Source organism: Topomyia yanbarensis, chromosome 1, assembly GCF_030247195.1.
Source record: "Topomyia yanbarensis strain Yona2022 chromosome 1, ASM3024719v1, whole genome shotgun sequence".
NCBI classification, from domain to species: Eukaryota; Metazoa; Arthropoda; class Insecta; order Diptera; family Culicidae; genus Topomyia; species Topomyia yanbarensis.
The window spans coordinates 145587693-145804407 of NC_080670.1; the positions used below are offsets into that span (position 1 = coordinate 145587693).

At 39.5% G+C, this 216715-nt stretch overlaps 8 protein-coding genes and 1 long non-coding RNA gene across 17 annotated transcripts; 4 read left to right on the plus strand and 5 right to left on the minus strand.

Annotated features, from left to right (window-relative positions):
• Positions 1 to 1615: 1615 nt before the first annotated feature.
• LOC131676506 (serine/threonine-protein kinase Smg1) lies at positions 1616 to 78138 on the plus strand. 3 transcript variants are annotated; one of them, XM_058955592.1, is made up of 10 exons: positions 1616 to 1765; positions 1845 to 2729; positions 2987 to 4423; positions 4484 to 5551; positions 12714 to 15409; positions 15689 to 16091; positions 72070 to 72978; positions 73031 to 73966; positions 74081 to 75623; positions 76530 to 78138. In XM_058955592.1, exons 2-10 carry the CDS (start codon positions 1887 to 1889, stop codon positions 76727 to 76729), a joined length of 10035 nt encoding a protein of 3344 aa, XP_058811575.1. In that variant the 5' UTR covers positions 1616 to 1765; positions 1845 to 1886; the 3' UTR covers positions 76730 to 78138. The 3 variants fall into 3 exon arrangements, with proteins under 3 accessions (XP_058811575.1, XP_058811567.1, XP_058811557.1); XM_058955584.1 differs by having other exon boundaries at positions 1616 to 1760; positions 1817 to 2729; XM_058955574.1 differs by having other exon boundaries at positions 1616 to 1760.
• LOC131676522 (histamine H2 receptor) lies at positions 17670 to 36678 on the minus strand. 6 transcript variants are annotated; one of them, XM_058955620.1, is made up of 4 exons: positions 36363 to 36678; positions 34708 to 35301; positions 18906 to 19197; positions 17670 to 18833 (listed from the first exon to the last, which is right to left on the minus strand). In XM_058955620.1, exons 2-4 carry the CDS (start codon positions 35136 to 35138, stop codon positions 18090 to 18092), a joined length of 1467 nt encoding a protein of 488 aa, XP_058811603.1. In that variant the 5' UTR covers positions 35139 to 35301; positions 36363 to 36678; the 3' UTR covers positions 17670 to 18089. The 6 variants fall into 6 exon arrangements, with proteins under 6 accessions (XP_058811603.1, XP_058811587.1, XP_058811626.1 ...); XM_058955604.1 differs by having other exon boundaries at positions 36290 to 36678; XM_058955643.1 differs by lacking the exon at positions 36363 to 36678 and adding an exon at positions 36283 to 36353.
• Positions 78139 to 79277: 1139 nt separating the features above from the next.
• Positions 79278 to 153514, minus strand: LOC131676571 (glutathione hydrolase 1 proenzyme-like). Its single transcript, XM_058955700.1, has 6 exons — positions 153378 to 153514; positions 88537 to 89331; positions 88028 to 88453; positions 80450 to 81226; positions 79967 to 80392; positions 79278 to 79903 (listed from the first exon to the last, which is right to left on the minus strand). Exons 1-6 carry the CDS (start codon positions 153458 to 153460, stop codon positions 79390 to 79392), a joined length of 3021 nt encoding a protein of 1006 aa, XP_058811683.1. The 5' UTR covers positions 153461 to 153514; the 3' UTR covers positions 79278 to 79389.
• LOC131676558 (probable isoaspartyl peptidase/L-asparaginase GA20639) lies at positions 139793 to 141149 on the plus strand. The gene is made up of 3 exons (XM_058955674.1): positions 139793 to 139993; positions 140066 to 140464; positions 140524 to 141149. Exons 1-3 carry the CDS (start codon positions 139946 to 139948, stop codon positions 141097 to 141099), a joined length of 1023 nt encoding a protein of 340 aa, XP_058811657.1. The 5' UTR covers positions 139793 to 139945; the 3' UTR covers positions 141100 to 141149.
• On the plus strand, positions 151933 to 153490 carry LOC131676554 (probable isoaspartyl peptidase/L-asparaginase GA20639). Its single transcript, XM_058955658.1, has 2 exons — positions 151933 to 152550; positions 152604 to 153490. The coding sequence occupies exons 1-2, from the start codon at positions 152164 to 152166 to the stop codon at positions 153348 to 153350; spliced, it is 1134 nt and encodes a 377-aa protein (XP_058811641.1). The 5' UTR covers positions 151933 to 152163; the 3' UTR covers positions 153351 to 153490.
• LOC131676565 (SREBP regulating gene protein) lies at positions 153378 to 154965 on the minus strand. Its single transcript, XM_058955686.1, has 3 exons — positions 154826 to 154965; positions 153886 to 154203; positions 153378 to 153829 (listed from the first exon to the last, which is right to left on the minus strand). The coding sequence occupies exons 1-3, from the start codon at positions 154925 to 154927 to the stop codon at positions 153563 to 153565; spliced, it is 687 nt and encodes a 228-aa protein (XP_058811669.1). The 5' UTR covers positions 154928 to 154965; the 3' UTR covers positions 153378 to 153562.
• On the plus strand, positions 154455 to 156471 carry LOC131676577 (uncharacterized). Of its 2 annotated transcripts, none has more exons than XR_009303206.1 (3): positions 154455 to 154641; positions 154783 to 155024; positions 156310 to 156471. It is a non-coding gene; the product is annotated as an uncharacterized LOC131676577 (long non-coding RNA). The 2 variants fall into 2 exon arrangements; XR_009303207.1 differs by lacking the exon at positions 154455 to 154641 and adding an exon at positions 154660 to 154725.
• A 1336-nt stretch (positions 156472 to 157807) lies between these two features.
• LOC131675997 (uncharacterized) lies at positions 157808 to 159957 on the minus strand. The gene is made up of 2 exons (XM_058955121.1): positions 159135 to 159957; positions 157808 to 158898 (listed from the first exon to the last, which is right to left on the minus strand). The coding sequence occupies exons 1-2, from the start codon at positions 159955 to 159957 to the stop codon at positions 157808 to 157810; spliced, it is 1914 nt and encodes a 637-aa protein (XP_058811104.1).
• A 49063-nt stretch (positions 159958 to 209020) lies between these two features.
• Positions 209021 to 211002, minus strand: LOC131675998 (transducin beta-like protein 2). The gene is made up of 4 exons (XM_058955122.1): positions 210919 to 211002; positions 209542 to 210190; positions 209299 to 209484; positions 209021 to 209235 (listed from the first exon to the last, which is right to left on the minus strand). The coding sequence occupies exons 1-4, from the start codon at positions 211000 to 211002 to the stop codon at positions 209021 to 209023; spliced, it is 1134 nt and encodes a 377-aa protein (XP_058811105.1).
• Between the last annotated feature and the right edge of the window lie 5713 nt (positions 211003 to 216715).

The following is a 216715-nucleotide window of genomic DNA, read 5'->3' on the forward strand; positions in this document are numbered from 1 at the left end:
TATGTCAAATAAAAATAACCCTGTGGAAAAACCGAGAAAACATGCCTTATTTTTTTCTGACAGGGCATCATTTGTCGTGAAATTCGATATGTCAAACCCTTCCTATAGTGTCAAATCCAGACTGTCAACATATTTCTTTATTTTAAATTTTAATATTATTTTCACGTTTCCTGAGTTGGAAAAAAATATTGTTGCAATCACGAAAATCAGCTTTATCGATGTAAGTAATAAAAAATGACTTTTTTTTCTCATTTAATGACCCAATTGACATTTCGACGAGTTTTGATTCGAGCCAATAATATGGGCCCCAATATTGAACCAGCTTCTGATTGGTTGTTTTGCCAGTCAACAGCGTTCATAATATTTTCAAACGGGATGAAAAACAGTGCTGCTGAATTTATTTTGGCTATTTTTCATACACATGAGCATTTCATGCAAATTGAATAAATACCCTGAATGACGATATAACTACGTGTATGGTTAAGAGAGACACGAATAAACATAAAATTCAATTTTTAAATGCAGCTAGTATTGTAAATTCTTGACAGAGGATCGATATTTGAGGTACAATTATTTTCAGCAATTGTGAAAAACATGCAAATGGAATCTGGCAACGATGGATGCTTGTTATCTTTGGAATTACGACAGGGCCTGGTAGATAAAATTAAGAAGAGCAAGAAGCCTGTTCTCGTCTCTTCTCTTAGATTCGAGCCAACAACATCCAGCCGGTAACTCCTCACACCAACGAGAATCGCATTTGGTTTGCGCCATACGCGCGCACGTTAGTCGGAATGAGAAAGGTTACGTGTATATGGATGTCTCGAGCGAGAGAAGAGCGTGGAGGTTAAAATATCTCAGAAAAAATTACTAAAATCTTCATAATTTGCATTTTTTCCGTGGACCTACCACATTTTAACCATAAAAAACCGATAATTAGGCAATCCATGAGACGTTTCTGATCAGCTGATTATTTCTTGTTTACTTATTCTGACGTTACTCCGAGGGGTGCGACGTCCGATCATTTCGTTGATTCGATCCAACATCAAACGAATCGGACTAACAAAGTTGTTTGTCGGACGAGTTTTTCTGTTCGCAGGAGTAGACTTGTTGACAGAACCCACTGCTGAATTGTCAAACAAACGTCTAATGGATTGCCTAATAGTCGAAAATGTTTCTCAGTCTAAATTACCACCGTTTTCAGTCGGTTACCATTCATAAATACTCAATTGAAAAACGTAAATATTAAGCGACTCTAGTGAATGTGATGACAAGTTTTCGTTATTGTGCGCCGTTTCATGTTGAACTGACAAATAAATTGCAAAATATGATTCGAGACCAATTCATTGGCGACATTATTAAGAAAATACTAAGCTTTTCATAAAGTAAATGCTTTAAATCCCGTGCTGAAAAATGTGTATAAAATGCACGATGTTTGTTTACATATTTCTGATTTTTCTCTAAACTTTTGTAGAGGGCAACTCAGTACACTTGAATGTCCCCTATGGGGCCCAGGCGAGTAGAAAAAACATCAAATTCGCCTGACAATGTTCGTCCGCCTTTTTTTTTACTGGGATCGAACCTCTTTTTGTATTTCACAACATAAGCTTGTCATTTTTGCATTCAATTATATCTGTCACTACAAAGTTACAAAGTGCGTGGTAATTTCAAACTTCTTTGAACAATATTAACATTGTTACGAAAATTTATTGCTAGTTGAGTATTTGGGCTGGATTCAGCGAATTGTTTCGGTTACATTAAAGGTAAAGTGCGTATAATATTAAATCGTTTTCCCTTCGCAAAATAAAGTCCTAGTCAGTCAGTGTTTTTTTTCCTTCGCGTTTCAGGAAATGTTGGTAGATTAAAGCATTAATCTTGCTTAATCAGCAATGGACAATGCGGCATTGTTCGACCACAAAGCGGAAGATCGTAGGGATCAAAGTGGAACAGCAGACAGAAGGTTGAAAAATGAGACTAGTGAAAAGGTAGAGAACGCGGGTGCAAGCAGCGTCGGAGGAGGAAACAATCGGAACGGGAAGAGATATCAACATTCTCGTACCATATCTAAAAGAAAAGATAATAACCAAAAGCAGTACAACGATGCTCTAAACATGGGACTAAATTCACAAGAGTTGAACAAACAACTGCAGGCCAACCTGCCGGAGGACATGAGGATATCAAAACTATTGCGAAGATTATGTCAGGAGAATGATCCCAAGGCGTGTCTCGATCTCTGCAACAAGCTTGGAGTGGTTGTCCTAGAACCATGTAACGCTTCTTATATTCGTAAATCGTTCGATATATTGGCGGATTGGATTGTGTCTGTTTTGGAGAATGGTCCAAGAGATTGCCTGGATGCTGCCGCAGAGGTATTTGGAATGATGGGGTACGTTGCTCGGAATGATTTTTCTTCGTATCGTGCATGGATAGTGAAGTACTACAAGTATTCGCGAAAGATGAAACGTGCAATGATGAAGGCTCTTAAGAAAACCGTTATGTTGGATGTAAATGGGGATCTCAAAGACTCAGCGAGCCGACTGATTGACTTGCTGAAAGACTATTTGGAAGCGGCAGATGCGGACTCTTTCATAACTATAACTGAGGTCATCGTTGAAGTATGCACAAAGTATCCAAAATATTTTAAGGCACACTTTACCGATATTGTGGACATTGTGGTTGGCTGGCATCTAGAGACGGACCAAGTTTCTGAAGTGAAAAACCATTGCTCCAAGGTAATTAGCTATCGGATTTCTTGTCTGTATTGTATCCGACAGGATTAATATGCGTTCGTTAAATATTTGTTTGAAATTCAATTGCCCAATAGATGTTAAAGATATGTTTCTGTATGAAATTAATATTACCACCTTTGTACGACGTTTAATGTTTCTAGTTGGAGATTATAACAGTATGCCTTAAAAGTTATTTCGGACGCGATAGTTGAGATCAAATTTGAAATTAAACAGAAATAAGTTTTATTTCATTTCTACAGGTTCTACAGTCATTCAAAGTGTTCTGGAATGAAGATTTGGAATTTACGCTGAATTTGCTGGGGCAATTTGTCGAAGACATTGGAGTTTGCTGTGAGGATTTAGAAAGTCCAGAAGGTGCAAGCGTTGACCACTTTTCATCTTCCGCTATCTCGTTCAGCTCTCTTCTGGATGCTTTCAATACAGTTATCAAATGTTTGCTGCTTACACCAGAAGTTTTATTGCAGTCAGTTGGAAAAGAAATGGTGGATAATAGCTTTCAACTGATCGTCAAGGTCAGCTCGATCATAACCAAACAGCACTGCTTGGAGGAAGTATTACTGCCAATCAATGAATGTATGATCATATTGCTCATGTTGGAACCCTGTGATGTCTCGGTTGATAACAAAAGCATACTTATTGTGATTCAGGCTGAAATAGAGATTGTGAAATCATTGAACCAAAATCAAATATGCAGCCTCCTTTTACTGTTACTTAGATATACGGAATTTAAAGCAGGCAGTATAAGCACTGAGTTTCTTCATCTTGTTTGGAATTCAAACTCTCCGCTCATGAATCTTCGATACAATCGCTCTCGTGAAATTCAGGAAGGTTTACTAAAGCTGTATCACCGCATCCTGGCTATAAAAAATGTCAACACATTGCAAAAGGCTTATACATTTATCTTGGATGATCTGACCAGTGCCATAGATTTGATTCGGGATAACGAGACCGCCACAGAATCAGTTCTCGTGAAGGCACAGTATGCAATTAATTTTAATTTATTGACGCTGTCCACGCTTGCTATAGCTAACAATTCAATTCTGGTAATGTGGACTCTACAACCGAGTATCCTGATAGTTTTGTTGGAAAAATTACATCTACTTGATGCTGGTTTGTGGATAAAATTCCAAAGCTTGCACTTTGCCATCCTTCGAGTTGCCTATCAACATAGCATTAAAAACAGCAACTTCATATCGTCAAGTGCTCTACTGCGATCTAAAAATTATGCTGTTGTTGATTCTTTTCATCGTCTTAGTTTGGAATCAACTGCAACCTCGACGGCAAGTCCTACTGCGGAACACTTCCGATTGATAATCGAATTTTTAGAGCAGATTTTACCGAGCGAATATACATTAGATCACAAAGAACTGCTTCTGGACTGGTGTCAGGCGGTAATAAGTCAAGTCGCCCAGTACTATGATGTGCTCTTGGATAATGGTAGCTTTAATGCTATTCTTATAAACATTTGTGACATTAGTATGGGATTCACTGAAAAACTCACGCTCAAATGTGCTGATTGTCTGGAGTTGGCAAGTTCCTACAAAGTTTTGGCTGCAGCAGTTTATCAAAGTATTGCTGAAGCATGTTGTGTGCACATGTGTTCAACGAGTGTCAAGATACGGGAAACGTTCTCATTCATCCTTGCCAAATTGCCTCTGCGTTACACTCTGAAACAGGTTTGATGTCAATGGTTTCTGTATCCCGGTGTAATCTTTTAATCTTTCATCTGATTGTAGGTTAGCCAATTCAGCGGAAATAATGAGCAAAGAAATCAGCGAATCTACGAACTGCAAAGCTGGTATGTTGCAACGGAAAAAACCGGGGACTTAAGGTCGCAATACTTCCTTCCATTCATCGAACGAATCAGTTTTCAACGGGATGCGGAAGCTATCGATGATTTTCTTAAAGAAGTGTTTCTAAAATCGTGGTTCGTTGATAGAGGAAAAAATCGAAAGTATGCCGAAATGGCATTGACAGACTTACGCTGCTTGATTCCGTGGGTTCAGTGGGAAGCTGCTCACTTTTGTGTAAATAACAAACTTCGAACGCCTATCGGAAAACCTCAAGAAACATTTCTAAAAATTGAATCCATAATCAAAGAAGATGCTCGGGTGTTGGCGCTTAAGGAACGATCTACCGTGAAGGATCTTTGCGCTTCTATGGCCAATCAACGGCACGCTCGAATCCTGCTGGGATTCTTAGAAGCTCTGGAGAAAGCAATATACAATGCTGCAGAAGGCACCGCGTTTGCTTTGCCAAACCCAGAAAAACCAGCACGAACATTTTTTCGTGTTAATTCTTCTACTTGCGCCGAATGGTTCAACCGTATTCGAACCGCTGTCGATTTGGTCGCGTTGCATTGTATGGAACCGGAAATGGTTATCCGCTATTCGGAGGCAGTACTACGAGAACTTGTTCTGGTTAACAAGCTAAGCGATCCCATATTCGAACATACACTAATGTCGTTGGTGTGGGCATTGCTACGAAACTGGGAAAGTGATGCATTGTACGGTGTTTACGTATGGGCAAAGAAAATTACCGGCAAAAAGTACATATGGATTAAAATGGCAGCAGAGGAAGCGGCAGGTCATCGTGAAACGGCAGTCGAAGGCTTCCTAAGCATATTGTCTGATCCAGAATCTGTTAACTTGGATCGGCACATTCGTGATTTCATAATTGATCAGATTACGTTATCATTGATATTCACTTCAAGTCTTCCTGAGTTGTACGATTTTCTTATATCGGAAGAAACCAACGGAATTCAGAGAGCAACTGTACCATTGATAACGATCACATCAAAACAGGTAAGTTTATTGCTACGATAGAATATCGTTGAATTCTTATGTTGTGTTGCACGTACTTATTCAACTATACAGTTATTTTCAATTTGCAATGAGGTAAAGTTTTTGCTGATGCTAGCATTATAGCCGCACTTAGTATTGATTTAGTTAGAACATTCCAAAATAAATGCAATACTGTGGAATGTTGTTTCCTATGGTCAGACAACATCAACCATGATATCGCAAAAGCGCAATAGTGTTTATTTCGGGGGTCTGGGTCAATTGGCATTAGGTCATTTGGCATAAGGTCATTAGGCATAACGGACATTTGGCATAACGGTCATTTGGCATAATGGTCATTTGACATAATTTCGAGAATTGATTACACTGAAGGCAATTTGGCATAACGGTCATTTGGCATAACGGTCATTTGGCATAACGGACTTTTGGCATAACGAACGTTTCGCATAATTTTGAGAATTGATCACACTGAAGGTCATTTGGCTTAGCGGTCATTTGTCATAAAGAACATTTGGCATAATTTTGAGAAGCGGTCATTTGCCATTTTTTCAACTACAGGGAAACACATTATTTAAGACTGTGCGAGAAGTCAGGTATTTCGGCATAATTTTGAGCCGTGCCACTGCTGAAGATCTTTCCGTACAAATATTTTTATGTAAATGTAACACTCGTTTGGTTTAGGTATATGTAGTGATAAAATTATTGATTACCAGGATGCTTTTTGAGTTGTTTTGTTTATGTTATGTATTTTGATTGTATGTTGACAGTAACGTTCATCGTTCGACGGCATGTTAGTTATGCAGTTTTAAGCAGCTGGCATGCAGCTCAAATGTTTGCTCATAACGGCAACAACCTAAATATATAAATGACTTTAAATGAGTTTGTTTACCAATAGTACTAAAATTGAACTTTAACCAAAATTAATTAGATTATTCTTCTTTACCAATTAATAAAAAACATTTACGACTAATATGGCTACGCCACATCGCTTCAAGTTGCGTGCTATCCGGCATTGATGTCGCTCCGTCGGACTTTAACTAATTTATAGCCCCTATGTTCGGGTAAACCGAGCAAACGAGTGGATCACAGGTTTGCTTGCGAGGGGCCGCCGCTTCCGACGTCGGGTGGATCGCAGTTCTACTCTATACTATACTAAAACTTATGTCATAGGAAAGAATTCATCATTGCAAGAATGAACAAGCACACAAATATCACAAATGACACTCAAAAGAACTGCTTATATTTAAATGAAGGCAAAATCAGTTATAAAATGTTAAAAATTCACTCGAAATTTAATCAATATTAGGTAATGGATAAGAACACATTATTATTGCTTAGTGCAGTTTTAACCTTATGGGTCATTCCTCTGATAAACTGTACATTGGTATGCTATGCCAAATGACTTTCAGTAAGATCACTTAGTAAAATTATGTCAAATGTCCATTAAGCCAAATGTCCGTTATGCCAAATGTATGTTATGCCAAATGACCTTCAGTGTGATCAATTCTCAAAATTATTCTAATACATTTTGGAAGATTAAAGAAATATCTTTGATTTTGAACTGGAGTAGATATTTTGATTCCACATATACAAATAAGTGTGCGTGTATTCCTTGCGCTTATTTATTTTATGTAATTCATGTCCACAGCCAACTCACTCCATTTGCTAGTATCTTTTTAGGATTATTGTGCTGCATTAGTTCGGTGTAGCACATTCATTCAGTTTTTTTCTGTTCAAATTTAATTTCAGTTTCAAAAGTAAATTTTCTGTGCTACCTCTGAGTGGGATTATCGAGCAAAAATGCATTAGACAAGACGTGGTTCACTTACGCTCAAAAATTTAATTCTGCACTCGCATAAAAACAACTAAAAGATTTAGTTTGTGAATTAATTTATATTTCCTCTGGAGTCAAGCCATTCGATTCTGTGTGAAGCTTCAGTAAGCTTGGTGGAAGTGAATGAATGAAGCAGGCGTTGAAACTGAATGCTGGCTTCGTAAATGCAAGCAGGAATATAAAACTTTTACCAAAATTATTCCGTTCTAAATGTTCCCCCACATTCCCCTAAGTCGCTCAACAGCAGATTTTTTTAAAGCATCGCAACTTTTTAAAAAAGAATCGTGGCTCAGTCGATTCTTTTGATTGATTATCGATTCATGCGCCTATTTCTAATTTCTACTAGATGCTACGAACTAATTGCATTATCTTAACTGGGACTTGGTTGGATGATCAAATATACATAGTTCGTAAATCGATTCGATCGAACTCCAGCAAAAAGTTTCAGAAGTACCGGTGGTGGCGTTCTTATTGCAGTAAGTACCGACTGCATTAAAAATACATAGCAAAATGCATCGAAAAATTCAATCCTGTCATTCCCGGACATGCTCAGCACGGCGATGACAAAATCGCTGGAAGAATGCCACTTCCCAAACCGGTGGCAGCACCAGAAATTGGTGCTGCTACCTAAACCAAGGAAACCGCCAGGAGCATATTCCAAGTCCATATGTCTGCAGCATACTATCGGGAAGCTTTTGGAAAGGGTTATTCTCAATAGACTGAAGAAATGCACAGAGCATAAAAGGGGTCTGTCAAATAGGAGATTTAAATTCTGGCAAGAAAGATCGACGGTGGAAGTAATTCGTATAATTCTAGATGGAGTAGAGAAGGTGTCCAAAAAGAAGAGGAGGAGGAACCGGTACTGCGTTGATAGATATTAAGAACGCGTTAAACAGCGCCAGCTAGGAAGCTGTAGCAGCATCGTTGCACAAAATGCAGGATGAGTGGAGTCAGGTTACATCTTTCCTACAGAGATAGTGTACAAAGTGTTACTGCGGTTCAAATAACATCGAAACGCCAGTGAGAAGAAGGCGAATGAAACCAACGCGGTGGTTCGAGCAGTGGATGAGGGTGACGAAAGCTGATTTAATGTTAAGTGGCAAAAAGAGTTAGGATAACGCAGAGAATGGAAGCTCGATGTACCGTCTTATCCCGATTATATCTCTGTGAGCGTACACGAAGCGATAGACTCTGATCTAATGAAGTTTCCATCAGACCATAGCTGCTTCAGGAAGAATTTCAATCAATGTGGTTACGCACTTTTACCCTACTGTCCTGAGTTTAAGTGTGTAGAGGGAACACTGGGGTACGTGGTCCTCGACTGCTGAATGTTCAAGAATGTAGAGTAGTCTGCAGATATTTGTGGAGCTGTTGAAAAAAATGAAGAAGAGGGAACAAACCATTTGATAGAAGTGGCTAACGAGCGCCTTTTAGAGCTCGATTAGAAATACTAAAACATAACAGCGGGGTAGGAAGACATTGTGGTCAGCTACAAATGTAATTTACTAAAAGAGAAAATATGTGATATTATTGTTCAAAGTAATCGGTCCGAGAATGCCTCTGAAGCCACAGCTCAAAAGTCAGACAGGTAACAAAATCGCAACACGATCCCAGGCAGGCAGAGATAGGGAGAAAAAAGCACAATAGAAGAAAAAATAATCAGAGTTTCAGTAAAACCAAACCCGATCGAAATCGCGACAGTTAACGAAGTAGAACATGACAAACATAACTCACAAGCAGTGAGACATTCGGAGATGTTAACAAGTTCCGGCAGAACATACCCGACAATGACAAACCAAAATCCCAAATGTGCAAAGGAAAAAGACATGGAAGAAAATTCAGCTCAAGCGCTACAGGAACCGGTGCCGGTGTACCTGGAACCTATCGACATCGAAAAAAATTCCCAGTCACCCAATGGCACTAGTAAAAATGCTGGTCTCGAAGACATTCGGGGGCACAAATCCCCGACTATGTACGTGGAACGTGCCATTTGAGCCAATATATACTGATTCTGATTCCCTGGCCCCCGCTGTCGTCCAGGAAAAATAGTTTTGAAACCCTGCATACACCAGGAAAAAGTTGGGCATGAAAGGGTTAAGTTCTCTCCTACAAAAGACATGAAAACATGGGGAATGAAGCCTGGATATACGAAAGAAACGCATTACGTGTAGGTGTCATTATATTTAATTTGAAGCTTGGTGAATATCGGCATTGCATTTCGCTTCTGTATTTGTATTTGTCCTCGTATTGCATATTCTTTTATTAAAGAAATCTTCCTGAGAACTGAGCATACGACTACGAAGCGAATGAATAAACAAGTAGAAACTAATACGTGCAAGGTTTCAACAGTTTCTCTAAACGTCCAATATATCGCCGCTTGCTTTCATACCAGCGAGTATGTGTATGCTTATAATAATCACATTAAGCAAACGGGTACGAAAATGACTTCTATACACATATATATATATATATATATATATATATATATATATATATATATATATATATATATATATATATATATATATATATATATATATATATATATATATATATATATATATATATATATATATATATATATATATATATATATATATATATATATATATATATATATATATATATATATATATATATATATATATATATATATATATATATATATATATATATATATATATATATATATATATATATATATATATATATATATATATATATATATATATATATATATATATATATATATATATATATATATATATATATATATATATATATATATATATATATATATATATATATATATATATATATATATATATATATATATATATATATATATTTATATATAGATTACGGGGTCATAAATTGTCCCTAATTGCAAGTCAGTTTCATGTTCTATGGGATTCCCTATCTTCATGGGACTGACTTGCGATTATTGGCGGTAAAGGACAGGCTGAATGAGATCACAGAAGTCAAAAATTTCTTGCATAGACTCACGTCCGGATTCCGCGCAAGAACTGCTCAGCACCAACCTGCATAAGCTACTTGATTAACAAAATACAAGAAGCGAAACTAGAGAAAAAACAAGTCGTATGCATTTTTCTTATCGAGAGCATTCGACAGCGTAGCACTCATTTTGCGTCTACACACACTTCTGAGCAAATGGAAAATGATACGTCTCAACGGAGATAAGCGAAGAACTTCCGCAAGGTTTCTGCAGCTCGCCCACACTTTTTAATCTCTATACAATCGCTCTGCACGAAATAGAGGAGAAATGATGTGAGCTGGTGCAATTTGCTGATGAGTTTGTAGTACTGGAGGAAACTGCAAGGAAAATCCTCAAGTTCCTGGAGAAACTAATGGTTGTATTAAAAAGAATGAAACTAGAGCTCAACGTCAGCAAATGTACAACGGTCGTTTTTTTTTCTAATAAATGGTAAACAACACCCATGAGTACCTTGGCTTCACACTTGACCGATCCCTCGCATGAAGAAACCACCATTGAGGAGGTTTAAAGAAAAGGAATTACAAAGATAACTCCATAAAACTTTACGGCAGAAAGAACAGCAACGCAAGTCCTGACACCCAGGTTGATGTTGGTAACACATTAATCAGACGTAAAACCGAATATATGGCCCAAGTATTCAAGACTGCAGGTACAAGCAATTTATAGAAGATACAAACACTCCACAACGCCTACCTCCGATGCGCAATGCGGTATCTGAAAACGACACCAGTACATATTTCCCTGGCAGAAATAGGTCAGCTGCCAATCAAAAACAGGATTAAACTACTCTCACTCAGGGAAATTCTTAAGCTCAGGTTCCATCGGGATCAGCTTCAAACTTTCATCGAGAAAGCGATCAACACTGGAATGGGCAACGGTTCATTTCTGACCCGAACCGCTGTTAAGCACAATGATGTCGTCTGCCAATTACAGCCCAAAGATTACCACCTGAAAAAAGAATTCGGCGTCGCAAATGTGAAGCTAAAAAAACAAAATCAATATTAAACTTTTCGAAGATCAAAAGTGCAAAGCAGATTACGATCGGCATTTCAGGAAAAAAGTTTTTCGAAGTAAGGAAGGAAACACACATCTACACCGACAAATCGAAGTCAGTCACAAAAATCAGCAACAAGTTATGATGTAATGTAGAGAAGGTACGAAAACGCGCTGATAAATGGCTGACTCTGCGGGGCGAGCCAAACGATACTCAACAATGCATTGCTGAAGGTGATCTATCTGGCCTAGGCCACGTGGAAAACCTTGAAGTGGTTGTTACGCGGCATTAGTGGAAATGAACGTTCAATTCACTTACCCTTGGAGACGCGATAAAACAAGCGGAAAAGGAAGTATGGAGTGCCGGGATCACGGAATAGCAAAACATCTCAGGATAAAACAATGCATGAACGGGCCTGAAAAATTGGGTTGGTTCCCTAATCTCGATCGGAACACAGACGAAAAAAGCATGCTGAATAAGATTCGTTTAAGACATACATTCATCAAGGAACGGATATATCAACGGACAACCTTTGCGAAATATGTGAAGTCGAAGAGTCTGGGTTCAATCCCAGCCGAGGTCGTTGAGATTCTGTTGTGAAATAAATCGGTGGTCAAGCTTTCCTTCTGAAGGGAAGTAAGGGCGTTGGTCCCCAGTCCATGAGTTGGTGGGTTGATGTCTAGTCCAGATAATGGGAGTCACCTCTCTGGCGTCGGTGTTTGGTATCGTAGTGGAAATAGGCCGGCGGAAAATAACTAGACAAGAAGAAGAAAGTTTCTAGTTTTATAAAACGCCAATGCAATAATATGTTCTTCCAAGGAGGCCATTGCCCAGAGTTAGCATAGGACATTGGGTCTCGATTCCTACCTCTTAGGCAACTTTTTCACATCAGCTCCCATTTAATTTATTAATATTTCGATGTTTTCCGTTGGACTTACAAACAAAAAATAACATTTTTATTAATGGTCAATTGATCCACTTTAGACCTACAAGCGGATTCAGTTCTAATATCTTTCAGTACAGTCAAATATGACTTAAATGTGTTAGCAGGAGAATGTTTCACAAAGTTTGGCACACTAGCGGTCACGACATCACACTCTTTAAGACAAACATGCGAAAAATTTTGTCCTCCTCCCGAAGACAACTGTCTAACAGGCAGACTGTTGCCGCCTAGTCAGATTAGACAAAAAATTGTCTTTCGGGGGTTCGAAAAGCCCATTACAAATCAAAAAAATGAAGCCTACTATATTATAACACGTTTATTGTAAAAGTTAACATAAGAGAGGCGAGAAAAATTAATTTTACTAATTTCTCTTTGCAGGTTTTATCGTGGATGGAGTACGAAAAAACCAAAGACAAGAACGCAATCGACATGTCTGATTGGGAGTCCGCCGATTTTGGAACAGACATACCGAACAACTTTTCCTGCCACAAAATCCTCTGCGATACAGAGAACAGCATTGCATCTATTTTCCTGGAACGGTACTCGCCCGAAAAGGAAAAAAAATTACGTGCATGCAACGAGGTCATCCACAGCGCATTGCAGGAATGCCTGTTGACCAGATCGAAGGAATATCTATTTCAGCTGACAATCGCAAACCACATTGCATATATCGCCAAAATGAACGAATTGACGCCGGAAAATTTAAAATCTATTCGAGTGGAGAAAAGATACGGATCGCTCACGATGATGAGGGTTCTGGCATGGTCGGAGTTTTTCGACGAAAGCAGGAACTGCGAGCAACATAATATGGAAATGCGACTTGATTTAGTTTCCGTCGCGAGGAAAGAAAATAACTACAGATTGTGTCAGCGAGAACTGGAGGCCTTTTTCAGAAGTTCTAGCTTTTCTAAAGTGTTTAATGCGGAGATTACTGTGGATAAGGTGCAGAAACGATTAATGGATGTCACGCCAGACACACAATTTTGGGAGGAGCGTTTATCCCGTGCCGTCTATGAGCAGTGTAAATGGCTCTACTGTCAACCAAATAGAAGATTAGATGCCATTCAATTCGCGTCCGTTGCTGCAATCGGCATTGATGACAAGTTGACTGAATTAGATCCAGGTGCTTCACATAGTTTACGCGATAGAGAAGCTCGATTTCTACTTACCATTGCTGATTGGGTACAAAATGAAGACATCAAAATTTTGCAAACAGATCCCAATTCACCATTGGTAAGGTTAGTAAACCTACTTCCTGATATCAAACCAACGCCAGATCCGCGGATGATGTCTATTTTTAATGCCATGGATATTGTTGTGGGTAAACTGCTTCAGACAAGTGTGCAACGCTGTCCGGAACTGGCTAAAGCCTGGTATCAGCTGGGGTCTTGGTGTTACCGGTGGGGAAAGAAAATGGTCGAATTTAATACCGACGGCAATACGGTGCATCGAATCAATTTGGAAGAGATTCGTAAAATTTTACCTACTACTTCAGCGGACGAGCTTCAGAAAATTGCAATTATTCTCAACCAACATGAGGTTGGTGCTGAGGAAGAGGAAATCGGTCTAAATGAAACAAGTTCGACTGACCTGCTTGAATCATTGCAAACAACGGTTCCAGATTTATGCCACTGTCCACCAGAAAAACTTCAATCCATAGTGGAAATCTGGCGACGGACACACCGTACAATTTATGGATATTATGAGGCAGCAGCGGCTGCATATTTCCGCTACCTTCAACTGTCCTCATCGATCGAGATGGAAAGTGATAATGGCAATTCTTCTACTGTGACAGCAACGCTCCGGCTTCTACGATTGATAGTGAAGCATGCTCTCGGTTTAAAAGAAGTCTTAGAGGAAGGACTTGCGGCCACTCCTACTAATCCCTGGCGCGTAATCACGCCACAGCTTTTTTCGCGTTTGAACCATCACGAACCGTACGTACGAAAGCGCGTTTCAGAGTTACTCTGTAGAGTGGCTAAGGATGCTCCGCATCTAATTATCTTTCCCGCTGTAGTAGGCTCCGTGCAAGAGAAGAAGATGGACCTTGCCGATGTGTCCATAGATGAAATAGAAAATGATGCTCAGTTTGACCTGCCCCATGATAGCTCTGGCTTAGCTATATGTTTCAATGCACTGTTGGATATTCTTTCGAAGGATGCTCCGGATACTGTGAAGCAAGTGCAGGTTCTTGTTCACGAGCTAAGGAGAATTTCGTTATTGTGGGATGAGCTCTGGGTTATTTCACTACAGCAAATCTATTCCGAGTACACCAAACGCTTTACCAGTTTCGAAAACGAATTGCAGAAAGTTTCAGAAAATGGTCATCTCGAAAACAAAAAGAGTCTTTTCATCGAGAAGCATAAACTTTTGTTGAGACCTCTCGTATTCGTTTTGGAACAATTGTACGAAATGACCTCAAGACCTTCGCAAACTGCTCATGAAAAGCACTTCCAAGATCGCTATTTAAAATACATAAACGCTATGATTGAGAAACTAAAAGAGCCACTGGACTTCAAAAAACCAACCGAAGGTTGGATACGATTCAAAGCTCTGTTCGCACAGATGCAGCAACGCAGCCAAAAACGAATTGCATTTTCCCTGCGACTTTCGGAAATAAGCCCTGTACTTTCAAAGTTATCGAACACTGCAATATCCATGCCGGGAATTGACAGCACCCAAAAGCAAATTTTTATCCGTTCGGTAGACAACTTGGTACAGATATTGCCGACCAAAACGAAACCTAAAAAACTGATGTTTTACGGCAGCAACGGTCGTCGGTACAGCTATCTGTTCAAAGGATTGGAAGATCTTCATCTGGACGAACGGATCATGCAATTTTTGTCGATCGCCAACTTGATGATGACCAAATCGATCGACTGCAACGGTAATATTACCTATTATCGCGCGGAACACTATTCCGTCATTCCACTTGGGCCACGATCCGGTCTAATTAATTGGGTGGACAACACGGTCCCTATATTTTCACTTTACAAAAAATGGCAGCAACGTGAAGCGCTGCAGAAAAAGGACAAACCCGGCGTAACTAGCCGGCCGTCAGAGCTTTACTATCAGTAAGTATTGTCACTTTGGTGGATTTATTTTCATGTTTATTTTCAATGAGTTAGATGTGAATGCAATCTTACTAATGATATCAATATGGTGCTTCATATCGATTATGATGTAGAGCCTCATGCTTTTTTTTCTCGCGCAGTTTATCAACTTGTTTCTATAGTATATCACTATTTACTTTAGTTACATGTGATTTTATAGGCGCTCGGGTTTAATTTCAGATCATGTAGAAATTGATTGATTGTCGTCTGACTTCATTCACATGTTTCTACTTATTCTAGGAAATTGACCCCACTACTCCAGAAACATGGCCTCAAAACGTCAGACAACCGGAAGGATTGGCCGGTGCAGGCTCTGAAGCAAGTGGTGAAAGAATTGCAGAGTGAAACACCCCGTGATTTGTTAGCCAAAGAACTCTGGTGCCACAGCACAACTGCTGCTGCCTGGCGGCAGGTAGTGCGTAACTATTCACTTTCGGTAGCTGTCATGAGTGTCATCGGTTATATAATCGGGCTTGGCGACCGCCACTTGGATAATGTGCTAGTAAAGTTGGCGTCTGGTGAAATTGTGCATATCGATTACAATGTGTGCTTTGAGAAGGGCAAAACATTGCGTGTACCGGAAAGAGTACCATTCCGAATGACGCCTAACCTGGAGGAAGCTCTAGGCATAACAGGAATCGAGGTGAGTAAAACATGTCTTTTATCTCTGTTTGTGTGGGTCTTTTGGATCGAATTTTTTTTCTGATGCAGTGGTGTACTTATACTATACTGTGCACTAAACGGTAACTTTTTCCGGACTTATTACAAGTCTTTTCTGAAATACACATCTTGACTTTTACGTCATGTGCCATCAGGCTGTGCGCCGATTTATGCGTTCATTCGATTTTCCGATTTGTTTTGATGTTTATTTTTTTTTTTTTTTCATTTGTACTCGGGAGTTTACTATAGAACTCGGCGAAATGCTAATTTTTTTCGGGTTTGTCAATATTCAATCTCCCGTTATTTTAATATTTGTCGTCTTTAGTGAAGTTTTAATTGTATTTTGCATCAATTGGCTAGAAATTTTATTTTTTCCGTTGATATAACAAGCAAAGGACGCAATTGATCGAAATTCGCTCAGTTAACTACCAGCTTTTCCCCCGACACCATTGATATCTGATTGTCGACATTCTTAGATCTGTGTGCTCTATGGCAAATGCATGCGATCACTGCCAAGACTGCTAAATTAGACGAAGACTTTATCTAATGTGCGGGCTTTTGTGTGAAAATGTGGTGCTTGTGTGGTGCGGGCAACAATTTAACAAGCCGTTCTTGATCATTTTTGCGGAAAACCATATTTATGAATGGTAACACGGCAAGGTAAGGTTCTCCAAACCGTCCTTATCGGCAAGTATTATTTCAATTGCAACCATGGAATTTCTAAATCTTTTCACGCTCATCACTCTACATCTCGTCGCAAACCACTATCGTTCCGTTCCTGCTCTCCGCTTCGTACCATTGCGGCTCAACGCATAATGACACGCATTGTAGTTGGGATTACGGAAGCTCTCTATCCTCCGCTACAGTCGAGCTATTGCAGCCTGCGATTATCAGGCACCCCAGTCCTGTGTGAGAGATAGGAAAAAGGGTCTTCCAACACGCTAGCCAAGTATACATAAAAGCTCGAGTGATCAACGATGACCAGTAGGCGAGCTCCAAGTAATTGTGGCTATCCGTGAAGCTTGCCGATTGCAATCTGTTCCTGTGCGTCGTGTATTTCCCATCTGATAGAATTTATGATTTCAGTCTGATTGATGTACATCTTTCCTCTATTTCTTTCATGACCTCGATCGAGGCGGTGATTTATGATATTGTTATTCCGAGTAATATCGACTTTCTTGGGTTGCCGACGCTCGGAATTACGCTTCCTATTGTTTCATTGCTTTGTGTACTTTAGCCAAGTATAAGCACTATCATCCTTCGAGAGCTGAGAAATGTGAAGGCAGAGATTGCAGCCCTGCAGGAAGTTCAGTAGTGCTACAGAGGCGAACGATGATTCCGCCCAGATATCTGGTTTAATCACCACTTCTAGTACAGTGGTGGTGGGAAAACAGAGCATCGAGTGTGTTTTTTATTGGGTGATTGCTGCGGTTGTGTGTGATCTCGGTTTAGAAGCAGGGCGTGATCACTGTCCCCAATGCGATAATCATGTGTTCTTTCTGGGACGTCATTGTAACCCAAGGATAGCATAAGTATGTGTGCATTGATCCAGAGTCCCAAGGGTTGCAGGTTTGAATCCGGCATCTGGGGAGATATTTTTTTGCATAATTGCTTTCGCTTAACTCACCATTTCGATTCTGTTAACACACCTGGATTCGGTTTTGCAATGCCAAATACTACCACAAAAATTGGATCTTCCATCGAAATTGCGATACCACCTAATTTGAGAAGTTTTGACTAACCTAATTGGGAAACAAGTAAAGGTAGATTTTTGTAGTGCAACCACGAAAATTTATCTAAGCTTGAAAAATTGTAATAATTGTTAATCATTCCTTTGTATCTCCAATAACCCATTCCGGCATGTAAGAATTTCTTTATAAAACAATAGCTTTATTATGTCCTTTCTCGTATCTAGTAACTTATTTTGTTATCCTTTACAGAGAAATTTGTACATATTCCTGAACCCCTCTTACTTATTTACCTATAATTTTGTAACATCCTCTTGAAAACTAGGGTTATTAATACCTAAGCCTGCTTCACAATTATTTGTTCGATACTTCCCATTTATCTCATCAGTCTGTTTCTTCTGTGATGTCGTATCTCTAAAAGAACTGTTATTCGAAACTGAACAATTAGTTCGATTCTCATTTCTAACATCTAAAAAACTTTCATACAAATTATAATTATTGATTATCACATTTCCTTTTATTATATGCGTCGTGATGCTGGTTGGTCCTACAGCCGAGGAACAATTGGTATCATTCGTCCCTCCGAGCGACAACTGAACAGTGTGGCTTTGATTAGATTCATCGTGAATTGTTGAGATGTACGTTATATCGTGTTCGTTTCCATGCGTAACCGTTTCCGTACTTGCTTGACTTATTCGGGAGGTAGATGTGTTGGTACCACGACATCGAAGGTCTTCCGTGTTGATTCGTGAGTTGCCCATTTTGGATGATTTTCCTCTTGGGCTGTCGCCGGTCTGCGGACCGTCGAATTGATCTGGTTTTCGACACGTTAGAAGTTTTGAAAATGCATGACGAAAACTTGTGTTTTTCCATGCGTAAATAATGGGATTCATCATTGAATTAGCCATTGCCAGAGAGAACACCGCTTTGTACAATATCGGCGAATTGTAATCAAAAAAGTTAAATATCTGAGTTAGTATTACGATAAAGTATGGCAACCAACATAAGGTGAAGCAGCCTATTATGAGTAGAACGACCTGTAATGAAATTTGAGTGTTATTTCATTCATCTGAAGTGTGCACTAGCGTATGGGCATAATATTTATTTACCTGTACAGACTTCCAATCCGAGAACGATTCTTGAGAATTGTGTGCTCGAAGCTGCTTGGCGTGTTTGGCTGCTTCGCGCCATATTCGCCAGTAAACGATAAGCAAACAAACCCACACGAGTGTGAAGAGTGGCGTTATTACACCTGCTACGTACCACGGATACAGAAGCTCATCGAACTCGCACTCCATGGCGGTTTCCCACTTGTTCCAGATCAGTGGAAGGCTACCCACAAAAAACGCCAGGATCCAGCCGAACGCTAGTATTGCTAAGGCCACCTTTTTCGTCATTACACTGGAAGATTGAAAGACAATCGAGATAATATATGTGAGTAAATAAGTGAATGTTATAGACAATAGATAATAGAATAGATGGTTCAATTTTTGACTTTTAGCTCCACCAGCCTCTACTGATTCCTTTTATGGCTCTTAGTAATTGTGCAAATTTTGGTACCGATCGGTTGTGTCTACGGACCCTCCAAAAATTTCAAAGTTTATATGGAAGTTTGTATGGAAAATCGGTTAACATTGAAAATAAATTCTCAAAAAATCACCTTATCAATCAATTAATCAGAACACTATATATTTCTAAAGGTAATTTTCTACTGAACACATTCGGTGAACATTGCAAGTTTATGAAAATTGAACAAATAAGCGATTATGGGCAAGTAGAAGATCCAAAACTAAAGTAACAAGAGTAAAGGATGCATTAATGAAGAGATCTAACCTCGTCTGAAAATATTTTTTTTCTTAGCCTCCAACGCGATCTGATATTTTGATACAACATTGTATCGTTCCCATAATATAAAACCTGGTTTAATCCACCTAGTGGTGCGATTGTGCCTTTCTCATTTATCCAAAAAGTATAATATTTAAGGGGTTACACCACTGCCCGATCATATATATCAAAATAAGATATTATGTCATGGATATATATATATATATATATATATATATATATATATATATATATATATATATATATATATATATATATATATATATATATATATATATATATATATATATATATATCTGTTTGCTATAAAATATAGCTGGATAGTTGTTAAAATATCAAGTTTTTATACCAAGAAAATGCATCGGTTATATCTTATTATATCTCAGTCTATTTTGATATAGTCTTTCTGTTGAGTCTTGGTTTGATATAATAATTATATCACACAGACGGATATTTAAAATAGTTTATATCTAATTGAGGACAGTAAATATATCTGAAAATATCAGAATTGTATCACATAAATGCAAATATTTTTTTTCTGTTTTTAATTAATAAATCAAATACTTTCTTGTTAAAGATAATTCTCATAAGTACAATTTGCATTTAATTTCGCTGTGTTACTAATTTGATTATTATTATTACCGTCGCAGCTACTTGTTAGAAGTTGTTCTAACTTAGAACTCGCAGTTAGCTCAGCGTACTTTTATAATTTGTTAATTTTTTTCTGGGGCGTTCCTGTTTTGCGCTTTACATCCTTAGTATATTCAAAATGCTTATTCCTATTCTATCGCATGTTCCAGTTTTTTTACTCTTCTTTAATAGCTTGCCTACAATTTATATACATTTAGCTTCCATTCCTCTTCAGGGTTTACAGAGTGCTGCTCTTTTGGCTTGTCCTATGCCGAAACCGGTCTAATCAAATCTCTAAAGCTACTTGCTGCTTCGTGGGCCTACAGCGGAACATTTTCTCTGTTGTGTTCTGTAATCAGCGAGTAACTTTACAAATGTACATTCTCTTATGTATTTACATTCCAACCTATGACAAGACAAGACTACCAGTAATGCGATTTGGAGCCAGTACTTGGGAGGATTCATCTCTAATGGCATCATTATAGCTTCGTAAAACTGTCTTGGAAAGATATTATTTTGTTGTTCTTACTATGTTGAAGAGACAATATGGTTGATATAAATATGATATATTATATGATATCATTATTGACAAATGGAAACATGATATAATTTAATTTTTTTTTATAATTTGTTCCAAGCGACATATATCAAAATTATATGATCATATGATATAAATATCAAATCGAGCAATAATTTTGATATATTTTTGATATGGTTTTCTGATCGGGTGTAGTACACGAAAAAATAGGCATATTTCGAGAATTTTTCTTGGCGTGATAACCAGGTGAATCGAGATCTTGTTAAATGGGATTTATAACATAAGTATTGAATCACACAGAATACCTTTTTCGAGCAATTTCATCACAAGATGGCATCTGTGCAGCACTTTCCCCCATGCAAGTTTTTTTTTTGGATGGGGACCACGGCCGGAAATCTATCTCCCGTAATTTTTAAGCCAAATACTACAGTTTTTCTGATTCTTTATATCAATTGCAAGCGACGTACGTTGATTCGATATTTTGATTGTATGCGAAATGTGAAAACGCCGAAAATACCATCGAAATCGACACAAAATTGTTAATTAAAAAATGTTAAGCAATAAAAAATAAAATACTACACGCAGAAAAAAGTAGTAAAAATAAGCACATTTTGGCTTTAAATAACAATTTTCCCATTTGATATAGTGATAAACAAGATTAAGGTTTGATTCAATCAATGCTGTTGCTTGAAATTACGAACAAATTCATTTGTTGGCTTTTCAATATTTTCAACAAATATTTCGTTTGAAACAACAAATTCGTGCTAAGTTTAACCGAACAAACAAGTTCGAAGAAACAAAAAACAAATCTTTTGTATTCACCACATTTAGTTGAAATTAAGCAAAGATTCTGTTGGTTTTTAACAAAGAGATCAGTTAGATCTATCAAATTTTATTTGATTCAACAATGTTTCTAATTGCTTATTAACATTACTTCACTTTCTGAATTATCGATAGTAGACAATACATTCAAATAATTTTTGTTTCGCCATCAGTGATCTAGGCCTGTGAATCGAAGTAATTTGATGTTCATTTCAATAGATTTTAAACCTACGATTGTACCGGTTTATATGAGAAATTCTTATGTGACCTCCATAACCAACCTGTAACTCCGGAACCAAAAGTCAGAACTGAATGAAATTCAATAGCAAACAATGGGAGTATTATATCATTCATTTGAAATGAAGTTTGTAAACATCAGTTAAGAGTTTACTGGAAAATAGGTGTGATATTAGCTCGGGAACTTGGCAAGTTCCCAGGGGGCAGCAAGATCCGTCATAGGTGACCAATGTGATCAAAACTATTTTAATTGGTCATTAGTGATCTAGACCCGCAAATCCAAGTAATGTTGAATGTATTTGAATATGTATTACATCATTCGGACATCATATGGTTACCAGTTTGTATGGGAATTTGCTGGCTGATCACACTCTTCAACACGTAACTCCGGAACCGGAAGTCCGATCAACTAAAAATTCAATAGCCTCTTATGGGAGCGTTATACCGTTCATTTGAAACTGAGTTTGTGCAAATCGGTTCAGCCATCTCTGAGAAAATTGAGTAACATTATTTGACATACACATACATACGCACACAGATATTTTGCGATCTCGACGGACTGAATCGAATTGGATATGACCCTTGGTCCACCGGGCTCTGTTGAAAAATCGATTTTTGGAGTGATTGCAAAACCTTTCTTTATATGAGAAAGGCAAAAACATGTTGACTTTGCGCGTTAATATATCTGCATAGAACGAATATATTTTAACGAAAAAAAAGTTAACATATTTATAATAAAGTTTTCGAAATAAAAAAAGGTTTATGTATTTGACACAAAAACTTTTTTCAAATACGTGCAAAAATTCAGTATAATTTTGATCGATTACATGATATAATAATTCCTTAAAAATTAAGAGCCTCACAACTCCGCCGGACTGAAATCGTGTATAACTACACAAAACTATTTAGAAGTAAAATTGATCGAAAATATTCGGTTTTGCATTCACTCACTAGTAAAACAGGCGAAAAAGGAGTTTAAATTTCACCAAGTCTCGTAAACTCAGGGTAGCAATTTTACATTACCTTCGCAAACGTTAAGAATCAATGGAAACTGAATTACAAATGTACATATAAATAAAAAAAACTGCAAAATTCCCAAGTGGGAAAATTTTGGACAAGACCAATTTCTTTGTGCATGAGGGCACATGCCTTACCAACAATTGCGTTCAATTTCAAAAGAAAAGGGATGAATCTGCGAAGCAATTGATAGGGCAGTTGGAAGGTTTAATATCGAAACCACCTTATTGTCGTCACTGTAGTCTCTTCATGCTGTAGTGGAGGGATTCCATGAGAAAGTGGTCGACCATTGCCGAATGAATCTTCATGTTTTTCCACTAGCAATTAAAATTTTTTGAAGTAAGGGCAATTTTTGCATGCATTACATTCAGAAAAATATTGTTCGATAACCGTGCTTTGTGCAGAAGTGCTTTATCCGAGAATGAGTTTAAGGAGAATAAATAATTCTGTGCAAAAAGGAAATCTGAGAAAAAGTTGTTAGATTTTTTACAAAAGCAAATATTTTTGTTAAAGAAATTTAATTACAAAATAACTATTTTGATTTTTTTGTTTTTTTTTTGTCAACAAAAGCCTGAAAAGTAAGGAAACATTTTAAATGTAATTGTATCATGGAGCAACTTTCAATATTTTTTTTCTTAAAATAACTTATTAAAATGAAAATTACTTTATTATAGAATATGATTCTAAATGCCATTTCAAATCAAAGTGCTTCTAACCATAATCATTTCAAAATGTGATAGTTTTCAAGATGCTCTGAACTTTGTTTCAATAAAAACAATCAATTTGTAAAATTACGTCCTTTTTGTAGTTTTTCTCGTGTCTCCATCAACAACCAAATAAAAACATGAAAAAGTGTTCTTTCAAAACAAATCGATATCAAAACATTTCAAATCCGATCACTAGTAGCTCTGTCAAAGAACAATTTACCAGGTTTTATTCCTTCTTATCTGACATTACAATTCACTTACCAAGGATAGATTCCTACGTGCCAATTTTATTATCAGACGGCACACTATGGAAAACCATATACAAAAACCGCTAAGGAAATTTCATGTCTTCAGATTACACTTCAGTAACATCATGTGAATCATAAAAACGACATGGACATTAGACTGGCCAGGGAAAAAACGAATTTTTGAAAACTCAATCGAACCACTTGTGAGTCGAATCCAAATTCCACCTTGTGTGTCTGCTCCAAATTTGAACCAAAACGTGCAAGTCTATTTTTATCGTTGGGTGTCACTGTATGCATTAATTTATCACTGCAAGTAAAAAAAAAAGAAAGACAATTTAATTGTCCACGACTTTGTTGAAGACTGCAAATGGATTCAACTTCCTTAGAATAAGTTATTAAACTCCTTTTTAAGATAGAATATAAACATTTTTGCAAGAAATACTGAAAAAGACTTGTTCTACAACTTCGTAGACGAAATCACTAGCAGCTGGACATAACTATACGATATGTCGTTGAAAAGTGCATGGAACACACGTAATTCTACGGATAAAATTGTGTAAAAAAATTCATGGCCATGTGCATAGTGGCATAAAATTGAAATTGATTATGGATATCTTATATCACAAGCACACAAGATAGATTGTGAATCATGTACTAGGAATCATGAACCAGATCAGTTTTATGAAATAGTTCACGAGAAAATATCCAGACTATTTTGATTTTGTGAACTCATTAATTAGTTCACGTCGTATAGTCGGAGTCAACTTTTAGTTTTATGAATGATGTTTATTGAGTTATGCATAATGTTAATAAAACTAGACATAAAGTAGCTCAAGTACAGAAAATCGATTTGACATGGCGGGAATCGTGCTTGAAGTTCACAAAACACAGATCTCCATTAATAAAAGCGTTATGCAGGCGTTACTTAGGGAAAATTGAACAGAATTATAATACACATGATTTTTGTTTTAGTTACGTAAAAACTTTATTGGTCCAGAATTCATGGTACTTTTGTCGCGATTTTGGGAACAATTTTCTTTCCGTGTAGTTTATTCTGTTTAACACTCGGAATACCAAGGGGGTAAAAAGTTACGCGGACTACCAAGGGGGTCTAAAAAAATGGGAACGCTTATTTTGACCGATCATATCTCAGCCGTTACATAATCGATTTTAAATCTGTCTTCACCAATAGAAAGATATGTCTTTTGTGAATACGTCATTTTAAAAAATGGAAGAATAGAGTTGTCTACCGTAAGTTACCGTAAAAAGAGTATAACAAAGTCAGTGAGAAAAAAAATGGGAACGCTTCTTTGACTTGCCATATCTTAGCTGTTTGCTCACCAATTTTAATTCTTTCTTCACCATTGGATAGGTAAATCTTTTGTAAAACAGTGAACAAAGAATGATGGAAATCAAATTTGTATATCTGAAGTAATTGTAAAAACAGTAATTGAGAGTCAGTACAGACGAAATGACTTTTTCTGTTCAAACAATCGTATCACGACCGTTTGTCAACCAATTTCAATTTTCCTTACACCAATGCAATCCTTAGAGCTTCTAGACTTGTAATATATGCAATAAATAGTAGATTTTCAAAAATTACTATACTTTTTCGAGTTTTTAGGAGATAGGATTTTTACAATGTACGTAGCATACGGTTGATTGAAATTCTTTGCGACTTGTTAGATTTACGGTTTGAAAATTACCTGTTTACTCAATAGTTCTACATATTATACATGGATATTATTATATCAAAATGATTGCACGAACGTGGAGAAACACATTATTGTATGTAAGTTACTAAATAATAGAGTGTGTTAGGACGATTCAGTAAATACGAAGAAGTTCAGAATTTTAAAATATTCGTCATATAACTTTAAATTTGAAGCGATGACCTATACATTTTAATACATCAGTCGATTGTAATTGATAGCGGCTACAATTTCTGAAAAAATATATTTTCTCAAAAAAATAGCCAAAAGTACGTAGAAGTACAGAAATTCCATTTAGTTGGCAAATAACGTCGAGTTCAAAGTGATGGCCTATACCTTTTTATATACCAATCGATTATAATTGATTTTGGTTACAATTTCTGGAAGAACGATTTTTATATTTTCTCAAAAATAGACAAAAGTACGTAGAACTACAGTAATTTCATTTAGTTGACAAATAACTTCAAGTATTCAAAGCTATTACCTATGCAATTTATACACCAATCGATTGTAATTGATTTTGGCTACAATTTCGGAAAAAACATATTTTTATATTTTCTAAAAAAATAGCCAAAACTACGTATAAGCACAGAAATTTCATTTAGTGGGTAAATAACGTCGAATTTTAAGGGATGATTTATACTTTTTTATTCACCAATCGATTGTAATTAATGGTGGCTACAATTTCTGAAAGAACACATTTTTATATTTTCTCAAAAAATAGACAAAATACGTAGAAGCACGGAAATTTGATTTAGTTGGCAAGTAAGGTCAAATTCAAAGTGATGACTACACTTTTATATATACCAATCGATTGTAATTGATTTCGGCTACAATTGTTACAAGATAAACTTTTTATATTTTCTTAAAAAAAACGACAAAAATACGTAGAAGTACAGAAATTTCGTTTGATTGACAAATAACTGCAAATTAAAAGGGATGACCTACACTATTTATACACCAATCTATTGTAATTGATGGCGGCTACAATTTCTGATAGAACAATTGTTTATATTTTCTCAAAAAATAGCCAAAAATACGTAGAAGTACGGAAATTTGTAGTTATGTGCCAATCAGACGAAATTTCTGTACTTCTACGTATTTTTGTCGTTTTTTTGGGAAAATATGAAAAGTTTCTCTTGCAGCAATTGTAGCCGAAAGCAATTACAATCGATTGGTATATACATAAAAGTGTAGGCCATCACTTTGAATTTGACCTTATTTGCCAACTACATCAAATTTCCGTACTTCTACGGATTTTGTCTATTTTTTGAGAAAATATAAAAATGTGTTCTTTCAAAAATTGTAGCCGCCATCAATTACAATCGATTGGTGTATAAAAAAGTATAAATCATCCCTTAGAATTCGTCGTTATTTGCCCACTAAATGAAATTTCTGTACTTGTACGTATTTTTGGCTATTTTTTGAGATAATATAAAAATTTGTTCTTTAAGAAATTGTAGCCAAAATCAATTACAATCGATTGGTGTATAAATGGAATAGGTGATAGCTTTGAATACTTGAAGCTATTTGTCAACTAAATGAAATTACTGTAGTTCTACGTACTTTTGTCTATTTTTTGAGAAAATATAAAAATTGTTCTTCCAGAAATTGTAACCAAAATCAATTATAATCGATTGGTATATAAAAAGGTATAGGCCATCGCTTTGAATTCAACATTTTTTACCAACTAAATGAAATTTCTGTACTTCTACGTACTTTTGGCTATTTTTTGAGAAAATATAAAAATGTGTTTTTTCAGAAATTGTAGCCGCCATCAATTACAATCGACTGGTGTATTAAAATGTATAGGTCATCGCTTCAAATTTAAAGTTATATGACGAATATTTTAAAATTCTTAACTTCTTCGTATTTACTGAATCGTCCTAACACACTCTATTATTTAGTAACTTACATACAATAATGTGTTTCTCCACGTCCGTGCAAACATTTTAATATAATAATATCCATGTATAATATGTAGAACTATTGAGTAAACAGGTAATTTTCAAACCGTAAAACTAACAAGTCGCAAAGAATTTCAATCAACCGTATGCTACGTACATTGTAAAAATCCTATCTCCTAAAAACTCGAAAAAGTATAGTAATTTTTGAAAATCTACTATTTATTGCATATATTACAAGTCTAGAAGCTCTAAGGATTGCATTGGTGTAAGGAAAATTGAAATTGGTTGACAAACGGTCGTGATACGATTGTTTGAACAGAAAAAGTCATTTCGTCTGTACTGACTCTCAATTACTGTTTTTACAATTACTTCAGATATACAAATTTGATTTCCATCATTCTTTGTTCACTGTTTTATAAAAGATTTACCTATCCAATGGTGAAGAAAGAATTAAAATTGGTGAGCAAACAGCTAAGATATGGCAAGTCAAAGAAGCGTTCCCATTTTTTTCTCACTGACTTTGTTATACTCTTTTTACGGTAACTTACGGTAGACAACTCTATTCTTCTATTTTTTTAATTCGACGTGTTCACAAAAGACATACCTTTATAGTGGTGAAGACAGATTTAAAATCGATTATGTAACAGCTGAGATATGACCGGTCAAAGTAAGCGTTCCCATTTTTTTTACCCCCTTGGTATTCCGAGTGTTAATGAACACCTTTGTTGTGTCCATACTTTTTGACAGGACATTACCTGGAGATTTCACAAATCAAAAGTAGTAGAAATAATGTTTTTATCAAACCTTTGATTGTGCGGCGAACGTGTAGGCTAAAATATTCTTTCATGTCTCGAGGCTGCATAAATGCTTCTGTGTAGCGTTTCCTTATTCTACTAGTTACTTATATATTTCAAATACCGACTATTTCGTTTGTGTTAATAGTGATAATGTCGATTTGAAACTGTGATTCATCACAGAATCGATAGATATTTCAAAGTTTTTAAGCCTATATAGGAAAAAAAAGCTCTGCTTTATTTCATTGGTCGTTGCAAACTAAGATAGTCTTTCAAGTTGTAAATGGCTTAATTGCAATCAAAGATGGAATACCGTCATCAGTATGGATGGTGACTCATCAGATTCGTTCGACTCCACGAGTACGATTGTCTACAACAGAGAATTATCCAACAAACAGCTATAATTCAGCGGTGTCGAACAACCATTAGTGAAGATAGAATGAGTAACATAGCTATATACTCTGATCCGACGCTTTTGGGAGAATCAAAGTTCGTATAGGGTATGCTTGTCTTTATTAGACATTAAATCACGTCATGACTGGAACATAATAAGCAAAATTTTGGTACATACCATATTCTGCGATTTTTTTTCCGATTCGGCAGATCTGGCAGCTAGTTCTAAGTGTACAATCCTACCTAGATTTTTTTCCTAGTTGAGAATTATATGCAAAATTATTTGAATTGTACAGTCTTCTAAAAACACATTTCGATCGACGCTCCATAGCGGATTCCGGAGGTGATTACTGTATTTTTCTTATCTTTTTAATCGAATATTTCCCGTTATGTCCAACAAACGGGTACGCGGGTTCCGGAAAATTGAAAAGTTTTACTATGGCATTTTAACCGATTTGTACAGTTTTGGATGGGAGAATTCAGGTACTCACCTAGTCTTTTGTCATTGACTGCTGCTGAATTTCATTCAGTCCTGACTTTTGGTTCCGGAGTTACAGGTTGGTTAGTAAGGTTACACTGTAATTTTCCATATAAATCGGTACAATCGTAATACCGCAGAGGCTAAAAACTATTACAATAGTCACCAAATTACTTCGATTCGCACGTCTAGATTACTGATTGCCAATCAAATATTCTTTGAATATATTGTCCACTATCGACGATTCCGGAAGTCCCGGATTCCGGGCATATTCAAAAATTTAGATCACATCCCTCCTTCATCACTCCTCTTCCTTTGGACCCCCCTCACATCCGCATTTCCTTTATCCACCCCGTATACCGAAATATGAAGTATTTCTGATGCATCCTCCACTCTCACTCTACTAAACCCCCACCCCCTCCACTTCCAAACACATTCCACCAACATTTCAAAATATAATCACATGAAGATAACATTGAACTCATGTTGGTTAAGTTAATTAAATATTAGGGGAGCCCGGGGCTAGTGGGCGGTTGGGGTAAGCTAGCGGAATCCCTTTGTCTTCGTTTCTATTAGACATATAGCGCTGCCTCTAATGGTGCACCTCAAGTTATGGGAAACCCATTATCCAATGTGTTTTTGTTAAAATATATTTTGTTTTGTAGAATTTGTAAGCGATATTGTGTTTTCGAGCATACCAAGTAAATTTTTTAAATTTTAAACATTTTGCGTTATTTAGGGTGATTCCAAATCTATTATCCAATTTTTTATTTCTTTCGACAGTGCGTGAGAAGAGCTTTTAGTATCCGTATAGATATTAAATCTATCTATGAACTAAAGTTTTTTAACTAGTTTTTTGTAAAATATGCGGTTGGGATAAGTTGGCGATAACGCACGCGGGACAAGTTGGCGCTACTATTTACCGTTCATATATAGTCATCTAATATTTTTATTTTTGGAATTCACTCCAAAGTAAAACTTTGTGTATCTCGTCAATGCAGGGGATATTTACTTCGGCCAATCGCCTGAAGAAATTCGAAAATATGCTTTTGAATATGGAATACGCGTCAAACTAAAATGCTGGGGTATTGAGACTGAAAGTTATTGGCAATTGTCGTTTAATATACAATTTTATTGAAAAGACATTCAGCACGAACCCTTGATGAAGTTGAATCTCCATTTTCTGGCGTATTCATACATACTGCCAACTTACACCGGAGTCGGGGTAAATTGGCGGGTTTTCCGCGTCACACATTTTTGTCTATGAAAAGAAAAGACGATGCAACAAATACTTTGATAAAATTCAGGGGTGTTGGAAATAGCCACATGTTCTATTTTGTAAGATCTATCTACATCAAAGCGGTAAAAAATAAAAACTGAAAACACAGCAAACTAGGCCTGGTCTCCTCTATACTTTTTTGTTTAAAGTGAGTCAGCGTCTACTTTCGTGGTACTCGTGGGATACGTGCTAAGTGAAATAAGAATGTAATAGGCACTTCCACAATTCTATTTAACAATACTAGCTAATGAATCATTGTTTGGATAAATGAGAAAGGCGCAATTGTACCACTAGCAATTTCAATTCGATTTCTTATCGTTGCAGTACTTTAACGATTTTTTTTTCATGATATATTTCTATTTCGCAGATAAGAATTTTTTAATACAATTTTTGGAGTTCAAAACATTGGTTTATGGGAAACACGTCCTCGTATGTAGAAAGAAAACAAAACATTTAATTAATCGTTAAAGTATTATGCGTGTCCCTCTACGCAGGACGGAAATGATCATAACTTCGCCAATTTTCGTATCTTGCTTTAAAATTCACGCAGTTTATCTGTCACATAAAACTCTAAGAGATATTGTTTCTAAATTATTTTAAATTGTTTTAATTTCATTACCAAATCGATCACGTGAACTAGTTCATATGTTTATGAACATTATTCACAAACCATGGATACGTGAACTGCTTCATGATTCCTATCGTATTAGTCACGGCTCCCATTCGTGCACGTGAATTTGTCTACAAAATTATAACTTATTCATGAATACGTGAACTGATTCATGATTCCTAGTATACTACCCAGATAATGAACAAGCATTAGTGTTTGCAGTAAAATAACATATAATTTGCATTCCAGATGCTTTTAGCAGTATATTAGCATTCTTTATGCATAACTGTTGTTAATCGGCATTAAAAAAAACTATTTAAAAACATCCTGCCACACTGAAACGAAGACCATGGTAAAAACTACTATATTAGGGGGTTAAATTAAAAGGACTGTACTAGTGAATTTTGGTAGACAATATATCATGCTTGACTTGAGTATATTTCCTGTCATTTGTACCATTCCATTCCGACATAGATATACGGTATTTTTTTACCATTTCATGGTAACACAATAGTAATTTTTACAATGTGTCCATTTTCATCCAATGTTCAGAATTACCATAAACATGGGGCTTTTGAAAATTGGTAGATGGTTAACATTACTATTGGTGTTTACCACGTTATAGTAATGCTATAGTATATGCGGTATGTGACCAGTATTTTGTAATTAAATTTAGAACGTATTTTGTCGTTGGTATTATTTCTATTATTTTTTATAAATTCACACATTAAAAATTTGCATGGAAAATCGTAGTTTTATTAACGGTAGCACTCGTTGATAGAATGCAGCGCGTCACGATTTGCCTAGAGAAATATTTGGGCCACCAATAACATATCGCTGAGCGTCTTTTCAGTAGCATTTCAGGTCCGGACTGTAACATTGTAACCTAAAAATAAAATTCGTAAGACCTATACGCAGTTCATTATATATAAATAATAAAGACTTACCGATACGAATAGCGTATGTCGATTGTTCCATGGACTCTGCAGGGTCGAGGCCTCAACAGGGCTTTATGATGCTTCGAAATCAATGAAAAATGAAATAATTTAAGAACTTGTAATTCATTTCTCTTATTCTTATACTTACCGATGATAAATTGCAGATCAGAAACGTGGTCATTTACTTCATCCGCTTTCGTTACTAACAACGCAATTTGTGAAACAAACTAATTTATTCAAAAATATGGCGGACAGTCTGGACAGTACTGGATAAATGACCATGTTCATAGTAATTTTAAAAATAAGTTCTGTTCAGTTAAAAACACTGGTAAATCCTTTCATTATTACCATACTCGTGGTAAAAATGGTACAAGACAGCAGAGCTATAGCAAGTCGAAACCAGAAGCACAGTCAAATTCAAAATTTTAGTAGTTATTTCAACCATGGAATAAAGATTAAGTCAAATATACAAAATAGTGAAAGCCACCATGAGTGTTTCTTCGACCCACATGGTAGTTTCAAGCACTTTCTGGTAGTTTCAAAATTATTCATGGTAAATTTAACTTTTTACTGAAAATGGTTCTTTCTACCATGACTAAGTAGTTAGAAATACCACGTCGTTCTTTTCAGTGCAGTAAGCAGTAAAAACACTTTTCATGGCACAGTAGTAATGTAGCCGTATACATTGCCAAAAGCGACTTTTAAAAAGCATTTAAAACGACATAAATGCATACTTTGGTACTAATTACGTTTCGTGCTCGTGAATCGTCTATCATTTTCTATGTTTAGCGCATGCTGAAAAATACTATAGTTGTATCCACCTGCTGGGGACCAGTAGTAATATGTTAAATTCCACAGTAAACTCTGGAATAACCTATTAAGATAACGCGAAAATAAATTACGAAAATCGTGACTAAGATCCTGAAATCATGAACGTAAATCACGCTACTCTGTCAGAAAAATCGCGACAGAGGTCCTGAAATCATGAATATCGTTTAACTGTCGGCTCTTTTGGTTGATATAATTTATACTAACCAGTGTATTCCCAAATTACGAATAAGAATCATAACAAAAACTAAACATGTCCAGGGAACAACCACAGTAACCCACCAAACATTCCAAAGTAAAGCCATGTATATTTTTGGTGTGAATTATTTATTTGGAAACAAAAATAGTTTCATTAATGCAAGGTTAATTATTCATTAATTGATTAATCGTCCAGTTTACGAAATCGTGATTTTTTTCTGTTTATCATAGAGCAGGAATCATTTCGAAGAATTATGATTATCATATAAGGTTTCTTTATTTCAAAAACGAAAAAATAGTTTAAATACGATTCAAAAGTTGGAACAGAAAATCGAGCAGCGTCACGGTGTCTCTGGTATAAAATACGAAAAAATCAGTATCGATGAAATGCTCACTAATAGAATGCTTTGATGCTTGTTTTTCATCTGAGACTTAATTTGAAATTTTCTAGCGGGGATCTAGAAGTTTGTTTGCTTTTTGCCTTTCTCATATAGAAAGGTTATGCAATCACTCTAAAAATCGTTAACCTAAGGGACCATTCATAAATTACGTAACGCATTTGGGGGGGAGGGGGTACGACAAATTGTGACATGTTGTGACATATGGGGGAGGGGGAGTTAGCTAGATCGTTACGTAACCTGTTTTTACTGAAGAATAAAAATGTTTTCCCGGAATTTGTTACGTAATAAGAGAGGGGGTTTAGAGAAATTTGTAACATTTGTGAGTTAATTTTGAGCAATTTTTGCTTTACGTAATTGTTGAATGGTCCCTAATCCTGGCCCGCAGGGCCGAGTGTTATATGCCATTCGCCACAGTTCGTCGAGATCGGAAAATGTCTGTGTGTGTATGTATGTGTGTATGTGCAAAAAATGTCACTTTTGTTTCTCAGAGATGGTTGGACCGATTTGCACAAACTTAAATGTGTTAAAATGAAAGGTACTACCTTCCCATCGGCTGCCATTGAATTTTTTACTGATTGGACTTCCGGTTCCGGAGTTACGGGTTGAAGAGTGCGACCACACAGCAAATTCCCATATATACCGAAATGAAAAATTTTCAAAGGGGAGAGTAAGGGAAAATTTCAATATCAAATTTGTATTTTTGAAAGGTTATGCAATCACTCTAAAAATCGTCAACCTAATCCCCTAATTTTTTTTGACTTATATAGGCTTAGGTAAGAGTATGCAGTGAGGGGTTGCTACTTTAAAATTAAAACTAGTTTAAAATTTCGTAACAAGTTGAAAATTTTTGTCAGCGTTCGGACCCCCCGGATCTTCCACCTTGATCCACTGCTGGTTTCAAATGATGTTTCAGTGTCGACACATAGTATCTCAAGATCTTGGCTGTCGATCCATTGTATGTATGTGCACATCGTACTGATTATTTATAATACATTTCCACCATTGTATTAAACATAACCAGCCATGGAATCGTAGTTTGGACAAATGAGAAAGGCACAATTGCACCACTAGGTGGATTAAAACAGATTTTTTTTCCTAAATTTTTATGATCCTTTAGGAATTTTTCAAGGAATGTTTCTAAAAAGATAGCTCATTTTTATGGAGATGAATTAGCGAACACATGGTATCAGAAAAAGGGTAAACATTTGTTCAGACGGAACTTTTTTTTTAGTGTCCTGGTGGCTGGATACCCAGAGACTTCAGTTAACAGAATGGCAACAGACATGATCCCACAAGTTCAAGCTCAGGATTTAGTAACCTATTACTTACCGAGCATAGTGCAGTGGATAGCAAATAGCAATGTATCTGTCGACGGCAATTGCAATCAGATTCCAAATGGACACGCCACATGCGATAATCAGGACGAAGAACCGAAGTAGACAGAAGTGCTTATGGTGACCCAATTCGTTGCCCATGTAGAAAGCCAGATGATATGGCAGTGTGAGTCCCACGAATATGTCCGACAAGGCCAACGATAGTACAAACAGATTCGAGAGCAGCTGCCGCAACCGACGGTGATAGCGAACGGCTAAGATCGTTAGGATGTTGCCGCTCAGGATGCAAATCATAAGCACTCCATCGATGATGGCCCATATGAAGAGATCGCCGTTGATAACAGTAACGCGATCAGCGAACACCCGCACCGTTGTGGTCTCGATTAATTCTTCTAATTCCATTGCTCTGCCTTCACTGTCCAACATATTTGAAGTGTTTTTCTTTGTCGGCTTCTGTTTTTTTCTGTTTGAAGTGCACTGGCATTCTTGCACAAGGTGTTTTTTTAAATTTAGCGAGTGACTTTCTAAAACACTTTGAACCACACTAGTCACATTTAAATCGATATATACCCTCTAGATTCCTAGAACACTATTAAACACAATTAAATTAATTTCATTAGAACATTGTTGTTTCGTATCGTGTCTCGTTACAAGTAAAACTAACTCATTTTATTTCTGGCGGAAAACGCAAATAACTGGGGGTCGTCATTGTGGGGTGCACTATGATGGAGGCGAATGGTTATCTATAAACATAGACGGGAAATGCCAAATTTCAACAAAACTCTCTTCGTGGTCACGTTTGTCTAGCACCGGTCAATGATAATTTGATCCGCAAGTGACTGAATAATTGAAAATACTTTTGGAATGTTTAGAAACTGAACAGTAGTTGTTATTGGATTTTCGCTTCGTACGTGCAATGTGAAGATTTTTTGAAGATTGATCTGGTTATTATTTGTTTTTTATTTAGGTATAAATTTACTTCGAAACAAGACTATTCAGTCTTCTGCTAAAGTAGATTTGCTCTCGCTAAATCCGGCAACTGTTAGGCTTAGATTCTAGTGGACTGTTTGGTCAACAATAAACTTTTGGAATTCATTTTGAATCGCGTAGATAAACGTTCGGAATTCATTGTAATTTTCAACACAAAACAAAATTATTCATCATCAAGCACTTTTCGTTCTTGAATCTTTGGCACCCTGCCGCTTGAATTTATCATCTTCATGTTCTTCTGTTTGCTCATCAGCCACGCAACTCATTACTCGAAGCATCATCAGCAGACAGAGACCGGTGAAGCGTATCAATGAGACAATCGCGGTTTGTTTGAACTTGATTTGTTGGCACTTGATCTAACACAACTTCTTATCATCATTATTCGCCGGATTTGTACAATTCTACACAGTAATCTGTACGCACGTCCAACCACGCTCTCTCATCCACCCGCACCTCGTAAATTAGTCAAAGCAGAAGAGTGACGTGTAGTTCATGTCCATAAAACTGCCGATAGTTTATTATATTGTGTTTGCAAAATGCTGCTTTGGTCCCTGTAGTAGTAAACACTAGTATAAGGTACACTGTACAATGCGCGTTATTTTCGAGGACACCAACGCAGTAAAACGCATTCACGCAGTCTGAAGGTTGAATAGTGACTACCGAATACGCCGCCGCTGGTGAGCGAAGTTCGGCTGTGGACCGTGTGTGGTTGTACCACAGGTGGTAACCAAACTGCTCTTCTCTAAGTACATACATCGTTTTGTCTATCATAAATCGTATGTTAGCGGACTGGGGACGAGTTTTCGGGGGTTTTGGAATCGCGCACTACGATAAATTGTGTGCGAAATATCAGTCTCTTTTGGAGTGTTTTCCGTTCGAGTAGTAAACGAGGAATACATGAAGCATAATTTGCTGGCGATTGTAGTTATTGGTTTGAATGATATAATTCTTCAGGTGCTGAGTTTGACCCAATGACGTTGATATCAATCAATGTCATCACATTGGACATGGTCAGCAGTGCAAACTAGTTAATTGTGGATACGTTTTTTGCAACATCTGTTTTGTCATCCTATAAAAATGTTTCCAATATCGTTAGCTCATTGCCCAGTTACTAGTTCACCCAAAGTTTATTTGGTAGTCCAATTATTCACTTTATCATGCATCCATTAATATTTCGCCTAACTCGTTTTAGTGCATATTTGGAATCCTAGTACTTGAACGACGATTATTTAAATAAATAAATTTTTGTTCCTAGTGATTGAACGATTTATTTTTGAAATTAATTAAATATTGTTTTTTTCTGTTTTAGCTCTCAAAATTTTATTAAAACGTCCTTATATTCAAAATAAAAACTTATTCTTCAGGATTGCTTCAAGCACCTGACAACATTAAGAACACAGTGCTACAGTAATTGTTGTAGATATCATCAAATGCAACACAAAACAATGGTTGAAAATTGTTGTATATCCTCCAAATCTTGATTTATAACAAAAAAAAACCTGCTTTAATCCACCTAGTGGTGCAATTGCGCCTTTCTCATTTGTCCAAACTACGATTCCATGCCTGGTTGTGTTTAATATAATGGCGGAAATGTATATTACATATTCAGTACGATTTGCACATACATACAATGGATCGACAACCACGAACTTGAGATACTATGTGTCGATGCTGAAACACTTGAAACCAGTGGCGTATCCAGAAGGAGAGTTCGAGGGGTCCGGACCCCACCAAAAATATTCATCTTGTTAAGAAATTTTAAATTAGTTTCAATTTTGAAATAGTTTCAAACTCAAAATCATTTCAAACTAAATTTTTCACTGGTTTTTATTAAATGCGGTTATTGCCTATTACGTAATGTGTTCATTTCAAAATTCAATTTTATTCTAGAGGCAATAGAAAATATTAAAGGCGTCTTGATGAGAGGGGCCTTGATGGGGGACGAGGGGTTTAGGGAAGGGTGGTATGCGATGTGTGAGTTGGTTCTAACCCCTCACCGCATACCCCTAGCTACGCCCCTGTCAAAATACAGAAAACCTATATTATTAAAAAAATAAACCGGGATTAAGTTGACCATGTTCAGAGTGATTGCATAACCTTTCTATAGGAGAAAGGCAAAAATGTTAATTTGCTGTGTGGCTACACTCTTCAACCCAACTCCAGAACCAGAAGTCTGAATTAAATGAAATTCAATAGCAGCCTATGGGAGTGTTGTATCTTTCATTTAAGACTAAGTTTGAGAAAATCTCGGCTATCTCCGAGTAACCGATGTGCATTTTTTTGGTCACATACATAAGTACATACACACAGACATACGTACACACACAGACATTTGCCGAATTCGACGAACTGAGTCGAATGGTATATGACACACGGCCCTCTGAGCCCGGATTAAGTTGACGATGTTCAGAGTGATAGCATAACCTTTCTATAGGAGAAAGGCAAAATATGAATTTGCTGTGTGGATACACTCTTCAACCCATAACTCCAGAACCGCAAACCGGAATTAAATGAAATTCAATAGCAGCCTATCGGTGCATTGTCATCTCCGTGTAACCGATGTGCATTTTTTGGTCACATACATGCACACATACACACACAGACATTTGCCGAATTCTATGAACTGAGTCCAATGGTACACTGCTGGCCAATAAAATAGGTGTGTGAAAGATTATTTAGTTTTTCTCTCAATTACGCATACCAAGTTGCAGCAGTCTCAATCACACCTACCGCACACAGAAGCCTTGGGATCTGTCAAGTTACTAGTGGGTTGTTGGCGCAGATTATATTTGCAATCTTTGCCAAGATGCAAAACAAGACTACCGCAGGCTTTTTCATGTGGTCAATATAATAGGTGTGTGAAATATATTAACGTGTTATTATTTTACATGATTCCATTATACGTTTTATTTGGTGAAGTTTGAATTCTGCGTGTTAATAAATGTATTCAAATGTTGAATAAGTCAAAGATTTGTTATAGAATGGGTCGAGCATCTCACTGTACTCAAGTGGAACGAAGTACAGTGCTAAGAAATTTTGTTCAAGAAGATAAGACGTATAAATAAATCGCGAATACACTGCGGCGTTCCGAAAACTTCGTTACAAATGCCTTAAAACCTTTGAAAAAAGGAAACACGCAAAAAACCCAAGAAAACATCTACAGCAGCTGACCATCGTATTGCAATTTTAGCGAAATCTGATCCATTCGCGTCATCCAAAACCAATTCAGCACAAATTGGAAAAGTGGCAGGTCCGAGAACAGTTCGCTGTAGGCCGTAAAATTCCAATCTTCCAGAAAGAATTGCTAAGAAGGTTCCACTATTTCGAAGCCAAAGCCTTTGAAGAAAAATGCAATTTGCTTTTCAACAGCGTTAATAGTCCTGGTTCAAAAGGAATCAAAAAATGGCGACATATCCTTCGGAGGGACGAATCAAAGGTAAACCTGTTTTCCTCCGATGCACAACGAAACGTTAAACGTCCAAAGTGCAAACAGTTTGATCTGCGACACACGCAAAATATGGTAAAGCACGGAGGCGAGAACAATGAGGTTTGCAGCTTGCTTCTCGTGGAATTGCGCAGGTCCTATTCTTCGCAACGCCACTATAATGGCAAGATTCGAATGCAAGGCTAAAGGATGGACATCCTAAAGGATGTCATGCAGTCCTATGCCAAAGATAACGTGCCTTTACATGACAGTTTCTGCAAGATATTGACCAAAAACACACACCGAAGTATGTAAAGGAATGATTTCGGGATAGTAAAGTGACTATAATTTCGGACCATGCCAATCTCCTGTCATCAATCCCGTAGAAAATTTACGGAATGTACTTAAAAAGAAGTTATTCGATCGAATTTTCACAAATAAGGATCGTTTGTGGGAAGCAGCTTAAAAGGAATGCTACCCTATACCAACGGAAACTTATCAGCGTTTGAATGACTCAATGTCAAGACAAATGGATAAAATTTGGTTGAATAAGGGAGCTTACACAGGTTACTAGTTGTTAAAAATGTTGAAGTCTTAAAATCATTGGATTTGAAAATTTTTAATGCAATGGATTACAATACACCTATTTCATTGACCAGGTACTTTTTTGGATTTCATAGAGAAGAAAGAGTTACGATAAAGCATAACATTTAATTTACAAATAAAAGTGTTCTTTTTCATATTTACGACTGTGCCTAACTATAAAATATTTAAATATAGAAATATTTTTAGAGAAAACTCAAAATTTCATTTATTTTTATCTCACACCTATTTTATTGACCAGCAGTGTATATGACACGGCCCTCCGGGTCGGGATTAAGTTGGCGATGTTCAGAGTGATTGCATAACTTTTCTATATAAGAAAGGCATAAAATTTTTTATGGGTTTCTCGGCGCTAAAAATTAGCTACGCTGTCATTTCCAGACCGATTTTTAGTTTTAGGGTAAGGTGGGGCAAATCCGACCGTTGGGTAAACCCGACCCCCTCTGTTATCGCGATTCGGAAGCACTACGCGAACTAATATCAATATTGTCGTGTAGAGCATCGAAAATAATCATAATGGTGGTATGACAGCATTTTATTAGTCTACATTGAGATGCTCAAACGACAATAAGTTTGTTTTTACAATTTTTGATTTGATTTTTGTGCATCATTGACTACAGGATATTTCTGATTGTTGAAGTGATTGCATCAAATATGTAAGTTATTTAAATTCTTTGATTAAAGTCCTACAAAGTGCATAGATGAATTTTGTCCAATAATATTAATATATCTGTAATATCTGTACTAAATCAACCGAAAACATAGGCGGTTGGGTTTACTCCACCATTTTTGAAAACAGCAAAAATGAATGTTTTCGTAAAACGCTTGTATCTCAAAATTTTCCCAAGATTTGACTGAAATACTATATATAGAAAGTTGCCCAGAAGTGTAACCTTTAATTTGGTATACAATTTGATCCGATGTAAAATGAGCATTTTACAGCCAAAACCATTTGATAAGTCGGATTTGCCCCATCTTACCCTACAATTGTTTCAGAAACAAGAAGAAATGACCTTTTCCACGGTATGCTATGTTATGTTTTGTCTTTCTCATATAAAGAAAGTCTATGCAATCACTGTAAAATCGACTTTTCAACAGAGGCCCGGATGGCCGAGTATCATATACCATTCGATTTAGTTCGTCGAGATCGGAAAATGTCTGTGTGTATGTATATATGTGTGTGCGTCATTCAAACTCACACCATTTTTCCAGAGATGGCTGAACCGATTCTCACCTGAAAGGTATAACGCTCCCATAAGCTGCTATTGAATTTTAAGTTGATCCGACTTCCGGTTCCGGAGTTACAGGTTAAAGAGGGCGGTCACACAGCAAATTCTCATATAAGCTGGTGCCACCATGATGTCCAAATAATGTAATGCATATTAAACTTACTTTAATTTACAGGTCTAGATCACTAATGATCATTCAAAGTAGCTTTGACCACATTGGCCACCTATGCCGGTTCAAGTTCCAACGCTAATGTCACACCTATTTCCCAGCAAATTCTGGACCGATTTTTACAAACTTGATTTCAAATGAAAGATACAATAACCCCTTTGACTGCTAATAAATTTCATTCTGTTCTGGGTTCTTGTTCCGGAGTTACAGGTTGGTTAGTAAGGTCATACTGTATTTTTTCATATAAACCGTTACAATCCCAATACTTCAGAGGTTAAAAACTATTGAAATGGTCACCAAATTACTTCGATTCGCAGATCTAGATCACTGAATGAAACATTCTTTGACTCTATTGTCCACTATCGACGATTCCGGAAGTCCCGGATTCCGGGTATAGCCCACAGTTAAAGTCACTTTGGTTCTTCGGTGATGACTAAACCGATTTTCACAAATCAAGTTTCAAATGGAGGGCATAGTATGCAGTTGAATATTGCATCACCTTCCTTCTCTTACCCTTACACCTCCCTACTTCATCACCTCCCCCCGGCCTTGGACCTCCCTCACACTTGCATTTTCTTTATCCATATCGCATACCGAAATAAAATGAAGTATTTTTGACGCATCCTCCACTCTCATTCTGCTAATTTTCTCAAAATTTCATTGCAAAATACTGAAAATTGATCGAGTGACAGTGAATCTCCGGAGGTGTCTGTTCGAAAATCATAGCTCAAAATCTACTAGGGCAACCGTTTTGAAATTTTTCAGTTCTTCTTTACAATAATGACGGGTTATTGCTTTTTATTTTTTCGTAATTTTAAAATTTTTTGTGGCACTTCGAAGCCAAAAATCCGATTCATAATGCTGATGTTCAATTCTGTTTTCACTTTTTCACTTGAAGATTAAAATTTCATTTCCATTGCATTGTTAGCTGGTTGACTGCTGAATGTAAGTTGGTGCTGCGCCAATATTTATCTACTTGTTTGCTACCAATTTTTCGGTAATTGATGGGATTCCATCGGCAGCGAGCGAAATGATCGCTATTGGCACGCCATCAACTTCCACACAGTAGCAAAATAGCTACCAATGCACGGACATTGGTAATAGCCTAATAAATATCTATATTCCGGCATTCGACAAAGCAGAACAGAGATGGACACATGCACTATGCATCATTCATGGTTTTACAACAATCGATAGGTTTCTAGTGATGCTCTTACGCGACTTCTCATTTGAGAAGTTCATCGGGTCGTACGATAAATGAGGATAATTTTTTCTTTGTCATTTGACATGGTGGTAGCCTCAAATGAAACGATTGCCAGTAACTCTGCCTAAACTCGACTACTACCAAGGGACTAGTTTTCGTAATATACCAAACATGTTCTTACTACGGCCTTCCACACAGTAGCACACAGAATTCGGCCTTAGGTTTTCCATCACTTTCCTTAATTAGCAAGCTAGCTAATTTTGTTTGGATTTTGTTTCAGTGTAATCTCGCCTCGTTGTTTTGATTGCTCTGTTTATTTCTACAGATATACGAATTCGGCGCATCGCTTTTCAATGTATGGTTCTACGAGGTGAATTAGTTAACTTTCTCTAATTATTTAGTAATCGTAAACCAATTTTGTTCGGAGTTTGGTTCAGTATAACCTTATTTTTATTATTCGAGGTATATGGTGAATGTTATAATCACTGTTTTCGCACCAATAATTTGGATTTTTTTTACTAACCATTGATGAAGTGGAGCTGTAACGTGTTTTATGTGCTGAGCTAAAGACCGAGTTGTCCAAATTGTAAGCAAATAACGGGGCTCACAAGAAATAAATTTATAAATATTTCAATCCGACAGAATCCTTGTTCTTCTCGGTTTGCGATCGATCGATTTGTCCTGTTTGGAGATGTAGAATAAGTCGAATATAGTAACGTTATTACGGTTCTTTCACCTGCCTTTTGCAAGAAGATGATCGAATGATAAGCCAACTTAGAAGACCTGAAATGCAGGATATTCTACACCCAGAAAAAATATAGCGTATTTCATTTTTTTTTTGCCGCAACACGTATGTAAATCATAAGATTTTCTTTTGAAACGGAATTTTGTTCAATCGGTTTGCTACTTCAGTTTCTATAAGGCATCTTTAATTTTTCATAAGCCAATATTATACATTTCTCTTAAGTTTTTGGGAATCATAAGATACTCGTATGAAATTCCGGCTGAAAATCATAAAAGTCACTTGTTTTCATATTAATCTTATGACAACATAGTTTTATTATTTTTCTTTGCATCGTAAGATAATTCTTATGAATTTAGCTTTACGTTTTGCCTGTCCTGTCAAAAAAATGCGGACGAACATGGTCAGGCGATTTAAAACGTTTGACGTTTGACTCAACTCGCCTGTGCTAATTGCCCCTAGGAACAAATGCAATTTGCGAATGCGATTTAAAGGCAATTTCAAAACTTAGACAAATTTTCTGGCGGCTGAAATGGACTTGGTTGTTTTTTTTGCGTTTTTCAAATATGGCGGTTCATGTTTGGCTTAAGTTAAAAATTGTTTTTTTTAAACAATTGGCGTGTTCCGCTTGTATTTTGTTTATTTAGTGCACTTAATTTAGCCAACGAATGTGGAAAATTGTGGAATCGTGTGTAAGTGTAGTGGAACAAGATCTCTGAGTCTAAATGAAAGTCAGATTGTTATAAGTTTTGGTGTGCAATATGAATTTCACCATCGATTCTTCCTATAGTCTGGTGGTGATTACCTAGTGTACCGATAAATTTATGTGACTAGATAGTGAATCCGAAAATAATTATTATTTTTAATTTTCATATCAGGCAATTAAGGGCGATTAAATGGTGCGTTCCCTGGGCGATTTAGGGGCGATTTAAGGGCGGGTAGAGCGGTAAAAAATGACGGCGGCAAATCGCCCAAATGTTGCATATAAAATAGCCCCCTAATTGCCAGCAAATTTGTGGCAAATTGTAGGGCAATTAGCGCATCCGAGTTGGCAAATAGCCCCCCGCCAACTTGCCCTTTTTGACTGGGTGAGAGCACTGGTGAAAAAAGTCATCCACGTCAGCACTCACAGTCCTTCTACCACGTATCGTCTCTTAATCCTGGTGCATGGATGTACTATTCAGTGAATTTGTAGATTAGTAGTATATACGTCGAGTGCATACTGGGACTCAACGCAGTTGGTACTATAGAAGCCCTCGATCAAGCCACCGTTGTCGATCATTCACGGCCAGCGCTCATCAGTCGTCCCACTCCTCTGTGTGAAATAGATGAACGGGTCTTCCAATATACCACAAATGGGGCTTTCTACGGTGTATATAGTCAGCAAAGGCTCTGAGACTCGGACAAAATTTGCTGTATGCAAATAACTGACACATTGATATGTTTGCCATGAGGAAGTTGAAGGAAGTAGACTGTCCAGTGTTCTGTGTGTTTGAGAGAAGAATTCTGCTTTCAATACTCTGCAGCACAGTACAAAAAAGATAATGCCGCAAATGCATGAACTATGAACTGTACCAAGTATAAAACCTATGCTGAAATCGGAAGGTTGCTAAAACACGGCGGTGAAGACTGGGAGAAAAATCGGCTGTTGTTATGCTCATCATAACCAAGAATAGGTTTCTGGCGTTCAAAATGGCTGGTGAATAGCGGCCATGACCGTGTAACCTAGAAATATAAAATACATTCTGTAATGATTCGAAACACTCGGATTATTTCATCGTTGTTGTGCTATCTTATGACAACCGCCATTTAGCACTTTTCGAGAAAAACGATTTTTAAAGTTTGAGATTGAATATCTTGAAATTTATAAATGTTAGAAGCTTTTCGGAGAATGATTCTATCTTTTGTGTAGTAATCTTTCGATTTATGCGAAGATCGGTTAACTATATTGACAGTTTTTGCTTAAAATGTAAACCAAAGTCGCTCGCATACATGTCATAAGTGTGTATTGATGATAAAATATGTGCAATTGCATGGTCTACCATCACAAAGATAATAGTCTCATCTAAAAGTAATAGATTTGTTTCTATTGAACTTTCGGCATAATTGCTCTATGTTTAGACTAGAGGGTCGATTTTAAACGATTTTTCTATTTTTCGAATTGACCGGCTAGACCCTTCATTTATCCTTCGACGAAATATTGTTTGGTTTCGAACGGTCCTGGTAGTTCTTTTTCCGTCTCTTCCTGAACGGTCCGTCAAATTGCAAGCCTATTATTATATTTTCGCGATAGATAGATGACGATTTCCTTAATTATAAAGCTATTACTACATTTCGCAGTTGACTTGGCTTCATTGTTACACTAAACTTGAACTGATTCCAGTGAATATTTTTCATCATTTGTTTATGATGCATTAAGGTCTCGACCTATTGATTTACAAAGTAAAGCTGACATTGATACGGCATTACAAAATTTAAGTGATTCTATAGTTGATGCTAGAAATTTATCAGTACCAACAACACAGAAAAAATTTAATACTCCTATCATTGACGACGATCTTCAACTTCTGATTCGCTTGAAGAATGTTCGAAGACGTCAATATCAACGTTCTCGTGATCCTGCTATGAAATTTATCTATCAGGATCTACAAAAAGAAATTAAGCATAGATTCACACTCTTAAGAAATGAAAATTTCGCGAAAGAGGTTGAACAAATCAAGCCAAATTCTAAACCTTTCTGGAAACTTTCTAAGGTTCTTAAGAAACCTTAGAAACCAATTCCAGCTTTGAAGGAAGGTGGCCACATACTTCTTACAAACGAAGAAAACGCTCAAAAAATTGCTCAGCAGTTTGAAAGCGTCCATCTTTTTAATCTTAACGTTGTGAGTCCTATTGAAACCGAAGTCTTACAAAAATATGAAAACGTTTCAAATCAAGTATTGTCTCTAGACGATATTGTTGAAACAAACTATGATGAGATCAAATCCATCATGAAAAAGTTAAAAAATATGAAAGCTCCAGGTTATGATGGAATTTTCAACATTCTTCTTAAAAACCTTCCCGAAATCGCCATGAGATACTTGGTCAAAATATTCAACAAATGTTTTGAATTAGCATACTTCCCTGAAAGATGGAAAAATGCCAAGATTATTCCTATTTTGAAGCCAGATAAAAACCCAGCAGAAACATCTAGCTATCGACCAATTAGCTTACTCTCTTCTATTAGTAAATTATGTGAAAAAATCATCCTAACTAGTATGATGTCACATATCAATGAGAATTCTATTTTTCTTCCTGAGCAGTTTGGATTTTGTATTGGACATTCAACTACTCATCAACTTGTGAGAGTAACTAACATGATAAAGGAAAATATCTCAGAGGCCTATTCCACTGGAGTTGCTCTTCTAGACATCGAAAAAGCTTTCGACAGTGTTTGGCACAAAGGTTTAATTGCCAAAATGTGGGATTTCAATTTTCCAATTTACATAATAAAGATAATTAAAAGTTATCTTACTAACCGTACCTACAGGTTTCTTATCAGAATTATAAATCTAATAAGCTACCCGTTAAAGCAGGCGTCCCTCAAGGATCAAGCGTCGCACCAATACTATACAATATTTTTACCTCTGATCTTCCAAATCTACCTACAGGCTGTAAAAAGTCACTTTTCTGTGATGATACTAGCATCTCAGCCACTGGGAGAAGTCTTCGTATTATCTGCAGTCGACTGCAACGAAGCTTGAATATTTTCAATGATTACCTGAAAAAATGGAAAATTTCAACTAATGCGGAAAAAACACAATTGATTGTGTTTCCGCATAAGTCAAGAGCTTCTTCTCGTAAACCAAATAATAACCATATTATTAAATTTAATGGTTTGAATTTAACGTGGACAGATCAAGTTAAATACTTGGGTTTGATTTACGATAAAAAACTCACTTTTAAGGATCACATTGAAGGAATCCAAACAAAATGCAACAAATATATAAAATGTTTATACCCTCTTATAAATAGGAATTCTAGGCTCTGCCTAAAGAACAAACTATTAATTTATAAACAAATACTTAGACCGGCAATGCTATATGCAGTTCCAATCTGGGCAAGTTGTTGTGCTACTAGGAAGAAAACGCTTCAAAGGATTCAGAATAAAATTCTGAAAATGATTTTGAAGCGTCCTCCCTGGTTTAGCACAAATGAGTTGCAGAGACTTGCAAACATAGAAACATTAGAAATTATGACGAACAGTATTATAAGCAACTTCCGACAAAAATTGTTTCCATTTTCAATTGCAACGATTAGCTCTCTTTATAGTTTATAAGTTAGTTTATAAGATTTGTTTAGCTCCTTATTCAGAAGACAAGTAGTTTTAAAACATCCTACTGAAATAAATAACTGCGAAAGCATATTATAACTTAATAATAATTAACTGAATCATGTAAACAATAGGGACGCAAAGTCACCACTTGTGGCTGAACACCCAATATACTGAATTAGAAATGTAATACAAACAAAACAATATAATCAAATAGAAAATAATATATATAAAAAAGGTCTCGACCAGGACTTGAAAACTTCATTTTTGACTGTTCGCGTGTATGGTGTGCATTTTTTTGTTAGTGGAAACTTTGCCACTACGACCACTAGTCAGGTTATCTTTTGTGGCTGTTCCTGTTTGCTCTAGATGTTGCAAATTGTTCGAATCCAATTTAGTTGGAAGTGAGTTGTTTGTTTGTTCACATGTGTCGTCCCAACCGGGTAGTACATTATTAATGTAGCTGAGGATCCGTTTGGGACAGGTATGCCATATCGCGTGAGTCGTCATAAGATGCCTTCCGAAGTATCGCTTCCTTTGAAGAAATAGTACTTCACAATGGCAGAGTATATGTTCCGAGCTCTCTGGCTCGTAGTTACAAAATCGACAAATGTCATCTTGTTTTTTTGCCAATTTTTCAGATGATACTTAGCAGGACAATGTACCGTAAATAAACCTGTGTTTATACGTAATTCTTTACGTTTTAGAACCATTAGTTTTTTGGCTTGTTGTATCTGGATGTATGTATTTCTTAGCTTGTCGAGCGTCTTCTACGTTACGCCAGTCGTTTAGTAGTTGATCTCTTGCCCAAGCCGAAAGTTCTAGTTTAATGGCACAGGTAGATATACCTAGGAATGATTCTATTTATTATTATTACATCTTCGATATATAACGTACAGATTACACTTAATGCTATCGCTAGTGTCAATATTAAAAATTTCTAATTGCTAACTTATAATTAGATTTAGTGGTATGGAAGTCATAAACTAAAACAGTTTCGTTGAATCTGCTACAACATCTGTCTAGCGGATTGTTCTGGTCATATGTTGTACGGTGCCTGGGAATCCACAGAAGCGGATGATTCCTTATATCACGAGGGGGAACAAATAAATGAACCCTTGAGAGAATGTCGGGACAGTCAATATTGTTCGACAACATATCGAAAATGAACATTCTTTGCGGCGAGACTCCAGCGTTGGCAAATCTAGCAAATACGGCGGAAGACGGATAGGGTCGTTCCAAGGCAATTTTCTGAGAGCAAATCGTACAAAACTTCTCTGAACGCGCTCCAGTCGGCAACTTTGAACGGCGTTGTATGGCGCCTATACTTGTACAGCATACTCCAAAGTGCGCCGGACCAGTGCGCAGCATAAAGATTTCAGTGCGTAGAAATCCACAAAATCGACAGCGTTCCGTTTTAGAAAACCCTATGTTGCCAAAGCCTTCGCTGTTGTTGCAGTGATGTGGTCGGCGAAACGAAGTTTTCTGTCGAATAACACTCCCAGATCACGGATAGAATCCACCCGCTCGATGACACAGGCTTGAAGAGTATATTCGCAACGCCTTATATTTGCCGAGCGTCCGAAACTTATCATCTTACATTTATCAATGTTGATCTGCATACCGTTCAGCATGCACCATTCCTCTATATTGGCTATACCGTCTTGGAGCACAGACTTCCTTGAAGCACACCGGTTGGCGTTACGAATGCGCTTGAGCGTGCAGTGCCGATTCTAACGAAGGCGGATTGTTGTGAGAGGTAAGAATGCAGCCATCTGGTAACCCACTCAGGAAAGCCTAGTCGCTCCAGCTTCAAAACAGCAATGTTGTGGGGCACCTTGTCGAAGCTTTTGCGAAATCAAAATATATAGCGTCCACCTGTTGACGCTTCTCTACAGCTGGAACTAGAAAGCTCGTGTACATCATCAAGTTCGAAGTGGCGGAGCGCTTTTTCATAAATCCGTGTTGTCGTTCGTCGATTATGTTGGAAGAAGCAGCGTACATCGCATTGTACATAAACATTAGCTAGGCAGTTCAGCAGCGAGATTCCTCTGTAGTTTTCAACATTGTGCCTATCTCCAGCCTTATGAAAAGGAACTATAGCAGCTTCTTTCCATGCCATTGGGAAAATATTTTCCGAGATTGAACGCTGAAAAATAATACCTATTGGTGCAGAAAGTGCTCGGGCACAATGCTTTATAAACACAGGAGGCAAGCAATCCAGACCAGGTCCTTTCAAAGGATCAACGCTGGACAGAGCGCTCGTAACATCAGAATCATTTACGTTAGAAAGAGGAAGGTTGATATTATGCGTTGGCAATGTTTCAAGGTACTGTTGCGATGGATAGACAGGAAGGCTGGTAAATGCATCTCGGAAGTGATCTGCAAAAAGGTTCGCCGACTCGGCAGCGGACTGTGAATTTTTGTCTCGAAGATAGACATTTTCTGGTACACCCACGAACGTTTTCTGCTGTTTATAAATGTCCAGAATGTCGAAGGATTATTTCGAAGGCTGCGCTGAACTTGGTTCAGATATTCACCGAATGCACTGTTCCGGGTTGTTTCATATTGCAGTTCAGTTTGACGAAGAATAGTTTGGTCCTTTGATGTAAATATCGCTTTCGTTGATTCCGGAGTACGTTGCGTAGGCGACCAAGCTCAGCGTTCCACCATAGAAATTTATATTCTGCTTTTCTGCTGACACGTTTTTTGGGAACATTACGGCGAAGAATCTCATATATGGCATCATAGAACGCCCCTGATCTAAGTCATTTCAAACCAGCATCTCACGCCAATTGAGTGCACCAATGGCCATTGAGACTTCATGGAAGTTGCATCGAGTAAAGTCAAAGTTAAAGTCGACGTTAATTGTATCAACAGCTTCACCGTCATCAGAACGCATATCAAATCTTAAAACGAAGGGTGTATGGTGAGGGTTAACCTTCAGTATAGACGTGGGAGGCTCAATCAGTTCGAACACGTCCGTGTCATTAACGAAAGCTAAATCGAGGGTCCGTCCATTCACGTTGCTAAGAGAGCAGATTTGATACAAGCCACCAGCGAACAACGTTTCTGTGATGGCCGTCTCTTGTTCCGTGGTTGCATTTTCAGGAAGGTAGCACTTATTATCGTCATCAAAAATCCACCGAAGATCTGGATCTGATCCAACAAGCATGTTTGATGAACCACGCCTGGCTAATTCATCGGCCACTTCGTTACCATCGATTCCTTGGCGGCCAGGTACCCAGAATATCATTAATTTATTTCGCGTTGCCAGTTGTTGTAAAGATGTGATGCACTCCCAACAGGAAAAAAATTCGGAGGGGGTCTGAAATTTCGATTTTGAAATATTGTAACAAAAAATTGTATTTGTTTCTTTTTACCCAAATCAAAAGACGAAATCCCACAAATATAAATATGTTATTGTAAGAGGGAAGAGATAATGTGCAGACTCACCGGTAGTTGACGATCACATCTCGTGGGTCATCTTGGAACCAAGCAGATCACTGTGATGTCTCGTGGCTGGCAGTCGTTCTTCACCATACGTGCGCCTGCATAACGAGGCCGGCTGATGGAGAGGTGGGACGGTCTTGACTGCGTCGATTCGTTCACCGTCGTCGCCGGTGCGTTCGATGATAGCGCCAACTAATTGTAACCTGCGAGGTTAATTCCCGTTCAATGCTGCTCGACCTAACACGTCTTTCGGCCTCGTCGAAAGTTCCAGAACTTCCGAATCTCGCTTTTTCGGGTCTCGGGAACACGAGCGCAGTTTTGTTGATGTCGCTGGCGATGATCAAAATTGTCTCCCGATCGCAGAGCGCACGGATAAAATGTCTCCGTTATTTTCACCACACCGATGACCACCGGGACGATTGCGACGAGACCCAAGCAAAAGGGGATGGAAAAACTAGCCTTTTGACCCGGCCGAAGCAAGAATAGGCACACGTGTGCGTTCGTTTCGGCCAACCTAATTTCACTTCCGTCCACCACGAAACTTGCCGGGCGAATCTCGCCTTTGTGGGAAAAAGGGTAACACTTTTGCAATAGCGGTCGCACTACGGCCCGACCTCGACCGTTCACTCACTCGTGGCGTTTTTTCCTTTTTGACGCCTCCCGTCGGGGAGAAATACCACCGCTCTCCGTCGACTTTTTTTCAGACTCCCTTTTTTTTCGGCGGGAATCGCAGACCGCCACCGACCGTACTCGGTCAACTCTTTTCTCCGACTACCCATTTTTATTTTGGCACCCGTTCTTCCGGGGATTTGTTTTCAAGCAAATTGTGCAGCGATCTTTTGTTTTCAAGCGGGCTGTCAAATGCCCACCTCTTGCAGTACACACTAATCTCTTATTCCTCCCTTTTGACATTTAAATTACACATTTTACTGTAACACAACATTGCCGTTACAGAAAAATTTCTCATGAATCGGCAATGGCTCGATTCATGAGAAATTTATGAGCCATACTCCTTTAAGGAGTCTCCCGGAGACTAATTAAATCGCTAATTGAATGCGATGCTCGACGTATCGACATTCTTCTACATGCTCCAGCTAGCTACGGAACAACTAATCTCAAAAAACAAATCACAAAACTACATAATACCGCCAGCGAATCCTGGCTAAACATTGCGAATCCGCCAACTAAAGTTTGGCTATAAGTCTCCGGGTAAGTCCTTGTCTCAAACTCGAAACCATCGTTTGCAACGGCAAAACATTCAATAAACTCTTAACCTATTATTAGGGCTAAATAGGTTAGAATTAACACTTAAGACTAATACTGAAACTAAGGACTTATAATGTGGTAGATTATTTGGTTTGTTAAGACTGACAGCTGCGTAGGAAAGGAGGTATTTAGTCTCCCAAATCGATATGAGTCCAGTGCTAGGGTTTTACCGCGCCCAGAATCGCGTTTCTTTTGGTTGATTTCACATCGACCCCCACTACAACTGTCTGATGGATCCGATTTACGGATCGCGACTGTGCTGGATCTAACAGGCTGTCGACACCAATCCAGGATTACTTATCTTTCGTTTCACGTCTTCGTTCTGTGCTTGTAGCTGGTGTTGCTCATAGCTTACTTACTTATCCGAATCTATGTTCCGTCCGCGTCTGGATTCTTACTGTATCAGTTTCTCTCGCTCTGACAAACGGCTGGCCTTCTGGGGCTTGCGTGTCGTGGACTCTCGTGCTTCGATTTCTCCCGTATCGAGAACGGCAAACGCTGGAACGTTGTGTAAGCAGCTGGAGTTGGCAGGTTGTGAGGAGGGTTGGGTGCTTGGCTTCGTCCTACTTGAATCCCCCGCTCTGAGCGGTGTATGTCCGTTGGTGATTCCGCTTCGCCACGGTCTGCTGTGCTCAATTGTTGTCCTGGTATGCTCTGCTCCATCCACTGCATGGTTTTGCTTGCTCCGAATACGGCTCGTGCGCTTGCGCCAGTGACTGAGGTCTATCTTGGTTTGATGTGTCACCATGAAGCAGCTTACCTATGAGATTGACTTTTGCTATGTCTGCGGAGTCCAGAGGGGTCCGCCTTCGTCGACCTGCACCCCTGTGCAACGGCTCAAGGTTTTCCCGAAACTCGCTCCGAAAGTTCCGTCTCTAGTTTGCGGTTGCCTGCTTTCCTTCCTGTTGCGCTCGCGTGCTCGCTGGTCGATTTCTCTCGTTCCGAAAAGGCGCGCCTGTTTTAGGCTTCTGCTTTCTTGATATGCGTTTTCTCTCGAATCGCTAACGGCTTGCCTGCTGAAGGCTTCTGCTTCTCGAAACACGTTTTCTCCCGAATCGCTAACGGCTTGCCTGCTGAAGGCTTTTGCTTCTCGACGTGCGTTTTCTCCCGATTCGCTAACGGCTTGCCTGCTGAAGGCTTTTGCTTCTCGACGTGCGTTTTCTACCGATACGCTAACGGCTTGCCTGCTGAAGGCTTCTGCTTGTCGACGTGCGTTTTCTCCCGATTCGCTAACGGCTTGCCTGCTGAAGGCTTCTGCTTCTCGAAACACGTTTTCTCCCGAATCGCCAACGGCTTGCCTGCTGAAGGCTTTTGCTTCTCGACGTGCGTTTTCTCCCGATTCGCTAACGGCTTGCCTGCTGAAGGCTTCTGCTTCTCGAAACACGTTTTCTCCCGAATCGCTAACGGCTTGCCTGCTGAAGGCTTTTGATTCTCGACGTGCGTTTTCTCCCGATTCGCTAACGGCTTGCCTGCTGAAGGCTTCTGCTTCTCGAAACACGTTTTCTCCCGAATCGCTAACGGCTTGCCTGCTGAAGGCTTTTGCTTCTCGACGTGCGTTTTCTCCCGATACGCTAACGGCTTGCCTGCTGAAGGCTTTTGCTTCTCGACGTGCGTTTTCTCCCGATTCGCTAACGGCTTGCCTGCTGAAGGCTTCTGCTTCTCGAAACACGTTTTCTCCCGAATCGCTAACGGCTTGCCTGCTGAAGGCTTCTGTCCTCGTTGATGGAAGTCCTGTCCCGTCCCTCACGTCACGAAAGCTCCTTGCTGCGACTGCGAGTTGTCATGGGCCTTCCTAGACAGCTCTTCGAATCCAAACGACGCTGGCTGGTGTGCCATGATGGGGAGGTAGTTTGAAAAGTTATTGCTCGCCACACCATGACAGGGCACGATTTGTCCCGATCGGCTAACGGTATTTTGGGAGCATGATGCTCGTGGTTAGCAGGTTGGAGCCTACCGACATAGCTGAGTAAATTTTCTCTAATCCGCCTTAATGTCCTTTGCGTGAAACCTGCCTCTCTTTCCCGTGGCTACGTCTTCTAGAGTGTACAGGTTGACGCCCAGGACGTCTTTGACTATCGCTGGAACGAACTTGGGATCAAGTTTGCGGTTCACGTGGTTTGCTTTTGACGACTGACCGAAGGTTCTACGCCATACCAAATCTCCCGGTTTGAATGCTACTGTTCGTGTTCGAAGATTGTATCTCTGCTTCGCCTTTTCGTGATTGTTCCTGATGCGTTGCAGTACGAATTCCTGTACCCGCCGAACCGTTGACAGTCGCATATCCTGTGCTACCTTGGGGTCGTCTGGGGTGTTGAGACCTTGTTGCACGTAGAGATCTGTGTGAAGTATTAGGTCCCTTCCAAAGTTGGCGAAATGCGGACTTACTCCGGTCGCATCATGTTTCGCACCGTTGATGGCCGCCGTGATTGCTGGAAGCTGTGAATCCCACTCTCGATGATCTCCTTCTAGCAATGCTCGAATGCAGGTGATTAGTACTCTGTTGACCCGCTCTGCATTGTTTACCATTGGGCAGTAGTAAGCCGTCTTCATATGCACGATGTTGTGCCGAGCTAGCAATGACTTGAACACCGTCGACTCGAACTGTTTTCCATTGTCCGATAAAACTATTCTGGGACGTGAAAACTTCAAGAAGACTTCCTGCTCCAGAAACTGAACCATCTTTGAAGCGTCCGCGTTTTTCATTGGATGTGCGACGACGTATTTCGTGATCCAATCTACGACTACTAGCATGACTGTGTTTCCCTGCTTCGAGCGTGTGAACGGACCAACGAAGTCCATTGATATTAACTCCCAGGGCATTTTGGCTGGCTTCAAGTTTCCCATCTGTGGCATCATCCTTGTGTTTGGTGCTTTACTTGCCTTGCAGGTTTGGCAGCTCTTGACGTAGTTGCTTACCTCCTCCCGCATCTTCGGCCAGTGAAAATGGGCTTGAAGTTTCTGAAGAGTTCTGTGGAAACCCAAGTGTGCTGCTGTAGGTGAGTCATGGAACTTGCCTATTAACCCGCGTCGCTCTTCGAATGGTACCACCTTTTTCCACAAGTGGATCGCATTTCCATCTTCGTCCTTGCTTAAACAGTTCTTGTACAGCTCGTCGTTCGCTAACCTGAAGTCCGGGAAACGATCGCCTTCCTTCTGTACTTTATCCTTTAGCTGCATGTACCACGAATCAGTGGAGTTCGCACCGTCGAAGGACACCGATGCCACTATCCGTGATAGTGCGTCCGGCACTACGTTGATGCTTCCCTTCCGGTACTTGATCTCAAAGTCGAATGCGTTTAAACGTAACAACCACCGGCTCATGAGGGCTGTCGGATTCTTCATCGATCGCAGGTAGCTGAGTGCGGCATGGTCGCAAAAAACTGTAAACTTCACTCCTTCTATGTACCCTCGGAACTTCTCGATGGCGCGTATGACCGCCAGACATTCCCGTTCCGTTACCGAATACTTCCGTTCCGAAGACGATAGCTTCTGTGAGAAGTAGCAAATCGGGTGTTCTTCTCCGTCGGTCTCCTGCGTCAGTACGGCTCCAATCGCGACATCGCTGGCATCGCAGGCAATAGCGAATGGCATTGTATAGTCCGGCATTGCCAACACCGGGGCTGATACCAACGCTGCTTTGAGCTTTAGGAATGCTTCGTCTGCTTGCGTATTCCATCGAAACTTATTCCTTGTCTTCGTCAGTTCCGTTATTGGTACTGCCACTCGAGAGAAATCTGCTATAAAACGTCGGTACCAATTGCACATGCCGAGAAACCGTTGCACCTACTTCCGATTCGTTGGAGCTGGGAATTTCACGATGCTCTCGATCTTTTCTTCATCGACTTTCCATCCGCTCTCATTCAAAATGTACCCCAGATATCTGATTTCTCGACGACAGAACTTGGATTTTTCTGGAGATATCGTCAAGTTTGCTCTTCGTAGACGCCTCGCTACTTCTTCCAACAGCTTGATGTGTTCGTCGAACGTTTTGGAGCAGATTACGATGTCGTCCAGGTAGTGAAATACGTATGGTTCCATGTCTGCGAACAAGTGTGTCATTAGTCGCGCGAGGGCTTGACTCGCTGTACAAAGTCCGAAGGGAACTACCTTGAACTGGAAGTGTCCTCGTGATGGAACCGTAAATGCTGTCAACGGTCTAGATGCCTCCTGCAACGGTAACTGCCAAAACGCATCCTTGAGATCGATTGACGAAATGTACTCGCAGCCGCCGAGATTGTTGATGATCGACGAGATTTGCGGAATAGGGTACCCTTCGTTAACCATCACCGAGTTTAAGTGGCGGGCGTCCAGACAGACCCGGTACTTCCCAGTTTTCTTCTTAACCGCTACCAGTGGGTTGTTCCACGGAGAAAATAGCGCTTCTTCTATCACATCCAGAGCGAGCATCCTGTCGATCTCGCGGTTCACTTCTTCTAGCACATACGGAGACATTGGATAGTGTCGCTGCTTGCGTGGTGGTGCGTCTCCGACGTCTATTCGGTGCTCATATAATGTTGTCCTGCCCAGCCTTCCTTCCGCTGTTGGGAACTTCGCAAGCGTTTCCTTAAGCTGTCTGTGTTGTGCTGCGCTCAGGACTTTCATTGGCTCATCCTCGTTCAGCTCCGTCTCCTCCAGCTCTGTTTCCACACTGCAGCATGTTGCTTTGACTCCGAACTTGTCCCAAAAGTTCATGCCCAGGATCAGGCAATCCGGAATTGTCGGAATCAACAGCAATGGGATGGTCTCGTTCCGGTTGTTAAAAACTATCGGCACTCGAACGAAGTGTGAAATTTTATGTTGCGTGCCGTCCGCTGTTTTGATGCCTCCAATCACGTTTCCTTTGCGCAGACTTAGCTGTTCGACGATCTTTACATTGTTGCCACCTAGCAGTGAGCAGTTCGCCCCGCTATCCAGCAGCGCTGTCATTTCTTTGCCCAGTATACTAATGATTGCATGTGGGCGATTGTCTAGTCCGGGATTAATGATAATTGTATTTAGTAATCCTAGTTCGGTGGTATCGGAGGGGTTTTCTATTGATTGCGGAGATTCCTTACCCTCTATTGCAGATTCCCCGCGGTGGCGTTTCCCGCATCTGTCCGACACGTGATGCAGCTGCGTAGAGAGTATCCCTTTCGTCCACAACGATAGCAGAAAAGAATTGCCTGTGGCTTTGCACAATCCATAAAACGATGTCCTTCCTCATCGCAGTTCCAGCAGATCATACCCGTACGTCTCTGGTCTATCGGATCTGTTCTGTGTTCCCCAGCTCTGTCTTGCTCTCCTCGTACTGCGTTCTGCGGAGCTTGCAACTCCCGAGAGTGGTGCTGCGCAGGCGGAGGTTGCTGTCTCTGTACCTGGTTGCTGTACTGACGCTGTGTTTGCTGCGTGAGTGGTTGTGACGCGTATTGTCTGTGCTGCTGTGCGACGTTCGCCTTCTCCAAATTATGTGCTGACGTAAACGTTGGTCTAGCGTTCCTCGTCGTCAACTGCATCTTCAGCGCGCTGACTTGCTCCGTGAGCTGGTCTATCTTCAGCTGCCAGTATCCGTCATCATGTTGCGAGTATGCTCCTTCTTCATCGAGCGAGGAATTTTGCCCGTCGACCAATCCGCCTGCCGAGTTTTCCTCCAGCTCTACTGTGTGTACCCTGCCGAACCGTGGTTGATGCTGCATTGCCGGTGCTGGTCTTGGTACAACAGTGGGTGTTGCGAAACTAGGCTCTAAAAGCGCACTGTGCGGAATTGGAACCCTGCGTTGCCTGTTCAGAAGCATCCTCGTTTCATCGTAGCTGGTGCAGATTTCCACCATTTCCTGTATAGTGTGTGGTCTGGCTGCGGTCACGATCGCTGCATAATCGGCATTCATGTTTTTCTTTACGATGAAAAACTTCTCTTCCTCGCACATCGGTGGCGTAACAAACCGAAATAATGCTGCGATATCCCTATAATATTTCGAAAATGCCTCGTTGGGTCCTTGGAATCGGAAGCAAGCCTCAAGGCGCAAAATCTGTGCATATCCACTGGGTAGGAATTCCTTCCGTATCTCCCGTTTGAATGCCTCCCAGGAAAGTAATGTGTGCTGCGCCATGGCTCGTGCGTACCAATCCAAAGCATCTTCCTGTAACAGATGTTTGATCGATGCCAATAAGGTGTCGTCGTTCATCCCTTCCGATCTAGCGAATGTTTCAACTCGGTCCAAGAATATGTTTAGCGACGTTGTGTCCTTCTCTCCCCGAAACTTGAATGGCCAGTTGTGTACTGCTTTCGTTGTGCGCCTCTCGTCGCCCCGATCGCTCGCCGTTCTGGTGTCTCGCCGCAGTAGATGATGCAGTAAATCATCGCGCAGCTGGTCGTACTCTTCCCATACGTTCCTGTTTCCTCTCGTGCCGCTGGCTGTTCCTGTTCGGTCGTTTCGTTCCGACCTGCGTTGGTTATCGATCGAATTCCAGCCGGCTCTCTCCTCTTCTTGCTGATCCGCTAAGCGCGAATTGTCCCACCGCTCGTGATTGTAAACACTCCTGGGAGTCGGTGGAATGTCCAGTGGTGGCGGCGTGTAATGTGACTCTGTCGTAATCCGTCCGTGATCGCTATAGAAACGTCTGCCGGAGAAGTCCAATTCGAGAGCACCTTGCCCTCGGCTCGCGGATAGTAACGAGCTGGATGCCGGAAGCGTTGTATGTTGACTGCTTCTTCTGCTATGCTCTGTCGACGCGACCGGTCCAGTCGCCCTGGCGCCGTTATCGTCTTGCGTTGGATTGTTCTCGTCCGCTAGCAGCTGCCGATTGGTTTTTGGCACTGCCCCTCCTGCACTTCCATAACCTGCCACACTCACTGGATTGGTTAAAGCACTGTTCACGTCACTGATTAACACTCTGACAAGCGCGTCGAGCGATCTGTGCGCGTCTGCTAGGAAACCCGGCGGCTTGAGACATGCCAACCTGTTCCTATAATGTACGAGTCGCGACCGTAATTGACTTAAATTTTGCTTGTCGGTGCTCTGAAGAGCAGGTCCGACAGCTTTCTGTAGCTCATAAATGGCTACCTGACAGGATTCTATATTAACAGTTGGACTCATAACGTGATCCGAACTGTTGTGAAAAATGTTTCGGGTCCGGTCATCTTGAACAGCGGCCCTCAACTTTTGAACTTTGACTCTATGAGTCATAGAACCTAGATTAACCATGTGACGTAAGGCCAACTCGTAGTTGATCTCTTCGTCATTTAGATGGGTGAAGTCCATCCTAAAAGTTTCTTAATGGATCGCAAACCAAATAAACTTAATTACTACCACAAATCTTTAATGTTACACTAATCTACAAATTGGCTCAAATAAACATGTGGGATTTTATGTTGGGCGCCATTGTAACAAAGTATATATTTACTCCTTTTTACCCAAATCAAAAGACGAAATCCCACAAATATAAATATGTTATTGTAAGAGGGAAGAGATAATGTGCAGACTCACCGGTAGTTGACGATCACATCTCGTGGGTCATCTTGGAACCAAGCAGATCACTGTGATGTCTCGTGGCTGGCAGTCGTTCTTCACCATACGTGCGCCTGCATAACGAGGCCGGCTGATGGAGAGGTGGGACGGTCTTGACTGCGTCGATTCGTTCACCGTCGTCGCCGGTGCGTTCGATGATAGCGCCAACTAATTGTAACCTGCGAGGTTAATTCCCGTTCAATGCTGCTCGACCTAACACGTCTTTCGGCCTCGTCGAAAGTTCCAGAACTTCCGAATCTCGCTTTTTCGGGTCTCGGGAACACGAGCGCAGTTTTGTTGATGTCGCTGGCGATGATCAAAATTGTCTCCCGATCGCAGAGCGCACGGATAAAATGTCTCCGTTATTTTCACCACACCGATGACCACCGGGACGATTGCGACGAGACCCAAGCAAAAGGGGATGGAAAAACTAGCCTTTTGACCCGGCCGAAGCAAGAATAGGCACACGTGTGCGTTCGTTTCGGCCAACCTAATTTCACTTCCGTCCACCACGAAACTTGCCGGGCGAATCTCGCCTTTGTGGGAAAAAGGGTAACACTTTTGCAATAGCGGTCGCACTACGGCCCGACCTCGACCGTTCACTCACTCGTGGCGTTTTTTCCTTTTTGACGCCTCCCGTCGGGGAGAAATACCACCGCTCTCCGTCGACTTTTTTTCAGACTCCCTTTTTTTTCGGCGGGAATCGCAGACCGCCACCGACCGTACTCGGTCAACTCTTTTCTCCGACTACCCATTTTTATTTTGGCACCCGTTCTTCCGGGGATTTGTTTTCAAGCAAATTGTGCAGCGATCTTTTGTTTTCAAGCGGGCTGTCAAATGCCCACCTCTTGCAGCACACACTAATCTCTTATTCCTCCCTTTTGACATTTAAATTACACATTTTACTGTAACAATATTCAGTGTACAAAACGTAATATATAATAACCTCAAGTAAGTTTTGGTGGTTATATCTGATTTAGAATGATTTTGAGCTTAGAACGAATTTAAAATAGAAATTATTTTAAAATTTCCTAACAAGTTAAAAAAATTCGGAGGGGATCCGGACCCCCAGGACCAGAGTTAAAAATAATCGAAGCTCTTTTTTGACGGCTGAAAATGAACCTGTTGCGACTCGCGGTGAATAGAAAAATATTCATTCAACTATCCATCTTATTCATTCAGTTGAATATCGTACAATATATTCATTACACTAATTAACTAGGAAAATGTTTTCAAATGCCGATAAAGCATATGAAACAACAATCATCATCGCTTACATTGTGCCAGGGCCTACTTTGAAGCGTTTGATTCGTTGCTGAACGGTCGCTTCGTGTAATAATCCGAGACGAATGAAAATATGCATGGATGAATGGGTGGTTTGTTCGTTTGACGTTTTCAGCTGCGTCACTGAATATTGAAAATGAATGCGCCTGAATATGATCAATTTTCATTCAATGAATTTGAAGATTTTTAACTCTGCCCAGGACCCTCCCCCTGGATCCGCCACTGACTCCCAAACCAGTTTGGACTCACATTTCGACGACCTTAATGTCAACAGTGCTGCTTGGCTGTTCGAGAAAATTGCGATTTTTGCATGTCTGTAGTTTCGTTTCCTACAGACCTCAGAGCAGGTGTATATTGCATATACCTCTGCCTGGAAAATTGTAGGCCACTTTCCCATTGATATCGCTTCTTTAATTCTTGGTCCGTAGACTTCCGAGCCAGTCAGATCACCCATTTTAGAACCATCCGTATAGAAGGATTAAGGATATTGTACCTAGAGGTAGTATAGGACCCCCTACATCCCACATCTGACGATCCACTATGTGGACCTCATATGAGATATCGAAGTTCGGTTTAGCCTCCATTTTATCTTGAACTATAGTCAAGATAGGGTTTAGTTTGAGTTCCTTTATCATACTCAGGTGACCATTTAAATCCCCATCAAATAGTGGTTTACCCTTTAGCACTCTCAGAGAGCCAAGTCTCGCCTTCCCCATAACGCGTTTGTGCAATGAAGGTAGATGAAGCATGGCTTCTATAGCTGTGGGGGATGTTTATTTCATAGCGCCTGTGATAGAGAGACAGGCTAGCCTCTGAACTTTATTTAGTTTAGCTTTGGCGGTCTTTTGCTTACCTTGGGGCAACACACAATGGAGGAATAATTTAATCGTGGTCTGGTGATGGTCAACCTCGGTTTGAGACCCCAAGCTGTTGCTTTATTAACGGCGTATGTCAGGTGCGAATTCCAATTCAGTTTTTTGTCTAGGATAACACCTAGGTGTTTTGCTTCTTCTGCGTAGTTGAATTTAGTTCCACTGAGAGTTGGGGGAACCAACTTCAGTTTTTTTCCTATTTATTGGTAAATGGTACAATCGCCATTTTTGCAGGGTTCACGTTGAATCCCTCTTTGAAGCACCATGTCATGATGAAGTTCAGGGCTAGTTGAATCCGATCGCTTAGTACAGATTTATGTTTTCCCCTCATAATTAGGACACTGTCATCTGCATATCCAACAATCTCAAAACCCATTTCAGTCAGATCATTGAGAAGATCGTCCACCACTAGTGACCAGAGCAGGGGTGATAGCACACCTCCCTGGGGACAACCTCTATTGGCTGTTATGGTTGCTTTCGTGTCTCCCAACGTTGCTGTGATCTCTCGACTCTTGAGCATTGCAAGAATTCAGTCCCCTATCTGTTTTTGCACTCCTCTTTTGACCAGGGCCTTGTGAATTGATATGTAGGACGTATTATCAAAAGCATCCTCGATGTCAAGAAAAGCGCACATTGCTATTTCCTTGAACTCGAGGGTTTTCTCAATAAGTGTCACAAAGGTTTGTAGGGCTGTTTCCGTAGATTTGCCCTTTTGATATGCAAACTGGTACTTGTTTAGCGGAACTTTCGATAAGTGCTCCGTTCCACAGTTTTTCCATCAGTTTTAGAAGTGTTGATGTCAAACTAATAGGTCTAAAGGCTTCACTTGCCCTAGGCGATTTGTGTGATCCTTTGATAAGGCTTTTTGAAAACTCCCTCTGGAAAGTTTCCGATGTCTTCACAAAACTCGCGCATGTATTGTGTGCATGAACTTGTATGAATTCCTAACGCGGATCGTCGATGTACTGTATATGTAAAGTGTTAACTGTGTCAGTAATGAACAAAATTGTAATCGGTTCATGTGCTTTACACACGGGCAGCACTGCCAATTTATGAACTAACCAATGTTTTCAGCTATTTAAGTTGAAGGTGGAGGGCACTCGAGAACTCGGAATATTTAGACGAAAAGTTCAGTTATTATTGGCTTGATGTTCACATCTATCATTATTTACTGCAACATTATTAGGTGATAAGATATTTTTAATCATGTTAGGGTAGATGTCACACGTTGATTACTTGGAATACAATCGGTGGAATGCATAAAAGGAAAATTGTATAAAAATAGCGAGCTACACTGTGGTTTTTCATGTGGGGGATTTGTAGTACATAAAACCTGCATTACTTTGAAAATTTCATACGTCCAAAAAACACACCAAGAGTCACTGAGGGACTTACAACTCAAGTAGTTTTTGTTTCTATTCTTAGTCCTTTGCATGTGGCCATGGTTCCAAATTACGTTTAATTCTAGACCGTGATTTCACTGAATTTCAATGAGACGTGTATGATGACCACAAAGGCATTTCGGTATATTTGGGCGATACTTTTTTCATGCTTCACGCTCTATTGCTTTGTAGTGATGTTTTGTAATGTAATGGCTGCAAAGCTAAAAATAATAATAACAAAAAATTATGATAGCATGTCATTTTTGCCGTTACGTGCGCTGTGATATAAAACAGCAACCAATCATGCTTCAAAGGATCCGATCGTGATACAACATTGCAATCACGAACCCCCATGATTCATCAGCAAATGTACGACCATAATCAGTAAAGCAAAGTTTCAATTACATGTAGCCACAGAGATAATATACTTTTCACATGGGTATGGACTAATCTATGCGGCTTCGGTATCCCCCTGGCATTGGAACATGCATCAGATCTATCTAGCAATCGCTTATCTGTGTGGGAATGTAACAAATGTACCGTCGGTATTCGTTTATCTCTCAGCTTCATTTTCACTGAATAATTCCCGTAGATTGGCATTTTTTTGGAAAATGAGAATCATAGAATAAAATGATACCCTACAGGAGTTATCCTGTTCAAATTAGTTTTCACGCTAGATGTGCAAATTTGACGGTTTTTGTGCGATAGGGAAGAAAAAATCTTGAGAATAGGTAAGGTTTTAAGCGGGAAAAACACTTTTTTGCGATTTTTCTTTGAAATTTGGGTGAAGTGAATTGATCAAAACTTTTGTACATTATTCTGTATCATTTGAATAACATTTTGTAATTTTTCTATTTAAAAATATCGACAAGCGACACTGTGACGAAAATTATCGTAGAACGTCTTGTGGTGTTAAATGCAATTCTAAAACTACCTAACCGGCCTATTTCAAACTTTACGTACTCATTATATGTAAAAATACCTAACCCTTGCGTTGAGTTTTATAGATAATTTTTTAATTAAGGTGGTTTTTACCCAAAAAATGGTGGGATTTTTTTGAAAAATAGCAATTTTCATTTTTGATTTTTTTTATAAAACTCAACGTAGGGTTTAGCAATTTGTATATATGTATACTACCGTTATAAGCTTAATTGTCCCGTGTTCTATGGGATTCCCTATATACTTGGACATTTATGCGTAGAACGGCAGTATATTTGTATATAAAAGTTTGAAATATATCGGTTCAATAGTTTTTGAATGGCAGTTAAGGCATTGCATTTTTTTGAATTCTCAAAGTCCCCCTCCCCCCTTTCATATTGTGACCAATGTCAAAGTAAGCTCAGATGCCTAATTTCACACCATTTGGACAATTTTAGACCCCCGCCCACTTCACTTGTTTTTGAAATCGGTACTATTGGAAAACTATGGAGGGGAAATATATAAAATGCTATAACTTTTAAAGTAACATTCAGAAAATTTCAATTCATATCGCTTTTAAAAGGAAATAATTTCTCGCATGCATATATCTATTATTCTTCAATTAATTTTAATAAAATGTACCTTGATGGACGTGCAAAATTCTAAGGAACAAAATAAAAATAGATTCGTTACCGGTAAAATTCAGAAGAATTCGATTTTTCGACATTTACTCTCAATTGCACATTTTCATCATTAAATTGCACATATCAACTCCACATAAATTATTATTTAATTTACTCCTTCCAGATTAAAATACGGTTAGGGATCACATGAGAAAAGTTTCATTCCTGACCAAATACGGGAAGTTGGGGTATTAGGACATTTACTGGAAAAATGTGGTTTGTAGAGTTAATGTCAAAAAAAGATATTCATGAATTTTTCCGGTAACGAATCTATTTCTATTTTGTTCCCAAGAATTTTCCTCGTTCAACAAGGTGCATTTTATTAAAATGGATTGAAGAATAATACACAGCAAAAAATATGAAAATTAACGTAAGCGTATTTCATAATATCGCAGAAAAACTATTAATGTAATTATGTTTCACGAATAGATTTACGCTATATATCATGCACAGAAAATGAATCCTGAAAATCATGCAAGTCTGTATGTGCCTATGGAAATTTACATTATTCTGCTTGAAACATGTACTCTATTCATTTAACGTTCAGCCAAAATATTTTATTTTTGCGCGATTTTATACGAAACGGTGTTGAGCAGAGAGAAAAACCAACTGTGTTGTACCCATACATGCACGAGCCGCAACTCAATGCGCTTGGATCGTTCACGCTCAAGCGAAACTTATATACGCTTCTTTGCAGTCACGTTGTTATATGTCGCTTTAACTCAGTCAATAAGGGGGTGTCTTTGGCAAGTCAATGATCGTCGGTTCAAGTCTTGGTATCATTTCACTGAGATTTTTTTTTATGTCGATATAGTCAACAAACATACAGGCAAGTTATTTATAGCATGATATGTGGCCAATGTAATATTAATCATACGTATAATTTTACACTATTGATCGCGTTCCCTTTATGTGCAGTATAGTTAGCATAGTTTTACATGATTTTTTTTATTTGTGTATATATATGCACGAGAAAATGATAAAATTTAATAACCTTATAAATTTTAAACCTACTTTACCCTTTGACTTCTACCGCGAATCTTCTGAGTTTGTGTCAAGCCCGGACAAGCGAAAAACGGCTTAGCGATTTATGCTATCGGTAGCATTAGAAACGCTCGTGTTTTTCGCGATAATACAAACATTGCAACTGAAATCAGTTTGGCTCTAATCGATATCTTAACTGAAAAGATATATTCATTTGAATAACAGTAGTTTTAGTTAGAGTTGTGGTACCGGTAATACCGACCCATTTTTGTTTCCGTAATACCGGTACTGAACAAAAACCAGTACCGGTATTTTCGGTACCATGCAATTTTTTATGAAAAATATGTGGACTCTATAGGGGGACCTGTCTCAAAATATCGGTCTGCAAGATGACTTTTAAATGTTTAATTACCTTCTCTAAATTAAACATTACTAGCTCCCGTTGTACTGAACGGTATGTTTAAATTCCTGCTTTATTTTGTCGAATATAAATTTTAACGATCTTGTACTAAATTTCAAAATATTCACATCTAGTGTAAGAGACGTAAAAATTTGCTGTTTTTTTATTAGCGACAATCTGATTGGTTTCCATTATTCACTGGGTGGTGCGAAATAAAACTATGGTCTAAGTCATGTCTTTGGTTTGCTCTTAAACCTTTATTTATAGAAGAATGGACAGCGATTTAGTAGCTACCAATTAACTTGTGCTAACTTGGTGAACTACTCCAAATGGGGCGGTTTGTAATTATTGGTGTTCGGAAAATTCAGCAAAACTCCATAGTTTACAGGAAACCAAGGAGTCTTGGTATGTAGGTCGAAACCAATTTACAGAAAATCAAGAGAGGAAATGCGAGCAACCTGCCATTCTCGCTTTGATTTACTGTTGTTAATAGTGTTTCTTACATTTACCATCTGTTAAAGTCGACAAAAGTCGCACCGCTTACCAGTTATTGATTTCAAAGTGGCCTAGATTTCGAAATAAAAGAAGGTGCCGCATTCGAAAAATATAATAAAATCTACTGAAATGAGTCGTGACATTCTGAATCAATTAAAAACAATAAACATGTTTTTTGATCAGCACAAATCAATCATCTGAGAATGAGGTCATCAGTTTGTGCATTCAATTTCACTTTGAAGCTTTTTTCGAATTTTTAAAAAAAATATTCCAGTACTTTACCGGTACTGAGAGCTTCAGTACCGTAGTACCGGTTCCCGCTAAAAAAGGCCGGTACTGCGAACCCTAGTTTTAATGCAGGTTTTTTAGAATTCATCATCTATTTCACCTTTGAAGAGTCTTTGTGCTCAAGACTTAATATTTTGAGAAAACGCCTACTTCCAAACATAGAAAAAAGTCAAATCATGTAAAATCCAAAAAAAATTGATGTTTCGTCCAGCTAGGCGACACTGTGCAGCGACGCATCATTATTGCTACTGGCTGCCGGACCGATAACGAGATCGAGTACACTTTTCCATACTGCTGTAAAATACACCATTGTTTTGCTACTGTACTTCGACTGCTCAGTAAGAGTGTGGCGCTGTATTGGCGATCTAACGTCAGTAATGCAGATGTACTCTTTGCTCAGAATGGAGCTATATTTGTCGAATATCGGTCTATATTGATAAAAACTATGGAACATTTGAAAAATGTTCAGTGAGTTTTTGGTCTGTGGGAAAATTTTGACACATTTGTTAACGACGCATAGAAAAGTAACTAGAACAAATTCTTGATCAATATCCATTTTTTCGATGTTTTATTTAGTTATATTTGTTTGACATACCTAAACGCATGCTGCATAATGTTGCAAAATTGGGAGCATGTCAAAAACTGGTATAGAATTTTTGCATGAATGCAAAATTTTGTTATTTTAAGGGGTTTTAATCATTTTTCATTACATATACGGCAATATCACTTTCTAGGGAAGAAGACAGAATTCAATAACGCAATATTATTACAATCGTAGTTGAACACAACCTTATGTATACTAAAATCTTCATTTTAGTCCAAATTTGAATGATAAAAAAGTTACATTATACGGCAAGATCCGGCAAAGTTGCTGAAGCAGTATTGTAAAACAAGATTTCAGCTATCAAAAAAAAAATCGAAACTCCAAGTTCCTTTAACTTAAGTAAAACTTTAAATTCCAAGCGATTTGAAAATATTGCATTTTTTTGTTAATTTGAGGCACATCGAAATGCTGTAGGGCCAAATACTGTGTTTGGAAAATTGTATCCCTATGAATATGTTCACACGGATCCCTTGTCTTCTCCCTTTTCCATGAATCATCTGTCTAGTTTTAGTATATTAGGGCATAATAATAGCAGTAAATAATTTTGGCCAGGATTCGACCTCAGTTACTCCTCTGTTCGACGTAAATCGCCAATAGTTTTATCTCTCGTTGTGTACACTTTGCTCTGTACATACAAAAAGGAAGAGGGTCGCACACGAGAGCGTTGATGCAGGCTGTGGCGTAAATGAACTGCATTGGTTGTAGCTTTTTTTGATTCAACTTATTTCTTGTTCTTATTACATCAATCGGATTGCGGATTAATACTTTTAAATATACATTTGAAACGCAAAATTGAAAAATGGCGTAATGGTGTTTTTTTTTAGTTTGTGATCTTATCGTTCAGGAACTCGATTTCAAATCGTAAAGAGCTAATCGAGTTCTCAGAAATCAAAAGAGAATTAGTGAATTTCAGTGAAACTATTACTAACTATAAGCATGCAAAACATTTTCTTCAAACCAACGCTCTCTGAGCCCTCTTTAGGTCAATATGACCCAAAATGAACTTTCAAAATGAGATTACTTTTTAAGTTTTGCACCTAGAAGTTTGGAATGTCTTGACTTTTTCCTCTTTCGTGGAGAGCAACGATTTTCAATCGAGTTTAAAATTTTCAGACATTCCTGAAGGGCAGTACAAAAAAGTTACGAATAAGGTGTTAGCGGGTCATATTGACCCCGATTTCGAGCTCAATTTTAAGACACACTTTTAGTCAAATCTATATGAACTTGTACCCAAATACAGTTGTAGTTAGAGTTTCAATTTTCAGTTTCTGGCAAATATTACCGTTTTTGACCAGGTTGGTCAGCGAGAATCGGTGCCGAATAGGGTCATGTTTGGCATGCATAGATGTATGCAGAACTGTCATCATAAATCACATGTTTATTGGCAGAATACTAATAATAAATACAACCGAAACAAAAATAAGTATGTGCATATCCATTTTGTACATGATTGGACTGATCTTAGATGTTCCGTATTAGGCTTCCGATGCTAATTCCGGTGATACCATAGTATGCCTCATAATACTGAACAAGTGACAATGTGGTCAATCAATGAAACTGATACCAATGTTTTGTATTATTCTTGAAAGCTTATATAAAATCCTACCTAAAATGGTATTGATACTCTGATTCAGATACTGTATTCTACGTGAAAATCAACCGGAAAATCCGGAACATCCATAGACCTGTCTGATTCATGAATCTACTTCTACAATCTTGCAGTTTATTGAAAACATTGGAATTAAATTTACATTGGCATAAATTTCTAGTTCTGAGTGGCCGTATTGGTCACGTAATGACCATCCGGAAAATCTGGAACATTCGCTGAACTGATCAATTTATAAAGTTGGTCTTAGAACCATGGGTTTTTAGTGCTTCGTGAATTCTCATTTGAACGAATTCGCACTAATGACCTACATCTATTTTTTTTGGCTACATAGTGACCTTCCGGAAGATCTGGAACACTAGTGAAACTGGACAATTCATGAACCTTGTCTTAGAGTTCTAAGATTTTTTGGAACATCATTCGCATAAATTCGTGCTTGTGACTGGGATATAGACCCTATTCGTATCGTTCCGGAAGATCCGGAACTGGCTCTGGAAGTTTATGGTTTCCTCTAAAGTTTTTTTTAGAAATATTATTGCAAAGAAATTGTGTTTGTGACCGGAACAAAGGCCCTATTTGTGAACTGGACAATTGTACGCCAGGTCAATGGGTCTCTGTCCCAGTCACAAGTACGAATTTATGCGAATGATATACCCTTATACGTTTTCAAAAATATTTTAGGACTCTAGGACAAGGTTCATTAATTGACCAGCTGCGCGGATGTTCCGGATCCCGGAACGTCATTATGTGGACAATTTTCCAGTTAAAACTACGAATTTTTACCAATGCAACAAATATTTTCGAACAAACTTCAGAGCTCTAGATTCATGACCAATTATACGGTTGTTCCGGATCTTCCTGATGATTTTCTCGTAGAATCTAGGGTCAATAGTTGAGTCACAGTGTTAATATCATTTTAGACGAGATTTTATACAAGCTTATTACAAATTTTTGAGATCAGTTTCATTGATTGACCACATGGTCACTTGTTCAAAATTATGAGATATACAATTATTCCGCCGGAATCGACATCGAAATCGAAAACCGGAACGTCCAAGATCGATCGTATTATTACAAATTTTATATATACATTCTTATTTTTGTTCTGGTTGTGTTTGTTATTAGTATTCTGTCAATAAACTTATTTATGATAACGGTTCTGAATACATCTATACATGTCAAACATGACCCCATTCGGCACTGATTCCCGCTGGCCAACCTGGTGAAAAACAGTAATATTTGCCAGAAACTGAAAATTGAAACTCCAACTAGCAATTTGGGTAAAAGTTCATAAATATTTGACTAAAAATGTGTCTTAAAACTGAGTTCGAAATCGGGATCAATATGACCCGCTAACACCTTATTCGTTACAAAAAGTTAACACCTAAAGAAGATTAATTGTCTTTTTCAATTTTCATGCAACGCTTTCTGAATTTTCGAATTTATAATTGAAAATTGGCATTATCTTATGATTATACGCATGCTTATGTTTATAATTGAAAATTGATATCAATTGTCTGGTATTTTTGGCAAGATCTAATTTTTTCTTACTGAAATATTGATTTAATAAAAATGTGTCATTGAGCTTACTTTGCTGATTTCTTTCAATGTTATCCAATCTATAAAATAGTAATTTACATAAAAACTGTCTTTGTCCCAGTTTGAAAGATATTTATATAAACAGAATCATAGAGTTCCTGAACAATAAAATCATTTCTTAGAATTCACCACATAATTATATTTATTGCCCGTATCAGCACCGCGAGGATTCCTAGCTAGCACTTAGCTAGTGGCAAATATCCCTACAAAAGCCACGTTAGTGCAAGTGCCTGTCTGTTCAAGCATCCTTTAACAGGGGTTTCGTATATACCTACGTGTGGGTACAGCAGAAGACTACCGCGATAAAATACACTTTTCGGGAAACTGTAGCTAGAGAAAGAAGAGAATAAAATAAGATCATAACTACTGTTCGTGTCTGATGGCTGTACTAAAGGCAGTACTTTTTGGTCGTGTTACTGCTTGGAACACAGGCTGTCGTACAGAGTTGGACGTTCTGCAGTAGCGAACAACAGCAGCAGCGTATGCTAAATATGAATGTATGCAAAAATAATACTGCAGTAGAAAATATATAGTATTTTGCATCCTTTCTCAAGGGCAAACCTACAAACACCCGTTTCCACGTGATCACGCCCCCACATCTGAAACTTACATAATAAATCAAACATCATAATTACGAACCTTTTTAATAAGTGACATTTCCCGTCTCGTCTGCAATTGTAGTGAATCATCCTAACAGAGAGCTCTTCCGAGAATCTGGCATACCTTGCGGAGCCACTTAAAAATAATCACACAACTTTCTAAATTCGCATACCTTGCGTAATCCGCGTAACAAGTCGCATAAGTTGTAAAATTTATATAAAAATCTTTCAATGTATTATCACGGTTTCAAATGAGTGGCAATGATTTATCATGTGTTTTGTGTACAAAGATATTTGGGCTGTACTGTATGTAACTACTTATCACAGCTAGACATGACATTTCATCACAATTGAATTAACTTGGCGGCAGGTAGATTGATAAACGCACTTGAATGTTTCTGATAAAATCGCTGTTATCAATGATGTACTGGTTGATACCTACGAAATACATATACAATGCAAAATCTGCATCGCTTGCGTCCCTAAATACATTTAGTTTTGGGTTAATGAAGTGAAGGGAACTCCTGATATCGAATTTTCTGGCAGGGTTAATTTTATCTAAATTTTGGATATTTGGCATTAAAAAAATACTGAAGTGTTTCTTAGCGTATGAATATGCACATCGTGGGAAACTTGCATAAAACTGCGTTTACAATACGCATTAGAAAGTCGTGACTATAATTCAGATTTTACGAGTGAAGTTATAAATGGAGGATCACAATATAATAAACAATTCAATGAAGTTAAATATTTTATTCCTCTTGCAGGGCACCTTCCGACTGGCATGTGAACACGTGCTCAAGTCACTCAAAAAAGGACGCGAAACGTTGCTAACCCTTCTGGAAGCCTTTGTCTATGATCCCTTGGTAGACTGGGCCGTAAGCGAGGATGGTGGAGCAGCAGGGTTTGCCGTTTCAACCTACGGCAATCGAGATGGCTTTCACAGCGAACTTCGCCACGCGAAAAAGCAACTGGAACGTGAGGTCAACCGGGACACATTGGCAATCCGCTTCTCGGAGGTCAAAGCGGAATGGAGTCATAACCGCGATGATATCTATCAGCAACTTTTATTGATGCAAACATTTTTAAGAGAACTTCAGACGAGTCGCCTTGAACTGGGTTTGGCAGAAGGACAACGGGATTCATTGTCTCGACAGATCCAAGTGATTCGAGAGGCAGAATCTCTAGATTCGGCTATCGGGAGCCATCCGTTGAACACACTATCGCAAAGATATAGTGTGTATAAAAGAATCATTGATGAACATGACTCCATGAGGAAAGTCTTGATGAGTAAGGTTTCTGAGTGCGAAAAAAAGATGGAAGATTATAGGAGCTTCTGGAAGGATTATGAATCGTGTAAACTACAAGAGTATATAACGGGTGTTGATGTCCACGTGGAAGAATGTTCTAACTCTGAGTTTGATCAAGTTAGAGAATTTTTGGAAAGCTCCAATTTACGTGACACTTTTGTGAAGACTAGTGGGTGTCGACATGAATTAAACGACTACACGTTCCGAGCATCACTACTCGTTAAGCACGTGTTGGAAACTCTTAGTCAGTATGGTGCAATAGTAAGTTACTATCCGAGTGATTTCGAGCAGGATCATTGGAATTACAATTTCGCTGCTTGGTATAGAAAATTAATCGACGAGAACTCACAACAATCGTGTATGGAGGTAAGCATACTTTTTTATTTTTTGACAAATTTCTCATTCTTAGCATTTTTAGGTTATGCATCACTATCAGCAATACGTAACGAAAAATCGACAACACTCCTCCAGTCCGCAAATCGTTTCTTTTTCGTATCAGCTCTCAAACCTTATTTCTGACAACACATTCAGATTGGCGGAGTTGGTCAATTATCACACACAAGAATTAAACGAGAGCACCATTCCAATTGACCAATTGTACGAAGCTAGTTTATCTACTATAAATGCAATCGCTTTTGGAAATCCCAATGGACGTCAAACCTTGATCTGTGCTGCTCTAAAACTATGCTTAGACTTGAATCAAAATTATCTTATGCTAGAACAAACAGCTTCAACCGCTGGAGATTCACTGATTGATTTGCAAATTAATGATAACTGGTTTTTGACCGAATTGTACATGGCATCGGCACAGTTGAATACGCTATCGGAAATTTTGTTTAAAATGGATACATCTCAGATATTCGGTGATAGCTACTCCGTTAGTTCAAACTGTTTATCCGCCTGCGTTAGCATGTACGAGTATCTTTACAATATGAACGAATGCATAACGCAAAATTTTCTGACCGAAACCATGAGGGGTATTATCTCAGAAAATCAAAGTATTATAGAAATGATCTCCGCTGTTTCCAGTCTTCAAACTGATATATCATCATTGCCCCAGCTACTGGAAGATTTGAACATGCATCTGCAGTGCGTAGTGATGAACATACCATCGGCACATACCAACGCTCTAGACGCAGTTCAAGATTTGAAGCGAAAGGTTTTGCAGTTAGGTGAACGTTATCAGCTTCAGGAAGGCCAGACTGAGGGAGCAAAGTTATATCTAAAGCTACACTCTTTGTTCGATGAACTTTTGAATAAACACAACGAGCTATTACAAAATGTGTATGATGAAATGTTAACGGCGTATGAGAGCGATCTTTTCGATCAGATCAAAGATTCTAAAGATTTAGCGGTAAGTTGTAATTTTTGCATGTTTGCGGCTTCTCGAATTAACACGGCTGAAGATGTCTGCAAAATAGAACGACGAACTGATTAACCACGTCTTCAAATAATTTTTTTCTGACAGGTACTGATTTTAAACAAATCAACAAACAGCGTTCTGGAAGCTATTTTTGTGGTTAAACGCGTACAAGCAATCATCGACTTCTTTACATCCTGCCTACAAATGGCGTGCTCCTTCAAAGGCACCGGGCATGTGGCACCGTTCAATGATTCTTCGTTAGTCAGACCCATCCGGAAATTCATATCGGACTTCGCCTATCACTCGATGCTGGGTATCGGACCGATGGCAACTGGAATCATGATTTATGGTATCCTGCAATATATGTATCCCAGGAACGAGCAGGACATCGCTCTTCTTCGAGAAATGTCGTGCAGCGATTCGTTGTCTTTGCATGAATTATGCAATGTGAACATAGAGCACACAATCAATGAAGTCAACATTAGTGAGCTAGAGTTCAACCAGGCAAACAGTGCTTGTTTGCATCTGAGTTTCACGTGTAGAAAAATGATGCGAGTAAAATTACTTTCCGAGCGTATTGTTGCCGAACAAATTTCAATGAGCAGAATTCAAGCAATGTTTGTAGCTCATAGTTGGCTGCATGAGCTATCGGCGATTGGCTGTTCAGCCAATGTATCACAGGAAGAGCTGACCGTTTATGCTAACAGATCAACAATCGCCATGCATTTGCGAAACTTTGTAGAAAATCTTACATCTACGAAAATGACGATTCAAAAATTACGTGACGAGATACTTACCAATACCAATGCAATCCTGCATCGACTGAAGTGGGCAGCTGGAGCGAATCCAGATTTAGTTAGTTTACTCAAATCGTTTGAACAATCATCGCTACAAAAGAGGGACTTTCTGGATGAGCAGATGCTCTATTTGGATATCGCATTAAAGCATTGTAGCTCGGTTCTAAGCCATGAGCTCGTTCACTTACAAAAACGACAAGACCTGGAACAAGATCATGAATTTGTTGACTTGGTCGAACGGTTTAAAAAGGTGTGCACCAAACTGCACTCATGCTCAACTATGGTCAACAAGACCGAAATTGCTCTGGTTGAATTGCTGGATCCAGAAGGACAAATCGATCACATTTGGTTAAGCAACGTAAAGGCTTTAATTGATGATATGACCGATCAAATACAAAGCAAAATTGCTCGCATGGAAAAAGAAGTTCAAAGTGCGCAGGAGAATTTGCACATGAGTGCACACAGGCTTCGATCGTTAGTCACTGCACATCATGTGCTTGCTTCGGACATTAGAAACTTGTTGAAAATGAAACTAAAGATGGAGTCATCGCCGGCACTGCGAGAGTATCTACTGAACTACAAAGCCTTCTTAGAAACTGTTTCGGAGCTTCATTCAAATGTTATGAGTAAAGATTTCACCGACAAATTGGTGAGAAATGCCATGGAACAAGTGCAAAATTTACTGCCGAGCGTTCATAAGATATTCGATGAATTGTTTGCCTTCGAACAGGAGACTGAGGCAGATGATAACGGAAACATGATGGCAGTCAACGAAGAAAGTGAAAAGCTAAGCGTTGAGATGATAGAATCACCCGTTAAGAAGTATTCCAGCTACGGACGAACAGACAAGGGTAAGCTATTTTTGAGTAAGTAATATTGGTGTTTAAGGATTGGATCGTCATTTCCCGGTAGATGTTGTTTTGTCTGAACTGTAAATCAACCTGAAGGATAACATTTATCGGTTGAGAGTCGTGAGAATGAGAATAGGCCTTATGTTGTTTGGAACTTCTCTGGCACGGCACCAAAAAGATCGTGCAATTAATCACCATGTTTGTGAACCACAATCGTTACATGGCTTACATACTTGCTCCGAGTGACCTTTCACTCACATGTGGTTTTCTTTAAAATCTTCAATGTGAGAATTTCTGCTCACGAGAAATGGCTGTGCTCTTGAAGAAGCTGTAGCTTATTACAGAAGAATACGTGGTTTGTTCCTTTGCTGAAGGGTCGAGTCGGTGCTGGTGTCTTCTGTTGTGATCAATTCCATTCGCTTGTTTCATTTATAAATTAGACATCGCGTGTAGACCTTAAATCGAAGGACGCAGTATTTCAAATGCTAACCATCTTTCGTGGGTACCCAGTCATTCCGGTATCACTGGAAATAAAGCACACGCATTGGCCTGTGACTGACTGCATTGGTCCAGAATAATTTCTTCCACTATTGATTAGTGGTATAAAGCACAAGATTCACTCTTGTGCTGCATCCGGACATGCCAACGCTTGGCGTAGCTTGCAAACTTTCTTTTTAATAAAAACTGCCAGATTTTTTATTGACTTTACATAGACGAACTTTTGTATAGGGATATAAAACTAAAGGATAAGGTGTTATTTCTAACCTAGTGTGATAAGAATCTGTAGGTTTTATCAATTGGGTTCATTATTCCTTCGCGAGTGAAGATCCAGGCCGTCTATTGTTTAATGTTTTGATTGTATTGTTTTCTTTTTCCATTTCTCTACATTTTACCACACTTCCTCAGTGCAACAGAACCAGAAAGAGCAAAAACGGAACGCATACGCTGTGTCGGTTTGGCGTCGCATCAGAATGAAGCTAGAAGGTAGAGATCCCGATCCGAATCGCCGCTGTACCGCCCAGGAACAGGTGGACTGGATGATACGGGAAGCAATGGATCCGGACAACTTAGCGGTGCTCTACGAAGGATGGACTCCATGGGTGTAAGTTGATAATTAAACAATTGAAATGTGTCGGTAGGCTCACGTAAAAACTAAATCGTGAAAAGTGCAAGGGTGATTCTTTCACACTTTGCGGAAGTAACGGTTTCGAAAATATCCAGCAAGTAGGCTGCTCACTGTCGGTGCAGGCGAATTATCTGCGTGGAATCGACGGTGGCTGGGCTGCCATTCAACGCCCAGCCAACCATTGGGTCCAGCTGCTATCGCACCTCGGTATCCACTCACTGTAGTAGTTTTATAGCATTCTAAAAATGAATCCGGAAAAAGATTTGCAATCAATCATACTACAGTGAGCGGCCCTAGGCTTCTAATGTCCCAAAAAATCATCGTCCAGAAACAAATAAAAAGAAAGAAATTGCTACCATTAGACTATTTCAATCTTTCCTTCTGCCGCAATGTGTAGTTGAGTGTATCCTCGATTTGTATTGATACTTTCACAGTGATCGTGAAAGATTACCCAACTCTCTTGCAACATCATAGAAGAAACAATAGTTGGACGGAAAACAACATACACGTCTCTACCGACGTTTGCTTGTTTCCAAAAAATACAAAGAGGAACAGTACAAGCGAGCATTCCCATTCTGAATGATTAAATATATAATCCTTGGCACTTGTACTCATGTTGCAGATGGAACTGAGGATGAAAAGTAGAGTAACGATCTTCTTTCTGCTATGAACGTTTTTAAACATTTTTAAACCTTTTCGTTTTACATTGTCAAATCCAAAAGTTTGAAATATTTTTAAAATGATTTTTTGTTTAATTATTTTATACAATGAAATTAAAAATGTGGCAATTGAAAATACGTGATTTTCTACGCTCAGTTCATTTCATTTAAGCTTTGCTGACCCAACCTTCTTTTGTTGGTATACAGGGCACATCCAATTCATGCGCTCATTAATTACATTACAATTACAAAAGTGTTGCATGTCTATGCCGAATAGTTTAAATCCATTGAAAAAGTTTAGTTTTTTATCATTGAACATAGGGCAACCTCTTGCGCATAAAGTATTGAAATAAAACGGCTAAACTAAACATAATATACAGTGATTACTGAATATTTACTATACAAAGCGATTTCCATACCCTATCGTGGTATGGCTAGAATATCTTAGAAAGTGTTTCAGGACACAGCTGATATCCTGATTTTGATTATCTCCTATATTACACTCAATCCATACCGAATCATCATTTCATGTACCCATCAAACAGTTCTATTATTTTTGCAACTAAATTGGGGTTAAGGGTTTAATTATTGGAACGCTCCAGTCGTATCAAATGGAAGATAAAATTCGTGTACTAGAACCTATCCTTTGTCCTAAATTTATTCTAACTAATATTTTGCGTTAAATCTTTCTATCGTGGCTTAAATAACAATAAAAGTAAGCTTAGTTATCGACTTAACAGTTTATAGTAATTTGGATGACATTTCCATGAAAGAAAACACCGCACGATCACGGAATAATCATCGCTGGCAATAGGAAAAGAAGAGTGCTAATATTTAACTAACCCATCGCGGGTTTTGCGTCGACTATTCTCATTCGCAACATACCAGATCTACACTGATTACTAGAGTGACAAGAAAAAAATGATCCCCATCGGGCCACCTCTGAGTCGATTACTAGTCCCACCAGGAGTATCTACTTCAAATTTGAACCTAATCGGACAAGTCTAGCTACAGGACCAACGTGTTTGAAGTTTGTATGGAATAATCATAAGTTTATCGCTAGGCGACACTGCAAACATAAGTTTATTACTTGAAGTGAATATATTAAACATAATTTTAACTTTGTTGAAGACTGCAAATCAATCCAACTTCCTTGGGAGAAGTTATTGAACTTGTAAAGAAGTGATGTCTGAGTCAGTTTTACGAATAGTTTTCGACAGACTTAGATCGAACGGATTAATCTTTAATCTGCCAAAATGTAAATTAGCACAACAATGAAAAACTATTACCCAGTCGAGTCACAGCAGTACTGGAATTCACTCGACCAAAAGCAGTTGAGGGTTTTCGAAGATTCCTGGCTCTCGTAAATGGATATAAACGATACATACATCAAGCGACTGATATGGCGGCAGTAGTGAAGTGTATCATCAAAGGCAACAACGAGAATGATTCACTTTCATTTGCGGAAAGGAAAATGACATCGCATGCAGTCTTTGTGGTGAAAATACTGCTGGATGAATACTTGAGCTAGCACTTCGTACAATTATAATCTCAATTAATGATAATCAGTTAAAATTTTGTTTTGATATGTTTTTGAGTTTGAAACTAATTTAAAATCAAAACTTATTTAAAAAATTTCAATAAATTGAAACATTTGGATTGGGCTCCGGACCCCAGGACGCTGCTCCTGGATCAAAGACAGAGGCAGAATTTATAGTATGTAAGTGTTTTCGAGTCCGTTTACTAAATTCACTTCTTGGTCCTGTCTTTCCACTGTATTACGATAGACAGCTTCAAGGAACAAGGTGTCGAAACCTAAAAAGTAAACAATAAAATGTCAAAAATACAGAACAAGCAAAACAGTTGCAGTTTTCGTTATAGTCTTTTATTTAAAACACTCTTAGTGTTCGTTTATTGTCCAGCCTTAAAAATTGAATTAAATTGTCTAATGTACATGTTTGTGCAGCAAATTTCACAAGAACTAGCCTACTATTTCTGAACTTCCCCCTCTCCGTGGATCAAAAGCAACGGACACTTTGTTCTGTGCATCCTTCGTGATGGCCGTCGCAGCAGCAAAGCCAGCATCTGGCCCTTTCTCTTTTACAACATGGCCGCGCTTTCGCAACCCTTCCAGGATAGATTCGTCAAATCCAACTTCGTAATCAACATACATAGGAGCGAGTTGATGGTGGAGACGCGGGGCTGCCATTGTACTTTCAAGGGCTTCCCCGAAGAACAAGTGTCGGAACAAAAGAGCGACGGTTGAACTTGTTATACGTGATCCGCCCGCCCCACCAATGATCATTCGAACTCCATTCTGCTCGCTTGTGACGATGGTAGGTGTCATCGATGACAAGGGTCGCTTTCCAGGGATAATGAAGTTAGCTGGAGATGGAGGAAGACCGTACGTATTTACTCCACCAGGAGACGAAAAATCGTCCATCTCATCATTGAGAATAATTCCGGTAGATCGCGACCGGATTTTCGCTCCCAATCTAAAACATATTTGAAAAAATGCGTAGGTAAACAATTGATGACATTTTAATATTCGTACTCACAGATAATTTATGGTGCTGGTTGCAGATACTGCGTCTCCATTGGCGGCTAAAACCGATACATGTGCCGTTCCTTGATCTTCGGTGTTGGCAAATTCTGCCCCATAGTGTCTGTAATCCGTAAAGGTGCGATTGTCGTCGATTTTGCTGCGAACGTACGTCGCATAACTATCGCTGGTCAGATTCACTAGCAGACCTTCGATTTGATTGACAAATTTAGGATCGCCAGCACGCGTTCGGAGACCATAACCGTATTTGAAGCTCTCTACCACTCGATGCCACGTGATCGGAGCTTTGAGATCCAGGTCTTCATAGCCATCTAAAACGCTAAGCATAAAATTCACCAGTGTCCCGCTGCCAGGTAATGGGAACGAATGTACCTGATTCCCACCACGAATCGACAAGGTTGACGGTGGCTCCCACTTTGGTCTGCAACAATAAAAAAATGTTATTTTTTAGCACATATTTACTGTTCTGTAAACATACTCGTAGTTATAAAAATCTTCCTCAGTCAAAATGCTATCAAAACCATTTAGATCTTTCATCAATTTCGGAAGTAAAGATCCGTTTCTGCTATACAAAGCATGAACTCCTTCGCTAGCGATAATTTCTAAACTGTCGGCTAGTGCTAGTCGCTTTATGTAGTCACCTTCTTTCCAAGTCATATTGTTTTCGGGATTTATAAATATTTCCCTAAGCGATGGTTCAGTGAGAATCCTATCTTGGGTCCTTTGCAATATCCTATCTAGGTATCCGGTAACCATATGACCCTTACGGCATAAATCTATAGTAGGTTGGATCAGAGTGCTCCAATCTAATTTTCCATAACGCTCGTGTAGTACCCAGTATCCTTTCAGTTCTCCCGGAACGGCAATCACAAGGCCTCGCTCATCTCTTGTGGAATTCTTTTGCTCCACAAACATATTCATCGTGGCAGCAGCCGGAGCAGTTTCCCTGGCATTCAAAGTTTCCACCCGATTGTTAGCACGATCGTAAACTGTCAGCAAAAAACCACCCCCTAGGCCCATACTCTGGGGGCAGGTAACTCCTTCGCAGAAAAGTGTAGCAATGGCGGCATCGGCAGCAGATCCTCCGATCCGTAGAATTTCAGCACCAATTGCAGCACATTCGTGCCCGTTAGCCACAACAGCACCCACGTGCTGTGAATCGTGTTTAAGACCATAGTACAATCCTCCGGAAAGTGCAACGACCAGGATAACAAAGATGACCAGGGCAACGATAATTTTCTTTCGTCGTGGTTTTCTGGAAATCGGAAAGAAGAGAGTTAAGTGCAAAGTGAAACAAAAGAAGGGACGGGCATAGCACACGTGGGTTCGATTCCCAACCCCAGGTTAAAGATTTTTTAAAAAGAAATATTTCTAACCCGAAAAAAGGGCTAATGACCTTTAAGTTAAAATTCTACAATCGAAATCAAAAAAGAAACTTTTGTGGTTACAGATCATTTACACAAATTAGTTTTCGCGATAAATTTGTTTTATATATTTTTGGATGTACATTTATATCAGAATAACTTGTTTAAAAGGTTTTCTTTTACATATAGCGTACTACATTTCGTTACTCTGAATATATGGAGCTTTCATACCTTTAACAAAGTTTTTTGAAATATTTTCGAAAACTTTGCTGAAGACATTAAGTCACGAGTTAAATTTGCTTGAAGAGTAAATTCTTTATAATTACGTCTATGAGAATTAGCCGACAAAATTATTTTATCAAAAGGTGTTCTGTTTTACGTTGTAAGGTTCTTCAATGAAACTTAACATCTAAATTTGACAGTTTCGAATGAATGCGAACGTAACCGTAAAAAGAGTAATTGAATATACATTTTACTTTTCTTCACTATTCAAGCTCACAACTAGAAAACGAGTCCCTGTGCCTAGCACACGAAATTTTATTGCACCATACAAGTCAGCACTCAAATATACATAATTGATAGTGACTAACTTGAAATATATTGAAATGTTAATTAATTCCAAACCTGCTTAGAGGCTATTTATATAATTGATAATACAACAAAACTCAAATGTTCATAAATACCAATCCTGACCTGCTAGATACAAACTTCAAACGTCATTATTCACCTTTTCATCTACTTTCCGTTATTGTTATTAATCATATTGAACTTTTGTCGCAATCTCAAAAAATAAACCCTCGGCATGATACTGTACCTTGATGTGGTCCGGATGCTTTTCCACCAAAGCAGTATTACATTATATCACAGAAACTTGGGATACGATTATTTTCTTTTTAATTAAGCTACATTGTGATCAATTTTAGTACTTAACTTGGTGACCTTTATTATCCACTGCCATGGTCAAATAATATACAATGTGGGTTTAGGGCCCAATGCTCTCTGGAGGCACCCTTCTTTTATTGCTCTATTTTATATTAGATCCGTGCTGACACTCACTAGCACAAATTGCTTATTCTCTCACATACACTCAATCTCTCATTCCAAACGTACAAAAGTGGCCTTTGCGATAACACAAACCTGGTCACAAATGCGAACTCCCGCGATCTCGACAACCATCAAACATCCCGGTAATTAAGTGAACGTTTGCATCCAAAAATTTACTAACATCGTCCCAAGCATCAACCCACTTCTCGCGCAATCATGAATCGATTATGTGCGGAAGTCTGTGTCCTTGATCCTAGCAACCAAAACTCATGCCTTTAGTGGGATCAATAGAAATAAAAACTAGACAAGACGTCCACGCGCACTCATTGAACATGCGAATGGCCAAACGCTTATAAAAAAATAGTAATTTGTCCACGCGAAGTTACATACACACTAGCACACGCGACAAAAACATCAACATACAATCTCTCAAGTCCTTCGCGATCATCCACGCACAACCACACTCTCGCAAACAGGATAAAACCCCGGTGATTAAGTGAACGGTTTAGCACTTACAAATTCAAATCGGTTTCGTCCGGAAACCCCCATTCTCGGCCCTAGTAGCGTAAGTCCAATGCCTTCAGGCGGATCAATAAAAAAGATGATGCTCATAGCCACTAAACTACACGTTCCATAGCGACATAAAAATCGAATTTATACACATGAAATCACATACACACGACAAACAAATATACAAATGCTTGAGCCCTTCGCGATCATCCACGCAACCTACACCCGCTCTCTCGCAGACATGATATCTTCCCGGTGATAATATGAACATCTCAGAAATTATTATGAATCGGTCACGTCTACAAGTCCCTATCCTCGATTCCAGAAGTCTAGGTCCATGCCTTCAATTGAATCAACTAAAAAGAAAGCTCTCATATCCACTGGATAACACGTTCCATGGCGACTCGACCGGGAACTCTAGTGATATGGAGCAACTCACTCCCTGTCAGAATGTGATCCGTAGACCGAAAACTATATATCAGAATGATGGTCCGCGTGGCCATCCAAGAACACACATGAATATGCGAATGGTCACAGGGTTACAAAATCGAATATATTCACGCGAAGTCACATACACGCGAGCACATGCGAAAAAAGCGCCAACATACGAAGGCTTGAGTTCTTCGCGATCATCTACGCACACCTACGTTCGCGATCGCGCAAACTTTATAACACTCCGACAACAATGTGAACGTTTTAGTACTTACGAAGTTACAAACGCGAACCCGCAAACGCGCGCGATCATGAATCGGTCACGTCCGGAAATCTACCCTCCATTCTAGCAACTTAGGTCCATACATATTTATATTTAACACTTTGATGATTATTTTTGATGATTGTAGTTCAATGAAAAGCTCTCAGAAGATATATCACTTTTAGGGGGATCTTTAGACATACAGTATCAGAAGGAGGGGCTTGTTACATTAATGAATACCTCCGAAGACACCAATGTCCGACATTTAGCCAATCTCGCGCTGATTTTAGTTTAAAATTTGAATAATATTTTTACTCAGGGCATTTTTTTTGTCTCTGGCAGAACAATATTACCATAAACAAATCAATATCACTGATGTACTCACTATCCGGTAACTTGCTTCCATTTTAAGCGAGACAAGTTTTGAACTTTTGAACAAGTCTAGAACTTTTTTAATATGGAAAAATAAATATCTATATTTATATAGGGGAACCCGGGGCTATTAAGACAGTGGGGGTAATTCGGACCCCCTCGATTTCTCAGAAAATCGTAAGACTTTCTGACTGTCGTACATATTCGTGGAACCGCTATTCTAAAACATTAATTTTGACAGCAGAATCTAATTATTTGTTTTGTTTAGAAGGGCGATACAACGTGTTTCATTTTTTTGCCATCCTCAAAACAAAAATCTCTATAATGCAAAAACCGTAATTAAAGCAACAAATAAAATTGAAAAAAATGAAAGGTATGTATTTAAGAAAGCTTGAGGCTCTTATTCTATGGAATGATTTTTGTTTGGATGAAAACACAGATATTTTCAAGACGCTAACCACTTTTGTGCGAAATGAGCGTACGGGGCTATTCGGACCCCCTATTCTATCAAACATCGTTTAGCGGCTTGCGGCTTCGCAGGCGATTGCACACGGCATAGCAAAGAAAATACATGATGCATCAATCGACAGCTGTGACTAACCAAATTAAGTTTTTGTATCGGAATTTTTTTTTTTTTGTTTCTTAAGGAGTTTCTCTAATAAATATTTCATAGGTAAATATAGTTACATTGTAAAAAAAACTAAAAAAAATTGACGGTCTAAATTGCCCCGTAGGGAGGTCCGAATTACCCCTACATTGTAAAAGGATGGAAAAAGTAGAGTTTTGCAAATCGCCACCTAGCGCTGCCAGCTCAGCGGGACGAAGGTGATTCTCAACGGAATGCTAGCGATGCTAATTCGAAAGATAGCGATCTTTCTTTGTCGTGTCGTGGTGTAGATGGCGCGTATGGCTTCCCTGTCTAGTAACTTAACTGCTCTTCCATTACGTGGAACGAACTGCTGAGTTCTATGAAGTTGGATAGTGGGGTCAGAAGAGTCTCTGGCTACGAATGCAATGTGGCGGGATCTAGACCACAACGAAGTACTGATTTGACTATACATGAAAAGAATGCCAGCATTCGGTTGGTATGAGAATATGCTCTGCATACAAAAAGCCAAAAATACGGAAATTTACCTCTATTTCAGCACTATGAAGCCGTGCGAATGAACTTTAGTGCGCACTCATTGTGCGACCTAACTAATTCTGCACAGAAAACTAATTAACGAATCTCACACTATTTAAACAAACTACCTTAAATCTCACACCACGGCACAACTAATTTACACTCTAAAAACTGGTTGCAATGCAAGATAGCGAGTTGACGTATTCAGGAGTATCATTACAGAAAGTCTATTCAACAACTTTCTATAAGACACCTACGCTCTATCTCCCTCCATTAAAAAGTTAGTGTTAGCGCCCTCTATGTGGTGATATGTGGAACTAACTGTTTACAGTCAAAATATTCTTTATCTCATTTATTACCATTCTTCCGAGCATACCATTCTGCCAAACCCAACCATTTTTTCGCAAAACAAATCAGTTCATTAATATTGACTTTTGAACCACCATCATGTTCATCAAGCGCTGTTAGGCCCCGTGTAAAACTAACTCAAATATCACTTCAATAACTTTTCCTGTTCGAGTCGGATCGCTTCGACGAAGTTGTATATAATAGAATTATCTTCTGAAGTTTCACTTTTGGTGACAATCTAGTGAATCAGGGCAGGCTTCTCGATAAGTATGTATATTTATATTACAGAAGGTGTGCAATCCCCTTACCTGCAGCTAAAGGTGTGCAATTTCCTTAGTTTTTGGACAGCTTCGTGAAATAGTACATACGTAAGGTAAAAAAGCTGGAAAAACGATTTTTAACATGAACAAAAGAAATTAGCAAGGGACTGGAATGTGAAGTATATTTTTCCATATTAAGAGCCATAGTACTCAAGGGAGAGCAAGGAGTTGAAGGGAGAAAGTTTAGAAAAGCGTGGAAGGATCATATATGCAAGCTTAGAGCTCACCGGCGACTTAACTTTTTGTCTGCTACCGTAGGAGTCAAGATCTTTTGGCATTAGAAATGCGAGTCACCTGCGTCTAAGGCATGTCCGGACAAGCGTAAAGTAACTTGTTACTTCATGCTGTTAGAACCGAACAGTCGGTTCCGACAGCATGAAGTAACAAGTTATTTTACGCTTGTCCGGACATGCCGTAGACTCAGGTGATTCGCATTTCTAATGCCAAAAGATCTAGACTCCCTTGCTAATTAAATGTCGTAACAACTGTTGACAAATTGACTCAATAGATCATTAACAAAAAAATGGTAAAAATAGAACAAAATAAAGTTTGTTCGTTCTAGCACACCTGGTACAACTTCGATATACGTTGGATTTTGTGTATTGTTGTTTTATCGACGAAGACAATTACGCGAGTCAGTATACAGATGCCGCTAGTGTAAAAACGTATTTTAACATAAGCAACTAGGACAACATCTGACGCATTTTTTCTTCCATGTGGCACGTCGGTTCGTCCGTGACCATAGTGCGGTGTATGTAGCGAAAGAATGCACCGTTGTGTTTTAATTATTCTGAAGTTCTTGGGAAGATATTATATCAGAGATATGCTGCCCATAAACGCATAAGAATCCCATGTGGATTTTTGTAGAAAATGAGTTATCCGTTGGATTTTATTCTGTATCACCACTGAATCACACTGCACAAATAAGATTACCGGGTTTGTTCAGAAAATATCAAAAAAAAAATACCAAAAACATGGTTGTCCCATCCATTTGGCTCAATGGATGGGACAATCCTGAACAGTGTTTTTCTCGACTTGCTGTTTTTCAACATGGGACTCTTATGCTGTTATGGGCAGTATGCGTTTGATACATTTGTTCGCGTTTATTATCCGGACTAAATTGGTAAAACCAAGAGTATGTTGCTCGACCGGGCAGGGATTGGAGTGACTGTAAATAAAAATGTCAGTCAAGTATCCAGCTTGGTTCAAATGTACCTATCACTGATATGAACTTATGACGTGCGGAAGAAGATTACTATCATTACCAATTAGCAGTGCAAAAAAGTCAAGGGTGCTACAAACAATATAAATATTTATAGGTATACTATACTGCCGTGATACGCATAACAGTCCCATTTGCTATGGATTTCCTATGCAGGTGGGACTGTTATGCTTATCACAGCAGTATACGGTAGTTTGAGTTACACTTGTTTAAAGTAATGGGTGACAGATATGAACAGAGTACACATTGATTGTTAAATTTAACGATTTTATTGTTTATTAAAAGCTCAACAAAATACAACTGTATTTCCAACGTTGTAGGTTTCGTCATAAAGAAAGATTTATTCACTGTTCGTTTATTTCTAAAACTAAAAAGAACCATCGTGGTAATAAATTCATCTATATATTCGTTGCAATATATTGTATCACACGTTCGAGGAATGATTTTACACCTGTTTACCTTTTCGTAAACATATTCTAAAATGTTATAAAATATGAGTACTACCCGCTCGTCGAGGATCGTACGTAGCCCACAGTTTCTCTTCACTATCGCGAATAACAGCTGTGGCAGCAGCAAAGCCAGCGTCGGGAGCTGCTTGTTTCATAACATGGCCACGTGCCAACAGTCCATCGACCACGTTCTGATCGAAGCCTTTCTCATATTCCACCGACATTGGAGCCAGCTGGTGATGAATTCTTGGATCTTTGATGATCGCGTCTAGATCTTCACCAAAGTATAAGTGCCTCAGGATCACAAGAAGTGTTGCAGTGGTAATTCTCGAACCGCCTGCGCTTCCAGCAATTATCCGCACGTCACCATGACGATCAGTTACAATGGTGGGGCACATCGATGATAGTGGTCTCTTGCCAGGCGTTATGTAGTTCGAAGGAGATGCTCTCAAGCCGTATACGTTGATTGTTCCTGGAATCGAGAAGTCGTCCATCTCGTCGTTTAGAATTATACCGGTGGATTCTGACCGGATCATCGCTCCCAAACTGAAAAGTATAATCAAGTTGAGAAATTTGATTTTTTTTTTTGTCAAACTACTCTAAGTCCTACACATAGTTGATCGTGCTGGTAGCAGATACAGCATCTCCATTAGGAGCTAGGACAGATATGTGTGCCGTCCCATGGTCTTCTTCGTTAGAAAACATCGCACCGTAGTGTTCGTAATCTGAGAAAGTCGAATCATCTAAAATACCATCGCGTATAAATGCTGCATAATTTTTGTTCGTTAGCTTGCGCAGTGATTCCTCTATTCCCGGTACAAATGGTGGATCACCGAGTTTAGTCCGCAAACCATATCCATGTTTGAAACTTTCAACTATGCGATGCCATGTGAGAGGATCATTCACGTTTAGATCATCATATCCATCTAGAATGTTCAGCATATAATTTAGAACATGACCACTACCTGGTAGAGGCATTGAATAGACATGATTGTCGTTTTTCAGTTTAGTATATGCTGGTGGTAACCAACGGGGTCTAGAAAAGAAAAGGTCGATAAATAAATTATAGATCAATGCAACTAATTAACTGAGCTATACAAATATTAAACATTCACATACTCATAACTATAAAAGTCTTTTTCAGTTAGAATACTTCCAAATCCCTTGAGATCACGCATTAGTTTCGGTAGAAGTGTACCGTTACTACTGTATAATGCATCGGCACCTTCTCGTGCAATTATTTCAAGGCTATCAGCCAACACCAACCGCTTTATACGGTCGCCTTCACGCCAAGTTTGATTCGTGTCCGGATTTATGAAAACTTCACGCAATGAAGGAATTGCTAAGATTTTCGCTTCACGAGCTTTGATAATACGATCTAAGTAGCCCGTGACAAGATGCCCACTTCTACAGAGATCAATAGTAGGTTGGATCAAAGATTTCCAGTCAAGTTTGCCATACTTTTGATGTACAGCCCAGTAGCCTTTGACTTCTCCAGGTACGGCAACAGCTAAGCCTCCTTCGACGGCTGCATTCGATTTGTTTGCGTACATGTTTTTTGTTGCAGCAGCGGGTGCAACTTCCCGAGCGTCTAACGTTTGAGCGATTCTAGTACTACGATCGTAGAAGGTTAAGAAAAATCCGCCTCCTATTCCAGCACTCTGAGGACAGGTGACACCCTCGCAAAACAAAACTGCGATTGCAGCGTCCGCAGCAGACCCATTTTGACGCAGAATATTTGCTCCAATCTCTGCACATTCTGCACCATTGGATGTCACTGCTCCACCGGTAAGATTCCGCGTCTCGTCATCTTTGCTACCTTTCAAACCAAAATACAGACCTAGTACTATTGCTATCACTACGATCGCGGCTAAGCCTGAAACCAGCAGCAGCTTTCGTTTGTTGATGTTTATTCTGGAAAAGAATTAATAATTAGTTGTTTCAATTCGATTATTTGTTGGAATGGAAAATACTAAATAATACGTACACCACAAAAGCCACACCAGCAATGTCACACCGAACCATGCGTTTCGTGGTCAACAATAGATCGTCTGTATGAAGCGGATGATTGAATGTAGTATTGTGTTGCGTTGTATAGATATTTTAATGCCTCCCATTAGTGTTATGTCACTATACCGAACTACAACATATTGCACTCCATAACAAGACAAATTTTGGTTGGTTGTAATACGAATACGAGTTAGTGTACATACATGTGCGAAAAACCCCTTTGTGCTATACTACAACCACAGAGATCAGATTCGACTTGAATAAATTTACTAGATTTGTTTGTGTAAAAGGTGGATTGAAAACCGATTCAATACCATCTAATAGAGACTATCATTATAATATTGTTTGGTACTTATTCATTTCCGCATAACCTTATCACAATGGAAAATTTATGCACTTCAGGATTTGATTGTTTTCTTACTGAACAGGGAAACTAAATTGCGCATTAACACCAAACTATCACACAAGTGTGATACAAGTGGATATTCACAACGGATAGCTTGGAAGTTTGCGGATCACTTATTCCTTGAATTATAATAAGTAAGTGCACTTACTTTGCACTTTTATCACACTTTTGAGGGATTTCATGAGAAACCAGACGACCGCAAAATATGACCATCGTCGAATCGAACGAAACTTTGTAGTTGTGTTCGGTTTATGACCCTCCATGATTTTTTCTGCCAATTACAATATTTTGATACAAGAACAATTTTTCAAAAGGGCGTAGACGTTTCTACGTGCATTAATTTCAAAAAAAAAAAATTGTTCGATTACTGCATTTTATACAGCAAAACTATCTGAGAACGAGTTACAGGGAATGAATACTTCTATACAAAAAAATATACGCTGTAAAAAATGCTGTGTCATTTTTCACAAAAACAAAGATTTGCGTTAAACATTTAAATTGCAAAAAAAAAATATTTTTCAACGTATTTTCATTTAAATGTTTATATAGGTTTTTCAAGTTTGTTCTAGCTTATATGTCTGTTCTCTGTGGTGAAAGCAACTTCATGGAGAAGCTTTCAATAAAAAAGTTTTCCCAGCAGCAACTTTTGACATATTTTTATAATTCATTCTATTTACAGTCAAATATACAATTTTCTTATTGAATGTGAAAACGTCATTTTAAATCAAAATGCTCATAACAAAACTTTTCTGAAATGTGGTAGTTTTCGAGATATTTTGAATTTTATTTCAACAACACAATTATTTCATTTTATTACGTCCTTTTCACGAGTTATTCGCGTTTCTCCATCGTTGGAGGTTTTTCGAACAACAATAGGTTTTTCGAAAGGCCCATAAAATTTCCTGTAACTTTCCCTTTGATATCAAGCCAATGTTGTGAACCATTTGAAAGCTACATGAAAACAACCAAAATATGATGCAACTATATAGTTTAATCATCTATTACAGTTTTGTTTGGCAAATAGTATGACATTTATACACATGTGTAATGTTATTGTTAGAAAAACTTTTTTGCCAATACGCAATCACATTCAAAATGTTTCTTTTCTCTTTAGGTTTTTGTTGGCAAAATATAAAAATTTAAAAAATGGGTTTTTTACAACTTAAATTTTTACATTTTTTTTTGTTTTTGTGAAAAATGACGCAAATTTTTTTTCAGTGTGCATTTTGATTTGAAATGGGATTAAGAAACATATTCAAAAAGAAAATTGTATTTTTGACTGCAAATAGTAGGAGAACGCGGGGCTATTCGGACCTACCTAAGCAAATCGTCTTTTGTGAAAGAATTTATTGGTTAAAGGTCCTAATTGTTAGTTTGAAACCTCAGCTTCATTTTAGAGCCAAAAAAATTCATTTGCACCCCATCCCCGGGGTAAGTTGGTGGTATGTGTGGGGTAAGATGGCGGAAGGCCAAAAAATAAGCAATCAAATGGAAATTCGATTACATCAGTGTTCCGATTGTCTTTTCAATAAAACTGTTTATTATTCGACACTTTTCATTATATTTCAGTCTCAATACCCCGTCATTTTGACTTTGACGCGTACTCCATATTCAAAAGCCAATTTTTGACATTCTTCAGGCGATTGGCCGAAGTAATTGTCCCCTGCATAGACGAGAGACACAAGAAAAAGTTTCTCTTACTTTGGAGTGAATTCCAGAAATGAAAATATTTGATGACTATTTTTGCACTGTAAATAGTACCGCCAACTTGCCCCGTGTGCGTCACCGCCAACTTACCCCAACCGCACTTTTTATAAAAAAGGATTTAAAAAATTGCTTTTGTGTATGGATAGGTGCAATATTTATACGGATACTGAAAGCTCTTTTCACGCACTATCGAAAAATGTAATCATTCGGGGAATATATTGAAAACCACCTTAAATAACACAAAATACTTAAAATGAAGAAAATTTACAAAGTATGCTCAAAAACACAATATTGTCCACTGCTTCTATAAAACAAAAACACATTTGATTATTCGTTTCATATTACTTGAGATTCACAACGAGAGACAGCGCTTTATGTCTAATAGAAACGGAGAAAAGGGGATTCCGCCAACTTACCCCAACCGCCAACTAGCCCCGGGCTCCCCTATGCGTCTTAAAAATTTCTGTGTTTTCACCCAAACAAAAATTTCATGAAACAGGGCCTTCAATCTTTCCAAAACACTTACCTGTTATTTTTTTCACTTTTATTTGTTACTTTAATCACGGTTTTGCCATCATAGTGATTTTTGTTTTGAGGATGGCGAAACATGAAACACATTGTACCTCCTTTCTAAAAAAACTGCAGAATGAAATTTATCTGTCAAAATTAATGTTTTAGGATGCCGCTTCCACGAATATGTACGACAGTCAACAAGTCTTACGATTCTCTGAGAAATCGAGGGGGTCTGAATTATCCCACGGTCTTAATAGCCGCGAGTTCCCCTATGAATCATAAAAATATGTCGAAATTTGTTGTTAGGGAAACTTTTTTTTGAAAGCTACTCCATGATCCAAATACACCGTAAAAGTTTCTTTCGCGTCTTTAAAACGATAAACATTAGATTGTTGACATTTTATTATGGGGAAACCGGAATTACTTTTGAAAAGGGAATAATTACATTAATTGCTTTTGTTGGAGCAAAATTCCAAATATCCAAACAACTATCGAATTTTGGAAGTTTTTTGTTAAATACATTTTGATTTGAAATGATACTTAGAATCATATTCTGTAATGACATTACGGTTTTGTATGTCAATTAGCATGAAATTTAAAAACATGTATAAAGTTATTACATAATTACACGAAATAATTGTTTTTACTGGAGCGAAATTCCAAATATCTCGACAACTATCGTATTTTCGAAGGTTTTTGTTAAATGCATTTTGATTTAAAATAATAATAACATTCTGTAATAAAATTACAGCTTTGTGAAATTTAAAAATATGTATAAAGTTATCGTTAGAAAAACTTGGAGTTTTTTAGTGTCTATATTTTTCGTGCAGAAGCATTCATTCCCTGTAACTTGTTAATAATAATTGATAATTTTGTCGTATAAAATACGGTAATCGAACTTTTTTTTTCGAAAATGCTATATGTAGAAACTTTCACGCCCTTTTGAAAAATTTGCTCCTGAGTCAAAATAATCTTATTGACTGTGGAAAATGTTTAGTCTTCCATGCCGGTGGAACATGTAAAGTTTCATCCGAATCTAAGATGACCAGTAACGATTTTAAAGATTTTCGGAAGGATCCTCGTGGGATTCTTCAGAGATTATTGAGACTTTTCTAATGTATCGAATTGTTAACATTGAAATTGGATTGTTGGTATATAATCGTCGTTTTCGATAGCGATTCATTCTTGAAAAGGATTGCTATTGGGGATTGGCAATTGTTCCTTCACGGAGCTGTTTTAACGACGAAATGAAACAAGTTGTTGAGGCCAGACACAGAGAAATTATATCACTCTACTGCTCAATACCTTACTAATGGAACCAATCGATCTCTAGTATCTTCTATAAAATCCAACTCTCGTTTTTCATTTAGCCTCAAATGATGTGCAAGAGTTATATATATACTAAGAAAATTGTTCTAGAAAAAAAGTGATTGGTAATATAATCGAAAAAGAGAAAGAGAAAAAAAATGTGAAAGTGGAAACGGTATGCATGTTTCCTTACAATCTATAATCATCACTTTCATTATTACAAGAACGATATCAAGGCGTGTATTGCAGCTCATAGATAAATGAAATGCTGAGTTTCATCGTCGCAAAATGCTTGGGGTGGAAGTTTTCCGTGACTTAACTTTTTGTCTGTTCCGACAACATAAGTCATTAAATTGACTTTACGCTTGTCCGGATATGCCGCAGACTCAGGTAATTCGCATTTAATGCCAAACGATCCTGACTCCTGCGTTGCAGAAGACAAAGAGTAGCCGGGAAGCTTTAAGCTTGTTCATTGATCCTACTCCACGCTTTTCTAAACTTTCTTACTTCAAATCCTTGCTCTTCCTTGAGTATTATGGCTCTAATATTTGAAAAAATACTTCACCTTCCAGTCCCTTGCTAATTATATGTCGTTACAACCAGGGCCGGCGGAAAGCGTGAGTAGTATGTGTAGAACTACTCACTCAAAAATAACCGAGTGGGTAATTACCCACTCGAAATTATGAAACATTTCAAAGGGAAAAAAATCATTACTAAATTACCCCTTACCCTATGCTTTCTATCCACTCGGGTATAAAGTGTTTCGCCGCCCCTGGTTACAACATAAAAAAATTTGATTTGAACTATTTTGTCCATGGGGGCACAATACTAAAGGAATTCGCGTTTCAAAATTTCGTTACATTGGTATCGTGGTCAACCGACTTGGTCGTCAAATAGACGCTGCAAAAGTCCAATAATGGAAACCACTACACGTGTTCTCAATCAAAAAAAACGGTCATGACTTATGTTCCGTAATATAAAGAAGTTCTGTTTACTGAGATCGTACAAAATCGTTAACTTACAAAAACCTGTTTGAATCTGATCTAGGTGCTTAATCCGCAGTGCTAGAAGCTGTTTAATTTTTAACTTCTTTTAAAACAGGTTATGATGTTTTTGAAAACAAACAATTTTTAAGTTTGCATGGATCAGTTCCACGTATCCTAAATTTACAATATTTATTCTGATTGTGTAGTGTAATCAAAGCAAAGTAAACACAAATACAATATAGAGCTATAGGAACCGCACGTTTTGTTAAATAAATTCAAACTGTATTTTCAACGAAGCTCTAGGATTCTTGGATAAAAGTTACTCTGAATTAATAATAGCTTGTGTTGTGTTGAGATTATGTTTGGCGTATGGCGACACCGTAATTAGATATAATGAAAAAAAAAAACGATAAACGATTGATTGATATTATTGAATGGCTTATGTATATTGAATTGAGCATGTATTTATAATCTACGTTGAATAAATAACACGACTCTACAGATGGACGACGGTCGGTCAGTAGGCCTATAGTATTACAACTAGATGCATATAACGACAACGTCATTACGCATTCGTACTTACAAACCGATCGGTAGTTGAAAATTCCGCAAATTCTTCACAGGTTGGAATCTTTAATTGCATTTTAACGACAAATAGGTCTCACGTTTCGAGCAAGCACCATTTCAAAACAGAACACTTTTCGCGTTTACCTGCTAATTAGTATCCCGAAGAAGAAACTACGCTCAAACCTTGTTGTAGTGGCATTGAAAATTATATGGCTTGTATGCAATGTAATCTAATCATATTGCATATTTAATGTTCCATCTTGCACAGCATTCACTAGCAAAACGCTTCACTTGAAAACGCTGCTTCGTCATCACTACGCCGTCACTTTCGCAAGGCTTATCACAACTCACTGCCGTTTTTTCACTTATTTCCACTATAACTAGGTAAAAATAGGATAAAACGAGACAAGAACAAGTTTCTAACCTCTGTTGCTCATGCAGATCAATACTGAACTTGGTCATCGTCGCGTGATGCGGTTTTGCAGCTGATTTCTAAACTCTGGGTATCACTACAGATCGGAGTCTGATTTCATCGCAAGTGATGCGCAAACGAAACAAAAATGAACAGAACCGACTCAAACCGCGATAGGTACTGAGAAACTTGTTCGAACTGACCGGCTTGTTATAAACGGTTGTTCGATAAGTTTGTTTAGTGCGCTGCGTCCGGAGAAAGAGAGAAAGAGCGTAATTTCCGGAGAGACTTCGATGAAATAAGCAAGGAACCCCCTAACTAGATGAGGCTTCCAGCATGTTTGTTACCGAGATGACACGTACTTTGCCGGTAGAATTAGTCAATCAACTAGCCGAACGGCGTCATCGCTAGGAGCAGCGATTCTCTTACTGTTTTGGTTGGTGTGTGCACGAAAAAATTGATGCATTCAATTTATGGAATGAAGTGTTGGGAGAGATGGATTTCTACAGCGGCTCAATTTCTTAGGACTTTTTTAGAAATTATGATGACACTCTCTGTAATTCGTAGAAGCTTGTAGCACTTTGCTTGAGTTCGTGGGGATTCTTTGATATTCATGTGAGACTTTCTTTAAGCTTGTCGAAAGTTTTTTTTGTTATAGTTGTTTTAACTTTAGGGTCATTCGCCTCTTTTTCGTGTTAGGAAAATCTCTAACCCTATGTGTGGGTTTGGGGATCGAACCTAGGTGAGCTGCGCACAAGTCAATCTATTTACTAACACGCTATGCCCGCCCCCTAATTTCCAAGAAGATTGCAGAACGTATCGTAAGTGGTTATATCCACTTAATTGGGTCGAAAAATTCGAACAAAATTTGCGTTTTGTAATGTCCCTCAAGAATGTTTCTTTAACATTTCAAAAGAATCTAACTCTAAGAACTGAAGTTACAGCATTAAATAGCCGAAGGTGTCCTGAGTGACTGTTCAGTTTTCGTGCGATAGGGGTTTCTCCAAAAGACAAAACGCGCATATATTTGGAATGTATACCGAATGTTCGTTTATTCCGGAAGTCACGTTCGTCAGAATGTAGTGCAGTTTGACATATCACAGCAGTGCGCACTGTGGCTTTCTAATAAGCCGCATTGTGTACATAGAATATAAGCAGTTTTAGCTAATGTCGAAAATAGAGAAATATGAATAAAGACCAAAAAAATAGTCGTACTATCAGAGCAAAAAGAAAAATGCGGAAAACAGGACCGAAGGAACAGAAACAATATTTTAATCCGAAGACAAGAGATTGACCAGAAAAAGTTTTAGTGCGTCGCGTGTCGATTGCTGAATAGCTCGTGCACGAGGATACTAAAGAGGGAAGAATGGCATCTCAACAACATTAAATTGACATGCTTGACGCTACCGGGGCAAAAAATTTAGAATGGTCCCGGAATAGATGACTCTATGTACGTAAAATAAAACATTTTAACATTGCACAATATTGACTTGAAACTTCAAACACATCTACCTCAAAATCTGCTTTTTTTCAAAATGGATTAGCGGTGACGACGATGTCTCGGCAATAACTAAACCGATCGATTTGAAACGTTTTCATTCACCCTTTCGTTTCTTAATGCAATAGATTCGTCGTGAACGAAGTAATTTGTATTTTTAAGTAATTTCTATTTTTAGCACGATGACGTCCCCGGAATAACACACGATCATCACATTGGTGACAGTGATTGCCATTAGCTCTCAAACGAGCTCACTCACAACTGCCGAACGCTACAAATCACGATTGATTTACTTATTTTCCCCGCTAGATACCAAGATCCATCTGTTTTTCTGTTGTTGTGCCTTTCTCATTTTTCCAAACCACGATTACATGGTTGGTTATGTTTAATATAATGGAGGAAATGTCTATTACATACTCAGTACGATATGAACATTTGTACATACAATGGATAGATTGTAACGAACTTGAGAATGTATCGACGTTGAAACACTTGAAACAAGCGGCGGATCCAGAAGGAGGGTTCGCGGGGTCCGGATCCGACCAAAAATTTTCAACCTGTTAAGAAATTTTAAACCAGTTTCAATTTTGAAGTTGTTTCAAACTCAAAATCATTTGATACCAATTTTTTCAGACCCACCAAAAAACTTTATTCGGGGGCGGGATACTTGATGAGAGAAGGGGGGTTTAGGGAAGAGTGATGTGTGATGTGTGGGAAGGGGGTGGTAACTCTCCACCGCATATCCCTAACTACGCCCCTGTTAAAATACCGAAAACCCATAACCTAAAAAAATTAGGTTGACGATGTTCAGAGTGATTGCATAAGGCATAACCTTTCTATATGAGAAGAGCAAAAATGTGAATTTGCTATGTGTCCTCAACCCGTAACTCCGGAACCGGAAATGAATGTTTAATTCGAACGGCGGATTCGCTTCTATCATATGTCTCATAAATCGACAATCTCCTTTAGTTCTGTTTTCCACTGAGGTCCGATGGGTAATGAACTAAAAATAACTGGTCAGGGAAATTAAATAGATCAAAAATCTCGCTTTAGAGGTAAGTGGTACGATCACTGCTATCAATGCGATAATCGTGTGTTCTTCCTGGGACGTTGTCATAGTCCAGGGATCAAGGATGCAAAATGCCTACCTTTTCTGCGGCTGTAATTTTTCGGCCTACATTCTCATTTCTCTTTCGACGCTGCTGTCTTTCGCTATTGCAGGACGCCCAGCGCTATGCGGTAGTCTGTAAGCAAAGCAGTAACATGACAAAAATACCGCCCCAGTAGTCTTTCCTTATTTTACACTTTTTAATATTCTTAATCTAATCAATATTTTCAATCACAAACGACGTCAATGAATGCTGTTCGTTTACGCCACGACTGGCATCAACGCTTTCGTGTGCGGGCCTCTTTTTTTGACTACGCAGAGAAAAGTGTATAAAGCGAGAGAACAAACATTACTACGCCACACTCTCGCCGAGCAGTAGGAGTACAGCAGCAAAACAAAAATGTAGGGTAAAAGGGTATAATACGCCCCACCGGGGCAAAATGCCCCTCTTCGATTCCCAGGATTCCTGAATTATCTAAAAAGTAAAAATAACTGATAACAGTATCGTTTCATGAAATCAACGTACTAATTTAGTTTGGTATTTTTAATATGTTGCAAAACAACAATATGCACAAAAGATTCAAAAGAGCTACTTTGATGTAAGCTCCCACTTTTTCCAATAGCATTACAACCAATTAGAAGCAGTCAGATTCGATAGAACTATTTCAAGTAGGTTACTTGCATATTATAGTTACTAACTTAGTTTTAGCTTGGCTTAAAACAATGTGTGTGTAGAATTATTCATGTATTCACAACAGCTCATCACCGGGTTGCAGGTTCGAATCCTGCCTCTGGGGTAATTACCATTCCGATCTGTTTTCTTTATTGGAGACCACAAAAAAAAAAGTTTTAAATTAGGTATTGGCACATAGGGATGATCCATAAATGACGTAGCATTTTTTGAGTGATTTTTAACACCCCCTCCCCCATCGTAGCATTTCGCCACAAAATTCCATATACCCCCCCTGATAATTACGTAGCTTGACGGTAACCCTCACCCCCCTCGTTGTCCCCGTGAAAAATTTAAAAAAAATCAAAAACGATGTTAGTTAGATGAAACTGGTAAGATTGTCGTGACATCAGGTCAACCCCTATTCCCCTTTAAAAAAGCTACGTAGCATGACATGACCCCCTACCCCCCCCCTGTCGTCACACATCATCACAAAATACAAAACTCCCCCCTCCCCCATATAATGCTACGTCATTTATGGATGGTCCCTTACGTTAAAAGTCAACAAATGAATTAATGATGTACTGATTAACTAACATTTAATTTATTTGTTTATTTATTTATTAGAAGGAAAAGATTGACATAGCTTTTTTAAATAAACACAAAACAGAATGCAACTGCATAACCTTACACTATTTCTAATTATAGCAACATTGTAATGTACTGAAACAAATCCCAAATGATTGGCCCAGATACGTCTCACTCTCCCTTGTCCTACGATCGTCTTACCCATGTCGGTGTTCATTTTTCCTATGCCATCTTTCCCGACAAAATTTTCTGCCCCTTTTTCACACCCTTGTCAAACTCTTTTTGTTTTATGATGTTTCTCATTGGCATTTATCTTCGGGTTAATTTCGTCCATACTTTCTTGCGGTGAGTAGCAACAAAGCTGAGAAACGGGCAATGCGATAAAAAATGGTTAGTATTTTAAAAGAATCCATAAAAACAGTTGACATCATCAGTTCATATATTAGAATCACACGAATTGAACTGAAAGGCAACTCACCGCATTATCAATATACCTCCATAAAATACAAACCGCAACTTGTTGGGTTTGTGGGAGGTAGTACACGCATATGCAGCTCATGAATACTGTTTTACGATTTAGCTATGTAGTCATTAGAGTGGCTCGACATCTTACATTTTTCAGCACAGCACTTTTTTAGTTCTTTTTGTGGTCCCAAAGGCATGTGCAAAATTTGGGAGCGATCGGTTGCTTCCCGCCCAGTCAAAAAGGGCAAGTTGCTGGCTAACGGGGGGCTATTTGACAACTCGGATGCGCTAATTGCCCTTGAATTTGCCAGGAAATTGCTGGTAATTAGGGGGCTATTTCAAATGCAACATTTGGGCGATTTGCCGCCGTCATTTTTTGCCGCCCAATCTGCCCTTAAATCGCCCACGGAACGCGCCATTTAATCGCCCTTAATTGCCCGATATGAAAATTACAAATAATTCTTATTTTCGGATTCATTATCTACTCACATATACTTACCAGTATACTAGGTAATCACCACCAATTTATAGGTAGAATCAAAGGTGAAATCGGTATTGCACACCAAAACTTATCACACTCTGACGTTCATTAAGACTTTAGGTCAGAGATCTTGTTCTACTATACTTACACACGATTCCACAATTTCCCACATTCGTTGGCTAAATGAAGTGCACTAGACAAACAAAATGCAAGCAAGAACACGCCAATTGTTTAAAATAAACTATTTTAAGCTTAAGCCAAACATGAACCGCCATGTTTGAAAAACACAAAAACAACCAAGTCCTTTTCAGCCGCCAGAAAATTTGTCTAAGTGTTGAAATCGCCTTTAAATCGCAGTCGCAAATTGCATTTGTTCCGAGGGGCAATTAGCACAGGCGAGTTGAGTTAAACGTCAAACTGTTTAAATCGTCTGACCATGTTCGTCCGCATTTTTTTTGACAGGGATTGCACACCAAAACTTATCACAATCTGACTTATGGTCAGAGATCTTGTTCTACTATACTTACACACGATTCCACAATTTCCCACATTCGTTGGCTAAATGAAGTACACTAGACAAACAAAGTACAAGTGAGAACACGCCAATTGTTCAAAAAACCATTTTAAGCTTATAAGCCAAACATGAACCGCCATGTTAGAAAAACGCGAAAAACAACCAAGTCCATTTCAGCCGCCAGAAAATTTGTCTAAGTATTGAAATTGCCTTTAAATCGCATTCGCAAATTGCATTTGTTGCTAGGGGCAATTAGCACAGGCGAGTTGAGTCAAACGTCAAACTTTTTAAATCGCTTGACCATGTTCGTCCGCATTTTTTTTGACAGGGCGGGCTTGCGCAGTGCGTTAAAAGTTTGCAGGGGATTTTATATGGGGAAATCATTTATTTTGCATTTACGTTAATAAAGATCTCAATTTCACTCAATATGAAAAACCAGCTTTATAAAACTATATTTCAAACCTTTGGTAACAATTTTGTCGAAGACGATAACTAGCTACAAGTTTTCAAAAAATAGTTATAACGATTTTAAAACTTATGGTTCAATCCAAATGCAGAAATTCATTACTTCTTCCACACTGTCAGTACACCACCGACACCCATACTTTAAAACTTTAATAAATGAGAATATAGTCTTCGCAAAGACTTGATACCTTCGAATAAAATGTTCAAAATGAATTGCTGAATAACATAGACGTAGTCAAAAAATTGAAAAAAGAGAGTATGTGTCAGTCATTGATATCAAGATATGACTATAATTTGGTTTTGTTTACACAACCGTCCGGAAGTCGCGCAGTGCACTGGGTCCACAACGTTGTCAACTCCAAGGGAAAACAGCTTAGAGCTGTTGGCGGTTGCCTAAATGTAGATAATAGTGTAACTGCCGGAGGGATGTACATGATTCTATACATAGTAGTTTTTTGTTGTAACAACCAAACAAGATATTGCCATTTTTAAAACAATATGTCGTTTTGAATAAAAGCTCTAGGAATTTGTTACCAAAATTGTTCTCCACAAAGGAAAAATATAGCATTAATTTGCTTGAGCTTGAGCTTATGCGACCACCGCTGGCTGCTACTCCGTTATCAATCTGGACTAGCTGAAGTTGCACAGGGAATAAAAAGAATAAGTAGCTGTTCTAGAAATAAGAATTTCCGTTATAAATTCTAGAAATAAGAATTTCTGTTATAGGCATAAGAATTTTCGTTATGAATTCACCGGCTGCTGAACCATAATTTTGCAATAGTTTGTATGGGACCTGGTTTTCTTGAGTTTATCTTTGTGTCGGATTCTGATGAGACGAAATCGAAACGCAAATATTATAACTAATGGTGGTACCAGTTTGTATGAGGGTTTACTACTGTATGACCGTCCTTCTCAACCAGTAACTTGGGAATCGGATGTCGGATCAGAATTGAATTCAATAGCAACCTATAACTTTCATTTGAAACTACGATTATTTATCGTACCGGAACTAGCATTATGTGCCATTTTAGCTGAAAAGAAGTATGAATTAAAAACATTGTGCGAATGCTGCTATTAGAATATGGACGTCCTTATCATTAAATAATATTTAGGGGAGTCTGGGGCTGGATGGCGGAATCTCTTCTTTTTCCTTTTGTATTAGACATATGGTGTTATCTCTACGCACCAAAAAAATATTGTATCGTTGACGTAATTGAAAACATGACACAATTTACCAAACCGTAATTCACGAAATGACGAAACATTACCGTGTTCCGTTTAATTTTACATGAAACATATACTTTACATGCGCAATGACATAAAATTAAGCTTACTGCCATTCAGAACAAACGCCATATGAAGAGTAATATTACATGATTTACGAAATTCAATGTCATGTAAAATTAAAATCAAACGTAAAACTAAGTCATTTTTGATGCTCGTATATGTCAAGGTCGGGAGACGTAAATTTACACTATTTTTTCTAGGTGTGTAGTTCTGTACTTCAAGTACTGCGTAATACATTCTCCAATGTGTTTATGTTGCATTACATTCTGTTTCATAGACGTTGTAAGCGATATTGAGTTTTCAAGCGGAATAGGGTAAAGAGCCAATTTTAACCCTATTCGGGAGGGCGCATTACTATTACTCGGACTACAATTGATGGAATGGGTATAATGAAACCAATATAAGGGACCATTCATAAATTACGTAACGCAAAAATTGCTCAAAATTGACTCCCCCCTCCCCCCATGTAACAAATTGTCACAAAATTCTCCATCCCCCCTCCCCTATTACGTAACAAATTCCTAGAAAAATAGAAAAATTCTGAGATGCACCCAACAGTTTACTCTTTTATGCAACGTATGCCCCTTTACACGATCTACCTAAATTAAAAAGATAAAAAAGAATAAGTGAAATCAACCCCAGCAGGCCCTAGACTCCCATCCGTTAAATTAGAGGTCCAGAATTAAGCAAACAAAGCAAAATACTCCTTGCCATTTAGGAAATTTGCGGATGGAGTCTAAAATATAAGAAACCATCTATATTCACTAATGTTGAAATAGGGTGGGTGCTCATATAGTTGAGGTGTACAAATAGTTGCAGTAGTGGGTTATACGCCTAACTAAGGTACCAACCATCAACAAATATTTTTTGATCGATTCATCGCACTGAAATTATGCGACAATAAAACTGTTATCCTTGAAATTTGCTCAAATAACTATTAAAAAAAAAATTTCTTTGAATTTTGAGCTCCCTTGCACCTATAGTCGATATAGTGTACCTATAGTTGCAAGTCCATAAGATATCAATGGGATTTGCAACAATAGGAACCGAAATTAGCGATTGCACCACTATTGGTACATGTGTTCCTATAGTGGTACAAGCGGTTTTGAATACATAAATTGGTTATTAAACCATATTTATATGTTTCCTATGAAGTAGGGATTGAAAGCTTTCGTTTAATGTATTAACATTGTCCATAGATCTATTTATCGATTTTTTAGCAAAAGTTTTCCTCAAGTATGCACACACATCCACCCTAACTAGAAAAAAAGAAAAAGTTTCTGTTTTTTATTCGCTCAGCTGCCCAACCCTAGAGCCGCGGCCTAATTATTTTAAGGAGTAAAGGAAAAATCCATTACTTACAAGAATTATCAACATTATTTTCATCTTTTCCATCACGAAGACCATCTACAAAACTTTTTTCAAACAAAAACAAATTTGGGTACTAGAGAGTTAACATGATTCTGTAAATGTAAGTATTTTTTCGAAAACCGAATTATTCAAGCACATCACAATACATTGTTCTAAAATATATATATTTTTACTTGTTGATTTCTGTTGGAGAGTGTTCTCCACAGGCAAAACAAACGCATATTTTTTCGATAGTTCTACCGACAAATTGTCACTTTTTCTAATAAGATTTGCATAAAAACCCTAAAAAAACGCGAGCTTAGCTCACTTTTCCCTTTCAAGTTTGTACATAACACATAGTACGTTTTACGTAAATTACAAGAAAACAATAAACACTCCGAAAACTTAAACTTACAGAATGTAATAATCACAGTTCTGCTTAAATTTATCTTAATAAAACATAACGTACAGTTAAGAAATATTTTCCCTGAATATTATTAGATCGTTAAAACATGGTTAAACTAAAGGTAACAATGTCAAACTATAAAAATTTCGTGTCATCGTCGTAGTTGCTACTATAATGTTCCTGATCAGATGTTCTTCCTTCCGTCGGCATCTCGGACAGCAATTGCAGTAGGAAACTTGGTCAACAACCTTTACTAATTAAATTGTAAATCAAAAGCAGCCCACTGATGACGTGCTAGTGAGTTAATACAAAACAGACATTATGTTACATTACACGCTCCAACGATAGTGCAGTTCACATAATGTCACATCAACGAGAGTGAGATGAATCTCGAATCGTTCAAACATAAGGAATGTGAAAAAATGCATTAGACACGCGATTTTCATGCTCTCGGAATGTTTGTAACGGAGTCACACATTGATATCAGCCGACTACATTTATGGCAAATAACTGGTTCTGCTCAATGAAATACTTTGTATTAATCTTATCTGGAAATCTTCAGTACATTAGGGTACTGGACCTATCTCAAATGCATCAATTAGAGTCTGTTGTACCGACAGGTGTTCCACTGTATTAAAATCTATAACATATAATTCGAAATAAATTATCATTGGTATTGAAGAGCATACTAGTTATAAAGTGCTATGAATTCTGGAACAATAACGTTTTTATGTGTACGAAAGCAGGACCGTGAACAAAATGCATGTGTTTTATAATTGTGTTAAAAGTCCTTGCGTAACGCCTGCGTAAGACTTTTTTGTCGACTTCAGTCACAAAATCATTCATTACCAAAGTTTTTATGTTCGTGAAGTAGTTCAAAAATTTATAAACAGTATTCATATACATTGTTTACGGTTCGATTTTACGACAAACTGATACATGATATTTTACATCTCCATCATGATTTGATTTTGGTGATCGCGAGTGAATTCACAGAATCAAAACAGTCTACATATTTTCTCGTGAACTCTTTCACGAAACTCATGGATACAGTCATGCCTCGTGGTTTCACACCGCAGACTAACAGACATAAATTCGAAAGCAATGCTCCCGAATTTGAAGGGTTATTTTTAATATATACTTAGTTGAAACTGTGGTCGCATTTGCGATGATGGCGCCACTGACATATGCAAAAGTATGCGGGGACAGATCACTAGTGAAAAATTGTTCCCAAGCTTGAGGGATAACCCACTAGCAAATGAGTGCTTGGGACGGTGTATAAAAGATGAAGCTAGTTTTCTGGAAAAATGTGTGGATCGATATTTTTGGAAGAATTTCCTCATAGTGTTATGTCTTTTAGGCTGTGCCCCTACTATGGGAAAAGAAAATTTCCATTGACTCGTATCAGACCTAGATCTAATTTATCTCTTAAGAGTCCACGAGGTAGAGCAGTCTCAAAAAACAAAAATGGAACTTTATCACGAGTGAGTAATCTACATGCAGCTACATCTCGTTTGTAATTGTGCAGTGAAACGTTTAGAAGACAGAAAGTTTCATTGCGTAAAACAACATGTCAAACGACGTTGAATTTAACAACGTTAAAACCAAGATCGATAAAATTGAATAGGAACAATCACTCTGCACTACCATAGTAACAATTGAAGTTTTGTGGTAATTACTCATAACACTTAGATTGCACTTGTAGCGTGTTATAAAACTTTGATTGTTATTTGTATAGTTTATCTCACTTTAGAAGATGCATTTTGAAATACTGAGTAATAAAATGTCGTTTGAGTGATGAAAATGCGACTGGCCAAACTGATTCCTTCCTTTCTGACTTTTGAAGCCAAATCAAGCCAAGAATTAATGTACTTGCGATGACTTCCAGTTCCAGTTTCTCATGGTACTGTAACAAACCTATTAACTATATTCAAATAACGATGTGCTACTATTATGGTCAGTCCCTAGGTACCAGCTCTATAACCACACGGCATATTACGCAAAGCCATCTGCCGAAACAGGGGAGAAAAATTAGTAAATTTCAGTTTTTCATTAGTAATACCTTAAATCACTGTAACTACAAGACCTATAATTATAGAGTTTTTGTTTAAATTGTGGCATGATATGTTGTTCGTAAGTTCTTCGAAGACAGCAAATTTGTATCTGTGATAGGGTAAAGTGCCTATTTTCACCATACTAAGCAGGGTGCGTCACTAATTCATTAATTTCTCGGCCTACAATCAATCACTGAAAAAACAAAACGTTAATTCTATTTGCATCAAACCACTTAAAATCCATGTGAAGCAGAAATGCTAATGTTATCACGCGCACAAATACCTTCTATGTGTCAACTGTATAAACTATGTATGCGCACACATGAGTTATATATGCGTATTGTTATAGAATCGGGTTTTATGCCTTATAGTTATGAAATGTGAATGTAAGATTAATATGTCTTGTAAATACACACATTAGGTTTATGTGCCAGCAAATAGTGTCTATCTGCCTCCGCTAATAGCAAAAATCTATGTGTAAAATCAATAGGCATAACGTTTACATTTTTTTGAGAGATGGAATGCAAAAAAAATTGACATCACAGCTTTGCTTCGTTGTTAAGAACCACAAATGCACTGAAAACAGTAAAATTCTCGTGTTTGAGCGCAACGAAAACTAGATATATCTGTCAATCAACCTAAGAAGGCTTGAAGAATTGAAAAGATTTCAGTTGAATCAGTTCACTTGTCAATAGCTGCATTGTTATCCTTTTGTAAGTAACGATTTAGCGTAACAGCAATTTCAGAACTACATATGTATGCAGTATGGAAAAATTCGAAACAGCGCAATTCACAAAATATTGGTAAATTTTGTGAATTTAAACCAATTTTTTATTAACATTTATTTTGCAAAGCGTGGAAAAGTAAGTTTTCAGCCATCCGTAGTATAGTAGATATATAACCACTTATCAGATGACCTGCTCTATAATATAAAAAAATTAAGTTTTTACATTTCTTACAAAAGAAATGTATAGGATTCGCTCAAACTTTGAAAACTTTTTCCGAGGCCCGGAGGGCCGAGTATCATATACCAATCGACTCAGCTCGACAAATTGAGACAATGTCTGTATGTGTGTGTATGTGTGTGTATGTATGTATGTATGTACAAAATGTCATGTAATTATCTCAGCAATGGCTGAACCGATCTAATTGAAATTAGTTTCAAATGAAAGGCCTAACGTTCCCATTTGACACTATTATTTTTGATTTTCGATATGTTGTTTACTTTCTGAGATATGGGCGATTTTGTCAAAACGCGGCAGGTTTTTTGCAAATAACCTTCGAACAATACAATATTGTCCCATAAATAGAAAGCTTGTAAAAATACCTTTCTAACAAGGTATAGATTGCCAAAATCCGTGCACCAGCGGCGGAGATATTAAACATTTTGTATTTTTAGTCCTCGCTTACCAATTTCCACTAATTAAAAATGAGATTGTTTCATATAGAGTATTGCTTTACTGGTGTTTTAGGGGCAAAACTAAACCGATTTTGAATATCGGGGTATGAAAACACATCTACGTGATTCAAGGAATTCGATGTTGAGAACATTTTGTGAATGTGTTGATAAAGAAACAGTGAGTTCTAGTATTTATTCCTTGGATTAGGCATTGCGTTCAATCATGAGGTATATGTTGGGCGGTATATCAATACACAGATCAACAAGTAATTCACCTAGTAGTGAGATAAAAGATTTCTAATATAATTATACTTGTGGCGTCACCGAAAGCAACTGTAACAAGCCCAAAAATCTAGCGAAAATTTAGCTCTTTTGCAAGATTTTGGTTATACTGGTTATGGCGCAAAAATTACTACTTACATTATTTATGATAAGAATGTAAGAAATCAATATATCATAATAATATACCTATAAAAATAATGTCACTGCATTAACCATCATTTGCCATTCCTCACACGCCCCCCCCCCCCCCATCTCTCTCTATCCCTCTCTCTCTCTCTCTCTCTCTCTCTCTCTCTCTCTCTCTCTTTCTCTTTCTCTCTCTCTCTCTCTCTCTCTCTCTCTTCTATCGCATCTATCTAGCTATTTCTGTATCCATTTCTAAGTTGCGTGATAAGATCTTCTGCCAATCTGAAATATTTATTAATTGTAATTGCGAAAGTTTGAGAAAACAAAACTATTTTTTTTCTGTTGCTACATCAATTCAACTTTAATTCAATTGTATTCAAAGCCTGTATCTACACTATAATTAAGGAAATTCATGGCTATATCAGAAAAATATTTGGCTTAACTGGGAATATGAAAGTTTGACGATGGACATTTTCAAAAGAGACATTCCACGTGCGATATTTAAACTATTCGTATCTCTATTGAATTTTGAATGAAATATATGCTCAAAGACTGAAAGCTGAAGCCAGCAGGATTGGACTTGCCATCAACGTTTCGAAGACAAAATTTATGAGAGGAGGAGGTTCTAGAGACGACAATGTGAACCTCCCACCCGAGTTCGGATTGACGGTGACGAAATCGAGATGGTCGACGAATTCATGTATTTGGGCTCACTGGTAACCGACGACAATGATAACAGCAGAGAAATACAGAGACGGATCTTAGTGGGAAATCGCGCCTACTTTGGACTCCAGAGGACGCTCCGGTCGAACAAAATTCGTTGCCGCACGAAGTTGATTATCTTCAAGACGCTGATTAGATCGGTGGTCCTCTACGACCACGAGACCTGGACTATGCTCGTGGAGAACCAACGCGCCCTTGGAGTTTTCGAACGAAAGGTGTTGCGTACCATCTATGGTGGCGTGCAGATGGAAGACAGAACGTGGCGCAGGCGAATGAACCATGAGTTGTATGAGCTGCACATTCGTTGTATTGGTACGAACTTTCATGAAAAATAACGGATCAAAGACCAAAAATATCCACAAATTAGATCTAGGAAAAGAAGTCTCCCAGTCTGCAACTACAATGTGTCTTCTAACTTATCGTCGTCCATATTTGGATATACTGAGTAGTTCGAACAATTTCTTTTTCACAGTATTGGTCTGTATAGGACTTATTTATCCATATTTCCTGCACGAGAATTCCGAACGAAACAATATGAAAGCTATAAGGATGAATGGAAAGAGACTGCATTGCAATCAACTGAATGCACGGCTTTTATGCTATCGACATAGCCTAGAGATTTCACACTATTTACTTCAATGCAAATGAAAACTTTGAAATATCTACCTGTCTCATTCACGAATCGCATTCTCCCTGTCGTTCTCTGTTCAAGGGGCTTGAAAGCACATGTGACCTTGTCTCACTTTACTATATTCAATTGCGCGTTAAAATACTGGACCAGTAAATTCAATTCCGTACATAAATCTTTTATTCGGGAATATGTGACCAAAAAGTAAACTTCGAATTCCAAAGCAAATTGAACGTTCCAGGTTCCTGATAACTAATTAAGGCCCAACAATAAAGTAGAAACACCATTAAAACGACGCCGTCAAGTAAAGAAGCATGAAAACAAAAAGAATAGAACCAAAAAAATGCAAGCCATAGAAAGTCCATTGCATATTTATTAGCCTTTTCTCAGAAGATGGGATTTTCAAAAACATTTCAAAACTTTCTGTTGCAATGGTTCTCAAATTCGTACAATCCGGTTTATTAATTTTCTTTATTCAAACATGTTTTTAGCTTCAAATATATGACCATTTCATTTTAATTAAGTATTTCATTCCGCATCTTTTTATTCGTTTTGTTCATCTGCGTTCATTTTACTTATTTTATTCGTTTCATTCTTTGGATTCACTCTGATCAGTTTATTCTTTTTGTGACTCATATCCTTCACTGTTTTCATTGTATGCATTTTATTCATTTTGTTCAGTTTCTTCATTTTAATAATCCGACTACTTTTTCAGTTTTAATCATTTCATCCAAATAATTTATTTGATTCAATTTATTTCTTTATATTAATTTATAACCTTTTACCATTGTTCAATTTTTCATTTTGATCAATGCATTTAATTCTGCTCATTTTCTTCTTTTTATTCATTTTATCACTTCAGCTCATTTTGTTTATTTGATTCGTTTGTTTTATTTATGCATTTCATTTATTTTTTTACTTTATTCATTTTGTTCATCCATTCTTTTTATTCATTTGATCCATTTCATTAATTTGATTCATTGTATTCACTGGATGAATTAAATCAATTCGATTCATTTAATTCATTTGATTCATTTAATTAATTTGATTAATTTGATTCATGTGATTCGTGTGATTCATTTATTCGTGTGATTTATTTGATTCATTTGATTCATGTGATTCATTTGATTCATGTGATTCATTTGATTTATTTGATTCATTTGATTCGTGTGATTCATTTGATTCATTTGATTCATATGATTCATTTGATTCATTTGATTCATTTGATTCGCTTGATTCATTTAATTCATTTGAATCATTTGATTCATTTGATTCGCTTGATTCGCTTGATTCATTTAATTTATTTGATTCATTTGATTCATTTCATTCATATCTTTAATTTTATGCATTTCATGTTCAGTCATTCGTTTTATTTCATTCAATTTGTTAGTATGAGTCAATTTATTCTATTATTCTTATAACTATTTCTAAATACATCATATCTTAATTTTTATGTAATAACCTAATCTAATTTGTTTCGTGTATATTATAATTTTGATTTCTATTAATTTTTCTACTCATTTTATGAATTTAAAAACCTATTGTTTCATTTTTTGCTTTACTTTTTTATTTCGGTCGTTTTGTTGATTTCTATAATTTATTCAGTTTATTCGAGATTTTATTCGTGCAAGACTAGAAACTGTTTTCATCCCACCTCTAGTTGGGTGCCTACTTCTCGTGAGTTCTGCAAACTAATCCAATAGTGAAATGTGTAAGAAATGTCTCATCTCACTGCTAGGTGGATTAAATTGGTTTTTATTGCTTGAATCGATAGACGAACTAAATATCTAAGAATCTATCACAACAATTTCCGAACTTAATTCAATGAGCGAATGTATAGAGCCGAACTCATAGGAGCGCCAAACAGGTATGTGAGTGAACGACCTAACGTTTTCGTTGGGTATGTCACTCACTAGTCACCTCACGGTTTTCGCATTTTCCTCGGATATTCAAATTTATTGGGAAAGTAACACGAGATATATTCTCCGATTGGCACAATTCAAGGAATATTCTATTCAAAGTTGACGCCAAAATCGTAGGTGAAAGCCGCCTTTTAATAATTTTATTGCACGTTACATACAAAATTGTATCCCATAAAAACGCATTTTCCATAAAACTTCAAATAAAAAATTTAATTTTACGGATTTCTGCAGTTTTTCGATATGTTCATATGAAACAAATTTATGTGATTTTGTTTTTTTTATTTTGCATTTTTTTTCACCAAACCACTATAATAAGCCGCTGTACTGATTGACCCGTATGTGTGCCATTCTACAACATTTAAACGAAGGAAAAAAATATGGTCTTCATATATGTATTCAGACACATATTCTCAAAATTCGGAAGAACTAGGTCATTTTTTCCCTTGTAAAAAATGGTAAAACAATTTCTCCTTTACCCCTAAAGCACGCTTTCGCCTTAATAAAGATAATCAATAAGCTACGTAGCATAGTATGATCCACTACCCCACTATCGTCACAAAAAAAAAACAAAGCGTCATTTATAGATATACCCTACATCGCCATTCTTCTAAATCACAAACATGACGAAATTACTACGTTGAGGCATTTGCATTTCGATTTCATCTCATCAGTAGCTAGTACTGATCTTAATCTATACCAAATCGGATCAAACCATTAGTGTATGAGAGGGACCATACCTAACATATGGAAGCCGAGGAAATTGCGATTTCGACACATTAATATCTGGCATTGACTTAGCGCCAGTTACACACTAAATCTAAAAGTAAATCATTAGTTGTTTTTACACTATATCACTCGCCACAATCGGCGTCCCGCAAGTACAGAACTTCAGTTCGCTTATAAGACTGTAACTGTACAAATGCCGTGCTTAAACGTTACCGGTAAACACTAACGTTTAATCGCGCAAAACAAAACAAACATAGAAGTGGACCATGCGACCGGAAACTACGAGTAAAGATCATTATGGACGTCGAAAAGAATTTTGGGATCTGCGAGCGTGATACTTATTCCATCGAAAAACAAACGCTTATTAAAATTAGATGACTTGGAACGAAATCGTGCTGGCTATTAAAATGTTTCATATTCAATGGACGAAACTCATTTCTTATATATTCGATAATTGTTCTATTATGGTTATCAGTTCGGATGGTGGTTACCTACGAAAATATGTGTTGGGTCATGCCGCGCTTTGATAATATGTTAGATTGGGATTAGGTTAGATTAGATTAGACTGGCACAATTGTTTCGCTGAAGATATCACTTTCCGTGATATGCCATACTCAATATCATTTACAGTAACCGTTTTTTCAGTCACATGTTTAGAACTACTTAGAAACGTGCCATCCACGTGAAGTCAAGTATACATAACTATTATGAAATATTGATGATGTCAGCGCTGATTGCCACCGCATCATATCGCATTGGGGAATGTTGGCTAAGATTGAACTCTATGTTATATGACACGTAATTGGTTGCAAATGTATATGGGTCATTACATGTCGAAATTGCAAACCAATTTTTAAACACGTCGAAAATTTTTTCTCTCACTTTTAGCAAAAAATAATGTCGGTTTTTTTACAGTGACATATTTTAAGGTGATATTTTGAAGTTTATATCATAAGGTCATATGCTGATTTCGGTCTTTTCTCGATGCAGCTAACCTCAGCTGAAGTAGTCGAACTTTTCTGTACGTATATGATAAATAAAACTAATTATCTTTGTTATGTAGGACATATCACTTGATATCAGCGCTAATGTGAATATGTTACACACAAGAAATAAATTTAGCGTCTGAATTGACATTTTTTAACCCTTAAATGCATGGAACTCATTTTTCCTTGGTACTCATTTTTCTGGTTGGATACAATCTATACCTCTTGTTAAGGCTTTATATCACGGTATCTGGTATGTTGCCAAATGGCAACAGTATGCATTTAACGGTTAATATGGTTGAAAAAAGTGTATATCTAATCATAGTGTGCCCAAAACGGCTGTCAACAAAAAATCATCATAAATTCGGCATCATAGCATCTTATTAATAAATTTCAAAATAGCAGGTGTGTAGTGTTTCTTGGCCTAAATAAGTGCTTGATAACAAGAACATCAAATGAAATTAACTAGACTGCCTAGTTCAACGTTTGAAGAGTTGTTTTCGTAAATTGATATCCACAAAGTATAATTTTACTTATAATAAAATTTGACAACTGGCGCTTTTGGCATCAGCAATATTTATCGAAAACATTTAGGAGATTCCAGAAAAATGTGTATTCTTATTCAATAGCAAACTTTATGAATTACGCAAATAATTCACCTTAACTACTTATCCCCTACATTAAATGGTAATCAGTTAAACATATCACCCAACCTTACTAGTGTATCCCACATAAGGCAGCGAAAATAAGGCAGATGGAATACCGGCATGGTACGAAGCTCGAATTGAACACAACAGTTTAAAAATTCACCTCACATTGTCGTCCTGGCGTGGTGTATATGAGAGTTTATATACACCGTCACCGTCTGACCCGGTTGTCGAAGGTCGTTGTAGCATGATGTACATAGAGAGAATTTCAAATTCTGTTTTGCTACGGTCTTTCGCTGAGATAACCGTAGTTATTTAGGTGGCTGTTCCTGGCGGCCGCTAGGCTAACGTTTTTTAGTCGAATTGGATTATTCTTCATGCATCGTTCGATTCTGAAGCAAAAAATGCATCACACAAACAACTATCTTTTCTGAGTGTACGCGAATACAAGAAGGTGATCAACTATCCATCGGTGGCAGAGAAGCAAGTGCCGATTGTTTTTGCGGATGTCCAGGCCCACATTCGGTTGATCAATGAATGTCGATTGTGTAATGTGGAATTTACATAATTTTCCCATGATCATAACTTATCCAGATAATGTGAACTATGTGCTACCACTTACGACGACTTAATTGATTATGTCATTTCTGTCGCCGAACCTATACGTTCAGCCTTAATTTTGGTTTGCTTACCAATAAAAACATTGTTAAAATCGGACTGAAAAATGTACGATATTTTCATTAGTTTCCGAACTAAGTGCGTTAAAATTGTTCAATGCTTCTAAACTCAATAGAAAAAAATGTTTGATAAAATTATGGATTCGATTTTATTAATAATATAGGGTAGACGAGCCCTTATTTATCTCATTAGTCAGGATGTCACACTATTTCGTTGATAACTCGGCCAACTGTCGCTGAATTGCGCTTAGATAGGTTTCGACATATTTTCTTCGTTCCAAAGAAGTAATACAATGAAAAATCTGGCCTGGGGAATATAAAATACCCTCGTTTGCACGAAGTGCAAAGCCGTGTACAATGCCCCTCTATTAATCCTACCATTTAGGGGAACCAGGGGCAAGCACTATCATTTTTTTTTCTAAAATTCCAAAAAGCTCCTAAAATCGTATATTCCGTTCATAATCCTTGGTTCTTGATAAGATATAATATTTTCAGCGTTTCGAAAAATTGGATTCATTGAAAATTATTGGTTGTCATAAAATAGAGAAAAATGACATTTTAAAAACGCAGCGGCTAAGACCGACACCCCAAAGGGGCAAGAGCGACACCCTTTCTATCTTCCTTTTTTCCATTTTTTTCATTAAATAAAAATGTGTTGTGTATGTGTGATATAGTGTAATTATGTGTATATAAGTATATGTGATTGAAATGCTTGCTTTCTGGAGTTTCATCGCGTAGCAAGAGGAAGAGCATTCGAATGTGTGGTGTTATGATTAAATAATGTTTAACGCTTAGTTTATATAATGGTATGGATTTTCTCATGCAATCTTTTGGAGCTTTATTACCATTTGTGAAGCTTTTTTAAGCTGTACGATCAGATCTGCAAGCATAATGTATTCCCTGTTACTAGGATTCATTTACTTCGAAGTAATGTAAGCCCCATAGTAAGCTATCTGATTCGTGTTATGATTTTTCGGAACTTTGTTTATCAACAATCTGACGGTCGCTAAAAAATTGTGTTTCAATATCATTTCAGAATCTCATACCAGATTTTTTTTTTTATTTTTTTTTTTTTTTTTAATTGCCCACCACACTCCCCCACACCAAAGAACTCATACAAGAGCCCCCTGGTAGTGGACGCAACTTGTCTCAGCCCATGAGCAATGGCAACAAAAACAAAACAAATAAAACAAACTGAGCTGAGACAGACATTTATTGATGTGCAATTAGTTTAAGATAATTAACTAAGGTGGAATCCCAGTGGAAATAGATTTCCTGTTAAGGGATCCACATTATAAATTAAATTAAAGTTAAATACTGCTGACGGATGTTTACATTAAATTACAAAACAATATCATTAATTAAATATTTCGTTAAGCCTATGTTTAAAGTACTGTTTCAATCTAGCCTTGAAGATGGTACGATTGTCGATTCTCTGCATGTCAAGTGGAAGTGCATTAAATTTGGTAGGGCCAATAAAAAGAATGCGCTTTTGGCCAAGGTTTGTGGCTGCTCGAATGCGTTGTAAGTTACTATTTCGACGTGTTGAACGAGAATGTGTTAAAGTTGTAAAATGTATATTATGCTGCGCGATGGAGTTATGTAGATTGTCGTGTATGAATAATAATGTTTGTACGTCACATAAGTGGGCTATGGGTAAAATATTGTGGGCACTTTCAGAGTATAACAACAAAGTCGAATATAAAAGTGGTTTATTAAATATAATTTTCAGGGATCTGTTTTGTAGTGTTTGTAGCTTTTTAAGGTGAGAGCTCGCTGCTCGCCCCCATACCGATACTAAGTAGTTAAGTTGTGAATGAATGTATGCAAAGTAGTAGTTCAATAGAGCTCGCTGGGGAACAAACGCTTTAACTCTCCACAAAATACCACAGGAGGATGCCACACGCTTTTCGATAAATTTTATATGGTGTGTCCAGGATAACGTAGGATCTAAGTGTATACCCAAATATTTGAAACAGTCCACATTTTCAATTGTACAATCTCTAAGTTTGGGATGATGATGTGTTGGTAAAGTTTTCCGTATGGATCGGAAGATCATGTACTTAGTTTTGGAAAGGTTTAGTGATAATAAATTTGCTTTGAAATATTGGTCGAGAACACTTAGATCGTTATCGATCGAGTTAATAATAGTATTGACATCATTGTTGGGATAAAACAGAGCTGTGTCATCTGCAAACAGTCTAGGAGTTCCAGTAAGCCTCAAGTTACCTAGGTCATTAATATACAACAGAAATAACAAAGGTCCTATATTACTACCTTGAGGGACACCGATTCCAATGGGAGCAAGGCTACTACGTTCACCATCCACAGATACAAATTGCTTTCTATTCGTCAGGTAACTATGAATAACAGAATGGGCAATGCCCCTGATACCGTAACATTCAAGCTTGGCCAGCAGTATTGTGTGGTCCAAAGTGTCAAATGCTTTTTTAAGGTCTAGGAATAGAGCACCAACAATGTTTTTACGATCCACTTCGCTCATTATCATCTACTAATTCAATTATAGCGGTTTGGGTGCTAGAGCCTTGTCTAAACCCATACTGAAATCTATAGAGAACGCTGTGTTTGTTCAAAAATTCTAATAATCTAGCAACAAATAGTTTTTCGAGGATTTTGTTGAAAACGGACAGTGTAGATATAGGACGATAATTATTACAATCACAACAGTTACCTGATTTAAAAACAGGGATGACTTTAGCCACTTTGAGACAGTCAGGGTAATAACCAGATTGAACAATTATGTTGAAACATTGAGAAAGGATTCTAGAAAAAGCGCAAGAATTTCCTTTTAACATATTGACAGGAATGTTATCAGGGCCACTACTCTTCTTATTATCTAGGCTATGTATCAGCATAATTACTTCGTTTGTTGATGAAGGACGTAAAAATATTGACTCACGGACGCGACGAACATTACTTAAAGGACAAATGTTTGAGGTGGTGGGGATATCATTTGACAGTTTTTGCCCTATACTAGAGAAGAAGACATTAAAAGACTCACAGACTTCTGCATTATTGTTGGTTTTTTTACCATCGACAATTAGATTTATCTGGTCGCTTTTCTTTGCTAAACCAAAAGTGCTTTTTAGGTTTTTCCATAGTTTTGAATGTGGTGTGTTAGTAAGAAGGTTCTCATAGAAAGATTTTTTTACCCGTCGTTTTGTGGCATCTACCTTTTTGGATACATGCAATAGCATTTGCTTTAGATGTTGATCGGCGGGATTACTTTTGAGACGTTGAAGGTAATTACTCTTTATTTTTACTAGAGTCCATAAATCCAAAGTCATCCAGGGACAGTGAGTGCCTTTCACTTTAACTGTTTTAGTTATTGTTTTCGTATGACGTTGAAGTAATGAGTTGTATGTGGATGCGATAGATTGAATAGTAGATTCCGGGTCGACAATGACATCAATACTATTAACGAAGCTGGAAAACTCGTGGTTAAGTTGGCGATGGTTTACAATTTTTTTTGGTAAGCAACATTGGTTCCCTATCAGCTGTAATTTTGAAAGTTGTTAAGATCTGAGAGTGGTCACTCAGATTGTTAAATATTGTGTCATTGCGCACTCGATTTACATCGTCCAGTTTGCATAGCACATGATCAAGTATGTTTTCGCTAATTGGTCTGGTAGGAAAAACATTTGTACAAATAAAGTCATAGGATTCCAACAGTATTTTATATCTTCTAACAATATTGTTATTAGCAAGATTAATTGGGACATTTACATCACCTACAATAGCACACGAGTGCTTCGATTGGACTGAACACATCAAATTTTCTAAATAGGCTGAGAAATCATTGAAATCAAAGCTAGGAGGACGGTAAATTCCATGAACATCATAAAACTGTCCTTTGATAAACAGTTCGATGTGAATGTGATGAAATCCTTCTGCGGTATAGTTTTTTACAATTCTATGTTTGATAGTCTGATTGACATACACAGCTAAACCTCCGCTAGAGTGTTGCCTGCACGCGAAAAATGCTTTGAAATGTGGTATTTCATAGAGAGCACAATTGTCGTCTTTTAACCATGTCTCACCAATCACTATAACATCTATGGAAGTTGTACAACTGTCAAGGGTTTGCAAAATTTCATCAAATTTAGAGAGATTGTTTATACCTCTTACGTTCCACTGCAAAATTTTTAGTGTCTGGTTATCATTGTTAATATAATTGTCATTAAAATCGTAAATATGGTCGAAAGAAATTTTTTTGATTGTATTAGCCATTGGATATGCATGAATTCAAGTTTTATGCTGGATTGTTAACTACAATTCTTAATTTCGTTTTCGCTTAGGGGCAGATTGTTGTGGTGAAGAAGAGGCAGATTTTGCACTTTTGTAGTTATTTATGATTCGATCAAGGTCATGTTTGCTACCAATTCTTTCAATCTTAGAATGTTCATCCTTTTTTACTAAAATCATTCCTCCACGACCAGGCCATACAAATTTAATGTTAAGAAGTTTTTGGGATTCACGCATTTCTTTTAACAATTCCAATGACAAGGCTGACAGTTCTTCGCGGATCGCGACTTTCATTGCATTTTTGTTTTTCGTTCCGTAATATAACTATGAATTACGCACTATTTAATTTTTAATTCTTTTGGTTGGGTTGAGACAATACTGACAAGAAATAAATGCAAAAAACAGAGTTTCCGTGTATCTCAATTATTAACATGACGTAATTATGGTACATGGTATTATGCACCCAACCATCTAAACACCGTATCAGTCTTATCCAACCAAAAACCGTCAGTCATACCAGTGCACATTTAATTAATGTTTAATTAACAGTATTGAAATACTCAAACTTATCTTCAACACACACACACATACACACAAATAATGATAATAGATTAGAATGTTCGCCAAAAAATTGGTATTTTCAGAGCTTTTGTGCTGTTAGAACCTTAAAATGAATCAAAAAATAATATCCGAGTGCGCTTCAACTTTGCTTTCGCATGTTTTATTTATTTTGTTGACGTTTGATGAACCTACATAGCATCGATGTGTCTCGAAATGCTCAAAATAATCGTACTAATAATACCCTGTCTCGTTTGTATGATTTAAAATTTGATATATGGGAAAAATCAAGGGGTGTCGGGCATACCCACATCGTGTTAGACTTACCACCAGTTCCCTTAAGCTAATGCGTTGAACAACATTGCAGTGCACTGCTCTAACTGTTATCAAATAGGTGGGATGAGTAGAGGTGCTGAGATGAATTAGGGAACTGTTACCATACATAAGAGGCATTTCGGCAGAATTGTAATTTTATTTATCTATTGTTGTCGCCTTCCATTTATTGGTATATAATTTTCAAGACTAGTGGTACAATAAATTTCTGCGATTAATGTGACATTTCTATTTGTCACATTAATCGCAATGAATGACTAAAATTTTAACAAAAAATCCTAGTAATCTACATTCTGGAGTACTCTCTTATGGCATTGGTTTTTCAATTTGATCGGATTAGCTATCTGTATGAGAGGAGACGCAAAAATAACTACATTTTACCATACTAATTTTCGCTCAAAATTTAAATGCAATGCGCATATCCAAGGAGCAACCAATCGCTCCCAAAATTTGGAGTTATTTGAAACATAAAAGGAACTCAAAAAGTGGCGTGCTCGTCAATTGAGCTCATTTAATTTTTTTTTCATGCATCCACGAGCCTGTTTACTGTCCAGCATCTAATAAGGACGCACCATGGTAGAACAAAGATACTAAGAATCTTCAACAAGTATAAAGTATAAGTTTAAAATGTTTTTTTCGGCATATCATGTAAAAATAAGGAAATCTCGAAAAAAGAGTTGGAAACTAATGTGCGACTGTGTTGACCAAACTGTCGTCGTTACAAGACTACGAAGAGCTTTCTCAAAAGATCACACAAATGCGTTAGGGGATCATCCATAAATGACGTAGCATTATATGATGGAGGGGGAATTTTTGTATTTTGTGATGATGTGTGACGACAGGGGGTAAGGGGTCATATCATGCTACGTAGCTTTTTTAAAGGGGAATAACTAACATCGTTTTTTATTTTTTTTTATTTTACGGGGAAAAGGGGAGGGGGACTTACCGTCAAGCTACTTAATTACCCGGGGGTATTTAGAGGTTTGTGACGAAATGCTACGATGGGGGAGGGGGGTGTTAAAAATCCCTCAAAAAATGCTACGTCATTTATGGATCGTCCCTAGGTAGTGTGAATAGGGACTTTCACCATTGATTCCTAATAAACTCCGTGCCATATTGTAAAAGTAGGATGGATGATCGCCGATGATGGATGGATTACTCATAATATCCGATGAGAATCTTTAGGACAAGTCTAACACTGAACCATTTACCTACAAGCTGGAAATAAGCAAGGGTAATATTTAGACCAAGAAGTGAGAAGCACGATAAAACACTTCCAACTTTTTAGGCCAATCAGCTTCACCTCGCTAGTGTGATGCTTGGAAATACTACAATGACTATGAGAACAAATAAGGGATGGAGTTCTACCGCCCTTACTGTGGTTATCACATGTAGACCAGCTATTGAAACCATAACTAAAATAAAATACAAAGAGTTTGGATTTGCAAATGGTGTTGTAATTCTCACGAGGAATAAATTTGACTGTCATCTCAAATAGTATGCATAGTATGCAATTTGCATTAAACCTTACTTCGAAGGAGGGCCTGAACATTGGACCTCTCCACATTTGAAAAAGTTTGGAAATATACATGGGTCAGCTCAAATTTTTGTTCTAGGTGTGAATTCGAAAGCTTTCGCCAAAAAACAACTTAAATTGTACATGATTAAAAGGCTTCTTCCATCAAAAATCGAGTTTTCACTGGTTTTCTATAGAAATTTCATTTATACGCAAGGGTAAAATCACTCTCCCACAGAACAACAGACGTTATTCCTTAACCATATCTGATCACAGTAGAAAACCATTTAATTAGGTTTTTACAGAAAAAAGTATTTCAAAACCAAGAAAAATGCTATTAATTATCGTCTAACGCCCCTAACGGCTGATTTGTTAATAAACTTGATGAGCAAAATGATTCTTCCTTAAATTATGCATGTTTCGTTCTCATAGCATTTTTCCATTCAATTAACGGGTTTCAACATATTTGCATATTGAAACTGCCATCCACAATTGATACTATTCCTCGCTGGGGTAAACAGTTGACATTTCAACGACAAGCAGTTTATCGCACATCCTTTCTATCCTTGGTAGACAGGGACCTAAATTTTCGTTGTTTAAGAAATTGCGAAAAGTTGCTGACAGTGCAGTATGGAAGCGCGATAAATTCGCCGCTCCGAATCACGCGATTCATTATATTATGGTAATTATTTTTCAACATTTATGCAGTATTTTGATTCTAAGAATACTCATTTATATATTTTTATGCGGAAACATTAGCAGTTCTACAAATTTGTTTTAGTCGCGAAAATATCATCTCATATTATACCGCGAAAAAATCAGGTAGCATGTCACCTTGTCGTGAAAACTTATGCTGACTTCGTTTTTAGGTCAGAGTTTTTTTTTATAATTATTAAATTTATTTAGGCCCAAATGCGGTAGCTCAACGAGGCCGATTGTTCGTTTTTTACAATAAATTAAAAAAAACAACTATGTTAAGTTTTTTGTCTCGTTTAGACGCAGCTTTCTGCTGCGTGTTGAGATCCTTTTTCTAGGGGGCGAAATATTGCCAGTGTTGTCCACTGCCATTTGAGGTTCGATCCGTTTGTCTTCTTTTGCGTTGTCGTTCATGTCCATGACTTCATCCGTACTACTTTCCTGCTGCTCGCGGTCAGATGTTCCAGTTTGTGTCTTACTCTTATCGGTTGTCATTGTATGTTCGTATTTTTCGGCATTCGTTTCGTTGTTGTTGTTGCTGGTTGTTGGTGCTTGATCCGAAGATGTTGGTTTTGCAGCTGTTAGTGGTTTAGCGTAAGATGGTTCTGGGCTGATTTCAGTTGGATTGGTTAAGTTTTCCTTAACAGTTTCTATGCAAGGTTTTCCGAGGTGCAGCTTCTTCGTGCAGAACTGGCACGTAGGAATTTACCCTGGGTACGTAACTAGTGATGTTTGATGAATGAGAACATCGTCACTTCCTAACGCTGTGACGGTTATGTATGAGGGAATTGGCTTGGTCACACGCATTCTCACCACACGAACACCGTTAGGGTTGCCCGGGAAAAAATTCCTCCAAGTCTCATGTGTAACGGAGTCTACTTCTCCGTATTTTTGCAAACATCGTTACCTCAATAGTCGGTTAGATCTGTTTGCAGCAATCTCTGTCAAGCAATTTTGAAGTCGCTAGTTGAAATAACATTTTTGCACATTCATTTTATGCAAATAACTTATTTTCAAATATACTTTAAGGTTTGTACTTATAATATTACTGAGACAAAGTGGTTTGAGAACAATAAGGTGGGACAAATCCAACGTCCATGCTCAGTGATTTCTAAACAGAAGAAACATGTGCTGATGATTTCTAAACAAGCAGAAACATGTGCTATTATAATAATGCACAAATAAATGTTTTAAAGTAAATTATCGGTATTAAAATATCTGTATTTTCTCAGATAGTCATGCTGCACCTAATGCATTAAGGGATCCTACATGTCGCTCTAAGCTAGTGTGAGCGTGTATTATGGCACTCAGAGTTAAAAATAATCGAAGCTCTTTTTTAACAGCTGAAAATGAACATGATGCGACTCGCGGTGAATAGAAAAAATATTCATTCAGTTGAATATCGTATAATATATTCATTTCACTAATTATCTAGGAAAATGTTTTCAAATGCCGGTAAAGCATATGAAACAACAATCATCATCGCTTACATTGTGCCAGTGCCTACTTTGATGCGTTTGATTCGTTGCTGCATGGTCGCTTCGTGTAATAATCGGAGACGAATGAAAATCTGCATGGATGAATGGACGGTTCGTTCGTTTGGCGTTTTCAGCTGCGTCACTGAATATTGAAAATGAATGCGGCTGAATATGGTCAATTTTCATTCAATGAATTTGAAGATTTTTAACTCTGATTGCACTCCGAGGGGTTGGCTGTGAAATAAATGTCAATTTCTACCGGGTTTTTAGGAGTTGCGGGGAATAAAAAAGCCGACGCGTTAACAAGGAAAAGGTGTTCCACTTTATCGGTCCAGAACCTTCTGTCGAGTCTCATCGAGTGCCCCCAAAATGGATCTGAACAAGTAGCCATAAAAACCAATGGGAGTACCATAAATGGCCTACGACAATCAAAGAAATTCATTTCACCTAATGAATTAAAAAACCTGGTGCTACTTAGGCTAAATAAATTAGAGCTATACATCATGACAGGGCTACTTACCGGACACTGTCCGAGTAAATATCATCTTTTGAATGATACGCCGTGTCTGCGGATCTGAAAGTGTAACATCAGAGCATCTGGTCGGTGAATGCAGTGCATTGATACAACCTAGACTATTTTCGTTTTTCCTTCCGCTACCCTTGCTGTAGTGCAAAAAAAGAGATAGATTGATTACACCCATGTTTGAATGAGTGTAGCACCGACTACAACGGTGTAGTGCCCAGCTAAAAACGAAAATGCCATATGGTAATTCTCAGTAAAGGAACACTGGGCTCGTTTGATATTTGAACTGCAAACGCCAAACTGGTAAGCTTCATACGAAGTGCAGTGCCGAACTGGGCAGATTGTGTATTATAATAAAGACAATCACTTACTAATACAGTAATATGTCACAGTAAATAGAACGCTTTGATTAAGGGGGTTGTCTACACTCGATGCCTGAAATTGACCTGTTTTTTGGGAATAAATTGAAAATATCTATATAAATTTTGAATTTTTATTTAGCAGCTACATGTTTTAACTTTTAAATTTTAATTTTTAAGGCCTGTAAAAAACATCTGTAAGGTGAAAACATAATGGTATTTGTATTGAATAGTGTAAAAAAATTGATCGGAACAATACTTTTATGAAAAGTCTTACTCGGCAGCAGGAAGGAAAGAGCATACCGCAATAGATCTAAACATACTGGTCCTAGAAGGCCATTTAGTTAAAAAAAATCTGTTCCAGGGCGGATCAATTTCGAGCCGTTAAGAACTTCAGCGGCATTACACCATCGAATGACACTGCATTCAAATAGAGTCAAATCCCTCACGCATACCATTGCACGGTATCGTTACGGCAAGCGAGAATATGTATACATTTAAGATTATTTAACAGTGAATCTGGTAGTTAAATCACAGACTAACAGACATAACACTCGAAAACAATGCTTCGCCCGCTTTACCGGTCATTTTAAATATATTTGTAGTTGGGACTGTGGCCACATTTGAAATTATGGCGCTACTGACATATGAACAAGCATATGGGGGATAGACCACTAGTGAAAAATGGTTCCCAAATCTGAGGGGCAACCCACCAGCAAATGAGTGTTTGGGACTGTGAATAAAAGGTGGAGCTAGTGTTTTGGGAAAATTGCCGGATCGATGTTTTTTTGCGGGAATTCCCTCATAGTGTTATGTCTGTTAGTCTGTGGTTAAATTCAAACACGTGGCGCGGCGCCACTTTCCCGGCAGGCGAACGTAAATTTGTCCATCGGTTAGGACAGCTGGATCTTGAACTCTATCAATGAACTCTATAATTAGTTATACAATGAAATGATTGCACATTAGTTCTGAACAAAAGCGAAAATCATTTTACGTTATGTATCAATGTAAAACAGAGCCAAAAAATGTTCGAACGAAGCTGGCCGATAATTGATTTGCTATTATCATATTGTCGTCATATTTCATTGAAGTTGATTACTCATCAGCAGTGTAGTGATTGAATTTTAGCTTTATTAATTGCGCATGGTGGCTATGCATAAAAGGTTCCAAATTTCCTATGTACACAATTCCTCATTCCAATTTTAGCACGTCTATTGCACTAAGAGCAAAATTTTCAATAGTTCAAACGTGAATCATGCGGCCGAGAAGGCTAAAGAGTGTTTTGTTCAACCCTTAGGCATTTGCGTTGTAGTTAATGATATTTTCCTTCGTTTTTAAATAGCTAATTGAAATAGATTACCAAAACGTCAAACTCTATCTTCTAGATTCATTTCACTTGGTTTTTATTGACCATTTAAAAAAATGTAAGAAATGCAGTTTTAACATGAAACACTTTACAGTTTTTGTGAAACAGTGGAATTAAAAGGATTTTTTTTCGAACATGTTTGGTTATTTTTGAAACATTAAAACCTTTGTCAGCATTTGTGATATATCTTTCAAAAAAAGAAACGTTTTAAGTTAACCGTTATGTATCCGACGCGGTACTCGGGTATCTTTTCAGCTTTCAATTAATGAAACTCCAATGTTTTATCCAAAGCTGGAAATTGAAATTTTGTGACATCTTAGAACTTCACTAAGTCAAGCTTTTGGGTTTATAATATTGTTGATATAGTAAGGGGGTAGGGAGGAGGGGCTCCTGAATTTTTTTACTACCTAACAACAGGTCAACAAGGGTACCCGGGTACCCATAAAACTGAAATGCCAATAACTAAAGCAATTTCCAACCGATTTCGATACTTTTGGGTGTTTTGGATTCAGGAACTCTTCCACTTTTAGACTTGGTAAAAATGATTTACTTCATTCGGTTCCCGGGAATCCGGATTTCCGGAAGCATGTTCCAATGCTGGGATGCTATTTGTGAATTTCGCTGGAATACTGGCAATATGGGTACATAACTTCATAAGCAGGCTGTATCTCATGGTTTCGGAACTATTGGGTGATTTGACCCCGGAACGGATATTCCGGAACAGATTCCCGTGGGACCGTGAGTGGCCATTCCGAGGTCGAATTACCATATGGTCCCGTAACAATAATTAACAGACTTCAAAGACAATTCAAAGAGTTTTGATACTCATATTGGTAGGTCATCAATAAACTTTACAAATCATACCCTGGTACTGGAACATTACTCCGAAAAATCTGGATTACCAAGAAACAGATCTACTCATTGGGCTCAATTTCACAGAATCAAAAAGTGGACGAGTTCCTGAATCCAAATCTAAAAGTGTCCAAATTGTTTAAAGAAAGCCATAGTTATGAGCATTTCAACTTGTGGGTACCCGGGTACCTTCGTCGGCCTGTTAAATGTGTTTTTGTTGGACACATAACGGTTAAACTAACCTTGGTAAAAATCTCCTTGAAACAACGCATATAGTTCGAATTTCACTCAATAACCGTCTTGTGCAAAAAATCTAATATAAATAGGTTTTAAATTCTTGAAATATTCCTGTAGAGTGAGATTTTTCAATGCATGTTTTTTCCAGGATTGAAAAACGCCCGCAAGAATGGTGAATATATCTTAATTTGATTTATCTTTAACTAGCATATTGCAAGGTTAACTACCTACTAGTAAACAGAAAGCTATATGGAAGCCGACGATAATATGCAAATGAACTAATTTTAAATTTTCACACTGAGTGCACTGAAAACATCACCCCCATTTTTCTTGAAACTACTTTTTGGGCTGGTCGAACAAATGATTTTTGATCGTTCTGAAATTTTCGCAATATATTCAAAATTGCTATCTCCTGCGACGTACGCAGAATTTAATTCTTTTTGTTAATTTTTAGTTATGACATTTTCACCGTCTTTCGATTATGAAGTGTGCCAATTGAATAAAAATATCGAAAAAATCCTACGTACGTCGCTCTTGCTATCGTTCTAGTAAGTTTTTTTTTTTCAAGAAAACGCACCTGCGGGAAAATGTTTCACAGCCGCCCTGAACAATTTACTTAAAAACAATTTTTTTTTGTTCTTCACAACTATTATTATAAGTCCCCGGGTATAGTTCATACCTATTTTATTTTACTAAAGCTTCTACTTTAATATTAAAACACAGTGATCCAGGGGGAGGGTCCTGGGGATCCGAACTCCTACCGAAAATTTTCAACTAGTTGAGAAATTTTAAATTAGTTTGAATTTTATATTAGTTTCATACTCAAAATCTTATCAAACGAAATTTGACCACCAATACTGATTTTCACTAAATGAAGTTTTAACATATTACGTATTGTGCAATGTTCATTTTAAAATCGAAATTTTGAACTTCTTCCGAATTTTTTTCTGGATCCGCCCCTGCATACAAATTATGGCAACAAGTAAAATTTTCCATCAAGTCCCATTTAGTACCATTCATGGTTATTGAATTAGTTTACAAAACACGTGCACTCAAGTTGTTTTTAACGAAAAATGGTAAATTCATCTGGAATATTTGCCTGCGTTGTCATAAAAAAAACTTCAATTCATTATAAGCGGTATGATAATTGGCTTGTGTGAATGCAATGGAAAATTGAGGTACAATTGTTATTGTGATGATCGGATAAATGTCTGTCAGTATACATCGAAAGCGTATTAGTACAACAGCTGGTGGTCACATCACTTTTACCTTACATAGCATTTTATTCTAACAATTCGGTTCCCATAAACTTACATCATGTTGGCGGTAATGGAGAAACGGTTTATCCCTGCAAACCATCAGCTTCGTCTGGTGGCTGAGTGGAGGCCACTGGCCTCAACGAGATCTTTTCTTCGATTCTTCTAATGCTGAATTGTGTTGATTAATACTTTGTACTATCACGACTGGTTCTCACTGACCTTAGTAAGCGGTCCTTGTCCGTTGGACTTTTTATTGGAACTTTTTGTGTTGACACACTTATATTGCTACCGTCTCAACCGATTACAACAAATTGCTCTATTCTCTGCTAATTTGAATGCGATTGAAATCGTCCAGCGCGACACAATGATAATACCGAGAGCACTTAACTGATAGTACACTGCACGAGATTGATAAAGTGGTTGTCAATAGAGTATAACGCCGTAGTAGAACCACATCCCACCGGATTAACCGACGAATGAAGACTGAGCCGGACGATCTGGACTGCTACCAAATTTAAACAGTTGCATCGACAGACGACGAAGTGCGAAAGTGATTTGGCAGGTGGGTACTATATTTTGCTACAACCGAACAACCGCTCTCGTACTAGACGATCAATACTCGCACGCCAGCTGCGTGTAGTATAAATTGACGACTGTTCTCTTGCGACTACTAATAAAGCTGCCGAGAAATTCCATGCCGGCGCTTATGAGGGTGAGTTTCGCGAGCATATCTAAGATGCGATCGTATCTTGCCGTCAAAATGTGAACGTTACAAGACAACTGACAAGTTTCATTTGAGTGTCGGATTCGATGTACTAGTAGTACTTTTGTTGATGTCAATGTCGGGAATGTTGTTTTCTTTCGGCTATACGCTAACAAGTGTACTGCAGGTAACAGATTATATTACCCTTATCAGCTCAATAGCTCTTACTCAAACAAGTAGGTTGTGCTGCTCAGTAACCTTCATTTATTGTTGTTGTGCATCCAATCTTAAGTACGAGATCATAAACGGGCAATCAAAAGACGGTTTTTATTAAACGATGTAGTACATATTTGATTAAAATGGTACACACCAAAACCATAACCCTATAATAATAATAATGAAGCTTTTACTATTTTTTTATAGAATTACGTTTAGGGTTTAGGGGTTTATGAAGTATATCCCAAGAAACAATTTCAGTTTTATTAAATTCTATTAACCGTTTTTGGATCCCAATTTATAAAACCAGCACTACAACTTTCAGCTCAATAAAAACCTTTTTAACACCGCTATAACATCAATTATAGCTGTTTGACCCAATCTTCATGAGGTTTTTAAAGTATGTTACGAATAAGTATAAACCTACTTCAAAACTCTCGTGAAGCTAAGTGAATATTTTCTATGGCGTTTTTAAAACGTTTTAAGAACAGCATTAAGCCTATTTAGAGCTACTGATTGCCTTTTACCGCTTTAATTTTGTTTGATTCATTGTTGCTTTTGACAGAAGCTGAAACGTAAACATAAGCAAATAAAATTCTTCTGTATTACAAATCCATCCACGGAAAGAATAATGAAATTGTGCGTGTTAGCGATAACTATTAAGCCCTTTTCTATGTTAAAGATTAAGTGGTTCAAAGTCTATTGTAAATATAGCGATAATTTTGAGATTCACCGCAAAGCGCCTCATAACAATTGTTGTTTTAGCGAAGTAATTAATATAGTTGACCAATTTAAACTGTTTAATCCAAATCAGTTTCGCTACATTGAATATTAGGAAAGCATTCGAAAATAGTGTATCAATATTCAAAATAATGTTATTCTACAAGATGCTCCTGATATTTTTTCTTGACAAGGGACAAAAAACCATAGTAATAGATAGAAAGACTTACTCTTCACATAAATGGTAATAAATCAAATTGCCTACAACAAATAGGGTAAACGAGTTTAATACGCCTCCCTCAAACAGAAATTGCTATATTTCAACGTTGTGTACTATGATCTCCGCAGCAACTAGTCTAATTTATTGCTATATTAATTAAAAAATAGGTCCTACTTAATTTTTTGTTAAAAGCGGCAAATAAAAATATTATTACACATTGTTCAAAGATGTTGTTCAGTTGTGCGAATAATAGGGCATACCATCCAGAAATTAGTGGAGCGATTTGTCCGGTGATGAGCTGTTCTGAAAATATGAATCAGTGGTGTAGTAGCGGAGGGGTTTTAGGGACGAAACCCCTCCCCCCGAAATATTTCGAAGAAATTTGAAAAAAAATAATTATGTTCAAGAAAAATAATGGAATTCTCAAAGTTTCATTTGCATAAGTTATCTTGTTTAGGATATTTTCTTGTAGTGAAAATTGGCGACACACCCCGACACCTACCTGTCGACTCGTTGTGGAGGCTAGCCTAACCGCCGAGAACTACAACAAATAAATCGCGGCGAAGGGAGGAGCTTAATGGCTCCTGGTATCGCGACAAAACTGGGAGTTTATTGGTTCACGAAACGGATATCGGTACCGAGAGAAATTTCGCCACATTCTGTAGTCTTTGACTGACGGCGAACATGCGAGTCGCAGCGGGCGTTCCTCAGGGGTCCATTCTCTGTCCAACTCAACGAGATGTACGATGGGGTCTTAAGGCTGCGGCTGCCTGGAAAAGCGAAAATCGTGTGTTTCGTGGACGACGTGTCACTAACAGTGATGAGTGCGACACTTGAAGAAATGGAGATGTCGGTGACGGAGACCATAGATGCGATCGAGAGCTGGATGGACGGCGTCAAGCTGTAAATAGCACACCACAAGACGGATGTGTTGTTGGTCAGCACCTCGTCGCTGTTGTGCTATCTTATGACAAGCGCCATTTTGCACATTTCGAGAAAAATGATTTTTAAAGTTTGAGATTGAATATCTTGCAATTGGTAAATAGTAGAAACAATTCAGAGAATACAATTGATGCTTCTGTCTATTCTGTATTAATCTCTCAAATATTATGAAGATCGGTTGACTATATTACAAGTTTTTGCTAAACATGTAAACAAAAGTCGCACTCATACGTGTCATAGGTGTGTATTGATGACAAGATTTGTATGGCGTGTCATAATCGTGCTTGGCAAATTTTCCATAGAAAAAAATCATCATTTATTATATTATTTTATTTATATCTTTGGTTTTATTTGGTCTATAAACAATCGGTGAGATGCATTTTAAAGGAAATGAGTCAGGGAAACTAGAAAAAATAATAATTTTTGAATACAGTGTTGCCAAATATGCTATATTTCCAGTTTAAAACTAAAATTGCTTTTTTCTCACCTTTCGGGTATTTTTATTTTGAAAATGATTTTGCCATTGTGTTTCTCAGACATTTTTACATAGAAAAGCATCTAATCCATCAAGATAACTTATGCCAATGCCCAGACACAGTCATTTTAAGCAAACATCACAATTTCTCAGCACGTTTCTCGCTATATCTCAGTAACCAAGTAGGATGTCAAAATTCCGAAAACGCCATTTTGTAGAGATTTTTTAGATCAACAATATGGCATATTTAACTCAGTTTACCCCAAAATGGCGTTTGTCATAAAATAGCACAACAGCGACGACCTGCAAAGCGGCTCAGCAGATACAGATAACCGTCGAAGGGCATGTGATTGCATCGAAGCGTGCACTGAAGCAATTGAAAGTGATAATCGACGACTGGTTGAGCTTTAACAACCACGTTGATTACATTCACGAAATATCGGTCCATTATCTAGTGTTTCGTCATCGATACTGAGATATGGGGCCTGGGGTGCGGCGCTGAGAATCAAGTGGGACCGCGAAAAGCTGCACAGGATGTTCCGGCTGGTGGTTGTACGAGTTGAGATTGCATACCGGAGGCAGTATGCGTTATCGCCAAGATGATCCCTAACTGCATCGCTCTGATGGAGGATATCAAGTGCTACAATCAATGAAACGTCAAAAACGTGAGGAAGATGATGAGAGTTGATTCGATGGTGATGTGGCAGCTGGAATGGGACAATACGGAGAAAGGAAAGTGGACCTACTGGCTCATCCAAATCTGTCGATGTGGGTCAATAGAAAGCACGGAGAGATTACCTTCCACCTGAAACAGCTCCTATCGAGCCACGGCTGCTTCAGGATGTATTTTAATCGATTCGGGTACACAACGTTACCACTGTGCCCGGAGTGTGAGAACGTCGAGGAGACACCGGAGCATGTGGTCTTTTAATGTCTGAGGTTTGAAGTGACGTGCAGGGAGCTACTTAAAGCGGGAGGACCGGATATCAACCCGGATAATGTAGCCTACAGAATGACAAGCGACGTAAAGAGGTAGAACGCAGTAAACAAAGTTATGATGTAGATCATGACTTATAGCGGAAACGGCGTGATGAAGATCGAGCAACGGTTTCGGGAGAGCAATCACCGCGAGGAATACGCTACATCCACCGCTGAGGACTAGTCGAGTAGACTGCAACAGAGCACCGAGTATGATTCGTCAAAACGCCAGCGAATCGGACGTCACGCTCCATCCGGAATAGCCAGACCGACCACGGCACCCCACCGGTTGTTCCGATAGAAAAATAAAACCAAAGAAGAATAGATATTGGGAGAACTTTTTTCGCCAGGGAACTCTCCGTCAACGTAAGCTAGATTCACCGCTGGGGACTAGACTGAGAAGACCGCGACGAAACACCACCAGTCGCGGGTCGTCGGGGCGCCAGTGAATCGGACGCCCTGTTTCACCGCAATCGCCAACCTGACCTCGGCATCTAGCTGATTGGCTCGCCGGGGAACTCTGTTGGAATAGGTCAGGTCCATGGTCGGAGACTAGACCGAGTAGTTCGCGAACATGTCGAGGAGCTGAATGGCTTATCAAGGAAAGAGTTCCAAATTTCTCAAGAAAAGAACTAAAGGGCTTAAAGGAGTTGCGGCGCTAAATGATACCGGTCACGGAGACAGGAGGGCTCAAGAAGTTGTGGTACTGAAACCAAATATGAATCGGTATCGGGAGAACTTCTTTCGCCGGGAAACTCTCCGTCAGCGTATAGTCAGATTCACCGCCGAGAACTAGACTGAGTAGACACCGACGAGACACCACCAGTCGCGCCGGGGCTCCAGCAAATCGGACGCCCTATTCTACTGGCATCGCAGAACTGACCTCGGCACCTGGCTGGTTGGCTTGCTTTCGAACTTCTCTTACCGGGGAACTCTTTGTTGGAGTAGGCTAGATCCATCGTCGGGGACTAAACTGAGTTGTTCGCGAACCAGTCGGAAGCTCAACGAGGAAGTGGTACTAAATGGCACAAAGGAACTGAAGGGCTCAGTAAATTAGACAGTCTGAAGTTTACCGCCCAGATTGTCCTCGTAGGGGAAGAGCACTAATAGACCCCCAGCTAGGTTTCCTACTACTATACCGAAATTGCCACGTTGTGTGGATGGTCGAAAACTAGTAGTGTATCGACGATGGGTGTTGTAACCCTACTGAAAGAACTAGTTGGATAGGAGTGTGTGCTGTGCACAAAAAAATCTCTTCCCGGAGTAATGCCGTAAGGCATGGCGGGGAGGAATCAGGTTCCGTGCAAGATTAGTTGTATTAGCGGGTCGGGTTGTTGGTTTTTGTACATCTTTTTCTTGCTCAGAATGTTTTTGAAAATTTGTTCATATATATTCAAAATATATTCATATCCCCCCCGAAATTTTTCTTACTACGCCACTGACATGAATAATTCTACACGCACACATAGTTTCGAACCATTTCAAAAACTTAGATATGAATTTATATGTTCTAATAAGTTGCTCGAAATAGTTCTACCAAATTCGACTCTTCCCAATCGATGATTAAAAATAGTGGAAACTTACATCGAAATGGCTCTTTTGAAACTTTTACGTATATTGTTGTTTTGCGGAATATTATAAATATCAAACTAACTTAGTACGTGGATTTCATGAAATTATTTCAAATAATTCTGGGGTCTTAACGATTTGCCGCAACTAGGTTATGCCACACATATGATTCAGCTCATGAACTGCCAATGTAATGGAGTTTGTTTTTTACATCCACAAATAAGGAGCGGATCCAGAAAAAAATTTCGATTTTTAAATGTTCATTTCATTCAAATGTTAATTAAAATCAGTTTTGGTGGTTGAATCTGGTTTGGAATGATTTTGAATTTAGAACGAATTTAAAATAGAAACTATTTTAAAATTTCTCAAGAAGCTAAAAAATTTCGGGGGATCCGAACCCCCAGGACCCTCCCCCTGGATCCGCCACTGAAGTCGTAGCTTCTCATAAAAACCTAATTTGATTCACGGAAAAACATTACCGGTGCCCAAATACGAATAAAATAGGTTATAAATTTAGTTTTATTTGCTTTTTTCGAAATTTCTACCAAAACCATTTGGCTTATACATTTCCTCGAAATGTAATCGTGGTATTGTAGTGATTATAAAAACGCTTTCCATAAATATCTCATCTTCTCACCCTGGTAAGATGCTGTATGAAATCAATACAATACAAATGAATACAACCGAGTATTCTAAGTAACGAAATACCTTGTTCACCCAATGACACTGACAATGACACTTATGAGTATGATAATAACGAAAAAAATTATCTTTGAATGTTGGAATATATGGAATGAACTATAATATTTCAAATGTTTATTAATTTCGCATAATGGTTTCTTTTTAATACTTCATAATACAAATAATTTATTGAAACGCTAGGCTATTTTACCCTATATTATTCGAAGGATCCCTTTAGATCGCCCTGTGATTTATATATGTATCAATAGGGCATTTCCTGCTTAACGACAAATAAATAAATTTAGCTGCTAATCTACAAACCGTAGCCCCTCAAAGTAAGCCCAAAACAGCAAAAAAACAGGCACAAATCCTTAAAACGAAGAGATAGCGAGTTGGTCTATTTTACAAAACGGTGTCTTTTGAAAGCATCTACAACTTTGTAGAAGATTGAAAAACTGTAAAAAAATCAAATAAAAAGTTACAGTAAAAACGCTTTTTAAGAGGGTATCCCGACCATTTCACCCAATAACTTTTTTCGCTTAACAGATAGCGATTTTGCTACTTCAACAAAGTTTCATAAAATCATTTCGTCTACAATCTTTCCATACATGACTCAAATTCGGCAACAACTTGCAAAGTTATTTTTTTTATCTGCGTATGTACCCCTTTAAATAAAACTTTTCCAACATTACATTAAACTACTCATAAAATAAAGAGGTTTTTTACGAAGACTTCAAAGTGCTATAACCAATAGTTTCGTCGCAAATATCAATGTCCAGCTTTTTTGATTTCGTCCCACTGTGCGGCGTCACGCAAACTCGTTCCGTCCGTGTTGTTGTACAACTTTTTCAACGCTTCCTTCTTGCTTTCGCTCCACGCTCAGGGATGCCAAGATCCGGTAAACTGTGTTTACGGACACGTTTTCGTTTCGAAAGGGATCTACCTTAAACTTTTTTCCACGATGACCATGCGTTTCATAAAACCGTACAACACGCTCGCGGAGTGCTCGCTGTTTCGACGCCATCTTCGATTGAACTGAACTGAAAAGAAACACGCCACCCATTTCTAGACAGTCCAGAGAGCAATTCTCTTGGAGAGAAAAGATTTACGCTCTTTAATTTAATTACAGAAAGGTATTAAATCATTCTCATTTTTTATGTAACACACGTATGATGCGGCTGCGGTGCTCCACAAGTAACATTTTGGAATCACTCACATGTGGCTCTGTGGATAATATCAGAAATTACAATGGTTTGCACCTTTTTCGTAAGATGTTTATTCACCATCTTATAAAATGATAGTTTTTCTTCGTTTTGGTTAGCAATATCAACAAATTAAGAGGTTCTATAATATTTAAAAGTTATTTTCTTACCAATGTTTACAGAAAATATATCCACTATGACAAGAAAATGAAATCAGCAACGCTTTGCTTCCAGCGCTATCTGTGAGCGGTTACTACGTAGAATCGCCAATAGAAATGGGACATTTTGCCCTCTTACCACAGATATGTTATAGAACTGCCATGAAACTACGCATACATCATACGAAAAACTACCTAAAATTGAGTGGACAAAATCAAAACAATGTCGAATTAAACTGTGAGCCATTTAGCGAAATTTTTATTTTTAGGTTAAAATCTGACACGTCGAAAGTTATTTGTAAAATAACTCTGCTCTGGAGCACGGGTAAATTTGACAGAATTCTCGCCCATGATACAAAATGAAAGATGAAAAAAATGTGTTCTTAATAGAGATTGTCAAGTATTTTTAACAGAAATTGAAGGCAGAAAAGTGGAAACGACAAAATTTTGTGTCAAGCTTTTTTTTGGGTTATTTCATGATGTGGATATTTACGTTTTGAGGCTACGACTATCATACTTAATGTAATAAGCAACAAAATATAGGTTTTGTGCTCTTCACGAGGATAAAAATAGTTTCTACCTAATTTTTTCTCCACTAAAAATACAACATAGTGCATATTGCATTAGCTAGCTAAGCCAAACCAAGTTTCGATTTCATTATTTCTCATCAGCTTTAACAGAACTGATTTTCTTGTTTAGCGTCAATCCGGCTCTAGCTTAGTCCTGTCACTAAGTTAGTGTCGCATCCTGGTGAGACGAAGAAGAAACGCAAATTCCATAACTAAGTTATCCAAATATTAACCTGTGAATTGGGTCGCTCTCTCGGTTAAATTTAATTATTAGAGAGAAAATAGCGTTCGAACTGTCAAATCTTAACTACAAGTTCAAAACCCCACCAAACGGTGAACCGTACGTATTTTTTTAAAAATGGCCATTTTTTAATTTTGATTATTGAAGTTTTAATCTTATGGTCATTCGCCTCTTTGTCGGGTTAAAGAAATCTCTTTAGAAAAACCTCTAACCCTATGTGTGGGGTTGGGAATCGAACCCAGGTGAGCTGCGTACAAGGCAATCGATCTACGAACTACGCTATCTTCACCCAAAAAATGGCTATCATTTACAGTGATGAACTATCATCACTGCGGCTTGAAAATTGTTAATGTCTTTTATGCCCTCTTCGAATTACGTTCGTGAATCCATCTTTTATCATTCCTGTCTTCCCATTGGTGGTGATGGTTATTGCTGTAATAGCACTGGATGTAGTCGTCGTTAGTTGAGCTCGAAAATAAGTCTTTTTTGCACTCCTGCGCTAGCTTAGTCCTGTCATTAAGTTAGTGTCGAATTCTGATGAGATGAAGTCGAAACGCAAATTCTATAACCATTTTAGTTATAGGTTGTGTGCCCTTTACACACAAATGCGGTTTTGTCCAATCTTTTCCTTATTGAAGAAAAATTGGTTTTCACTCAAATTTTTCTCTTTAGGTGGAAATATAGCATAGTGGAGCGTGTGGTGTCTGGCGGGCTAATTTATTATTTGCTCTGTTTCAGCCAAGAATAAAATCACTGGGAACCTGCTTTCATGTCGTAAGAGGCGACTAACAACAAGCTATGAGTTCCTAGGTCAAGGTATTGCTCCGTACCGAAGACTTAACCTGGACGGACCTTAAGGTTTTGCATCATAGCATTTATCCATTGTTTTGAGTGAATCACTGACATATAGTCAACTTTTCTGATTCACTATTCCCAATTGTGTACCCACGTTTTAGGTTTCTTCTGGCGGTTATACAATAGCCGTAAAGGATGAAAACTAATTACACTAAATAACAGCATATATTAATATACCGGCTCTTCCACACCAAGGTATAACTTTCAAAGCTTTGGTTTAAAAACCGTATTTAAACAATAAACTTTTATGTAGGAGATTTATTGAAATTGCATAAGCTGAAGCTGTTGAATTGCACAAAACAGATTTTTTTTTGCGTGACAAGCGATCCGTAGATGGGAAAAAATAAGCAAGTTTTTTTCATTAAATCTGGACCGTCTACCGACAAATCTACATTGACGAATACCTCTAAAAGTGACTTCTTGAGCTCTCATGCAGGTCTGACACTAGCTTTGTAGTACTTTTGCTTTCCAGAACAGTGGTGAACATTTCAACACCTCAGAATTTCACTCTGCCAGACAATCGGAAGCCAAAACTTCTTAAAATCGCACTCCTGGTCCTTTCTTCAAAATCATCCAGTGCAGTACTCTGCTTCACTCTTTCGAGTTTTAACCGTCGGTCTTTACCAGTATTGCTCTTCTTCTATCCATTCTTCTTCTGGGCCACCAATGGTGATCAAGAACCATTGTTGTTGTGTTTATTATGTTTATTACGCATAATAAACGTGTCGTTTGCAATTTGATATTTAACCCAATTATGGAAACGTCACAGAAACGTGTCTGATAGGGAGAGTAGAGATGCCAACTTGTCAATATTTCGCAGTGAATTTCTTAACATTCATCTGAGATATCTTTTATACTTTTTGTGCGCTTGCTTGGTACTGCAAACTTTGGAAATGATCATTGGAGTGTTAATAACAAGCAATACTCCCGATGGCCCGCTGCTCTAAGTTCAAATTGCTCGTTTCGAATTCTCGGAAATTGATTACGAGCGACTTTCGTACATATTACTATGATCATATTATCAGTAGATGAATAGATACCTCTATTGCATCCTTTTTTGTAACGCCCCGCGGAACATTATTAAAATGCCTATTCGAACGGCATTCATATTTCTACTGCATGTAGCACACCTGAAAACTTTGATCTAAAATGAAACGACAAAGCGCGTGAGTACTTAGCTAAATCACAATATCCAGCAAGATATATCCTGGTTCATTTCCCTACCTACTAACACCAATCCTATCCTCCAATCCAGCGCAGATTTTGCACTGTTGTTCTAGAGCCCAAATGAAACCCAAAAAGTTTCTCGGAACTGGAATCTGATTTTTGTTTCACCCTACTGGTCGTCTGCCAGCCAGCAACATACTAGTTAAAAGAAATGGTCCAAGCAATTGTTATGTTTATAAATAAATGCTATTCTTGGTCTCCTGATCACAATGTAGACAGTTGTTATCGTCATTGCCTTGCTAATCAGTGAAAGCAGCGTGGAGGTTGTTTTTGTCACAAATCAAATCGCACATCTATTTGTCAACAACAGATCGTTTGCGTCGTATTACAAAGTTCCAAATCGCTACTAAACTTTCTAGATTGATAGAGGATCACGCATTTTCGCGTGATGTTCATAGAGCACGAGAACCTAATTATGATTTGAAAAAAATCAAATCAGTGACCTAAATTCTAAATGGCGCTAACCAGTAAAACAAGCAAGGCACTTAGAAAGTACTTACGGCGATAAGAACACTAAAGTTATTTGGAAGAGCGAATTAAATGCAGTTAGTTATTTCACCGTAAATGTGAGAGACATTGGACTTATTTGTTATCAGTCATCCGAATAAAGCATGGAATATTAATCTGATTTAAAAAAAAACCAGTAATTATCAGAATACACTTGACCAATACCTTCGCTCAATTACGTGGATAATTGTCAAGATCATTCACTTCAAAAACATGACAGGAAAGACTCGAAAAATAATTCAAGTGTTTGCAATGATCGCGTCACTATACCAACTACTTTTCATGAAGTGTTTGAGTATAAGCAACATTTTATCGATATTATTTCATCTACAAACATTAGCGGAGGTATATGGTAATTTGCCTATTTTAACCCATTCCTCGTGCGTTATCCCATATGGCATCACCAGACATGACTTGTGCAATTTCATAGTAATTTGCAATTTCGTCGTGCAGTCGATAAATTGTATGTAACTTGGCATCAATATCAATATCTTTGCTTTGTTCCCTCGAAACTGTTCAAACGCTGTTCTAGTTAACAGGTAAAAAATGGAAGGTGACAATGCGAACATGGTGATAAAAGGCCCAAGACTCAATGACAATAAATTTTATATTAGGACAAAACGACGTCACGCGTGTAATCCACACTGGTCATTATTGCTTATCAGACGTCGTGAGTTGTCGGTAATAAAACATATGAATGCAAGATAATGCGGTCATTTATAAAAGGTGTGCGCTATCTTGACATTTGTTGAATTGTATTGCGACGCGGAATTTAGATCGGTTGTCTAGCTAAAAGATCTTTAAATTCAATTGTGGTTGTAATCATTATCGAGCAGTCTTATGGTTAAAGTGTCTTAGTATGGCTATTAGTCTTTCATTGATTACAGTTGGAGGCGGTAGAGCGAAAGCAAATGCAGTGGATAGTAGCATTTGTCATTTTGTTGCATATTTGCAATCACGTGAGTACTTACGAGTGTCAAGGTGGGGAAGTTTTTGAAACGTGATTAAACGAAGTAGTTCCGTCCTAACAGGCTATCGACGCCGACATTCAACCGATAGTGTTGGTGCATGGCGGAGCAGGAACGATAAGTGAGGATAGAATTCCTGGTAAATATCGAGGATCGAAGCTGGCGGCGCGTGTTGGCTATCAAGTTCTGATGAATAATGGGTCAGTGTTGGATGCCGTCGAGGAGGCTGTCCGAATCATGGAGAGTGACAGCAATTTTAATGCTGGCTTCGGATCAGTACTGAACTATGAGGGGGTTGTCGAAATGGATGCAAGTATAATGGATGGCAGCACGTTGAAAGCCGGTTGTGTTGCCGGGGTTCAAGATATTTTGCACCCTATTTCACTGGCTCGGCGTGTCATGGAAAAGTCTAGACACAATTTTTTGGTTGGACAAGGAATGGTGAAATTCGCACTGTCAGAGGTACGATTGATTGTTGAAATCTATTTGTCGCAGGACTTATCGCCTTTTATTTCGACCAGGGAATAGAAATCCTTTCTCCTTCGGGTCAGCTGGTAACACAACGAGCGAAAGATGCTTTGGAGGAGTGGTTGAAAAATAATGGACAGTTTAGCATCGGCGAGGGCGGCACTGTTGGAGCGGTAGCAATAGATAAGAAAGGCAATATTGCAGCGGCAACTTCTACTGGAGGAATCACTGGGAAACATCCAGGTCGGGTGGGAGACACTCCAATAATTGGATCAGGAACTTACGCAGATAATCGTGTAGCTGGCATTTCTGTTACTGGAGATGGGGATACCATCATGAAAGTGGTTCTTGCATTAGATATCATCAAGCGTATGGAGTATCTAGGCAATGGCATTAATAAAGCCGCTGAAGACGCACTCGACGCGATGTCAGCAGGATTGAAGGGAACTGCGGGTATCGTTGCTCTGGACAAGGAGGGTAACATCGGCATTGTATTCAATTCAGAACACATGTCTTGGGCTTATCAACGTGATAATATTGTTGCATATGGCGTCAGAAAGGGGGAACATATTGAAGAGGTGCTGTCTGCTGAACAAATGTTGAGTGAAATCGCGGATGACTTGTACTAGTTGTCTTATGCAAATTCTAGTAACAGATAGTAACAATGAAGTTCAAAGAATCATACTTTTTCTTCAATAGTGACAATCCATCCTTACATACTTTTTTTGTTTTCAGAACCAAATTGAAATGCGCGGTTAGAAAAATAGGTATTATTTGTTTCTATTATGAAAGTGGTTCAACTGGAGGCATTGGCCTGGGTGATCGGAAAGGCTTCCTGTAAGAATCTCAGAACTTGCAAGTAAGGGAATGGCTTATGAAACAGATGCTAGCAAAACGCCCGAATTTTTCGAACATGAATTCAAAATTTATCTTTTTTTGATCTTTTGGCCTCTGTGTACAAAACAAACACTGCATATTTATGCAATTTCGGTTCTCTATTAGGTTATTTACTGACACAATTCACCTCACTTTTCTTGGCAGCTCACTAGTACTGTTTATATGGACTTAGAAAATGTGGACGACTAGATTCGCTCGAAGCAAAACGCAAAGAATTTTTCTTAGTTCATGTATACAATACAAGAAAACTGACAAAAATGAACACTCGAGTTCATTTGGGGCGTCACCGCAAAGTATTTAATATTGAATACTTTACGCTGACGTCACAAATGAACTGAGTGTTCATTTTTGACAGTTCGCTCACAGAGAACAGACATCCATGATCGAACAAAAATATTTAAAAAAACGTGTGTAAACATTTGAATTAATATACGATAAACACTATCGCCGCCACACCAACCTATCCCAACTATCCGTCAAATCCATTCTGGAACCGGTTCCAAATCCTGAATGGTTTCAGTATGGAATCTTGCTCAAAGAAAACAACCGATTCCGACTCTAATGATTGATGCATTTGAGCTGGAATTCATGACGACGGTAGCGCACCTGGTTTGGATATCCCAACTACCTTCGAAACCGTTAGAGATTTTACACAAGTTGAATGCTGAAGATGGACGTCTGTTCTCTGTAGTTCGCTTGTACTGTTTACATGGACTTAGAAAAATTCTTTACGATTTTCTTCGAGCGAATCTAGTCGTCCACAAATTTTTCTAAGTCCATATAAACAGTACAAGCGAACTGTCAAGAAAAGTGAGGTTAACTGTGCCAGTAAAAAACCTAATACTGCAAGGAAACTTTGTGGAAAAACACATAAAACAGACGCCAAAAAATCCGAAACACTGACATCAGTATCGTGTAAAACCACCCTTCGCAACAAGGGCACATAACATTTTGTTCTTAATCAGTTCGGAAGTTTTCTCTGGCGGATTTTTCTCCTATTCTTGCATGATGACTGTTTTAGGTGATTCTTGCTAGTAATTGCGTGCTCCAGAATTTTTCTCGAAATAGTCCCATAAATGCTCCACATAGTCTCACGAAAACTTGGTGGGTTTAAATCTGAAAACCGGAGAAGATAAGGAAGCGTCGATTTTACATCAACTATTTCTTTACCACCATCGAATTATACAAGCTACCAACTCCAGGAATTCCAAGTACAACCCAAATCATTACATTGCATCTAACAGATCCAAAAACACTACATTTGACCCAGTTAAGTCCAGCCGGAAAATGAGCCGGAATGCTGGCTGGTTCTAGTTCGTATTCCGGCTCCAGAGACACAACCGATTCTAGTTAGAAAAAAAGCAGCCAGAATTCTGGCTCATTTCCGGCTGAACTTAATTGGGTTACTCTTGTCAGTTATGCTGTTCGCACCCGAGGCGACAGGACACAGGCCACAACAAATATTCACTATGGATTTTGTTCTCCCTATTCCAACATCGTTGTTGTTTTTGATAAAAAAGTAAGGTACTAACCGAGTCAGATGCATTATCAGGCTTTTTGAAACTTTTCAAAGGACAGCTAACCACAACAACATAATCGAAAGCCAGTAAATGTTGTTGCCCATCCTTTATCGGTTTGGGAACAGTGTCGCAGTCAAATATACTAGCATCAGTACTGCTCATTCGATATCATACCGTAAAACTCGGTTGTGTAAAAGATCAAGGACTTTTATCCGCTTCTTCGGGTGTCCTTTGCCATATCCATTCGTCACCAGGTAGCGCCTTTGGTGTCACTGGTAGTTTTTTAGACAATTAGAACTGTTGGATCACTACATTTAGATGTTTTGTATGGCCATGAGGTAATATAAATCCTATTTTTTGCAGAACTAGCTCGAATTGAAGGAAAAAGAAACATAATTAATGGAAATTGCAATTATATACTTTTATTATTAATATGCTTTCCTATCTAGTATATTTATCTATTAATTCTCTGGTAATGTGGAATTAATTTAACTTGGTTCTATCCTATCACGTCAATAAATTTACCACTTTAAAATTTTGTCATGTGGCTAAGATCTTTGAAGTACTCCATGTACACAACGAGCTTCAAGGCGACGTTGTCAAGGGAATGTGTTCTTTTATCATCTATACCAGTGATTCTCAACTTGGCGTCCGCGGACCCCTAGGGAGCCGTGAAGTCGTTGCTGGGGGTCCGCGAAGAAAAATATATTTACCGAGTGGATATTGAAATTTCAAGTCTTGTTTCCAAACAGACTAAAAATAATACTCAATGTAACATACAAAATCGATGTTTTGCGTGGGGGTCCGCTACAACCCAGAGTGATTTCTAAGGGGTTCGTGATATGAGAAAGGTTGAGAACCGCTGATCTATACCAAATCACAGACCAGTGTTTTAGTGAGTGGGATATCTCCCATCGCTTCTGCTACACCCTCGGTAATTTATGAACAGCCGTATAGTCAAAAATACAAATCTGGAAACTGATATCTCAGCGAATTGGGTCATTAAGCTATATATAGTTTTCCGTTCCATTCGATAAATTTTAGGTCCAATGTACATAATATAACATTATTAAAAAAAATATCTTGTAATACGTAAAAACCTTTTATTGTTTTTTAAAATAAATCTTATGTAAACATAGATAACCATACATAGGAAAACTGCGGTTATTTACGTCTGGCCTATCAAGACAGCACCTAAAATGAAAAAAAATATATGCATTGCATGGTGTTTATGTCAAATCAAAATAACCCTGCGGGAAAACATATATTTATTTTTTCTGACAGGGCATCATTTGTCGTGAAATTCGATATGTCAAATGCTTCTGATAGTGTCAAATCAAGACTGTCAACATATTTTTTTATATTAAATTTAAATTTTATTTCTACGTTCCCTGAGTTGAAAAAAAAATATTGTTGTAATCACGAAAATCATCTTTATCGTTGTATGTAATAAAAAAAGATTTTTTTTCTCATTTAATGACCCAATTGTTTATTGATTTTCGATGAAATATTTTTCGAGTCTCGGCTATCAAATGCCACTTTTACTGAGATATAAGCAAAGAGAACTGTTTTATTTGAGATCTCAGCTGTTGAGATTACGGCAAACGAGGCCAAAAATGCTGAGATTTGGCAGAAAAAATTAAGTGTGTACTACACTAGACACAGAAATTGTGCATGTTTCGAGAGTTCTGTACTTTGAAATGCCAATGGCGGCGCAGCATAGAGGAGTAACTGTGGTCAAATCTTAGTCAAAACTATTTATTTATTGTTCTATTGCTGTTATTATGCCCTATAAACTAAAAATAGATAATAACTAGTTTTTGGAAAAATTTGGCATCTATCAACCTACCACGACATTCCAAAAACAATACAAATAAGAAAAGTGATTTCCTTTACTGTCTCGACGAATTTTGTATGTCGAATATACAATCGAAGCATTGCGCTTGGGTTTTGCGCTAATTACTAGAACAAGATGCGAGTCAATAAGAACGAAAAGAAACTAATTTAATTTAAAACAACTGTGTGCCCAGAAGATGCAGCAAATGTAAGAAATATAAAAGAGACTCCTGGTCTTGTCACCTTGTACATCAATAATCAAGCTATAATATTTTTATACTCATGAAGAAATATGGTTAACATGATATAGCGTATGTATTTTTCAATTAATCAATAATATAGCGCATGTACTTTTCCAAACTATATGAAAGTATTCAATACAATGAGAACTATTAATATAATTGACCGAAGACCCTGCGTTATTACCACGCAGTAGGTCAAATCAACACAAAACAAACAAAACAAAGAAATTAGTTTGCTCAGTCCAAAAAAATGTCAGCTTGATTGGTATCACTTCGCGGACGCGTGGTCTTTTACAATGCCATCAAATCAAAGAACGTTTAAAAACACATACATCAAAATATGTACAATTCTGAATATAAGAAAATTATGATTACTAAGTTATTTACAATAAAATAAGATCGGAAAAAATAAATTACATATCTAAAGAGGCTCATTTTCAAAGATGACATTGTATATGTATCGGCTTGTACAAATAGGTGATAGGGGACGCGGGCGAAAATAACTGACCACCGCCAGTTACTCCGAAGAAGCTTTTTGTTGGAACTGGCAGCCCTTCCTACATAACTACGGTGAAAGTAGTGGAGGCCAATCATACCTGTCACCCTAGCAATTCTACAGCAATGAGCCTTTAAAAAATATTTTTTATGATCAAGTTTTTTTGATATACTTCTTTTCTACGACAGTTTGGGTGAGGTAAAATTACAATTAATTAAGTCTAACTTGAACCTATACTTTAATGAACCCTTACAGAACTAAATTCTAACCTAAAAGCAATTGTTCGAGACGGAATGAAAAATCATGAATCACTGAATTTGTAAGCCTAAAATCTAAAATCAAAAAAAGGGTGGAATACACTCATAATTACGGTGTGGGTCTTGAACAGTTCTAAGAAAAGTTAATTTTTAAGCAGTGCACACACGAGGTAACAGGATACAGGCCACAAAAAAACATTCACTATGGATCAGGGATGCCAGGTACACAGATTAATCTGTGTTTCATAGATTTTCAATGCTATGCGCATATTTTTAAAACTGCACAGATTTTCATAGTTTTCTATTTCTGTTATAATGCACAGACTGGCACCGATTTCTTTATTTTCGACCTCGCGCCCAACTTTTGCCTTGAGCAAAAACTAAAAAAGGTCGTCATTTCTTGTTTTGAGACAAATTTGTACGATTTCCTTAACACAGATTGGCACAGATTTGTACATAGGCTGCGCACGGATTTTAAGAAAAATGGCCTGGCATCACTACTATGGTTTTTTTTCTAACTATTTCAACTAGGCAACATTACGTGTGTGACACGTGGCGCTGTCCTGTTGGAACCAAATGTTAAATCTACCAGTCTGTTAACATGGCACGATTACCAGGATGCTTCCGTAAAATCTGTCAAGTTATTGCATACGACAAACCAAGCTGTTGGAAATGGCGTGGAATCGATGCTCCGCGATCATCGCGTACACACTCGGCCACCGCACAATGGTCGGAAATTGAAAAAAAGTGGAATAAATTAAAAACTCGTCGTGGTTACGTTTCAGCAGCATAATGTCTTCGGCAAAATTGATGCTTAATATCTAGGCCTGTAGTTGCGCTCTACCTAACTTTTTAATGAAGCATCATAGAAGAATGGTGTTCTCGAAGAAGTTTCAGGCACTACTATTTTGAGCAACTCTTCCGAAGGTAATAACAATACAGGCCTCAAAGATTTTGATATAAAGCGCTATTTTTGAAAAATAATCTCAATTGTTGATTTTTACCCATAGCTCACTTAGCTTTAGTGCACTAAAATATATTTATTCTACCTTTTTCTCCGCATATCCTACAGATTAATTTACTGTATCATTTATATCACTTAAACCCGAAGCAAGATAAACAACCTATTTTCTAAAAGAACTTATAAGAAAAGAAGAAGATATTTTTGTATCCAGCTCAATCCCGCCCAATTTTTGTTTGAAGTAGCATTCTTGGGATTACTAGCAACTAGCTAAGCAACATAGTCATGGGTGCGTTTCGACTTCCCCTCATCATTGTATGGCAATTTTATCATTACTCGCCGTAAACGATCATTAAAAGTGACATTACTCCTCAGTAATGACATTAACCCCCGAGCACTCGCGCTGTTGTACTTTGTACAACACTTTGGGATTTTTCGTCATCATTTAGTTGCATGTATTCCTATGTATTCCTCAGAAATCATGTTTTAGACAAGATACATTCTTTTTTGTGCACTGATATACCTCAAGTGCAACAAAACAATCTGAAATTGGTTGATGAAACCAGACCAATAGAACGCGCGATGTGGGAAGTTTGACCAAACAATATTCTGTTCAATATATTTCGTGATCTCGATCATGTGGAGGGTTACTCCCTTCGGCAAACTTGTTCAGAAAATCAAGAGCTAGTCAGTGGTAGATAAAATAAAAATTCTGCAGCTAGGTGACGCCAGTGAGTTTTTTTTTCAGCTTACTATATCTCAATATCTAGATTTTCGACGAAGTTGCTAAGCAGATCAAAACCTACATATGAGGTTGTATAACGACTGCTTCAGAAAACTACCGTTATGCGGCGCTAGCGAGCTTGTCAGTTGTTCAACCTGTATCTCCTGTATCTCAAATTCCTGATTTTTTTAGCGAGTGCATTCGGAAAAGTTGCTCACGAGATTAAAACCTTCAAGGTTGTACATCGAATAATATGGGATTCTTCCACTAGGAGGCGCTAGTGAACTTGAGCATGTAATTTTTTCGACCCACTGTATCTCAGTTTCCTGGAAGGTCATTGATCTATTTTTTCTTCGAACTAAAACCAAAAATGGTGAATATCACCAAGGGAAAAGCGGCTGCTTATAAGATGCACAGAAATAATGACACAACCTTCCTAAGTACAGAAAAATGCTAAACAAGCACAATTGTGTCTTCAATTTCTTCAACGTACTGATTTGATTCGAAAATAGTATAGCTCACTTATGACATGAATTATACTATCATACTTCTAAATAGTCGCAATATTGAGATTCAGAAATCATGAATATGCATGCTCACTAGCGCTACCTAGTGGCAGAGTTCCAAACTATTCAGTGTTTCGCGTCGTAGGTATTTATCTCGAATTCGAGATACAGTAGGCCAAAAATGGTATGGCCACTAGCGCCACGTAGTAGCAGAATATCAAACTATTTTTCATACCACCTCGTAGGCTTTGATCACCAGAACAACATTGCCGAAGACACATATCTGCTGAAAAATCAGACACTTTAGATACAGTAGATTTGTATTTGTATTTGTATTTAAACAATTTCAGTCCAACTGACACTGAGTCTTAATGAACTATAACTATGACTAAACTATACATAATTAACCTAAAGTGACAACAAACTATGCAGAACTAATGACGAAGTCGAAGATGTCGGTAAAATGTCGCTTCGCTGTAAATATCTATGAACCATAATTTAACGTTCGATATATGAATCATTTCTAATGTTCATTTTTACATCTTCTATGGACCAAGAAAAATTATTTAGCAAACATTTTCATCAAATTTATGGAACTTTTTCTGACATTTTTTTGCTCCATTTTGTAATACCGTGGAACATTTTTGTCGATATTATGGAACATATCGACGTGTTTTAATGTACATTGTTAATATTCTATGGATCAATGTCAGTTAATTTATGGCGCAAAATGCATCATTTTATGGAACATTACCAATATTTTTATGGGGCATTGGTTCATTTTAATTGCTCTTTTATTACTATTTTAGTGCTCTTTTGAGACCATTTTATGGTTCAATTTTACATAATTTATGGATCAAATCACCCTTTTTTATGGATCATTCACACAGTTTTATGGATTTTCAGTTTTGTTTTTTGGAACGTTGACAACTTTTTTATGGATCGTTTTACAATTCTTTATGGATTATTTTAAATATTGTATATGCAAAAGTACATTTTCCCATTCACGAACAGTGTAAACAGTAACGGACCAAGCGTACTACCTTGAGGAACTCCAGAATGGTTGGAAAAGGATTCAGATACATTGTCACCAATTTGGACAACGGCTTCACGGTGAATAAGGTATGATCGCAGCCAACGGCAGAATCGGGCAGTGCATCCAAGTTTTGCAAGCTTCGTTAATAGTATTTCATGGTTAACAATGTCAAACGCAGCCTTAAGATCAGTGTAGATCGTGTCCACCTGCAGTTGTTTGGACATTTGTTCTGTGAAAGAGACCAGGTTCGCCTCAACCGATCTACTGGGGGAAAAACCGTGCTGACAAGTGCTAATGTAGAGCCGGCAAGCTGAAAACAGCGCCTCGTTTATGAGCGATTCGAAAACCTTCAACTCGACTCGCAATGAAGTTATACCACGGTAGTGTTCGATATTGGATTTGTCACCTTTTTTGAACACCGGTAACATCACCGAACACTTCCATACATTAGGAAATTTATGCTGTTGAAGTGACATATTGAACAGGTGTGCCAGTGCCAGTGGGATCGCTAAAATATCGGAACATTTTTTCAGTATAGCAGAGGGTACAGCACTTAGTCCTGGAGCAAACGACGATTTAGTTTTCCGAATGGGAGAGAGAACCGATTGTTCTGAAATTGTGAATAAATCCTTCAAAACAACTTTTTTGGAGTTGGCTTCAAATTAGCGCTTGTTTGCAAATAAGTGGAGGATAAAGGTAAGCTTTTGTTTTTTTGCTTTTGCTTCAACACAAAATTCTTTTGTGTATATTTTGCAGCACCTCGGCAATCCTGTGACATGATAGAAGCTCAGCCATAGTCGATTCATAGCACTCCTGGAACTATCGGGCTTCCAAGCAGAATTTTTTTAACTGAAGTTTTTTCATCGAATATGTATGTACGTAAATTTAATCTTATTATCGAAAAAATGTATGTCGAGTGAAATGAAATAAAAATTGTGTTAATATTTATGTATTGAACCAGGTACATATTATATATTTATGAACATTATAAGAATTCCTGTTTAAATTTCATATTTTGGCACAATGACTAATATAAGTACGATCTATAAAAGCCATAATAATTTCTTAATAAATTCATAAGTCTGACTTATGAAATTCGTAAATGGTTCGATGGCCTACTTCCCCTCTAAATCATAAAGCAGACTTATGATTTCTATACGTAATACTTGTGGCGCAAAGTCATAAGTGATTCTTATGGATTTCAATTGTTTTTTTTCCTCGGTGTAGCACAACCCGTTGACCGTGACGTTGAATTCCTGCCTCAAAAACCCTTTCTATATGAGAAATGCCAAAAAGTTCGGTGATGCCACCGGCGTGTATTCCAAGTGAAGTTTTGAGGGTGTAACGATGTTTTAACGATTTGTTGTGAACTGTTCTCCTCGCACTAGAAATAAGCTTCGACGGTGAACATTATTTGGCGGCAAAAAGCAAATCCCTGGGAAACTTCCACAAAACTGATCGGTCACGCGTACGGAGTTATCTATAGTCTTTCTATACCTACTGGATTTTATTTGGAATAAGACCAAGTTGTTTTCGCACGTGTATAGAATTGATGATAATCTCACGTATCCATCTAACTCCCCGTTCCCCTACCTTAACCCATTATATCCTAGCGTATGAAATTTCATACGCAGTACTTTCCATCGTTTAACGCGTATTTACTGCAGAATTTTGGCATCTAACTGGTTTATTATTGCACTAATGGGATCATTACACCTCATATTTCATTATGAAACAAGAAAACTGCCATTTTTTATACTTTTGTTTACATTTTTGAACCGTGTATAGTTGGCAAATGGCGGCTGAAAAGTAACCAATACATTTAATTGAATTTTATTGTTGGAATTCGTGCTAATAATTCCATTATTTGACAAAACGTTCCTACAGGTGTAAAAGAAGTGTTGTCTATCAGAAAATCCGAAGAAATATGTCAAACAACTTAAAATTTGTTGTTTTTATTAAGCGTACGAAATTTTTTTCACGAGATATTTTCATTCTCAAAACCATTTTAAGCGGTGATTTTGTTTTTCCCATAATCTTTCATACATTTTTTGGTGGAATTGAAGATATCACTGCATTTGGCTCACTTTTTGAAACCCCTGGGTTACAATGGGTTGAGAAACAGACTGCGGATAATCGTCTCAAAAAAATAGAAAGCGAATTCGGTCAAACGTAAACGTAGAACTTATTTTAACTGTGCACTCAGTAGAATCAGGCCATTTTGAAACAACAAAACGTTTAGTTGAATTTCAAACTTGATGAATGACTGTTTCAAACTGAAATTAGTGTTTCTTAAAAGCACGTATTTGGTTTAAGTCAACAAATACTTCTGTTTACATTTTAAATATTTGATTAAAAATTAAATTTATAAATAATTTTGTTGAAACAAAATAAAATTTGTTAGATCTAACTGTTCCCTCTGTTAAAAACCAACAGAATCTTTGTTTGATTTCAACTAAATTTGAGTTGTTCTCTCCTTTGGCTAATACTAAAGATTTTTTTATTTCTTCGAACCTGTTGGTTAGGTTAAACTAAACATGATTTTGTTGTTTCAAACGAAATATTTGTTGACACTATTGAAAAACCAACAAATGAATTTGTTGGTAATATTAAGCAACAGTGTTAATTGAATCAAACCTGAATCTTGTTTGTTTATATCAAACGGAAAAATTGTTATTTAAAACCAAAATTTGTTTATTCTTACTGATTTTTTTTCTGCGTGTGGAAATTTTGCACGCAAGAGAGACTAGAACTTTGACACAACAGATATCATCTCGTACACAAGCATGTTGCATGACACATTGCCGTCTTGCAGATTTATGTCGTTTTTGATTGATCCCAAACTGAGTCAGGTTGTAAACACCAAATATTAATATTAATAACACCAACTGCTGTCCTGTCAGATCATATATTTTGACAGCGATTAGAACCTGACTCAGTTCAGTTTCGCTTCAAGCAAAAACGACTTCAGTTTCTACGAACCACTACACTACGAATTATTGTCGTTTCGTTTCATTTCACATAGTTCATGCTTTTATCAAGCGAAAGTAAAAATAACCGGTTTGTTTGTGATGGCACACAAGCAAACAAATGTTCAGCGATAACGACCGTCAGGATTACATATGAAAAAATGCATATTGAACGACAGCTGAGGTTCGAGACAAAAATCATACAGAGCTTGCTTACTGCAGACGTGTTCAGTACTTACACTGTTGAAAATGTCGTTCGAACCGATAGTTATAGTTCACGGAGGTGCCGGAGACATCCCCACGGAACGCGTGGAGGGTAAATTATTGGGCGTACGGTTGGCTGCCACGATTGGTTACAAAAAGCTCCAGGAAACTGGTTGTGTTTTGGATGCAGTAGAAGAGGCAGTCCGCAGTATGGAGCTAGATCCGTACTTCAATGCGGGGTACGGGTCAGTACTGACATCAGAAGGTAATGTCGAACTGGAAGCAAGTATCATGAACGGAACAACTTTACAAGCGGGATGCGTCTCACTGGTAAAAGATATCAAGCACCCAATTAGTTTGGCAAGACGAGTCATGAAAACTCCACACAATTTTCTAGCCGGTGATGGGGCTATGCGTTTTGCAAAACAAGAGGTATATTCTGTCGCGTTAGAGTTTAGATTTTATTAATGATTTTTTTTTACTAGAGCATCGAGATATTAGATCCTCCTGGACAGCTGGTGACAGATTTTGCCCGTATGGCTTTGGAGGAATGGAAGGAAGGTCAACTGCGAGGTGAAGTGGAATATGCTCGCACCGAAATTGGTTCAGAAAACAAATATAGTAAAGGAGAACCTGGAACGTTGGGAACCGTGACATGTGAGATATTAGATCCTTCTGGACAGCTGGTGACAGATTTTGCCCGTATGGCTTTAGACGAACGGAAGGAAGGTCAACTGCGAGGTGAAGTGGAATTTGCTCGCTCCGACGTTGACTCAGAAAACAAATATAAGAAAGGGGAAGTTGGAACGGTGGGAGCCGTGGCTATAGATAATAAGGGTAATATTGCAGTTGCGACGTCCACGGGGGGAATTACAGGTAAGTTACCTGGCAGAGTGGGTGATACGCCACTAGTCGGAGGCGGAACCTTTGCAGATAATGCAGTTGGAGGCGTTTCAACAACCGGCCACGGTGAAACTATAATGAAGTATTGTTTGGCACATGATATTATCAAAAGAATAGTGCTCTTAGGTGAAGATGCACAAACAGCAACAGAGAGCTCCTGCAGAACTATGACAGAGCGATTGAAAGGGACAGCAGGAGCTATAACTATTGACTCGAAAGGCAGGGTTGGGATTTCATTTACATCAAAGCGCATGGCATGGGCTTATCTTAAAGACAATACTATACATTACGGAATTGAACAAAACCAGCACCTCGAGAAAAGTTTGTGAAATTTGCCAAACAGCTTGCTAACTTACCGTGAGTCCAATCGGTGATATTTATATCCGGATCCCATTTTGTATTTTAAATGGTCCAATTGTCTTCGAAAACTACTATTCATGTTTCGAAACTAAATCAAAACACGAAAACAGTTAATTTGTAAACTTTTTTTCCTTATCACAATTCACAAACGCTCATCCCGTTATCACCATCACTCACCAGCTTAAGCATTATTTAATAAAGGATTGCTGCTGTCGTTGGTATCTACTGCAGCACTGTCACTATTCTTATTGTTATGAATCGCAATTTGTTCTTCAGTTTTACCGTAACAATGTTTCAACTTTGGGTCACGGTACTTGTTTTCGTTTTGAACGGAGTGCGAGTTCGTCCGGCATTTAGTCAGGCAGAGTTCATACTGATCGTTAACCGTAGCATAAACGGCGATCTGGCGTCCACTAGCTTTAGCGAGTACCTTCTCTAGTATTGGTTTCTGTGGTTAAAAAAGAAGTAAATTTGAGCACCAAGTAATAATATGGATAAGTTTACCTTGTTAGGATGCATGCAACAGGACACACAGTATTCATAAATTGCACAACAAGCGCTATTTTGGCATGTATCACAACGAAACAGCTTGGTGCTTTCAACTTCTATATTACAGCACCCGGTCCAGAGTAGCTCAGATCTCATACATACAAAACCTCGATCGTCAACAATAAGCGCTTTACCTTGGACAGAATTTCTACACGTCACAGAAAGGTCGTTCGACCTGTTACGATCCTCGGGAATTGGGTTAGTCCATATGATTGGTTTCTCTCTTTGCAGACCTGGTTGGAAAAGGTCACCATCGAGGTTTAATGAAACGTTCTGAAATGATATGGAATGACATCGAAATTAATGTTATTGTCTATAAACACCAACAGGGGTGGTTTCAGAAAGTATCTATTTACATTTGAAAAGAGGAATAAACTTAGTGGCGTTTTTCTTGATGATACAATTTGCCGGTATTCGTTACTATCTGAAATTAGTTCTCAGGAACCCGGTATTACTATGATCCCATATAAACTGGATTTCTTTTTGGAACTCAACTCAAACACACGACGTATGAAGACCAAATTTATAATAGTGGAATTTTTGTATGGCAGAACAATATTCTTGAGTTGGGCCAGCCAAAGTTACTATCAAAGCAAATCTAGACTATTCCACTATTAGATTTTCTTGTAACTGGAATTTATTATCTCGCGATAACCTATTGGCTACGTTAGTATATCGTGTGTCTATGTAAATATAAACATCTTTGGCAAGGTGAGAAAAATATTATTGTTCAAAGTAGCACTTGGAGCACAACAGTAACAGATAGTTTAGTAATAACTTTTCCAATTCCGAAATGTGAATCACCTTTAAATACATTCACCTACTTATCCTGACAAAAGGTTTATCCACTAGGTTCTCGTTCGATTAATAAATTACAAATATTCACTATACTCACGTTGCTGATCAGCCGTACCATGCAGTATGTCAGGGAAAGACAGAATATAATCGCAAGAACTAATCTACGCCGAAGGAATCGAGTGATAACAGCATACCACATTGCCAGTGCTAGCACCACACTCCGTGCCTAGATCAATTGTCGAAGGAGGCCTAATTTTTTAAATGGATATGCGATAAACGCATTGGACTACGATATGGTAAAATACTTATATTTATTATTGAATATTTTGCTTTGTTATGCAGCCAATCATCAGTTTCATACATTTCACACACACTATACTTGACGTTTGTTTTCGTTCCTGCTGTCACGACCAAATAATTTTGTCTGCCAGAGGTTGGACATCCATAGAACCAACTTGCACTGTATCATCAGGCGAACTTGTCTAACTAGCCAAACATTTGAAATGGGGGTAAACGCAAAACGTAAAAACATTGAGAACATTCACCCTTTTGGGTTGGATGTTGTTAGCTCGAATCAAAAGTTGTCGAAAGTAAACAAAGTTAATTCCGTGGGCCCCTATTATTGGCTCGAATCAAAACTCGTCGAAATGTCAATTGACGATAGGTTCATCCGGAGTGTTCATTTATGTTTACATTTTGCTAGCGTTGCCAATTTTATTTTGCTTCCACCACCCAATGTGGCTACGCCACATTGCTTTTGCACGTGTTGTCCGATTTTGCTACCGCTCAGTCGGACTTAAATTGGGATAGCCCCTATGTTTGAGTAAGCCGGGCAAACGAGTGGATCACAGGTTTGCTTGCTTCCGACGGCGGGTCGATGACCACCTCGCCCGGCGGATCCTCAGCGGCTTTGCCCCGCTTCGGTTCCTAGGCCTCGGTTATGCGGCTACGCCGCATCGAAGTCGTGCCCCTTAAACAGAGGTTCCTGAAGGGTATCAGATGGTTACCGGAACTCAGTAAAGTTCAACCGTAAATGAGCCGGAATACGAATTATAACCAGCCAGCATTCCGGCTGAGCTTAAGCTTTCGGTTGAACGTCTTTTAATTACTGCCATCACATTCTGTACAGCCACCTCGTCCACTTTGTTCGCCACAGCCTGTTTACTTCTACAAATTTTGGTCTGTTCAGGTTCCGCTTAAGACGACGTGAGTTGGAAAAGTGGTCTCAAAACATTTTCCATGTCACCCGGTATTGTTTATGCATGAAGGGAATTGTTTGTATCAATTTAAGCGTCTCGAAAGCCGAAGAGGGACGTAAATAATTTTTTTTTGAATTGTAGATGTTCGGATTAATCACAAACCTTTTTTATAGCAGCCGTATTCACGCAGTTTAAAACTGCAAGTATTATTTAATCATTAAATATTCAATCATTTAGTTCAGAATAATTCGCTTACATGAATAGTTTCTCTTTTTTCTAATCCTAACTGCTTTCAGCTTTTCCTTCAATCACCGAAATCTGTATAAATTTAATCAAATTGGGTTTTTCTAAATTATATTCTTTTCTTATTTTTTACTTACAGGCACCGAACTGCAATGTACAGGGATACCATGAGGTGAGTCTTTGTACTTATCGTTTCAGAAACCACGGACTTCGTACAGCAAATATAATTCACCTATCGGGCACAAAATGTTATAGTTGTAAGCCGATTCACCCAAATATTATAACTCTGTTTTACTTATAATCTAAACATATCGTTCGCTAAATACAACTATAATTCAACTGCCTTCAAACGCTTTAGTTAATATAATTTCAATCCGAAAAACTTTTGAACCACTTTCATCAATTTTTACTTTTTGTTTACCATCTAACTCTTTCTATGCTCCCTTTTGACAATTATGATTTTCCGTTTCTCCCTTCCCAGCGACCTCTGATATTTCGAATCAAGATAGTGCACCAAACAGGTATGCGCAAAGTGCCCTGCGGTGCTTACATAGCCCTGCCCCGTAACACTGGTGTTGGCTCCGCCTTGAAGCCAGATTTACGATCTCTTACTTCGAGCACCGCCAGCTTAGCTACCGGTCGCTTCAACTCTCCTTTTGTAGTTCTTACAGCAGCCTGTCTTATTCGGCCATCTGTTGACTTGTAGACAGTAGTAACGACACCTCGAATCCATGTTTTACGGTTGTGTTCATCCACGACGTATACCACATCGCCTACTTCAATCGAATCCGATTCATCGTGCCACTTAGTTCGCTGGTTCAATATCGGCAAGTATTCTAATATCCAGCGCTTTCATATCAGGTCCGCAAGATGTTGGGACCGCTTGTATGTGTCCCGCAGCGCTTCTGCTTGGTTGCGTTTTGCCACCGATTGCGTGATATCTCCTGTCACAGATGAACGCAGGAAATGATTTGGAGTTAGTGCTGCTTCCATTCCTAGTTCCACTGGGAGATACGTCAACGGCCGTGAGTTGACAAGATCTTCTGCTTCCGCCAACACGGTAAGAAGTAGTTCATCCGTCAACTTCCGACCATCATCTAGCTCGCTGAGGGCTGCCTTCACCGAGCGTACCAATCGTTCCCATGCCCCGCCCATATGGGGTGCCGAGGGTGGATTGAAGTTCCACCTAGTTGTAGCGTCTGTGAACGCCTCTTCGCAATCTGCAGAAATACGTTTTACAATCTCCTTACTCGCACCTTTGAAATTCGTTCCGTAGTCTGAAAAAAATTCAAGTGGAGTTCCTCGCCGGCAGGCAAACCGCCTTATCGCCATAACGCATGCTTGAGTCGTCAGGCTATGGGCGACCTCAAGATGTACTGCCCTCGTTGTTAAACATGTGAAGAGGTCAACCCACCGTTTTTCTGTTCGACGCCCTACGGTCACAAGCACCGGCCCGAAATAATCGATACCTGTGTAACTGAACGGGCGCTTATAGGGAGTAATACTCTGAACTGGAAGAGGTGCCATTCTGGGGATCACTGGGTTAGTCTTCCTGATCCTACACCGTACACACTGTCTTACTACGCGCTTCAGCTTTGCTCTGAGATGCTTAATACAGAATCGCTGTCGCATCTCGTTCACAACAGTCTCAGTGTTCGCGTGACCCATTTTTGATGGAAATATTCCACTAGCATCGTAGTAATGCGATGTCCCTTCGGCATAACAATTGGACAACGCAACTCGAACGGAATGAATTGAGCATTATTTGTCCTTCCTTCCATTCTTATAACGTTGCTATCGTCTAAGAAAGGAGATTTGTCGTAAAGTTCACTATCTTTCTCTAGTCGATGACGGTCTGAGCTAGAAAGTTGTTGATTTTTTAGTAGAATCTTCACTTCCTCCTTGTATACTTCTGCTTGTGCGACTCGCCATAGATAGGATTCAGCCTTCTGATGCTCCTCACGCTTTAGTGGAACTAAGACAACTGGATGTTTTACTTTTGCGAGTTTTTTCACCTTCTCTGGTACTGAAATAGCTTCAATACTCAGCTTTACTATCTTTCGTCGACAGTTTGTTATGAAACGGTACACGCAAGCTACAGTCCGAATCAGAACCTTCCACTTAGAGAATCTGAGGGGGTCAATAACTGCTTCCATAACTGAGACATCGTGAAACATATTTATTGCCCGAATTTCCTCCAACACGTTTGGATCTACTTGCGGTTGCTGCGGCCATAGCTCTTCGAAATGATTTAGAAAGCTTGTCCCCTGGAACCATGGTGAGTCGGATTCGAATCGGCGTCCCGCTTGCCACTTAGTCACGTCGTCTGCTACATTGTGCTTTGTTGGTAACCAGCGCCATTCGTCCGGATTAGTAAGAGAATGGATCTCTCCAATTCGAAAAGCAACATACTGCTTGTAGTTTCGCTGGTCGGAGTGAATCCAGGAAAGAACAGTTCTAGAATCCGTCCAGAGGTACCGTTGCTTTATCGGCAGTGAATGTGTTTCGATAATGGTGTTTAACAGCCTGGATCCCAGCACCGCCCCTTGCAACTCCAGTCGTGGAATCGTCAGCTGCTTTAGTGGAGCTACCTTGGACTTCGCCATCACGAGAGAACAATACGGTTTTCCAGCGACCAAAATCCGGAAATACGCTGCGCACCCATATGCGTTTGAGCTGGCATCGACGAATACGTGCAGCTGTAAAGTACTGTAGTCCGCCTCCTGCCCTTTCACGAAATGATAGCGAGGTATCCTAATTTGTTCAATCTACGGCAACCGTCCTATCCAATTTTTCCACTTAGCTATTGATTCCTCATCTATCTCTTCATCCTATTCACAGCCCGTTCGCCAGAGATCCTGTATGAGCATCTTTCCATAGATAGTGAATGGGCTATCAGCCCTAGCGGGTCGAAAAAACTCATCACACAACTCAGGACTGCTCTTTTGGTTGGCCATTTCTCACCCGTTATAAAGGACATCAGCTCATTACGTAACCTTGTCGTGAAACAAAACTCGTCACTTTCCGAATTCCACACAATTCCGAGAACTCTTTCAGTCCCCGTATGCTTGTCTTCGTTAAAGTGTATTCGCTGTTCTGGTTTGGCTTCACTAGAACTCGCTACCCAGTTTTTGATTTCGAAACCGCCACGAGAATGAATATAACGTACCTCTTTCGCCCGTCTTATTGCTTCACCCACCGTGTCGGTACTGTCAAAATAATCGTCGACATAGTGGTTATCCACAATGGCCTTCGATGCCTCCGGATACTGTGTGGAGAATTCGTCTGCGTTCTTATTTTTTATAAATTGAGCGGAACACGGGGAACAGGTTGAGCCGAATGTAGCAACGTCCATTACATATACCTCCGGATGCGAGCAAGGGTCGTTTCGAAACAAGAACCGCTGAACCTGCTGATCCTCCTTTCTGATACGTATTTGGTGGTACATCTCTTTTATATCACCTCCGAACCCGACTTCACGTTCACGGAAACGACATATAACAGAGGGAAGAGATGTCAGCATGTCTGGCCCCGTAAGTAATTGGGAATTTAACGAGACACCACCCACCGCTGCTGCCGCGTCCCACTCCAAACGTAGTTTATCCGGCTTCCTGGAGTTGATCACGATGTTCAATGGCAGATACCACACGTTGGGAGCTTTGTGTTCTTGCAATTCTTGGAACGTTGCTTTGTGTGCGTATCCTTTCGTTAAATATTCAGCAATCGTGCTTCGTACCTTGTTGAACAGACCTTCATCTCTCAGAAGACACTTTTCAAGGTCTTTCATTCGCCTCAATGCCATAGAATAGCTGTCTGGAAAGGTGGGCTGGTCCAACTTCCACAACAAGCCCGTCTCAAAGCGGTTGCCAATCCTTACTGTAGTACTGTCCAAAATTTCTCTTGCTCTTCGCTCCGCGGCCGATTCCGTAATTAAGGCTACTGAAACGCCTGCCTCTTCCAAGGCGTAATACTTTTTTAGGATGTCATGTAATTCTTGATGCGATGCGCTACTACAAGAATGATGACCAATAAAACCTTCTTTTGGATCGTTACTCCGTACCGGACCGTATACCGTCCAACCCAACTTTGACTTGACCGCTATGGGCCCATCGGGTCGTCCAACCCTAGTCTCGATATCCGTGGAACACCATGTTTATAGTCCATTATTGGTATGTCGCGGAGATGCTTGAACCGATTAGCAATTTCTTCAAAAGCCAGCGTCTGCTTCGGCAGTTTCAGCTCTTCTACCGTGTGTGCATTCTTAATTTGGAAGCGCTGTGTAGAATCTCGAGCTGAAATCGACAAGTCCAGCCTCTGTGAGTCTTTTTCCAACCGTGAAACATCTGCAGTCCACGTTACACGAAGCGGTTGCACAACTCCTTTCGCCTTCAGCTGTTTTATCACGGCTTTCTCTACTAACGTATATGAAGAACCTTCGTCGAGGAACGCGATCGTGTCTACCGCATACAGTCCATTGTACAGTGTTACTGGAATCATTCGAAAGATCACCGATTGCTGCTGGAATCTATGCACATTGCAATTAGCGTAAAATTCTTCCGGGTGTAGAAGCGGATTGTGTGATTCACTGCAGCTGCCGACATTGCAGCGAAAACTGAGTTTGCAAGGGGAATCCCCATGGTCATTTAAACAGGTTTTACACAGACTCCATTTTCGTACAGCCTCCCAGCGCATCGCCAGATTCAATTTACGAAATTCGGGGCAGTTAGGGATGCGATGATCTGACCGAGAGCAGATTTTGCACGGCTTCTTTCCTTCTACCTCGCGCCGAGCATCACTTTCCGAAGCGCAATGAGCATTCAGGAATTCTTCGCGCTCTTTCGGTTTACCTTTCCCGCTTCTTGGATGACTTTCAAGTTGCGAATATCCTCCGCAGTACAACGTGGCCTCGCTGGCATCCCTCACAATCTCCGACAGAAAATCGGATAATGTTCGAAGAGTTACGCGGCGCTCTCTTCTTTTGTAGCGCACCCACTCCATTTTTGTACTAGCTGGTAGTTTTTCTACCAATTCTTGGATCAGCATAGGGTTCACCAAGTGATCTTTTAGAGCAGTTGCTTCCAAATGATCGACGAGTTGCTGCACTGTCATACCGAAACCAATGTATGTCGCCAAACGATCGGCCTTGGGTGGTTCCGCCTTCCGAACTTTGATCAAACAGCATATTCAATAATTGCTCGGGTCGTCCGTACAGCATCCGAAGAGATTCGATGATCTGAGGCACGGTATCTGGCCATAGCAGGCGACTTCGGACTGCTTCTAATGCTTGACCTCTCAAGCTCTCTTGCAACCGTCCTAGGTTTTCGACGTTAGAGAATCCACAAGCCTGGTTTGCCGTCTCGTAGCTGGAGATAAACATTGGCCAATCTTCTGGTCGTCCGGTAAATATTGGAAGCTTTTTTGCTAAAAACTGCTTCGCGGAAAGTTGGGCTCTCGTTGGCCCCCTTACCCGAGGAGCATCTCGCTGCGATCGCGTTCGTATGGAGTACTCGCTCTCCACTTCGGACTCTGAATCTTCGTCGAGATTCGACTGGCTTCCTACAGACAGTGCTGACACACTTTGCTTTGAACTCCTGTTCTTCTGACGTTCGGCTGGTTCCGATTTATTCGAAGAACTTATTTGTAACGGTGGACGTTGCCCGGTTGGCTTTGGAGTCGAATGTTTGTGATACGCTCCCTGAACGTCACCCCGCTGTTTGTTATCCGGGTGATTTTTGTCATTCGTGGCTGCTCTTACATTCGAGGCCTCTCCAGGCTCATCTAATTCACATATGGCTCGAATCCCTTCCGGTGAATTTTCGAGCCGCCTCATTCGCAGCTGTTCTAATTTGCGAGTCAGTTCGGTTCTAATCTGCTGTTGCTGCTTATGATGTTCTTCTTCTTCAGCAATCGCCATTTGCAGACTCTGCTTTTCGAACTCGAGTTCCATCTGCCGCTTTTCACGCTCTACCTGCTGTCTCTTTTCAAACAGCTCTCGTTGTACTTCCAGCCGTCGTTTATATAAAACTCTTTCCATCTCCATTTGTTCTTCCTGCCTTTTACGAGATGCCTCTATCTTCTGCAACTCTAACTCCTGGAACGATAATGTGCCTGTTTTCTCGGGCAAACTCTGCAAAACCTCATCCGGACCTGTAGCAGGATTAGCGACTGGTTTATACGTTCCCCCGCTTCCTGCTTTATCGTTATCTGCGGCTGGCACAAGTTTGCCACTGTTTGCCGCATTTCCATTTTTCGGCTTGCTTTTGCATTCTGGACAGCTCCAAGAAATATCACCTACCTCGCTTCCAAATTCGGCACATCCAAAGTGAAACCATCTTCGGCAACAGTCGCAGGCGACCATTTCATCCTCGGCATGATCCGGCCGGTTGCAGACCGCACAGTTCAGAATAATTCGCTTACATGAATAGTTTCTCTTTTTTCTAATCCTAACTGCTTTCAGCTTTTCCTTCAATCACCGAAATCTGTATAAATTTAATCAAATTGGGTTTTTCTAAATTATATTCTTTTCTTATTTTTTACTTACAGGCACCGAACTGCAATGTACAGGGATACCACGAGGTGAGTCTTTGTACTTATCGTTTCAGAAACCACGGACTTCGTACAGCAAATATAATTCACCTATCGGACACAAAATGTTATAGTTGTAAGCCGATTCACCCAAATATTATAAATCTGTTTTACTTACAATCTAAACGTATCGTTCACTAAATACAGCTATAATTCAACTGCCTTCAAACGCTTTAGTTAATATAATTTCAATCCGAAAAACTTTTGAACCACTTTCATCAATTTTTACTTTTTGTTTACCATCTAACTCTTTCTATGCTCCCTTTTGACAATTATGATTTTCCGTTTCTCCCTTCCCAGCGACCTCTGATATTTCGAATCAAGATAGTGCACCAAACAGGTATGCGCAAAGTGCCCTGCGGTGCTTACAGTAGATAAGTGCGCTGAGGAGTGGACCAGCGATAGGAGAAGATTGTGGAAATTAAGCCATGTTTCGAAATCTCCACTAAATACAGGCAGCCGCACATCTGGCAATTTTATGTGGGGCATTTCCAGGGATGGCTCTTGAAGCCGACGCTGAGAGCCCTGTTGGGTTTATTTGTAAAGCAACAGCTTACCCTTGACACGGTAGTACGCCTTCTCTAATTCTTTTCGTTACTGCATAATCTCCTCAGGTTCCTCCATGCTCTCCAATTCGGCCTGCACCTTGTTGAATTAGCAAAACTCTCTAAACGGACCGGAGCCTCAATTGCATCTCGCTCTGCTTGGAAGCTGTTGACGAAGGACGTAATGCATGTATTATTATATTGCGTTTTCAGTTTTTCACCCACGCAGTTTTCGCTCTACCGCCGACGTTAAAGAAATAAATTCCAGCAAGCAAAGGACCGCGTAGACCAAATGGGCGGGATAATGTGAATGGAACCTCAATTACCTGATTGAGGCAAATGGCCTTGTAAATATCAGAAGAACTCTAAAACCCAGTTAAACTCATTCCGGAACCGGTTCGGATTTCTTAATGGAGTCATTATGGATTCCAAATCAAATGCAACAACCGATTCCGACTCAGAATCGGTTGTTGCATTTGATTTGGAATCCATACTGACTCCATTCAGGATTCCGAATCAAATTCCGAATGGTTTGACCGGGAAAGAGAACTGCGGAGAGAAAAACAGCATTTTTGGCAACGTATGCCCCGGCATTGTATGGCAACACGTCTAATGTTATAATAAGAAATGTTCGATTGGATTGGTTTTTTGACAGTTAAACCCGAATCCAATCGATACAAAATGGAGTCTCCGCAGTTCTCTTTCTAGAGTTTTTCTAGTAAATATATCTGCTACTCCTCTCGAACTCGATTGATTTGCCGGGATTAATCAACGGTTGCAGGCTGCGTCGGCCTTGTTCAATATCGAAATTACATAGTGTCCCAAAACGGCCGAAAATGATGTGCGACCTCGGGTATTGATTGCAATTGTTGGTTAGTTGTGAAATTCTCTCGGTGAATTAGCGATTATCAGCGCGCAATATTAGTATAGTCAAACAAAAATTTAGACCCGGTAGAAAAATTAGGGTAATTAATCTACATTTTTTGTATTTTCTTTATTCATCTCCTTGCTCTTCTTTGAGTACTATGGCTCCTAATATACTTCACCTTCCAGTCCCTTGCTAATTAAATGCCGTTACAACAGGTAAAAATTTACTCAAGTCGTTAAACGCACTAATGTACAGTCATTTGACTTCCCATATATGAAGCGAGAAACGGCCCCAGAATTACATTCGCTTATCGAAAAATTGTAGAACGTGAAAATCTGCACGCAACTGGGAGAGCGCACCGAGCACTGGGACGTATTGCTTATTCATTTACTCAGCACTCGTTTGGATACGGTTATAAGGAGAGATTGGGAGAAGTATGCTGAGATTAATCAAACGACGAAGTTTAGCCAGTTAATCGAGTTTCTTCAACGACGAGTGAATGTTCTGCAAACGGTGGTCTATAAATCTGGAGACCCAACAGCAGCCGTCAGCTGTGAAAAGGCCCGCCATGCAACGTTCTGGATATTATGGACTAGTACAACGAAGCTCGAGTAGGTGCACAGCGTGTTCTGGTCCACATGCTCTTTATCAAATTTGAACTTTTTCAAACTACGCCGCACACGAGAAAGAGAAATTTGTTCGTCGCAACCAGCTATGTAGGAATTACGTACGTAGAGGACATATGGCGAAGGATTGTAATTCGGAAAGCAGCTGTCGAAAATGCCGTGGTCACCACCATACCCAGCTAAGTGCAATCCAGAGAACCGAGTGAAGTAGTCAAGCAGCATCGATTGCGCCACAATTAGATCATTCAAATCCAACAAACGCTATTTACCAACCAAGGCACAGTTTCTTCTACACCAGCTGCACACACGGGAGTAGCAAGCTGGAAAGTGCACGGTGAAGGTACGAGCAAGATTTTGTTGGTACCCTGTCAAAAAAATGCGGACGAACATGGTCAGGCGATTTAAAAAGTTTGACGTTTGACTCAACTCGCCTGTGCTAATTGTCCCTAGGAACAAAATGACGGCGGCAAATCGCCCAAATTTGCATTTAATGCAATTTGCAAATGCGATTTAAAGGCAATTTCAATACTTAGACAAATTTTCTGGCGGCTGAAATGGACTTGGTTGTTTTTTACGTTTTTCAAACATGGCGGTTCATGTTTGGCTTAAACTTAAAATTGTTTTTTGAACAATTGGTGTGTTCTCACTTGTATTTTGTTTGTCTAGTGCACTTCATTTAGCCAACGAATGTAGAAAATTGTAGAATCGTGTGTAAGTATAGTAGAACAAGATCTCTGACCTAAAGTCTTAATGAACGTCAGATTGTGATAAGTTTTGGTGTGCAATACCGATTTCACCTTTCATTCTACCTATAAGTTGGTGGTGATTACCTAGTATACTGGTAAGTATATGTATGTAGATAATGAATCCGAAAATAAGTATTATTTTTAATTTCCATATTAGGTAATTAAGGGCGGTTAAATGGCGTGTTCCTTGGGCGATTTGGGAACGATTTAAGGGCGGGTTGGGCGGCAAATCGCCAAAAAGTTGTATTTGAAATAGTCCCCTAATTGCCAGCAATTTCCTGGCAAATTGAAGGGCAATTAGCGCATCCGAGTTGGCAAATAGCCCCCGTTAGCCAGCAACTTGCCCTTTTTGACTGAGTAACAGCTACAGTCGTGATTCGCTGGTTGGACACTCTTTAACTGGACCGCTTTTTAGTTTGACCTCCGCTAGTTGGACCATTGTCCAACTAAAAAGCATCTGAACGTCAAAATCTCGTGTCAAATTTACTTTGACAATCAATCTGACAATATTTAGAGATATGAACAGATGCATTTACAGTGCCAACATCTCCATTGGAGAGTTTTTGACATTTGTCAGTCGGTCCAACTAGCGAATCAAATTCGTTAGTTGGACAAGGCTGTGGCCCAACCAGCGAATCACGACTGTATTATTATTCTAATAGACGACAACGGGCATGAGCACCCAGTTCGTCTGGATTCGGGAAGCGAATGTTGTTTTGCCAGCGAGAAAGTCAGTCAGCGGATGGCTGTTCGTGGCAACCAGCCCCGTGAATACTGTTTGTTGCTGGAAGCTGCCATCAAATGTGCCACCAGTGGCGCTAGCTACGTTTCAAATGTTTAAAGTCTGTACACATGAGCTATACAATCTAAAAGTGGGATTCAAAATAGTGTACTAATAACAATGTATGAGAAACCACGCTTTTTCTTGCATCACCTTTTCCCCATGAAATCCGAACGCTTTTATCACTTGAATACCAGTTAAGCCCATCAAAATGAAGTTTGTTTGCATTTGACAAATTTCAGGTCGAGTTAGCAACATTGGCTCGTAGCAATATGAACGTAGCTTAAAGCGCGTTCGCTGTCAATTTTGGCGACTAGCCGAGCCAGAAAGCCCGCTTATGTTGGCTTCACTCCTTTTTCAAAGAAACGTCAAAACATTCATTTTGATCGCAACAAAGTAGGAATTCCAATCGCGGGCATAGGACAATCGGCAACGCAAGTACGGTTCAAATTTTGCTCGATATTGAAGTTTCGGATTACGGCATATACGGATGTGATTGATCTGTTTGTCCTCTCAAAGGTGACAATCAAATTACCTTTCCTTGCCATTAACGCATCTTCTTGGGCCATACTGACCGGAATTCAGCTGGCGGACCCTTCCTTTTAGGAACCAAATGCGATTGGTGTCGTATTAGGTGCAGAAGTATGTTTCGAACTTTTTACAGTGGCAGGTCGAATTCCTTTGGGGGACTTTTTACCATATCTCGTTAATTATGTGTTCGGCTGGGTTGTTTCTGGAAGGATGGCACTAGCAACCGATCATACACCTGTAACATGCAACGTCGCTACCATGTCTGCTATGCATCGTTCCATCGAAAGATTGTGGACTATTGAGGAAGCCGCAGGAAATATTCTACGAGCAGTACTTTCGCGATACCCGTGATACCGATAGTCCATACTGTGTTTGATTGCCACTAAAAAGAGAGAATTTTAGCAATCTATAAGATAACAAGATAACACCATTCCATCGATTTCGTCTCATTGAGCGCCGGTCATATGGATCTAATCAGCGAAGCTCAAGCTGAGATACAGCCATCCTTCTTCTACAGATAAACTCAAGATAGAGTGGTCAGCGATTGTCCATGTACCATTTGTGACGAGGTTACAGAATTAATTATAAATCGATCAGAATTAGAATTACAATTTTCATAACTGCAGCTTCGCGTTCCGGGTCTCTGATTTTAGCCTACGGCTGCAAGACGCCAGGTAGAGACAACTCCGCTACTTTCGTAAGCGGATGTGGGCCCCCGAAGTCGAACAAATGATATCGGTTTAAATCGGATAATCAATGTGGGTTTTGAAGCCCAATAGAGAAGAAGTCGACTCTTACAATCTTGACCACCGGTCGTCGAAATGTGAGTCCAAACTGGTTTAGGAGTGCATCACATCTTTACAACAACTGGCAACTCGGAATAAAGTAAGGATATTCTGGGTACCTGGCCACCAAGAAATCGATGGTAACGAAGTGGCCGACGAATTAGCCAGGCGTGGTTCATCAAACATGTTTGTTGGACCAGAACCATTTCTAGGTATATCTACCTGTGCCATTAAACTAGAACTTTCGGCTTGGGCAAGAGACCAACTACTGAACGACTGACGTAACGTAGAAGGCGCTCGACAAGCTAAGAAATTCATATACCCAGATACAACGAGAGCCAAAAAACTAATGGATTTAAAACGTAAAGACTTACGTATAATCACAGGTTTATTTACGGGACATTGTCCTGCCAAGTATCATCTGAAAAAAATACCAAAAGTCAAGATGACATTTGTCTATTTTGTAACTACGAGCTCGAGAGCATATTCTCTGCCATTGTGCAGTACTATTTCTTCGAAGGGAGCGATACTTCGGAAGGCATCTAATGACGCCTCACGAGATATGGCACACCTGTCCCAGACGGATCTTCAGCTACATTGATAATGTACTACCCGATTGGGATGACACATGTGGACAAACAACTCGCTTCCAACTACATTGGATTCGGGCAATTTGTAACACGTAGAGCAAACAGGGGCTGCCACAAAAGATAACCTGAAAAGTGGTCGCAGTGGCAAAGTTTCTCCTAACAAAAAAATCTTGACCACAGACAAGGAAGGTTCGAGAAATGTTAGCCAGAAGATCGTTTAAACAGAAAAGTAAAGGAAGTAGAGAAAGTTACTGTGAAATAAGAGAAGTGTTATATTAAGGAGTAAAGCTAGGAGAAAATGATAAAAATTGTGAATGGTGCAAAAGAGGAAGATCTACAGACAAAATTGTAGGAACCAACCAAGGCCACTATGCGCCGCCAATCGGGAATTTTGTAACCAAGTACGCCACATTTCACTCCACCATAGGTCACCTAATAAAAATTATTCCGGTTCAGGCAGAAGCTAACAAGACCACCAAAACACAATCAGCAAGCAAACACAGCAATAATAGCCATAACCAATTTGAGCATTAGGCTGGTAAAAGGCTGAGTGCATATAAGGAGAGTGACGACACTGTCAAAATTGGAACAATTATTATTTGTCAGTGTCATTCCAAACTAGTCAAATTCATGTATTTTGACAGGCCGTTTGTTCGTTTGGAATATCACTGACGGATAATCATGACAGTTGTCTTCACTCTCCTTACATACACTCTGGTAAAAGGTAACTTAGACCGTTCATAAATTAGTTACCCGAATCCTAATTTTGGAAATCGTTTGAAGCATTTCCTTCAAACGAAGGTACCATCCTAGGGCACAAACGACGAAACCGTAGCGTGAGCAGTTACCTGTACCCCGTCGTCACTTACCTCTTCTAGTGACGTCACACGGTAAATAAATGTTGCACGTCGATAGGTGCGAATTCCCCACCAGCCGACGAACCTCACGTGGGTGTGTGAATCGGAAAGCGAATTGAGCGCGCTCACAGAGGGCAGTAAAAACAGGAAAGTGAAACGCGTCAAAGGGAATGCGCCTGCAGGCTGTAGCTGCAATTGTACTCGACCGCCGATGGAAGTAGAGAACGCCGAGGGGTGCGCAGAGGGAAATACAGTCGTAATTTGCTGGTTGGATACTTTTTAACTGGACCGCTTTTTAGTTGGACCTCCACTGGTTGGACCATTGTTCAACTAAAAAGCATCTGAACGCCTAAATCTCATGTCAAATTTACTTTGACACTCAATCTGCCAATATTTAGAGATGTGAACAGATGCATTTACACCGCCAACATCTCCTTTGGAGAGTTTTTGACATTTGTCAGTCGGTCCAATTAGCGAATCAAATTCGTTAGTTGGACAAGGCTGTGGCCCAACCAGCGAATCACGACTGTATAAGGGCAAGTAAAAAGGGCGAAAACAAATTAATGTATATACTAACCATAGTTTTAAGAAAGATTATGCAACATTAGGCGTTTAGTTAGTAGTATGAAATCAAATCTTTTTCTTTATTACCCGTCAGAATAAATCGCGATATATGACCGAATCAAAGTAAAACATTTGAGTTACTCTGCTGATCCTCGGTCTGGATGTTGGGTCGATTTTTTTCATTCGCGGTTTGGTATCGGTAGAATAGGCTCTGGAGAGGGAATCCCACAACGGTAACCAATCCACCCTGTAGGTTGAAACAATTTGTTTGGTCATTCGTTCGGTTTGGTGTTCGCTGATGTTTCGATCGAATTCGGTTGTCGTCGACAAGAACTCGCCTTCCCAGCCGGGCACGGGATAAACTTTTAGCGTCATAACTCGCTCCTTCAAGGCAAGACTAAAGCTTGCCTGGCGCATAAGTGCAGGCTGTAACCTAATTCAGTCGCCGCTCCGTTTTACCTCCCGTTACACATTCAAGCGCGAACCCTCAAAGAAAACGGTTCACTGTCATGGTGACAGTTGAATGGTGAAATCAAAACACATTACAAAACATATAACGACGTCAATCTATGCGCCGTTTTCATGACAATAATTATTGTTACCACTGTAGTCCAAACTATTTTTTACTTTAAATTATTATGTGCAAACTTGCAGCTAACCAGCAGATTTTATATTTTAATGTTGATAAATTTGTACTTGTATATATGTAGGTTTCTTCAAACATATTTTTATCACGACGGACATGCTTAATAGGCCTGTTCATCTCAACGAAATAACTCGCTTTGTTCCATTGCAAACACACGATTCCGTAAAATTTTGCCCTTAGGGATCTAACCAAGCCAACATCGAATGAATGAAGAACCTGTTTTCGTAGTAAACTTCCGCTGCTCTAAAAATAAGAACTTCCTTTATAAATTCCGATTAACTCCGATCAAACGTACATTATTCGCAATGATTTCACCAACATGTTTACATCATGATTTTTCGCAACGTTGTTTGATGTATAACCATTGCATTTTGTCGGCGCAATCGACGCCTATTAACGAGGGGTTAACCAGAATATACTATTATTGAGTTCACCGATTCACAGCTGCTGAACTATAATTTTGCAATAGTCTGTATGGGACCTAGTAATCTTGAGTTTATCTTTGCTTCTTTCTTTCCTCCAGTTATTCGAGAAGAGAGCAGCACTACCAAGATTCAGGTCGTGTTTGACGTTTCTTGCAATTGTGCAACAGGCCTCTCGTTAAATGACGTCATGCTGGTAAGTCCAATAATCCAAGAAAACCTGCGCTCCAGAGTCATGCGATCTCGCTTAAACCCGATAATGTTGATCACTGATGTCGCCAACATGTTTCGGCAAATTCGACTGCACCCCGAAGAGTCTCCGTTGCAGAGAATATTGTTACGTTTAAAGTGGGTAAAGGGTAACTATAAGTGCAATAATGAGGTATTAGACGGGAGTGTGTAGCACGCACGTGAACGCCCCCCACCCGCGATGGGTTGTCGAAATAACGGCAACACTGGAGCTGTCAAAAAAAGCAAACCGCATGTTCATAATTTTTCTGAGCCGGTGGAGTGCGGACGGCCAGTGGTGAAGAAAACTTGCTGTGCATCTCTGGCTTTTCCCGCCTGTTTGGAGTGTTAACGATTTTCGAACGGTCTCTGTCTCGCCCGGCCGCTCCATTATTAATTCTGGTGTGGATAAAATTGCAAGTTTCCCTAAAATTCATATTGTGGATTATTGAAATCGGTGGAGAAGTGTCCAGCAATCGCCACTGTGTGACAACGGGTTGCGGCGTTCTGTGGGACGACATCGAAGGAGCCATAGAAAATTTTCTGCTTGTCTCTGCTGCTGTGGAATGGTTCAACGTACGGGAGGTGGATAATCGCGCGCCCAGGCCGCATGCCGGAACCCCTGCACCCAAGGGACGGACGAGGAAACAACGACGGTAGAGCGATAAGTCTGCACAGATTCTCATTCCTCAGGCACTTTGTTCGGTTTTGTTAGTGGGTCAGCGAGCCTTTTTTCTCTCAAGATAATATTTTAGCGATTTTCACCATCTGAGCCAGTAGCATGTATGATTTGAAGACAGTTACGTATGGCACCGCCTCAGCACCGTACTTAGCCACCCACGTTCTTCAACAGTTAGCAAATGATGAGCAGCAAAACTATCCCGTTGCAGCCAAAGCCACCAGCGACGATTTTTATGTTGATGACTCTCAGGTGCCAAAACTGTTGAACTGCGTGTTCAGATGGAAGCAATGTCCGATTCAGGTTTAAAGCTGATGGATGTACCAGAAGATGAACGGGTGCTACAACAGACCATCAAGTTCAGCATGGACCAGACCATCAAGTCGCTGGGATTGCATTGGGAGCCGCATACAGATCATCTGAAATATAAGATCGAAACACCCTGATTCGAACAGTAACAAAACGCTCTGCACTTTCCTGCATAGCAAAATTATTCGATACATTGGGTCTAGTGAGCCCGGTCGTAGTGACAGCTAAAATCTTTATACAGACTTTGTGCAGTCTAAAATGGAAAGCCGATCGACTGGGACAGAGAATTACAAGAACCAATAAGGGAGAGGCGGACATCATATTACTCTCAGCTACCTTTGTTAAATGAGCTCCGCATCGAACGAATAATTTTCATCCCTAATGCGATTGCAGTTGAACTCCATTTTTTCTCCGATGCTTCGGAGCACGCGTATGGTTCGTGCGTCTACGTTCGATCAATAAATGCAGTATTTGTATGGGAAGGTATTAAAGGCGTTGCGTGTTTAAGCAAAGGCATACTTTTGGGTGGATTCAACAACTGTGCTGAGCTGGCTAGAATCCCCTCCTGGACTACCTTAGTTGCTAACAACGATGATCCAGCATGCAACTCAAAACTGCGAATGTAATCATATTGCTGGGTCAGAAAATCCTGCTGACATCGTATCCAGAGGGCTCCCTGCAAATGATTTGTTGGAGAATAAACTATGGTGGCAGGGTTCACGCCTTCACGGAGGCTTATACGACAAGGGAAATCCTGGCCTGTACAAGTACTCGGAATGGTAGACAGGTCGGAAGTTTTGAAGGATGAAAGGAAAGCAGTATTAGTGGCTGCTCCTACTATCCCTTCGAAGAATTGTTGCAATGTTTTCAAATTATCAGCACATGCTTCGAGTTACGGCCTACTGTCGACGTTTCGTAAATAATTTTCGGGATAAAGGAAAAAAATCGTGCGATTTCAATTTGTCTCACAACAGCAGAACTCCGCGATGCAGAATTGTTGCTTATGTGTCTGGTTCAATTGCAAAGCTTCCCGTTGGAATGGAAACCACTACAAGAAACGCAAATAGTTAGCTCGAGTTCACATCTACGTTAGTTTCACCCGATACTCATGACAAACGTTATACGCATTGGCGGACGATTGGGTCCGGCCACAGTTCCGTTCGACGCAAAGCACCAGATCCTGCTGCCAGGATCGCATCACTTAACGAAACTACCAGTTCGATGCTATCACCAGCGATTACTACATGCAGCTGTGTAGATTTTGACCAATACACTTAGACTTCGTTTTTGGATATTTGGAACCCGTAGTGTCTTGCGTCGAATCGTACACTCGTGTGTCATATGCTTTCGAGCCAAACCGAAGCTAGTCGAACAATTTATGTGTGAGCTGCCTTCTCAAAGAGTGACTGCATCAAGACCGCTCTCAATCGTCGGCATTGAGTTTTGGGGACCAATTCACTCGAATGTATCTTAAACCTCGCCACCGTCGAGACGCCCCACCGAAGGCATATGTAGCAGTGCTTGTGTGCTTTTCCACAAAGGCCGTGCATATGGAGTTGATCGTTCACCTTACTACAGTCAAATTTCTTCAAGCTTTCCGACGTTTTGTCTCCCGTAGAGGCCTTTGTTTTGATGTATGGACAGATAACGACAAGAAAAATAATGCGCAACGAAGACTTTAAACAGTCGATGGCCCGCGTATGTACTGACAGCGGGATTTGCTGGCACTTTAACCCTCCGAAGGGTTCTTTGGCGGTCTTTGAGAGGCAGTCATAAATTTCGCGCAGAAACATTTCATTCGTGTTCTGGATGACAGGAAGCTTGTATTTGACTATATAGACATACGAAGCTTCATGAGGACCCATCGGGTTTGCAAGCTCTCACTTCAGAGCATTTTCTAATCGAAACGGCACTCAAATCTGTTCCTGTCACCGATTACGAGTCAGTCCCTTTCAACAGGCTGTACCAATGGCAGGAAAGCCACTAGATATTCCAGGACACCTGGAAGTGACGGCACGTCGAGTACCTTGCATCCCTTCAGCCACGTACAAAATGGTACAAAACAGTTGCGAAGCTGCAGCCTGATACGCTTGTCATAATTCTGGACGAACATCTTCCAACAAAGCGCTGGCCAATGGCGCGTATTCGCGATGTGCATCCAGCAAATGACGGAGTGAAGGTTTGCATTCTTCCGATAGAGCTGGCGGAATGTGCATCAACGAATCCAACAAACGCAATGCAATCATGATCGAGTTAGTGGTTTCAATCTAGTCCAACCTTACCAAATACGTCGGTTTCTGCAGGAAGAGGTCAACCATAAGAGGTTTCCGTTCGGACGGATCAATGAAGCATCAACCCACAACCATACGCTAAGGAAGGCGTATAAATTAGAACTGCAAGGCCCTTAAAATGTAGAGTCCAGGTAAGGACTTGTCCGTTCCTTTTACTGTTTTGACACCCGCTATCCGGTCTTATTTGGTTTCATGGTATTCGACTGGAATGGTCTGAGGATGAACGTTACAATCTACAACGAGTCAAGATTCACCAAAAGGAAGATCGACACGCACGAATCTACAAGAACTGCAACAACATCGAGGACAGTCTACGAACGGTTCAGATATCGTTATTTCATCGGGGGCAGGATATTCGCTTCTACAAGCTGACCCAACCGACACGCTGCTAATGTGTGCCAACATTGCACTCACCTATCGACAAATCTACCCTTATCTCACCGCTATCGAGAATTAATTAAGGCATTATCAAACGTGCGTCTTGAGATGCTGGCCAATGATCGCTACCGATCAGTTCAAAACCATTTCGAACCAAATTTTTCACGGATTTCCATTATATGAAGTTATTACATATTACGTATTGTGTAATGATCATTCCAAATCGACCCCCCTCCCCCTAACAAATTTGTTAGACCCCCATCTCAGTAAGTTTTTGGCGAAACCGTCACCGTACGCTTCCATGTACTCACATTGAAGTACCCACACGTCAGTCGAAAGAGGCCCCATCGTTACATCGACGGAATATTAGAGCACCGACCAGCCGTTCATTTCCTGCGCCACCCGCCACACCCGCCTGGAACCATGGTGAGTCGGATTCGAATCGGCGTCCCGCTTGCCACTTAGTCACGTCGTCTGCTACATTGTGCTTTGTTGGTAACCAGCGCCATTCGTCCGGATTAGTAAGAGAATGGATCTCTCCAATTCGAAAAGCAACATACTGCTTGTAGTTTCGCTGGTCGGAGTGAATCCAGGAAAGAACAGTTCTAGAATCCGTCCAGAGGTACCGTTGCTTTATCGGCAGTGAATGTGTTTCGATAATGGTGTTTAACAGCCTGGATCCCAGCACCGCCCCTTGCAACTCCAGTCGTGGAATCGTCAGCTGCTTTAGTGGAGCTACCTTGGACTTCGCCATCACGAGAGAACAATACGGTTTTCCAGCGACCAAAATCCGGAAATACGCTGCGCACCCATATGCGTTTGAGCTGGCATCGACGAATACGTGCAGCTGTAAAGTACTGTAGTCCGCCTCCTGCCCTTTCACGAAATGATAGCGAGGTATCCTAATTTGTTCAATCTACGGCAACCGTCCTATCCAATTTTTCCACTTAGCTATTGATTCCTCATCTATCTCTTCATCCTATTCACAGCCCGTTCGCCAGAGATCCTGTATGAGCATCTTTCCATAGATAGTGAATGGGCTATCAGCCCTAGCGGGTCGAAAAAACTCATCACACAACTCAGGACTGCTCTTTTGGTTGGCCATTTCTCACCCGTTATAAAGGACATCAGCTCATTACGTAACCTTGTCGTGAAACAAAACTCGTCACTTTCCGAATTCCACACAATTCCGAGAACTCTTTCAGTCCCCGTATGCTTGTCTTCGTTAAAGTGTATTCGCTGTTCTGGTTTGGCTTCACTAGAACTCGCTACCCAGTTTTTGATTTCGAAACCGCCACGAGAATGAATATAACGTACCTCTTTCGCCCGTCTTATTGCTTCACCCACCGTGTCGGTACTGTCAAAATAATCGTCGACATAGTGGTTATCCACAATGGCCTTCGATGCCTCCGGATACTGTGTGGAGAATTCGTCTGCGTTCTTATTTTTTATAAATTGAGCGGAACACGGGGAACAGGTTGAGCCGAATGTAGCAACGTCCATTACATATACCTCCGGATGCGAGCAAGGGTCGTTTCGAAACAAGAACCGCTGAACCTGCTGATCCTCCTTTCTGATACGTATTTGGTGGTACATCTCTTTTATATCACCTCCGAACCCGACTTCACGTTCACGGAAACGACATATAACAGAGGGAAGAGATGTCAGCATGTCTGGCCCCGTAAGTAATTGGGAATTTAACGAGACACCACCCACCGCTGCTGCCGCGTCCCACTCCAAACGTAGTTTATCCGGCTTCCTGGAGTTGATCACGATGTTCAATGGCAGATACCACACGTTGGGAGCTTTGTGTTCTTGCAATTCTTGGAACGTTGCTTTGTGTGCGTATCCTTTCGTTAAATATTCAGCAATCGTGCTTCGTACCTTGTTGAACAGACCTTCATCTCTCAGAAGACACTTTTCAAGGTCTTTCATTCGCCTCAATGCCATAGAATAGCTGTCTGGAAAGGTGGGCTGGTCCAACTTCCACAACAAGCCCGTCTCAAAGCGGTTGCCAATCCTTACTGTAGTACTGTCCAAAATTTCTCTTGCTCTTCGCTCCGCGGCCGATTCCGTAATTAAGGCTACTGAAACGCCTGCCTCTTCCAAGGCGTAATACTTTTTTAGGATGTCATGTAATTCTTGATGCGATGCGCTACTACAAGAATGATGACCAATAAAACCTTCTTTTGGATCGTTACTCCGTACCGGACCGTATACCGTCCAACCCAACTTTGACTTGACCGCTATGGGCCCATCGGGTCGTCCAACCCTAGTCTCGATATCCGTGGAACACCATGTTTATAGTCCATTATTGGTATGTCGCGGAGATGCTTGAACCGATTAGCAATTTCTTCAAAAGCCAGCGTCTGCTTCGGCAGTTTCAGCTCTTCTACCGTGTGTGCATTCTTAATTTGGAAGCGCTGTGTAGAATCTCGAGCTGAAATCGACAAGTCCAGCCTCTGTGAGTCTTTTTCCAACCGTGAAACATCTGCAGTCCACGTTACACGAAGCGGTTGCACAACTCCTTTCGCCTTCAGCTGTTTTATCACGGCTTTCTCTACTAACGTATATGAAGAACCTTCGTCGAGGAACGCGATCGTGTCTACCGCATACAGTCCATTGTACAGTGTTACTGGAATCATTCGAAAGATCACCGATTGCTGCTGGAATCTATGCACATTGCAATTAGCGTAAAATTCTTCCGGGTGTAGAAGCGGATTGTGTGATTCACTGCAGCTGCCGACATTGCAGCGAAAACTGAGTTTGCAAGGGGAATCCCCATGGTCATTTAAACAGGTTTTACACAGACTCCATTTTCGTACAGCCTCCCAGCGCATCGCCAGATTCAATTTACGAAATTCGGGGCAGTTAGGGATGCGATGATCTGACCGAGAGCAGATTTTGCACGGCTTCTTTCCTTCTACCTCGCGCCGAGCATCACTTTCCGAAGCGCAATGAGCATTCAGGAATTCTTCGCGCTCTTTCGGTTTACCTTTCCCGCTTCTTGGATGACTTTCAAGTTGCGAATATCCTCCGCAGTACAACGTGGCCTCGCTGGCATCCCTCACAATCTCCGACAGAAAATCGGATAATGTTCGAAGAGTTACGCGGCGCTCTCTTCTTTTGTAGCGCACCCACTCCATTTTTGTACTAGCTGGTAGTTTTTCTACCAATTCTTGGATCAGCATAGGGTTCACCAAGTGATCTTTTAGAGCAGTTGCTTCCAAATGATCGACGAGTTGCTGCACTGTCATACCGAAACCAATGTATGTCGCCAAACGATCGGCCTTGGGTGGTTCCGCCTTCCGAACTTTGATCAAACAGCATATTCAATAATTGCTCGGGTCGTCCGTACAGCATCCGAAGAGATTCGATGATCTGAGGCACGGTATCTGGCCATAGCAGGCGACTTCGGACTGCTTCTAATGCTTGACCTCTCAAGCTCTCTTGCAACCGTCCTAGGTTTTCGACGTTAGAGAATCCACAAGCCTGGTTTGCCGTCTCGTAGCTGGAGATAAACATTGGCCAATCTTCTGGTCGTCCGGTAAATATTGGAAGCTTTTTTGCTAAAAACTGCTTCGCGGAAAGTTGGGCTCTCGTTGGCCCCCTTACCCGAGGAGCATCTCGCTGCGATCGCGTTCGTATGGAGTACTCGCTCTCCACTTCGGACTCTGAATCTTCGTCGAGATTCGACTGGCTTCCTACAGACAGTGCTGACACACTTTGCTTTGAACTCCTGTTCTTCTGACGTTCGGCTGGTTCCGATTTATTCGAAGAACTTATTTGTAACGGTGGACGTTGCCCGGTTGGCTTTGGAGTCGAATGTTTGTGATACGCTCCCTGAACGTCACCCCGCTGTTTGTTATCCGGGTGATTTTTGTCATTCGTGGCTGCTCTTACATTCGAGGCCTCTCCAGGCTCATCTAATTCACATATGGCTCGAATCCCTTCCGGTGAATTTTCGAGCCGCCTCATTCGCAGCTGTTCTAATTTGCGAGTCAGTTCGGTTCTAATCTGCTGTTGCTGCTTATGATGTTCTTCTTCTTCAGCAATCGCCATTTGCAGACTCTGCTTTTCGAACTCGAGTTCCATCTGCCGCTTTTCACGCTCTACCTGCTGTCTCTTTTCAAACAGCTCTCGTTGTACTTCCAGCCGTCGTTTATATAAAACTCTTTCCATCTCCATTTGTTCTTCCTGCCTTTTACGAGATGCCTCTATCTTCTGCAACTCTAACTCCTGGAACGATAATGTGCCTGTTTTCTCGGGCAAACTCTGCAAAACCTCATCCGGACCTGTAGCAGGATTAGCGACTGGTTTATACGTTCCCCCGCTTCCTGCTTTATCGTTATCTGCGGCTGGCACAAGTTTGCCACTGTTTGCCGCATTTCCATTTTTCGGCTTGCTTTTGCATTCTGGACAGCTCCAAGAAATATCACCTACCTCGCTTCCAAATTCGGCACATCCAAAGTGAAACCATCTTCGGCAACAGTCGCAGGCGACCATTTCATCCTCGGCATGATCCGGCCGGTTGCAGACCGCACAGTTCAGAATAATTCGCTTACATGAATAGTTTCTCTTTTTTCTAATCCTAACTGCTTTCAGCTTTTCCTTCAATCACCGAAATCTGTATAAATTTAATCAAATTGGGTTTTTCTAAATTATATTCTTTTCTTATTTTTTACTTACAGGCACCGAACTGCAATGTACAGGGATACCACGAGGTGAGTCTTTGTACTTATCGTTTCAGAAACCACGGACTTCGTACAGCAAATATAATTCACCTATCGGACACAAAATGTTATAGTTGTAAGCCGATTCACCCAAATATTATAAATCTGTTTTACTTACAATCTAAACGTATCGTTCACTAAATACAGCTATAATTCAACTGCCTTCAAACGCTTTAGTTAATATAATTTCAATCCGAAAAACTTTTGAACCACTTTCATCAATTTTTACTTTTTGTTTACCATCTAACTCTTTCTATGCTCCCTTTTGACAATTATGATTTTCCGTTTCTCCCTTCCCAGCGACCTCTGATATTTCGAATCAAGATAGTGCACCAAACAGGTATGCGCAAAGTGCCCTGCGGTGCTTACAGTAGATAAGTGCGCTGAGGAGTGGACCAGCGATAGGAGAAGATTGTGGAAATTAAGCCATGTTTCGAAATCTCCACTAAATACAGGCAGCCGCACATCTGGCAATTTTATGTGGGGCATTTCCAGGGATGGCTCTTGAAGCCGACGCTGAGAGCCCTGTTGGGTTTATTTGTAAAGCAACAGCTTACCCTTGACACGGTAGTACGCCTTCTCTAATTCTTTTCGTTACTGCATAATCTCCTCAGGTTCCTCCATGCTCTCCAATTCGGCCTGCACCTTGTTGAATTAGCAAAACTCTCTAAACGGACCGGAGCCTCAATTGCATCTCGCTCTGCTTGGAAGCTGTTGACGAAGGACGTAATGCATGTATTATTATATTGCGTTTTCAGTTTTTCACCCACGCAGTTTTCGCTCTACCGCCGACGTTAAAGAAATAAATTCCAGCAAGCAAAGGACCGCGTAGACCAAATGGGCGGGATAATGTGAATGGAACCTCAATTACCTGATTGAGGCAAATGGCCTTGTAAATATCAGAAGAACTCTAAAACCCAGTTAAACTCATTCCGGAACCGGTTCGGATTTCTTAATGGAGTCATTATGGATTCCAAATCAAATGCAACAACCGATTCCGACTCAGAATCGGTTGTTGCATTTGATTTGGAATCCATACTGACTCCATTCAGGATTCCGAATCAAATTCCGAATGGTTTGACCGGGAAAGAGAACTGCGGAGAGAAAAACAGCATTTTTGGCAACGTATGCCCCGGCATTGTATGGCAACACGTCTAATGTTATAATAAGAAATGTTCGATTGGATTGGTTTTTTGACAGTTAAACCCGAATCCAATCGATACAAAATGGAGTCTCCGCAGTTCTCTTTCTAGAGTTTTTCTAGTAAATATATCTGCTACTCCTCTCGAACTCGATTGATTTGCCGGGATTAATCAACGGTTGCAGGCTGCGTCGGCCTTGTTCAATATCGAAATTACATAGTGTCCCAAAACGGCCGAAAATGATGTGCGACCTCGGGTATTGATTGCAATTGTTGGTTAGTTGTGAAATTCTCTCGGTGAATTAGCGATTATCAGCGCGCAATATTAGTATAGTCAAACAAAAATTTAGACCCGGTAGAAAAATTAGGGTAATTAATCTACATTTTTTGTATTTTCTTTATTCATCTCCTTGCTCTTCTTTGAGTACTATGGCTCCTAATATACTTCACCTTCCAGTCCCTTGCTAATTAAATGCCGTTACAACAGGTAAAAATTTACTCAAGTCGTTAAACGCACTAATGTACAGTCATTTGACTTCCCATATATGAAGCGAGAAACGGCCCCAGAATTACATTCGCTTATCGAAAAATTGTAGAACGTGAAAATCTGCACGCAACTGGGAGAGCGCACCGAGCACTGGGACGTATTGCTTATTCATTTACTCAGCACTCGTTTGGATACGGTTATAAGGAGAGATTGGGAGAAGTATGCTGAGATTAATCAAACGACGAAGTTTAGCCAGTTAATCGAGTTTCTTCAACGACGAGTGAATGTTCTGCAAACGGTGGTCTATAAATCTGGAGACCCAACAGCAGCCGTCAGCTGTGAAAAGGCCCGCCATGCAACGTTCTGGATATTATGGACTAGTACAACGAAGCTCGAGTAGGTGCACAGCGTGTTCTGGTCCACATGCTCTTTATCAAATTTGAACTTTTTCAAACTACGCCGCACACGAGAAAGAGAAATTTGTTCGTCGCAACCAGCTATGTAGGAATTACGTACGTAGAGGACATATGGCGAAGGATTGTAATTCGGAAAGCAGCTGTCGAAAATGCCGTGGTCACCACCATACCCAGCTAAGTGCAATCCAGAGAACCGAGTGAAGTAGTCAAGCAGCATCGATTGCGCCACAATTAGATCATTCAAATCCAACAAACGCTATTTACCAACCAAGGCACAGTTTCTTCTACACCAGCTGCACACACGGGAGTAGCAAGCTGGAAAGTGCACGGTGAAGGTACGAGCAAGATTTTGTTGGTACCCTGTCAAAAAAATGCGGACGAACATGGTCAGGCGATTTAAAAAGTTTGACGTTTGACTCAACTCGCCTGTGCTAATTGTCCCTAGGAACAAAATGACGGCGGCAAATCGCCCAAATTTGCATTTAATGCAATTTGCAAATGCGATTTAAAGGCAATTTCAATACTTAGACAAATTTTCTGGCGGCTGAAATGGACTTGGTTGTTTTTTACGTTTTTCAAACATGGCGGTTCATGTTTGGCTTAAACTTAAAATTGTTTTTTGAACAATTGGTGTGTTCTCACTTGTATTTTGTTTGTCTAGTGCACTTCATTTAGCCAACGAATGTAGAAAATTGTAGAATCGTGTGTAAGTATAGTAGAACAAGATCTCTGACCTAAAGTCTTAATGAACGTCAGATTGTGATAAGTTTTGGTGTGCAATACCGATTTCACCTTTCATTCTACCTATAAGTTGGTGGTGATTACCTAGTATACTGGTAAGTATATGTATGTAGATAATGAATCCGAAAATAAGTATTATTTTTAATTTCCATATTAGGTAATTAAGGGCGGTTAAATGGCGTGTTCCTTGGGCGATTTGGGAACGATTTAAGGGCGGGTTGGGCGGCAAATCGCCAAAAAGTTGTATTTGAAATAGTCCCCTAATTGCCAGCAATTTCCTGGCAAATTGAAGGGCAATTAGCGCATCCGAGTTGGCAAATAGCCCCCGTTAGCCAGCAACTTGCCCTTTTTGACTGAGTAACAGCTACAGTCGTGATTCGCTGGTTGGACACTCTTTAACTGGACCGCTTTTTAGTTTGACCTCCGCTAGTTGGACCATTGTCCAACTAAAAAGCATCTGAACGTCAAAATCTCGTGTCAAATTTACTTTGACAATCAATCTGACAATATTTAGAGATATGAACAGATGCATTTACAGTGCCAACATCTCCATTGGAGAGTTTTTGACATTTGTCAGTCGGTCCAACTAGCGAATCAAATTCGTTAGTTGGACAAGGCTGTGGCCCAACCAGCGAATCACGACTGTATTATTATTCTAATAGACGACAACGGGCATGAGCACCCAGTTCGTCTGGATTCGGGAAGCGAATGTTGTTTTGCCAGCGAGAAAGTCAGTCAGCGGATGGCTGTTCGTGGCAACCAGCCCCGTGAATACTGTTTGTTGCTGGAAGCTGCCATCAAATGTGCCACCAGTGGCGCTAGCTACGTTTCAAATGTTTAAAGTCTGTACACATGAGCTATACAATCTAAAAGTGGGATTCAAAATAGTGTACTAATAACAATGTATGAGAAACCACGCTTTTTCTTGCATCACCTTTTCCCCATGAAATCCGAACGCTTTTATCACTTGAATACCAGTTAAGCCCATCAAAATGAAGTTTGTTTGCATTTGACAAATTTCAGGTCGAGTTAGCAACATTGGCTCGTAGCAATATGAACGTAGCTTAAAGCGCGTTCGCTGTCAATTTTGGCGACTAGCCGAGCCAGAAAGCCCGCTTATGTTGGCTTCACTCCTTTTTCAAAGAAACGTCAAAACATTCATTTTGATCGCAACAAAGTAGGAATTCCAATCGCGGGCATAGGACAATCGGCAACGCAAGTACGGTTCAAATTTTGCTCGATATTGAAGTTTCGGATTACGGCATATACGGATGTGATTGATCTGTTTGTCCTCTCAAAGGTGACAATCAAATTACCTTTCCTTGCCATTAACGCATCTTCTTGGGCCATACTGACCGGAATTCAGCTGGCGGACCCTTCCTTTTAGGAACCAAATGCGATTGGTGTCGTATTAGGTGCAGAAGTATGTTTCGAACTTTTTACAGTGGCAGGTCGAATTCCTTTGGGGGACTTTTTACCATATCTCGTTAATTATGTGTTCGGCTGGGTTGTTTCTGGAAGGATGGCACTAGCAACCGATCATACACCTGTAACATGCAACGTCGCTACCATGTCTGCTATGCATCGTTCCATCGAAAGATTGTGGACTATTGAGGAAGCCGCAGGAAATATTCTACGAGCAGTACTTTCGCGATACCCGTGATACCGATAGTCCATACTGTGTTTGATTGCCACTAAAAAGAGAGAATTTTAGCAATCTATAAGATAACAAGATAACACCATTCCATCGATTTCGTCTCATTGAGCGCCGGTCATATGGATCTAATCAGCGAAGCTCAAGCTGAGATACAGCCATCCTTCTTCTACAGATAAACTCAAGATAGAGTGGTCAGCGATTGTCCATGTACCATTTGTGACGAGGTTACAGAATTAATTATAAATCGATCAGAATTAGAATTACAATTTTCATAACTGCAGCTTCGCGTTCCGGGTCTCTGATTTTAGCCTACGGCTGCAAGACGCCAGGTAGAGACAACTCCGCTACTTTCGTAAGCGGATGTGGGCCCCCGAAGTCGAACAAATGATATCGGTTTAAATCGGATAATCAATGTGGGTTTTGAAGCCCAATAGAGAAGAAGTCGACTCTTACAATCTTGACCACCGGTCGTCGAAATGTGAGTCCAAACTGGTTTAGGAGTGCATCACATCTTTACAACAACTGGCAACTCGGAATAAAGTAAGGATATTCTGGGTACCTGGCCACCAAGAAATCGATGGTAACGAAGTGGCCGACGAATTAGCCAGGCGTGGTTCATCAAACATGTTTGTTGGACCAGAACCATTTCTAGGTATATCTACCTGTGCCATTAAACTAGAACTTTCGGCTTGGGCAAGAGACCAACTACTGAACGACTGACGTAACGTAGAAGGCGCTCGACAAGCTAAGAAATTCATATACCCAGATACAACGAGAGCCAAAAAACTAATGGATTTAAAACGTAAAGACTTACGTATAATCACAGGTTTATTTACGGGACATTGTCCTGCCAAGTATCATCTGAAAAAAATACCAAAAGTCAAGATGACATTTGTCTATTTTGTAACTACGAGCTCGAGAGCATATTCTCTGCCATTGTGCAGTACTATTTCTTCGAAGGGAGCGATACTTCGGAAGGCATCTAATGACGCCTCACGAGATATGGCACACCTGTCCCAGACGGATCTTCAGCTACATTGATAATGTACTACCCGATTGGGATGACACATGTGGACAAACAACTCGCTTCCAACTACATTGGATTCGGGCAATTTGTAACACGTAGAGCAAACAGGGGCTGCCACAAAAGATAACCTGAAAAGTGGTCGCAGTGGCAAAGTTTCTCCTAACAAAAAAATCTTGACCACAGACAAGGAAGGTTCGAGAAATGTTAGCCAGAAGATCGTTTAAACAGAAAAGTAAAGGAAGTAGAGAAAGTTACTGTGAAATAAGAGAAGTGTTATATTAAGGAGTAAAGCTAGGAGAAAATGATAAAAATTGTGAATGGTGCAAAAGAGGAAGATCTACAGACAAAATTGTAGGAACCAACCAAGGCCACTATGCGCCGCCAATCGGGAATTTTGTAACCAAGTACGCCACATTTCACTCCACCATAGGTCACCTAATAAAAATTATTCCGGTTCAGGCAGAAGCTAACAAGACCACCAAAACACAATCAGCAAGCAAACACAGCAATAATAGCCATAACCAATTTGAGCATTAGGCTGGTAAAAGGCTGAGTGCATATAAGGAGAGTGACGACACTGTCAAAATTGGAACAATTATTATTTGTCAGTGTCATTCCAAACTAGTCAAATTCATGTATTTTGACAGGCCGTTTGTTCGTTTGGAATATCACTGACGGATAATCATGACAGTTGTCTTCACTCTCCTTACATACACTCTGGTAAAAGGTAACTTAGACCGTTCATAAATTAGTTACCCGAATCCTAATTTTGGAAATCGTTTGAAGCATTTCCTTCAAACGAAGGTACCATCCTAGGGCACAAACGACGAAACCGTAGCGTGAGCAGTTACCTGTACCCCGTCGTCACTTACCTCTTCTAGTGACGTCACACGGTAAATAAATGTTGCACGTCGATAGGTGCGAATTCCCCACCAGCCGACGAACCTCACGTGGGTGTGTGAATCGGAAAGCGAATTGAGCGCGCTCACAGAGGGCAGTAAAAACAGGAAAGTGAAACGCGTCAAAGGGAATGCGCCTGCAGGCTGTAGCTGCAATTGTACTCGACCGCCGATGGAAGTAGAGAACGCCGAGGGGTGCGCAGAGGGAAATACAGTCGTAATTTGCTGGTTGGATACTTTTTAACTGGACCGCTTTTTAGTTGGACCTCCACTGGTTGGACCATTGTTCAACTAAAAAGCATCTGAACGCCTAAATCTCATGTCAAATTTACTTTGACACTCAATCTGCCAATATTTAGAGATGTGAACAGATGCATTTACACCGCCAACATCTCCTTTGGAGAGTTTTTGACATTTGTCAGTCGGTCCAATTAGCGAATCAAATTCGTTAGTTGGACAAGGCTGTGGCCCAACCAGCGAATCACGACTGTATAAGGGCAAGTAAAAAGGGCGAAAACAAATTAATGTATATACTAACCATAGTTTTAAGAAAGATTATGCAACATTAGGCGTTTAGTTAGTAGTATGAAATCAAATCTTTTTCTTTATTACCCGTCAGAATAAATCGCGATATATGACCGAATCAAAGTAAAACATTTGAGTTACTCTGCTGATCCTCGGTCTGGATGTTGGGTCGATTTTTTTCATTCGCGGTTTGGTATCGGTAGAATAGGCTCTGGAGAGGGAATCCCACAACGGTAACCAATCCACCCTGTAGGTTGAAACAATTTGTTTGGTCATTCGTTCGGTTTGGTGTTCGCTGATGTTTCGATCGAATTCGGTTGTCGTCGACAAGAACTCGCCTTCCCAGCCGGGCACGGGATAAACTTTTAGCGTCATAACTCGCTCCTTCAAGGCAAGACTAAAGCTTGCCTGGCGCATAAGTGCAGGCTGTAACCTAATTCAGTCGCCGCTCCGTTTTACCTCCCGTTACACATTCAAGCGCGAACCCTCAAAGAAAACGGTTCACTGTCATGGTGACAGTTGAATGGTGAAATCAAAACACATTACAAAACATATAACGACGTCAATCTATGCGCCGTTTTCATGACAATAATTATTGTTACCACTGTAGTCCAAACTATTTTTTACTTTAAATTATTATGTGCAAACTTGCAGCTAACCAGCAGATTTTATATTTTAATGTTGATAAATTTGTACTTGTATATATGTAGGTTTCTTCAAACATATTTTTATCACGACGGACATGCTTAATAGGCCTGTTCATCTCAACGAAATAACTCGCTTTGTTCCATTGCAAACACACGATTCCGTAAAATTTTGCCCTTAGGGATCTAACCAAGCCAACATCGAATGAATGAAGAACCTGTTTTCGTAGTAAACTTCCGCTGCTCTAAAAATAAGAACTTCCTTTATAAATTCCGATTAACTCCGATCAAACGTACATTATTCGCAATGATTTCACCAACATGTTTACATCATGATTTTTCGCAACGTTGTTTGATGTATAACCATTGCATTTTGTCGGCGCAATCGACGCCTATTAACGAGGGGTTAACCAGAATATACTATTATTGAGTTCACCGATTCACAGCTGCTGAACTATAATTTTGCAATAGTCTGTATGGGACCTAGTAATCTTGAGTTTATCTTTGCTTCTTTCTTTCCTCCAGTTATTCGAGAAGAGAGCAGCACTACCAAGATTCAGGTCGTGTTTGACGTTTCTTGCAATTGTGCAACAGGCCTCTCGTTAAATGACGTCATGCTGGTAAGTCCAATAATCCAAGAAAACCTGCGCTCCAGAGTCATGCGAACTCGCTTAAACCCGATAATGTTGATCACTGATGTCGCCAACATGTTTCGGCAAATTCGACTGCACCCCGAAGAGTCTCCGTTGCAGAGAATATTGTTACGTTTAAAGTGGGTAAAGGGTAACTATAAGTGCAATAATGAGGTATTAGACGGGAGTGTGTAGCACGCACGTGAACGCCCCCCACCCGCGATGGGTTGTCGAAATAACGGCAACACTGGAGCTGTCAAAAAAAGCAAACCGCATGTTCATAATTTTTCTGAGCCGGTGGAGTGCGGACGGCCAGTGGTGAAGAAAACTTGCTGTGCATCTCTGGCTTTTCCCGCCTGTTTGGAGTGTTAACGATTTTCGAACGGTCTCTGTCTCGCCCGGCCGCTCCATTATTAATTCTGGTGTGGATAAAATTGCAAGTTTCCCTAAAATTCATATTGTGGATTATTGAAATCGGTGGAGAAGTGTCCAGCAATCGCCACTGTGTGACAACGGGTTGCGGCGTTCTGTGGGACGACATCGAAGGAGCCATAGAAAATTTTCTGCTTGTCTCTGCTGCTGTGGAATGGTTCAACGTACGGGAGGTGGATAATCGCGCGCCCAGGCCGCATGCCGGAACCCCTGCACCCAAGGGACGGACGAGGAAACAACGACGGTAGAGCGATAAGTCTGCACAGATTCTCATTCCTCAGGCACTTTGTTCGGTTTTGTTAGTGGGTCAGCGAGCCTTTTTTCTCTCAAGATAATATTTTAGCGATTTTCACCATCTGAGCCAGTAGCATGTATGATTTGAAGACAGTTACGTATGGCACCGCCTCAGCACCGTACTTAGCCACCCACGTTCTTCAACAGTTAGCAAATGATGAGCAGCAAAACTATCCCGTTGCAGCCAAAGCCACCAGCGACGATTTTTATGTTGATGACTCTCAGGTGCCAAAACTGTTGAACTGCGTGTTCAGATGGAAGCAATGTCCGATTCAGGTTTAAAGCTGATGGATGTATCAGAAGATGAACGGGTGCTACAACAGACCATCAAGTTCAGCATGGACCAGACCATCAAGTCGCTGGGATTGCATTGGGAGCCGCATACAGATCATCTGAAATATAAGATCGAAACACCCTGATTCGAACAGTAACAAAACGCTCTGCACTTTCCTGCATAGCAAAATTATTCGATCCATTGGGTCTAGTGAGCCCGGTCGTAGTGACAGCTAAAATCTTTATACAGACTTTGTGCAGTCTAAAATGGAAAGCCGATCGACTGGGACAGAGAATTACAAGAACCAATAAGGGAGAGGCGGACATCATATTACTCTCAGCTACCTTTGTTAAATGAGCTCCGCATCGAACGAATAATTTTCATCCCTAATGCGATTGCAGTTGAACTCCATTTTTTCTCCGATGCTTCGGAGCACGCGTATGGTTCGTGCGTCTACGTTCGATCAATAAATGCAGTATTTGTATGGGAAGGTATTAAAGGCGTTGCGTGTTTAAGCAAAGGCATACTTTTGGGTGGATTCAACAACTGTGCTGAGCTGGCTAGAATCCCCTCCTGGACTACCTTAGTTGCTAACAACGATGATCCAGCATGCAACTCAAAACTGCGAATGTAATCATATTGCTGGGTCAGAAAATCCTGCTGACATCGTATCCAGAGGGCTCCCTGCAAATGATTTGTTGGAGAATAAACTATGGTGGCAGGGTTCACGCCTTCACGGAGGCTTATACGACAAGGGAAATCCTGGCCTGTACAAGTACTCGGAATGGTAGACAGGTCGGAAGTTTTGAAGGATGAAAGGAAAGCAGTATTAGTGGCTGCTCCTACTATCCCTTCGAAGAATTGTTGCAATGTTTTCAAATTATCAGCACATGCTTCGAGTTACGGCCTACTGTCGACGTTTCGTAAATAATTTTCGGGATAAAGGAAAAAAATCGTGCGATTTCAATTTGTCTCACAACAGCAGAACTCCGCGATGCAGAATTGTTGCTTATGTGTCTGGTTCAATTGCAAAGCTTCCCGTTGGAATGGAAACCACTACAAGAAACGCAAATAGTTAGCTCGAGTTCACATCTACGTTAGTTTCACCCGATGCTCATGACAAACGTTATACGCATTGGCGGACGATTGGGTCCGGCCACAGTTCCGTTCGACGCAAAGCACCAGATCCTGCTGCCAGGATCGCATCACTTAACGAAACTACCAGTTCGATGCTATCACCAGCGATTACTACATGCAGCTGTGTAGATTTTGACCAATACACTTAGACTTCGTTTTTGGATATTTGGAACCCGTAGTGTCTTGCGTCGAATCGTACACTCGTGTGTCATATGCTTTCGAGCCAAACCGAAGCTAGTCGAACAATTTATGTGTGAGCTGCCTTCTCAAAGAGTGACTGCATCAAGACCGCTCTCAATCGTCGGCATTGAGTTTTGGGGACCAATTCACTCGAATGTATCTTAAACCTCGCCACCGTCGAGACGCCCCACCGAAGGCATATGTAGCAGTGCTTGTGTGCTTTTCCACAAAGGCCGTGCATATGGAGTTGATCGTTCACCTTACTACAGTCAAATTTCTTCAAGCTTTCCGACGTTTTGTCTCCCGTAGAGGCCTTTGTTTTGATGTATGGACAGATAACGACAAGAAAAATAATGCGCAACGAAGACTTTAAACAGTCGATGGCCCGCGTATGTACTGACAGCGGGATTTGCTGGCACTTTAACCCTCCGAAGGGTTCTTTGGCGGTCTTTGAGAGGCAGTCATAAATTTCGCGCAGAAACATTTCATTCGTGTTCTGGATGACAGGAAGCTTGTATTTGACTATATAGACATACGAAGCTTCATGAGGACCCATCGGGTTTGCAAGCTCTCACTTCAGAGCATTTTCTAATCGAAACGGCACTCAAATCTGTTCCTGTCACCGATTACGAGTCAGTCCCTTTCAACAGGCTGTACCAATGGCAGGAAAGCCACTAGATATTCCAGGACACCTGGAAGTGACGGCACGTCGAGTACCTTGCATCCCTTCAGCCACGTACAAAATGGTACAAAACAGTTGCGAAGCTGCAGCCTGATACGCTTGTCATAATTCTGGACGAACATCTTCCAACAAAGCGCTGGCCAATGGCGCGTATTCGCGATGTGCATCCAGCAAATGACGGAGTGAAGGTTTGCATTCTTCCGATAGAGCTGGCGGAATGTGCATTAACGAACCCAACAAACGCAATGCAATCATGATCGAGTTAGTGGTTTCAATCTAGTCCAACCTTACCAAATACGTCGGTTTCTGCAGGAAGAGGTCAACCATAAGAGGTTTCCGTTCGGACGGATCAGTGAAGCATCAACCCACAACCATACGCTAAGGAAGGCGTATAAATTAGAACTGCAAGGCCCTTAAAATGTAGAGTCCAGGTAAGGACTTGTCCGTTCCTTTTACTGTTTTGACACCCGCTATCCGGTCTTATTTGGTTTCATGGTATTCGACTGGAATGGTCTGAGGATGAACGTTACAATCTACAACGAGTCAAGATTCACCAAAAGGAAGATCGACACGCACGAATCTACAAGAACTGCAACAACATCGAGGACAGTCTACGAACGGTTCAGATATCGTTATTTCATCGGGGGCAGGATATTCGCTTCTACAAGCTGACCCAACCGACACGCTGCTAATGTGTGCCAACATTGCACTCACCTATCGACAAATCTACCCTTATCTCACCGCTATCGAGAATTAATTAAGGCATTATCAAACGTGCGTCTTGAGATGCTGGCCAATGATCGCTACCGATCCGTTCAAAACCATTTCGAACCAAATTTTTCACGGATTTCCATTATATGAAGTTATTACATATTACGTATTGTGTAATGATCATTCCAAATCGACCCCCTCCCCCTAACAAATTTGTTAGACCCCCATCTCAGTAAGTTTTTGGCGAAACCGTCACCGTACGCTTCCATGTACTCACATTGAAGTACCCACACGTCAGTCGAAAGAGGCCCCATCGTTACATCGACGGAATATTAGAGCACCGACCAGCCGTTCATTTCCTGCGCCACCCGCCACACCCGCCTGGAACCATGGTGAGTCGGATTCGAATCGGCGTCCCGCTTGCCACTTAGTCACGTCGTCTGCTACATTGTGCTTTGTTGGTAACCAGCGCCATTCGTCCGGATTAGTAAGAGAATGGATCTCTCCAATTCGAAAAGCAACATACTGCTTGTAGTTTCGCTGGTCGGAGTGAATCCAGGAAAGAACAGTTCTAGAATCCGTCCAGAGGTACCGTTGCTTTATCGGCAGTGAATGTGTTTCGATAATGGTGTTTAACAGCCTGGATCCCAGCACCGCCCCTTGCAACTCCAGTCGTGGAATCGTCAGCTGCTTTAGTGGAGCTACCTTGGACTTCGCCATCACGAGAGAACAATACGGTTTTCCAGCGACCAAAATCCGGAAATACGCTGCGCACCCATATGCGTTTGAGCTGGCATCGACGAATACGTGCAGCTGTAAAGTACTGTAGTCCGCCTCCTGCCCTTTCACGAAATGATAGCGAGGTATCCTAATTTGTTCAATCTACGGCAACCGTCCTATCCAATTTTTCCACTTAGCTATTGATTCCTCATCTATCTCTTCATCCTATTCACAGCCCGTTCGCCAGAGATCCTGTATGAGCATCTTTCCATAGATAGTGAATGGGCTATCAGCCCTAGCGGGTCGAAAAAACTCATCACACAACTCAGGACTGCTCTTTTGGTTGGCCATTTCTCACCCGTTATAAAGGACATCAGCTCATTACGTAACCTTGTCGTGAAACAAAACTCGTCACTTTCCGAATTCCACACAATTCCGAGAACTCTTTCAGTCCCCGTATGCTTGTCTTCGTTAAAGTGTATTCGCTGTTCTGGTTTGGCTTCACTAGAACTCGCTACCCAGTTTTTGATTTCGAAACCGCCACGAGAATGAATATAACGTACCTCTTTCGCCCGTCTTATTGCTTCACCCACCGTGTCGGTACTGTCAAAATAATCGTCGACATAGTGGTTATCCACAATGGCCTTCGATGCCTCCGGATACTGTGTGGAGAATTCGTCTGCGTTCTTATTTTTTATAAATTGAGCGGAACACGGGGAACAGGTTGAGCCGAATGTAGCAACGTCCATTACATATACCTCCGGATGCGAGCAAGGGTCGTTTCGAAACAAGAACCGCTGAACCTGCTGATCCTCCTTTCTGATACGTATTTGGTGGTACATCTCTTTTATATCACCTCCGAACCCGACTTCACGTTCACGGAAACGACATATAACAGAGGGAAGAGATGTCAGCATGTCTGGCCCCGTAAGTAATTGGGAATTTAACGAGACACCACCCACCGCTGCTGCCGCGTCCCACTCCAAACGTAGTTTATCCGGCTTCCTGGAGTTGATCACGATGTTCAATGGCAGATACCACACGTTGGGAGCTTTGTGTTCTTGCAATTCTTGGAACGTTGCTTTGTGTGCGTATCCTTTCGTTAAATATTCAGCAATCGTGCTTCGTACCTTGTTGAACAGACCTTCATCTCTCAGAAGACACTTTTCAAGGTCTTTCATTCGCCTCAATGCCATAGAATAGCTGTCTGGAAAGGTGGGCTGGTCCAACTTCCACAACAAGCCCGTCTCAAAGCGGTTGCCAATCCTTACTGTAGTACTGTCCAAAATTTCTCTTGCTCTTCGCTCCGCGGCCGATTCCGTAATTAAGGCTACTGAAACGCCTGCCTCTTCCAAGGCGTAATACTTTTTTAGGATGTCATGTAATTCTTGATGCGATGCGCTACTACAAGAATGATGACCAATAAAACCTTCTTTTGGATCGTTACTCCGTACCGGACCGTATACCGTCCAACCCAACTTTGACTTGACCGCTATGGGCCCATCGGGTCGTCCAACCCTAGTCTCGATATCCGTGGAACACCATGTTTATAGTCCATTATTGGTATGTCGCGGAGATGCTTGAACCGATTAGCAATTTCTTCAAAAGCCAGCGTCTGCTTCGGCAGTTTCAGCTCTTCTACCGTGTGTGCATTCTTAATTTGGAAGCGCTGTGTAGAATCTCGAGCTGAAATCGACAAGTCCAGCCTCTGTGAGTCTTTTTCCAACCGTGAAACATCTGCAGTCCACGTTACACGAAGCGGTTGCACAACTCCTTTCGCCTTCAGCTGTTTTATCACGGCTTTCTCTACTAACGTATATGAAGAACCTTCGTCGAGGAACGCGATCGTGTCTACCGCATACAGTCCATTGTACAGTGTTACTGGAATCATTCGAAAGATCACCGATTGCTGCTGGAATCTATGCACATTGCAATTAGCGTAAAATTCTTCCGGGTGTAGAAGCGGATTGTGTGATTCACTGCAGCTGCCGACATTGCAGCGAAAACTGAGTTTGCAAGGGGAATCCCCATGGTCATTTAAACAGGTTTTACACAGACTCCATTTTCGTACAGCCTCCCAGCGCATCGCCAGATTCAATTTACGAAATTCGGGGCAGTTAGGGATGCGATGATCTGACCGAGAGCAGATTTTGCACGGCTTCTTTCCTTCTACCTCGCGCCGAGCATCACTTTCCGAAGCGCAATGAGCATTCAGGAATTCTTCGCGCTCTTTCGGTTTACCTTTCCCGCTTCTTGGATGACTTTCAAGTTGCGAATATCCTCCGCAGTACAACGTGGCCTCGCTGGCATCCCTCACAATCTCCGACAGAAAATCGGATAATGTTCGAAGAGTTACGCGGCGCTCTCTTCTTTTGTAGCGCACCCACTCCATTTTTGTACTAGCTGGTAGTTTTTCTACCAATTCTTGGATCAGCATAGGGTTCACCAAGTGATCTTTTAGAGCAGTTGCTTCCAAATGATCGACGAGTTGCTGCACTGTCATACCGAAACCAATGTATGTCGCCAAACGATCGGCCTTGGGTGGTTCCGCCTTCCGAATTTTGATCAAACAGCATATTCAATAATTGCTCGGGTCGTCCGTACAGCATCCGAAGAGATTCGATGATCTGAGGCACGGTATCTGGCCATAGCAGGCGACTTCGGACTGCTTCTAATGCTTGACCTCTCAAGCTCTCTTGCAACCGTCCTAGGTTTTCGACGTTAGAGAATCCACAAGCCTGGTTTGCCGTCTCGTAGCTGGAGATAAACATTGGCCAATCTTCTGGTCGTCCGGTAAATATTGGAAGCTTTTTTGCTAAAAACTGCTTCGCGGAAAGTTGGGCTCTCGTTGGCCCCCTTACCCGAGGAGCATCTCGCTGCGATCGCGTTCGTATGGAGTACTCGCTCTCCACTTCGGACTCTGAATCTTCGTCGAGATTCGACTGGCTTCCTACAGACAGTGCTGACACACTTTGCTTTGAACTCCTGTTCTTCTGACGTTCGGCTGGTTCCGATTTATTCGAAGAACTTATTTGTAACGGTGGACGTTGCCCGGTTGGCTTTGGAGTCGAATGTTTGTGATACGCTCCCTGAACGTCACCCCGCTGTTTGTTATCCGGGTGATTTTTGTCATTCGTGGCTGCTCTTACATTCGAGGCCTCTCCAGGCTCATCTAATTCACATATGGCTCGAATCCCTTCCGGTGAATTTTCGAGCCGCCTCATTCGCAGCTGTTCTAATTTGCGAGTCAGTTCGGTTCTAATCTGCTGTTGCTGCTTATGATGTTCTTCTTCTTCAGCAATCGCCATTTGCAGACTCTGCTTTTCGAACTCGAGTTCCATCTGCCGCTTTTCACGCTCTACCTGCTGTCTCTTTTCAAACAGCTCTCGTTGTACTTCCAGCCGTCGTTTATATAAAACTCTTTCCATCTCCATTTGTTCTTCCTGCCTTTTACGAGATGCCTCTATCTTCTGCAACTCTAACTCCTGGAACGATAATGTGCCTGTTTTCTCGGGCAAACTCTGCAAAACCTCATCCGGACCTGTAGCAGGATTAGCGACTGGTTTATACGTTCCCCCGCTTCCTGCTTTATCGTTATCTGCGGCTGGCACAAGTTTGCCACTGTTTGCCGCATTTCCATTTTTCGGCTTGCTTTTGCATTCTGGACAGCTCCAAGAAATATCACCTACCTCGCTTCCAAATTCGGCACATCCAAAGTGAAACCATCTTCGGCAACAGTCGCAGGCGACCATTTCATCCTCGGCATGATCCGGCCGGTTGCAGACCGCACAGTTCAGAATAATTCGCTTACATGAATAGTTTCTCTTTTTTCTAATCCTAACTGCTTTCAGCTTTTCCTTCAATCACCGAAATCTGTATAAATTTAATCAAATTGGGTTTTTCTAAATTATATTCTTTTCTTATTTTTTACTTACAGGCACCGAACTGCAATGTACAGGGATACCACGAGGTGAGTCTTTGTACTTATCGTTTCAGAAACCACGGACTTCGTACAGCAAATATAATTCACCTATCGGACACAAAATGTTATAGTTGTAAGCCGATTCACCCAAATATTATAAATCTGTTTTACTTACAATCTAAACGTATCGTTCACTAAATACAGCTATAATTCAACTGCCTTCAAACGCTTTAGTTAATATAATTTCAATCCGAAAAACTTTTGAACCACTTTCATCAATTTTTACTTTTTGTTTACCATCTAACTCTTTCTATGCTCCCTTTTGACAATTATGATTTTCCGTTTCTCCCTTCCCAGCGACCTCTGATATTTCGAATCAAGATAGTGCACCAAACAGGTATGCGCAAAGTGCCCTGCGGTGCTTACAGTAGATAAGTGCGCTGAGGAGTGGACCAGCGATAGGAGAAGATTGTGGAAATTAAGCCATGTTTCGAAATCTCCACTAAATACAGGCAGCCGCACATCTGGCAATTTTATGTGGGGCATTTCCAGGGATGGCTCTTGAAGCCGACGCTGAGAGCCCTGTTGGGTTTATTTGTAAAGCAACAGCTTACCCTTGACACGGTAGTACGCCTTCTCTAATTCTTTTCGTTACTGCATAATCTCCTCAGGTTCCTCCATGCTCTCCAATTCGGCCTGCACCTTGTTGAATTAGCAAAACTCTCTAAACGGACCGGAGCCTCAATTGCATCTCGCTCTGCTTGGAAGCTGTTGACGAAGGACGTAATGCATGTATTATTATATTGCGTTTTCAGTTTTTCACCCACGCAGTTTTCGCTCTACCGCCGACGTTAAAGAAATAAATTCCAGCAAGCAAAGGACCGCGTAGACCAAATGGGCGGGATAATGTGAATGGAACCTCAATTACCTGATTGAGGCAAATGGCCTTGTAAATATCAGAAGAACTCTAAAACCCAGTTAAACTCATTCCGGAACCGGTTCGGATTTCTTAATGGAGTCATTATGGATTCCAAATCAAATGCAACAACCGATTCCGACTCAGAATCGGTTGTTGCATTTGATTTGGAATCCATACTGACTCCATTCAGGATTCCGAATCAAATTCCGAATGGTTTGACCGGGAAAGAGAACTGCGGAGAGAAAAACAGCATTTTTGGCAACGTATGCCCCGGCATTGTATGGCAACACGTCTAATGTTATAATAAGAAATGTTCGATTGGATTGGTTTTTTGACAGTTAAACCCGAATCCAATCGATACAAAATGGAGTCTCCGCAGTTCTCTTTCTAGAGTTTTTCTAGTAAATATATCTGCTACTCCTCTCGAACTCGATTGATTTGCCGGGATTAATCAACGGTTGCAGGCTGCGTCGGCCTTGTTCAATATCGAAATTACATAGTGTCCCAAAACGGCCGAAAATGATGTGCGACCTCGGGTATTGATTGCAATTGTTGGTTAGTTGTGAAATTCTCTCGGTGAATTAGCGATTATCAGCGCGCAATATTAGTATAGTCAAACAAAAATTTAGACCCGGTAGAAAAATTAGGGTAATTAATCTACATTTTTTGTATTTTCTTTATTCATCTCCTTGCTCTTCTTTGAGTACTATGGCTCCTAATATACTTCACCTTCCAGTCCCTTGCTAATTAAATGCCGTTACAACAGGTAAAAATTTACTCAAGTCGTTAAACGCACTAATGTACAGTCATTTGACTTCCCATATATGAAGCGAGAAACGGCCCCAGAATTACATTCGCTTATCGAAAAATTGTAGAACGTGAAAATCTGCACGCAACTGGGAGAGCGCACCGAGCACTGGGACGTATTGCTTATTCATTTACTCAGCACTCGTTTGGATACGGTTATAAGGAGAGATTGGGAGAAGTATGCTGAGATTAATCAAACGACGAAGTTTAGCCAGTTAATCGAGTTTCTTCAACGACGAGTGAATGTTCTGCAAACGGTGGTCTATAAATCTGGAGACCCAACAGCAGCCGTCAGCTGTGAAAAGGCCCGCCATGCAACGTTCTGGATATTATGGACTAGTACAACGAAGCTCGAGTAGGTGCACAGCGTGTTCTGGTCCACATGCTCTTTATCAAATTTGAACTTTTTCAAACTACGCCGCACACGAGAAAGAGAAATTTGTTCGTCGCAACCAGCTATGTAGGAATTACGTACGTAGAGGACATATGGCGAAGGATTGTAATTCGGAAAGCAGCTGTCGAAAATGCCGTGGTCACCACCATACCCAGCTAAGTGCAATCCAGAGAACCGAGTGAAGTAGTCAAGCAGCATCGATTGCGCCACAATTAGATCATTCAAATCCAACAAACGCTATTTACCAACCAAGGCACAGTTTCTTCTACACCAGCTGCACACACGGGAGTAGCAAGCTGGAAAGTGCACGGTGAAGGTACGAGCAAGATTTTGTTGGTACCCTGTCAAAAAAATGCGGACGAACATGGTCAGGCGATTTAAAAAGTTTGACGTTTGACTCAACTCGCCTGTGCTAATTGTCCCTAGGAACAAAATGACGGCGGCAAATCGCCCAAATTTGCATTTAATGCAATTTGCAAATGCGATTTAAAGGCAATTTCAATACTTAGACAAATTTTCTGGCGGCTGAAATGGACTTGGTTGTTTTTTACGTTTTTCAAACATGGCGGTTCATGTTTGGCTTAAACTTAAAATTGTTTTTTGAACAATTGGTGTGTTCTCACTTGTATTTTGTTTGTCTAGTGCACTTCATTTAGCCAACGAATGTAGAAAATTGTAGAATCGTGTGTAAGTATAGTAGAACAAGATCTCTGACCTAAAGTCTTAATGAACGTCAGATTGTGATAAGTTTTGGTGTGCAATACCGATTTCACCTTTCATTCTACCTATAAGTTGGTGGTGATTACCTAGTATACTGGTAAGTATATGTATGTAGATAATGAATCCGAAAATAAGTATTATTTTTAATTTCCATATTAGGTAATTAAGGGCGGTTAAATGGCGTGTTCCTTGGGCGATTTGGGAACGATTTAAGGGCGGGTTGGGCGGCAAATCGCCAAAAAGTTGTATTTGAAATAGTCCCCTAATTGCCAGCAATTTCCTGGCAAATTGAAGGGCAATTAGCGCATCCGAGTTGGCAAATAGCCCCCGTTAGCCAGCAACTTGCCCTTTTTGACTGAGTAACAGCTACAGTCGTGATTCGCTGGTTGGACACTCTTTAACTGGACCGCTTTTTAGTTTGACCTCCGCTAGTTGGACCATTGTCCAACTAAAAAGCATCTGAACGTCAAAATCTCGTGTCAAATTTACTTTGACAATCAATCTGACAATATTTAGAGATATGAACAGATGCATTTACAGTGCCAACATCTCCATTGGAGAGTTTTTGACATTTGTCAGTCGGTCCAACTAGCGAATCAAATTCGTTAGTTGGACAAGGCTGTGGCCCAACCAGCGAATCACGACTGTATTATTATTCTAATAGACGACAACGGGCATGAGCACCCAGTTCGTCTGGATTCGGGAAGCGAATGTTGTTTTGCCAGCGAGAAAGTCAGTCAGCGGATGGCTGTTCGTGGCAACCAGCCCCGTGAATACTGTTTGTTGCTGGAAGCTGCCATCAAATGTGCCACCAGTGGCGCTAGCTACGTTTCAAATGTTTAAAGTCTGTACACATGAGCTATACAATCTAAAAGTGGGATTCAAAATAGTGTACTAATAACAATGTATGAGAAACCACGCTTTTTCTTGCATCACCTTTTCCCCATGAAATCCGAACGCTTTTATCACTTGAATACCAGTTAAGCCCATCAAAATGAAGTTTGTTTGCATTTGACAAATTTCAGGTCGAGTTAGCAACATTGGCTCGTAGCAATATGAACGTAGCTTAAAGTGCGTTCGCTGTCAATTTTGGCGACTAGCCGAGCCAGAAAGCCCGCTTATGTTGGCTTCACTCCTTTTTCAAAGAAACGTCAAAACATTCATTTTGATCGCAACAAAGTAGGAATTCCAATCGCGGGCATAGGACAATCGGCAACGCAAGTACGGTTCAAATTTTGCTCGATATTGAAGTTTCGGATTACGGCATATACGGATGTGATTGATCTGTTTGTCCTCTCAAAGGTGACAATCAAATTACCTTTCCTTGCCATTAACGCATCTTCTTGGGCCATACTGACCGGAATTCAGCTGGCGGACCCTTCCTTTTAGGAACCAAATGCGATTGGTGTCGTATTAGGTGCAGAAGTATGTTTCGAACTTTTTACAGTGGCAGGTCGAATTCCTTTGGGGGACTTTTTACCATATCTCGTTAATTATGTGTTCGGCTGGGTTGTTTCTGGAAGGATGGCACTAGCAACCGATCATACACCTGTAACATGCAACGTCGCTACCATGTCTGCTATGCATCGTTCCATCGAAAGATTGTGGACTATTGAGGAAGCCGCAGGAAATATTCTACGAGCAGTACTTTCGCGATACCCGTGATACCGATAGTCCATACTGTGTTTGATTGCCACTAAAAAGAGAGAATTTTAGCAATCTATAAGATAACAAGATAACACCATTCCATCGATTTCGTCTCATTGAGCGCCGGTCATATGGATCTAATCAGCGAAGCTCAAGCTGAGATACAGCCATCCTTCTTCTACAGATAAACTCAAGATAGAGTGGTCAGCGATTGTCCATGTACCATTTGTAACGAGGTTACAGAATTAATTATAAATCGATCAGAATTAGAATTACAATTTTCATAACTGCAGCTTCGCGTTCCGGGTCTCTGATTTTAGCCTACGGCTGCAAGACGCCAGGTAGAGACAACTCCGCTACTTTCGTAAGCGGATGTGGGCCCCCGAAGTCGAACAAATGATATCGGTTTAAATCGGATAATCAATGTGGGTTTTGAAGCCCAATAGAGAAGAAGTCGACTCTTACAATCTTGACCACCGGTCGTCGAAATGTGAGTCCAAACTGGTTTAGGAGTGCATCACATCTTTACAACAACTGGCAACTCGGAATAAAGTAAGGATATTCTGGGTACCTGGCCACCAAGAAATCGATGGTAACGAAGTGGCCGACGAATTAGCCAGGCGTGGTTCATCAAACATGTTTGTTGGACCAGAACCATTTCTAGGTATATCTACCTGTGCCATTAAACTAGAACTTTCGGCTTGGGCAAGAGACCAACTACTGAACGACTGACGTAACGTAGAAGGCGCTCGACAAGCTAAGAAATTCATATACCCAGATACAACGAGAGCCAAAAAACTAATGGATTTAAAACGTAAAGACTTACGTATAATCACAGGTTTATTTACGGGACATTGTCCTGCCAAGTATCATCTGAAAAAAATACCAAAAGTCAAGATGACATTTGTCTATTTTGTAACTACGAGCTCGAGAGCATATTCTCTGCCATTGTGCAGTACTATTTCTTCGAAGGGAGCGATACTTCGGAAGGCATCTAATGACGCCTCACGAGATATGGCACACCTGTCCCAGACGGATCTTCAGCTACATTGATAATGTACTACCCGATTGGGATGACACATGTGGACAAACAACTCGCTTCCAACTACATTGGATTCGGGCAATTTGTAACACGTAGAGCAAACAGGGGCTGCCACAAAAGATAACCTGAAAAGTGGTCGCAGTGGCAAAGTTTCTCCTAACAAAAAAATCTTGACCACAGACAAGGAAGGTTCGAGAAATGTTAGCCAGAAGATCGTTTAAACAGAAAAGTAAAGGAAGTAGAGAAAGTTACTGTGAAATAAGAGAAGTGTTATATTAAGGAGTAAAGCTAGGAGAAAATGATAAAAATTGTGAATGGTGCAAAAGAGGAAGATCTACAGACAAAATTGTAGGAACCAACCAAGGCCACTATGCGCCGCCAATCGGGAATTTTGTAACCAAGTACGCCACATTTCACTCCACCATAGGTCACCTAATAAAAATTATTCCGGTTCAGGCAGAAGCTAACAAGACCACCAAAACACAATCAGCAAGCAAACACAGCAATAATAGCCATAACCAATTTGAGCATTAGGCTGGTAAAAGGCTGAGTGCATATAAGGAGAGTGACGACACTGTCAAAATTGGAACAATTATTATTTGTCAGTGTCATTCCAAACTAGTCAAATTCATGTATTTTGACAGGCCGTTTGTTCGTTTGGAATATCACTGACGGATAATCATGACAGTTGTCTTCACTCTCCTTACATACACTCTGGTAAAAGGTAACTTAGACCGTTCATAAATTAGTTACCCGAATCCTAATTTTGGAAATCGTTTGAAGCATTTCCTTCAAACGAAGGTACCATCCTAGGGCACAAACGACGAAACCGTAGCGTGAGCAGTTACCTGTACCCCGTCGTCACTTACCTCTTCTAGTGACGTCACACGGTAAATAAATGTTGCACGTCGATAGGTGCGAATTCCCCACCAGCCGACGAACCTCACGTGGGTGTGTGAATCGGAAAGCGAATTGAGCGCGCTCACAGAGGGCAGTAAAAACAGGAAAGTGAAACGCGTCAAAGGGAATGCGCCTGCAGGCTGTAGCTGCAATTGTACTCGACCGCCGATGGAAGTAGAGAACGCCGAGGGGTGCGCAGAGGGAAATACAGTCGTAATTTGCTGGTTGGATACTTTTTAACTGGACCGCTTTTTAGTTGGACCTCCACTGGTTGGACCATTGTTCAACTAAAAAGCATCTGAACGCCTAAATCTCATGTCAAATTTACTTTGACACTCAATCTGCCAATATTTAGAGATGTGAACAGATGCATTTACACCGCCAACATCTCCTTTGGAGAGTTTTTGACATTTGTCAGTCGGTCCAATTAGCGAATCAAATTCGTTAGTTGGACAAGGCTGTGGCCCAACCAGCGAATCACGACTGTATAAGGGCAAGTAAAAAGGGCGAAAACAAATTAATGTATATACTAACCATAGTTTTAAGAAAGATTATGCAACATTAGGCGTTTAGTTAGTAGTATGAAATCAAATCTTTTTCTTTATTACCCGTCAGAATAAATCGCGATATATGACCGAATCAAAGTAAAACATTTGAGTTACTCTGCTGATCCTCGGTCTGGATGTTGGGTCGATTTTTTTCATTCGCGGTTTGGTATCGGTAGAATAGGCTCTGGAGAGGGAATCCCACAACGGTAACCAATCCACCCTGTAGGTTGAAACAATTTGTTTGGTCATTCGTTCGGTTTGGTGTTCGCTGATGTTTCGATCGAATTCGGTTGTCGTCGACAAGAACTCGCCTTCCCAGCCGGGCACGGGATAAACTTTTAGCGTCATAACTCGCTCCTTCAAGGCAAGACTAAAGCTTGCCTGGCGCATAAGTGCAGGCTGTAACCTAATTCAGTCGCCGCTCCGTTTTACCTCCCGTTACACATTCAAGCGCGAACCCTCAAAGAAAACGGTTCACTGTCATGGTGACAGTTGAATGGTGAAATCAAAACACATTACAAAACATATAACGACGTCAATCTATGCGCCGTTTTCATGACAATAATTATTGTTACCACTGTAGTCCAAACTATTTTTTACTTTAAATTATTATGTGCAAACTTGCAGCTAACCAGCAGATTTTATATTTTAATGTTGATAAATTTGTACTTGTATATATGTAGGTTTCTTCAAACATATTTTTATCACGACGGACATGCTTAATAGGCCTGTTCATCTCAACGAAATAACTCGCTTTGTTCCATTGCAAACACACGATTCCGTAAAATTTTGCCCTTAGGGATCTAACCAAGCCAACATCGAATGAATGAAGAACCTGTTTTCGTAGTAAACTTCCGCTGCTCTAAAAATAAGAACTTCCTTTATAAATTCCGATTAACTCCGATCAAACGTACATTATTCGCAATGATTTCACCAACATGTTTACATCATGATTTTTCGCAACGTTGTTTGATGTATAACCATTGCATTTTGTCGGCGCAATCGACGCCTATTAACGAGGGGTTAACCAGAATATACTATTATTGAGTTCACCGATTCACAGCTGCTGAACTATAATTTTGCAATAGTCTGTATGGGACCTAGTAATCTTGAGTTTATCTTTGCTTCTTTCTTTCCTCCAGTTATTCGAGAAGAGAGCAGCACTACCAAGATTCAGGTCGTGTTTGACGTTTCTTGCAATTGTGCAACAGGCCTCTCGTTAAATGACGTCATGCTGGTAAGTCCAATAATCCAAGAAAACCTGCGCTCCAGAGTCATGCGAACTCGCTTAAACCCGATAATGTTGATCACTGATGTCGCCAACATGTTTCGGCAAATTCGACTGCACCCCGAAGAGTCTCCGTTGCAGAGAATATTGTTACGTTTAAAGTGGGTAAAGGGTAACTATAAGTGCAATAATGAGGTATTAGACGGGAGTGTGTAGCACGCACGTGAACGCCCCCCACCCGCGATGGGTTGTCGAAATAACGGCAACACTGGAGCTGTCAAAAAAAGCAAACCGCATGTTCATAATTTTTCTGAGCCGGTGGAGTGCGGACGGCCAGTGGTGAAGAAAACTTGCTGTGCATCTCTGGCTTTTCCCGCCTGTTTGGAGTGTTAACGATTTTCGAACGGTCTCTGTCTCGCCCGGCCGCTCCATTATTAATTCTGGTGTGGATAAAATTGCAAGTTTCCCTAAAATTCATATTGTGGATTATTGAAATCGGTGGAGAAGTGTCCAGCAATCGCCACTGTGTGACAACGGGTTGCGGCGTTCTGTGGGACGACATCGAAGGAGCCATAGAAAATTTTCTGCTTGTCTCTGCTGCTGTGGAATGGTTCAACGTACGGGAGGTGGATAATCGCGCGCCCAGGCCGCATGCCGGAACCCCTGCACCCAAGGGACGGACGAGGAAACAACGACGGTAGAGCGATAAGTCTGCACAGATTCTCATTCCTCAGGCACTTTGTTCGGTTTTGTTAGTGGGTCAGCGAGCCTTTTTTCTCTCAAGATAATATTTTAGCGATTTTCACCATCTGAGCCAGTAGCATGTATGATTTGAAGACAGTTACGTATGGCACCGCCTCAGCACCGTACTTAGCCACCCACGTTCTTCAACAGTTAGCAAATGATGAGCAGCAAAACTATCCCGTTGCAGCCAAAGCCACCAGCGACGATTTTTATGTTGATGACTCTCAGGTGCCAAAACTGTTGAACTGCGTGTTCAGATGGAAGCAATGTCCGATTCAGGTTTAAAGCTGATGGATGTATCAGAAGATGAACGGGTGCTACAACAGACCATCAAGTTCAGCATGGACCAGACCATCAAGTCGCTGGGATTGCATTGGGAGCCGCATACAGATCATCTGAAATATAAGATCGAAACACCCTGATTCGAACAGTAACAAAACGCTCTGCACTTTCCTGCATAGCAAAATTATTCGATCCATTGGGTCTAGTGAGCCCGGTCGTAGTGACAGCTAAAATCTTTATACAGACTTTGTGCAGTCTAAAATGGAAAGCCGATCGACTGGGACAGAGAATTACAAGAACCAATAAGGGAGAGGCGGACATCATATTACTCTCAGCTACCTTTGTTAAATGAGCTCCGCATCGAACGAATAATTTTCATCCCTAATGCGATTGCAGTTGAACTCCATTTTTTCTCCGATGCTTCGGAGCACGCGTATGGTTCGTGCGTCTACGTTCGATCAATAAATGCAGTATTTGTATGGGAAGGTATTAAAGGCGTTGCGTGTTTAAGCAAAGGCATACTTTTGGGTGGATTCAACAACTGTGCTGAGCTGGCTAGAATCCCCTCCTGGACTACCTTAGTTGCTAACAACGATGATCCAGCATGCAACTCAAAACTGCGAATGTAATCATATTGCTGGGTCAGAAAATCCTGCTGACATCGTATCCAGAGGGCTCCCTGCAAATGATTTGTTGGAGAATAAACTATGGTGGCAGGGTTCACGCCTTCACGGAGGCTTATACGACAAGGGAAATCCTGGCCTGTACAAGTACTCGGAATGGTAGACAGGTCGGAAGTTTTGAAGGATGAAAGGAAAGCAGTATTAGTGGCTGCTCCTACTATCCCTTCGAAGAATTGTTGCAATGTTTTCAAATTATCAGCACATGCTTCGAGTTACGGCCTACTGTCGACGTTTCGTAAATAATTTTCGGGATAAAGGAAAAAAATCGTGCGATTTCAATTTGTCTCACAACAGCAGAACTCCGCGATGCAGAATTGTTGCTTATGTGTCTGGTTCAATTGCAAAGCTTCCCGTTGGAATGGAAACCACTACAAGAAACGCAAATAGTTAGCTCGAGTTCACATCTACGTTAGTTTCACCCGATGCTCATGACAAACGTTATACGCATTGGCGGACGATTGGGTCCGGCCACAGTTCCGTTCGACGCAAAGCACCAGATCCTGCTGCCAGGATCGCATCACTTAACGAAACTACCAGTTCGATGCTATCACCAGCGATTACTACATGCAGCTGTGTAGATTTTGACCAATACACTTAGACTTCGTTTTTGGATATTTGGAACCCGTAGTGTCTTGCGTCGAATCGTACACTCGTGTGTCATATGCTTTCGAGCCAAACCGAAGCTAGTCGAACAATTTATGTGTGAGCTGCCTTCTCAAAGAGTGACTGCATCAAGACCGCTCTCAATCGTCGGCATTGAGTTTTGGGGACCAATTCACTCGAATGTATCTTAAACCTCGCCACCGTCGAGACGCCCCACCGAAGGCATATGTAGCAGTGCTTGTGTGCTTTTCCACAAAGGCCGTGCATATGGAGTTGATCGTTCACCTTACTACAGTCAAATTTCTTCAAGCTTTCCGACGTTTTGTCTCCCGTAGAGGCCTTTGTTTTGATGTATGGACAGATAACGACAAGAAAAATAATGCGCAACGAAGACTTTAAACAGTCGATGGCCCGCGTATGTACTGACAGCGGGATTTGCTGGCACTTTAACCCTCCGAAGGGTTCTTTGGCGGTCTTTGAGAGGCAGTCATAAATTTCGCGCAGAAACATTTCATTCGTGTTCTGGATGACAGGAAGCTTGTATTTGACTATATAGACATACGAAGCTTCATGAGGACCCATCGGGTTTGCAAGCTCTCACTTCAGAGCATTTTCTAATCGAAACGGCACTCAAATCTGTTCCTGTCACCGATTACGAGTCAGTCCCTTTCAACAGGCTGTACCAATGGCAGGAAAGCCACTAGATATTCCAGGACACCTGGAAGTGACGGCACGTCGAGTACCTTGCATCCCTTCAGCCACGTACAAAATGGTACAAAACAGTTGCGAAGCTGCAGCCTGATACGCTTGTCATAATTCTGGACGAACATCTTCCAACAAAGCGCTGGCCAATGGCGCGTATTCGCGATGTGCATCCAGCAAATGACGGAGTGAAGGTTTGCATTCTTCCGATAGAGCTGGCGGAATGTGCATTAACGAACCCAACAAACGCAATGCAATCATGATCGAGTTAGTGGTTTCAATCTAGTCCAACCTTACCAAATACGTCGGTTTCTGCAGGAAGAGGTCAACCATAAGAGGTTTCCGTTCGGACGGATCAATGAAGCATCAACCCACAACCATACGCTAAGGAAGGCGTATAAATTAGAACTGCAAGGCCCTTAAAATGTAGAGTCCAGGTAAGGACTTGTCCGTTCCTTTTACTGTTTTGACACCCGCTATCCGGTCTTATTTGGTTTCATGGTATTCGACTGGAATGGTCTGAGGATGAACGTTACAATCTACAACGAGTCAAGATTCACCAAAAGGAAGATCGACACGCACGAATCTACAAGAACTGCAACAACATCGAGGACAGTCTACGAACGGTTCAGATATCGTTATTTCATCGGGGGCAGGATATTCGCTTCTACAAGCTGACCCAACCGACACGCTGCTAATGTGTGCCAACATTGCACTCACCTATCGACAAATCTACCCTTATCTCACCGCTATCGAGAATTAATTAAGGCATTATCAAACGTGCGTCTTGAGATGCTGGCCAATGATCGCTACCGATCCGTTCAAAACCATTTCGAACCAAATTTTTCACGGATTTCCATTATATGAAGTTATTACATATTACGTATTGTGTAATGATCATTCCAAATCGACCCCCCTCCCCCTAACAAATTTGTTAGACCCCCATCTCAGTAAGTTTTTGGCGAAACCGTCACCGTACGCTTCCATGTACTCACATTGAAGTACCCACACGTCAGTCGAAAGAGGCCCCATCGTTACATCGACGGAATATTAGAGCACCGACCAGCCGTTCATTTCCTGCGCCACCCGCCACACTGCTTAAAATAAATCTGGCAGTCGGCAGATATCCGGCAGGAGAGTTATATCCGTTGTATCTTTTATATCCCTCCTCATAACTTGTGATAATTTGTGCTGGCTCAGTCAATGTGAGCGTTAATAACAATAGCAGGAAATACGTCTATTGTTCGCCATTTTCGCTGTATAATAAATCGTATCCTTCTGAAGATTTCAAAAGGGTTGTATCATACTGTGACAACAATGGGTTTCCACTCATAATCGGCAGTGATTCAAATGCCCATCACATAATCTGGCGCGGCTAAGATATCAATTTATGAGCCATATTTAAGCAGCACAAATCTGCATATACTCAATATAGAGAATCACTCAACATTTGCACGATCTGCCAGGGAAGAGGTGTTAAATGTTACTCTCTGCTCCTACAGCATTACGCATAAGCTAGCAAACGGGCTCGTGCCCAAAGTGCTCGAACCGTCGTTATCTGATTATGATGATGATAGATAGGCTAGTAGATTACGCAAGTTACTTTCGAAAACGAAGGAGTTAGTTCAACTAGAACCGCTAGTTGACAAACCATGTCTGTCGAAGAAGAAGTACTCAACTGCCTCTGTAATAGGGCCAATATAGGTTCTTACCCAAACATAAACACCCCAACAAATTACTATACATTCAATATTTATTTGGCACTCTTCCTTCTTGTTTTTCCCGTTCTTCTTAATATACCATATATGGCAGCTTGTATTGATTACACTAGTTTTTATGAATAACTACTAATATACGAAAATAAAAACAAAATCAGACCAGTCTTTAGGAAAATGCTCAATCCACTCATTTCCACCTAAAAAGTCAGTCTTATTGTTAATTACATACTATTCGAACTTTTTCAAAAATGCATCATTCTCCGCGATTTGCATCAGAATACGTTCACGAGTAGCTGCTGTAATTTTTGGTTGCTTCAGCTTCTGTTGAGCAATCTCTAAGGCCACTTTATACCCGGGTATGTTGTGGAAGACGCGCACATAGCGATCCGCACAAACTAGTAGGTATTTTCCCATCGAATCAAACTGAATTGATGTAATTTGTTCTATGAATAAAAGAATGAGAATGTAGTCCCATGCAAGCTCCCATGCAAGTACAATAAATTTACCGGAGCATAAGTTTTCAATTGATCCTTCCAGCTTGCCTGAGATGGCCGAGAAAAAGTGGATTGATTTCCCGGTGCTAATTGCAACTATTTCCCCTGGTGGACTGAGTGCAACCAGAGCAGCAGCGCTTGTTGTATCGTAAGCTCCTGTTACAAGGCAACGAGGCATCTCTCCTTTATTATATTCAACTATAAAATTAATATATATTATAAAACACATGAGATTATCTGGGTAGTTAAACTTACTCTTGGTGTTAAAGATTCTCCACGTTCCATCCTTACAAACGGTAACCGTTTTAGAAGTGTCCTGATCAAATGCTACATCGTATACACCGGACTTGTGTCCAGTAAGATCGAATGCTTTCTGAACGCCTTGAAACTCATCCGATTTGCTGAATTTAACTTCCCAAATTGGCACATCACTTGCGAATCCACAAGCAGCTATAAACTTACCACAGGGAGAAATCTTGGCTCCATACGTATTCATCAGAAAGGTGTCGATCTTTTCAAGAACATTTCCTCGCACATCCCAGATGGTTAGCTCGGTACGGTTCGAGCATGTCATGAGGTATTTTCCATCCGGTGCGATTCCATAGCCTACTATGTCGTCCATGTAGGCTCGAGGGAATGTGATACCCTTGGTGGGATTCTGAAACCAGCCTTCTACTTTATCAACCCTATAAACCTCGATGCAACCCTCATTGTATTTGTAAGCGACGAGAGCGCGACCATCTGGACTCCAGCGCACCCGCACCGCATGGTCATAGTCCACATTGATCCGGAATGATCGACGATCTTTGGTGTTGGAGAATTCCTTTGTACTCCAGATAAAGATTATGCGATCTGGAAGGAAAGCAATGCAGGCCGGCTGATTAATCTTTTCTTCTGCTTCTTGCTAGGTTTATTAGTAAAGTGAACTGTAAGAATCAAAATGGCGTGAAATATAATTTTGTTTAAATGTCTAAAATGGAAATGTTTCAAGTGGGTAGTACCATTACTTAACGTTCATGTGAGTAATCACGTTATTTGTGATGAAATCACATGACTTAGGTTATCAAATATCAAACAGATGTAAGCAATAAACGGAAAGAGAAGCGCAAGGTTGGTGGGTTCAAAAACTATATTTACTATACTATACTCAATTAACATGAATTCCAAACACCGTTCGCTCTACTCAAGAACTTATCTCAAAACTCGAGCTTGATGTCGGTGTGGAGAATCCTAGGAAGCTGCTGGAATCCAAGATACTTCGCCATAAACCATGTCCCAAATCATCTCGCCTTCGTCGATCTCACAGCCTCCAGTCTCGACCAGTCGCCCTGAGAGTAGCTGAACAGATCGGAATTTCTCTGGGTCAAACGCCATGTCGATGTCGCCACTAATTCTTATCCTTTCGACTAGTTTGATGACTACACCTAGTCGTTTTGGTTCTCTTCCGGTGAGCTTTTTCTATACCTTATCTGATAGCCATGCCCGTTTCGATTCAGTGTTCTAGTAAGCGGGCTAAAGAAATAGCCTTGAAATGTCCCCCTCAAGATGCGGAGCGTTTCTTGACCACATCACGTCTTTCCCACTTCTGAGCTGCAGTGTTGTCCTCTCAATCACCTGCCACAAAAACCTCACCTTGATGGGGAACGAGTGCGATATGGAATCATATGCCTTCTTGTAATCGATATAGGATATACTAAGGTTGCATTGGTGACACATTACTTGTCCAATAATGACTGCATCGATGATGGCTTGATCTTTCAAGTCATATGTGTTGCTTTCCCTCTGCTCCTCTGCCAGGATGCTTTTCTGCTAACAGTAGACACATTCGTATGTGGCTATGAAAGTGCTCATGATCTTTTTCAGACTTTCTAGATAGGTAATTGATTTATACTTTGAGGGGTTGTCAGTGTTGCTGTCCTTGGCGAAGAGAATTGTGGTAATACGGCCATAGAAGTGTAACGCCTCAACCATTTTGATAAGACACTCTATTGCTGTACTAGTGTGTCGAATTTTTGCGTCAGCTGGTGAGCGTACGAAGCTCAGAAGATGCAATGATCGCAGCCACATGATGATAAAACTTCGCCGATCTTTTGCTGTATCAGCCTCAGCCTTCCAATAGCAGCACGATTGCTCGAGATCCAATTCTCCAATCTCCCCTACCATAGAGGTACTCGCCATTCCCGATGATGTTGAGGTGGGTCGCCTCTAGTGAAAGTCGATTTCCGAAACACCTTTCGGACACCACTGCTGCACAGAATCCTATTAGCTGCACTTCTTCCTGGTTCTGCACAAATTCCAGGTCCATTGGAAGAACGTTACCATTCATGACCTGAAGTTTACAGGTTAACTTAAAAGAATACTGCAGCTTCGGAATCCGGAAATGCGACATTGGGTCCGGCAGATGAAATTCCTCGTAAAGGCTTAAATTTTTCTCTTGGACGGCCACTAATTATAACAACTCGAGGAAGCTCTGACACAAAACCGAAGCAAAACGTTTCTGGTCTTAGAAATTTGAGATCAAACAAGGAGTTTCCAGCGCTTCCAGGAACACCAAAAATCTCATGTGACATTTCAACACACAGATTCAACTTAGTACAGAACTGGTTGGGCCTAGGTTGGTCAGCGGAATTTTTTTATATTTAAAAAACTCCTCGCGGCATCGAAGAGTCTTCAATTCTCACGATACTGCAAGGGGTTGAAATCTTGATGCTAATTGATCTATGTATCTTACGCTTGTAACCGAACGGTTGCAAAGATCCGTTTGTTGATACCGGCAGTGGCGTATCTTTAATAAATTGCGAGAAAGAGTGGTGAACTAAAGTTGTATGAGTTGAGGAGATTGTTAAATTAATAAATAAAGAAATTGAAGTAATAAAATAATGAAATGTAACGGTTAAATTAAAATGTAAATACGATAAGCATTGCGAGGGATAGGAAGGTAGGTGTAATGACAGTGTGGCTAGTGGGAGTGATTTGGCAGAAGATGCCGAATGGGTAGGATCGCAGGTTCTGGAGGATGGGGAGTGATAGGAAAGGGGGAGAAGGTGCCAGGGAAGAACAGGGGACTTGAGAAGGGTCTGACGACCGAAGTAGTGCAGACGTGTTGAAAGTGCAAAGGTGGTAAGCTCATACGATCGCTGGCTGCAAGTGGCTGTAACAACAGCGAAGAAAAAAGGAGCAGAAGGTAAAGTCGTCAGACGAGGTTAGAAAACACCGGTAAAGTGGCCACCTGGTTTGGTACGACCTCACCCGGTTCCAGGTCCCGTCAAGCGCCATCGGTGTGAACGCCGTCAATAGGGGAACATCTCAGTGTGAAAAAAAACCTTCACTGACCACCTGGCAAGAGTTAATTTCCAAGGATTTATTCACCCAATTGCCAAGTTTCGCCAAGTGTCAGTTTCCCACTCATACCCGTCAAGCTCACTGAGCTCCCGAACAACCGAAGCACCGCGGCACCGTCACATAGACGCCGAGCAACGGAACGGTCTTGATCCTTCCCCATCCACCACCACCTCCGCACGTGAATGAAGCTACTCTAGTACTAGACTGATAGTTAATAGGCCAGGAATAAACTACAATAAAAGGTAACCATTGTTTTCACTTTGTTACATTTGGCCTGTGTTAAGCCAAAGAGGACCAAGCGCCATTTAGAGATACATGCTTTAAAATCGCTATCGCATCCAACATAGCATCAGCAACAGCCACATCTAATTATTTATGGGAACACAAATATCAAACGAAAGCAAATAAGTGGTCTTTAATTTGCCACGCTGATGATAAGTTACCTAAAAATGCATTTTAACATGAAAAATACTAGAAAAAAATTATGGCGTTCAGCTCGGTCTGGCTTAACGCAGGCCATTTGTCCTCTTAAAGCCGTATAAAGAAACCCACACTACGGAGCGACCCTGAATTCGCGGTTCGTGTAGCCCTCTTAGAGAGTACTCACACGCTACGACGTTTGATACAGTTTTAAGTAGGTGATATGCTTTACTGCTCATGACCGCGTACCTGCCCTATTTGTGTTTCTATGAAACTGGTGAAAACGAGGGATAAAGTTAATTAGCAATAATTTTCGTCATTTTTTAAAATTTGAAGTCTTCGCAATTGAAATTTTCGTGTCCTACAACTAAAACACGTTCGTTTTGATCTTTTATCTGCATTACATGTTAGAACAACACAATTTATTTTGCAAAAATCCGAATGGAGCTGTCAGGTCGTAGCGTGATATTCTGGGACTTTTGGTAGTTTCAGTTGTGGTGTTTACATTTATTTTCTTTTTCTTTCGAACAATAATTTAGAGGCTTTGGCTTTCGAACAATAATTTAGAGAGTTCCTGAAAAGGGCACACTTATCCCAAATTATTATATCACTTATTCTTACTTATTTCATGTAGCAGATCAAGATTTCAGCGCCCCCGAGGTTTCATATACAAAATATCCAAACCACACTTCTTTTGATCCCATCGATCTAGCTAGCATTACAGAAGCGAAACTGCATTTTTTGCACCAATCCATGTTTCAATTGATGACTGCAATGATCAATTCTACCTACGTGTTTGAATCATTTCAAATAGGGTGGGAATTTGAGAACAAAATTACAATGATTTTAAAGTTCAATATTGACTTTAAATAATCATTTAAAGTTATTAAATTGGAATGCTCATTCGCTGAAAAAAAAAACATGCGAAGATGATTTTTTCAACTTCTCGATGGTGCATAATATGACCAAAATTTTTTTTAAATATGAAATTGAAGTGTAACCTTAAGATTCTTATTCACCGATTTGATCGAATTGTTGGATTAGGCGGAGGAATCGCAATAGTGATTAACCGCAAAATCAAACATCTCATTTTACCCTTGTTTGATACCAAGGTGTTTAGGAATTGAAGTTGAAATCGATCTTGGTATCATTTTTAATGCTGCGGTATATTTAGCTTTTCAATGCAGCAGTGAACGAAAAACTTTCTTGAAAAGACATTTGGAAAACTTAAAAGAAATCGGTCCAAATTCTTTATAATCGGTGATTTTAACGCTAAACACCGATCCTGGAATAATGTCGAAATCAATTCCAACGGTAAACTACTTTGTAATGATAGCTTTGCTTTTTATTATTCAGTTTTAGTCCCTTATACACCTATGTGCTATTCGTCTGTAAGTAATCCATCAATAATTGATTTGGTTTTGACAAATGAAAGTCGCATTTGTCGCGAGCTGATTATACATGCTGATTTTAGTTCTGGTCAACTTTCTCGCTTTTTCAAGAAGCAGTTTCCTAAATCGGGAAAGGTACAGAATCATAATCAGATGTGGGAAAATACCGGTTGAGTACTGGTGCGGTAAACCAAATCTCCACACGTGTTTGTGTTTCCTTTACATTGTGTGCGGTCTTACCGCTGGTTGTGTTTCAACGAGACATGAAAACCAAACCGAGTTTCGTTTACACAGCACTGTGGTTTGGTTTTGATTTGCGTTTACCGGTGCACGAGTATGGGAAGGAAACACGAGAATAACGAAATTAAACTTCGGTTGTGTTGCGGTTGTGTATTCGGGTTGATGTTTATCGGCTATGTTAGTGCTGCTAGTATTTTTATTAGAAATTTAAAACAATTTTTTTTTGGGTATAATATAAAGTATTTTTTCTATATATAAGCGTGATATAATCGAAACATTACTGTAATTGAAACAATGTCTTCAGACATCTCTGTTCAAATAAATTATGCTCGTGTTCATAAATGGCGTTCCTTTACTCGTTCCTATTGCGATATTTTCAAAATGATTTTTCATCAGAAAGTTTGCAATATGGATATGTTTGGTGTGGGAAACTACCCAAAAATCGAAAGTAAAAGGAAATTTAATAGCCTCCGCTATTTTTATATCCAAGATAGCAGAGCAAAATTTAAGATGACGGTGACATGGACATTTTCAATATAAGTAATATGTCAAAAGATCGTAAATTGATGACTGCAGCAGTCATTTAAAATCTGATATGGCGAGCTATATTCCATACTACTGGCATTCAATAACGTTTTAATGGTAAAAAAACGATTTAATGGTAAACTTAGTTTCAAACGGCGGCGAAAGTGTTCTTGCTATTCGTTAGTTAGTTGCTGTTCTCAATGAATTAAGTTTTTAGTAATTGAATAATTGAGTGGTAGTTTTCTCTAAACTCGAAAGTTCGCGACCACCCAGGATGACTTCAAAGGGGTCCGCGATAACCCAAGGTGATTTTGAAGGGGTCCGCGGTGCAAACAAGGTTGAGAACCGCTGTAGTCTAGAGGACCTCCATAATGTGTCAAAACGATGTACAGTAACAGCAACAATAACAGAAATCTAGACCTTTTATTCAAAACGACATATCTACAATGAGTGACTCTTTGTTTACTTTCTCTTCTGTTAATATTGCGCACTTCCCACTAACCTGGACTCCGCACTTTCAAAGTGCGAGTGATCAAACTACTACTGAAAACTGCAAGCTGTCAAAACACATGTATTTCAAGTGATAGATATGGTCCATTCATAGACAGACCAGTCGAACTAACCAGTCTATGAGAAGAATTTAATAGAAAAACAGTAAGTGCGCAGTGCGATTAGAATCCAGTTTTTAGCGCCACAAGCAATAATTCGGTCGCTTTAACATGTATCCCTCTAAGAGAAGAGAAGACAATCGTGCAGCTAATTTGATCCAGTCCTAACCTCAATATTGAACCAGCTTCTGATTGGTCATTTTGCCAGTCATGAGCGTTCATTATATTTACAATCGGGATGGAAAACAGTGCTGCTGAATCTATTCTGGCTATTTTTCATACACATCAACATTTCGTGCAAATTGAATAAAAGACCTGAATGACGATATAGTTACGTGTATTGTTAAGAGATACATGAATAAATATTTAATTTAATTTTTAAATGCAGCTAGCATTGTAAATCCTTGGTAGAGGTGCGATCTTTTAGGTACAATTATTTTCGGCAATTGTAAAAAGCATTCAAAGGGAATCTGGCAACGATGAACGCTTGTTGTCTTCAGATTTACGGCAGGGCCAAGTCGAAAAAATTAGGAAGAGCAAGAAGCCTGTTGTCGTCTCTTCTCTTATGTGGTTTTCGTTTGAGGCGAAACTGAGTCAGTTCCTAACCCCAACTGCTGTCAAAATGTATGAACTGACAGCGGTTGGGGTTAGAACCTGACTCAGTTTCAGGTTCAAGCGAAATCGCCATTAGGTATCCCTCAACTCATTGCATAATATGCTAGTCAAAACCACCGTCTTTCGATCTGTACTGTAAAATAAGTGAAAAGAGGTATAGTGACGCCGTAAAAATGTCTTTTTGAAAAAAAAAAAAAAAAAATGACAGCAATGCAATTGAAAGACGGATAAGTATTCTAGAGCGAATTAGTTACATATTTAGAACGGAAAACTAGGATTAGGCAGGCT

Excerpts from the sequence above, each read along its gene's own strand:
- LOC131676506 (XM_058955592.1), top strand. The coding sequence starts at position 1,887 with ATGGACAATGCGGCATTGTTCGACCACAAAGCGGAAGATCGTAGGGAT. Across the intron at positions 16,092-72,069 it reads TAGGCATAACAGGAATCGAG|GGCACCTTCCGACTGGCATG; the intron begins GTGAGTAAAACA and ends TTCCTCTTGCAG. Across the intron at positions 72,979-73,030 it reads CACAACAATCGTGTATGGAG|GTTATGCATCACTATCAGCA; the intron begins GTAAGCATACTT and ends TAGCATTTTTAG.
- LOC131676522 (XM_058955620.1), bottom strand. The coding sequence starts at position 35,138 with ATGTTGGACAGTGAAGGCAGAGCAATGGAATTAGAAGAATTAATCGAG. Across the intron at positions 19,198-34,707 it reads TATCCACTGCACTATGCTCG|TGTAATGACGAAAAAGGTGG; the intron begins GTAAGTAATAGG and ends TCAATCTTCCAG. Across the intron at positions 18,834-18,905 it reads CGGATTGGAAGTCTGTACAG|GTCGTTCTACTCATAATAGG; the intron begins GTAAATAAATAT and ends ATTTCATTACAG.
- LOC131676558 (XM_058955674.1), top strand. The coding sequence starts at position 139,946 with ATGCAGTGGATAGTAGCATTTGTCATTTTGTTGCATATTTGCAATCAC. Across the intron at positions 139,994-140,065 it reads TGTTGCATATTTGCAATCAC|GCTATCGACGCCGACATTCA; the intron begins GTGAGTACTTAC and ends CCGTCCTAACAG. Across the intron at positions 140,465-140,523 it reads TGAAATTCGCACTGTCAGAG|GGAATAGAAATCCTTTCTCC; the intron begins GTACGATTGATT and ends TATTTCGACCAG.
- LOC131676554 (XM_058955658.1), top strand. The coding sequence starts at position 152,164 with ATGTCGTTCGAACCGATAGTTATAGTTCACGGAGGTGCCGGAGACATC. Across the intron at positions 152,551-152,603 it reads TGCGTTTTGCAAAACAAGAG|AGCATCGAGATATTAGATCC; the intron begins GTATATTCTGTC and ends TTTTTTTACTAG.
- LOC131676571 (XM_058955700.1), bottom strand. The coding sequence starts at position 153,460 with ATGAATAGTAGTTTTCGAAGACAATTGGACCATTTAAAATACAAAATG. Across the intron at positions 88,454-88,536 it reads AAAGACTTTTATAGTTATGA|ACCCCGTTGGTTACCACCAG; the intron begins GTATGTGAATGT and ends TTTCTTTTCTAG. Across the intron at positions 81,227-88,027 it reads ACCAGCACGATCAACTATGT|AAAACCACGACGAAAGAAAA; the intron begins GTAGGACTTAGA and ends TCCGATTTCCAG.
- LOC131676565 (XM_058955686.1), bottom strand. The coding sequence starts at position 154,927 with ATGTGGTATGCTGTTATCACTCGATTCCTTCGGCGTAGATTAGTTCTT. Across the intron at positions 154,204-154,825 it reads TGGTACGGCTGATCAGCAAC|AACGTTTCATTAAACCTCGA; the intron begins GTGAGTATAGTG and ends ATATCATTTCAG. Across the intron at positions 153,830-153,885 it reads GTTGCATGCATCCTAACAAG|AAACCAATACTAGAGAAGGT; the intron begins GTAAACTTATCC and ends TTTTAACCACAG.
- LOC131675997 (XM_058955121.1), bottom strand. The coding sequence starts at position 159,957 with ATGAAAGACCTTGAAAAGTGTCTTCTGAGAGATGAAGGTCTGTTCAAC. Across the intron at positions 158,899-159,134 it reads GCTGATGTCCTTTATAACGG|GGCAGGAGGCGGACTACAGT; the intron begins GTGAGAAATGGC and ends ATTTCGTGAAAG.
- LOC131675998 (XM_058955122.1), bottom strand. The coding sequence starts at position 211,002 with ATGTGTCACCAATGCAACCTTAGTATATCCTATATCGATTACAAGAAG. Across the intron at positions 210,191-210,918 it reads CGCACTCGTTCCCCATCAAG|CAAGAAGCAGAAGAAAAGAT; the intron begins GTGAGGTTTTTG and ends TAATAAACCTAG. Across the intron at positions 209,485-209,541 it reads GAGAATCTTTAACACCAAGA|TTGAATATAATAAAGGAGAG; the intron begins GTAAGTTTAACT and ends TTAATTTTATAG.